The 202,005-nt window shown below is 50.9% G+C and overlaps 4 protein-coding genes across 9 annotated transcripts; 2 read left to right on the top strand and 2 right to left on the bottom strand.

Moving 5' to 3' along the window:
- Positions 1–30,364: 30,364 nt before the first annotated feature.
- CHCHD6 (coiled-coil-helix-coiled-coil-helix domain containing 6) lies at positions 30,365–137,878 on the bottom strand. The gene is made up of 8 exons (XM_080625464.1): positions 137,768–137,878; positions 137,045–137,183; positions 135,870–135,939; positions 133,778–133,910; positions 99,842–99,925; positions 82,108–82,178; positions 66,590–66,725; positions 30,365–30,499 (listed from the first exon to the last, which is right to left on the bottom strand). The coding sequence occupies exons 1-8, from the start codon at positions 137,852–137,854 to the stop codon at positions 30,476–30,478; spliced, it is 744 nt and encodes a 247-aa protein (XP_080481590.1). The 5' UTR covers positions 137,855–137,878; the 3' UTR covers positions 30,365–30,475.
- An 801-nt stretch (positions 137,879–138,679) lies between these two features.
- Positions 138,680–154,843, bottom strand: TPRA1 (transmembrane protein adipocyte associated 1). 6 transcript variants are annotated; one of them, XR_013957649.1, is made up of 12 exons: positions 154,705–154,841; positions 150,585–150,784; positions 150,325–150,457; positions 147,960–148,046; positions 146,441–146,513; positions 145,903–145,982; positions 144,687–144,797; positions 144,212–144,272; positions 143,106–143,208; positions 142,424–142,504; positions 139,695–141,316; positions 138,680–139,227 (listed from the first exon to the last, which is right to left on the bottom strand). XR_013957649.1 is itself a non-coding variant. In XM_080625441.1 (11 exons), exons 2-11 carry the CDS (start codon positions 150,770–150,772, stop codon positions 141,114–141,116), a joined length of 1,089 nt encoding a protein of 362 aa, XP_080481567.1. In that variant the 5' UTR covers positions 150,773–150,784; positions 154,705–154,843; the 3' UTR covers positions 138,680–141,113. The 6 variants fall into 6 exon arrangements, 5 of the variants coding, with proteins under 5 accessions (XP_080481567.1, XP_080481566.1, XP_080481565.1 ...); XM_080625441.1 differs by having other exon boundaries at positions 138,680–141,285; positions 154,705–154,843; XM_080625440.1 differs by having other exon boundaries at positions 138,680–141,316; positions 150,585–150,781; positions 154,705–154,843.
- Positions 154,844–155,449: 606 nt separating this feature from the next.
- Positions 155,450–166,177, top strand: MCM2 (minichromosome maintenance complex component 2; the record flags this gene model as incomplete). Its single annotated transcript, XM_080625173.1, has 16 exons — positions 155,450–155,455; positions 155,805–155,992; positions 156,471–156,646; positions 157,281–157,544; positions 158,507–158,726; positions 159,018–159,225; positions 159,840–159,974; positions 160,137–160,328; positions 161,310–161,403; positions 161,499–161,749; positions 162,003–162,129; positions 162,337–162,449; positions 162,548–162,790; positions 164,045–164,227; positions 164,882–165,037; positions 165,911–166,177. The coding sequence occupies 16 exons, from the start codon at positions 155,450–155,452 to the stop codon at positions 166,019–166,021; spliced, it is 2,667 nt and encodes an 888-aa protein (XP_080481299.1). The 3' UTR covers positions 166,022–166,177.
- Positions 166,178–175,691: 9,514 nt separating this feature from the next.
- PODXL2 (podocalyxin like 2) lies at positions 175,692–197,980 on the top strand (the record flags this gene model as incomplete). The annotated part of the gene is made up of 8 exons (XM_080625787.1): positions 175,692–175,740; positions 184,924–185,217; positions 191,015–191,910; positions 192,887–192,961; positions 195,736–195,892; positions 196,012–196,073; positions 197,279–197,458; positions 197,771–197,980. 8 exons carry the CDS (start codon positions 175,692–175,694, stop codon positions 197,978–197,980), a joined length of 1,923 nt encoding a protein of 640 aa, XP_080481913.1.
- Positions 197,981–202,005: the final 4,025 nt, after the last annotated feature.

Genomic DNA, 202,005 nt, shown 5'->3' with positions numbered 1-202,005 from the left:
CTGGGCAGCAAGGGATGCAGTGCAGAGCATCCCCGCACAGGGCCACGCTATGGGGAGACAGCCCCACAGGCTTGTGTTTTGTTTTCCATGCACACAGATGCATTCAGGAAACCTGCCATCAGAAACAAAGCTGGCACCAAACCCATCCCAGCCCCTTCCATCCCACACCAGAGAGGATGCTTGCTCATGGTTCACCTTGAAAGTGGTCATGCAGAGCCGGTCGCAGCATGACCTGGATGGGGCTGCCCGCAGCCAACACAGGCTCCAGCTTCAAAAGAGCCTTTCAGTCAAAAAGCCATGGACATGGCCCACAAATGCCTGCATCCCACTTGGTCACTGCTGAAGAGGTGACAAGAGGCTGCAGCGTTCATCCCCTGAGGCTGTAGCATTCATCCCCCCGGGCCGGGAGCTTCCTGGTCCTGCATCCCAGTCAGAAACCTGGGTTTGGGATGGGAGAGCATGCTTTGGGAAAATAATCATCGCTTTTGATAGCAGAAAGCAGTACTGGGATGGAAAAAACAACCTCAAAAGGCAAAGATTGGACAGGGCTTTAAGGACCACTCATCCAGGCACTGATGAAAGCTGAGGCAGCACAGGCTGCTGGGCTACAGAGCACCAGCCCTAGTGCTAATAGCTGGAGCCAGGGTTTAAAACATGCTGGTGAGCACAGAGGTGCACATCTGGCACCCGCAGACCCGCCTGCAGTGCCCATTCCTGCATCACCCAGACCCTGGCTGGGACACATCACTACCGATGCTGTTCTCCACTGTGCATCATCTCAAGAGGAGCCCCACATGTTACTGGAGCCCCAGGTGGGTTTGCACCCCAAGGTTAGGGAAAGCATCACTGGACCTAGGGAAAAGCTGCTCTTAAACAGTGGGATAAGGCAGCAAACTGCCCCAAGAGCTTTACAGCCCTGCACTCTGCAAGGGAGGCTGGAAGAGGGAAGCAATGGGATTGAAACCCCCCATATAACCACCCTGGGAAGGGGAAATGGCATCTGATGGGTCTTTACCTGCAGTCTCTCCAAGTCCCTTGCTGCTTTCAGCAATAGGAAACATCCAGGAAGGGACCCGGCTCCATTTTCAAACCCACGAGCTGCAGAGCTGCCAGTAATTAGTGATGGGGAGAGTGCAGCTATTCCGGGGGAAGGGAGAACCACCGGAGAGCCGGCCTCACCGTGCAGCTGGTGTATTTTTAGGTTCCTCTGCCTGGGAAAAGCCTCGCAACAATGAGGAAAGCCTGGCGGTGGGACGAGTTAGAGCTGCAATCATCTGCAACAGGGCTAAACTTTAACTCCTTCCTTCACCACACAGTCACTAAAACCCCTTTGGCTGCGGTATCGCCCTAGCAAGTGAGTTAAATCATTACAAATCTTATCCCTGCTCTGAACCGCACCCTGATGAAATCAATGGGAAGCTCTGGAGCTGCCCTGCTCCAATCTCCATTGCCACCATCTCCATCAGGAGGATCTTCAGCATCCTCCCAGGCTCCTGCCGTGCCCCTAGGGCTGAAGACCCCATCCACTGCAGCACCCAGCACAGCAGCTCCCACTCCTGCCATGCAAGGCTCTTTCGTGCAAGGAATTCAACCTTTTCTGTCCTGAGAAACAAGACAAGGAGAAGCAGCCACCTACTGCCCAAGGGGTTCAAGCAGCAGCTTGACCCTCAGCAAAAACAGGGCATAAAAGAACAAGGAACAAGGAAATTAAATAGCATTTCTCAAGCACACAATTCCCCTTCTCTGGTCCTCCGGGAGATGTCACATCATGCCAAGGAGAACAGCTCTGGAGCCACCACGTGCTCTCGCCACCAATGCACAGCCCGTGGGTGACCATCCATCTACACAGGACACAGGTTGCTGCCTCCCCATCCTGCTTCAGGAAGGTTGTCCATCAGGATACATGGAGCACATCTCCACACCCCAAACCCCTCTGCGCCTCTCAGCACTCCAAGACCCTCACCCAAGGGGCCAGGACCCCAGCTATGGGGCTGTGGCTTCCCACTACCAGCAGCACCCAGGCCAGCTCGAGGCTTTGACCCCACACTGATATGGATATTGCAACCTCAACCATCACCATTTAACAACATTTTATCCTCAGCTTCAGAGCAAAGAAGCCCAGACCATGTCCCCTGAAGGTCACCTTCCAGCTTGGCTTTGCCGCAGACTCTGGTTCTCCCATCCCATCAGCCCATTGCCCCACATAAACATCCCAAAATACATCCCTGCTGGCTGAGGTCACCTCATCCAACTGGATCTGCAGAGACCCAGAAGGTCACCCAGCACCCAGCTCTCCCAAGAGCCAACAGGGAAGTCAAAGGGGAGCTCCTCTGCCTTTGCACTCCCCCCACATCCCAGAGGGAATCTGGGAGCTCCCAGGGAGCGCTGCCGCAGGGGGATTCCTGCTGGACTCACTCTGCCCCCAGCAAAGGGAGGTGGCTCTGGGCTGGTTTGATCCCGGCTGAGCTGCAATTCCCAGATTCCCATGCTTCCGCGGCCCCGTGCTGACACCAGCGCTCGTGCCATCACGTGCCGAGCCCAGCACGGCCGCTGCTGGAGCGAGGGCTGAACAGAACAGACCACAAAGCTTCTCCAAACAAGGTCTCCCTGGGTAAACCCCAAGCCGTGTCCTGCCTTTCCTTCCCCCAGACCTCCGTTGCTTCCCTCTTTGCTATCCCGAGCCTTGCAGCTGGAATAGGCTCAGCTTCCTCTGTAGAAGTCCCGGCTCAGCCCATTCGCCAAAGGTGGAGGTGACCCAGGAGCAGGGTGACAGCCGGAGAGCCAGCAAAGCCTCACTCAGCAGTGGGACGGGCACAGAGGGAAGGGGAAGAACCCAAAAGCTTCCCCACAGCAACACCATTAAGGGGAAACTGCTCCCAGAGACCAACAGGAGCTTCATCTGCAGCACAGTGGGTGCAGGGCATCCGATAAAACCAGATTCCAGGTAGACGAGAGAGCAGAGCAAGGCTGCTTCTATCCCTGCACATCCTCGGTGCAGCCCTGGGGTGCGCAAAGGGCAGAGACCCCAACCCCATCGATGCAATGGAGCTGCTCCTTCACCACACAGCCAAAAGCAGGTGTCTGCCTGCCTGCACTGGCAGGGCTGCCCAAGCACCTCTGCCAGAGAAGCCCACATTATCCTCATGGATGGTGGCTCCAGCGAGTGCCATCACCCCGCAGAGAGCCAGGAAAGCCCAGACACATCCTGCCCGGAGCCCTGGCGCAAGCCAACGCATGCCCCTGGCACAGCACATCCCTCCCTCCCGCCTCTCCCCATGCAGGCACAAGGCTGTGCCAGGCAGGACCTCTTGGCGTGCGCCGCATCCCCACGGGCACCACTGCTGTGCCGGTAATGGGGAATAGCCACGGGTGGAAGCCGGGACTGCCGGTGGCGTCACAGGCTCGGCTCCCTTTGGAAGCGGCGCTGCCTTCCTGCCTCCCTCCTCCCCCATTGCTTCTCGATGACATCAGCCTGAAAAACAGGTTCTCGACTTCAGAAGAGCCCATCGGGCCAACTGTGGTCCCGCTCGGATGCCAGGATTCCATGCCCTCCCCCTTGATTCCAGAAGGGATGTCGCCATCCAGGAGCCAGAGCCAGAGATAAGCGGGCGGGCAGGGACCCTGATGGCATCACCAGCACTTCTAGGAATAAAAACCACCGAGGAGATGGGGGTGGAGGGAGCACGATGCTGGGGAATGGATGTTAAATGCCTTACAGGCTCCTGGCCCAGCAGTGCCGCTGCTCTGGTATCAGGCAGCACAACCCCGGGCAAACCCCAACATTCAGCCCCCCCGAGACCAACACTGCATCCTCAAGCTGGCCGTAGGACTTCCCACCACCCAGCAAAGCATGGCGAAGGCCGCAAGCCTGGCCATGGACCAGCGCTGCAGCACATCCTGCCCACGGGCCGAGCCCCAGGGCTATTTATAAACTGCTCCTAAAATATTCCTGGGTTTTCCTCTTCCCCTGCCGAAGCTCAGGGTCTGCACAGGAAAGCGCAGAGCAAACAGCTCGCTGCCATCACAATTACCTGCGATGTTATCGGCAGCTCCAACTCGGCGTCTGCAGGAGGAAACGTGGTTTTCGCATCGGTGTCGTTCCAAACACGAGCGCAGCCTTCCTCCCACCCTGCCCAAAGGGGTCAGAACCCATTGGCACTGGCACAACAGCTCCTGCATATGGACAGCTACATCACGTAGGATATTCTCCCCCCTCAACACAAGTGCCGATGGGAATCTGCCTCTCCTCTCGCCAGGGATTTACTTCTGCAAGAGGCTGAATGCTTTGACACACAAGCAGTTGCTTCACTGAGCATATAAAAGGACTTCCAGGGTTCCTACAACATTGGGATTTGCCTGGAGGAGGGTAGCACCAGTTGTGTCCTTTGTCCTGGCAAAGGATTGGGCCTCGGACACAATCAGTGCTAAACCAGTGCATTCCAGGATGATGAGCATCCCATCCAGCTTCCTGATAACGATGGGAAACCAGCCCCGCTCCCAACCTCTCATGCACCGGACCACAGCTCTGCTCTAAAACTCCCCGGAAAACACGAATCATTCAGCATTTATCAGTTCAAAACAGGCGTGCAATTAGCAAGGGTTTTTTTTTCCCCTCCTTCCAATATAATTATATACATTTTAATGCAATTCCCACCCCTGTATTTTGTACATTAACAGTAGGGAAGAGAGAGGCTTGATTTTCCTTGGCTTCTCCTTTCTGAAAATAATAGTGTGTTGCAAAACAGCTCCAACAGAAGGGTTTTTCTTCACCAAAGAGGGGAGCAGATGGAAAACAGGAAGGGAAAGGAGGGATCTCCCGAAGGGAAAGCAGGGATTACAGTGCCTCTCCACGCTGCCCTCACCCTACACATACGGATACCTGGAAACCATGCCCAAGAGCAGGGGCAGGACTCGGAATCATCGGAATCAGCCTCAGGCTCTGTCCTCCAGTGATGGAAAGGAAAACCAAATCAGATGGTCACCGGTTACTCACACCCCCCCCAAGCCAGGGTCATTAGCTGGATTAAAGCTCCCGATAGCAAAGTACAATTGGATTACTGCTGCTCCTGGCTCTCCGTGCCAAGTTGGTCAGTGCATTGCGGGTTGCTGGAGATAGGGAGGTGGGTGCTGAGCCCCGTGGCTGATCCACAGGCTGTCAAGGAGGAGAGATGGGGAGCAAACCCCATCGTCAACCAGTCCCCACTGCCATGCTGCCCATTCCCAGCACCAGCCATGCTCTGAGCTCTCACCCTGGCACTTTCTCCAGTGAAATCCCTACAAGCTCAGCTCAAGGAGCAAAGAGGATATCCTGCCATGGCTCGCACCAGGCACCGCATTGACCCCGATAACAAATCTCCTCCATGGATCAGGCAGCTCACAAGGCACAGCAGCCCATGGGGCAGGGGCAGACTCACCCCCATCACACCCAGTCATCCCACACCTCAGGGACAAAGGGGTCACCTAAAACAGCCCACCTTGTGCCACGCAAGGAGGCTTCAGCAGAGCACAAAGAGCAAAAGTCTTGACATCTAAACCCTGGGGCTCGCACTGCACCAAGTTCTAGTCCAGACACAAGCATCTCAGCACACCAGCAACAAGGAAGAGATTTGCCAAGCCTCGGCTAAAGGGAAAATAAACTCAAATGTTTTTAATTCAGGGGTTTAAGTGGTGGTTTCCGCATGGAACAAGGGCTGGAAGCAGCCACGGGTGCGGGATGCTCAAGGAAGCAAGGCAAAGAAAGCTCCGTGCCCGGCTGCGCTCTGACAAGCCATGCATTTTGGGGAGACAAACGGTGTCTGCCTGGTGTGGAAACCATCTGATTTATTTATGTATTGGTTGGAGCTTTTCTCCTCCACGGATGCACAAGGCACTTGCTCAAACTTGGCTTCCAACGTAGCTGGAGGACCACACTGGAGTATCTACATGGCTTCCATGCTGCATCCTGGCCTGGACCAAGAGGCTGTGGTCAGACTGTGTTGGAGCACTTGCATTCTCACCACACACCATCTGTCTGTAGAGGGATGCTCCCCATAGCACTTGCCTAGAACATGCCACGAGCTGCAGCCAGAGGAGCAGCTGCTTGTGTCCAGCCTGAAGCCAAACCAGCCACCCCAGCACTGGGTGGTGGCAAAGGCTCACTCCTTCCCATTTCACGTGGAGCCACTTGCTGGGAACAGGGGCCCCAGTCCAAACCCAGGAGAGGTACGGGATCATGGGCCATGCTGAACCCAGCTTCCCATCACTTGTGATTCCCAGCCCCTGGATCTTCCTCCACACACATGGCACATCACCGAGCCATTCACCAGTCAAACACTGACCGGGAGCCCTCTGCCTGCTGGTTTCTTCATAGTCTCTAGTGACACAGTTTGGAGGAGACATCAATGGATCACAGAGAGCAGCAACCCAAGGTCTCCATACACAAATCACACCAGCCGAGATCAACACCAAACCTGAGCCTGCAAGCAGCAAGGATGGCACATGGGCATCAGGGTGACCCATGCCCACCTCCCCATCACTGCACAGAGGAGTGGGCATCACCTCCACCACCCTGGCTCTTCCAAGGTCCACCTCCCTTCTATTGTGCCAGAGGTGCCAAAAACCACGATGGACACTTCACTGTGGACACAAATGACAGCAGCACCAAACAGAAAGCCATTGCAATGGGCCCAGCGATGCTCCCAGCAAGGCTCCCCGTGGCTTGCAAGGCGCCGGCACCAGGCATTCCCGCTCCAATATTCCCAGCTCAGGGCCAAATCCGGCTCGCGGCAGTGGTCAGCGGTAGAGCCAGGAGCAGGGCAGGCACAACAAAGGCCCTGACCGTTGCTCAGCCTGGAGAATAAACACGCACGAGTTTCCACCATTAACCCCGATCCCAAACCCGGACCCTTCCCTTTGCTCAAGCACGGTAAAACCACCGGAACCAAGGGCCTGGCGCGACACCGACCCCCGGAGCGGGGCCGGGGCTGCGGAGGAGCGGAGCCAGCCCCGCCAGCGCGCACCAGCGCCGCCGCATCTCCCGCTGCCATTCCAGCTCCGGCCAAACAGCGCTGGGCTGGAGCCGAGTCGAGAGGAGTTTGTTTGTCTCTGGCTCTGCCTCGCACGGAGCAGGGCTTTGTGCACCGAAGATCTTCCCCTCGGCTCCGTGCGCAGCCCCGGCGCACGCCTCCGCTCCGCAACAGATCCGATGCTTCCATTAGAGGAGAAATAAGCCAAGAGGGGGGAAAAAACACCCTCTCACCGGTGCCGCGGGCACCGCAGCTTCCATCGTGAGGGCAGCAGCTGCAGCAAGCCCCTCGGAGCGAGAGGCAGCCCCTCGGGAAGCGGCGCATCCAGGCTCCCCGCTCCCGGAGGAGCGGCACCGGATCGCACGCCCCATCGGGTGTTTTGAATCCAAACTTCCTCACCAGCCTTCCCTCACGGCCCCGTGCTGCCGCACCGCTGCCAGCGCCGGCATCCACCGGCACCCGCAGCCAGCACCTTCCCCTCGCTCCAACAAACCACCCGTGCATCCTCCCCGCGAGGCTTTGCCCTACTCCTCCTTCTCGGTTCCTCCAACCTTTCCACCCCGTTTGATCACCGATGTCTCGGAAGAGAGACATCGAGTCACTCATTTTGCCCACGGAGTACATACAAAAGACCCTGAGATTGTTCAGGAAGCAATTAGCCGCTGTTCAGAGGAAAACGGTGTTTTTACATGGATAACCTTTGGTGCAGGCAGGAGTCTCGGCTCCTCTCTTTGCTTCCCCCCCCCCCCCCTTCGCAGCCGCACACAAAAGACAATAATAGAATAAAAACCCATAAAGAAATCCAGCAAAAGGCGGGCGATTGCCTCCGGCACAGCCCTCGCTCGACAAACAGCGATCCTCTCCCAGCCGCAGGAGCGGCAGCTCGGGAAGGCAGCTCCTCTGCCCAACTTTTCTCCCCTCCGCGTCCCAGGGCAGACGAGAAGGATCATGAATATTCATCCCCCCCCCCCCCCCGCCGCCGTCAGCAGGTTTCTGCTTTTGTTTTGTCCTCCCCAAAGCAGGAGGAAGGGGGGAGCGAACAAGTGAGGTTAATGTCTGTCTTTTCTCTCCCATCCATCTCCGCCTTAACCAGTGACCTTCGTGTTAAGCCCTGTTTACACACCGGCCCCCTCCCCTGGCTCCCCCACGCAGGGGCAGAAGGCAGAATTTCCCTGCAAGGAAAGCAAGGGAAAAGAAGGGATTTCGGGATTTATCTCGGCACGCCACAGAGATCTGCTTTTACAGATCCCTCCCCGCTTGCACGCCGGAGCTGCCGTGTGCGTTTGCAGGGCAGAAATGGGAAAGGGAGAGGGAAAAGGGACACCGAATGTGCACCCAGCTTCATTTCCCACCTTCCCCGTTGGTAACCGGAGCTGGCATCCGCGCACAGCCCCGCAGCCTCGCTGCGAGAGGTGCCCGGGAGCTGCACAGCTACGACACGATCACAACAGTCGCGATAAGAACGGAGGCGATGGCAGCCGCCCCGCACAGCGCCCTGCCTCTCCGGGCGGGCACGACCCAGACCCCCGCAGCCACACCGCATCGCTCCTCCGGCTGCGCGGGGGGGGGGCGGAACGGCGGCTCTGCGGGTGACGGGGCGAGCCCAGCCCGGTGCCGCGCCCCGACGGGATGCGGGGAGGCGAGAGCATGGATGCGGGGATGGCAGCGTGGATGGAGGCACAGCAGCGCGGATATGGGGCAGGGCGGGCGCGGGGAACCGAGGCGCCGGGTGCGGGAATCCGGGGCGCGGAGCTCGGTCAGGGCTGCGCCCCGCTCACGCCTCCAGCGCTACCGGACTCGGGTGGGTCCCCGCGGTGCGGCACCGAGGAAGCGAACCCCGGGCTGCGGGAAGGAGGCGGCCACCCCGGCGCTGCACCGGGCAGCTCCGGCCCCCACCTGCCCGGAGCCCGGCGCCCCGACGGGAGCCGCGTGCGGGGGTAACGACACGGGCTCGGTCCCCGCCGGGGTTTTTGTCCCCGCGGCGGGAGGCGGCTCCCGCGGCCGCGCTCCCGGAGCCGCGGGCGCAATGCGGGGCTGGCCCCGGGCGGCAGCAGCGCGGCCCCGGCCCGGCCCAGCCCGGCCGCCACGGCCCCTCCGCACACACACACACCCCCCTCCTCCTCCCCCCGCTGCTCTGCCCGGGCTGGCTCCGCTCCTCCACCTCCGCCTATTTTTTGGGTGAAAAACACGAAGAAATGGGTGCATTTTTACCGAACCGACCGTAAAGGCGCGCGGAGCAAAGTTCCACCCCGGTTACTCACGGCTCCGCTCCCCGCTCGCCTCCGCCGTGCCAGCCATAATCGCATTCCACACCGCGCCGCCCGCCGGGGCCCCTCCGCCGCCGCCGCCGCCTCCTCCTCCCGCTGCCGCCGCCGCCGCCGCCGCTGCTGCTGCTCCTCGTCCTCCTTCTCCTCCTGCTCCCGCCGCCGCCGCCTCGCTCCCGCCGCCGCCGCTGCCCCGCATGAATGGGACGGCGGCGCGAGACCCCCGCCGGAACGCCGCCCGCCCCAGCGCGCGCCCCCGCCGCCCCAGCGCGCGCACGCACGCGGGCGCGCGCACGAGGCGGGGAGAGAGAGCGAGCGAGAGAGAACGCGCCGCCTCCAGGGGGCGCCAGAAAGGAGAAATGGGCGGAGCCTTCCCCCCTCCCACTTTGTCCCGCCTTAAAAGGGCGATGCCGACCAAAATGGGGGGAGCCTTAAAGCGGCCGCACCGAACGGTGCCCGCAGCACCCCTCTGCAACAAGAAGGGGCTGTGGGGCAGAGCCGTGGGGCGGGGACCCACCAGAGCGCGGAACAGAGGGGAGGGTCCTGTCTGGCCTCCCCCCTGCAGCCCGAGGCAGGGCTGTGCTCCCCAGGGATGCCTGCTCAGCATCACCCCAATGGCACCACATCCGCTTCAGCGACAAAGGGGGGGACATAATAAAATCCATTAGGAAAAGATCAGTTGGGGGCTGAGGTGTTGGCTCTTTAAACACGCTCCGTGCCAGCCACTTGGGTCGCCTTCATCCCCCACCCCTAAACTGTCTCCCATGCTTCTCCCTCTTCCTATGCCGGTCCCGGATGCTCCCTGCCTGCCCCAGCACAGCACACCCCAGGGACAGAGTCCTGCCCGTTTGTGAAGCTCCATCACCTCTCAGTTGGGAAGGGACCTTTGCAAGCACCTACAGAAACAAATCCAGTTTATAACTGGGACCTCCATGGATTTCATGGGTGATTTGAGGATGAAAATGGAAAGAACGGCTCTACCCCGACCTGTCCACCAGGTGATGGAGCTGCAGACGGTTTGCAGGTCCTTTGGGAGACGACACAGGAGAGCAGGAGGCTCCTGGTGAATGAAGAATCAAAGTGGCCATTGGAGGCTCCCGCAAGCAGAAGAGGGAGGATGGAGGGGGGGAAGAGGTGCTGTGGCCGAGTACAGCAGCAGAGATGCTCTTTCGCTCCAGTACCCCAATGCTCACACCTTGCTCTAAGCCCACCTGAGAGCAAAGATGGCATCCCTGTGCCTGGGGCAGCAGGGCCCGTCCCACACAAGCAGGGATTTCTCCTCTATTGTCCCCCCCATCTCTGCCCTCCCCAGCATCCATCTCCGGGAGCAACCGGGAGCAGGCGCATCCCCCGGGATGCAGCGTCGGAGCTGCCGCCCTCCCACCTCTTGTTTGTGCACAGACACACATGGAGCCAGACTTAAAAGCTTTCGAGACAGAGGGGAAGAGAAGAAAGCAGCGAGCTCTGCCAGGGTTTGGATCGCTTCCCTCCACTGAAAGAAACCCTTCACTTTCCCCCCACTCCCTGCTTCCAAGAGACTGAATTCAGTGAATTCCCTTCACATTGAACACTTGTCAGGTACCCACATCCAAGGAGGCAGCAGCTCCTCTCTCTCAGGGCAGTTACCAGGGGAGCAAAACCTCTTACACCTGTAAAGAAGGAAGAGATCTTCAATCTCCCACTACCACTTTCAAACCTGCTTTGTCCCAGTAAGGGCACATTGGTCCTACATTTTCCATGCCCCAGGCAAGGGGAAAGGGATGAATCCTTCCTCCCAGCCCTGCCCGTAGGAAGGAGACTAGAGTGATTTGGTTTTGCTGAAGGATGGATTATCACCATCCGTGGGAATGAGGGAAGTGAAGGTGATGGAGCAAGCAAAGGGCAGGTGCTCCGGCTGTGAGTACATCACCAGCCCCTTTGTAAGCCACCAAGAGGGGTCCAGCCCCAAGAGAGGGGAATAAGAAAACAGCAAGAAATCCAAAGCATCCCCTGTGCCAGGAGTGCAGCACAGGGCCAGGGAGGGACCTGGAAGGGGATGTCCCGGGTGGGAATCATCTATGCTGGGTGGGAAGCAGCCCCACGCCCGCAGTGACCCGCAGAGCTCATGCGCTGGTCCGATGTCTCACCCATCCCCATGCCCGCGGGCACTGGGACACGCTTGTCACTCCCATGTCTGCCCCCAGGCTCTGGGCACCTCACCCCTGCAGAGAGTCCCTTTTATGTCAGGAACCAGGGCCTTTTATCCCATCTCCCATGGGGCTGTAATGGCTCTGTTCATCCCTGCGCATCCTCATCCCCCTTCGCGCCGTGCCCCGAGGACAGTGGCGTGAATGGCACCTCAAAAGCTCCGCGCTCAGCGGGGGGCTGGAGCAGGCAGAGGATGGGGCTGGTGGCAGCTGGACCCAAAGCCCATAGGCTAAAAGCTGACTCAGCACTTCTCCCCCCCTCCAAAATCACATGGAGAGGCCGTTGTCAGCCTCTAAAAGCAGCCTGGCATCTCCTTTGTTAATAAAGAACCTCACTGGGAGAGGATCAAGTGGCTGAAGAGAGCCTGCAGAGATTGGAGGCTCCAATCTCTGGAGTGCTTCCACTCACTGGTTAACCCAGCCCCGGTGCTGTGGGGCTGAAAGGAATCCGGTAAATCCATGGTTTTCCAACCGTTTGCAAGTTTCGGCTGGTAGAAATTCCTGCTAAAAGGCAGAGCCCTGCACGGGGCACCCGAGTCCTCAGCAGGTGCCAGCCCCCTTGGTCATCACCCAAAATGAACCCACCCCAGGACCAGAAGCCGTGGTCTGAACCCCCTGTGCTGAGCAGTGATGTGCAGGGATGAGATGAACCCAGCGCGCTCATCCTGGGGCCTTTTGGGAAGTGAAATCTGCAGAGAGCAACCTGCACCCCAAAGCGTGGGCTTTGGGGACCTTCACACCCAAACTGTGCCGCTCAACTGATCCCATGGGATCCTCCAAGGGTTCATGGGCTCCAGGAGGGGATCAGCTCTGCCCAGTGTCACCAACGGGGTCTTTTTCCCTCCTCCCATCCCCATCGATGTGTTTTCCAACGAGACCCTGGAACAGACGGGCTGGGGAGGCAGCGCTGGGTCCATCTGAGGGGTTGTCAAAGTTTTCCAGGAGGTGTCAGCAGCTCTTTAAGCTTCTTGACAGCCGGGATAACAACCGGAGCCTGCGGAGCACCGGGGCTCCGAGGTGGAATTAAAACAGGGAATGCATTGGGCTATTTTTCCTGCTTGTGTTCCTGGAATGGGGAATTCAAGGCCTCAGTGAGCAGGCAGCAGCGTTTGAATTACAGCAAGAACCTGCCCCCAGCCAGGGCAAAGGGTCTGAAGGCAAAGTAAGGTTGCCTGGAAGGGGACTGGGAAGAAGAGGGATACGGGAGCATCCTTGTGTCCCCAGCCTGACACACCAGCAGCAACGCACCCTTTGGTTGGGAAGAGGTTTGCTGGGAGCTGTGGTTGCAGGAGATGCTCTGTGGGCTTGGAGCAAGCTGCTCCAGTGGAAGGTGTCCCTGCCCGTGGCAGGGGTTGGAGCTGGGTGAGCTTTAAGGTCCCTTCCAACACAAAGCAGGCTGGGATTCTGTGACCCTGCCAGGTCTGGAGCACGTCTGGGACACGCAGCTGCAATGGGAGAGCACAAACACCCTGCGGGACACCTCACTCTGCTCTTAAAGCTGATCCCAGCTCCCTTAAATCCCTGCCTGCCCGGACGGCTCCGTCCAGCAGCCACAGCCGTGCGTGCACCAGCGCTTCCCGATGGGCAGGGACGTCCTGCAGAGATGCCCCCTGGCCATACCTGCTCCTGCTGAGCTCCTTCCCGGCTCCATCCCTGCCCCGTGACTCACAGCATCGCTTAATGAGCAGGAAGCTGATGCAGGCACCTGACAGCTCCTCTGAGAAACCAGCGTTTCATGTTGGCTGCCCCGGGGCTGCTCGGCAGGAGCGGCTCCTCTCCATATTGATATCCCTTCATCCAGGCCGTCACGCTGCCTGCTCACCCCTCCCAGGCCTCACAGTGCCAGGGAAAGCAGCTCCCGGAGCCGGATCCCACCTTTGCAGACGCTCAGGAGCACTGGAACCGCTTTGTGGGGTTCCCCGGAGGAAATCAGGCAGCTCCCGATGAGCCAAACCCCGGCGTCCCCACACAGAGGGCATCAAACACAGGCTTCAAATCAGGGCAACTTTAAAGGTGGGACTGAAAGTCACTGTCTGAGCCCCCAGCTCCACAGAGGTGGCTCCCAGGTCCATGGGCTCTGCCACCATGGATATGGCATCACCACCCCACCAGGACCCACGGATACGGCTGCTGTGATTTATTGCAGGGGGTAGAAGGCTGCGGTGCCATCGCCAGCGTGTTTAGTGCCTTGGATGCTGTGCTGGGTGTGCGGGGGGTTACCTGGGGTGGGCTGAGGTTTGAGCCAGTCCTGCAGAGGAGAAGGCAGGACAGGTTGACTCGATGGTTTGTGGGATAAAGGTTCAATGCAATAGGTGTTAACTCTGAAACCTAACGGTTGAGGGCTAAACAGCAACCTGAGGTCAGTGCTCAGCATCTTGGCTGGCCTGACACCAGCTGGAACAAGGCAGAGCATCCCCCCTGTGTCCTTCAGAGCACCCTCCATCGCCCCCCATCACCAACCAACCCTCTGCTGCTTGCTTCCTCCTCCCCAAGCCCTCCTTCACCAGCGCCAGCTGAGGACCACTCTCACATCCACCTCCTCCCTCGCCATCAGGGTGACATGTGTCATCATCCATTCCCAAAGGCTTCCTGCTCCTCCACCAGTGCCGGGAGGGGAGATGCTGTGCTCAGCGAGGGACAAGGGGGGCTGCAGTGGTTTGAGAACATCCCCCTTCCATTAAACGCATGGGGAGAAGACGGAAAATGACCCAGTTAAGACCCGATGATGCATCAACAAAACCAAACCAAACCCAGGCTATGCACACCAGGCTACATATACCCAGGTAACACCCCTGCTCCTTTTCACGTCAATGGAAAGATCAGCACCAAATCCTTTGGTGGCTCAGAAATCCATCTCCATCACATGGAACAAGTGGGTGGCCACGAGACACCCGGAGGTCCCTTCCCTTTCTCCAGTGCCCATGTAAAATTAACATGGACAAGGCAGAAGCTGCTGTAAATAATGCATCCGTGGTGCATGACACGGCTCCGGGAGCACGTTCCCATTGTCTGCGCTCGTTTATGGAAACCCAGCCCTGCCGGTGTCATTAAAAATGCATCCTGGGTTCAGCTCATCCCCTGGGAAGCGGCCGCTCGGTGGCTGTGCTCCTGCTCCCTGCTCTGGTTGGTCCCATGCAGCCCCGTGCTGGCATGAGCCAGGCCTGGGCTCACATGAACCATCCACACGTCAGCACTGGGTGCTCTCCATCCCTCTGCTCCTGCACCCAGGCCTGGGGATTGCTCCCTGCCAGACCCCACAGCATCCTCTGTGCTTATAAAGGATGCTGATGGGAATCGCTAAGCCCCAGCTGCCCACAGCATCATCTCCCCATCCTGCTGCCCTCTCCCGAATTCCCTCTGGCCAGGCTTCATCCTCCTCTTTGCTCACACCCTGCATCTCCAACCCACCCTCAGCCTGCTGTTGGCTGGGTGTGAACAGCCCCTGGGAGCTGAGCTGGGATTCCCTCTGGCATCCTGTGCCTGGCTGGATAGCAGCGAGGCAACCCATGGGCTGAGGCATCCTGTTTGCTCTGCATCTTCACTCCAGGGATGCAGTGCCCAAGGCTGGCGTCCCGCACAGCTCCTGGCAGGCACTGCAGGGAGCTGAATTCACCCTTGGTGGCTGGGGGTGAGGAGGAGAGGCCCCATTCAGCGCTCCCATCCCTTCCCCAGGCCATGACCAGTGCATCTGCATCCATCCCTGCAAGGACAGATGGGTGCTCCCACCCCAACCAGAGGCAGAGGCATCAGACCACACTCAGCCTGTCCCTGCCTATTGACCGACTGCACTTGAGACCACAGCAAAGCCTGGACCAGAGCATCACCCGCAGCTCAGAACGTTCATCCCTCTGCTCACTGCAACCTCCTCCCTGGGAAGCGCTGAGCCACCAGATGGAAGGAAACTGTGGGATGGGATGGGATGAGCTCCAGCATCACTCGGACACATGGACACCAACCCACAGCCCTGCGCCCACCCTGGAACCCGCCTGGATCCTCCACGTTCCCCCTCAGAGCAGCTCCTCACTGCAGGAGCTCCTGGGAGATAACACATGCCTGCGACATTAGCAATTAAGGAACATTAATTATAATAATAATAATTATCACAAAATAGCATTTTTATGGCACAATATTATGCTGAAGGATTTACAACATACTGAATCATGAAGTTCGTAATTAAAGTTATTTTAGTTTCTAATTTCACTTTAATTCTATTCCAATAAAAGATGTGATAAATATACCTTAACAAAAAAATGCAGGAACCATTACTTAAGTCAATTTCCCTGCATAGGGATGTTCTATTGCAGCACAGGGATCCCTCGAGGGGCATCACAAAGCTCGGTGAGGAAGCAGTGTCCGGCCCTGTGAGATTCCAAGCTCCGAGCAGCAGGATGCTTGCATCCTGAAGGCATCCACAGCCTCTTGGCTTCAGCTCCTTGGCCATGAGCCCTCCTGAGATGGTTCTGGAGGTCACCGTGGTTCTGCTGCTGGTGGGATGGAAGTGGAGAGCCTGGTATCCATGAGGCAGCTTCCCAGGAAGAGCCAAGCTGGGTTTATTCCTCATCCTGGCATCACCGCAGTGGGCGTAATGCTGCCCAGATGGAGCAGGGATGTTTCCCTCTGGGTTAGACTTCAGTCCATGCAACACTAACAGCGCACACTAGAGAAGGCAGAGAAAAGACCCAAATCCCAGTATTCCCAGGATATTGGGATACTTCTCCTCTCCAACTTCTTTTCCATAAGAAAACAATTGACTTATTCCCTGTGAGGGTGCTGAGGCGCTGGCACAGGGTGCCCAGAGAAGCTGTGGCTGCCCCATCCCTGGCAGTGCTCAAGGCCAGGCTGGATGCTGGGCATGTAGAGGAATCCCGGCTGGACCAGGATCCCCGCACCATGAGGGATGCAGCATCCCAGAAGGGGGTTGGTGCCATGGGCTGGCGGCACAGACAGAACCAAGCCTCCCTCAGCCACACCGAGCGCTTCCAGAGGAGCTCCTCTTCCCTGCTCCCCATCCCCATTTCTACTTCTTACAAACCTGTCCAACCTGGAACACCAGGAGCGGTCCTTCCTTCCCATAAGGAAGTGCCAGAAATCCCGGGAAGCCTGGCTGCCGGCCTGCTTTATGAGGACAGATCTAGAGAGGGGTTCACCATCCTTAGGAAAAGGGTTTAATGGTCCGAAGAAGCTGCCTGCTCCCAGTGCACATCCCAGTGCCCAAAGGGAGAGCTGGGAGCTAGGGAACAAAAGCAAACCCATCCAAAGCCTGTTTATAGGAGAAGTTTAGCAAGTGATGAGTGAAAGACAGCGAATGATGCATCATATGCTCAGTGCCAGGGAGGATGCTCGGAATTAAAGTCCTCAAACACGAAAAGAACCAACATTTAATAAGACAGTTAATGCATGTCATTGAAATGTCACTTCATTATTGGAAGTGTATATTTTTTGAGGTTTAATAACCATGTAATTGAGGCATCTTTTCTATAGTTAAACCTTGGCAAATATGTTTTTCATAATTAGCTGGTATTTATTTAACATGCACTAACCATCCCATTACATTTAATGACTTCAATTAATAGGTACAGAGGGGCCTTTTTTAATGTCAATATGTGCCTTCAAGAGGTTCCCCATGCAGGGCCACAAGGAAGCTCAGCTACCTGGGGGTGCCCACCATCTGCCTGAGCTGTGCCATGGGTCCCCACTGTGGGAATGGGGACCGGGGGGAGCCTGCATCAGGGATGCTGCGTGTCCCAGATGGGATTGGGATGCGTAAGGACAGGGATGCCAGTGGGAACCCCACAGGGATGCCATCCCATCCACGCTGGCACATCCTCAGCCCCATCACTGGGATCAAGGGGTGAGGCTGAAGGGCACCGAAGAGGGAAGGCTCAGCCTGAACCGAGCCCTGTGGCCCAAATTAGCCAGCAGTAAATGAGCTCCTTTAACAAACCACCCAGCGCGGAGCTATTGACCTGTGTGTAATAAAGCCCAGCAGGGCTCTGTGTGTGCTCTGGGCTATGGAACCCCACACATGGGCGAGGAACCCCCCATGGTGCACATCACCTCCATCACCCAGCACCTCCATGGCTCAGGGCAGGGACTTTGCTGTCCTCCTGCACCCCAGAGGCTGTCCCTATGACCCCAGCCCAGGCAGGACCCCCCAAATGCACCCCAACGCTCCCAATGCCCCATGGCCACACACCCGTCCCATCCCACACCAGCCGCGGGTACCAGCTCAGGTCACATCCACCTCTCTTGCACACTGGGAGTGCTCACCGCAGCCAGAGCATCCTGAGGAGGCAGCCCCAAGCTCTGCTGTTTTCCAGCTGTCCTGAGCCAGGACAAGGCTCAAGAGACACTAAACATCGAAGGCAAAGGATCCTAGGTTGGGTTTGTACCTCTGGATGGGCTGCGCTCATAGCATCCCAGACTGGTTTGAGCTCCTTGAGTTCCAACCAGGACACAGAGCGAGGGTCCAGCAGTGCTGCCAGCCTCCATCAGGCAAGATCCCTGCCTGTGCTCACCCACCCCATGCACAGTGAGGCACAAGACCCAGCAGTGACCAGTGAACCCTATTTCATGGGGTATCGGTATCAAGGGACCCCACTGGTGCTGTGATGAGGCCACCAAGAGCTGGCCTTGTCCCTGCAGGGTTGGACCGGTGGTTTCTGGGGTTGGAGGACCCTGACTGCTGCCTCCTACCTGCACTCACTGGGGTGGCCTGGGTGGGATGGGAAGGAGCCGATGGGGTTATTTAGTGCCTGACCCCAGGCACAGATGCACGGTGGTGAAGCACCCACCTGGAGCAGGCGCCCGGCTGATGTGGCACCAATTACCCAGGGAATGGGGATGGAGGACAGGCAGCTGCAATGGGTGACCCCATGCAGGAGCCCAGCACATGCAATTCATCCTTGTTAGCAGCCTGATGGGGAGAGGGGCACAGGGGCTGCTCCTGCAGCTGGGTCCCCTTCTCCGTGTGTACCCCTCCTTCCCCAGTGTCCTCCTCTCCGTGCTTCCCATCCCACCTCTGTTCCCTCTCCTGCCTCTCCCCTGGTTTCCTCCTGCCTCTCTCCATCCTTTCTTCCCACTTCTCCCGCTTCAGAAATGCTCTTCCCATTCCTAAAGCAAGGCTGAGGCTCGTTCCTGCCTGCTGAGCCCAGCTCCCAGAGCGTGCCCAGGATCCCTTATGATGGGGCAGCCACAGGGATTTGGGCATCCCATGCCACAAGACGGGGCTTGGAGCACCCTGCTCTAGTGGAAGGTGTCCCTGCCCGTGGCAGCAGTTGGAGCTGGATGAGCTTTAAGGTCCCTTCCAACCCAAACCGGGCTGGGATTCAATGATAAAACCAAGACGTTCCAAGCCACAAGGCCACCTCCAGCGCCCGGCCCCGCACTGCTGCACCCCAGCCCAGGGGGACACTGGGGACATGAGGCTCAGTGGGCAGGAGCAGAGCCTGGCCGGGGCAGCCCGGCAATGAGCGCTCGCAGGGACGCGTCATCCCCAGCCTGACATCCCTGGAGCGAGCAAATGCCACTCCTCACACAGCAGATGGCAAAGCCTCCGGGAGGGAGGGGAGCGGGGCCCCCATCAGCACCCCCAGCCATCGCCTGAGCTCTGCGCCTCCCTCTCAGGGCTGGGAGCCAGCACTGGGCTCCCAGGCTCTTCCTCCCCAGCTCCAGGCATCCCCATGGGCACTCCCCAGGAGCAAGGGACCGACCCCGGCCTCCTGCCCGCAGTGCCCTGCATCCAGGTCTGTCGGCCACTGCTCCCATAGGATGCATTGGGCTGAACCAAAGCAGGGCCTTGATTTGAAAGGAAATACTAACCCTGGAATAAATAAATAAGTGACAAGCCCGAGCACAAATCTGCTTTTAAATTCAAATGTGCAATATGGCCCAGAGCCGCGGAGCCAGAAGGAAACTACAGATTTGGGCAAAGAAACAGGGAATGTTTCACTTCAGCTCTGTCCAAGCCGTCAGGATTTACAAAGCCGTGAGGGAGGTGGGGAGAACAGAGCGCTGCTCCCCAGGGAATTCGCCGCCCTGCCCATGCTGCTATCGCACAACCACAGCATCAACCAGGTTGGAAAAGAGCTTCAAGATCATCCAGTCCAACTGTTCCCAAGCACTGCCAAGGCCACCACTAACCCATAGCCTCGTGTACGCAGCGTGTGAACACTTCCAGGGATGCTGATTCCATCAGCTAAAGAGTTTGTCCAGCTCCCATATCCCACGCTGGGTCCCCATCATGTCCCACCAGCTCCACGGTGGTACCAAAGTGGGGGGCTCTCCCTGGCGATGCTGTTCAATCCTCCAGCACTCACAGGATTGAGCCATACAGTGCAGCACCCAGGCAGGAGCGTGGTACCCAGGGAGGACCATGGCACCCAGACCCTGCTCCAGGGACACTCAGGATCACAGCAGCACCCATGGTAGCAGCGGCTCCATCCCACTCAGGCTGGGTGCTCACATGGAACAGCAACACCATGACCATGGTCTTTGTCCTGCCAGGGGGACTGCAGCCCTCACCCTGTCCCAGGACAAGGGATGCTCTCCTGGACCTCGGCTACCAACCCAGCAGCAGTGACCAGTTCCCACCCTCCAGGCCCCTTCCTCAATGAAGGGTTCCTGGGTTCCCGCCCCGGGAACCGGGAGCCGTAACCGGGATTCACAAGGGACGGGAGCTCAGTCACGCCTCAGGCCGAGCCCCAGAGGGCTTTCACCTCTCCCGCAACCAGGACTCAGCGCCAGGGATGCTCACGGGGATGCGGCCCCCGGCAAGCGCAGCCCTCGCCGAGGGAGGCTGCAGCATCGCCCGGTCCCGGCACCGGCAGCACCGGCGGCAGCACGGACCGACAGTGCCACCTTGTGCCGCCTGCCAGAAGGATGCCCGCGGACCGGGGGGTCCTGTAAGGGGGGCTCGTCCCGGGAGGGGTGACAGGGAGGTGACAGCGAGCCCGGAGCACGGGGGAGTTCAGCAACCGCCGTCCCAGAGCTGTTTTTCCGTCCCCGGGATGCGAGGATACGGCGGGAGCGTGCACAAGGGGCTGCTGCACCCATGGCTGTGTCCTGAGATGGGGAGCTGCGGGACCCCATGTCCCAAACCCAGCCCCGACGATGCTGATGCATCCCCCAGATAGACACCGACCACGCAACTTCACACATTGCCCAGGGCCATCCCAGCAGGAATCCCCTCGTGTTGTGCACAGGGAGCCTCGTGCTGGTGGGGATGGGGAGAGGGGTTATCCATGAAAACAGGGGGTCCCCACTGAGCACAGCCCAGCTTCCCCCCAAAACATGGGGCAGCACGGCTGGGCATCACCACCGTGCACAACGTGGGATGCAAGGGTGGCTCCTGGGGGTGTGAAGGCACATGAGAGGCATCAGGCAGAGCACTGTCATCCCACACCAGGGCTGCAGAAGCCACTGGCGACGCCATGCCATGTCCCCAGGTCTCCCTGTCACAGGCACATCCTGCACCGTGAGCGTGGAGAGCAGAGGGGGACCCACACCCTGAGCACGGGGTGGGGGGGAACCTGCTGCACAAATCACTGCTGGTACCAAATGTCCCTTCTTATCAAGACCGGACGGGTATTCAATTTTCTCTTCAAACGCCTGCCTCTGAAACGGTAATAGAATTTCCAATCTAGGCAAAAAGGGAGGGGAAAAACTGAATACACGAGGATTAACAATGAGAGAGAGACAAAGGGAGAAATTAGACCCAAAAAATATAGCGGGAGCCTTTGCGGGAATTAATTAAATACAAATATAAAGAGAAAATTAACAGTCTCATGCTTCGGAGGGGGAGAAAAGGGATATTTTCTGAGCTTAATTAACCTCCTTTTGCCAAGCACAATGAGGAGGAAGGGGGAAGGGAGGGAGAGGAGAGCAGACTCCTGCTTGTTTTGCCTTGCAGGAGATGATTGCGGGAAGGGGGTGGGCTTTGCCCGCAAGGGTTTGGGATGCGCGGGTCCGGCTCATGCGTGTGTTGGGATTGTGTGTGGACAATAACTCCTGTGTTGGTCCTCATGGGCAGGTACATGGGGGAGCAAAGGGAGAGCTGGGAAGAGCCGTGGCCTGGGATGCCAAGGGATTGAGGAAGGGACAACCCCTTCTGGCAGTGCCATGGGGAAGGCAGAGCTTTGGGATGTGGCTGGTGGCCATCAGGGCCGTGAGATGATGATCCCCATCCCCACGCTCCCAAATGTCACGTTTGTAGGTTTGGTATCTGCAGAGCTCAGAGGCATCAGTCACAGGGCAACAGCTTAGGGATAGGATGGGGCTTGGAGCATGGGATGGCAGATTAGTGGTCTTTGTCACCTCTGTCCCCTCCCGGGGAAAGCAGCGAAGATGGGCAGTGACAGCAGGTGAAAAGCCACAGGATAAGGCAAGGAAAGGCAATGACAGTGCTTACATGAGCATTTCCGTGAGCATTCCACCCTCCATCACTTGTGTGCTTGGGTGGATGATGGAGAAGCCAGGGCCCATGCTCCTGGACGAGGATGCAAACAGCAGAGCAGCTTTCCAGGCAGGACGGGCTGGACAATGGAATCACCATTCCCAGGCAGGAAGGGTCCATGTTCCATCCCTGGCAGTGTTCAAGGCCAGGTTGGACAGAGTCTTGGATGACGCAGTCTAGTGGATGGTGTCCCTGCCTATTGCAGGGGTTTGGAAGTGGATGATCCTTGGAACTGGACCTTTCCAACCCAAACCATTCTATGAGTCTATGATTCTGTGATCTCTGCTTGGGTCTGGCCCTGCCAGCACAGCATCACCCGGACACAGCATCACCCAGGACACAGCATCACCCTGGACACACAGCAGGATGGGGTGATCAGTAACTTAACCCCAGCACCAGCAAGTGTTCATTTCCCCAGCACAGCTCCTCGTTTGTCCAGGAATAGGTTGCAGAATCATTCAAGAGTGTTCAATGTAAATGACTGTGGGTATAAGGAGTGTTGGAGCTGCAGGCTGGGAGCGTTGCAGTGAAGTGCACAAGGTATGTGGCAAATTACATCCCCAATTGATGCAATTTATAAATTGGGTTACATAAATTAGCTCCACGAGGTGCAGAATGAGTGTCAGATTGTGTACTCCATTGTCACAATCAGAGCTCAGCATCAGGTGAGCGCGAGGATTAGTCCCGACAGCACCAAGTCTGGGTGCTGCAAAGAAAGAAACACCAAACTGTATCTAATAACTCAAACTAGGAAGTTATTGGCACTAATAAAGTGCAACCACTCAATTACTTGTTGGGGGGGAATAAACAAGGCAGAGAGAGCAGGATCAGTCAGTACAGACATCAACATCGCCTTTCCCTTCTCCCGAAGTCCATGTCTCATTCCCGGGGTAAGGAATACCTCCATTAACGGCAAAAGGCTACAGAATCATGGATAACTTTGCCGTTAAGAAGTTTAGATGAAGGACAACATTACGCTACTGACAGACAGCACATGGGACCACGAGTATGGAAAAGTCCATGGATTTAGTGCACAGACTCAGCTGCCATTACCCAGAATCCCGAATTTTCAGGACTTGAAGGACCCCAGGAAACCAGGACCAAGTTAACCAACCATTTCCCCCAGGTTAACAGCCAAAGGTCCACTTTCAACCATTCCTTTTCCACAAGCACTTCCCTCCACATCCATACTCACCCCCCAGGCTCAGCATGGATGAGACAACCCTAGGCCAGGCACAGCCTGTATGGACACACAGGCACCAGGAAGGGAATGGTGCTTCTCTTCAGGTAGAGCTTCGATATGACTTGAAATCCTGGGAAGGGTTTTGGGAGGGTGTGCAGGGATGCAGAGCAACAGGAGGAAACATCACAGCCCGGTTTATACATCACCTAAAACCTAGGTCTGGATGGAAATGGATGGAGCAGAGCAAGCAAGAAGGGCAGGAGCTCTCACAGGGAGCCCATGGGCACTGTGACAGTGCCAGGGCTGAGACATGCTTCCCACTCCCCTGTCTGCATTCTCAATGGGTGTTAAAGGCCCCTGAGTTTCAGACCTTCTCCCCTTGCCCTCCTCATTAAAACCTCATTCACTTTCCAGTTGAGGATGGCAGAATCCTGCTCTCCTGGGAGCCGCAGTGATTACGTTGTCATCGACTCGCTCAGACCTGCAGGGTCCGTGGCAGTGTCAGAGCATCAGCCTCCAGCCCCAGGGGTGATGAAAGCGATCTGGAGCACAAGCCCCTTGAGTACCTCCCCATTGATGGGGGTGTTTTCCCAGAGAGCAGCCCAGATTTGGACCTCCCAGGTAACCCCATGAGGTGAGCAAGTTCATGCACAGAAGGATGATGTTCTGATGGGCACATGTCTCATTTCTCTGTGCCATTCTTGGCACTTGTTGAATGGAGGTTTTTACCCAGCAGAAGAGCCCCACTCTGAAACATCTGCCCAGCATAGAATCAGACTGGTTTGTGTTGGAAAGGACCTTAAAGCTCATCCAGCTCCAACCCCGCATCGGACGCCCCATTCCTATAACCAGATCTAACCCTATGCATTGGCTGAAAATAGCCTTGGAATAGAACTACTTGAGCTTTGCACCAGGCACAAGCACTGCAGGACTTCGAGGAGGACACTGCTTGATAACCAGAGCCTGCTGTCTGAGGGTAGAAGATGGTTATCTTCTTGGAAGATCGGACTCTGCAGCATCGTTTCTCTGCTTTTTCTGTTTGGCCACAGCCTAAACCGTGCCCCTTCCCTCCAGGCAGCGCAGTTCAGTTTTCCTGGCACTGGGAAGGTCAGGAAAACCAGCGGATGGGTGGAACCGGCATCTGGCACCGGGCTCCCAAGGCTGGGTTTCATTAGGATGGTGGGGAGAGCAGCCATGAAGCGTATTAAATGTATTACTGTGGATATTCCATTTCCTAAACCACCCTCCAGCCTGGGAATGTATACTTCAGAGTACCATAAGTCTCTATATGAGATACTCAGAATGCAGAGACCTTAGAGCAGCTCCCAGTGTCTAAAGAAGCCCACGAGAAAGCTGGAGAGGGGCTTTGGACGAGGGCCTGTAGGGACAGGACAAGGGGAATGGCTTTAACCTGCCAGAGGGGAGCTTGGGGTTAGATACAGACTCTATGATTCTGACTCACTGACCTGGGTACATCGTCTGGAGGGTGTGAATGGGTAACTTACACCTGTAAAGGCAAGGAGACCATCACCAGCTTCCAGTCTCTGACCACCGAGCCTCCAAGGGGCTGCTTTTACCTAGGGGAGGAGGGAGGTTCTCTGTTTCAGCACCATGTGCTGAGCCGCTCCTCGGATCAGGTCTATCTGCCAACTCTTTGTTTTCTTATACCTTTAGATCAGTTTTGTCTTATTTAGTCCTTGAACTGCTGAGCTTGAACTGATTTCTCTAACAGGCACCAGCTCAGGGACGCTCCCTCAGAAGCAACAGGAAGGGTGTTATTTTCTCCCTTCTGAGCATCCCTCCGTATCCACCATCTCCCTGTATCCATTCCCTGTGTGATGGAGCCCATCGCCACAGTGAGTTTGGTTTTATCCTCTGCGAGTGGGGAGTGCCACTGTAAGTCAGGATTAGCTAAACATAACATTAAAACTAAAGCACGGCTATTAATTTAATGGGCTCCTCATTACAACCATCATAAAACAAGTAAACAGGAACTGTGCCAGTGCCGCGCATCCCGCTCCGAGCGGTAGAACCAAGGGAGAGGCTGGAATTTTTCCATGTGATGGAGCTGGCTTGTAAAAATTCATCCCTTGCTTCTCCTTCAGTGGCCTTTCAACTGCTGCAGGAGCCTGTGGCTGGTGACTGCAGCAAAGCTTCATGGCTTGCAATGAGGAGGAGGGGAGATGCCAGGCCAGGATTTAGCTTAAATCACATCAGCCAAAATTAAAGGCTTTCAAAAGGCAGAGAAATGGCTCTTTATGGGCTGCAGCAATCAAACAGCCTTCACAGCCCCTTTAACCCTTATTAACTTCTCTTTTGCAAGCCTTTGTGTTGGGACTTCTCCCTCTGCTCCTTACCTTCCAGTGCACTAACGGTAACTGCCTTGGGTTGCAATTATTGGACTAAGTGGATCATCAACAGGGTTGTCCAAACAGAGCATAAGCAGAGGGCAATAGACTTCTCTGTGTTAGGCTTGTTCCAAACATCAATCAGGTCTTGCACAGTACTGAGGATCACAGAATCATCACAGAATGGGTCTTAATGAGGGTGCTGAGGCGCTGGCACAGGTTGCCCAGAGAAGCTGTGGCTGCCCCATCCCTGGCAGTGTTCAAGGCCAGGTTGGACAGGGCTTGGAGCAAGCTGCTCCAGTGGAAGGGGTCCCTGCCCGTGGCAGGGGTTGGAGCTGGAAGAGCTTTAAGGTCCCTTCCAACCCAAACCAGTCTGGGATTCTATAAAGAAGAATGCAAAGCGGGATTCAATACGAGCCTCCAGGTCCCTTCTGCCCCTTCTCCCACGCTCCTGGGACAGCATGTCCCCCACACAAGAGCTCCCACAGGAAAGAGCATAGGGCAGCAGGAACCAGCCACAAGTACTATTTACACAGCACAAACGAAACGGCTGGGTCAAGCACGAGCCACTCCACAGAGTGCGAGCAGGAAGAATGGCTAATTTAGGCCATTCACACGGGGAAAGCAGCTCCGGGAAGGGTTTCTTACGTACCCAGAGGGAGCAGCTGGTTTCATCTTCAGCTTGGAAACTGAGGTTTGCTGCTCTCGCTGGGCAGAGGACAAAGAAAGGTCTCTGCCATGCGCTGAGCTCTCTAACAAGTCTGAGAAGAGCACATGTGTCATTAAATACAAGACACGGAGCCCTCACAGACCAGCGGCTGCTCCATTCGCTCCCTCTGGGTTTGCCCCGGGCTGCACAATCAGTGCTCTGCAGTGTAATTACACACCGGAGCAAGAGGTGGAGGACAGTCCTATGTTATACAGTACCTATACTGCTTCTAATGCTTGGACTGATGACCTTAAAGGTCTTTTCCAACCTAAGTGATTCTATGATTCTAACCTCCAAAGACCAAGTCACCAGGCAAAGGGAAGCTGAACGTGGATCGAGACACATCCAACGCCAGCAATGGAGTGTTTTAGGGGACCAGACATAAACAGTTTAGCAACGAGCTCCAGACAAACCCTTTTAACCAGGTTGGAAATGAAAAATAACAACTTGAAGGACAAATTGAAAAATTCTGCTTGGGAAAAGGCGCACGCAGCAGGAGCCCACAGGATTCAGCAGACTATAAAATGGGAAATGAGACTTACTCCTCTCCCCCTACAGCTACCCAAACCCCTCCTACATAGATTACAGAGCGCTCGGCAATTGCCTTCCTCCTCCAGCCTCTCCCGTTATGGCCAAAGCAGAGTCGGCAGGAGCCTGAATGCAGAGAAGATATTAGATAAAGCATCTTGCAAAGTCAAGTGTGAAATATTAACAACAGGAGGCAATGGGTTGTGTTTTTATGCAAGATCACAAATTTGGTGCTTACGGAGCCGGGGATGTTCTCGCACACTGGAATCTCAAAGTGCTTGTTGAATGTTTCATTTCAAAAGCTGTTGAAGCCTGCTGGAAAACGCCTATCGGTTCTGTTATTTGCGGTATCTCCTCTGGCTTTGTTGGTTTTGTTCTTCTCCCTTCCTGCAACACTAAGAAATGATGCATGAATAAAACAAGGCTCTTCCTTCCCTCATCTGGGCAGGTTTAGAACAATTCGCATCATAAAGCAGGTCCTCTTCAAGCTTGTGCTTTCACATGAAGTAACTACAGTTGTGCACGTCGCAGATGCATCTGTACACACCATGACCCTATTTGCACACAGAGCTGCAATAAACGGGCAGGCAAAATGGACATGCAGTGTTCATCTGGATGGAGCACCCATTAGGTAGGGTTGGTTTGAGCAGGTGAGACAGGTCATGGGTATTTCCGGACACAAAAAAGCTCCTTTTTATCCAGCATGTGTAGCCCAGGGAGCAGCGTGGCTGCCCCTGCCCTACCTCAAACTGCCTCCAATTCAGCTCCTACAATAGATGCAGACCTTGTTTATCCTGCTGTCCCAGTTGCCCATTAATGCCAACTGTGCCAGTAGCTGTGTGATGAGGACATCTATTCAGGGCTGGACACCAGGCTCCAGAAGAACAATCCCTGCTACTTCAGAGCGTAACTGACACCTGCTGTCACAATCTTGCCTGAAAAACAAATTCATGCTCCAAATATCCAACAAAGAGTCAAGGAGAAACATAAGGAGTGGGAGCAGATGAGGGGAGGCAGGGCTGCTGTCCGCTTTGCAAGGGCATCGGTAGTGCAGGAGCAGCAAAAGAACACTGACTCGAGGAGCTGCGTTACCTGTATCTTATTTATTCAGGCAGCAGCTGAGACCCTGCAAACTGAACTTCATCTTCAGCAGTTTCCCACTGACATCTCTGCTCATCGCATCCTCCCCTTGGCTCCGCTACCTGAGCTGATGATGAGGGCAACAGCAGCAAGAGTGCTCCTGGGCATAAGGAAACACCAAAGGAAAAGCACTGCCTGGAAGGCAGCTGAGACCATGATCCCCATCGACTTGATCACCAAAACTGTCATCACAGTGATGAACATCAAACCCAACACGGCAGGATGACGGAGTGTCCCACTTTGAGGCACAGGATGAACTCATCCTCAGAGGCTGAGCTAGACAAGCCAGACTGAAGCGTGCTGACATGCAAGAGGTGTATTTTCAGCTAATAACCACTCAGCCCCTCATCTGGAGGTACTGGACGGCCTCAGAGAGCCACTTTGTCCTTGTTGAGCCGCAGGACAGCCACAAAGCACCTGAGCAACATTAGCTGGAGACGTTACAGTGATGATTTTAGGGCTGACTTTTCCTCCCCCTCCCCTCTGTCAATGGAGTTCACTGTCTGAATGATCACATCTGTTTATGTTCCACAGACACCTGCGTATCTTGAGATGACAGCAACTCCCTGAATGCTGTAATCAGTTATTTCTCAACAGAGGAATTGCCAATTTGGTAAATAAAGCTCATTATAAAAGAACATGGAAACGCATTACAGTTGCTTAACAGAGAAAATTGTCCAGCGCCGCCAAATAATCAACCTGGTAGCACAGCCCCCCCCCAGTTTAAGGCAGCTGAAATAATGACATGCAAATTGCTCACACCAAGAGAACATGGGAGAGGGGCAAGAGGGAAATGAGGAAGAGACAAAACAGGTACTTCTCAGACCAACAGTGATTTAAAACCTAGTCTGGGACAGACCTTGGTGCTCCACGTTCCCGCATGCAGGACCTGGCTGTCCCAAGCACATCCCAACGCCAGCACAGCAGCAAAAGCCCTCCCCAGGACTGCTCCAAACAGCTTGTTTGGAAAACTTGCCTTTGGAGCAGCAAGTTTGACCTGCGCAGTGAGAGAGAGCTGGGATCTTGGTAAGATCTGAGATCACAAGGGTGAGCCACGGGTAAGCAAACATCGCTGCTGAGGAGGAGAGGGTTGGGGCATCAGCTCGCCACAAGGAAAGGCGCTTTTGCTGCTTTAATGAAGATGTAAAGCACAAAGTTGCTGCCTAAAGAAAAAAAAGAGGTGAAGCAGAGTAAAACACAGAAACAATTCTCACCCCTTCCCATCCATTTTCATCAACGCCACATTAAATTGTGACACCACCTCCAAAAATCCATGTTCACGTTCCTCAGGAACTGTCAGAGCTGCTCAGAGAGGACACAAGCAGCAAACGCTGCCAGGGGAGATGCTCCAAGCCAGGAGAGAATCCAGTTCTAGAGCCTGAGCTCCCTGGGTTTGCTGACACATCTCCTGTATCTTCCTCTGGGAGGATGAGGGATTCTAGAGAGGAGCTTTGGATAAGGAACATAGGGACAGGCCAAGGGGAACGGCTTTAACCTGCCCGAGGGGAGACTGAGATGAGCTCTTAGGCAGAAGCTCTGCCCTGTGAGGGTGCTGAGGCGCTGGCACAGGGTGCCCAGAGAAGCTGTGGCTGCCCCATCCCTGGCAGTGTTCAAGGCCAGGTTGGACACAGGGGCTTGGAGCACCCTGCTCTAGTGGAAGGGGTCCCTGCCCGTGGCAGGGGTTGGAGGTGGATGAGGTTTATGGTCTCTTCCAACCCGAACCAGGCTGGGATGCTATGATGAAATGCCAGATGAACACTGCTCCAACCGTCCCTCTGCTCTGCAAGAAGAAGGCTCAAAACAGAGCACAGGGCTGAAAGAGATGGGGGCTTACTCAGACAAAGCAGGAACTGCACACAGAGATAACTTGGGCTCTGCATTCAGCAGGCAGAGGTTTTCTCCATGTGATTCACCACCCCTGCTCCCTCCAGCCAAGACTCTGCACTCTTCCAAGTACTCTCAAACAAGCCAAAGTCATTCAGCCCACAACCGAAACGAACAAGTTTTGTGATTTATAAACTGTGACGTGAAATATTCCTGTTCCTCACCCTGGCTGGGAGCTTTTGTTGGCACGGGCAGCAGGCAGAAAACAGCAACTGACAAACTGATGGGGCTGGAAGGACCTCACAGCGCACAGTGACCATTCAGCTCTTTATTGTTCAGGAGGGAACCTTGGAAGGGCAGAAACGCGCCTGCTGGTGCAACCGATGGGAGCACACTGGGAACAGTGAATCCTAACAACTGGTCAGGGGCACTTCCGAATAATCCAGACCCCTTTCACCGCAGCAAACAGACAAACATAACAGCTCTTGCAACTCCAGTGTGGATCAGTGAAACCAAAGCGAGCACAGGGTGAACCAGTGTTGAGCAAGGCTCCAAACTACAGGCTGTGCTGGAAGCACCTGAGGCCAATGTGAGCATTTACACTGTAATGCAATAAAAAGGAACCGATAGCATCCCTCTCCCCTGGGACCCTCCTCCCAATTCCAGGAACATCCCCCTGAGATTGAAACATGCAGACGATTAAAAGGAGAATCATGTCGTCGTCTTGGACCGCGAAGGGCAGAAGGCACCGGGTTTGGTCAGTGTCTTTCCAGAAGGATGCTGGGGCTTCCAAGGGTGTCTGTGGTCCCTGTCCTCTGCTCTTTGGTGGCTGACATCTATCCAGAATTAACTAACAGCTCCTGGGTGAAGAAGGAGAAGGCAGGAGGTTAGTGACACAGCTGCGGACATGGGATGGTTCCCTTCAGAAGTGAAAGGAATAGTTTGGGCAGGGTGAAACTTCCACAGAAAGCAAGGAGGTTTCACCTCCTGTAAAACACAAGACACTGAGGGGACAGAGCAGAAGCGAGGCAGCAGGTCCTGGTACCCCAGGCAAGACCCCTTCTGGGAACAGGAATGTGTGGTCAGTTGTAAATGATGAGGGTTTGTAAATCCCATGGCCTGCAGTGGCAGAGGATGGCTGTGGTTGCAGGGGAGCCTCCAAGGAGCTGGGTTACGGGAGTAAGTGTGGCTCCATGCGAAGCCCCAGCCACAGCAGGACACCGGAGCACTTGGATTGGCCGCAACCAACCATGCACACAGCACTGCTCATGCTGGAACGGGATCAATGTGAGGGTGAGCACAAAGGAGGAAAGAGAGGGCCTCAGAGCCTGCCCTGACATGTTTGACAGCCTTTATCCTGCCAAGACCCGAACCTTCCTAAATTCAAAGCAAAATCATGCCTGCTTTGTCCCCACAGCAACCTCCTGTTTTCTAAGTGGTGCATCCCCAGACGCTGCAGGTATCTGTGTATGAGCTGTGGAATTCCAAGGGGTAGAAAAGCCAGGAGGGTTTCGACCTTTTCATGATGGTGACTGCAGAGACTGCTATGGTCTCCTCCTGGTTGTACCTCATCAATCCTATAACCCCAAGAATGCCACCAGCAGTGGATGAGAACACACCTGACACCAAATATAACACCTCTCCCTCTGATGATCTGGGATATCAGCATCGATCTTACTTCCAAACCTAAGCAATCAGCTCTCACGCACCAGCAATGGCATCTTTGGATCAACGCTACACCAAGAGCAGGATCGCATGGGCTAAGCCCATCCACACGCTCTGAGAGGTGCAGCTCCATTTTGCAGAGCACTTACCCATGCTGAGAGGACCCTGCTAAAGCCCCCTACAGAAAGACAACTGAACAGTTATCTGCATGGGTTCTCAGCACCCATTGTTACCAGGGCTGGATCTGAGCTCAGTTTTACTCTCTAGACACTTGCGTTTCCTAGGACAGAAGCTGTGCTTCCTTGAGAGTGAATCCGAAAGGACACCATCACACAGTAATGATGCTGGCACACTTGGCAGCATCTGTCAGAAGGTGAGGGTGCCATTTGGACTACTTCTGCACCGCAGGCTGATACTGCCTGACACCTGCAAGGTCAGCATATCCAACCTACGCTGACCATGCACCTCCAAAGACAGCCCCATCTCTAACAACAACGAACTGGAAAAGCTTCCCAGCACTCGTGAATAAAGAGGAAATTGTTTGCCAAATTATTTAGACAAAGCTTATCCAGAAACATGACAAATGAAGCATCAATATCACCCGACTGACTCTAATTTCCCAGGTAATTCTTCTCGTCATTAGTGACTTGAAAGTTTCACACCGCAATATATCTGAAACCCTCCAGCAGCACTCACACCAATTGTAATGAGTGAGGCAGCAACAACTCGCAATCAATTCTGCAATAAAGTCATTTGCTGTATTCGTGCTGAAACACTTCACTGAAGTGTCCGGGAATGCTACAGCAGGAAAAGCCACTGATGGGGCCACTCTGTGGTTAACCCTTATGGGAGAGAGTAAAACCTTTTCCTTCAAAGCAATTCTAAAGAATCCCAGTCACACGATTCTATGTTCGAAATCATAGCTGCAGATTTTTACTCCTTTCAGCAGAAAATGCAAACAGGCAGCACTTAACCTCAACCAATTATTTCCGGCCCCAGCTACCCACATACCGGGGATGCATCGAGCTGGAGGCTCACAAACATTCCTTGTGCCAATCCATCAGGTTCCATCTCTTCCTGCATGACTAACCTGAGCACTGGACCCTGCACCGCCAGGAAGCCAGACACCGGTATCCTGCTGCCCAGCTCTCAGCAAGGGATGCTGCTGGGAACAAAGGACGCAGGTACTGATGCTTTCCATCACCCCACGCTGCTCTCAGGAGTGGCCTGGTACAATTACATATGTAAGAGCAGCCTGTGCTGGATGGAACAACTCATTAACATCCCCTCCCTCATCAGGGCCATGGAGTGCTGAGGAACGGCTGGCATCTGGAGGAACAGAGGCACTCCCAGTTCAGGACAGAGGGATGCTTCCCAGCTCTTTCAGACTTTCCTGCTCAGATGCCAATCCAGATCTCGCAGCATTTGCCATGCCACTGCAGTCTACTACCATCCTGAGCCCTGGAATCATACAACAACCACTGTATGACTCCAACACTGCCAAGGTTCAGTTTACAATGGAAGCAGAGCAGAGTCCAGTCTCTGGCTGGCCATGAACCCGTGCTCTCTGCATCTACAGGACATGCAGGTGTGGTGCAGGCACAGATAACACCTAATGGGGCTGGAGGTCAGAGCTCTCCTCTTCCAGCTACTGCAGAGCTTCACGTGGCCACTGCACGCTGCTCCGTGAAGCTCTGCAGGCCTCATGGTCTGCTAGCCCATTGTATAAGTCTACTCTTGTTAGGGTACACATGTAATTGTTTCCACTGTTCCTAGGCCATCAGTTTATAAACCTGTGGCTAACCACTTAAAAGCACAGTTGCATCAATTTCATGCCTCACATGCTGTGTAACAGCGTGGAAGGACACCGTATCTCCAAGCCTAAACCCACTCTTCGCTAAGCTAACCATCTACACCAGCCTTTGAATTCCACTTAGCACAGCACCCACACTGATACAGATTTGCCACCGCTCCATTTCCTTCTGACCCGAAATCCTCCCTGCAAGGTACTACCAGGTTGCTCCAACACTTACCTGGAGCAGAAGGAGTCAGAAAGGGGAAGGAGAAGCCTCACCTCTCCTGCACGCCCTTATCATTGCCTATGCACCAGACAAGCTGCATATGCAATAAACCCAGGCAGCCTGCTGCAGTCACAAGCTGCTCCCACAGGACAGGATGCTCCCAATGAATCGAGTTGAGCCTGAAGTTTGGTGCCTCATCACAAAACAACAGCTCCACAGTTGGCATTGGCTGGTCCCCGCTGCAGCCTTAGAACAACCCCTTGTAACAAGCAGCCTTGGAGAGCGCATCACACACTGCAGTGAGAAGGGACGGTGCCCTCCTTGCCCTGGGCAGCATCCTCCCGCCTCCCGCAGCCTCTGCAGGGATCTCCCTTCTTAAAAGCCCCCTGAGGAGCTTCCTCCCTCCCTGCTTGCCAAGCCTCGGCTGAGCTAAAACACATTGATTTAACCAGCCTTTAGTCCCACGGGATAAACCCGGCCAGCCTCCTCCAGCGAGCACCTTATTCTGTCCCAATATTCCTTGAAGCAGTTGCACCACGGCACTCGCACACACGGGCACCGTGTAGCTGGGATGGCATCAGAAAGCACATCCCCATGATCAATGACTCGGTGCATTCCGAGTGTCAGTGACAAAGGAGGAATTAATCCGCACAGCTCCCATGGAGACTGCCGTGGGCAGGCAGCTCCCAGCACCGGGATACCTGCTGGCACCCCAGTGATGTGACTGCACAACTCCTGCTTCTCAGTTAGTCTGCAAAGAGGCACTAATGACAAACAAGCCCATGACCTGTCCTGAGATGGGTGTTCAAGGCCTTTCCCCCTGGAGAAGGCATTTGTTGCAGGGCTATTAGCACCCCGAAGCACTGCAAGGGACATTTGAGTCACTCTGGGTTGATGTATGCTGTAGGTATTTTTTGGTTATGTGCAATTTGTTCTGTTACATTCAGGGTATTGGCTATTTTGTGGAGCAGCTGTGCTGACTAATGGATCACAGCACTTCTGTGCCATACAGTTATTGCACAGAAAAGCCTCTCTGTCTCTCTCATCCTTCAGGAGCCCAACAGTTGCTGTCCTTGGGTTTGGAATAAGGAGGGGCAGGAGTACGCCTGGCAGCAACAAAAAACATTAATTCAAAGGGCTATGAAGAGAGTTTTGTTTCCCCTCTTCTCTGTACTGGTGTTAATGGCTTTGCAAAGCAGAGAAGTTCACCCAGTGACTTCTTGGCTGCTTCCCCAGATGGTGTCTCCAGAGCCGGGCTGGCAGCACCAAAGACGCCTGTCAAACCCCCCCAGGCGCATTGTCCGGATGCCCAGAAAGAGCTTTCCTGTGCAGTGCCCTGCTCCACACACCCACCAACAGAGCAAGGCACAGAAGCCGCCGGTCTGGCTTCCTCTCCCCCTCCTCACCCAATTCTGACTCACAAGAGCTGACACGCTGCTCGCTGTGCTCTGCCCCGACACCTCCCCATTGCCCCCCATATGAAGCTATTGACTAGCACAACCCATCTCGGGTTGTTTCGAGACTCACCTGTTCGTTCATGCATTCTAACATTGATTTCCTCCACACAATCGTTCTGATCGTGGCTCGAACTCGCAGAGAGCTCTCGTCATTAGCCTTGCTTAACAGGAAATGTTTTGCCCCTGACTGAGCAGCTCCACAGTTCCTAAACTGCACAAAAGCCTCCTCCCGGCCGGGGGCTGCATCTCCCCGCTGAGCTGGTAGCCCCAGACATCACAGTAGGGAACACGCTCGCTGCTTTTGATTTTGGACATGTGCTAGAAAATACCAGGGCCAGGAGGTACAAACACAGCTCTACAAAGAGGCGCTGCTGAAAGGATGCTGTTAATTAACCACCATACAAACTGAAGGCAGGTTTTGTTCAATCAATGTTAATTGCGTTTAATCTCCTTCTCGCCGTTAAGAAAAGCCACCGAGCCAGGCTGATGTTGCTGGTGCCTGACACGCAGATTCCACCCACGTTTGGGAGGCAAGGCAGGAAGAGAAAAGTAATGGAAAGAAAGGAAATAACCCTTCCTCAGCCCTTCCGCATCGCTGCACAACCGCATTGGGTCCGCTCCATTATTTAAACAATTTTTGTTTCCCGATAACATTATAGAGGAGCTCAAAGGATGAAAATCAGACGTGGAGCTTTTCACCACCGGTTATTCTCACTCTCCTGGGTACCAGCCCAGAGCTTTGCTAACCTGCCCAGCTTTGGCTATTGGGCTTCTGTACTGGACTGAAGCACAGAAAATCACTTATGTGAAGCGGTTTCTGCTTTTCAGCCCTGGGCTGGTCCCAACAGACCCACAGTGAGCCAGTTTGACCTACAACTGCACACTGTCACCTCCCACCGGCTCTGCCAAAGCCTTTCTCCTCACCTCGGTGCTGCCACAGCCCCACCACACACCAAAGCGTGCTGGAGTCTGTCTTCCTCCAGTGTCTTACAACACAAAGCAGTGTTTGCTGTTAAACACCTCTGACCAAGTGTGCCTTGTAAGACAGCGCATGTTGAAGCCTGAACCTCGCAGGTAAACCCCCAGTGCACCCACCAGTGACTTGGCTCTGATGTGGGCACTGTGCCACCCTGCCCAGCCTGCTTGGGAAATGGGAATGCTCCTCTTGCCCCTGCAGGAACCAAGCCTGGGGACAGAGGGGCAGCTTTGGCAGCACAGGAAGCCCAAGGTTTCAGGACTACAGCCTTATTGCTCATTGCAAGCACCTTGCCTTTCCCAAACCAGTCTCAAGAAGAGCAAGCAAGACCCTGCTCTGCTTTCCCGATGGCAGCACACACCTCACCTGAAGCTGATGCTGCAGCTCAGCACAGATTTCCTGTATCCCTGGCTAAGTGTTAGTCCCAGTGCCTCTCACGGCGTAAAGTGGACGTATCACAAGTGCTGTGAAGGACTGGCTGAGTTTTAAGTGGTCTGAAATGGCTCCACTAGACTTGGTCAAGATTGCTTTAAAATCATTTCCCATTAGGACTGTGACCCTCTCTCTTTACAGCCAGCATAATGACTCTACCTCAGGGGAAGATAATTACATCCCACTATCTATCCACATCAGTACACTGCAGACAGCACCGTGCCTTTCTGGAACAAGCCAGAGAAGGTAAGGCAGGAGGAAAAGGAGATGACATTGGATGCCCCTCCATCCCACAACTGCAGCCACCCTGAGCATTTCCCAAGCTCCAGGATTAGGCCCCGGGAAGGATAAAGGGATCCAGAAGGCACAGAGTGTTTCTAAAGCAGAACAACGACAACTTGTACAAATCCAGCTCTGGTTTTGTGAGGATTAAAATGAACTTCACCCAACTGTGAATATCCGTTTCCAGAGCCAAAAGGAATGGAAAACCACTTACTGATGCAACAGCATTTCATTATTTCAAACCCTAAGCCCAACGCTTCCAAAAATTAAGGACAGGCAACAGTAATGTTATTGCTGGGGGATGCTGGCTGCAGGGGTTTAACTGCTGAACTGCAAAGCCGTGCTCCGAGCACAGCGCAATGAATCACAATGCAGAAAGAGAGGCAGCTCCTCATTCCTGCCCTTGCTACCGGGATAATCAGCGGGGAAAGGAAAAAGGAAAAATAATCCCAGAAGCCAAGAGACTTTGGATTAAGTTGTATAAATGACCTGTTCCCTCCTAACACAAGGAAGAACGAAACGCAATAAATACCTGCAAAGCCATTCCAGGATTTTGGATTAAATGGATTACAGAAATGGAAAGTACATGATGCAAGATGTTATAAAACAAGACGCCAGGAAAGCGCAGGAATTTGAATCAGGCTGGCAAATGATCCCTGCAGACTATTGAGGAAAATTAATAGAAAGAAAGGGTAGAGAAAGGGTACAGTAAGAACATTGACTGATGAACACCGTTGTTGGGATGTGTAAATTCAGGACGCCAAACTCCCACTTAAATCCACTGCAGCCCTGGAACAAGAATAGCAAATCCTACTGTTAAGAAGCACGAGAAGCAGCAAAGTCAGTTACACCAAACCCTGTTCCGGGATAGGATTCCCCTGTGCATCCCTCAAGATTGAAGTTTGTGACTTTAATTATTCCTGGAACACTGTGTATACAGGGATTCAACGCAGGGATTACTAGCAGGATCCTTGTTGTAAGTGCCACTTCTCAACCCAATTACACTTCACTGGATGTCAGTAACATACACAAGAAAACAAATTAGATAAAGGCAGCAGGATGGCGAGATACAGATCCGGTGCAAGGAAACCTCACAAGGTCACCCAGGAAAATAGAGACACTTCACATCTAAACTGCTCCAAGGTTTCTAGTTCCACAGCGCATTAAAGCTCCACGCGACCCAGACACAAAACACCTTCAATACACCGGTGACTCCCAGCAAGCCTGAGCCTGAGCCTGAGCTGAGCCATGCTTGCTTGTGGAGAAGTGCCATCAGGGTGCAGGAAGAGAGAGCCAGGAGATAAAGAGCAACCTCCAAACTCCGAGGGATCGCCCCATCCCATCCCTTGCCTCTGACTGTTCACAGCCAAACATGGATGGATGGGAGAAGCCAGGAAGAGAGGACATCACTTTGCCTGGAGGCAGACAGAGCAGCTCCTCGGCTTGCAGGGCTTCTTCACAGGCTGACCCCAAGCTTTACAGACTGCACTTTGCCTTTCCAGAGCTCATCCTGGAGCGGACCATTAACCTGTGCTAGCTCTAACAAGAACTCCAGGAACTCCCATGGAGATGGAAGCACAGGAAAGTCCAGACCTCAGGTAGAGTGCAAAGAGCTCATGGCCCCTCAGCTACTGCGCCTTTGAGATGGGACCTTGAAAGAGGCTGTTGAAGTTTCATCCTGGGGTTTAACCTGCCCCTGGTGACACCGAACCCTGCAGCTCTCCCATGGCTGAGGAAGGCAGGCCCCAGGCTCTGCTGCCAGTCTCCTTCCATGTAGATAAATCCCATCTCCATTTCCCTTTCTGTGCACCAGGCAATGCTGCTTCCCCAACCACACAGAGGAAGGATAATTATTCACCAGCAGAAGATGCTAAAGAAATGCAAAAAAATGGCACAGCTCCCAAGGGATCCATCCCTCTGTGCAATTTGCATGTGGGCTTCGGAGGAAGTCTACTGCTTTATCCTGTCCCTTTCTGCCTTGCTTTAGCAGGCTCCTGCACTGGATAAAGAGATACTTTCTTCAGGTCGGGGTGGCATTTCTCCATGTAAGGTATGGCTCACTCCTGTCTCACCCAGCCTCATACACCAAGCACACAGGCAGAGGCTTCTCCAGACATCCTTTTTCGGTGCCTAATTCTATTCCTGCTCAGCAATACAGTGAAATTCCACACAGAAGTATTATGAGCTCGACTGCCTTTATTTGTTTAACAGTTCCCATTTTCATTAAGCTGTTGCTGCTCGGCAGGCAGTAATTCTATTTGTGTGATAGCCGTATTCATCTCGTATGGGCGTAGATGCTGCTCTTCTTTCGTTTCTGGCTGAAGAAGCGAAAGTCGGCAACGACAGAGCCAAGGGAGGACTGGGAATTCTCACAGCTGTCTGTGGGTACATGTGGGATACAACTTCTACCTGGTTTTGCAGAACACGTCCCAAACACTCGGGTCATGGTCAAGACCCTACAGGGGAATTTCAAAACAGTAAAATTCTATTGGGAAACGACAACCACTGCTCAGGTACACTGCAGAAACTGCAACATCTGTCAGCAGAATCAGCCCATTGCATAGGACCATGGAATGGTTTGGGTTGGAAAGGACCTTAAAGCTCCTCCAGCTCCAACCCCTGCCACGGGCAGGGACCCCTTCCACTGGAGCAGCTTGCCCCAAGCCCCTGTGTCCAACCTGGCCTTGAACACTGCCAGGGATGGGGCAGCCACAGCTTCTCTGGGCACCCTGTGCCAGCGCCTCAGCACCCTCACAGGGAAGAGCTTCTGCCTAAGAGCTCAGCTCAGTCTCCCCTCTGGCAGGTTAAAGCCATTCCCCTTGGCCTGTCCCTACAGGCCCTTGTCCAAAGCCCCTCTCCAGGTTTCCTGTATGCCCTTTACAAGACCCAGCACTGCAAACCTTCTGTACCAGCTCAGTGCTGACCGAGCGTTCCTGGCACATGAGTATCAGATTGGAAAGAATTAATTACATGTCTAACTCTTGCCAATCTCCAAGTATCTCGAAATACCTGGTCCCAGGAGCTGCAGGATCTGATGAGACCACAAAGAAGAGAAGCCTGGTTGGCTGGCCTGCACCAAGCCCCAGGCAGACAATCCCCTACCAGGTTCAGGCAACCAGACAGAGAAATAACAGGCGTTTTGAAATGGTAATGACTGATCTGAGACAGTCAAATGACTCAGCCACACCTCTTAGAGGTGTCCAAAGTCATGCAGGAGCAGGGAGCCCTGCCTGCTGCTCAGCTCTGGGCAGGGAACAAGCAGTGCAGGCAGGGGAGTGCTGGGAGCTCCTGCAGGACACACAGATGGGAATGGAGGGGCTGTGGATGGATGTTCAGGATGCCCAGCCACAGGGCACACCCAGGCAGGAACCCGTGTGCTCAGCCCTGGATGCAGAGGCCATCGCAGTAGCTCAGCAAGATGGGTTTGTTGTGAGCAGCTGCCCATCGGCACCCAACATAACCAATGCAATTAAGAGAGCAGCAGATAAGATGCCCTACAACGTGAAACATGGATCTGAGCAAACAAAGGGAGAATGGCGAACACCGGGAGACGCATCTGTATTTCTCAATCAATGCCTCCTCCTGCCTCAATTCCAAATCCTTCTTTCAAGATTAAAAACCTTTCCCAAGTGAAAAACAAGCTCAGCATTTCTCTCCCTGCTTCCTGTCCCTTCCCCTCTTCAGAAGGCACCCTGGTAGAATACCAGATGCTGGAATAAGCCACAAAAGCCTCCTAAATAATTATCTCCCATCTCCTCCACTGCAAATTTATGGTCCTGCATCTGTGTCAGGACAGAGGCCTCTTTCCATCTGTCTGAAACGCATTCTTTACGGAGAGGACACAGAGGTGGAATGTTAATGGCAGCATCCGAAAATGCATTAAATGCCTGGAAAGCAAGCGGCCGTTTAGCCATGTGCTGTTCCCTGCCTTGTGGACGCTGCTGAAGTAGGGGGGGGGCTTGCTTTACTTTAAATATGACAAATGATGCTGGTCCCATCTTGTAATTTCCCTCTCTGTGCAGCGTGTCTGCTCATGACAGATACTATGCAGCTGCTTAGGTGTCCCTTTATCTGCTAGGAAAGTATTGTCTACTTGGAACCAACTCATCCTTAAACAGTAGCCCCTGAGGGGGAGAGAGGAAAGGGAGGGGAGAAAAGAGGCGAGGGAGCTGTCAACTGGGAATGCATCCATGCTTCTGCTGCAAAGGTTCTGGCAAGAAGCAAGCATCATATCTAGCTTTAGCTACATCCTTCTCTTCCCCCCTCCTAGACCATCCCTTTCCCAGAGTCACTCACCACCTCTTTACACCCTCTTCCCACAAAGACCTTACCACTAACATCCATCTGATTTCACACTTGCAACCTGTGGAAACAAAGCAAGCCCAGAGCCTTTTCCTGCAGGCCTGTGCCAGTGCAGAGGAGCTGCAGGTCCCAACCTGAGCAGTGTGCAGAGGAAGACAGGCAACACTGAAAAGAAGGAAGACCAGAACACGTAAAGGATGGAAAAAGGGGGGATTGGGAGGGAAGGAAGAGAAGGGGAGGGGGGGGGGCAATCGAAGGGTATTTATATTTTGTGTTTAAAGAGAATCTAAGCAGGAACTTGGCAATTTTCTGTAGCCAGGATTAGAACAGAACAAACTCAAACACTCCGTCCTTCTGCAGAGCCCTCCGAGCTGAATCTCGCTCTGCAGAATGGCCAATATAGAAAGCAGCTCATAAATCCCCGTGACGCAAGTAACTTCCCATTACTCTTGGGGAAACAGAGGCAGAGACAGATTCATTAATCCAAGTAAATGAATCCATGAAGCAGGCTGAAGATCTGAATCCCCATAATGTCCCACCCAAGAACCAGCACCCAGGGCCCAGCAATTTCCGTGCCACGCTGCCTGGCACAAGCACAGCAATACACTGGAATGGATGAGAGTGGTTTTAGGAAGGAAAAGTACAGTCATTAAACCACACCTGCCTTGGCCATGCAGCCTGCATCCTCATTAAAGCATGGTTTACTGCTGCAAAACGCCTCCCACCATCTCAGTCATCACATTGTTAATACCAAAGACCAAGGTCACATCGGTAAGATGCTGCCTCAGAAACTTGCTGAGTAGCAGAGAGCTGCAAAACCTGCCTGAGCAAGTCCTGCAGCAGCTCAGCACCACCGGCTGATGCCCAGGCTGGCGAGGTAAGGCTGCCTTTGAGATGCCATCATTATCCTGCAGCCTGGGCACATCCCGAGAGGATGTTGCTACAGGCTGGTATCCTGCCTCCAGCTTGTAGAATACAACTTCCATGTGTGCACAGAGAAAACCTGGGTCTTTAAAGCTGTTCAGGCAGTTATATGTACACATAGAGCTTCGTAAGACACTTACGTTAAAGAATTGTTAGGACCAACACTGAATTGAAGACTTTCAGGATGAGGAACTGTCCCTTAATTAATTTTTGGTGAGGTGGGATTTCTTTGTGCTGAAAATAATGAAATAACACACACAGACCTCAGAGCAGCCTTCCAGGATCTGAAGGGGGCCTACAAGGATGCTGGGGATGGACTCTTCATTAGGGACTGTAGTGACAGGACAAGGGGTAACGGGTTCAAACTGAAACAGGGGAAGTTTAGATTGGATATAAGGAAGAAATTCTTTACTGAGAGGGTGGTGAGGCACTGGAATGGGTTGCCCAGGGAGGTTGTGAACGCTCCATCCTTGGCGGTGTTCAAGGCCAGGTTGGACAGAGCCTTGGGTGGCATGGTTTAGTGTGAGGTGTCCCTGCCCATGGCAGGGGGTTGGAACTGGGTGATCTGAAGGTCCTTTCCAACCCTGACTGTTCTATGATTCTATGATCAGTCCACACATGAGTGGTCCTGAGTGGATCTGCTGACACCGCCAAAGCACCACGCTGTGTGATGCTGACCAAAGGCCCCAAGCACAAGCCTCTGAACCACACAGTCCAGCCCTGCTGACACCAGCCTGCCTTTGCTCTATACCTGGGCAGGACACAGGGCCATGCACACGCACGCACAGCCCCACCAGCCCACCCACACAGGGGGACAGGCCACTTGCTTCATCTGCACAGAGCTTCTCCATCCGTGCCACTGTACTCACTGCAGCGCTCCGACAGACAACCCGCTCCCCTTTCATCGGCTCCGCGGTGGCCGCTTCTCCAGAGCTGCCCATCATTTCCTTATCAAGCAGTAAGAACGTAGGATCACTCGAGACACAGCTCAGCCTTGCTGAGATTTCACTCTCTCAGCGGGTTGTAAATGCCCCTATAATGTTGGCTTTTTTAATCTCGTGTTATTATTACCCGCGGCTGCCATTCAGGCTGCAGAGAATAAAGCGCTGAGGCTTTCAGGACCCGCACAATGGCTCTGTGCCTTTGCCAGCAGTTGGACAAACAATACCTCTGTGTTTCAGCTTTATTGGAAACCTTCCTGTTGTGGGAGTCTGCCTGCGTGTGCCCCTCCGCTCGGGCAGCACACAGGCACGAGCCTGTGGATTCAGCCGCGATCTCAGGAGCACGTGCCTCCGTCGCTGCCTATAGAATCAACACTAAAGCGTGCAGGCAGCTTATGGAGGGATGGAGATAGGGGCTGGGAGAGTCAGTGGGTCTTCCCTGTAGATCAACCAGGGAGCACAAAGCTTAACAGGGCCCCTCTGTGAATAACTACATTCATTTCTGCATAAATCTATATGGAAGTCTGATGATCTATGACACAACTATGAAAATGTCAAAACTCCACTTCCCCAGATCACGTTCTTACACGAAATCTTGGCTCCTGCTTAAAAGAGCCCCAGATCCTCCTGTTTGCAAGGAAGGCTTCAGAAGTGGAACAGCCGAAAAACCATGGCTCGGAATGCAGAGGGGATGTGGAGAATGCAGGGCTCTCCTCATCTGCGGAGCCTGACTGCTTCAGTTGGTTCGTTACTGCTTGCAGGGGACACTGTGGATGTGCACAAGCCATGTGCATGCTCTTCACTTATCCAAAACCCAAGAGGCAAGTCCGAACCCCCCCCCGAGCCAAGGCTGACTTGTCAAACTGTTCAGAAAGTCACCGGGGTTATTCCATTTGCCTTCTGGTTTTAAGCGACGGAGCCACGTTCTCCTGCCCCCGCTGTCTAGGCAGGGGTGCGCTGGGTGAGTTTATTCATTCCTTCCCTTCTCTTTCTCTTCCCTTTAAATAAAAGCCCAGATCCTCGCGTACTTGTAAAACTTCAGGTACAACTCCACAAAACTAGGGCAATAGAAAACGTGGCAAACACTTCAAGGCTTGGCAACAGCGAGTGCCTGCCTGTCTCCGTGGCAGGAGGAATGTCTGTCTGTCTTCGCCAATGTGTCTGAGTAAGAAAGCCTCATCCCGATAGCCTGTGTACGTCTGAAACACGGATGCTGTCAGCTTGCCAGGAAGAGCCCTTGACATGTGGTTGAAAACCACGGCCCCATCTCCCCTGAATACCAGCAGAAGGCAGGGAAACCTGGCAGGTCTGGAACCTGCGCATCAGGTGCTGCCTGCAGCAAGAATCCCGGTTAAAACGGAAGGGGCAGCGGTGCAATGAGCACAGGAGCCTTGGGGTACCAAAGCACCCACTTCCCAGTTTCCCAGCCCTGTGTCCACAACTCTCCTTGTCCCATGCTTGGGAGCCACTAGAAGAGATATTTTGAAGGGGAGGAAATTGAGGATTGCTACCTTAAACAGAATAAATACAAGGTGAGTGGTTTGAGCACACGGTGTGTTATCAGCACGGTACTCTGTGCCTCATGCACCTGGAGAGGCAAAGTGCAACCTGCTCCCAGCTCCAGCGTCCTGGTGCCGGGACTGGCAGGGGAAGATGAGCTCTGCTCTCTGCGGACACAGTAACTGGATTGCAATGTTCTCTTCCCGAGAAGAGTAATGAAGTGCCCAGAGAGCCTGCAGAGATGCCAGAGAAGCAGCTGCCGTTAGACCCTTTGCAGGCCAAAGGCAGATTAAGGATAACACAACAGCAGCATAACAGGACCTTATCAACCGCTAAGAAGTGGCGGCTGAGTGGCAGTGGTGACACTGGCCTGCATCACAGCCCAAGTGTCCAAACAGCTCTAAAGCAAGGAGCAGCAGACAGGAGGGAGAGCTGGAGCTCCGATGGGCTGTCCGGAGAGGCGATGTGAACACCTCCCATTCCAGCACCACTCTTCATCCACAACATTTCCGAAACATCCATTCACCCTCGACACTCCAAACCACAGAAGTAATATCAGCCCAGGTAGAGATGGGCAAATAAACACGAGTTAAATGACTGCTCAAGGTCGCCCAAGGACTACGAGAGGCACACGCGTCTAGCAAGTAGATTACTCTTCCCTTTTGAAAGGCACACAGACACACACAGGGGATTGGAACTGCTTAGCCAGGTGTGGAGCCTGCTGTGAGCAGCACAGCTTCACTGAGCAGCCGCTCTTCCCGCTGCCGCTCCACCGGCGCTAACATGTAAGGAAAGCAAACCTTTATAACCAAATCCATTCAAACAGATGCAAATAGGGATGGGGGGGGGTTTGCATCTGGGCTAAGTTACTGTAATCTACGCATCCTATTTGTTTGCTCGTTATTAAATTACCCACAAGCCATTGACGATTCAAGTCTCTCTGCGAGAGGCAGAGATTAACTCGGAATTGCTATGCAGAAATGCTGCTCTCCAGCGAGATCAGCCTCATGATGAGCTGCGGACATTTGGGAACAAAGGTGAGCTTTCCCGCACAAAATGAGAGGCACACAAAGACGGGAAAACGCTGCTATGGGGGGAAGAGGATGCGCAAGGCAGGAATCTATGGGGAATGGGTTCACACATGCTGCATACAGTGGTTTCACATGGGCTGATCAAGCCCACTCATGTTCCTGGAGCACAGGAGCCGCGCTTCGGTCCAAGCACCAATGCAAATGAGATGCTCAGTGAAAGCCAATGAAGCCAGTATGCAAATATTAATTTAGCAACCTCATTGACAAAGCCTCAGCTCCTCTATGAATAGCTGGTTTATCAGCAGGTGATGCTGAAGCAGCTATCCTGGCTCCTCTTCCCACCATCCCCTGTGCCAGCTTGGTTTTATTGACCCCGGAGACACGACGACTCTTCACTGCACGAGGCTTGCTTCTCCACCACTACCTGCAGAGTAGCTACAACCACTCGTCAACACAATACATATTTATCAAGGCCCTTACACAACAAGGATCCTGCGGCACTACACACACAGTGGCTCACAGCTGCAATTAGAGGGAGAAAATGGTTTAAAGAAATAGAAAAATCATGCAGCCTTGCTTTTAAGCAGGAGATGGCTGAGGAGCTGGTCACCCAGGAGCCATCAAGCGTTTAGGGAATGACTGACACAAAGCCAGGCACTGTCTGTCTGCACTTCCACTGTGCACTTGGCAAACAGAGCATCTGAGATAGCAACACCTTTAGTAACTCTAAGCCACCAGAGAAGCGTTTTGCATCTCAAAAGAAGATGTCAAAATCCTGCTCTCCTCCCACAGTTCTATTTCATCTAGAGTTATTACTTTATAATACATAATAAATCTTACAATCCATTACCATCCCTTTGGGCTGCACAGGCAGGAATGCCTTCTTTCACACAGGCACAAGACAGCTATTGAACAGCAACCCCAAAGCAGAGCTTAGGGCCAGCGCTTAAGAATATTCCATCCTGGTGAAACTGCCACTTGGATCAGCCCACTGGGATCGCCCTGAAACCACAGGAATGATGTTTTGGGCTATTCACGTGGATTTCTGTATGGTCTCCAGAAGTCCTTTAAAGCCTCAGTCTTCCTCCTGCTGCAAAGAACAGTGACAACATACTTGATGGGCTGGGGTTGTAAAGAGGCAGACTGATCTAGAGGAACAGAATGGACTTTGTTATCCCTTCCTCCCACTTGCTTCGAGTTGCTAAAGAAACCTTCTGAGCACAACAAGTTACTATATTTCCCCAAGCCATATGATAAGCAGAAAGAAAAAATGAACACACAGACAATCAGCACTTTTTTCCCCCTATAAAGTCTATTATATTCTTACAGCTTGGACAGTGCAGGCTCTAGAGTTTATCCTGAGAGGAAACCCGCTGTGCTGGGCATCATTGTGATGGTCTTTTGTTTTCAAGACCATTAGGGATATGGAAAGGAAACTTCCGCAATAAAGTTCACTTTTTGAACTCTCTTTTCTGAGTGGAAGTTCTTCTGGTTTCCACTATTTATGGAAATAAGATAGAGAAGCTTGACTTAGCAGAAGAGAAGCTTAAAATAAAGCCATGCTCAGAACGCGGCGGAATTTAGCAAGAGAAGGGCTAAACATTGCCAAATTGATCCTAAAGACAGAAATCAGTTGTTCTCATTAATCAACCCAAGAAAGCCTCACATAGCAATAGATTTGCAATCATCTTCACTGCATTATTTACTCTAATAAAATTGCCATTAATCTAATAGCAATAGTAAGCAGCACCAAGGACGAACGGAAGCATTTCACATGCAAGACGCTCCAACAAGGCATCAAAACAGCCTGCCCAGGAGAAATCCACACCATTGCCATTTCCTTTGTCATTGATGTAAAGGTACATAAAAACCTGCAGTACCAAGTGACCCACAAGTAGCTTGTTCTCTTCCCCAAACCTCTCCATGTGCCATTTCCTGTAGCTCCTGCAAAGCGGCTGCTCCCTTTGTCCACTGTCTCCTTTCCATATCAGCATATCCATTGCCCAGATCCTGGATTTTCGCTGTCATCTGTAGTCCTTACAAGCCAGGACCTGAAGAAAAGTTTAACTAAGTTTGGTTCTCTCTGCAGTCAGTTTGAAGCCTCCAGAGCACTGATGAAATCCAGCTTATCCACAGTAATTCCCTCTTCACACTTATTTAACGGCAGCCACTCACCGAGGACAGGCTGGCAGCCGTCTCTGCACATTGGAGACTCCACCACGCTGCCAGGAACTGTGCTGAGCCACGTCCACATCACACGCCAATGGAGATGGACTGCACCCTTCAGCTCGGGGATGGAAAGATCAAGCTGGTAGATGGGTTCTCTTCCTTGCCAGGTGCACCGATTTTTATCAACGGGGAAAGCCAATTAAAGTTGATAAAGACACATTCTCTGCTGGTTTTTCCTCACTGCCCACTGCTCAGTGCCAGTGTAATGGATAATGTTCTGCCCGTGGGTGTATTTTCTAAGATCTGTCAGTTCTGACAGCATTTTGGCACCTGGATAACTCAAGATCTATACCAAGGGTCCAGGAACGCACCATTTCTCAGTAGCTGATGGGTACATTTTTCAGCAGGGCTTCCCTAATTAAAGGGCTAGAACGAGATGATCTCAGATTGATGGGTTTTGCAGTCAGATATTTTACACTTGGTTTGATGAATTATAAATCACCTTCTGCAACTTTTGGAACACGTGAGAAGAGCATGCGAGGGAAAAAGAGAGCAGTGCGCCCATAACATTCCCACATAATTACTTGTTTCCAAATCCCACCTCTGTCCCTACGGCAAGACCATTAAAGACATACTCCAGGAAAGCAATGCCCATTGAAAAGAAACATAAAAAATAATATATAGCAATAAATAAGCTGATGCTATGAAGTGAGACACTGCTGCTCCGGAGGTACTCACACATGGCAGGATTTTGCTCCAGCCTGGTTTGGGTTGGAAGGGACCTTAAAGCTCCTCCAGGTCCAACCCCTGCCACGGGCAGGGACCCCTTCCACTGGAGCAGCTTGCTCCAAGCCCCTGTGTCCAACCTGGCCTTGAGCACTGCCAGGGATGGGGCAGCCACAGCTTCTCTGGGCACCCTGGGCCAGCGCCTCAGCACCCTCACAGGGAAGAGCTTCTGCCTAAGAGCTCATCTCCATCTCCACTCTGTCACTCTACAGCCATTCCCCCTTGTCCTATCATTAGATGCAATGTAGCCTGAACGCTATAGAGAAGAAAGTCCCAGAATAACCATCTGGAATGGGTAAAAAACTCATTTGTTGTTAATTTAAACCATGAAACCGAAGCAATACAATGCAGAGCAACCAGGATGTGAAAAGCATTTCCAGGCGCTGAGAGGTTAAAACAATTATTTGAACAGCTGGGAGAATTAAAATGGTAAAATAATAGCTACCCTTCAAAATCGTACAGATGCAAAGAGCCTCTTCAATGAATAACTGATAAAGGGGAAAAACATTTCAGAAGAGAAACCGTTTCACGCATGAAGGTCACACAAGTAACAGCTCCTCTCAAGAACCTGGGCTTTGAGTCTTGACATTAGGTGAAGTGGTGGGGTTGACACAGCAGCCTTGTACCTACAGGGAGCCAGGGTCACATCCTGAACGCTCCAAGTTCCACATGAAAGCAAATTGGGGCATATCCTTTCTACTGCCTTTTGTGGGCTGTTCCCCACCACAGCACAAGCAAGGTCCCCCAGGATCACACTGGAATTGCTGGAGCAGTCTGTTTGCGTTCCCAAGGAGTTCTCCCAGCACCGGCACAGCCTCTATGGCCGCAGTAACCAGTGCAATCAGAGCAGCCAGTTCAGGTGATGCTATTGCCCTGTTATCCAGGGCTCCCCTAAACACAACCCTGCTCTGTACACACAACCCTGCTCCATACACACGACCCTGCTCCATACACACAGCCCTGCTCCATACACACAACCCTGCTCCGTACACACAGCCTTGCTCCATACACACAGCTCTGCTCCATACACACAACCCTGCTCCGTACACACAGCCCTGCTCCGTACACACAACCCTGCTCTGTACACACAGCTCTGCTCCATACACACAGCCCTGCTCCGTACACACAACCCTGCTCCGTACACACAGCCCTGCTCCATACACACAACCCTGCTCCATACACACAGCCCTGCTCCATACACACAATCCTGCTCCGTACACACAGCCCTGCTCCATACACACAACCCTGCTCCATACACACAACCCTGCTCCGTACACACAGCCCTGCTCCATACACACAACCCTGCTCCATACACACAGCCCTGCTCCATACACACAATCCTGCTCCGTACACACAGCCCTGCTCCATACACACAACCCTGCTCCATACACACAACCCTGCTCCATACACACAGCCCTGCTCCATACACACAGCCCTGCTCCATACACACAACCCTGCTCCATACACACAGCCCTGCTCCATACACACAACCCTGCTCCATACACACAACCCTGCTCCATACACACAGCCCTGCTCCGTACACACAGCCCTGATCTGTACACACAGCCCTGATCTGTACACACAGCCCTGATCCATACTCACACCCCTCTCCATACTCACAGCCCTGCTCCATACACACAAGGCTGTTCAGGTAAGAACATGGTGCTCTGTAGTTTTCCATAACAAAATGAGTCTGTAATGAGCAGCTTGACTCCTTAGGAAAGGTCTAAGAGGAAGAATAAAGCCCACGAGGACTGCAATGTCTAAGCCACAGTGTACACAGTGCTGCTCATCAGGACAGGGTACATGGATGGACACATGCAGGGGAGCCCAAGCTCCTGCAGAACCATGTTAAGGGCAAGGATGAGTTGAAAACACAGCCAAGTCAGGTCTATTTGGTGCCTGGCTCCAGCTACCCTTGTAGGCAATGAATCCTCTCTCTCAACTTGCTATTTTAAAGCAAGAAACCAAGAATCTTCACCAAGTAGAGAAAAAAACTGACAACTGAATGTGCAGCACTGCAGAGAAGAAATGAGCTGCACGCTGCCAGCTCTTGTTTCTGTTCCTCACCCACTTCAAATGCACAACCTCTTCCACATAAACACCGAGCAAACTGTTAGAAGGACAGCGACGGAGCACACCTCATCGCAGTCCAAAACCATGGATGCTCGGGCAGAAAAAGGCAGAATGGGAACAGAAGGCCAACTCCATCCACCCCAGCAGTCAATTCTTCCGTGGTTCACACATATCATTTCACCAGTCTCCAACTCGAAAGTCTTAACTACTCCTTTTTGCCTTGAAGTCAAAGGAAGAAGTCAGGCAGCATAAACACGAGATCCTCCCACAAAAGGACTTTTTCCTTCAGCCAAAAGAATTTGTTATTCCAGGATTATTAGAGCATTTTGCAGAACTGAGATGTAACCTCCTCAATCTGCGTGTTTCTTCTCTCTACAGAGTACAGCCTGCTTCAACCTACTCTGAACGCAGTCATTGTGCTTGTCTGGTTGACAATTATAGAACCACCGCCTGTTTTGGGTTGGAAGGGACCTTTAAAGCTCATCCAGTTCCAACCCCCTGCCACAGGCAGGACACCTTCCACTAGAACAGCTTGCTCCAAGCCCCTGGTCCAACCTGGCCTTGAAAATAATCTAGTATTGAGTCCTGATGCTGCATTTATCTCCTCGGCTGGATTTGGCTGCTCAGTAGTCAGTGATGCTAAAAGAAAACACAAAGAGGATGAGCCTTCAGCCTCCCCCCCCTTCTTGCTCAGATCAGGTTGGACACCCCCAGCTACACAGCCCGGGTTTGACCACTTGAAGGATCAGAAACATCCAACATGTTGCAGAAGGGAAGAGTTGTTACCCTGTGTCTATGCCGAACCAAAGTAGCCTGTGCCACAGAAAGTAACAGCGTGACAGAAGGTTTCCAACAGAGACCTTGAGCTTCCCATGGTCTTGAGGGACCCTGTGCCACATTTTTACCACTCGGGAGCTGCTATTCCACCAAACTGAACACATTTTGTCTAGATCAGAACCACGACCGCAGCTCCGCTGCAATCTGCTCTCCTTCGCTCCAGCTCCCAGTCTGCTGGCAGGAGCTGCTGGACCAGTCAGCATCTGCCTCTTCTTTGTCCTTTAGGTGACTACGTCACCATGCTGCTGGAGCAGATGCCAGCAGCGAGAGCTGCACAGCAAAAACCACTCAGGAAACGCTCCAGCTGGGCACATAACCCCCCTCAGCAGAGCTGCTGCTCACACTGGGAACCCCCGAACCCATCTCTGGTACCTTGTGGTGGCACTGGTTGTGATGGGAACGTGGAGCTGGGATACCGCAGCTTGTCCCCTCGCCGTACCAGTGATGCTCAGCCATCGGTCTTTTACTTGCCCATAGCAAACAGCATCCAGCAAGGCTGATGCATAGAGAGGGAATGTACTTTGGATCCTTCAGGGTGAAAACACCCTGCATGAATGTGACAGGATGAGAGAGAAGCTGAAGCAGAAAAAGAAGGTGTGAGGCTTTACACAGCACCCACACCTTTCTACCCTCCCTTCCACGGAGTCTCTGAATCCTTCCCATGTTTCCTGGAGTCAAATTCCCCTGTGCCAAGCAGCTTTCATGTTCAGTGAGGATGCAGAGAGGGATGCAGAGGATTACTTTACATCCTCAGAACCCAAAGACTTCTCTTGCTCCTCTGATCAGCCGTGTCCAGATGCAGGTTTAAAATTAAGACAGCCACTGAACTCTGCCTTGGCCCCTGAGGGAGTTGCAGCCTCCTCTTTCCAAACTGAGCTTTCCAAAGCCAGCTCAGTGCTGCGGGGAGCAGGCAGCCCTGTGTCAGCTCCAATACAGAGCTCAAAACGAAAAGAATGCAAAGAAAGAGGACAGAAAGGAGGAGAGGAGGGAGAGGATGCAGACACCGGGAGGGAGCAGGTGCGAAAATGAAGACAGAGGGGAAGGGAAATGCCTGAGCCCAGACTCCAGAAACAGGTGAGTAAATAAAAAGATAGGAGGAGAAGGAGGTAGCAAAACCAGTACGTGCCTAGCTTGCTAGTACACACTGTGAGAAAGACCTTACAGCTGGCCAGAACTGCTCACACTGCATGGTGAGGAGGATATCACTCACTCACAGTGACAGCACTGAGCCTAAGCGTAGTTTAGAACACACATGAAAGACCCACAGCTTCAGTTTCAATCACAGGCCGTCACAGACCAACATTTAGGCTCCCCTACAGCTCAAACATTTGCTATGCGCTGTCCTGACCTAATGGAGACCACCCCAGTGCCAGCACGGCATTTGGAACGAGCTGGAATTCTGCACACCGTGAAACAAAATAAACCCAACCAAACCATGATGGATAAAATACCTTGGCAGTGCTATACCCAAAAATGGGACCCCTCAGTCCCTGTGTTTCTAGATCCTGCTCAGTGGGATCCAAAGAAGATTCCAGACCGTGAACCTCAGAGAAAGAGCTTTGAAAACCTGAGGACATCATTGGTCTATTAAAGAGAGATAATCAAGTGCATGCCTAGAAGTAAGCATGCAAGTAGGAACTGCCAAGGCAGAACTCAAGGACAGGTTCTCACAGCTCCACAATACGAAGCTCATCAAAAACTTCAGCGGCACTTGAGAAACCCGTGCCAGGACCAAGAAACGCTTCCAACTGTTGATTCAGAGGCAACTACCAGGGAGAGCACAAGCTTGCCTGAAGCAGTGTGCTGCGAGCTTAGCATCCTGCTGTCAGGGTGGACCAGGTACCATGGCCAAGTACGGATCAAAACTGAAGAAGCCAAGGAAAGCACCAACAGAGGGAGCAAAGCAAGAACAAGGATGGAGCAAGAGCCAAGGATCAAGAGAAGGAGCAGGCAGGATCCCAGATGCACGGGTACAGCCTAGGGGCTTGTGGAGCACTTCAGAGCCACTGAAGAAATTCCCTCACATCCCTGTCTGCTGGGTTCAGACATCAGTCAGATCCAAACCTGCCAGGGAGATTAGCTGCCGACAGGTACAGATTAACACACAATCCCTTTCATCCCTACGACAGTGCACTAGACTGCTGCGCCTTGGAAGCCTCTTCTCGAGGGAAGATGCCTACCTTCAACCTTCAAGCACCACAACACTCCTCCTGCTTTATGTTGTCCCTTAAGAAAAGCTTTTCATAGCAGCAATGAAAGCTTTTTGCACTGAACAGCTGGAGTCAAAGTCAAAGCACAACCTGGCAGTTGTGTTGGCTGAACAGAGATGCCACTGAAGCCGAGCGTCACAGGCAAAGAGCCCATATTGACAAAGGTTTGAGACGTTGGTTCAAGACATGAAGAGTCAGGACTGCAGTTTGCAGGATTTACAAGCAGCACATTTTGAACCTTACCCTTCTGCTGCAGCTGGCATCCAAGGATTAGCTCCCTTACTTCTCCCCTTTAAATCACTTCTTCCATAACACTTATCAAAGCCACCATCTCCCCAGCAGGAGCAGCCAGGACTTGCTGTCAGGTCTCCCCAGATGCTCAGTGAACTCTGTTCTCCATGCGGGAATTCTCAGATCCCAGAGTTTAATGAAATGGGGATTTGGTTCCAAGATTCAAGTTTCCATGAGCGGGATTCCTGTTGTTATAGCATATCTGGTTCCTGACACAGCCACTGTGAACTATGTGACAGGATATGAACCCTCTCCTCTGTACTCCTGCTGCATGATCTCACTCTTCAGTTCTTCACATCCCCCTTTTCTCTACAGTATTGCAACACTTCATTGATTCAACACAATCGACAAGAGAGCAAGGAGGCAGAGGCAGACGCTGGGACTGGAACAGCTGGTTTTCTTGATGGCATCATGTCCCAAAGAGAGCTATGGAATCAAAAGAAAAGAAACTGCTCATTCTCAACAGCAAACAGCTCTGCACCGGAGAAGAAAGCACAACGCTGCTGACGGTGAGAGAAAGGCAGCAGTGGGATTTGGAATATATCTCACACTCTTTGCTGGGTCATGCCTGAAGATTCTGTGGGAGAGCAGCAGAGGAAGCCACGCTCCAAAGCCTATCGCTGTGCTCACAGGGACTGTGAAAACTCCAGGAACACCATCCTCTGTGTTACTGCCCAAAGCCCACGTGCAGAAATGCTGACACAGCAGCTCCTCAATGGCCACACTCCACAACTACTACTCCCTGCGCCCACGAAGCCGTGGAATAAGCTCATGCCAATTGATGGGCTTAATGATGGATGGATAAGGATGATCAGCAGGGACTGAAAGAGACGGTGAAAAGTCACTGACCCTGAGACCAAGCTCTGAACTTACTCTAGACATAATGACCACCCGTGTCCCAGCCAACGACCACGCTGAGTACCCACCATGAGCTGACACATCTTAGGTCATTCCACTCACACACAGTCAACCCAGGAACACAACATGCCCCAGTTTGCTCTTATCTCAACTGTTGTCCTGCCTCAACATGCAGCAGCAAACCCAAGGAACTGAGCAGCAGGAGGAGGTGCTGAGGCCAGCAAGGATCAGCAGATCCTCTGGTCTACACAGCTTCAGTTTCTCAAGCACGAAACACTTGACTGAACAACACAAAGAGTAGGAAGCAAGAAGCTACCTTAAATCCATGAGCTCTTTTCCTTCTTCCAGGTTGCTCATGTGTGACATCCTATCATTTATCTCATCCTAATATAAGAGAACATGCATTAAAGGATCAGGCCATCGTCTTCTGAAGGCTGGACCCTTCCGCAGCCCTCTCTTGCCACAAGGGGTTTGCTTCCATTTCTCAAATGCAAGGGCAGCAACCGAGACTTGGATGGAGAAGGCGTATTCCAAAGGACAATCCTGACAAACAAGGCTGCTCTCTCTTGTCAGTGCTGCAACGCCGCCCTTGTTGAGTCTCTCCAGTGAAGCTGATTACAGTGGTAAGAACAAGTCAGCCCCTCAAACATTCAGGTAAGCCAGTCTTCAAGTGGAAATAGGGCATTTCAGAGCAGCGGAGCCGAAGTCACTTGGATTTGTGTCTCAAAGTTAAGTTCCTCTGTGACCAAACTGATGTCTAATAAAGGGTGAGTCAATACCATCCCCGCTGCACAAGCACCGCTGGGGTCCCTTCCCTCCACCTAATTGCCTGCTTTCACAAGATATACAGGAACTTATTACTTCAGAGCCTTTGTGCCTTCTGAGGAACATCACTGCAGCTCACCAGCAGGTTCAGAGCAAGCAGCGAGCGGAGCAGAAACCAGCCTCACAGACACGCAACACGGGTACATGAGTCCCATTGCCTTAATCAGGCCAAAGCTCCAGGCAGGGCTGGGGAGCCCCTCCAAACAGGGGAAGAGCTGGCACATGAGACCCAGAACAGGGTCACCCGTGACACCAGAGCAGGCTCTGCCCTGTTCTTCAGGGGCTGCTCTGTACATCACAAAGCTCCTGACCTTCCAACATCTGTTCAGGTCTCATACAAAAGCCAGCCAAGGCCCTGTAAGGCAGTGCAACATCTCAGTTGACATTTCGGTCCCCGAGAGAGCAGCTCTCCTTTGGCTTTGTGTCAGCCAACTTTGGCTGTGTCAGAAAACAGTGCAGAGCCTGGTTGCTCAAGCAAATCCATCTGCCTGGCGCAAAGGTTCCCGGCGAACAGACAGGAGGTGGCAGCTGGAGAAAGGAGACCTGGGATCACTGCACACAATCTCACCTTTTGTTGTTTATCCGCGTTTACCGCACACAGCCTGGCTCTAATCCATCAGTGCAAGAAACCTGCTCATACACCTACGCGACTGCAGAGGCTTCCCTGCGTTTTATGGGGCTCTGTTGCAGCAAATGTCAGGCTCAGCAAAACAAGAAGGCTCTAGGAACTGTCTCACACTGCCTGGGCTCAATCCTGTTCATCCCCCAACCAACACACACTGGATACTGCATTAAACAAGGAACCTGAGAGCATTCTGTTGTCTTGAGTTTGGGCCATAGCTTTGCGTGCGCTACCCCCCATCAGCACAAGCTAGAATGAAGCATGACTTTCACATTTAATAGCTCCCCAAACCCTTGCTGTTCACGAACAAAGTGTCACCCCCTGTGCCTCAAGACATTTGCTAAAGGGTGGGAAGAAGGGAATTCATATTTCCCTGTCTATCCTCAGTACCAAACCCGTTTCTGCTCCAGAGAGGTCAATCTGGAGTCTGTACAGATGCTTTAAGGTTGGCTTTTGCAGAACAAGAAGGGGGTACAAGCATAAGCTGCACAACTATTTCTTTAGGGCACTACAGCCCTATCCCAGTGCCTTCATTATATCAGCTCAGGGTACACGAAGCTGGACAAACCCCACCTGCATCACAGCATCCAATAGGTTTTTCCATGCCTGTCAACTTCTGCAAGGCTTGGGAATATTTCCTGAGCCTCAGGATACTCCTGAACACACTTAAGCTTGGGACTAAGAGACAAAACCCAACTTTGATGTGCCACAGGGAGTTAAAGAGCCCCGCCAGCATCCTAGAGCCCAGGAATAGTGCAGAGCTTGTTAAGTGATGATAATCCTTGGTGGCCACCTTCAGCACTGCTGAAGACAGAAGCTTTCAACTGTTCCTGCTGATACGGCCTGAGGGAACCTCTTGTGTTCAAACCGAGCTATTGGTGTACACCTGAACCCATGAGAAGACAAAGCAGTTGTGTCAGAGAGCCCGGGGGGGCATTAGAAGCACCCATACAATTCACTGACATACTGTGTTAAGCTGCAGCCAGTGCCTCAATCGAAGTGTGTGTTTTCTCCCTTCTTTCACTCATGGAAAGGAATCAGCAGAAGCACTCGAACACGGAATTAATACAGCATTGAGATGAGACAAACAAACAGTAATTCAGGCTCCTTTCCAATTCCTTTGCAGAGATGAACAAGTCTCCATATCATATCTATAACCAGAAATGCTCCTGTTGTCAAAGAACTCCTTTCATAAAGTTATCATGGCTGTAATTGAAGCAGGGTAGATTGCTTGCCCTGCCAGAAGGAAAAACCTCCCTTCTTCAGTCTTTAGAAACATTCTGGGGCTTTTTAATCCTATGCCAATTCACTCCTCTAAATTACACAGTTCTTCCCCAAGTTTGTACCACAAAGATGTGCTTATTTACACTTTCCTTCTGAAGCTCTCTCTGCTTCTGAAGCAGGCAAATAATCACTTTGCCAGCTAGAGTTTCAACCCTTGATCCAAGGGCTCACAGTCCTATCAGCAAAGGCTCTCACAGAAGAGTGTGCTAGACAGGAACTTAATGGCTTAAGTGGCTGGGTTGGGGGATTGCACAGGACTAAAGAGGAGAATTAACTCAGAACAAGTGCAAGTCCTTGTGAATGGAACTTCAAACAAGCAGAAAGCAGACGTAAAGATCCAGGAGCAAGTAACTGTAATGGGAAGGTGCCATCTCAGACCCAGCAGAAGGACCCTGTCCATGCCAAAGACTTTCACGACCTGGGCAGATGGGTGCTCCCTCCCTTCAGTTTTTAAAGCAGTGTCCATAGCACATAAATTGCAGGTAAATTCGAGCGTTTCCAGAACACTTGAAATCGCCCTCACCAGAAAACTCAAAGAGAAATCCAAGAAATAAGTAAATGAAGAAAAACGTTCTCCATTTCCCTATGGAGCGCTTGGATCAGGTCAGGACTGAAGTACATGCTCTGCAGACAGGAAACCAGAATGATCACTGCGCACACTTAAGCCTGCTCAGGAGCAGAGAAGAGATAAATCAATCTCATGCTCTTCTTTCACCGACGTTAAATTCAGTCTGAGAAGGGAAGCAGGTACCTGCAACAACACCAAATGCTGCAGGTGTGGTGGTGCTCCTCCAGAGCTCCCACTAAAAGAACAGTGTAATAGCGTTTTCCTAACAGGGTGAACCGAGTAACCCTTAGCTTCCCATTACACAGCTCAGTGAAGTAACCCAACAGCTGAGCTGCCCTGAGAAACCAACCCCAGTCCTTGTGGGCAGCAGACGTGGGCTGATAAACAGAGGGAGAGAATGCAGAGGCAGATGGGGAGAGGGGATGGGAAATGACAGAGATGAGCAGGCGCGGGGCAAGCAGAGAGCATGAAGGACAGGGGCAGAAAAGCTGTGATTTCACAGCCGTTTGTGAAGCTAAATCAACAGCTTTCCAATGCCATTATTTTAATGATCATTCCCCCCGAATACATGCAGAGAACCAGCTGTTTGCGAAACAACCTTTAAACCCTACCCACCATACCTTGTTAGACTAATTCAGAGCTGGAGGTTGGCTGGTCCCAAACCCCGTTTACTCGGGACAAACAGGCATTCAGCAGGGACACAGGGGTGAACACGCTGTCACAACAGTTCTGCCTGCATTTCTGGATGCACGCAGCAGAGCAGCAGCTTCCCCACCTCGGACACTGCAGCGCCAGATGAGCTCAAGGCTTCACTACCTCCTTCCTCACATGACAAAGATAGCAAACGCTAACTGGAGCAAGTGCTGGCCTTCTGGACAGCTTCTGTGGGTGCAGAGGTCTGTCAGAGCCTTTCACCAGCTCTTAAAGGCCTCTAACCAAAGAAGATGTTATAAGCAAACACAAGTTTCTTGCCAGCAGATGAAAGCAGCAGAGCAGAGCTAACTCTGGCACTGTATTCAGATCCCTGTATCTTTAACACATCTCGTTCCTATAGCTGAAGCACTGGTGTCCAGCGAGGGTCCCTCAACTGGCTTCAGAAGGTTTAGCCAGGACTAACAGCTTTATACTGCTTTGGAAGCATCACAAGTGCACTAGGAAATCTCTGCAGACAAGGCGGCCTGTTGGGCAGACAGTGTCACAGAGGGGTGAAACCCATGAACAACGAACACAGGCACGATGCAGCCACCAACCTAACGAAGGTTGGATGCTGTAACAGATGAATGCTCCACAGTCTCGGACAGAGAGGCTCTGTCCAAGCAGGATCAAGGCAACTTCCGCCTTCTCTTCCAACATGCCATAGCCCTGATGGCTTCCTACTAATAGCAGGGCTCATCCATCATTCATTAATGTCCCAGGTTTGGCAGGGCAGAGAAGGATTAGTTAGAGCAGCCTTGCTCGCTTGGTAGTAACTCTTCCACTGGCTCGGGACCAATGCCACCAGAATAACCCCTGCCCATGCTACACAGGCACATTGAGCTGATTGGTGAAGGCTTCAAATCCCATTAGTCCTCAAGGTATTCAGCCCCAGGACCCGCTAACAAATCCGGCTGATGGATGGTGCATGGCAACTGCAAAGGGAATGCAGCGGGAGGCCATCCTGCTCAGAGCACGACCAGCGAGCAGCATCACAAATCTCTGGTTGCCCCAGTTTGTCACGAAGGCTTTGGCATCGCTGATATAATTTCCCAAGTTATAGCCAAGTTGTCAGGGAATGGTTCTAACGTTAGCACGGAAGTTATGGAAGTCAGGGCTACTTTGGAACTTCTCGGGAGTCTGCAGGCATTTGACCACTGACCTTGTGCTTCTAACCAGCAGTTGCTATCGACAGCAATTTCGGTGGATCTGGTTCAATCTAACTTCAGCAGCAAAACACATCGTTTAAAAATTGGAAATCAACTTCTTTCTGTCCAAGAGTGCTTGGTCATCAGTCTCCGGGAATTAATCCGAGTCCCAATTTCCACTCCCAACTTGCCAGCACAGTGCTACAAATCTTGTGTGAAGGAACCTGGCATGAAAGCAGCGTGATGTATCACAACACTCCCTCACCCCGAGCAACTGTTTCCCATACTAGATAAGCCTGACTGAATTCGGGCTGCAGCTCCCAGGAAAAAGCTGCTTAACACACAATACAGAGAGCATGGAACTAGAGGAACCTGTTAGGTACAGTAGATCCATGCAGGTCGTGTTCATTCAAGCCAAAAGAGAAGTGATTTTTGAAAGAGAAAGAAAAAACCCCACAAGGCAGCAGAGGAACACACCCCTCAGAGTGCTCAGCCCTACTTTGCTTGAAGTTTTGGTACGCAACTTCAAATGAGCCTTTTCCGATTCAGCACTTGAAGACCGCATCCCAGCATGGAGCCAGGTATGGTTCTTGCTCCTCACTGCGGAGCTGTGATTATGTTATAGAAAAATGACTGGGTTCATTTTAAACAGGTTCAGGCAAAGTAAGCTTTAAAACAAGCAGGGCTGTAGCACAGGCCACATGATAGAAGTAACAAACACCAAATGGCTCAACTTCAGAAATTGTAATGGTATTCTGACTTCCTTCCCTCTTTACCTGTAGCATATCTGAGATCACAACCATCAAGCGAGAATTAGACCCAAAGGCAACTCTGCCTCACTCTAACAATGTGAAAAGCCCAACCCAAACCCCCAGAAAACCAAAACCAAGAGCACATGGACTGTGCATTGAACTGTTACAACCAGGTTGGTTGTGAGAAGATAAGCAGGGCCAGAAGTTCTGCATCCTCCTTCCAGCCCAGGCAACGGACACAAGAACTTGAGAGGAGAAAATGATGCAGGGCATGGACTAAAGAACTCTGGAAGAGGAGCCCTGGGCACGGCCAAGTAATCAAAGAAATTTAAAGCTTATTTATGCCTTTGTTCTTCGCTAAAATGAACTCCAGGAGGTGCCACGTTTGGGCTTTATGTGGACTGCAAAGAGCAGAGAGAGGAACTGGTTGGCGTGGGTTATTGAGTGCTGATGACCCACCAGGCGGTGGGGAACTTGAGGGCTTTGGGATGTGCTGAAACACACAGCAAACAAAGAACTCAGGCCTCCAGTTTCACAAGTACCAGGGACAGGCAGCAGCCTCTTCCACTTTAAGTGGGCCAGCATCATATTGCGGGACATGGCTCATTCATCCAGGTGGTGGTTTACACCCTTCCAGGCAGCTCCATGGTTTGAGTTATCCACTGATGAACTCCTGAGGGCAGGAAGTGTTCTGGGTAGACCCCAAGCTCTCCAGAAGCAAGAACTGCTGCCTTAGAAATCAACCTAACAACTGCTTCCATCCTGCATAATTAGAAGTGAAATAAGGACCCTTTGTCACCTTTGCAAGCAGCAGGTTGGGGTGTGCGTGGGTACAGCTCATCCACGGCTGCTCTCCTTCGAGTTTACAACTAAACAGCAGCCGCCTGCAGCTTGTGGCCTCTCCACCAACCAGCTCCCTTGTGGGGACATTTATTGAGTCATAAACTCCTCCAGCAGCGTTATCACCGTAGCATTTGCACAAATAAAGGTTGGAAGAGAGGAAGATTAAATAAAAGAGAGAATTCACTGTAGAGAGAAGGTGAGGGAAACGCTTTACAGGTAGGTTTGCTATGAGGAAGGACTGAGCGATGGAAGGCAGGGCAGGAGTATACATGCATGAAGAGGGCTGGCACATCATCCTCCGGACATGCAATACAGATTTATCTGACATGACACATCTGAGCTTCAGAAAGCTCAAACAACCCTAAAGCCTTCCCAGTTATAGTGCATTTCAAGTAGCATAGCATGTGATGCATTTATATCTCCTCAATGAGACTTCAACAACTAAGATCTACCTCTGCAGAATCCCAGGGGAGGAGAAATCCTGGTGCCCCTCAAGTACAGACATGGACCTTGCTATACATGGCCAAAACTTTCTTTCCCCCAGCCACACACATGGACTGCTCCTCTCTACCCCAACGAGCACACAAACAATCTATGAAGCATTTTGCAATCCATCAGAATGGAAGCAGCTCTTTAACACGAGCTTAATGCTGCAGAATGATGAGAGATACCTGCAGCACAGCCTATGGCACCCAATACCTCCTCTCTTAAGCAGAGAGAGATTCAGATAGAGGAAATGCCAGCTCCCACCAGGCCATGCTTCAGCAGGATCCAAAACGCTTCAGCGAACCTGCTCCATCAGGATGGGACACTGCAGGACCACCTGTGGCATCTCCTCAGCAATCCAGGTCATCACTGCCCAGGGGTTAGACAGAAACTTCCAGTAGAGCTGCAGTGCTCCGGGGTGGGTGTCAAACAGGAACAGGCTTCCACAGGGATCACTTGGAAGTGCAGTAAACGGACCGCATTCCTTTTATTACAGCCAAGGGCAAAGGAGAATGCAGTTGAGTCAGGGTTATGTTAGAAGTCTACCTCTGCTGGAACTCAGTAAATGCAGGGTGTTTGCATAGAAGAGTGACTCACAGAGTGACAGCCTTCCCTGCACTTCCATTACAAACCCAGACTGGTCACAGACAGAGCTGCTGTACCATAAACTCACTCACCAGCTTATTGCATTGTCATTTCCTTATGCAGGCAGGCCCTAAAGCCGTGACAGAAGCACCTTTGCTAGCAATACCCGTGAGCAGCCGGCCACAGAAGAGAGGAGGAAGAGCACACACTTATGAATGCTCCTAGCTCAATGTACTCAGCTCCTACCGACAAGAGAATACACATGTCTGAGTCTGCAGCTCTTCATAGCTCGGTTTGGCCAGGAGCACAGACATTTCACCTTGGTCCTTCGGTGAATGACAGGCACCCAGAGACAGCGACAGAACACTGGGAAAGACAGGGATAACGCTCCTCACTAACACAGCTTCCTACACGCGGTTCCAAGAAGCAGGTTTGTCTGAACTCTCAAATCACGTCAATGCACGGTCACCGGGGGCTGCGTTTTCCCAGTGGCAGCTGGTGGGAGATTCCCTGGGAGAGCCACCAATTACGGAACAAATTAACCTAGCAAAAAACTGCATGGAAATGCAGCTTTGCCCACTGGTGTGAACAGGGAGTAAGGGAAGCAGGAGGGGCCACAGCTACTCCGAGAAGCTTGGACGTGAGTGCGGATGTGCAGGGGCAGGGAAGCAATTCCCTAATAGGAGTCAGACTTAGAAAACAGCATTGGTTTTTTCCTTGCATGTGGACTCCAAGTCAGCAATGAAAGAGATTCCCACTGTTCAATGTCCTTTCCCTTCCAAACCCTCTCCTCATTGGGCCAACAGCAGCAGCAATGTCCAATTCTCATTATCTGAGGGCAGCAGTAGCTCTTGGTGAAACTTGCGGTCAAGAAACTGCAGGCAATTCTAACAGACACAATGGGAGCTGCCTCTCCCACAGCTGCCCAATTATCCCAGCTTTTATTACATTTAAAGCCAGCAGTTTTGATGCTGGAGCTGCAGCTGTGAAGAGCCATGAAAACAGACCACCAATAAAGATAAAGCACTCCCAAACTAAACAGGAGACATCAGGGTGACGTACTCTGAAGTCCGAAAGCTTCTCAGAGCAAAGCACAGGCCATGGTAAGGAACTCGGAGCCTGAGTGGACTGATGCTGCCAACACCAGCCCACGGTGACCCAATCACATCTTCACACTGGGGATGGCTATCAATGGCAAAGTCAGTGGGCAGGTTTCAACAGGGCAAGTTGAAAGTGTTCTAGCTACAAGGGTGGACAATCACAGCAGGATCCTGCTCCCATAACCCTTCAGAACATCCCACTGCAGGGAGTGCTCGGAGAAGCTGTGGCTGCCCCATCCCTGGCAGTGTTCAAGGCCAGGTTGGACACAGGGGCTTGGAGCAAGCTGCCCTAGTGGAAGGTGTCCCTGTCCGTGGCAGGGGTTGGAATTGGATGAGCTTTAAGGTCCCTTCCAACACGAACCAATCTGGGATTTTAGGATTAACTTTGGAGTTCGTGGTCTGGATGTGCCTCCCAAGCAGCAGAGAGAAATACTCACATGTGGATGGCAATCGAGTGGACCTGTTTCAGGTGACTGTTTTAGAATCAGATGCACCATGCTCTAACAGTCCCTATTTCTCTCCTTGGGCTACAAAAGACGCCCTAAGGGCCAGCAGATATTCACAATAGGTAACATTAGCTATATCCCCACCATGCGCTACAGTAAAGTAACCTGTGCCACTGAGAGCCTGTGCAGGAAGGGAGGAGAAAATACATTTCAAACCCCATTCACTGATGAGCTGATATATTTGTCCGGGGGGCAGAAGTAACTGAGGGAGCATCTCAGCTCCTGTCTCAGAGACGTGCACAGCAACAGGCAAAGGGAAACCAGTGCCCAAAGGAACAGTCTCAAACCAACACAGTCAGGGGGAAGATGCGAAGAATTATTCTCATCCAGTGTAAGCTGTAATTTTCAGTCTAGAAATCTAGAGCTTGCTTTCTCTCAGCCTAATGTATACCATGCCCTGGAGACGTTTTTACCAGCCATCAAAAGGAACTTGCAGAGAACCAGATGCTTCATTAAAGAATATTCACCAAGCCTTATGAAAACCGTAGTAAAAAGCAGCACAACAAATCACCAGCGTGCAAGGGAGCTGGAGTCACACATCCAGCTTTGATTGCAACCTCCTGAGCTGGGAAATATGGCCTGGTTAAGAAATAAGGGGGAAAAGTACCCAAGAAATGAGAGATTCTGGCCTCTCTTTCCAACATTCCTCCAACCTGCATTTCCTGAGCGAGGAATGCGCGAGACAAAGCCATTTGGCAGAAGATGCTAATTTAAACTTAAAGGAAAAGAACAGCTTAAAAAGAGAAGGGAGCAGGGAGTTTTAATCCTTCTGAACAAACCCAACAGCTTGCCATCACTGCATGTATCCCAGGAGTCAGAGGACTCGGGAAGAGCAGGGAGGTGAATCGAGCTGTCCTGGGCCAAAGGGAATGATACGAATGTGCCGCGTTACATGAGTTTTGTTGGAATGTGCTCTTGCAAAGCCTGTATCTGGCTGCAAGGTTTAGTTATCGATTCCTTAATCCCTCTCACGCCTTCTTGAAACACAGAAAAGGGATCTCCTGCCACAATGTCATCCTCCACGAGTTAACGTCCAATGCATTGCTCCTTCCAGGAAGTCACTATAACAGTGGGGACTACAATTCCCAAGTTCACTGAGCACTCTGGGAACCAAGACAAGCCCCAGGGTTTGATTTAGAAAGAAACCCTTCCAAAAACCCCACCACCCTCACATCCAACAACCACTCAAGTTAACAGCATCTTCCACTGCCCTCTGCTGTTACCAGTCATTCAGCTCCCAGTTCTCTCTCCCATAGTGCGGGGCTGGGCTCCGGGCTGGCAGCATCCCAGCCCCTTTCTCCGGCGGGTTGGAGCCGCAGCTTGCAAATATGCTGAAGTTTAATGCAATCTGTCTTCTTTGGTAATCACATTCCGCCCGCACCGCATGCAATAAAGATGTATTGGTAAATGCATTTGCTAAAGATATACTCGAGTGGAAAGGCTACGAGCCTGATTTACAGGAGGGAAGGAGGAAGCATCAGGTAACGGGGGCTGGCAGAGGATGCGCCAACGTTCCACGCACAGCAACCGAGGACATGGATTGTGCAGCACAGGCATCACGTTAAAGCTGAGAAAGGAAAAGAAACCACATGTTTTGGGAGCTGGGGACATTAAAGATATCAGAGAAAAGCCCTTTCCCTGGCAGCTTTAACCTTGCTGCTTTGCAGACATACAAAGACCTTCTTTGTAAACAGGAAGGAAAAAAATTCCACCAGGACTAGCAACAACATTTGGTCTAATATATCCTGACAATTTCCCCATCTCCTTCTGTCGGGCTGCTTCTGGGAGCCGGCTGGCAGCTTGTTTCATGTTATACTTAAATCAGGCATACAGCTTCCCTTCACAATGCTAATGCGACAGAGAAAGACTGCTGCTATGAAATCTCCACCTCTCCCCCATGCTTTCCATTAGCAATCCCAGGAGAGGAGTCTCAGTGTTCTATTCCCAGAAGGCTCCATCCCAAATCACCTTAATGCAGTCTCAGCACCTTTTCACTTCTCTGGGCAACCTACCTTGAGATAGACCCGACCCACTGTATTCTCACATGGGGAACCGCATCCTTCACACTGCAGACATCCCAAGCAGCAGCTTACGTCTAACCACTCGCTTTTCCCACGACCAAATCCTAGTTGTAAGGTCGAAACACTTCATTTTTACTTTATCCTTCACTTGTTTCAATAGCCAGAAATCCCTCCAACATACTGAGCAGCCACTGGCCTACAGCATCCACAAGGGCTCTGCATCTCAGAAGGAAGAGCCATAAGGTTTGCTGCCACCCCGAGATGAACACTTCGCAGGAGTGGGCCATTCTCCTGACAGCAGCTTTGCCCAGTAAAGCAGCTTTCCTCACGCAGCACAAAAAGAAGCAAGATCTCCAACTGCAAAGTCCCATAATAGGAGGATGCTTAGAGCCTGTTTAAAATGCTGCCAACACCGGCAAAAGGGACCTGCCTGCTGCTTGCAGCGCACAGCGTTCACAAAGGCAAAACTTGGGGAAATCACTGCGACTCACTTTGAAACCCTGGAGCATCCGTGGTGCTGGTTTGGTGGCAGCTCAGTACAACAGGAGCCACTGATGGGAGTGAAGCCGGGACATATCACAGTGTGACTGGGCAACACGGAATGACTGTGGGAAAATGGATCCCAAGGAAAACGTGTCTCCTATGAAGGCTGCAATTTGACTAACAGGTACCACAGCTCTCAGAAACACTTCCCAGGAGCAAACACCATGCACAACAAGAGAGCAAAGTCAGCAAGTCCAACAGGGAAGCCTTTGTTACCTTCTGAGCTGCACTAACACAGCGCCGGTATTCCTTAGCCAGCTCGGAGCATTTGAGCACTTCACGTTTGTTTTGTTGGTAGCACTTCAGGATTTCAGCCTGGAGGCTTGCACAGACAGGATCCGTGTTCCTCCTCCTGCGGGGAAAACAAGCGCAGAGAGAAGTGTGAAGCGGAGTTACCACCCACTTACTATCGCTTTACCAGTGACACACATACTGATCCAGTGCTGGAGTCACCTCATCCTAATAGAGAAACTGGTGGGAGCAGCAATCACCAATGTGGGTCAATGACCAACAGAGTCTTCCAGCTGAGAATTCCAGCCGGAAGAAGGAACTCGCTGTCCCTAGGTTGGTGTGGAAGCCTGTTCTACCCTGAGGCAAAACATCACCTCCCCTCTGCAGTCAGCAAGGAAAATAAAGGGAAACAGATCAGTTCCAAGAGGTTCAATGATTTTCCCAACTCACACTGGAAATCTTTGGCAGAACTCAGGAATCCTGGCTGGACCTGTGCGAGATCTGTAACAGCCTGAAAAGGAACTGAACGGACTTGTTGAATAAGCTGCCTGGATCTATTGAATTCTCATCTACTTAAGCAGCTCAAACCCTCCAGCGTGGTTGGAAGCACTGCAATTCTCCCAGTGACTAGAAAAAACACAATAATAGCAAGAGCACATATCTGTTTCTTTGTATTTCTGAAGCAATTAGTACTCAGACCCCGTAATGGTGTTGACAGCTACCCAAGAACAATTAGGGATGATGTTCTTATACTCTAATGTGCATGTGTACATATGGCACATCATCAGCAACAGTACCAATAGAGGGGAAGGTCGTTGTAAAACAATCCCAGCAACAATGGCACACACACAGTAACACAGTGTCATCAGCTGCACAGACAGGCACAAATTGCAGGAATTTGCAGCACAATTGCCATGGATTGTTTTACCAGACAACAAGAGAACATATGTTTAGGTGTAGCAACCCTCACACGCTGCTTTCTAAAGCATAAATCCATTTAATTCCTTGCATTCGCTGCCCCAATATGCTTAGAGAGATCTGTGCCCAAATATCAAACACACCTCTTCCTTCCGGGGCACTTGATGCTTGAGGCAGGCGTTAATGCTATGATGTGATATATTCATTTCCACAGTCACAACAGCAGGTCCTCATTCAGCAAAAGGGCTTCATAGCAAGGCAGTGAGAAAACACTGAATCACAGAGTGATTTGGGTTGAAGGGACCTTAAAGCTCCTCCAGCTCCAACCCCTGCCACGGGCAGGGACCCCTTCCACTGGAGCAGGGTGCTCCAACCCCTGTGTCCAACCTGGCCTTGAACACTGCCAGGGATGGGGCAGCCACAGCTTCTCTGGGCACCCTGTGCCAGCGCCTCAGCACCCTCACAGGGAAGAGCTTCTGCCTAAGAGCTCATCTCAGTCTCCCCTCTGGCAGGTTCAAGCCATTCCAGCCCTCGCAGCATCTCTGTGGCCTCCTCTGGACTCGCTCAAGCAGGTCCACGTGCCTCTTGTGCTGGGACCAGGAGCAGGACTTGCTCCTGGGCGTGTCTCATGCTCTCAGGTAGAACAGATCTAAGAAACATGAAATATTAAACAAAGATCTCCTAAAAGCTTTTGGAAAGCTCAGATATGAGTTTCCAACTCATTCTGTCCTTTCCGCATCAGCAACCTGGATGCTCCCTCAACGCAGTCTGGCTGAGACACACTCCAAATGATACTTCTCAGTCCTCGCTCTTACTGTCAAGCATATGTGGGCAGAGGAAGGATTTATCAGTATCAGTGTGACAGCCACACTCTGAGGTGCTGAGCCACCAAAGATCAGAAGCCACCAAAGACACGAGACAGACTTCTCGTTCCACCTCTTCACTAATCCTCCAGCTTTCAGAAGAAACTTCTTCCATGGATGGTCCCCAGAGGCCCGTGTGCATTTCTAATTTGTGTGTTCTGAGGCAAATCGCATTTAAAGCCTCTAAAAATCCATATTCTAAAGAAAAAAGCAAAAACCTCCAAATTTTGGAATAGGGAAGAATCCAGGGAGAGCTTCAGAAACTCATAATGTTGGCATTTTACTTTGTCACTAACTTTAATATCACTCTAATCAAATCAGTGAGACTGTGGAGATGATACCAAACAATACCAGGTCAGGAAATACCACCAAATCCCTCAATTCATTGAAAAAGTTAAGACTTTTAAAATTAAGGTTTTCTTTAAAACTCAGCCATGTTAAACTGAAGGGCGTTTTGTCATTTTCATGCCGAGAGCTGGAAGAGCAAAAAGGTACAGCACGAACAGCCTGCATTCATCTGAACTGAAGGCGGTACGAACATCCCCAGTACCTAGAAGGATGCTTGCCATTGTCAGCATAGAGAGCTATAGGAATTGTGGGGGTTTTCTTGTCTGTTCCTTCCTTATCCCTCCTACAGCATCAGCCTTCACTGCCTAGAGTAAATATAAAGCCAGGACTCACCTGTGGGGTCAGAGCAGTGCAAAGTCTGGAGCGGGTCCAGGGAAGGGCAATGAGGCTGGTGCAGGGCCTGGAGCACAAGTGTTGCTTGAAGCCTAACAGAGGGATCACCTTGCAGGCAATGGCATGTGCTGCCCAGCGAGCACCTATATCAGTGTTTGCCCATGCCATTAACCATGGCACAGAGAGGATTTACTGGGTCCCAGGTACCCAGACCCATAACAAGAATATTCTCCTTTATTTCTTCAAAACCAAACCTCAAGCTGTGGTTATGCATCAATCGCCCCAGCTTCTCAAAACAGATTTAGAGAAGCTAATCAACACAGCGCTAAGTTGGTTACACTGATTATCAATACAAATTACACTAAACAATGTATTTGTGAATTCACAAGTGAACTGGAAACTCAATAGAACCAGTTACATCCCACTGAGAATGACGTTTCCCTTTGCAGTGGGAAGCTAGCGCTGCTCAGGAGTTAACTGTCCCTGTGCCCACCATACAGTGTGATCGATGAAACCAAAGGACACACTGTAAGCAGGCACATCCAGTGGAGTCCAGGAGTACACACGTTGCTCACCTCCAGCAGACGAGTTCTGGTACCCACCATGACTGGAAAGGGGGAGATCTGAACTGTTCTGGTGTCAAACTGCTTGAGGAGCTTTCCTCCCAGCACAGCAATCACTACTCTTCTCCTGCTCACATGAAGTCTCTTAACTTCAGGTTGCAACACTTCCACACATGGGGAACTACAGCCCTATACACCAGTTACACCTTAGAGTTGTCTGGCTTTACTTGGAAAAGGAATTTACTTTACTTTACATACGAAGAGGAATTAAACATGAAAAACGTGATGGAGACCAGCAGGATCTAACTACAAACACCTCTGTTGAGAGCAATGGCACAGTGACTTCCAAAGCACCTTCATCAGTTACCTCCCTTCAACCTCAGCCCAGCTCAAGGCTGTTGGCACTAACCATCCTTTAGAAAAACTCCTCTTCTGGACACTCCACTGCTCCTGGCAAACCTCTCATTGCTTGAGGGGGCTCATTACTATTTCTTAAGCAATGAGGGGGAAGGACCATGGTGGAGCAGAGATGGGGTTTGAATACATGGAGAGCAGAAGACCAGTATGGGCTTGGAATATGGGTCAGTTCTAAGTATGAAATACCACCACCAAGTAAGGCAGACAATTAGTCTCTGCCTAAAGTAAAACACATTGCAATTGCTATCACTATCATCAAAACAAATGTAAGAGGCTCATTTATAGCAGCTAGGAAAAAGGCAAGAGAGAAAGGCAGGGCTGGGAGGGACGGGGCCAATACCTAGATAGGGAAGTATGGGAGATGAGCTCTGACAATACCTTGGAAGTAATTGCAGGACATACGGAATATGAATGATTAAAGCCTTAACACACCCTCTCATCTGCTTGAAGGAAGAAAGGTGGGAGAAAGATCTAGAAACGCAACTGATTATCAATGCCCCTCACGGTGGGGCGAGAAACCTTTGTCTCACCACCATTCAATGGGAAGGAATGAACATGCACATGGAATCCATGATTTCGGATCTGCCTCTCCCCCTCCCAGGGAGGGATCTAAATCAGGTCTTTGCCTGGAACAGAAGGGAGAGGTTTTCTTAAAATGAAACAAAGGGCATCCTTCTCTCTGCTATCCCTTGAGGTAAAACAGAATGAGCATGATCTTGCTGCATTTTGACACGCCGAGAGTTACCAAATCCTCTCTATCACTGCGTTTCCCTTTACTTTATTTAATAAATGAAATCTCATCAACTTATCCTTCTTCTATTATCACTGCTGACATCAATCTGATAATATTGGCTTGGCGTGGAATCGTGCTATTATATGTCCTCTTGATATTTAATTTAAGAGAAACGTCTGCAGTGGGGTGAATATGTGAAGCAAGCTTTTTATTACTGGCAGCAGTAAGGACGCTGGGAGTGAATTAGACATTCATCTTAGTCAGGGCCAATCTAGAGGCTCAGAAGAGGTTTTCTTCTTAACCCTCTCCTACCTGTTCAATTGCGGCAGGTAACGGCTGCTCCAGTCAATAACGGCATTCATTTGTCTTGGCAAATTCATTTCTGCATGGACATAAACCCCGTGAAGAAGAGCTAAGCGCCTGGGAGGTGAAAGCAAGGTTCTTTGAGAATTCCCATCATCAGTTCTGCGATCGCTGGTCTAAATGTCCATCAATTAATCAAGAAGCAGCACAGCTTCCAAAGACAAACACCAGCTCACTGCGAGGAGCGATTAAGGCAGTATCACCAGGATGCAGACCCCTTTGAAGGTCTCAAACACAGCTCAATGGTTACGAGCTGCTCGCTGCTGGCAGGTCCCCTTCTTGGAAGAAGAATTACAGACTCAGTATTGGAAAGCTGGAAAATGTGTCCCTGTTTGCTGGTCCTTCTATCCAGCTGGGAAGTCAGACTAGGCAAGAGGAGATACAGCTTCAATGCTTTAGGAGCTGGTAGCTCTTCAGACTAGCGTAAAACCGGTAACTTCACAGTGAGCACCACAGCATCACTTGGCTTTACCAGGGAGAGCAGCAACTCGAGGTGGGGTTAAGAGCAAGATCCTCTTTTTACCTTTTCCTCTGGGAACCACTCAAACTGAGAAAAACCTCACGATGGAGACTGATGGTACCTAAACCTCGACATTGTGATACCTCTGCTCACAAAGTGAAAACCAGAGTCACGCAGGGTCCCTCACATCAGCAGCCCAAATGGGCAGCAGCCTGGAATTTCCTGTGGGCTGCAAAACCCAATTGGATGAGCTGCTTTGTGCTGCATTATCTAAGACCAGTGTCTGAGCTAACCTGAGCAAACCACATCAGAGCCCCCATCACCGCAGCCTCAAAGGTCAGCAGTGAGGTGCAGGGACAGCTCTGCGAGCAGAGCCCAGAGCACACAGCAGTGGTGTCTGCGCGTCAGGAAGGACCTGGAGATGTGGCATATAGTTAGTTGGCATGTTTGTATAGGCACTTAGATGCATTTCAGATAAAGCTCAGTGATGCTTTGGTCACATAAATAAATGTGGTGCGCTGCTATGCTGCACTGTACACATATTAAAACCAGTAAGTGGTTAACTGACCTGGGAAAGTGCATCCTCCCTTGGGTGGCAGTTGGCTCTGATGGCTTCTCTAACATGTCAGAAAAATAACTCCAGACAGTTGCAATACACAGCACAGAGAAAGGTTCCATCCTCTCTCATTACTGAATCCTTGACATTTACAGCAGAAAATTAAACACAATTGAAGCATTTCGTTCACATCCAACAAACTCATCAGCACAGAACAAACACTCAGCAAAGGCAATTTCCAGCGTAGGCTGCAGGGTGCTGCACTGTCACAAAGCAAACACTAAAGCCCCACTAGAACCAGGGGATGCCCTGATCCCACATGTCAGCTTGATAACGTGGCTCAAGTGAAACAGGGAATCCCAGCCTGGTTTGAGGTGAAGGAACCTTAAAGCTCCTCCAGCTCCGACCGCTGCCACGGGCAGGGACCCCTTCCACTGGAGCAGCTTGCTCCAAGCCCCTGTGTCCAACCTGGCCTTGAACACTGCCAGGGATGGGGCAGCCACAGCTTCTCTGGGCACCCTGTGCCAGCGCCTCAGCACCCTCACAGGGAAGAGCTCATCTCCATCTCCCCTCTGGCAGGTTAAAGCCATTCCCCTTGTCCTGTCGTTACATGCCCTTGTAAAAAGTCCCTCTCCAGCTTTCTTGTTTGCAGCAGTTTGGCAGCAGAAATAAGAGATGGAAGAAGCTTAACAGATTATTCAAATGCCTTCTCAAAATTCCGTAACATTTAAGCTACATAACCCAGCCCAGTGCAAACAATCTGCGAGCCTCAGGAGGATACACTCATGTGATCAGGAAGGAAATCTTTCTGATCAGCCTCCTGTGTTCATAACACCGCTCACCAGGCTCTGCCACTGATGTGGAAGGAGAAGTAACGTTGTGTAGAGCAAGAGAAGACGGACTAAGAGAAAAGGTGACAATTTTCATGAGAATAGGGGCACTACCTCCAAATCTCAGCTGCAGCAATCATGTTCCTGTCTTTCTATCCCTCCCCATGCGCCTTGTCACGTTGTCTGCAGCATCTGCACTATCTCCCCTCTCTCTTTCTCCCCCTTGACTGCTGCCTTTCAATAACAGGTCACCCCGTTTTCACCCTATCTCTCCATGGGAGTGCCTGATGAATGCATGTTTATAAAGTACTGTGAGTTTCTGCGTGACTCTGTGATCCTACAGAATTTGTCACTCAAGTGCTTCCCAATCCCCGTTCCTGGTTTGACAGCTTGTTTGAAGCTGCCACGCAATTCCCCGCTGCAATTCATGCACCCGCTGCACCCTTGTCCTTGCCAGGACTGATACCTCCTCTCCTTCCCATCACGGATACGCAGAAGCTGTTCTGAAACCTTCTCCTGTATTTAGATGAGTATTTAGATTCTATTATTGAGAAGTTAACAAAAGTTAACACAACATCCAAATCTCAAGCGTCAGCAACTTGCGGTGTCACTGCACTGCAGTCAGAGAAAACAGCCTGACCCAACCACATTTTCTTCATCAAACAGAAAAACCACCCCAAAACCCAGAGTAAACCACAGAGATTGATGTGGAAAATAACTGGAATTTTGCAGTTTTCTGTAACAACCTCTAATTTTGGAAGTCCAACAACAATCTCAGCCTTTCAGTGATGAAATTGAAGCAAATTGTGTGCCCCATCCAGCGCCAGTTCCAGCTCTTTGTCTTACTCCAATATATCACAGACTCCCTTGGACTCCTACATGGTTTATGCTCACATACAAGGGGTCATTCCCCATTTGACCAATGGGTCACCCTAAAAGACTTCATTGTGCTTTGCCCAGTGCAGTTGCAACCAAATTTAACCAGCTTCCTTTGCACCCCATGAGCTGCAGGCACTGGGTGGTGGTGGGTTCCGGGGGAGCAGGAGGGTAGCAACATGAAAACCACCTATAAACCCATATAAGCTGAAATGATCCCTATCCTGCTGAACCTGCAAATGCAATATGATTCCTATCAGCATTCTGCAAGGCAGATGGCAAGTGGTTTGGAATAATGAGAGGCTTCTCCCCGCAAGTGGATAATTCCGATGTACGTTTGGATGTAAATTCCTTACTGATTATGACGGTAGAATACCGAGTTGTGAGAAACTGCCAGTTTGGAAGATGAAAGGAAAACTACTGCCTTTCCCTTCCCTTGCCAAGAGACACAGAAGTTCACAGAAATGGATCTCCTGCCCACAAAGCCATGAACCATCTTTTCCAGAGATGCCAAGCTACTAAAAGTTGACTAGCAAAGATGAAGAGCCTAAAGTTAGCAGCAAAACGGTCTCTGGAAGCCAAGCAGGAATGAGTCAGAATCTTGTTGCTGGAAGGAGTTCTCTGAATCAGAAAGGAAGCTGGCTCAGCTCCCACAAGGCAGAAAAGCAATATAGCAAGCAATAACTGAATGTGAAAACAACACACAGCCCAACAAGTGACCCGAATAGGGATTTTCTTTCTTCAGATAGAAAACAGCATCTAAAAACTGGTTAAGATCTTGGGTCAGAAAGGGAATCATGCAGCTTACAGCACATACACAGCACGGGCCCTATGAATGGGCTGTGGTAATGCTGAATGGCTGGGATTTAGCTGGGAACTGCCTGCTGGGACAATCCTGTTGGTCTATAAAACCTCATCCCAAGATATATTCTAAAGAAGGTAACTGAAGCAGTGATATGCTGATTGTATATAGCCACAGGACACAGGGATGGACAGGGTCAGTAATGCATCTCTGTGTGAGACGACCTGGGAATGATGTCAGACTGCTAACAGAGTGATGTTTCTAAAAGGAAACCCTGACCACCTCCCTGCTACAGATGCAGAAACATTCTGGAGGAGAACGAAACTGCAGCATTAAAGCTCAGGTGGGATCTGAAGCTCAACATTCACCTTATGCAAACAATCCCCTTGCCACTGTCCACCTGCCCTGATCTTCAAACCCAGAGTGCCTCTTTTACCACGCCGAGCCATCTGCCAAGCACTGACTCAGCAAGATCCCCATTAAGCAGCTCATCAATAAAGGTGCTTTCGAAGAGCACGCACAAAGCCTTGAAGGCTGGTTTGGGGGGAGGTCGGGACTTTTGGTTTTGGCTTTAAATATTATCCTTTCAGGAAGTCTTCCAAGAGGTGAAAACATCCTTACAAAAAGTAATGTAGATAACATGGGTTTAAGCTAGAAGAGCGCATGAAATGTCTCAGGTGAGTTAGTGAGACCCGGACCAACTTCAGGCTGCTCCATCGTGTGCTGTTAGTGCCACTCACAGTCAGCACAATGCTGACAAGTTCTCTCCAAAGAAACAATATTCATCCCTGAACAAGCAAATCTTCCAAATGCCACTTTCTTGGCCAAATGAGCTCCGATTGTGGCTGCTGTGGTGTGTGTACGTCCCAGAAAGGAGGCACTTCTAACATGGAAAATAAAAGGGCAGGACGCAAGAAGCATCACTTGACCCTGAGACTCCAAAAGCTGATGGGACCCAATAGCCTAAAAACCATATTTTATCAGAGTAACTTCAAGAGCTACCGAAATTACACCAAATAAATTAAGTCATCAAAGCCTGGTGTGATGGCAGAGATGGGTTTCCTCTCCCTTTATAAGGGAGGAAAGGACCTCAGTCTCTTATCAGCCAACACCAAACACCACCAACTTCCTCTGTGCAGAGGGTCACCGCGATGGAAGGTCGCCACAGCATCCTGCCATGGTCCATGTTTCCTCAGAGGGTGGAGATACAGCAGCTCTGACCTGCAGAACAGACTACTTCTCTCCTCTCCCTCTCTGATACCTGCCTTTGGTCCCTCCTGTCATCCCTCCATCACCCCAGGAGAAGACTGACTCAGCAGTAAGCAAAGGCACTGTGCACAGAACCAGGAACACAATTACTGCTCCCAACAGCAGCGCTGCCCTGGAACTCAGCTGCCATTGAACTAATGACCAGACTGTTTGCAGTGTTACCTCAGCGTAGCCTGAGGCTGCTCATTAGCAAACAAGTCATTAATTCACTGGGAACAAGTGGTTTCTCAGGCATTATTGCCTCTGACATCTTTAATTCACTGCTCCTTCTGGAAGGCTTCCCCAGACAACTTTAACCTCAATCCTCTACAGATCAACCCTGTGCCACTGCCCCAAACACACTGCACAAGACACGCGCTGGAAGACAGAGGCACAAAACCACAGTGGGGACAAGCTCAGCTGGGTCATTGATTAATATCCATGATATCTTTCCCAATGGCACAGAATCACAGGATGGTTTGGGTTGGAAGGGACCTTAAAGCTCATCCAGGTCCAACCCCCTGCCACGGGCAGGGACACCTTCCACTGGAGCAGCTTGCTCCAAGCCCCATCCAACCTGGCCTTGAGCACATCCAACTTAAGCCAAGGGAAGGGGGAACCAAAGGCAAAAGAAGCTCTGGACTTTAGATCAGTCACTGTATCTAAATGCACAATAAACCACTGTGAAGACCTCATGTCCACCACGGTAGACAGTGGAATGTGTAATACCCAATCTGAGGGCAAAGATCTGCTTCTGTTTTCACTGCGTCCTCCATGATAAAGAGCTGCGAACAGAAATATTTCACGTACTGTGATGCACAAAGAATGTCTGAGGTTTGTTTTAACAGCTGCACAAATATTCCTGCTTTGGAAAACAATCCGGATTTGCCCTGCCAACAAACCCTGATCTAAGGGTTTATAATGGCAACATTACTACAGAATACAAGTGCTTTCCATGTAAAAATCGATAGCAATAGAAACATCCTTAACAGACTACATGGACTCTTTGGCACCTCTTCCTTTGCTGTTCAGGTCTTATTTTACATTACAAACTCCCAAGTTCTACCAAAGTACTCTGAAGAAATGCTCTTGCAGTTCTGAAGAGATACATTCATATTTGACAGTGGTTCCTCAGCACTAACAGAACTGCAATCTCAGTTCATTGCACTGATTCATTAGCCACCCCTCATCATGAATGAGAGAAGAGACAACACTGTGAAGATGAGACGAGAGCATTATTTTACTAACTGGGCAAAAGGAAAGCCTTACGTAGAACCAGCATCTTGGTGACTCCCAAGAAGTGAACGTCAGGAAGACGATTCCACAGCTTGGATAAAGGATAACAATCCAATCAGCTTTCAAGATTCAAAATTTGGTTTAAAAAAAAGAATAATCCGTAAAATTCACACCCTGCAAAACGAGACAAAGTCAAAATTCACCCATTCACAGTTTTACCCTCCCTTGAAATAACTCAGGGGAAACTCACGCCTTGAGGTCTCTTACAGCAACATTCCAATTTCCTACTAAGGATGACTTTATAAACATGAGAAAGAGCAAAGCTTTGACTAAGAACTCATCTCTTTAGTTAAGGATTACACGAGACACGCTCAGCGCAAACAGAAGTAGGAGCAACTTGCAGAAACCAAGCACTGAGGGAGGAACGGGACTGGGATGGAGCCAAACCATTTGTTGCGAAGGGATCTTCATCGCAGGCTCTAATCACTATGCTGAGATAAGGTGGGGGATGAGCTCCCAGCAGTAATCAGTCTTTTATTCCTGAAAACTCATAAATCCCTGTTGCAGAGGCTTTTAATTTCAACACTGAATTAATCATTTATCTAATCTAATGACAGGAGAAATCCCGGAGCAATCCTGTTGGAAAACTATGATGTCTTTACCCTCCTGCTCCTCGGGCTTCGCTCCTGTCCACGTAACAGCTATTTCAGAGCTTGGCTCCAGGGCACAGCCCTCTGCTGAAATACCTGAGGCCTCGTAGTGGGTTTCAGTAGTAATACACTCAAGTATCACCACATCACTCCGTAAGCTTTCCAGATCTACACAAACAAGGGAAAAAAGAAGAAAGGAAAAGGCAGCTCCTCTGGGTTCCACTTAGCGCTGCCATTTTTAACTGGGGGGCATCAGCCTCGTAAGATCTTGCATGATTCAATAAAAGCTTCATTTCCTTGAGTACCGAAAGCCATAAATTCCCTGTTCCCAGCAGACTGCCCATTCATGAACTTTCTCCCCCTATCCCCACTGCGTCAGCATGGTTCTCCACGTTCAGCCCAAGAGGACACTTCCCACGTTCCAGTTTCTCTACCATTAGGTACCCATGTCCATTAAGTTTAAAGATCTTAGGGCCATTAAATGGAACTCTTAGATACTGAGTCCCATATGGAGTAAATCTCATTGGCAGTCTCTGCATTGGAAAGCTGCCTTGGATTCAAGGCTGATGTCTATCAGGATAAGATACTGATGTTCTTTATGCACTCCTTGATAACAATCCTCTCAGCACAACAGGCGAAGCAGCACAGCCACCGGTGTGAGCAGCCTCAGCAGCAGCTCTGCAAACCATAAGGAGATCTCGGGAGGGAAACTCAGGTTCAGAACAACTTTATCTTTGAACAGCTCCCTAATCCCCTCACCCTGCTCCTGCAGGTTTCCCTCTGAGCGAGTCACACCCTGCCCGAGCCAGTCCCTGCATCCAAATTTAACAGCTACAGAAATAACCAAGGACCGCGATAAGGCAACCTTCACAAAAGGAACTAAATCAAATGCTCCCAACCCAGCGTTTGGAGGATAAGTCTGGAGTGCCTGCACTAAGCCATAACCTCTTTACTGATGGTTTTTTCCTTCCCCTTAACAGATTCAGGGGCTGTAATAACATTTAATCCTCAGGAGCTAATCTAAATGTAACACTCCAAAGAAGACAAAGACAACGCAACAGGAAAAAAAGTTTGGCCAGTGCCTTTTGGGAGTGCTGCTTTATCCCCGGAGCGAGCGCATTAATAGAGCTTGGAATGAAATGCCATTTTATTCTCTGTAGCAGGGAGGGGATTAGCAAGTTGTCTTCTCTAAACCCAGTCTGAGTCATGGCTTTATGAACACTGAGAAAAGGATGTGGAACGAAGCGAAGGGCGGGGAGCACTGGCTTTTTATTTACACGCCGCTTCCTTTGTGGGTGGTTACTGATGCGCGCGGTTTGCTAAACAGGGGAGGACGGGGGAAAAGTTCTTGGTCCCCAGACTTCCATTCTGTTGGTTAACAAAAGAGAAAAATCATAATGCACCAATTATGACAACATCACTGAGACAACATGTCCATGGCGTGTGTCCAATTCACCGCAGCGTGTAAGCAACAAGGGCAAGTTGCTGAAGGTGCTGAAAGCTGAGCTCAGTGGTTTGTTGTTGCTAGGATCTTCTTCCTGGGAGGAAGAAACCGGTTGGACAGGGCCCAGAACAAAGAAGAAGGAGGCAGAAGCAGGCTGGGTTCAGGTGAAGAGACAAGGAACAAAGTCCACTGCACAATCAGGCCATGCAGGCATCAAAGCCCAAGAGCTAATGACTGTGCCAGTGATTTAATAGGAAGCTCAGCACTCGGTACCTCACCTCTGTTTCTAGACAAAGGCAATAGGAAGGTTTACCTGCCTACCTTACCAGCCCGCTGTGAAGGGTCACTGATGGAAAGCTTGTACAACATTCCTAAATCCTGCAACACTTGATAATCACTAAGGAGAGGAAACAGCCCATGGAACACTTGACCACTTGTGCAGAGCTGTAGGTGTTGATAACGGAATTACACAAGTCAATAAATGCCAAGAGAACACTGGATTTTTGTTGCAGCTATTTCTTATCTCTGCTCCAACATGGGCTCCAAAAACAGGCTGTGGAAAGAGCCCCAGCTCTATTCCCCTCTTCCTTCATCAGCCATGCCGATACACGTGGCAGAAGACAACCCATACAGGGTAGATTGGTCTCACAAGGCACAAGTACCCAGGGTTAGGTCAGACTTCACAGCCAAACAGGGATAATATAAGCTAGGGAAGAGACGCTATGGGAAGGGGATGTACTCTCCTCTGTGGATGGAGAAAGTGCCACTCCTGGGTTCCTTTTGTTACAGGAGCTGTTGTAGTCCAGCACTGGAAACAGGCAGACCTGTGCTTCATTCATAGTTTGACTCTATTCCAGTTCATGTCATTTTGCTGGAGTATCAGTTTATTCCTGCCAACCAAGCTACTAGATCTGTGTAAATCAGCCTTACCCGTCTTAGCACTCACTGTGCTTGTATGTCTTGTAAGAAAGCACAGAACAGGATCAGCAAACTGTTCTTCCCACTGAAGTCACAGCATCTTGTAATTTATTACCATGAACAGGCTGTAGGAACACTTGAATGTACGATGCCTAACCAGAGGACCTTACAACACGCAGGCTTCCAACCCTACCAGTGAAGCATGAACACCAATGTACAAAGGAAGTTTCCCTGACCCTGTCCCAGCCTTGTCATAACACACGAGGTATGTGCATCCTTTAACATGTTGTACACCAAGGCAATTATTAGGAAAAGGCTCATTCCTACTGCTTTAAGAGAGGCATCCACTGCAGTGATGGGGTAAAGCAATGTACAGTTTTCAATGACTTTATGTACAGTTATCAATGACTCAAGTTCATGCTGCCAAATAGAACAGCATTGTACAGTAAGGCCAGAAGCCAGGGACTGGCAGATGATAAAGGCTCAAAGAAAAAGGTGAGGAAATCCTAAAAGACCATAAACACATTTTCTAGCTCTTGAAAGAAAGGATCCATTAGCATTTGCATTGGTCTCAGCCACTAACCTTTACGAGGAATGGTTGCATTCCTGAGTTTCTTACATTACCAGTCTCCACCTCCACAAGAAACAGAAGAGATCAAATGAAACTGAAACCTCAGGAATCAAAACTTCAGACTACTATAAAAAAGAGGTTAGTTCTAGTCTGTAAGCAAGTAAAGAACATAAACCAAGGTCCCAATCTCTTCCTTTCTAAAGCCACAAGGGTAAATCACTGCTACGTGTGTTCCCAACAACTCACCACGCATCTGCAGAAGCAAATCCAAGACAGAGCTGGTCGAAGACTGTCAGAACTTTATGTCTTATGAATTTCTTTGATTTTATTTAAAACCAAAATTTCGATTTCTACCATGGAAAATGGCATGAAAAAGCTCACAATGTGTTAGCTGCCTTGTTTTGGCTTCTTTAGCAACTTACTGCTTGACTGTCCAAACAAAAATGTGAAATTACAACAGGTTATGTGATGCTTTGGCAGCCAAATATGATTTTAAATAAAGACAGCACAATATACTGCCCACCCTACTAACATATTCATCACTACTATATTATCTATTTCTGCAATTAAGTATCATACAGTCTGGACTGGACCCAACTGGACTACATATGTTGCTACTCCAGTTTACTGCATGTTGGCCAACTGTTTACCCAACTGAGATCCGAGTGCTGCTCTTGACAGTGTAATTGCTTTAGATTCATTAATATTAAAGAATTAGAGAAAATATTTCTTCTTGGGCAGCTGTTAGTGCATGTGGAACAATAAGCTATCTAACAGTACTGGCAAACACAAAAGGAATTGAGACGCTAAATATGCTCCTGGTAAAAAGGCAAGATTAAAGGTCTGCTAATTGTATCGAGGCCCATAAAAAAGGCCAGAAAAACTATCACACCCACTCAAGAAAACATTCAAGATAATTATAACTCTCTTTCGATTGGAATTTACAGGGCTGCTCACCTTTTTCTTCCCTGGACAATGAAAACCCTGTAAGTGGTGCTACTCTTCCTCCTCCCATGCACTAGCCCCATCCTGCAACGTCTAAGGTTCAACACATTGGGTCAAAGTTTGAGCAGATTAAACACATTCCATTGCCATCCTGAAAACCCTGGAAAACTCACATTAAACAGGAACAGTTGCTAAGTCTGTGTCTTCTTCCTCATTCCCCCTTGGAAGATCTAACAACCTGATAGTAAGTTCTGTCAAGCTTGGCACAGAACAAGAAGGTGCTGCCTTACAACTCTTGCAGCTCCTCAGCCCCCTGGATACCTGACAGGAGGTAACTCCACACTCCATTTACGGGAATATCCAGAGGCTACACGCAGAGGGTTATGGAATGCAACTGGAACTGCTGAAAAGAACAAAAAGGCTCCTCACTTGATCCACTCCTCTGCCTTGCTGGCTGCCTCCTTGTACTGCTCACACGTCAGCTTGTAGATCTCTGCGTTCTGAAACAAAGAGGAGAATATTCAGCTCTAAAAATGAAACGTGGCTCAGATCTTATCCCGGCACAGGGTTATCTTCTATAATTAATAACCATTTCCAACAACAAACAGCATATTCAGTTCAAAGAACACACCAAAAAATGCTTAAAAGTTGCTTTTCTTCTATGCATCAAGGCCACATATCCCCAATTCCAGCTTCGCTTTGCAAAGGGAAAGAGAGGGGAAAAGGTCACCAAACCCAGCCTCAGCTTTGATCATTCCATGTAACCACATAACCAAGGCGCTTCCAGCACCGCGTTAGGCTTTGGTTGCGTTTTGTTCCCTTTCCTTATGAATTGTTTTGAAGCATCCCAGAAGTTTCTGACATGCAAGTACCAAACCTGGCTGCCAGCACTGGAAAAGCCATTTTACATTTCAGCACTCCTACTTAGAATCATAGAATCCTAGAATGGTGTGGGTTCGAAAGGACCTTAAGATCATCCAGTTCCAACCCCCCTGCCATGGCCAGGGACACCCCACACTAAACCATGGCACCCAAGGCTCTGTCCAACCTGGCCTTGAACACTGCCAGGGATGGAGCATTCACAGCCTCCCTGGGCAACCCATTCCAGTGCCTCACCACCCTCACAGTAAAGAATTTCTTCCTTATATCCAATCTAAACTTCCCCTGTTTCAGTTTGAACCCGTTACCCCTTGGCTTCTTCTTTAAAACATAATTATGCAGCCTGTTTCCCTTTTAACAACATCGGGAGGCGTATCAAAGTCTCAGCTACAGCACTGCCAAACAGCGGCTTGAGTGTCTTGCTGCAGGGCTTAAAAGGTTTGCATTAAATTCTCCTGAGCTTGCACAGAAAGAGTTTTAGTTCACAACTGCTCAGCTGCTGAATATGGAGATGGAATTCCTCCTCGGCTGCATGTACAGGCTTCCTAAGCACAAACAGAAGGGAACGGTCCCAGCAACTGTGCTGCTGATAAAGCCGCTCCAGGCAAAGCCTCTGGACTTGGTACTGCAATTGCCTCACAGCTCATCTGCAAAGGCACATGCAGAAAATAGGCAATAATCAATCAAACGAGTGACAAACTGGTACTGGGAGTGAGGACGGCTATGCAGCTAGGTTCTACCCACCCTCATCTCCCCACATTCAGTCCTTTCTATGGACCGCTATTCTTGCCCTTCTTTCTCACTTATTTCCCCATGAACGCAGCCATGGTCCCTGTGCATGAGATGACACACATTGTTCAGTGGTTACGAAAGGGAAAGGACAGACACAACTCCAGCACTATAGGCAGTTGTGCCACTCGTGAATCCCACCGTTTTCCATGCGGGAGCGAGGGATAACAGCCCTCTGCACCACTGAAGCTGGGTGAAGCTCAGCTAATGGGCAGCTTTAGACAGGTTTTCAGAGCCTTCAAGGTGCTGTATTGAAGTGTTTTATCTCTGGTGCCTGAATTTATGTCACATACCAAGAAATCACAGAGCAAACTTTGGTGTTCCGAGCCTTGACCTCAGAGACAGACAAACTGAGAACTCCTGGGGAGTAACCACTTCAAAATGCATTTGCCAGCAAACTGACATTACTGTTTCCATTCACTTGTTAAATAGTGGCCACAAACTTCCGTGCTATTAAACCCATTTTTCCCTTTCCTATAAGGAAAAGTTCAGCTTTTAATGGAACCTTTTTCCCTGTCCTGTAAACAGCCCTCCCGACTCTCAGCTCCCTGCTCCTACTTATTCACACACGAAGCCACAAGACCTGTGCTCCATTAATTAAATTTGCCTTTAAATATTAACTAATGTGAGTCAATGGCAGTGTTATCTCCACGGGCTGCATGAGGCTCCCTGATCCTCCAATTACTACCCAAGCAATCTTCATATTTCATACAGCCTCATTTCTCACAAGGACTGGATTTGAGAGATCAAAATGAGAGAAACTGGGAAAGAGAGAAAGCAAGGCATAAAATGAAGCATCTTTCAGGCAACGGGAAGTAGCCCCGTCAGATGCTATTAGCCCCCAGCACTCTGCAGTGAAACAGCAGCACGAGAGGGAAACAGGAACAAATATGTTGTACGTGAGACCCAGCGTGAGGCTGGCATCTAACCCACCTCAACAAAGGGAAAAAGGGCCAACGGGTCCATTTGCTGATCAAAGTGTGGATTAAAGCCCTTGTGGCGCAACCTTGCCTTGTCTATTAGAGAGAGTTCAACTGCCCAGCACTGGGGTCAGCCTCAGCTTCAACACCACCAACTACAAACAGGGACAGAAATAGCTGGGAAAGAGCTGGTAGGAAATAGCTCTGGATCTGAAAGCTGATAAAAGCAGGCAAGTGAGGACCTGAGTGGAGAGGCAAGAATCTCAGCGAGGGAAAGGAGAAATCTGGCCTCAAAGAAACCACAAGGCTCACGGCACGAGGTGAACATCAAGGAGGGGTGCAGAGACCTTCAACCTGCACGTGAAAGCTGTGGGGCTTTAAAAGTGAAAAGGAAACCTCTCTGTATATGACCTAAGTGGGCCTCCTGCCTTTGGATCAGACCCTTCTGCTGCCTTTGCCCCCCTCAAAACCCAAGGAAGCAGTATTTCCAGTGCTATGAATCAGTATCTTTAAGTGCTTCCCCAAGTCAGAAAAAACAGAGTTTTACCATTCAAACCCGGGTTGGTTCAACAAGCAGACCTGCCAAACAGGTTTTCCTCGGCCTCTAGGCCCTTTCCTACCTTGGGAAAGTCACATTCACTTTTGTCCTCAACATTAAACGTGTAACAAATGTGCAACAGACAGGTTCTGTCATTTGGGGCTTCTATTTAGAGGGTAATTCTGCAACCATCCCCATCTCTATGACTGCAGATGCAAGTTCTGCTTCAGTTCCAGTATTTTACCTACCACGCTATGGCAGGGAACAATGTTTCAGTGGCCTACAAAAGGTCGCAAGCGAGGAGCCGAGCCAGGAACCAGCCCTGCACTTCCATGACTCCAGCAGAGCCGCCCGCAGACAAGGGCTATTGAGCAGGATGAAGGGGTGGTATTGGCACTTGAAACAAAGTCGGAGCTTCCCGTAGTCGTAGTGAAGTCCTTGAGCCTCATAAACTGATATTCAGTTATGCAGCAGAACAGAGCACATTCCACACACACCATTACAAGACGTGGACGCTGCTCTTAATTCACTCGCACAGTAGTTGATGCTCGAGATAAAACGGCAGCTCACAAAGAGAAAGTTGAACATGAGACCCCAACTATTATTAGAGAAAGCTCCTGGCAGTCTTAGTTGCAGAAATGAGTTAAAAGACACGACCAAAGGACACCATAAGGCCTCAAATAACAAGAGACACAGAAAGAATGAATGAACCACCTCCAATGTTTCACTTCTCTCAATAAAGCTGAGCCTTAGGGGAGCCAACTTCAGAACATCGGAGCTTTGTCATATGGGGAGAGAGCTCTCCAGAGAGGACAAACAAACTAAACAAAGAACTGTTGCTTTGAAGGATGTTGCCCTGCTATTAAATGATGCTTCGTAGCAAAGACTAAAAACACCAAGAAGTTATAAAAATACATAACTAGAGCCTAAAGACCAAAAGAATTGCTTTCCTCTACCCCGCTGCCTTTCCGCAGCAGCTTTGCTGCTCTACCCTTGCTCCCCGCTCTTCCCAAAACACCCTGGCACTGAAAACTCCACTTCCAAAGGGAATCCATTTTCAAACTCGGAGCTAAATTTGGAGTCGCTTTAATTCAGCATTCCTCCTTGGCTGCAAACATGCAGAGCAACTCCAGCACTCGCTGCTACACCTCGGTACACGCTGCACGGGCCCCTGCCACGCACAGCATCGAAGGTAAGAACACAATATAACAGAAGACGGAGTTCTCAGGGTTATTTCAGGAGGGAAAGTAATTGAAGCATAAAGAGAAACCCCTGCCAGCTCATTCTCACACTGCCATTAAAGCCCATTCCTTGCAACCTCAGTGCAACACACACTACTTGCAGGAACACGAAAAGCAGAAACCCCAGCAACGTCAGCCCGAGGAACTAGAAATTAATGAGGTTTTAGGCCAGATTCGTTGTGAACATCAAGCAGCAGCATCAAACACCAGCTTTCTGACAGTGGGCTGCAGATTTCGCCATCAGGTTCAGGCTGGGTCAAGAGATCAGAAGGGGTTTGGATTCAAACCACCACAGCACCATCACCACGGCTATCCAGACATATTCTGACACCTCTATAGAAGCTTGTCAGTGGCCAGAGTGTGTAAAGATCCAAAGAGGATTAAGAGCTGTTGAAACGCTGCCAGCAGCAATGAATGCTGGTGATAGCTCATGAAACAGAGCAGGCCAAGGGGGCTCTGACAAATGCTCTGTCCCTGCTCCTGACATCCATGCTCCCCATCTCCCAGCAAACCTCCATTCCAGCTGAAAGGAGCATGAGAGGCGGGGGGGGACACATGGTGCGTCCCACAAGCATGGAACACGCAGGTTTAGTTAAAGGGGAAGGAAAGCAGAGTACTTCTCAAGTCTCAAATGTCAACAGGGAGACGCTCACATTCCTGCATCCAGCTGCTTCTGAAGGCAGAAATAAGACCTCACACAGCCTGAGAACGCAGCACGACCGGCCCTGCCCGCAGCAATGGGGAACACACACGTGTCCTGGACACAGCTGCTGCCCCGAGGAACAGCGGGAAGCCACGGGAAAAGGTCAATCATGGGATCACAGAGTGGTGTGGGTTGAAAGGAGCTTAAAGCTCACCCAGCTCCAACCCCCTGCCACGGGCAGGGACACCTTCCGCTAGAGCAGCTTGCTCCAAGCCCCTGTGTCCAACCTGTGCTTTAGGAGCTGCCCTTGCTCACAGCACTGCCCAAGGGAGCACCTGGGTCTCACGCACAGCATAAATCAGGGTGTTCACCCCCATTGCTCCAAGTCCCACATAAACAGCTCCCAATAGATCCAAAGAACGACTCCAAGTACCCACACCCCTCCTGCAGGTACAGACGGGGACGAGCTGAACCCATCTGTTCACTGAACCCTTTGGATGTGTTAAAGTCAACCGACATGATCAATCACAGCTCTCAACGCTGGTCCCAACCAGGGAACTTGGGGATTTCAGGATACACTGAAGCAACAACCTCTTCAGCTCCTGAGCAAGCTCCTCTCGAGTTCCTGCTTGTTGGTATCAGCCAGCATTTAGCTAAAAGAGATCATTCATGTTTTCTCCTTCCTAACAAGCACAAGTGCACACAGAAGCCAATTAACAAAGAAGAGAAGCATGCATGTAAAGCCTAGCATGAGCGTAGAGAAGCCAAGGGTTAAACTGCTTTTATGTGAATTCAGTTGTGGTTTTTCCTCAGAAGGTAACAAGGCAAGATGCAAGCAGCTACAAACAGCTTGCTGATATGGAAAAAAAGCTCTTTTATCAGCCAAAGCCAACTTCTAAACACAGCTCTGTTGTTTGCTGCTCATGTGTGGGTTCCTCCACTCCTCCCGCTGAGGCCAGCAATGAAATGAGAGCATTGAATTTGTGTCATTCCACGCTCTCCTTCGGCAATAAGCTGTGAGATCATCAATTCTGGATGAAGATTCAGAGAAGACAGAAAAAGAGCAATGTCCACAGTAACAACAGAGGGAAGCGAAACTCGGCATGGGCAGGAGGATTCTCCTGTTTGCACAGGGCTTCTCAGGACTGCGATAGGATCCCAAGTTGAAAGGAGATTATTAATCCTATAGCATATCTAGACAGCTCCTCAAGGATAAAATGCCACAAGCACGGCAGGGAGGCGGAGCTGGGAGAAGGACCATGGCTGGGTTTATCCTGTGTGTAACAAGCACAAAGAGGTGAAGCCGCAGCCCCTAAAGCACAAGGGGAAGCAAAGCCACGCTCCCCAGGACTTCCCAGAGCCAGGTCCCACATCAAGATACTCCATATGGGTGCAAAGTGGTTTACAAAGCCAGGCTGAGCTTGCACACCACAGCAAGGCTGTCTCCATGGAGGTACCCTGGGGAGACCCCAATTAAAGCAGGTACCCCACAAAGATGGCATTAGGAACCTCTCTGCAAATGCCTCACTGGAAACATGCAGAAAGCCTCATGTCATCTTCAAGCCAGAAAGGCAGCCAGCAACAAAGGAATCAGTAGTGCACAGGCAATTAAAAGGGGAAGAAGAAGCGGAAAAAAAAACCCCAGACAGAATTAAGCCTTGAGTTTATGTGAGGTTGCTTTAAGGCGCTCCATGGTGAAAGACTGCAAATAAAGCATGAGTAAATCTTGAAACAAAGTCTGGACTGTAAAAGCACCTTCAAAGAGAAAGGCCATAAAATGCCAGCAGGCAAGCCAGGCTTTCTGACAAGGACAGCAACGTGGATGGCCCAGATTAACACTAGAACTGCAGGAGGAGAGCAGAGCGATGCTCTCCTCCTACCTGAGACTTGAATACAAGAAGCGAGGAAGCCACAGTAAGGGCTGGAATCAGTTATACCTGACACGTGCAGGTAAAGGGGCTGCCCAGGCATCAAATAAACATCAAGGGGTCTCAGCATCTGCTTTGGAGAAGCCTTACAACCATCTGACCCTCACAGGTAACAGTGCCATGACTTCCAAGGGCATGGCCATGCCTGCTGAACCCCTGAGCCCATGCTGGGAGCTGCACAGTAAATCCCATAGGGATACCCATGTCCTACCAGGCCACCATCCATCTGGATGGACTCCTCGACCATGGGATGCTGCCTCTACCCCCTGGGTATCATCGAGGAGTGATGGTCATGCAGAGAATCACTGCCAAGGGAAAGGGGGAAGAGAGAAAGAAGGGAATTGCCAGAATACCAAGAGTGCCAAGGGATGCAGCTGAAAGCTGCCCTTGGAGGCTGACCAGCACTTCACAGGGAGAGAAGGAGAGGAAAAAAGCCCCAAGCCAGAAAAAGGGCAATCATCAAGTACTTGTCATGCATTAAAAAAGATACTACGCACATTTCCCTGTCAGGCCCATGACAGGAGCTTATTTTTGGAAGGGAGGAATATTATAGCTAAGGTTTGATGCCATCATGCCAAAGCTGGTATTTGACAGAACTCCCACCACCTCAGCCGGGCACGCTGCAGCTAAAACTCCTGCTCTCACTGCTGAGAATATCCCTAAAGCCCATTTATAAACTGCAGCAGCTGCCCAGATCCTGTCCCAGTTCTACAAAGCTAAATTGCAATCATGACCTCATCCTTTCCCACAACAGGTAGCTTAGGAATGCGATTCATTGATTCCCAGAGGAAGCCAGAACAGGAGGGACCCCAAGGTATTGGGATGTACGAGAGGACCAAAGAATACTGAAGAAAACTACAGAATCCCAGCCTGGTTTGGGTTGGAAGGGACCTTAAAGCTCACCCAGTTCCATCCCTCTGCCACAGGTAGGGACCCCTTCCACTGGAGCAGCTTGCTCCAAGCCCCTGTGTCCAACCTGGCCTTGAACACTGCCAGGGATGGGGCAGCCACAGCTTCTCTGGGCACCCTGGGCCAGCGCCTCAGCACCCTCACAGGGAAGAGCTTCTGCCTAAGAGCTCATCTCAGTCTCCCCTCTTTCAACAGGTAGATGAAAAGTCTGTCGGCCCCTTTTAGGCACTGGAGCTGCTCTAAGGTCTCCCCTTAAGGAGCCTTCTCTTCTCTCAGCCTGGCTCCAGAGCAGAGCTGCTCCAGTCCTCGCAGCATCCCCATGGCCTCCTCTGGCCTCGCTCCAACAGCTCCATGTCCCTCTTGTGCTGTTGCCCCGGAGCTGGATCAGGACTCGGGGCGGGGGGGGGGGCCTCCCTAGAGAGTAGCATCACATCCATGCACCTGCATGGGAAAAGGGACCTGCAAGGAACAGTCACTATAAGAAACCAAAAGCCCACCAAAGCCCATCAGCGCAGCAGAGCCTGCAGGTTCCACTCGCTCCCGGGGCTCTTCCTCCACCCCCAACTACAAATCACTCTCCATGTGCAGCTTGCAGCAAATCAAGCTTTGCTAAATAACCCCGCCATGTGCGGGGCTGAGAACCAGCCAAGAAGCAATGATGAGATGTCCCTGGAATGACGACGGGAAGCGCAGCCAGCGCTCAGGTTACCCGGCAGCCTGTTGTACTCGCCCCTCGGTGCATATGCGATGCTGCAAGCACTGTTCTGCAAACCTCCCCTATTCAAAGGCTCATTTGGTTGACAAGGAGCCTGTGGATTCGTGGACAGATTGTCACACAAACTGTCAGGTTTTTAGAGAGACTATCAGACCTCTCTTTGCCTACGTTATGGAGCACATCAAAGACACAGAAGATGAACCAGACGCAGACTGCACAGATCTGACAGAATGGTGGGTGTACATATTCAGAATACTGTACTGCTGGGGGGGGGAGGCTTAATGTGAATAATCAGGGGCTGAAAGTTCCAGAAATGTGACAGTTTTTGGCAGCAATTCTCATCTTTGCATTTATTTATTGAAGGGAGAAAACTGCCATCCTAGAGGCAAACTTGGGAGAGCAAGAAAAATTAGCTCAGCAGCAATTCCTTTTGCCACCGTACTTTCTCTTTATTCTTACTCCCAGAGCATCTTCTGAAGATATTTGTGTTTCCAGGCAGGGTTCTCTCACTTGCAGCTCCTCATCCCATTTTATACCGTAAGAAGCCAGGCTGGTTTAATGATCACAGCCCAAAAGACCACAAGGACCTCGCTGGTCTCCATACGCTGTTAATGACAGAGACCAATCCACACTTTGGGAAGTGCCCGCTGGCTCCTGGAGATGCTCAGGAGCTCATTACTCAAACCTTCAAGCTCCAGTTATGGGTTCAGCACATCTGAAGAAACACACCATAGCCAGGAGCCCAAAAGGCAGTAACAAAAGCTATTGTAGGAAATGTGAACCTTAAGCACTGGGGTCTCACTTAGAATGGTGACAACATTCACTTACCTTGCACAGAGCTGAAACCTCAGTTAATGAATACCTGGAAAAAGTTCCCAGCTCCACAGCTCAAAAGCAGTTTTACAAGGATAACTCGATGTCGTTCCCCTTTATTAGTAATACATGGACAAATATCATAAAGCAACGGTGCATTTATTTTACAGCTGGCAAAAAAAAGGGATTTAGGCACTTTCTGCCCAGTATTGACTGTTATTTATAAAGGAAAGTAAAACATAAAATGAAACACTGATAACAAAAAGGAAGAAAATGGATTAACAGAGATTCCTTTGGCCTGTCTTTACAATAGCACTGCCGCAATCTCCAGCGCTCCCTGCAAGGCATCAGTTATTCCAGAGAAAAGAACACTAGTATCTCTTCATATTTATTCTGCTATTCAGAACGGATTGAAATGCTCCACACAGTAAACAGAAAACAAACACTATGTTTATCCGGAGATAAAAAAAGCCAAAGAGGACAAAGGAGAAAGGATGGGAAAAGGGATAAGAAAGAAATCATGAAATATTGGTGAGCAATTTCCTTTCCATCATTTGACAGTCTTATTCGCCCTGCTTTTAGTGAGCTTCTCTCTCTCATGCTTTTTAACGGAGCCATTTGTCCTCTGAAGGGGACAAAGCACTGAAGAGCCAGCTCTGTGCTGCAAAGAGCTTGTGAAGCCTCCAAGGATGAGCCCAGAAGGCCCGTGGGCTGCTGGTCAGGTGAAGAGGGGCACTGCACAGAGAGGTGTGAATATATATATAATATATATAAATATTAATATAATATTTATATTATATTATATATATTTATATTTATGTTATATTTTTTATATATATATAAAAAAATATATATATATTCACAGGCTGTGAATATAGCATGAGAAGCAAACACCCAGAGAGCAGAGCAGCCCCACTGCTGCTGCCTTCCACACTGCAGCAAAGACACAGCTCCAGACACAGCCCTGGGCATGATGTCAGTGGGTTGGATCACCACCAGCTTCGTGTGGTACCTTTGTTACAGGGCACAAGGCATTTCCCATGTAAATATAGGGCAGTCCCCTTTGAGAGTCTGATCTCTGGACTACTGAATTCCGCGCCAATTTGAGGTGTTCCATGGAGCCTGCCCAATTGGCAGAGGAATTATTAGCCATATAGTCCATTAATGTGATGACAGCATGCTCTGTAAGGGCAGAGCCATAATCCTAAGGACCTTTTCAAACCTAAAGTAAAGCCAAGGCCTGAGCTCAAGTCATGATGGAAATCTGAGTCCCCAAAGTCAGGCTCTTCTGCACGTGGATTCCACACACACGGGGAAGTTTTGTCTACCTGAAACCACTTCCAAGACTAGGTCTAAATGGGGAATATCCGAAGAGAAGCACAAGCTTCAATCATCCAACTCCCCGCAGACACACTGACTCCAGCCGAAGGTCTGGAACAGATTTAATCAATTCACTGTGCTCACTCGCTACGGCTTCATAAAATAGCCAATACTGCAATAACAGGGCCAAAACCTAATCGGACACTGTTGGTGAATTACACAGAATTAACAGCACTGGTATTTGGTGCAGGATTGTGTAGTTGGTGCTAAGGCACAACTAGAGCACAGCGGAATAGGTGAGACACAGCCTGCGTGCGCGCACACGTGTGTATGTACGTACATTCATGTGAGAGCTGCTTTCCATTCAAAAAAGCAGCACTGGTTTTACTGGTAACAGTGCTGTGTGTCTATACACATGTTTATAAATACCATTCTGCTCATAAACAAGCATATGTGCAGCGCAAAAAGGAGGGGAAAAAAAGAAGTTAAAGCTATTAGCAATAAGGAAATGAATGAAGTGGAGGGAAAACTGGGTTGACTAAAAGACGGCAAGGGAGGGGAGCAGGAACAGGAGCTGATGGGGAAAGCTCTCAGAAGTAAGACAAAAGCACCCTTTGTTTTGCTCTTTTTGGACTAGACTTGACAAATAACTCCGGTGCCGAGCTCTAACAAAGAGAGAGGATCACATTCTAGGTCTTTTTGTTCTGCCTTTAACAAGTCTTCATAGTGATACACTGATGAGACCAGATACCAGATTGTTATCTAAATTCAGCTGCTAAATTCAGTGTTAAAGACACGAAGTTCAAACCACACATTGCCACATTTATTTCACAAGTCGAGCCTGAGGATGGATTTCTCTGAGATGAAGCAGCCCATCAGCATCCTTCTCTCCTCTCTAAAGGTACTCTGAATGCCAGGGAAACAGAACCACCGTGCGGCTCTGTCAGCTCACCCATCAGCACAGACTGCAGGCGCATCCCTGCCCTGATCCTGGAAGGAAGCAAACGCTTGGTTGCTGTTTGCACAGAGGCTGCTTGTGATTTGATGTAATGTCCTGTCCATCAGTCAGCACAGACAGAACACACACACTGCAGAGGGCAGGGAGGCAGCGCCGACAGCTAACGCGGTTTATTTACCCTATTAGAGATGTTCCCTGAGTTCATCAAATTGCCAATCCATTTATCTGATCTCTAAAACCCGCTGCACTGAGCTATAGTAACTCCTAAACTTCACCAGCTTTCAGCAAAACAGCCATGGAACGGGTGCAATGAGCACAGGGTACTGGAAGTCCAGGCAGGAGCAACCTCTCCGGCCAGGGGAGGATGGGGAAGCATTGGGAACCAGCAGCCTCCTCTAGATGTTCAGCCCTAACAGATACCAGCAGAAAGAGGAGATTATGAATGCTGCACTCCTCCTCCTCCTCCCCTCGCATGACATTTAATGTCTGCGAATAACTGGAAAGAGGAAGATGATGGGAGATCAGAACTGGCTTGGATGAGAACTTCAGGCTCATCCTGGTTTCGTTTTGTTCCCGTTCACAGGACAAAGCCTTCAGTTCTCTAAATATCAAAGGCTCTGCCTTGAGAGACTGCCAGAGCCACCGTTGCCTGGAAGACAACGTCCACACAGGCCAAGCGATGGGGAAGTGATCTGGATGAGAAGGATGGATCTTACCAGCCTGTTTCAGAAAACCATGGTGGGGATTATTCTCCTTGGGCTCAGAAGATGAAATCAACAGTTGGATGAACCGGCTGCTTCGTTACGCTGCTCCACTGGCCTGAGAGAATCAGAGCTGTTGCAGGTTCAAAATGAGCTCCCCATGACCCAGCAGTGTGTGCTGGGCTGCATCCCCACCAGTGGGAGCACAGGTCAGGGAGGGGATTCTCCCCCTCTGCGCTCTTGGGAGACCCCCCCGCAGGCCTGATCCAGCTCTAGAGAAGATGCGAGGGTGCTGAGGTGCTGGCACAGGGTGCCCAGAGAAGCTGTGGCTGCCCCATCCCTGGCAGTGCTCAAGGCCAGGTTGGACACAGGGGCTTGGAGCAAGCTGCTCCAGTGGAAGGAGCAGCCCCTTACACACAGCAGTGGCTCACTCACAGCCCGGAGATGTCAGAGCCAGTTTATGGAGAATACAACGGTGTTGGTTGTACCTGGCAGCACCTACCATTTCCTCTAGGAATGGGCACTGGATCTTGAGCTCCCTCTGCGAGGACAGAGGGCTCGACTGAAGGTAACACCTCACCATGGCTTGGCTTTTCAGAGGCAGGTGAATACTCTCTAGGTCTCACAGACAGACACACAGCCTGGGAGCCCAAGTAAGGGAACTGATCCTCATCCCCTTCAGCTTCCCTGCCACGTAACAGAAGCCTGTCCAGCCCCACAGCATCTGCTTTGAATTGATCACAGAGACCCAACATGAAGATGCTCTAAAAGACTTGTTTCTTCCAGGCTATTGCCACTTCCTCAACGGGGGCTTTTAGCAAGGTGAGCTGCAGGCCAAAAAGCACAGACATGCCAGTGGGCTCCCATGTAGGGCTGACCTTGGTGCACCAGAAGTGCGAGACTGCTCCAAGAAGAAGGATCAAGGCTGGGAAGAACAACAAACAGAAATAACTTCTCCTCCCATTCTTTACACATCCTAAATGCTTTCCAAACATGCATTAAATGGGAAGGGCAAGGGCAAAAGGAGATGAATTTAAACAAACCAAACAAGGGGAACGTCACAGACACAAGTACAAGATCTGTGAAGCACAGAAAAAAAGGTGCAGTCTGCCTTATTAATAATAAAAAAAGGGGTATGTGTTGAATGCATTCCTCTCCTACTTGCATGAATACTCGCAGCTTATGAATACCTCGGGTGCTACTAACTGCTCTGAGAAGCTACAAGCAGGGACACGTTGCATATTGATGCGCCCACTGCCCAGAGTCATCCACGGCCACCCCATAAAAGATAACATGGGAGCTGGAGCTTAGGAGAACCCAAAGAAAGAAGAGACACATCAGCTACAGCAAGAGCTTCACTTCCTCTGCTGAGATCGCCTTCAGCTTCCTCTGCCCCTTTACGCTACTCCAAAGAGCTGCCTATGTTCCACTCCAGTGCGGCACTGCCCTGAACCTGTGTCAGCTTAAACCCTACAGAGGCCAACCAAAAGGAGGCCAACAAGTATTTACTTGGGAGACAGCATATAATGCACTCAGTGAGACTCGCTGGCATCTGAAGGGTTCCAGAGAGGCTGCATTTCTTGCTCACCCTTTTGGAGGATGATGCATACAAGGAATCCCTAATAAAAATCCCAGTGCTGAGCAACTGTCTATACCAAGCTCCTTCCTTCCCTCAGTGCCTCTCAGTAACACATAAATGCATGAAAGAACTTCAACTTAAGCCGCTCAAATTGAGTTTTTCTAAAGTTATTAGGTCCAACCTCTCATTCTTTCTATCCAAACACTTCAGTACAAAAGCACCTTCAAGATGGTCGAGACAAGACCCACTTTCTGTGAAACAATCCCAAATTACACGGATGAGGTGTAAAATTACTCCCACAAGTCAGAGGTAGAAGTTTAACCACTTCTACTTACTGGATAATACATGGATAGTCACAGTGTACAAGCAGGTGTGGAATGGAATGTCTGTATCACCAGCTCCAACATCCTGCCATCACACACAGTCATCTAAGGAATAGTCAGTTCAAAGCATCTATTCCCTGTAATTTTCCTGATTACACAGGAAAAACACAGGAGGAAAACAGAAACAGAAGCGATCCCAGAGACTGAAACACACAACTACAGTGATCAAAGTGATGAAGACAAAGGGCATCATCAGTGTGCTGATCCTCTGCAAGGAATTTATCCCATACACCTGCCCTGATGCTCATCCCTGGACTTCCCCTCTTGGTCGCAGTCAGGACCTCGACACTGAACCAGATGGATCTTCAGTGTGACACAGCATGGCTGCAATCACCTTCCAAAGCTTTGGTAGACCCTAGACTGGTTTGGGTTGGAAAAGACCTTAAAGCTCATCCAGTTCCAAGCCCCTGCCATGAGGAGGGAGATGCAGGGCAAACCCCACAAGCTGAAACACTGACATTCCTTTTCATAGCTGCCCTTTCCTGGGGAAACCTTAATGAGGCAGCAGAGAAACGGAGTTTCCAAGCTCCCTTTGAAAGAAGGTACCCCCATGGCTCATCTCGTGCAAAGCTAAAGGCAAAGCCTTTTTAGCATTTTTATAGCTTTACTGTTTCATAACACTTTGCCCTCTCATTATAAGCTATTCCATCACACAGATGGAATAACCGAGATAGATGGACTAAGCAATTGTTTCAAACTCCCAGAAGAGAAGTTGCTATTAGAAAATGAGCAGGTTTTTGCTTCCAATTCCATGCTCTGTCCAGTAGATTATAGCACTCTGAAAGAGATTACCCAATACAAGGATAATGTATTCACACAATGTGCTGCATTCAAGGGAAGTACCGACTTCAATTCTGGCCAATCCATCTCAAAGACAGAGCCACAGGGGGAAAGGGCCTGAAGACAAACAAGTGGAATGAGAAACCTGGAACAAACTCATTGACACAAGCAGAGGCTCAAAGGTAAGGACTGCTCTGCTTAATGGAAGGTAGAAGAGGGGACAGAAGTCTACAGATAATGAATAAGGAAAAGGATTCCTTTCATCTCTTCCACATAAAGGATATTAAATAGGGGGTAAAAGAGTATTTGAAACCAGCGACAGAGAATGTACAGAGTGGGTAAGTTAACCTGTGGCACAGGCTGCCATGTGATGTGGAAGGGAAGAGCTAACCAAGGCTTCAGGAAAGCTGCCTGAGACATGGAGAGGAGCGATGGCAGGAATCCAAGTTCCATTACAGTGAATAAGAACACTGAATGAAAACAACCTCTTCTGCAGCAGGACGTGTGTCAGCCCCCAGCCCCCAGGTGACAACACGCACCAGGCTCTTCTCTAAGCTCTTCTCCCAAAGTTCTCGGGGGGGTTTGCTTCGCTGAGGGTTTTGTTCTGCATCTTCCTTCCAAGTCTGTGAGCAGCGACCACTGGCAGAAGCAACAGGCCAGTGTCCGTGTTGGATTCAAGGCAACAGCCACTGCGATGTAAGGAGGACATAACACAACTGCTCTCAGCATCCGATTGGGAACGTACTTAGTTCTCAACGTCCACAGTTCAAACCCAAAGCTCCGAGTCTCCTACTGCTGAATTCTGTTCTCACACACAAGTGGGGACAAAGCCAACACGAGCATACAGACGCAGCAGGAAAGGGGAGGAGGGAATTCCTGACAGCCTGATCCTTAGGAAGGGATATGTCAGCTTTCCAGGTCCGCATTCATTCACCCCCAGCCCAACACCTCTGAACTACCAGCAACCATGCTCCAAGTGACCATCCCCTCTAAGAGCAGGGAAAGCAAGCTCCTGCTCCAAAGCTCCCCACCGCAGCCCCTTAACCACAGCTTCTAATACAGACACACATGCACACGGATACAGAAAAACCTCTCTGAGTTGGAAGGTTTTAGCAGAGTGGAAGGGAAAATAAATAAATAAGAGTCAAGGTCTGCGTGTATTCACCAAATAAAGGCAGGATTATAGAAAGGCAACAGCTAATAAAGAAGATTGTTCTGCGCTCTGGTTTGCTTCTTCCCAACCATTACAGGAATAAAATTATCCACAGAGAAGATCAAAACCCTTTTTCAAAACTAATACAATTAAGCTTTATTACACTGTTCCAAGCACATTCCTCTCCCTCCTAGCCCCCACCTCCTCCCACTCCCATCCACACGAACGGTTGGAGGCATTCTTCCATTTCATTACCAGCAAAACGCTCATGTTTAAGGGTCAGAAACTGCCTTAGTGTTTCAGGAGAGGAAAGAAAACCCATCCTTTTTACCTCCTTGTACACAAAAGAACTAGCAGATAGTTTCTATGCAGCTCTGCAGTTTGAATAGGACCGTGGGCAAAGCGCCCTGCTCCCTGAGAAGATGTTGCGTTACAAATATCCATCACCTTGTTGCCAAAGTTGCCCTACACCAAGGAACAGGGACCTGAAAAGGGGCACAACACCCAACAAAAGCCTTCAAGAAGGGGGACAATGCAGCCTGGACACTGACTTCTTCCCACTTCACTGGCCACAAAGGACTGACACACGCAGATTGGATTTTCCCTGCCGCTTCCGCTTTGCGAAGCCAGATCCAGAGAGAATATAATGGGAGCACACAGCATGGGAGCAAGGAATTGCAAAAATTCCCTTTGCGTATGAACATATGGACAACTGTGATAATTAGGAGGATTGCTGCTAGACTGCTTGCAATTCCCCTCAACAATCCCCATTATCTACAAATAGCACTTACAAATCTGAGTGCAACACCGAGCGGGAGCTTTAATAAAGTAGGCTTTTTAATGAACTCTATGGATTTAAAGTGTTGCACGAGTGTATCATGTGAAACTGCTCATGGGCATGTTTTACCATCAATGGCTTCAAAAGCTGCATTGGACAATCACACAGGAGCAGGGAATGAAAAGGGGAAGAGATGGACCAACAGTTCCCTACCACTTCTAGAATCTGCCGTTTTCCCATCTTCCCTATTCACCATCGTGTTACACACCGGTAGTAAACAGGATTGATTTCGCTCTCTCCATCCCACCTTCCCCATTGTTTGCATTCCTCTTCAGGCACCTACCACAACTCCAAGGCGGATGCTTGCACCCCCGTGGCAGGAGATCTAATTGCTTCAACTCAGAGAAGGTAATTCTCCACATTTATTAAAGACTACTTATCCCATTACTCCACGTTGCCAGGAAGGGAAAACACATTAACCGGTGAGGAGCAGCGCGCCTGCTCCTGCTTTTATGGCATCCATTTTTAAAACCTCATCATGGTAAACAATTAAAGAGAGAAGCAAATCCCACGTTTCGGGGAGATAGGCAAATCCCTAAATGGATTTTCAAAGGTCACTGCAGGCTTAAAAGATGCTTGACGGGGTCTCTTTAAATGGGGTTCATTTGAAAGGCTTATCCAGCGAGGAGCAGGCAGAGCGCTGCAGCAGTGCTCTGTGAACTGGTGGGCTCCCCAGGGGGAAATTAATAATACAACTTTAATTCATATTTATAGCAAAATTGGGGGGGGTTCAGCAGTGTTGGAAAGGATTTCCAACAAAAGGCATAAAACCAGAACCAGAACACTTGAGGTTATTTTTCCTTCAAATTAACATTCACCTCAACCCCGTGATGAAAAGGAAAATAAAGTTAGAACTCGGAGAAATCTTCCTTTTCAAACCACAGTTAAAGCTCATCTCTCAAATGCAGATGGCTCAGATTTGCTCTCAGCACTGTACCAAGGAGACACACACTGCCAGTGACAGCTCCAGGTTTCAGCATGAAGCTCCTTGTTTCTCTGCCCTTTGGACCCACACGGACCCGTGCCTGATGCTGTTGGAACACTGAGGGCACAAATCAAGGACAAGCTAACCGTACCTTCCTCTCAATGCGGGCCAGCTGCTCCTTGTAGAAGGCCTCTTGTCGCTTCATCTCGGCCTCCCTGCCTTGCAGCTCCATCTCCTGGGAAGAACAACAGAAGAGCATTGGAAGAACCACCAAAGAGCATCACTAGAAGAAGAAACAGCAAGTGTGAGTGCAGCGAAAGTACATGGGGTGCAGACTGGGACTGAACACACTCACTGCTCAGGACTGGTGTATGAGATCCCTCCTGGTGGAACTGCAAACCTTCAGCCCTACAGTTCAGTTTGGATTATCCCCACAAGCTTGAGACATCCTTGCTAGTATCAAACTCATAAACTTGACTTCTCCTTATTAAATGAAAACTCGTAATCACAAGAAGGTGACACCTTCCTATTGCCTTTCCCAGAACTCCACCTTACGCCAGTCTTTGCTTTTCATGAATGATGATGTTCATTAATCCAATGTTCTTTATCTTACCTTAAAAATCAACCTCAAACCCTCCACTTGATAAACACTTGCCCCTTGGAACGTCAGGAAGCTTTTACAGATTCAGCACATCCCTACAATCATGAGGAAGATCCAAAACACAAGGCTGTGCTGCAACATCTTTATCACAACAGACATCCTCAGTGACCTTGAGTTTGCTTCCAGACGTCAACAGCATTACCCTGCTAATCAAGGGCTCTCCCCACCTGCTCTCTGCACACCCCACCAGCACCCCAAGCCCCTCTGGCTGCGTGCTGCAGATCTGGAGAGGAGATGGGTGTCACAGAATTCCTCTTCCATCTTCCAAAGGCTGAGTGCGGCACTCCCAAACCAGCACATTTCGGATACAAGCTCGTGCTTAAGTGTAATCCAGCCATCAACTACACAGTGCTCAATTAAAAACCAAAGTCTCTGTGGTTACAGCAACAGCTTTTGCCTTTCAGCTCTTTACAACCAGCAGCACTTCCTTCCTTCCATTCCCACCCCTGAACATAAGCAGCATTAAGAAAACATGGCATAGATGGAACTGAACCAGACTTCTGAAGTTTAACAAGCAACAGCAGCAAGAAGAATGGCACTGGGTTTTCTTCCCCATCCCACCCCAAAATTCCTGGGGCCACATAAGTTAGCACGAGGCAGAAAACCTTTCAAATGCAGCATTATGAGCCCATTTAACAGGAGCACAAACCCTGCTTATCTGCAGCATCCTAGCAGCATTGCTCTTCACTTTTAATGATGATGGTACAGCACAGAAAATGCTGGTCCAATATCATTAAGCAGCCAGGACAGAAACATCCCCGTGGGCTCAGACCTGTCATTTTATGGCCAAAAGCCATTGTTAATGAGAAAAATTACATCTGAAAGCAAGTTGCTGTGCTTTGCCTTCCTTCTGCTCCCCTGCTGATGGAAATGCAGTGGTATAATAGGGCTTAGCAGAGATTTTAAGCTAGGCAGTGGAGGATGGTGGATAAATAAGCAAGAAAAGGAGTATGTGAAATAAAGGGCTTGTGGTGGTGTCTGTTTGCTTGCTTTTAAAGGGAAATGTTTTGGTTCTTATGTTTGCCATCCCAGGCAGCAGGGACAAGTAAGGCACAAGCACTACAGACTTGTATAGAAACCCCTCTTGCTCTCAAAGGCTCTTGAGTATAGGTAAAATCTCTGCCTTTAGTCTAATCAGAGCTGTATCTTCCACCCTGCAAGCCAGCTGAAATGGGATGGGGAGAAGGATGAGAATGAGCTGCCCCACACATGTAACCTGACCAAAGAGACACCTGATGGGCACCTGAAGTGCCAAAATGACAACCCTTTTCTGCTAAGAGAACCATAGCTGTCCTTGTGAACCAACACCCATCTTCTGTACAGAAAAGGACTAGGCAAGTTCAAACTGAAATGAAACCGATGGGAGGCGTCAGGGTGGGCTGGAGGATGCCCAAAGGACCCTGGTTCTCCTGCGTAACACCCGTACACTCACATTACTATACAAGTGATCTGGGTTTCCTAAAGGAGAAAAGACATAAGGAAAAGAAAGAAGAGAAACACAGTAGTGACCCCTCTGCACAATTCCAAAGGTGCTTTTTGTGGGAAATACAAGGGAAAGAGTCAGAAAATGAACCCTTACAAACGCAAGGAAGTTTCTGATTCATCTAAATAAGCCAATGATGTGGCAGTGCTGGTCTCCTGGGGTACCAGGCTATGCTGGCAGCACAAAACCCACATGTGCAACAATCCTGGTGGGCAAGCGGCTTTGCTCTACTTCTGACAAGGCACGGATCCATGTACCCACACCGCCACTCATCTCTTCAAACTCTGAGCTTGCCTGACCTCACTCACCAGTGACCAGTGTCCCTATGACACCTCCGGAAGGGACCACAAAGCAAACACCTCACCTCTCAAGTAGGACACGCAAGAGATGTGCTGCAGTGCACGGTGAGGAGCCAGGGCCTCCCAGGCAGAGTGACTGAGCTGGGATGCCCACAGTGAATGATGCCTCCACAGCAGTACACCCTGCAGCAGGCACATTCTGTAGTGACTTCTTCCCTTGGGCCTTGCAGAAGGGATGGCAAAGAATCAAAGCTGGATCTCTCAACTGCAGACCACAACCTCATACACCCCTCGTCTGCCCCCCTAAGTAACTGCTCTGTAGTACCTCCCATTATGTCCCACTTAACACCCATATAAGCTGTATGATAAGCCGGAGGTTGCAGAGACAACTTTTTCCACTCAAACATATTTTCCATGCTTTGCTTGTTTTTAAGAGCTGCTGATGTTTCAGTGCATTGAAATCTACTGAGAAACATCCCATTTGTGACAGATCTGCTTGAAAGTAACTTTCTGCCTCCCTCTATTCCCAGCTGTTATTACTGGAAACTTTAGTACACTCTCTGATGATGTTTGAAGTGTGAATGGTACAGTCAGAGCATGTGTCATTTGAAACACTCACTGTTCCAAACTGGGTTAGGCAACAAGGGAAGTGCAAGAAGCGCGTGTGTACGAATACAGGATATTTATTAAGAGTTCCTCTCGTCCTGCTGCTTATTCCCTACCTGAAGTCAGAGGCCTGTGATGTCCCACACAGAGCTGCCAGCTATGGAGATGATGACAGTTTCAGAGGGGACTGAGATTGCAGGTGCCAAACAAAGCATCAGATACACTTCTCACATAAAGGCCTTCAGAACTGAAGGAGGAAGGAGAAGGGAAGACATGCATAATAACACACTGGACTGGAAATCAGGTATCACAAAGCTGCATTTCGCACCCATGCTGCAGAAGCTACATCTGAGCTTGAATACGTCAGGCAAGAGATGACCAAAGCCCAGAGATGACATTTAAAACTGGAGTGTAGAGCACAGAGTGTGTGACAGCTTATGAAACAAAGACAGAAACAAAGCCGGGAGGGGAGGAAGAGCATATTGTGTTGTGGAACATACAAGTTGCAACCAAAACTTGGAAAAGTAGCACTGGACAGCACGGATGTGCAGAAGAATCACAGAATCATCACAGAATCCCAGCTTGGTTTGGGCTGGAAGAGACCTTAAAGCTCTTCCAGCTCCAACCCCTGCCACGGACAGGGACCCCTTCCACTGGAGCAGCTTGCTCCAAGCCCCTGTGTCCAACCTGGCCTTGAACACTGCCAGGGATGGGGCAGCCACAGCTTCTCTGGGCACCCTGTGCCAGCGCCTCAGCACCCTCACAGGGAAGAAGAGCTTCCTAATGGCCAATCCAAATGTTCAACTCAAGGCCAGCACAGGCAGTTGTTCTCTGTACAAAAAGCAGGTGTAAGATATATTCAAGCAAACGCTCAAGAATTCCCTTGGTATCAGACGTTACAAGCGCTGCATTCTTACCGGAGGACACTGAAGGTACACATCCAGCATGCTGCTACAGCTTCCACAGACACGGGCCCATGGACTGGTTGGCGGCTGGTTCAAACTCTTCCTGTGTTTTATCTTTACACTTTTTCCACAGCTCCAATTCTTCCTGGTTCTCTCAGAGCTGCTCTGAATGGTGACAAAGAGCTGGGGCAGAGTCATGCGCCATTCTCTGCCTCCTCCTTGCCCCTTGATCACGTAATCCATTTAGAAGCAAACTGTGAAAGCACATTGCTGAAGCTGTGCATTACATCCTGCCCTGGCCTGGGAGCTGATAGGCAGCCCTAAAGGAATCTTCTACCAGCCTCTTCATGGAGGTAACGGTTCTACACCTGGGTCGGAGCAATCCCAGGCACAGCTACAGGTTGGGCAGAGAAGAGATTCAGAGCAGCCCTGCAGAGGAGGACTTGGGGGTGCTGGTCGATGAGAAAATGAACATGAGCTGGCTTCAGTGTGCGCTCGCAGCCCAGAAAGCCAACCGTATCCTGGGCTGCATCAAGAGCAGCGTGACCAGCAGGTCGAAGGAGGTGATCCTGCCCCTCTGCTCTGCTCTCGTGAGACCTCACTTGGAGCATTCTGTGCAGTTCTGGTGTCCTCAACATCAAAAGGACATGGAACTGCTGGAACAAGTCCAGAGGAGGCCACGAGGATGATCAGGGACTGGAGCACCTCCTGTATGGAGACAGGCTGAGAAAGTTGGGGCTGTTCAGCCTGGAGAAGAGAAGGCTGCGTGGAGACCTCAGAGCAGCCTTCCAGGATCTGAAGGGGGCTACAAGGATGCTGGGGATGGACTCTTCATCAGGGACTGTAGTGACAGGACAAGGGGTAACGGGTTCAAACTGAAACAGGGGAAGTTTAGATTGGATCTAAGGAAGAAATTCTTTACTGAGAGGGTGGTGAGGCACTGGAATGGGTTGCCCAGGGAGGTTGTGAATGCTCCATCCTTGGCGGTGTTCAAGGCCAGGTTGGATGAGGCCTTGGGTGCCATGGTTTAGTGTGGGGTGTCCCTGCCCATGGCAGGGGGGTTGAAACTGGATGATCTCAAGGTCCTTTCCAACCCGAACTATTCTATGATTCTACGATTACTCGTTCATTCTGGATGAGCAAAGCCACGTCCTGAGCTGCCACCAACACGCAACACATCAGAGCACGCAACTGAGCTCCTGGCGTTGGGCTCCGCTCGAGCTGCAGCCATTCACAGCCCAGCTTTGGCTTTGCCCCCCATAAAATAGCACCAGATCTTCATTATTTTTAATCACAGCCCCTCCCCATCACCTCGTTACACAGGAAAACCAGGAAGGAAATCTGCTTGGGATAAAAAAAAATAAGGCTTCTTAGCAGGGTCAGATGACAGTAGGGAATGTGGCACCCAGAAATAAAGTGCAGCAACAGCACAGCCCACGGCTGATGGCGACCATCAGGCTGTCTCTCCCTGCAGTACTGTTGGGATTCTGGGGTTTGGGAAGAGGGCACGGAGAAGACTGCACTGGAGGACAAAACATCACCCCTCCCTGCAAAGGGCAAGTGGAGCTGGAAGGGAAGGTCCATAGCTCGATGTCTGCAGAACTTCCTCAACGGCAAGTCACAGCACTTGGCAAATGAGTGCACAAATATTTATCTTCCTGGCAAAACACATTCACCAGGCACAGATGAAGGAGTGAGATGTCGCCTAGAGACTCAGGCGGAGGCAATCCAGGGAAAGAAGCCACCAGGATAAAGGAAAGGTCCTTAAGCCTCTATCAGCTGCCTTGTTGCTACCTCCTCCTCTCTTTGCTGGGAGGACTTACCAGCTTCTCTCCGAGGTAGCAGTCCCATCGCTGCAGCAGCCTAGCAGAGATGTTTTGGCTGGGTACCTCAGCTCGCCACACTTCACAACTGCAAATTCTCCTATCTCATGCTTTGCCGTGTCTCTTCCAGCCCTGGTAGCAGTCCAGGTGGCAGGGGAGAAAACAACTGCTATTAAAGGCTCCAAGAGCAGAGGAAGGAACTGACAGCAATTCACTACAGAACAGAACTAGCTCCAAAATTAGCTGCCTGGCGTGTTCCTGACCAAGCCCAAAGGGAACAGCAGAGCTGAAAGGACAACACTGAAACAGCGATGGCAGCTTGTGCACATCGTGCCTGAGACCGAACAGCAGAGCTTTACAGGGAGCTTGTACCAGACAGGTTCCTAAGAGCTCATCTCAATCTCCCCTCTGTCAATTTGAAGCTATTCCCCTCGTCCTGTCTCTACATGTCCTTGTCAAAAGCCCTTCTCCAGGCTTCTTGTAGCTCCTTCAGGTACAGAAGGCTGTTACAAGGAGGCCTACAAGAACTGTGCAGGGGGACTTTGTCCTTCCTCTCATCCTGTTGAAGGCGAATGACTGGGGTTTGTTTTGGTTTAGAACCCAGATGCAGACCTGTGGCCTTAAAAAGCAGCCCTGGTGTAACCATTCCCATCTCCAGTTCGTGCTGCTCTCCCAGCCAACACCACACATCACCGGATCAAGTTTGGTTTCAGCAGCTGTAAGCTACACAAAAGGAGCCAGTGAAAATCTTTATGGAGGAAATAATATGCAATTTTCTAGCTGAACACCTTTTAAAATGTAATGACAGAAAATAAAATCCTGCATCTGTGCTGAGCAATAACAATCTGTACAGGCGCAGTAACAACATGACACTTGGAATAAGCAAGATCCAGACACAAAAAAGAGAGCTTACCCAGGCGTCCAAATCCGCAGGCTTGGAATAAAGAGAGCGCAGGAGAGAAAGGAAGGGAAAGAGAAGAAAAAGAGGCATCAGTGATTTATGGAGGCCGCCTGCTGCTGCACAATACAGCTTTTAGGATGCTAAGTTTAGGAAAGTTCCTTAAAAATGACAGCATCTTCAGCAGTGCAGTGCTGTCCCCTGTTGGGAACTGTACTGTGAAAGCAAACAGCACATGCACCCCCAAACCAAAGCAAAGCCCCCCAAGACTGCTGCAGAATCCCCTGCAGGGTGGAAGCTAAGCGAAGGCAGAGGTGGAGCAGCAGGCTGCAGTCATGCAAGGTGCTGCACAACATTAAGAGATGCTGCTGAGAGCCACAACATGCACCCATGCCCAGGGCAGTGCTGAGTGTCCTCAAAAGGAGGTGGCCACCAAGTGCGCTGTTGCAAACCACCTGCAAAGAAAAGGCATCCTCTGGCAAGGGTGTTATGGAATACATGACCTGACCTACATATGCAGTCATCTTCTGCCCTGGATTAGTTCTGAGAGCGCTTCCTAATAGAAAGCCACCTGATTGATCAGATTTTCCAACCAGATCCCCCCTTCATGGGCATCTTTAGTGCACAATCCAAACCTCTGCCAAACACAAGCTGCCTTCATCTCCTCCTCTTCTTGTCACTGAGCCGAGTAAAGTATGAAGACCAGCAGATGAAGCAGGCTGCAGTGTCCCTGCTTGTTCACTTCTTACTACTTTTGACTTGCACAGTAACCCAGCAGCAGCAAAGCAAGTACAAGATGATGAACATTTCACACCCATACCCACCTCCTCCTGAAGCCAAGGCAGTTACGAGGCAGCCAGAGCTCTGTTTGCTGCTGAGGGCTGCAGCCTTCGCTGCCTCCCAGGGCTGTGCCCAACAGCAGCACATTGGCCAAGCAGGAACCTCGGAAACTGGCCTCTTATTAGGATTATTTATTTGAGGGGAGCTGGCAGAGCAGGAGGTACTTTCCTCTTGGTCATAGCTCAGTGCCAGAGGGAGCAGTCACTGGAGTGCAACATGTTGATGGGATCTGCCATCACTTTCATGGCAAGGAGCGACTGCTCCAGGTAGCTGAGGGACACGGTGGCATCAGCCATGTGTGTCATCCGTCCTCATCCCTTACAACAGCTGAGAGGGCTGCAACTGAACAGCTACAGTCCAAGCAGGGGAAGCCGAGTCCCCCCTTTCTGCAGGCAGGGTTGATTTAGCAGCATCAAGTCCCTGGCCAAAGCCACACACACAGGTTTGCACCAGGAATCACTGCCCCGGTTTGACAAAAGCCTGCTTTCAATACCATTTCTCTTCGTGCTGGTTTTTACAGGCAGGACAGATGCGCTTAGCTTTGGTGTTCCATTTTAGCAGCTGCAGGGCTGTCCATCCTCAGCAGATGGGCAGGAGGAACACGGGCTCTTTATGGCACACAGCACTATTTCAGCAGGTAGGTCATGCGCACCGGGAGCTCTTTACTGGACACACATCTGTCATCCCGGGGGTACCCAAACCATTACCTGTCACATTCCTGCTGGATAAATGCTTGCAGGGCAAAATGAACACATGGCACTAACTCAGTGGCACCGGGCAGCCACTGAGAGCAGGGAGAAGGAACATTCCTACCACCACGTGGTGGTCCCTCCTATACCCCCGTAAGATGCAATGCACAACAGCAGAATCAGTTTTAACAAGGACACTACTGTTACCAACCACAGGGCATCTCTCCTGCAGGCACTGCCAAGGGATTTAATTCTGCCACCTTTCGGGGGGGGGGGGGGTGGAAATTACAACTCCAAAACCAGATACACTGCACTGAATGGAAGCAGGAACATTAAAATGAGCGTAGATGCAGTTGGAAAATGGATGCGCTGGGGAAAAAATGACTACATTGGGAGTGAAGCACAGACTAAATAAAACAGAGTAAGAAATACTGCTTCAAGTATTGCTGCCTCTCAGCATGTGCCAGGACCTCTTTGCAGACCTGGATTTACCAACAGAAGGCACAGCATGCACACTAATACCTGCCAAGCGTAAGTAAGCTGCTTGAGAAATGAGCAAGATCTGGGTTCCTCATTTCCCAACCGGGTGAGTTTCACTCCCAGCTCCCAGCAGGGAGCTTGAGCATCTCATAACGCCAGCCCTTGGACACAAACCATCTTTTAGCCCTTGGTCAACAGAGCCGAACTCTGCTACTAAACCAAGGGTTCATTTCTCACCCAGGTAACCCACAGGACAGCAATCGCAGGAACCTGAATAGATACTGGACTTAATAGTTTGGGGTCAAAACCAAATCAAGATCTTCCTCTTGATGGTATCAGAGGCAAAAGGTGCTTGAAACAGGATCTCAGACCAAACCAGCATCTCCTGTCTCAGGGATTAATATGGGGGAAAAGATGACACAGTCCACTTGGAGAAGACTCCAAGCACCCTGAGGAAGGGCAGTGTCTTGGTAACCCGATGGAACCAGCTTCACACTAGATACCCATTACCTTGCCATAGTCAAGAACTCTGTCATCTAACTCCCCTGCAGCGTGACCAATGACTCAGGAACCCAGCTCGGTAGCGATCTCCTGCTTCAGAACTCAACAGAGCATTTTTGGGGGCACTGCCAACTTTGGGAGTGGAAGATAAGAGTGGGAGATTCGAGAAATGAGAGGCAGCAGGTGCCCAAAACCCAACACAGCTGCTGGCACCAGCTCCTGCTCTCATGGCAGTAACTGAAGAGCTCAGCAGCACATATTCTAACATCTTGATGACCAGACTTCATCACTGAATGAGCAAAGACTCATTTCTTCTGAAGGCAGTAATCCAGCTCTGAACTTTTCCATGGTGAGAGGAATTAAAGCATGTAAAGATGACATCGAGACTCTCGGTATCCACTCCAGACCCTTAAACACTTCCAGTTTAGTGGAAAATTGAAGCCGTATCAATAGTAAATGTAATGGGAGTCAGAGATGTGACCAACTGACAAGGGAGAGGAGGCAGGAAGAATCGCTGAACAGCAATCAATCCTGAAGGAAGGCTGTGACGAAATTGTTCAGCTCTAACGTATACAGAGCACACAATTCTATCAACACGAAGACGGGAAGCAGCAGAAAAACCCTCTGCCCCTTTATGATTCAGGGACAACTGCTCTCCTAATACTTACGGCATTGCCGCAAATAGGTTTGCAATGCTGACAGGTGATAGTTCTCATTGAAAACAAACCAAAAAGAAACCTATTTTATAAAATCCAGAGTGCACCATCTGCTTTCAGTGCTTGCTTTAATACTCCAGCCCATTCCCACATCTCCTTTCCCCAGCACCACTTCTGCACATGCATACATACATAGAGTTTGCATTCTGCAAGCTGCCAACAGACCAGGCACTCAATGCCTATAGAAACCCTGCCGAGCGTAGGCTCTCCAGAGATGTGTGCTCAAGATGGCTCTGAGAGCAGGTGAGTCAACAACTCCCTCTCATTTTCACCTCTTGGCTTCAATTCCTGCTCTGCCCCTTAGACAGGAGGATCCCGAGCCCCTGACCAATGCAGCCCAAAAAGAGAGAAATGAACCTCAAGATAGAGCATCATGAAATTCTATACATGAAGGCCAGGTTGGATGGGGCTTGGAGCAACTTGCTCTAGTGGAAGGTGTCCTTGCCCATGGCAGGGATTGGTACTGGATGAACTTTAAGGCCCCTTCAATCCAAACCACTCTGATTCTATGAATTTCCAACCCTACTGAGTCATATTTTCTCATGAAGCTTGAATCAAAGGCCACTCGACTCCTCTTGGATGATTTCTAGCTCATAATCATTAATACAAACTCCCATTATGTTAGCCTAAGGGTGGCATATGGCTTTCTAGGGATAGGACAGACGGGGGGAAAATAACAGTGAAGGCATGCCTGCATCCCAGCCTCATTGCTGTGCGTGCATATGGGGACAGAGATTCTCTTGCCAGACTCTTAAATACCAAATATATTAACTTCCGAGTCCAACACGGGGCTTCAAACACAACCACTGCTTTGCAAAATAACCCCCCGAGATGACGTGCATAATGAAGCCGTGTGCCTCCCAGCATACCAATGAGGAGCCATGGGAGTTCAGGAGGAATTCCCTTCCCACATTTGCTCCCAGACGCTCCCTGTGATTCCTACCTGGCTCTGAACAGAACAGATATTTATAGGCAGCGGCAATGGGAGAGGTTTAGTGCAGTGAATACAGATTTCCCGTCGCAAGATTAGAAATCTTATTTCTTTTGATTTAAGAAGATTACCTCCAATACAGCACAGTTTAAGAGAAACCCGGTTGACTCTGGGGCTGCTTTTTAATACAGGCAAAGACTGTCTTAATTACATGCTTGAGTAAGAAAACTCCTGAAAGCCTTCCGTCATGGTCACGCATCCCCTGCCTGTCTCTGTGAATCCTCAGACCCAGGTGAGCTTTCAACCACCACATTCCACATCTTACCCACTCTGACAGTCCTGTTCTCCTGCTCTGGCATCCCGGACCCAGCAAAGCACACTTCACACAGCGTTACAGACTCGGCTTCTTTCTGGGGGCAGAATCCAACCTACCGCTTTCCAAGATGTACGTGGGAAAGTCATGCTGGAATCAGCACGCCGTGTGGATCAAGGGGATTCTAAAGGCTTACAGAAAGGGCCACAAAAAGCATAGGGGACTCAAAATATATCAGAAAATCACAGAATAGTTTGGGTTGGAAGGGACCTTCAAAGGCTGGTCAGGGCTAGGACAGATTCACAATCACAGCGACAGTAAGGTGTTCCCTATGGAGTAAAATGGAGTCAAAACCCATAGAAAGACTGATCAGACTGCGCAGGAAAGGAAAAACAACACACAGAAGTGAGGAACTTGACTGCAATCTCCCTCATTCCTGCGATCACTGCAGAGACAGGCAGTCAGCACCGAAATTCCCTACTACCAGCTCTGAAATGCACCTTGGCCCTTGCCTGCAGCATTCCCTACATCCTAAGCCACAGTCAGAGTTATGAAAAGGCTGCCAATTAAGTTGTGGTTTTGAGTTATAGACAAAATGTCCACCAGAGACTCTGATTCTTGCTTCCAAAGCACTTGCAACCCACTGAGTGCTTTGGGGAGGTAATGTACGGGTTCTCAAGCACACGCACTGCCGGCTGCTCGCCAGGCTGCGAGCGGAGAAAATGCTGCAAGGTTGCAGCTTTTAATGAAGTCCGAGCGTATCATAATGAAATCATCTGCAAAAAGAAGAGAGTAGATTCAGCAACAAGCAGGATTTCAGGCTATTGCACCCTGCATTCTTCACTTGTACATTGCCATCTCCGGGGCACGGTTGTATCACCAGCAACCTGCAAATCTATGTCACTGCCAGCAGAATTTTGATTTCCTTTTGATGGGATAAGTTGCAAACAGCAGCTTTCCATGTTGGGCAAGTGCTTCATGTTCATAAGAGACTGCAATATTCAATGCTGATGTGATGTCCATTTACGGGGCAACACAACACACTCGTGCTCGAGGCAGATGGCTTGGAGAAAACAGGGGTTGGGGAGAGCATCCTCTCTTTCTACTAAGGAGCAGAACCTCATAGTCTCCCAGCAAGGACCTCAAACCAAGCGCTGCTGCTGTCAAGATGCTGGTATAGACTGGGTGCAGCAGGAACAGTTAAGCAGTTTGGGGAATTTTCCTTAGGGAAAGAAACCATTTTGCTCACAGTGGAGCTCCTGCATCTCAAAACTGATGTCACATCCTAAGGAATCAGAGCAGCATTTACTCCTGGAGCTTCTGATCAAAAGCAAGATTGAAGTCCAGCTTTGAAACAGTGTATGCTCTAAATATAGCAGTCAGATGACCAGACAGAGCTAAGATTCATGCTTCATGAGTTTGCAAATTGAGTCAATCCAGCTCAGAGCATCACAGAACCCTAAAGACAGACTGCTGTATTTATTATACTAGATACCACGCACAAACATATCTGCACACTGTTTGCTCCCTAATTCTAGTTGGGGCACATAAAATCATGTTACTTAGAATCATAGAACAGTCAGGGTTGGAAAGGACCTTAAGATCATCCAGTTCCAACCCCCCTGCCATGGGCAGGGACACCCCACACTAAACCATGGCACCCAAGGCCTCATCCAACCTGGCCTTGAACACCGTCAAGGATGGAGCACTCACAACCTCCCTGGGCAACCCATTCCAGTGCCTCACCACCCTCACAGTAAAGAATTTCTTCCTTAGATCCAATCTAAACTTCCCCTGTGTAAGTTTGAACCCGTTACCCCTTGTCCTATCACTACAGTCCCTTATGAAGAGTCCATCCCCAGCATCCCTATAGCCCCCCTTCAGATCCTGGAAGGCTGCTTGGTGAGCTCCTTTTCCATGCTACACTCCAGTCAATGACAGCAATTTTAAGAGCCTGGTGTTTGATTTATTCATTAAACAAGTTGACCAGAGCAGCAGACTAGAAATAACCAGACAGGCGAGTGATTTGAGAGGGATTCCTGGACTCATCACTACAGGCACTGTGAGCCAGGGGGAAAGAAACCCTCCAAGGCAGATTCAGGCTTTTTATAGGTACTACATTAACAGTTGGCTCCCAAACTTCATTCCTCATGCAGGGCCCACTTGGTCAAGTGCCCTCCCCAGGCACATGTTTGGGATAACTCTGCACAAGCCAGTCTCAGCTATCAAATGCTGCAGAAGCAATTGGCAGAAGTTCAGCTCCTATTACCAGAAACAATGTGAGAAGAAAGAGGAAGCAGCGGGGATGCGACACAGGGTTTGAGGCAGGAAAGGGATCCTTCTCTCTGATCAAGGCCATGGGACGGAAGAAACACAGGCGGAGATCACTCCCCAGAGGCAGTTTCCAGAGCTTGGGACAGTTTCCTGGTGGTTCTATGGTAGGACTTCACCACACAGAGCATCAACAGCAAGGAGCAATGATGCCCCTGACCAGCACTGGAAACTATAAACCTCATCCATCAACTACTCACTGAGATGGCCCATTTGCTTTTTCCTGTGGATTTAATTGTGATTTAATGACGTTTCCAATGAAACATGTTGGCAGCTTATCATAAAACTCAACTGAACATAACTTGCACTCCTTCTACACTGCCCGCTCGCTTGTCTGAAGAGTTGTCATCCAACTCAAGCAAGAAGCAAATTAGGATTCAGCTCTGTTGCAGAGGAGTGGTTTGCTAAGAGGCAGGGGAAAGGTACACTAACAAAGCAGGAGGCACAGGAAAAAGCTCGTGTTACTACTGTGATTTGTACAATGTTTTAGCTAATCTTTTGGCACTGTGGTTTTGGGGAGTTTCCATTTATCCCCAGGCCAACAAAGGAATTACAAGCTCAAGGATGTCAATGGCTTTTTAGACAAGTATAGAATTAAACTGGAAAAAAAGCCCATATTTAAGTATAGACAAAATAGATCAGCAAGATCAGATTCAGACTCTCTCATAACCTCTCAGCATTCTGGAAAATAAAGGCCATACTTGGCAAAACAACCTTTCAAATGAAACCCTTAAAAGCTTATTTATCTCATCATATATCTTACATTATCATATAAGGCCAGGTTGGATGCGGCTTGGAGCAACCTGCTATAGTGGAAGGTGTCCCTGCCCATGGCAGGGGGTTGGAACTGGATGAGCTTTAAGGTCCCTTCCAACCCAAACCATTCTATGATTCTACGACACTCTCCTTCCTGCCCGTCACATAATTCATATTACATACATATAGAATCAAAAAGAACACCCCATCCACTCAAAGCAACCAACACCCCAATGCTCCCCTTCCACTTAGTGCTGGTCCTACACCCCCGGAGACCTAAAGCCGTTGGAAAGGACCAAGCTTTCCTTCCCATCAGTACCACTGTCACGTCGCTCGGAGCTGTGGCCACGTAACCTCATGCACCTTTTCACTGTGCTGAATCAATCTCCCCTGGCAACTCCTGGGCGGCCCCGCGCTCCCCTGCCTCCGGCGCCGCTCCCCGCACTAATTCTGTGTGCACAACTGTGAAGCACAAAATTAGCCGGTTCAAATTAAGCCAGGAGAGAGACTGAGAACCTTATTAAATCAACATTAGCAGCGGAGTGTCTTTAAAGGAGAAACTCAATTGCAGAATATTACCCGTCTCTGGGAAGCTCTTTACATTGACAGAAACGAGACAGGCAGGAGCTGAAGTCATCTTCCTCTGCCCCCACCTTCCTCTTCACGCTGCTCACGGCGCTTTAGCAGCAGGAGCTTTTTCAGACCAAGCAGAGCTTACTTTGACCTCCCCAGCACTAGCGTCGGCAAGGAAAAGGGACAAGGTCTGTTAGGTACTGGGGTAAAAGCACACACACAGAAAGCACGTGAACACACAAAAGCAGTGTGTTCTTCTCCCTTCTCCTCCCAAGCCCTCCACAACACTGGTGGTTCTCTCCAAGTCTCGTTACAAGTTGGAGTCAACTCGTCACTTCTTACAAGGCAAGGAGCCATTTCCCATTTTAGTTTCCATTCTCAGTCCTCAACAACCAGGATCACTGACACAATGGGGACGGGCAGCAAGTTCTGCTCCAAAACACTTTAACTCCCCGAATGTGCCCCTCCAGTTCCTGGCCAGGGATCCTTCAACTCCTTTCCATGACAAACCACTGGAGTATTGTACCATTGCCCCTTGCTGGATCATCAGACACGTTGTTAAAGCCACAAATCACCTCGGAGCCTTCAAACACCACTTTCCCTTGGCTCTTCTTCAATCACAGTTGGTATTTCCACCTTGTGTCAACAGCATGAGCGTGCACCCCTTCGCCACTGTGCAGCAGCTATGGACTTGTCTGCTGGGCTGCCACCTAAACCAGGGAATGTCTCAGTATTATCTTGCAGGGAGAGTTCATAACGTGTGTTCCCAAGGAGTTCAATGGAAACTATTCCTGCTAAAACAATGTGGAGAAGAGAAGGCTCCGGGAAGACCTTAAAGCAGCTTCCAGCGCCCAAAGGGGCTACGAGAAACCTGGACAGGGGCTCTCTGTGCCAGTAAAAGGCCACTTTTAGGTGCTGCAGTGCTGAGACCTCTGCAAAGCTATAAATAAAGTGACCACTTCCTCAGCTAACAGCCAGGCCCCGATGGCATTAAGAGCCGGACAAAGTGGTTCCTACACCAGAGTTAAGACAAAGTGCACCAGAGAAACAGGAAGGAGGAGGAGGACAGAAAACACCACCCACAAACCTAGTGACAAAAAGCTAACTCGGGTCTCAAAGGGCTGTCTAGCAAACATCCTTGTTTCATGAAATGCTTCATTCTCACCTCAAAGGGCAGCAGCAGCAACACAAGAGTGCTGGGAGCCTTCCACAACAAAAGGGGCCGCTGAAAACCAGCAAGTCTCTGTTCAGTTCTAAAAGCTGGAAGATAGGGAAGGCAGGAAAGTCAGACTGGAGCAGGGAACTGCTGTCCTAGTGCTGCCTCCATGCTCAGGCTGGGCAGAAGTCCGACCAAGCCACACTGAGCTGCCCGCCTGGGTTCCAGAAGGGACAGCACCAAGCTAGAACTGGAAACTTCCTTTCCCTGGTCTCTGCTGCATCTGAGTTTCCTCCAGCCTTCCCCAGTGGCCTTCAATGGCAATTGCTTTTGTAGGGGTTAACACACAGCATCTTTAATTCAGTGGGAGAGTAATGGAAGTATCATGGAATACCAGGTTGGAAGGGACCTCAGGGACCATCTGGTCCAACCTTTTAAATAACTAATTCCTATTCACCTGCCCAACATCCTCAGCTCTTTAGTGCCTCCATCCTGAAAATCCTTCTGGAAACAGCTTTACCAGCCACACAAAGAGTACAACTGAGAGAGGAACAAACAGCGGAGACAGGTTTTGTGCAACTTCCATCATCTAATTCTGCTGCTTAGGAACTGAAAGTCACTTTGATAGCTCAGCATATACCAACCCCACAAGCAGACAATGACACACTCAGGTACTTAGAGTCACTTATAACTGAAAGCTTGGAAAAGCTTTCAAAGAAACACCAAGTTTTAAACACCTGAAAAGCATCAAGAACAAAACCAGAGGCTCCTGAGGGGCTTATTCTTGTTTTCTAAAAACACACCATTCACCTGCAGAGATCAACACATCGCGACAGCACTTCTGGAGATAACCACTATTCCAACAACACTAAAGCACAAACAAGATGCAATAATTTGGCCTGATTCATGCAGCAAATCCTACACAGGATCATGACTGATAACGGACCCAAACAGCAGAAGAAACCAAGATTTTCATCACTCATGTATTCGTGCAAATCACTGAAGAATGGCCGCAGAGTACTGATGCTTGCCTCTTAATATCCTCCAAGATGCACAATCAGAAATTATCTCCAAAGATCTAAGTATAAAGGAATGAAAGGTTTCACGCACTGGAGATGAAGGGAAAGAGCTGGAGCAGCAAGAACAGCAAGCCCTGTTTCATTGTGAAGTCTCCAGGGGACTCAGAAGCAGCAGTGAAAGGTGTAAGCCATCCACCAACTCCAAGTAACTAACACTGCTTGCAGTGATGAACTCACTCCAGGTGTCAGGCTGCCACCTACCACTGTCAGTGTGGAAAAAGCACTGTGAGCACAGTCAAGAGTCTGAAGGAGGGCACAGAAACACTGAAAAAGAAGAGGCAAGACGGCCCCAAACCTATGCAGAGCCACAGCAGCCTTCCCCTTCAGCCCAACCTCCTGGCTGCAGCACTTGGGAGGTATCAGTTAAATGGATCCATCTCAGCAGCATTCAGTTTTCCAAGGAGCGAATCAGGAATTAACATTCCCGGGTTCCGTGACTGATGTAACTGTGATTTAAAAGGACAAGCAATCATCCGCCCTACTGGTGCTGCCAACGTGCTCACAGGAGGCAGCAGCAGCACACAGGAGCCCTTCTCCCTCTCCCTCCAAGCCCAGGCTGCACAGTGTTTGCTACAGGGGTTGTGACTGGGGTTTCTCCCACGTCAGGAGCACTCACCCACCAGTACCCCCAGCAGCTCCCCCACAAGGCCCAACCAACTTCCCTTACCACATGGATAAGGAATGTTGTACCTCACTCATGTCAGCCAAACCAATGAGCTCCATCACCCCCACTATGGAGTCCTCCTCATCTCCCTGTTTTCCTCTGCATCTGAATTAGTATTTTTAAGAGTGACATTTCATCCCATTCCTACTTGGAAAGTGTATTACAAAGGTGAGAGAAGCAATTAATACAGGTTCATGGAAACTTCAAACCTGGCAAGTGGGTTTTACAAGACGAGTCCAGAAAAGCCACTAAGGCTTCATTTATTTGTGTATTTCCTGCCATGATCTTCTGGGATGGTTTTCAAAGCTTTAAACAAAACCAAACCCCAAGCAATTGTGCTGGGTATTAGTTCTGCCACTTGAAGATCTTTCTGTGCGAGCATCCATTGCCAGACGGGAAAGGTATTTCAGCTCATAGTCTGTACAGAAGAGACATGTGGAAATTTGTCAGTGGTGTTCAGGCTCTCAGAAAGACAGTTGTGAGGCTGAATTACTGTGGGGTGAGCATATAACCTCCCGGAGGAAGTATAGTTCTTAATACAATACAATACCCTTTGCTGAGAGGAAGAAAGCCATCTAACTGACCACCCTATTATGCCAGTCTACTTATCCGGACAGTACATAAACCACTACGGTGACAAATGCCATGGAAAATAAGGCTGAGATTGATGGAAAGATTCAGAGCTCAGAAAGCTGTGAGGTTGTCAAGTGACATACTTAAGACTACGTCCTTGGGCCAAAGAAAACACACAACCTACTTGCAGGCCAAAGAAAGCTTGCTCAGACAGGTGCCTCTGCTGCCAGCCAAGTGCAACACACACATAGGGACTGAGGAAGCGCGTTGTAACGCAAGCTGTACAGTCCTCTCCTCCTCATTCCTGCCAGTCAGCAACCAGAAATTGCCTTCATCATAACAATAGAGGGAAAGAATTCAATGCTTTTGTATGTGAAAGAGAGTCATTTCAATCCTCAGAATTAAGTCAGGATGGAAGCTGGAACACAATTACATATTGCACGTCCTGGTCAGAGCTCCAAACAAAGGTAGCTGGCAGAACGTCTCCGCCAGCAGATAACACCAATAAATGCCTCATTTCCATCTATTAAAAGCTAATAAACAGGCTTTGCTTCTCACACCGTCCTCATTTCCACCAGGCCCCTCTCAAGATTTGCTATCTTTTTTGGCACATGCTCCAGGTGCTCTTCATCCCCAAACCTCGGTGCATCACTGCACGTTACACGAGGTGCCTGCAACGCACTTCTCAGCTTTGGGAAACCAGACAAGTGCAATTACAGCTCCCTCCAGCTTCCCGCTCATTCAGATTTTGCAGGGTTTTAGAAGTCTCTTAAAGAACATTTTATTCCCAAAAGAGACCTTTGCCTTCCAATGCCACAAGTATCATGTTGTCCATGTGCCCTGTGTTCAGATAGGTCTGACCTTGCCCTCCACTAGCAGAATCACCGCTTAAACACAAGTACGGTGTGAAGAACCAGCACGTATTTCACTTGAGTATGTATCTTCTCCTACCTTAGGAGTAAATAGCCTGTAACTCAGTTGTAGCTCCTCATAGGGACTGGCTGGATCACAGGCTCTTGTACACTCCGAGAGGGTGTTTACCAGCAACAGAGTTGGTAACAAAGCAAGGGGGTGGGAAAGAGAAACACAAACACAAGCAGGGCTCCTGGGCTGCTGCCCAGGATCACGGATGCTTCGTTTCTTATACTCCTTCAGCAGAAAAACAAATACTTGTGCTTCCAAATCTCCCTAACACCTGTAAGCTTAATGCCTCCAATCAGCACTTGCTCACATCTTCATCTTCAAGCCGTATTAGGAAGTTTTGATAAGCTCTTTCCTTCCCAGTCTCTCTCACTCCACATGGATGAGAGCCACTAATAGAAGACAGAGACTAAAATCCTTGTCTCTCCTATTGCCTACGTTTAGCAATCAGCAACTGCCTGAGTATTGTGTGAGGCCCAAAGCACCGCTGTGCATTACACACTTATCTCTGCAACACCACACTGCCCAAGTGACAACTTCCAGGCAAAGGGGAGGGGGAACTGCACAGCTTTGGGATAATTAAAGCAGAGATGAGTGTCACTGCTGCAGATAATTCTGCATTAGCAGTGGAGTTACTTAATGGAATGGAATGAAATAAACTCAGCCAAATGGTTTGTTTTAAAGGGAATTTAGGGGCTGCAAAAGGTGCCCAACTGACAGCCCAGGAGAGTGAGAATGACAGCCCTCCATCACTCACAAAGCTAGGCTTCCACCTCCCACCCAGGCTTCAGGAAGCAGAGGAAAAGCTAAGGGAAACTTCATCCAAGTCCTCGGTCATTCAGGCTCTGATCCATCCAGCGAGCACCCACAGAGGGACCAGTCAGTCACCAAGCAGAGAGGAACAACTGACTGGGATCAACTGGTCACAGCAACCCCATGCAACACTCCAGGCGTGGGGAAGAGTGGCTGGAAAGCTGCTCATGGAAAAGGACCTGGGGGTGCTGACTGACAGAGCTGAACATGAGCAGCTTGCGCCCATGCAGCCAGAAGGCCAATGGCATCCTAGCCTGAATCAGCACCAGTGTGGCAGCAGGACCAGGAAGGTAACAGGCATTGGGAGAGGTTGCCCAGGACAGTGGTCGAGTCACCATCCCTGGAAGTGTTCACACACCGTGTAGACGAGGCCCTCAGTGCCATGGGTTAGTGGTGGCCTCAGCAGTGCTGGGGAAGGGCTGGATTTCATGATCTTAAAGGTCTTTTCCAACCTGGTTGATTCTCTGCTTTCCTAAATGAAGACACCAGCTCTGACGCAATGGGTTGATCCAACCCCCAGATCTTCCACAGCCCACCCCCACGAGCATCCACCAGAAAGAACAGACTGATCAGTGTCAGTGCAGACAACAGAAACAACAGGGTAAGCAGGTACGTGGGCCCCAACGAAACCACCTCCTCCCACCAAGTCCATGAGGCCTTCTCATTCCTCTCCTCTTGCTTCAACAACCGCGCACCTACACACACTCCCACCCCTGCTCTCGTCTAGATGGCTCTCCACAGCGTCCTCCTGCTTGTTAGAACAGGGACTCTCAAGGTCAGTCAGAATTTATAAGGCAGCCATTTCATCTTTTGTGCTTTTCTGGCTACATTCCTTCCTAAAAGATGCTGAACGCTGGAGATTCTGCCGGTCTGAAAGCCCTGCCAACACCAGGCCAATTAGGAGCTTCAGGATGATGCATATTAAAGTTATTATGGGAGGCAGTTCTGCAGCCAGAATAAATCTTAACTGAACCTTTAAGTGGTTTTTCTAACTCTTGTTTCTCCTTCTTGAAAACAGATGAAAAGACACAAATCTCCTCCTTCAAAATCTGCAGGGATTCCAGCCAAGCACCACCTTCTCCCTCGAGAGCAGATTCTGCCCTCGAAGCAATAATTCATTTCATCCAAGGCCGAATAGATCATCTTTATCTTTTAAACTCAAAATCACTCCGAAACTTACAGTATCAGTGAAAACTGACCTGAGATACTGCCTGCACATCTCAAACTGCTGCTGAAAGAAGCTCCGGGGGTTTTGCAGCGCAGGTCTGCAGACAGTCAAAGCCAAAGGGACACAGACGATACAGCCAGTGTTTCAGATGAGGTTCTGTAGGCAGTATCTAAGTGTAAGGCTGGGATGTAGGTCAAAACAGTGAATCTTAAAGAGGATCTGAGGAATGGAGGCAGCAACATCCGTTTTGATAGCGAGCACGAGATGTCATTAGGGCAGATCTGCCACTCTCCTCCCACCACTTCCCAAACCAAACTTGCTCTCAGCAGCCCTTCCCTACCCCTCCAAGAAGTGCCCTTAGAAACCAGCTACACACAAGCACCTCGTGCTCCCCTCTGCAGCCTGAATGCACAACTTCACAAGCTGCTAGATCCATGCAGCTAAACGCGAAAGTGAGCCCAGGAAGCACGGTGGGAAAAGGAAAGATGGAAGTAAGCTGATTGCACATACATCTCCAGTTTGTAAACTGTGTCAGTACTTAGTGGCCTCACACCTCCAAGTCATCCGTTCCTATATAAACCAAGGAACTTCAAAAACTAAGGGTGAACTCGTCCTGAGAAACATTATGGTAACTCCTGGAGAAGCAGAGTCAGAATGAAAACAAATAAGCAAAACCTTGGAGCTGTTGCTGTGGTATGCAAGCAATGCGAGGGCTCAGCAGCTCCCAAGCCAGCCTCGGGAAGGAGTCCTCATGGGTGTCCCTTCACTGCCACCTTCAGGAAGCACTCACTGCTGCTCCCAACGTGCTCGCACCGCAGGAAAGGATGAGCTCAGCGAAGGCATCATCACTGGCGTGCAACAGAGATGCCCATTAAACCCCCTTAGTTCCAAAATCAGGAGTACCACAGCTGGAATCGCATCCCAGAGAACTGAGCAGCAGAGCCTGCAAGATCAGCACCCAGAGCAGCCGCGGGCTGAGCCGTGCTTCTGACCCCAAATAAGATACAGAACTCATCTCCCAAGTTCTGCACAAGGCAGGGAATAGATCTTCCCAGATCCTAAACTCAAAGGGGTATTAATGAGGATACGCTGGTTATGGATTGTTTACTGGACTCCATTCGCACCATTGCATTTTAAAGGTTCACTTGAAAAGCCAACAAGTTCCCCCCTCAAAACCAGTTACAGAATAAGCACATTCAGACTGCTTTGCTAATGAAAGGGCAAGTTTTCATAACAGTTCAGAGACAATAATGAAGTGAAAATGTAACGCATAGGTCTGATAAGGCATCCTAGCATCACTTATTTATTTACATACACGTGTGCACAAGATGTTCCTTAAGCCTCTGGACAATATATTGACTTACCCGTAGATGACACGAATTATTAAGCAGGAGACTTAGTTCCAAATCAGTCTGCATCATAGCTCTTAAAATAGGCAAATGACTTGCTGAACTGTAGAGTGAAGCCTAACCAAGCTCAACAGCAACATCTGCTGGGCAACCAGCAACAACCACCTCAAATTACTCTAATGACATGAAAGTTTATTAGTCATTCCTACAGAGATGCGAGTTTTCACTGCAGCTTAAGGATGCCCAGTGAGACATGTCTTGCGCAGAAAGCAGATGTAACTTCTGAACGTGGGCAAACAACAAGGCAAAATTCTGCCTGCACAAGTAGTATGAAAATGCACATTCCACCATTACCTGCTCCCCAAGATACCTGGCAGTGAAACACTGAAATAAAGAGGGGTTCAGATGCACTTCAGTGAGACTGTGCTGAGGAAATCTGTCTTTCCACTTCAATCCCAGCTGAAAAACACCCCTGGTACCCCTTGAACTGCTTTCTTTCCTAAGGGAGCAGCCTGCATTTGCAAGGCCTGAGGCAGTGAAGTATTTATCAGCCACACTGGTCCCATCTACATAGAGGAAATGGCAGCTAAGACCATTAGAGCTCCTTTCCCTCCAGGTGCCTTAACATTCCTTATTAACCCCAGAAAATAAGGCTGCTATGGCAGAATGACATTAGTGGAGCAGGAGCAGGGCTAATGGTCCTCAGTAACTTTGGGCACAAACTGAGACTCTATCGAGATTAATCACAATCAAAACTCTTATTCATACCCCAAATGCATTAAACTGGATTAACTACTTCCAAACTGTTCTAAAGAGAAGAAGATACAAGTGGCTGGCAACAGCTTCAAGGTTGTGCTTAGTCCTTCATCACAACTGGAACTAGGGCAGAGTGTCCAAGCGCCAGGTTTTGAACAGCCATGGGATAAGGAGTTGACACATCCCACTTCCACTACCACCAAGGGAACAGTGTCTAATCCTTACCTGGCCAGAGAACCACCTCTTTCTGCAGGCTGTTGGATACAGGAAATCACAGGCAGGGAGGTCTTCACCAGACCTCCGATAACCTTCAGCAGCACAGAGCTCAGAGAACTCACACTGCAAGATGCAGAGCCCTGAATAGGGAAAGGCAGACTGCCCGAGGGGCAGCTCTGCAAGAGAGGGAAAACTACAGCCTGGCTTGATGTTCATTACCTTGAAAAGCACAGCTGGCTTTGCAGCTTGAAGCTCTCCTGCTTCCCCAAGTTCTATACCTGAAACAAAATCCTTTTACCTTGAAAAAACAGGGAAGAGGATTTAAGAACCACACATGTTTATTTGCAACTGATGATGTGATTTGGGAGATTTTTGGCTTGGGGTTCCTTTGTGGGGATTTGTTGGGTTTTGGGTTGGTTTTGTTGTAGGTTTTGTGGGGGTTTTAAGCACACTCTTATTCCCAATGTCTCTTTATTCACATCTAGCTGTTAAGCCAGGAGAACATATCACTTGATGATACAAAGATGACCACTTGCTCAGGTCCTCAGCTGGGAAAAGAACAGCTTTAGCAAGGAACCATTTGTGTATTGAAAGCTGGGAAGCTACAGAGGAGAGTCACAGTTTTAGGTTGCTGTTGCCAACCACAGCTATAGCCAGGTAACACTGAGGAGCAAATCCATCCTGCTTAGAGGCTGAACAGAAGGGGAAAGGAGAGGGAAGAGATACAAGCTTATGTGCTTGGAAAAAGAAAGGAGCTTGAAGACAATGAACCACTCTTTCCATGGCAAAAGGATTAGGCTGCAGATCCAGTGAATGTGTATGGCAAGCTCTGAGTCCTAGTTGGAAGAGCACTGGTTATTTAACAAATGTAGCCTCAGTCTAATGTACTATTCACGCAGGTATTAAACTCTGGAGCTCTTTCTTTTGGACAGTAATTATACATAGCTCTGCTCTATCTGTCTGTTTGATCAATTTTTACCCCCTGCTCCTACCGCATCATCCTTCAACTTTGCCCATTATCACAAAGTCTTCAAGGCTAAAAAGGCTCTAAAGCCCCAGTGTAACACGCAGCCAGGAAAAGGAAAGGCAGCTCATTCTCTAATTCCTTCCCTCCCTCCTGAGCTTGCAGGTGTTCTATTTTCATTGTCTCAAAATCAAAGAGAAAGTCATCAGCTCATTTCCTCTCCCTCAGTAAAGCCCCTTTTAAGAAGCTACTTTCCATCATGTTTTACTCAGCTCTCATAAATAATATAGGTAATTGCAGATGGTCGTAACAAACAAGCAGAGAAAGTACACGGATAGAGCACAAAGGAAACAATAAAATCTCTGTGCTCCAAAAGCAGGAGGAATTCCCAGCAAACAGCAGCAATTGCATCCAGGTCATTTTTTTCAGTTGATGTAACACAATCACAGAGACAAAAATAGTTCAGGGACAGACTTCAGCCGAAGCCAAACGCGGGTGCTGGCAGCTCGGTTCCCTCTGCGGCACGCGTTTCCTACCTCTTCCCCACACGCAATCCACACAGCTATTTCTTCCCTCAAAATTTGCTTTAAGAAGGAACACTGGTCATGGAAATATAGGTTGGAAAATCCTGAAAGTCCACATTAGATAAGCAGCATGCAATTAGGAGGGTATTATGCTGACGGTAACAAGCAACTCTAAGAGTCCAGCCAGGTGCCCAAGAGTTAACGTTGTGCACCTCATCAAACCCTCTTGCAGAGGTTAAGCACACAATAGACTATCTAAAGCACAGCTCGAAAGGCTGCTTGAAATTCCACACGTGTGCCTCAGCAATGTATTTCTATTAATGTCCAGTGTGTGTCAGCATGAAGATAAGGTACCAACATCATGTCCAACCAGGCAGCTAGAGAATGGGACGCCGTGTAAAACATTGTCTGATGCTCAGAATCCCGGTGAACGGTGGCATCTGCAATCTCAGCCGCTGCACATGCACCGATAACACCACTGAGGAGAGGTGGTGGGAGCAAAGGCTGCAGTTTGGGGGGAGAAAAGAGACAAAGGGGGAGGGAGAAGGAAGCAAACAAGACTGGAAATAAACTGCTTCAGCAAACAGGAGCAGGTTTGAGGATGCTTAATTGTAGTAGAGGGAATAAACAAAGTGGAAAAAGCCACAGTGAAATTAGCTCTTCGTATTGAAGAATCACAGACAGGTTTAGGTTGAAGGGACCTTAAAGCTCATCCAGTTCCAACCCCCTGCCACGGGCAGGGACACCTTCCACTAGAGCAGCTTGCTCCAAGCCCTGTCCAACCTGAACGGGGCAGCCACAGCTTCTCTGCTTGCTCAGGGAAGTATCAACCTGCTTTAGCTTTTCTCTAAGGTGAGAAATAAATCACATCAGTGCTTATTTTGATTTGTCCCATCACACCATGCACTGGAAGATGACTCTGAGTTTACAATCTATTGTATCTATCTTATTAAAACGGCTATTTCATTATGCCACTTGTCACCCCTTCTTATGAAACCCAGAATGATTCTCCCTCACCCCACCACCTGCTGCAGAACACTCTGCCCGTCTCAGGTATCTTCTTTACCACCCTCAGTTGTCAGCGAGGATCACATCAAGGCACACATACCTGTTACGGTTCCAAGGAAAGGTGGCAGAAGCACCATAGCCAGTTCTCATGGCATTTAGGGAATATAACAGAAATGACAGCCTGTGGTAGGGTCACCCACCTCACATTCCCATCATGAGAGCGTAAGAGCAATCAGTGCGTGCCATTCACCGCAAAGTTATTTCCCAGCTCTTATGTTAGCCCTTTCCATTCACAATCTTGCTCTTTTTAAGTAACACTTCCCAGTCAGAGCCATCAAGAAAATTCTCAGTGATCAAAGATCATTGATTCAAGATTTAAACACTGTCATTTCTGTGACAGGGAACAGGGCGCAGCGGAAAGCTGTCACCAAACACTAAGTTAGATGGATGTAACATCCCAAATACTCCAAACACAGACAAGCAAAGTCATAATCCAAAAACAAAGTTTAACCAAGCTACCTTCTTCTAACACACTCAGCCTTTCCACCTGACAACCTCATAGCACAATCCACTCCACATTTGACTATCACTGGCTCATAGGAAAGGCTGAACTCCCACTGCGTTACCAAATCTGCTGGTTATGCCCCCAAAATCAGCTGCAGAACTAAGAGCAGAATTCTACCACTCCACAGGAGTCAGTGCAGTAAAAAGATGCAGCAATAACTTTGCTGGAGCATTCATAGAATCATAGAATAGTGTGGGTTGGAAAGGACCTTCCAGTTCCAACCCCCCTGCCATGGGCAGGGACACCTCACACTAAACCATGGCACCCAAGGCTCTGTCCAACCTGGCCTTGAACACCGCCAAGGATGGAGCGTTCACAGCTTCCCTGGGCAACCCATTCCAGTGCCTCACCACCCTCACAGTAAAGAGCTTCCTCCTTATATCCAATCTAAACTTCGAACCCATTACCCCTTGTCCTATCATGGGAAAATATCAACATGTTGTTCCCTTCTTTCTTTATGAATTGAGGATTTTGTAGCTGCAGGTAGGGGAAAAGGAAGGCTCATCTTCTCTTCTGCTGCTTAAATGATGGAATGGCTTTACAGCAACCTGAAGTCAGAACAAACGAGTCTGGAAGAAGTTTCTGTGCAGTAGATGAACTTGTAGACCAAAAAGCAGCATGAAATAGGGGCAGAGGAGACCTGAGGCAAGACAGGGAGGTGGGCAGCACCAGGGCCAGCTTCAATTTGTTGTAGCTGCAGGATTTAAGAGGCCAACCTTGTGATAAGGTCCCTTAGCCCAAGAGACTACAGAAACGAAGCTCCAACAACCATCAGCTGCTGAAATCTGCAAAACTCTCCAAACACAAATTAACCTTCAGCAGGAGATAAAAGAGGAGCTGAGGAAACTGGAAGTTATTAGAAAACGCTATAAATGTTTGACAAATCAGAGCAGCAGCAGCAAGGAAAATAAGGAGCATCTTACCCTCAGCCAGATAACAGCCCTGTCTTCCCTCCAGAGGGGCTGGAGACAGAGGAGGGTTTCTTCTGCTTTGCCTTGGTTTTCACTGTCTGGGTTCATTGCAGTACACATTCTCCTAAATTGCTTTAGTTAAATTTAGACCTCCCTGATGCTCCGGAGACAGGAAGTTATTGGCTTGCTGGAGGCAGAAGGATGTAGATCCTTACCACACCAAGCTTCAGTTTAATGCCAACCTTTCCAAAGTCTACCATTTAGTACTGGAAGACCGCTTCCCATAGGGATCCCTTACATGCCTGATGGTTTCATGAAAAGAAGCAACTCCTTCATTGCAGAAAAGCACCCACTTCTATAATAGAAGGTAACAGCCAAAGAGGAACCCAACTGGGGGGAAAGGAGGAATGCTCTGGCCAGAGACTATAGAATAACTATGAAGACTGCACACATTAATAGAGGTGCTGGAGCAGCTCTGCTCTGGAGACAAGCTGAGATTCAGCCTGGAGATACCCTAGAGCAGCTCCAGTGCCTAAAGGGGCTGCAGGAAACCTGGAGAGGGGCTTGGGACAAGGGCCTGTAGGGACAGGCCAAGGGGAATGGCTTGAACCTGCCAGAGGGGAGACTGAGATGAGCTCTTAGGCAGAAGCTCTTCCCTGTGAGGGTGCTGAGGCGCTGGCACAGGGTGCCCAGAGAAGCTGTGGCTGCCCCATCCCTGGCAGTGTTCAAGGCCAGGTTGGACACAGGGGCTTGGAGCAAGCTGCTCCAGTGGAAGGGGTCCCTGCCCGTGGCAGGGGTTGGAGCTGGATGAACTTTAAGGTCCCTTCAATCCAAACCAGGCTGGGATTATCATAGAATCATAGAACAGTTAGGGTTGAAAAAGACCTTAAGATCATCTAGTTCCAACCCCCCTGCCATGGGCAGGGACATTCTATAATACATTTTCTTCAAAGGAAAGCCTAGACAAGTATCTCTTAGCTTAGAGAGCAAGAATGAGAGGGACAAAAGGAACAAGGTCTGAAGCTGCTCAGCCTGGATATTTAAATCTCCCTATCAACAGCTCGCAACATTTTGTAATAAAGGCTTAAAACCAAAAAATCCCCACATCTTTCCATTCGTATCCACACATTTAAAAGCAGTTTTATTCAGCTAGTGAGGGCAATGCAAACCAACTGCATTGCAACTCCAGCCAAAGAAAGGCACCCCCCCCACTACCCTAGCTGGAGCATCCCAGCTGGTTCCATGCACTGAGGTGGGCGACTGCTCCACACGCAGCATGGGAATGCTCTGCTAATAGCAGGGCCAGGGCTCAGCAGGAGGCACAAGTGGTGGCACACACAGCCCATGCAGGAACTGGTGCTCTACTAACTAAAGCACCAGTTGCTTGCTAACTCATCTGCAAAGGTGTCACTCCTGCAGTAAGCACCTGCAGACGCTTGTTGCATGCACTGTAACATCAATGGGAATCAAACTTGGAGAAGAAGAACTGACTGGGCTTTTCCCTCATCTCGCACTGTTATTTAAAACAAGCTTCCATACTTCCTGATTTAAATCAATGTTTTCTGCTTCCCCCACAAACTTCAATCAAGAAATATTTACAGAAATGACAGTGTACTAAATCCTAAACCCACAATTTGTGCTGGCAACGTCTCCTCCCGGAGCCAACCTATCTCCTGCACAGGCTTGCAGCTTGGGAAAGAGGAGGGGGTTTAGGGAGCTACAGAGCAAACAGGAGCTACAAAACCAGCCCTGATGTGAGCAATAGCCAAACCACAACACGAAGCTCTCAGAGACAACAGCTTCTATTGCACCAACTCAGATAAATAGAGGGGAAAAGGAGACAAGCTTTGACAACAGAGGCCTGACCTCCAGAACACTCTCACTCCACTGCTACCAGTTTCAAACCCATGGTACTTACTGGACCCCAGGCAGCCACTGCAGCTTGTTACAACGATAGGAGATTACCCACAAACAAACCCCAGTCTAATCTAGAGATGCTCACCTGTGGTTAATCTGCCGGGATGAAGCTGATCCCCAGCTTACCGCCAGGTAAATTAAAGCATTAGCAAAGCTAAAAGCATGTTTATCTCTACAGACATCTTCAGTAGCAGCTCAGCTGCATCTACAGCTGATGCTGTACTGATATTAATGTACTGAATAAATATACTGATGAAGCTTCATCAGTGACCAGAAGCCTAACAAAAACTGGCCATGAATGGGCCAACTGGATCATTCCTCCACCCCAACAGGGCCAGAAAGGGATCCCTACTTCACCTGAGCACTGCCTTACTACCACCAAAATGCTCCTCCATTACATCAACCTGTAAGTGGGCTTTTTATATTGCTTTCAGCAATTTCAGCTCCACACGCTGTGAAATGGAGTAGAAACACACCAGTTAAACCATCAACAGACCAGTGCACATTAAAGCAAGGTGGAGGTGTCCGAAGGATGCCACAGGCAAAGCCCAACAGTTCAGAATCCCCCATTCGGAAGGTGACACCAGTATCAAACCCCACTGCCTTGATCAAAGGCATTCCCAGTCATGCTTCCTCCTTCAGCTCTTCTCTCCTGAATGAACAATGAGTGAGAGGATCTGAGGAGCAAGAAAGAATCCGACAGTCTATGACCAATTAGTATCAGCTACTGCAGCAACCAGAGAGAGACCCTAAATCCCTGTAAGTATTCCCTTCCATGCTTATATTCCAGACCGCACTCATCCCAACAGCACAACACTGGAGCCACCAGAAAGCAAGGTTGCCAGCAGCGTGACAGCGAGCAGGGCATCGCCAGGAGCCATGGGAACAGTGAGCATCCATCATTGATGGCTGAAGAAATACTTCCCACTTAGGAATTCTGTGTCTGTGCTCACACAGCAACCAGTGCCCATTGGCCTTGTCTGGAAAAGCTCATCGCAGTGCAAAGTTTGTCCTAGCGCTGCCCCATTTCGGAATTCATTCTCTCAAAGTGAGAAGGAAGAGGAGGACTTTGGGTCAATAACTCTGGCAAAGCCATTGTCCTCACGGTATTCAATGGGGAGATAAGAACTTGAGGGCTTTGCACAAATCATATTAGTTCAATTCTCAAGTCCGGGTAATGCTTCTTGCCAAAGTATTAATTTCATTTATTCTATTTGCTCTCCCTCTGTCCTGATAACACAGGAGCACATGGCCCCTAAATGAGATCCTCCTATTTTCTAAGTTCTAATCCTCCCTTTCTAGAGTAGTAATGAGATGTCTTCGCTTAATCGCGTTTATTAACCCCCCCTCCAGCTCCAGCTTTTATCCAGCCCCATTCCACATTGATTTGTCTCAAAAGCCATCAGGCAGCAAGTCACCAGCTCCAAGAGGCCCGTGATGCATCTGCTGCACATGCTGCTCAGCCAGAGGAGATTACAAAGGCAGAAGAAGAAAGAGCAGCTTTGCTTGCAAAGTTTCCTTTGTTGGGAAGAAGACAGGGGGAAAAAAGAAAGCCAAAAGAAGTGAGACATTGAGAGGTTTTGATTAACTGGAAATGAAAAAGGAAAGATTCCTGGTGCTGGGGAGAGGTGAGACCATTCACAACACAGGGAAGCAATTAAATAACCTGACTGTGGCACCTTGGGAAGTTCCTTGTGCTGGAACTAAGGCTTTCAAGGAAGCTGTATTAATTCTTGGGCATTTCACATGGGACTCAAGGCATGCTCCAGGCATTAGCTAAACACTCCAAGCCCTGCTGTGAAGTACTGTCCACATGATCCTTGTTGTGCTGGAGGTACCTAAGGCATTAAATTATTCAGAGTCCAGTCAGCACCATGAGCCTGCACAAACAAGCACTGCAGCTCTAAGAGCAATTGGTGAGGGCTGTTCTGCAGCAGCTCAGCATCCACGTGAGTCAGTCCCCTCTGGCTAAGCAAAAGCCATAGGCAAAGCAAATGCTGCACTGTTTGTACTCAGAGCTGGTTTGCTGCTTAAACTAAAACTTTAAGGAGTTTTACTCAAAACTTACCTAGAAGCCAAGTCCCTTGTTCAAAGGCAGGAAAATCCCAGGGAGATCAAGACCAAAATGTAGAACAGGACATAGCTACTTAACTCCAAATCCCTCTTGTAACAAATGAACCACTTCAAGAGCAAACCAAACCAACACATAAACCACCAAAACAACAACAGGTTTTAACCTGCACATTACCCCATAAATGAGGAAGCATTTGGCCCCAGAAGCGGAAAGCAGGTTCCCTACCGAAGGTTAGCTCTGGCCACACTCTCTTCAGGAATGCGCACTATATGACGAGACTGCTTCAGAGCAACACTGCCAATAGGAAAAGTCAGAGGCTGGAACTCATGATTAAATGACAAGTGCTGTGCAGCACAATCAAAATGAAATCATTCCAAAATGCAGCCATCACACCTGGATTTATGGTCTGCGAATGGGGAGGTTATAGGAAAATATGGCAGCACCACTGGAGACAACTGTACAGGAGAAAGCTACAGATCACCAAGCTATTGAGATGTTCAGAGCACAGCTCAAGATCTTACTGCAAATATCAAATAAGGAAATTAGTAAAGCAAACCTTTCTAATTGGCCTTGGCATGATTTTCAGTCCTCACTAAAGCAAGCACTGCTAGAAGCAAGTTACTCAGTTCTTTCTTTCATGGGAGTTGCCCCACTGTTTTCTGGCTTCCCCATTAAGTGACAACAACCATCACCTGGGAATTGCTCCCTTTAAGTAGCTAATTTCCAATGCCATCTGCACCTGGACCAGCACCAGGTTCCTGGAGTTCCACTATTATCTCCTACCTGAAAGAGAAGAATGACACAGAAGAGATGAAAGAGCAGCTCACATCATTATCTGCCCCATATGCTAGGGCTAAAAAGCAGACCAACCAAGAAACACGTTCAAGCCTTATTCCAAATGAGGGTAGAAAACAACACTGGAAGACAAACGACAGATAAGATTTGAGTAGGACTGAGTCAATACTACAGGGTGACCATGCCCAAAAGGAAACCACAGCTGAGATAAAGCAGGTCTGATAGGGATCCCAATAATTTAAAAGGCTGACAGAAACAGCTCGTGCTTAGGAAGGCATCAGGCAGCCAACAGACAATGGCTTTGACCCCATCTCTGCAAGGACAGGCCAGACTATTCCATTTTTAAGGATCCTGGATTTATGACTGATCAAGAGGTAGTTTAAAAGCAATAAAATTTAACAGTTTCTCATTCTTGCATCGCGTCCTGGGTTAACACTCCATGGCCACTGTTTATCTTTTATGGGTTACACAAGGAGAAGCTGATCAGATCTTCGCAGAGCATCAAGTGTGCAGTATCTGGGTATGTGACGCTGCAGGGTTAAAAGCTAACTCAGGTAACAGAAGAGGTTTTGTATGTCAGCAGCCAGGTTCCAATTCCTTTTAGAGGACTTCACAAGCACTGCCTGACTTCGCCAGCCACAGTTCTCCAGGGTTACTCCACACCTCACTGCAGGAGGACAGAGCTCTACTACTAAGCCAGGCCACATCTTTAGATGGGACAATAAAGCATCAGCTTCTCCCTCCCTCCTTTACCAAAGTCCATTAACTGCATTCATAAAGAGAATATTCTCTTTCTAGTGGAAAGAGAGTTAATGCTGCATCTGCTGACCCACACGTCCTATGCAGAGGAACGCAGTCACCTGCCTCAGACATCACTATCCCAAAGCTCAGCAATCCTCCACCTTCCTGTGGTCAGGATACAGGCTGCCAAGAGCGAATTTCCCACAATGCAGCAGCCATGCCCAGGTTATATCCAGAACAGGTTCAGAAACTCCCAATCCAACCACACACAAACGTTATCAGGGAGTCAAAAAGCACCAACGGGTCCAAACCCGCAAACCAACACATGGGAGGCAATTTCAGGTCTGTAAATTCAGGACAATGTCCTGAGGTTGAAAATACAGCCTCTTGCTGAAGAGGCCTCCAAACCCCAGAACAGACGTTGCAAGTGTAATACAGGTGGGAAATACATACAGAGAAAACATCCTCAAAGGACTCTTAATTTAAATCAAGTGCATGCAACAGATCAGGAGGATGGAGGAACACAATAAAGACCATCATTACTGAAGTTTGTCCTCTCCCTAAACCATCCTTTCAGTACGTACCAGGCACAGAGAATTAGTCCAGCTCTCTCAATGAAGTTCCAACATTCCAGTCTAAATGGGGGACGTTTGATCTCACTGTGGCAAGCAGAGCCCCACCTCAGTGTCACACCCCAACACCTCACACTACTGCAGGTCAGTGAAGTGGCAGCTCCAGCAAGACTCTGCCTTGTTTACAGGCAGAACACCGCTGCCACAGTAACGTTACGACATAAAACAACCTAAAGTACTATCATGTGCACATTAAGCACCAACAACAACCCAGGAGCCATTGCTCATGCCTTTCCCTGCAAGCTTGGCCTTAGCATCACTGCATGACATGCTGCAAGTGCAGCCTGCCAGCTACAGTGTAAGCCAGACGTGAAGCGATGAATGGAATGAGGAGGTGACGAGTGTTCCAGCACAAATCGAAGTTTCTAAGCTCATCACCCAAGTGACACGTAATGAATCTGCTCAAGCAGAGATCCTTTAGCCTGTCCTGCATGGAAACATGGTTTTGTTACTCACCATCTGGGCTACTCTCTGCCTCTCTTCACGAGCATTGACTCTCTCCTGCTGAAGGGCAGCAATGGCTGCTTCCTTCTCTCTTTTGGCCAGCCGGAGCAGCTCCTCCTGGACCAGCGCCTGCTCTTGCTCGTACCTGTATGAGCACCAAAGCAAACAGAGAGTAAGTGATCAGGAGGCTTCTGGCAACAGTGTCATGGCTTAGCTTGTGTGATGGAAGCCTTGGAAACCCCATATGCAAGCAAAGAGAGATTGATGGAGTGCTTCACTGCACTCACTGAGTGTCAGGGGTCACCCTATAGCCAGGCAGAACCTCCTTGCTGTGATTTGTGTCCCTTGCCCCCTGTGTGCATCTGTGAGAGCACTGCCTCTACTTTACTGTTTTAGGAAGTGGAAAACAACAATTAGGTCCCATTTCTTCACCAAACTAAGCCAATGCAGTTCCCTCAGGCTCTCCTCTCCCATGCCTCCAGCTTGCCAAGGTCCTTAGACATCCAGTCTAGCAAAAGGAGGAGGAACAATCAGAGACATAAGATGGATCTGATTATTTTAGGTGTAAACTGGATTAAATCAATTACCATGTTTGAGATTCCAAAACCCCTAAGGCAAGCATCACACACAGACTCCTTCAGTTGAGCCACAAAAGGCAGCTGTATTCAAGTTCATGCCGTACTGGTATCACAGTATCACAGTATGTTAGAGATTGGAAGGGACCTCAAAAGATCATCTAGTCCAATCCCCCTGCCGGAGCAGGAACACCTGGATAAGGTTACACAGGAATGTGTCCAGGCGGGTCTTGAATGTCTCCAGAGAAGGAGACTCCACAACCTCCCTGGGCAGCCTGTTCCAGTGTTCCGTCACCCTCACTGAGAAGAAGTTTCTTCTCAAGTTTAAGTGGAACCTCTTGTGTTCCAGTTTGTACCCATTACCCCTTGTCCTATCATTGTTTGCCACTGAGAAGAGCCTGGCTCCATCCTCGTGACACTCCCCCTTTATATATTTATATACACTAATAAGGTCCCCCCGCAGTCTCCTCTTCTCCAAACTATAGAGACCCAGCTCCCTCAGCCTTTCCTCATAAGGGAGATGCTTCACTCCCTTCATCATCTTAGTTGCCCTGCACTGGACTCTCTCCAGCAGGTCCCTGTCCTTCTTGAACTGAGGGGCCCAGAACTGGACACAATATTCCAGATGCGGTCTCACCAGGGCAGAGTAGAGGGGAAGGAGGACCTCTCTCGACCTACTGACCACCCCCCTTCTAATACACCCCAGGATGCCATTGGCCTTCTTGGCCACAAGGGCACAGTGTTGGCTCATGGTCATCCTGCTGTCCACTAGGACCCCCAGGTCCCTCTCCCCTACACTGCTCTCTAACAGGTCGTTCCCCAACCTATACTGGAACCTGGGGTTGTTCCTGCCCAGATGCAGGACTCTACACTTTCCCTTGTTATATTTCATCAAGTTTCTCCCTGCCCAACTCTCCAGCCTGTCCAGGTCTCGCTGGATGGCAGCACAGCCTTCTGGCGTGTCAGCCACTCCTCCCAGCTTAGTGTCATCAGCAAACTTGCTGACAGTACACTCAATTCCCTCATCTAAATCATTGATGAATATATTAAATAATACTGGTCCCAGTACTGACCCTTGAGGCACTCCACTAGATACAGGCCTCCAACTGGACTCCGCCCCATAGACTACAACTCTCTGGCTTCTCTCCTTCGGCCAGTTCGCAGTCCATCTCACTATCTGATCATCCAGGCCACACTTCCTCAATTTAGCTATGAGGATGCTGTGGGAGACTGTGTCAAATGCTTTGCTGAAGTCTTGCAATGCACATCACACACAAGTTTCCTATAGTTACCAACTCATTACATTGGTCCTCCCTGTTTCTCCAAACACCACCCAGTTGCCCCCAGCTCCCTCGACTGCTCTTTTTGGCTAAGGGGTGGCTTCCCTAAAAAACTGTGTTCCATGGCCCATAGCTGAAAAAGGCTTCAAAGGAGATTCACTGGCATTAACATGTACAGTCACTGTGCTTGGACTGCGGCAAAACAGAGAGCAAATGGAGTTTAACTATTGTTCAACAGCTTCACCTCACCTCCTGTGCAGTTCCTGCTTTGCAGCAGAAGCATCCTGACCAGAGTCACTTGCCACTGGCGGCTGGCTTCCTAGAAAGAAGGATAGAAACCTGTGAGAGCTGTAGTACAAAACACAGCCCTTCATCACATCATAAATGGTTTGATGAGGATTTCATACGTGAGGGTTACCCCATCAAGAGAAAACAACACCACCCGGAAAAGTCTCTAGAAAGTATAAGTTTCCATTATGAACCAAAGAGGCACTGACGGCATTGTCTTCACCAGGCACACTGAGCAAGACATGCTACAGAAGCTTCTAGGCAAGGAGGTTAACTCCTCAAACCCTGGTTTATATTGAAACATAAGCATGGGTTCAGATCTACTTTCCATTTCCTTCCTCTCGCTCCAGTAAGTCTTCCCCTTGACCTCTTGCTTTCCTCATGATTACAAAGGATCCCACAAGTGGAGATGAGGTTATTTGATGGCGTTCAGGCCATCCATAAGACCCACTTTCAGGAAAGATGTAGGCTACCAGCAAACATAAAGCAAAAGCCTGGTTCCCCAAGTTCAGGTTACTCTGGATGCCTTAAACAAACCCACATCGATAACCTATCAACAAAGTGTACCTGGGACCCACGAGAAATCAGTTTTCTGACCTGTAAAGACAAGTTCAGAAACCAAGTTCTCACCCGCTTGCCACGCTGTGCTCAGACAGCCCATCCTTCCCTGGGAGCTTCTTTCCAAGAACAAAAACCTGTATTTCCCCCACCCGTCCACAACGCACTCCTGGGCACGCAATGGAGACGAGGCAGCTTGCCAGGAACGAAAGATTAAATACAGAAGTTCTGCCTTGTTCATTGCAGGGCCTGTAGCGATGGGACAAGGGGAATGGCTTTAACCTGCCAGAGGGGAGACTGAGCTGAGCTCTTAGGCAGAAGCTCTTCCCTGGGAGGGTGCTGAGGCGCTGGCACAGGGTGCCCAGAGAAGCTGTGGCTGCCCCATCCCTGGCAGTGTTCAAGGCCAGGTTGGACACAGGGGCTTGGAGCAAGCTGCTCCAGTGGAAGGGGTCCCTGCCCGTGGCAGAGGGATGGAACTGGATGAGCTTTAAGGTCCCTTCCAACCCAAACCAGGCTGGGATTCTATGACTGTGTAAGCCCTACAAACAGCCCCAAGGTGACGCAGGGACTGACAATACCTGCAGGAGGTTTGGGGTTCTCTTCTGCTGCTGGCGGTGGCGAGGGCTGAGCTGCGGCACTGGGTGCACGAGGCGGTCTCTGGGCATCCCTTTTGCTCTGCGGGGATTCCTTCATCCTGTTCACTACATCTTCAGAGAGCTGAAACGTACGAGCACGGGAACAAAACCAACCAGGCCCGCTCAGGGTGCGTCTATTTCACCACCAAAGCCTCCCATAGTTCGGTTCCCATGCTCCTGCTTTGCCACTTACCCCATTTCAACACCATCCCTCCAATCCTTGGAAGGATGGGATAGGACAACCCATGGAAAGATGGGATGTTGACTTCCCATTTTACCCCTCTTAGAAACCCCCCTGATCCCACAACCTCTCATGGCCCTGCACAGGCACACATTGCTGCGTGCACCCAGGTTCTCGGTGTCGTTACCAAGGGCAGAGGTGTCTCCTTCTGGATGCTCTGAGCCAGGCAATGCCTTCAGCATCAAGCACAAGGGGTCCTTAAGCCGTGCGGAGGGAGAGAGGGTTGAGAGCGGCTTGAAAGGGCGATAAAGGGCTGGTGTGTCCCTGCTCATGCACTCAGCCCCTTCCCATCGCTCCCACTCACCCGTCGCCTCCCCAGCCCCGCTCTTCCTCCCTCCTCCTTGCTGCTGTCCCCTTCACCGCATCCCCGCAGCAGAGCCGCCCTCAGCCCGGCTCCCTGCCCTCCATCCCGCGCCCCGGCTCACCCTGATGCCCTGCAGCACCCGCACTTGCTGCCGCTCGTCCAGCCCGAAGGACACCTTCCTGCTCTGGCTGCTCTCGCTGCCCCCCATCACCGGCAGGGCGGCCCCCCCCACACCGCGCTGCCGTTGCGACCGGCGCCTCTCCCCTTGCGCACCTGCCAACATACCCGCGCCCCATTGGCGGAAGGCTGCGGGGCGGCCAATAGCGCGGCGCGGTGCTGGCGGCGAGCCGCGGGGCAGGCTGGGGGTTGTAGTCCGCCGGCTGCCGTGCGCAGGGCGCGGTGGGACGCGGGCATGGCGGGGCTCCCGCGGGGGGCTCCGGAGGGGTCATTGCACAAGGGACGAGGCTCAGCCCGGGCACCCCAACAGGGAGAGCCCATGGGGCAGCAGGCACTGCCCGCAGGCTGAGCGGCTCCTCCGCGGCCATCAGCGTCCGGACACCACCGCTCGTTCCAGAGCCCGGAACAAGCAACCAGCAACCGTCAATTTCAGCTTCCACGTGACAGTGGAGACCCTATAGCGAAGAGACCCTATAGCAACACCGCTGCCGCCGGACATGCCCAAGAGCAGCAACCAGGAGTCAATCAGCCATCTGCTGCCCTACAATAGCCCTCCAAGAAGGCAAGGATCCATCCCTGACCCAAGGACAGCGTTGTTCCATTATCATCTCCCATATTTGTTCACAGATGTAAAAACCAAACCTCAAAGGTCACTTTTCTCCAGAATCCAGAGCATCTGACAAAGAAAGCATGGCCATTTATGCCAAACTTAATTTTATTTCTTTATTTTACAAACAAAAATATACATTTATTCTGTATTTTCTCTCTTTTACACCACCACCCCCCCCCCCCAACACACTTCTGCTCAAGGACCATGCTGAAGATGGCCAAAAGCATTAGCTATAGATATATACACAAACATACAAGAGGAAGGTCAGCTCATGACCTAGTGCAGAAGCTCCTCAGCAGCAGAGCACAGGGCACCCCAGGGAAACCAGAGCCCTGCCTGCAGAGGACAGGATGGACACGCTGCCCGCTCACCCGGGTGATCCCTCAGCACTGGTGAAGGGTGAATTCATAACCTGCTCCTGGCACCCCCAAGGAGGGCAGGGCTGTCCTCCGAGGATGCTGAGTCAGCAGAACCTCCTTGGGATGGACACGCAGCCGCTCCTTCGTTCCTCCACTGCTTTGAGCCCTTCGCATCTCTCGGCTCTGGTGAAGGCCCCTCGGTTCCGGGGGAGCTGTGCAGGTTCCTAACAGCAGCTCGGGCTCAGCGCTGAGCGGCAGCAGGAGGACAACCCAGGCACCGTGTCACCCATCCATGGCAAAGCGAGCAAGCGGCGCTCAGGCCGATTCACAGCAAGCGACAACAGGAGGAGCACAGCCACTTCTCTAACTTGGCCGGGTGCTTGTGCAGCCCTTCCATAGCCATTGCATGGAGGGGAAACGTGACAGGCTGCTCCCCTGCAAGAGACAATTCAGCTCGCACAAACTGAAGCCTTTGAGCCTCAAAAGGAACTGAAAAGAACATAATAAAGGGGTGGGTGTTTTCAAGGTGCCAGTGCTAGTTACAGGCCTGCAGGGCAAAGTCCACAGGCAGGACAGAGGCTGTGCTGCTCATTAACAAAAACAGGTAAGCAAAGGGCCTGCATAGTTTTAGCAACCAATATGGACTTTGTGTTCTTGCCCAACCTTTGCTTCCCTATAGCAGGAACACCAGGTAGCAAATGCTTTCCTCTGCCTGCTCACAACCCAAACGAACACCTCCACACTGCAGCCTGCATGGTGATACCCAGAAACTGGTACCCGAGTGCTCTGCAGAACAGCAGTGAGCTGGGCAAGAGATGCACAGAGTCCCCAAACTCCAAATCCCTCTTTCTACCGTCTCTAATGGAAGAGTTGCTATTGCTTTAGAGCAGATCTCCACCTACCTGAGGGATTCAGGTAGGAAAGCACCCCACGGCTATAGGAATACACCTCTTCACCCCTGGAGAGCACAAACCAGCCTGATGCAGCTTCCAGCTGAAACAGTCCCTGGATTGGAACATGGTGTCTTGAAACCGTGTGCCAGACAGCTCAGACAACAGCAGTCCCTTTTCCAGCATGGAAGAGGTGAGAAGAAGTTCCAGATAGTATTTAAATGAACCACACTCCACATGCACAGAAGTATTTTCAATACTATCAAGCCATAAAGCCTATCAGACCAGCAGAAGTCTGGGGATCTGAACTGCAACACAAGGGAAGGAGAAACATCCATCTCTCACTTGCCTCCCAACTTAGAGCAGCAGCCAGCTCCATTCTAGCTCATCTACGGTGTCTGAAAGGTTCCAGTCACTCAACACTGACAGCTTGGACTCATCATGGGCTCTGCTCTGCCTCAAGCACCTGAACACCTCTGGAGCCTTCATCTGCAGAGTCAGCCTCCTCCTTCACAGCACTCTCCAGGGCCCTGCCAGACCCATGAAGCAGGGCACAGATGGAAAATGCACCTTCCTCACTGGTTTTAGTCTTGAAACACAGCCTGCTTCAGTGTTGTTACTCACATCTTCCTGTGAGCTCAGCTGCACACTAGTGCAGCCTCCATAGACCCATTCACAGCTCATTCAGCTCAGCTAGACAGCAGCCCTGTCAGTCCTGCCTCCCTACTGCTCAGTCAGTTCACACCATGCTGCAAGTTACCAGCCCCACAGGATGCTCCAAGGGAGAAGAACAGGTCACTCCTCTTCATACCTCTCCTTGCCACCCAGAACACTCCTTTTAACCCCTAGCAACTGCAGTTCATGATTTCCATCAGCACTGGCTGAAAGCAGAGGTGAGCCCAGCTGACCAGCTTCCCTCAGACACTATCCCCTCTGCTGCATCATGACCAGACCCAGGCAACCACACTGCTTGGAACAGCCCAAGAAGACCATCTTCAGTTCCAGCCACCAAACTCTTTCTACATGTACAATACAGCAGTGAAATCAACACCCTCATCCCTAAACACCATTCCCCAGACAAGTGCTTTCAGTCATTGAAAGGAAGAGGTGCCAGTCAGGCCTTGTCTTCTGAGTCACATTGACATCTGGAACATAGAGGATCAGGGAGGTTCAGTGTTTATAGGTTTATGAACAAAACTGTTCTACATTGTCCTCAAGTAGTGACAGTAAATGTTGTTCCCAACAGGATTTGGGCTGCCAGCTGAGTTCCACAATAGGTTTTGGAAATCCTAAGGAAGAGAGGAAAGCCATGGCAGATAGCCAAGGACAGGCTTCCAATGGACATCCCAATGGCTGCAGTGTGAGGGGGTCAGGAACGAGAGTGACAAGGCAGCCCTGCTCAGGCGTTGATGGCTTTCCAGCGATCACTGTCTATGCTGTTGACACTGCCCACGTGGTAGGGCAGAGAGGCCATGTCATCCATATAGGCTGCAGTGTCGATCTGAGTGCTCGAGTAGAAGCCAGAATCCAGCCCCTCCTTCTTGGCAACAGCATAAGGGTGGGGAAGGTGCACGTCCACGTCCTCTGGTTCATCCACCTGACACTTGTAGGAGAAAAGGATCTTTGGTTCAGACCTGCAGTGATAAAGATTTAAAACACTTGCTTAAGCAATGGAGTATCACAGCAATGTAGTATCACAATATAGTATCACAGCAATGTAGTATCACAATGTAGTATCACAGCCACTTATTCTTAACTGACACTCAGCAGCACTAAGAAATTGCGTATTCAGACCCTAAAAGCCTCTTCACACTGCCTTTCAGTCCTGAAATACACCTAGCAGTGTATTTCACTGGGCAGAGTAACTGCCATGAAGGGATGCTAAAGGTAACTTTGGATTAAGTGACTTAAGAGAACTAAAACTGGCAGAATCCAAACTCCATGTGTGAAAGGTGCTCTCATCTTTGGGAGGCCTGAATTACTGACACCAACAGAACAGGAGTTCTGTGGCCAACACATCTCAACTTCCACCTGTGTGCGCTGGGAAAACCAAAATACAAGACAGGGATATTGGGGATCTGCAGTTTCCATCTCGAACTCCAGACACTTTTCCCTTCTGGTTTCAAAAGGCAGCAGAGGCACATTTGGATATTATAGGAGTACTGCATGTGTTAGTTATTGTAAAGCCTGCTGCGTCTTGCTCACGGACAATAAAAGCTAAAGCTACACTAAACCACTTGGCTTTTCCTACCAAGCTGCAGCTCCTCCAGTGGCCACACAGCGGCAGCCCCGAGCCAGGAATCGCACTCCCGAGTGCTTTAACCGGTAATTCTCGGCCTCATTGCAGGATCCCTCAATCAGAGTTACCGAACCCCCAGAGCCTTTCTACAAACTTGACCCAAAACCCACCCCGAAGAACATTCAACCTTCCGGGACTCAGTCTCTCACTATACATTTAGTTAACTTCAGTTTGTGCTAAACAGGATGCAGACACTGAAGAAGTATTTGAAAGGAACATAGCATCAGCTCTATTTTGCATATAAAGGAGTCTTGGATAGAAGGAAACAGCCCTGGGTCACATAGGAAAAACTTCAAGGCCAGAAATACAAAACTGGTTCCCTAAGTTCCCTTCCCTATTCCAGTCACTGCCTTTTATTCTACAGATGGGGAGAACTCGAGTGCAACACAATGAAATGTCAATCAATACATCCCCTCTGAACTCCTGGTCCTGTGCTACTCACCCAAAGAAGCCTTTCAGGAATGCCACGTAGATGAGAGGTGCAAAGAAGCTGAAGTAAAGGAACGTGGTAGCATCAACACAGCTGTCAATAGCAAAAGGGAACATGAAGGAATTTAGCATTCATGCACAATACAGCTGGGTAACAACAATCGCATCCCTCAGTTTCCTTCCAGAGTACCCAAGGAGAGGACAAGGAAAGTCTTGTGCTCAACAACTTCAGATTGATGCAGAGTAACAGACATTGCCATAGGTGTGTGTCATTGCTTCTAGACACTTGGAGGGAACCATGCCAAGCCCCAAGGTCTGGCCAAGAGGAGTCACAGAGCTCCCAATTCTGACTCAGCAGTGACAGGGATCCCTGAAGAACCACACTCCAGGTCTGAACAAGGGGGTCCCCGTGCTATTCTTAGCAAAACAGGCCATTTTCTCCCTTGTTACCTACAAAACACCAGCCAATGGCCCGGCATCGGTGGATTCAAACTATTACTTTCACCACTTTAAGACCATGCAGCTCCACAGACTTCTCCACTGAGCTTCCTCACCACTTCAAGGTCTTTTGGCACAAAGGAGAGCCAACAGCTTTACCCTTTCTTAGGAGCTCAGTACAAGGAGAGGCAGCACTGAAGGACACTCAAATACAACACGAGAAGCCAGGCTGCAGAGCTGCTCCCCAGCGTACGTACCACAGTCCTTCTATGATATCCACACAGAGGAGGGCACTGCCCAGGCCCTGCACCAGGTTCAGCAGTGCCAGGATTCCAGCATAGACATAAAAACTCTTCCGGGCTGTGGGGAAACATGGCCACAGATGAAACTCAACCTCATAAGTATCAGCCCAGAGCAAATCTGTTTGATGGAGACAACATACCCAGCAGAAGGGTCTAACTTATCTAAGAACTCTTGAAGAACTAAGAGTGCATCTTCCTGCCCCACGCTGGCAGGATTGATGGAGGTATAGTGGGCTAAACCATACCCTGCCCTGCATGAATACACACACCAGGTGGGTTTTGAAAACACATGGTCATGACAACACATGCGAAGACTCTAGAGTCAAGCATCTGGAACCAGTGTGAGCCACACAACTGAATGGAAGAAAAGCCACAAACCCCAGAGCTGCAACACGTGCTGTGCCCTTCCAATGCACAGCACCCACAAAGCTGCTCAGGAGAGCTGGACAGGAGCGCATCAGGCCCAGGACCTGCTGCTTGTGGCGTGTGCCACATTCCCCTCCCTCAGGTACCACACACAGATCCTGATGCTACTTAAGAGAACAGCCCAATGCAAACATCTGAGTAACAGCTTCTCCCCCCAGTCAAGGACTGCAGATACTCGGCAACAAAAAGAAACCAGAAAAGCTTCTTAATAAAGCAAATGCCCAGATGAAAATTGCTAAGCAGCTCCAATGAGCTTTTCTTTCCCTGGGGATGACCAACATGTACTCATTAACTTCACACACACAGTTCAAAGGAAGCTGTTATTAAGGAGCCATTTCTTCCAGGCTCTCTGCAGATAATGTATCTACATTACATCTGTATCATTAGCCGAGTAGTAAATCTTGTTTTCTTTATGTAATTGTTTAGCTACTGAAGTAGCAAAGTAATTGCTCTCCAAAGGGCACAACATAACTATTTTTCCAGGGATAACTTATCAGTCCTTAGCCATGTATTTGTACCCCAAGACAGTGGGCTGTATCTGCAGTGCAGCCACATACAGGAACCTCTTACTCCCACCTATGCTTTATCCTGGCTCTGCCTCCACCTATCCTATGGAACACACCACAGTCACTTACAGGGCAAGGAAATCCGGTCTTTCAGAGGAGTCTTTGGAAGAATCACCACCAAGGAATAGACCTGTTGAGACAAAGAGTAACTGTTCCACTGCTGCTTGGCAGCTGAACTCAGCAATCTTTGCAGGGATGGTGTGTGGTGTCACACACGCTACAGATGCCTCAGGACAGAGGCACACACCCCTGATACTAAACCCAGTGCAGATACGAAGGCCCCAGACCTCACCCCCATCAGCACACAAAGGCTGGTCCCTGAGAAACAAGGAGTGAAGAACATTGCTTCCGTTGGAATTCACCTGCCACAGCGTATCCCACTCCCACCACACCTTTTCTGCTTCAGCTTCCCTGCTATGGGGCAGCATCGATGCTGCACTGCATCAGCAGGGCTAAGGCTGCCTTAGACACAAATCATCCTCCCTGCCCCATATAGAACATACAAAGAAGCTATCAAAGTGCTTAACTCATGCTCAGTACTTACCAGAAAGAAGAAGCAGGAGCTGGCAAGCCAGAAGTGTCTCCCTCCATGGCCGTAGATGTTGAAGTCTTCTGCTGAGAGGTGGGCATCAGGGTACAGGATTTCCAGGGTGCCCTAGGAGAGAAGTGGCACCAACATGATCCTGCTGCAGGCAGCACCCTCACTACAGCGGGTGTCTGGACAAGGGAGAAGCTCAGACAAGAGCTGTCCCTGCCCCCAAGACCCAGCTATTGCCCTGCTTACAGCAAGTCAAGCTCACACTGGAAGAGAAGAAGAAACCGAAGACAAGAAGTGAGGGGAGGAAAAAAGTGGCAGGAACCTGCATCTGTGTGAAACCAACATCAATGACATTCCGGAACAGAGACTGAATGAAGGGATAAGGATGCAAGCAGCTGTCTGACATACACAGAGTTCCATTTCCATCTCTAAAGTAGACCCTTTCTGCTGAAGCATCCAGAATCTAAAAGCCCACACATAAAAGTCTCATTCACTTCAGTTGCTTAAAGAATGGTATAAACAGAAGCTATCATACAGTGGAGAGGGAAAAGTGCTTGTAAACACCCAGATATAGCTCCAGCACTTGATATTTCTGAGGCTCCTCAGCTCTGTCATGTGGTAATGATCAGCTCACTGCCTCCATAAGCAGGAGCCTGGTCACAGAACAAAGATCTGTGTGTTATCCTGGTGCTGCCCCAAGCACAGAGACACAGGGTGACTGCTTAAACACCGAGGAGGAGAATAACCCCAGACACACACTGCATTGTTCAGAAATGGAGACGCAGCTGATGAACTGAGCTCGCAAGCCAGCTGCCAGTCTGAAGGGCAGCAAGAGCTCTCCGCTCTCAAATGTCAGGAGACAAGAGGCTCATTGCACTGCCCTTGCAGGGCAAGCACCGCAGGTCTCTTCATCTCCTTATCCTGGCACTTGAGGCTGGAGTTAGAGCTTGTGGCTCAGGTGTGAAAACCTCTCACTCCCCTTTCAAGATTCACTAAAGCCATCTAAACCTCATCTCAGTTCTTCACCTTGGCTGAGCCATTCATGCCATAAAGGAGACAGAGTCTGGTGTATGCTCTCTGGGATCCTCACACACTGCCACAGCATCCAGTCTTCCCACAAAACCTCATCTTAAGATCAACGCTGCCACTTTCCAGATAGGAGTCCCGCAGGCAACTGCCTAACCCCAAGCAAAGCCTAACTCTTCTGCTCCCATGTACCCACCTGGGTGACAGAATAAGCCAGGGACAGCACTGTAGTGATTGCCAGAACACGTTTCACACTGGACTTGCTCTCCAGGTGACCTGGAATTAAGCAATACAGGAGTGACTCAGGATGTGTTCCCAGCCCTGGTCAAAATCAGTCCACTCCAAAAGCAATAGGGGAAAACGTTTGTATTTCCAGAGGCCTTCAAGGGCAGGTTAAAGTCACTTAACCACTGGGACCACCAAAGGAACCACTTTAAACAAAAAGGGGTTGAAGCAAGGATCAGACTGTTGATCTTTGCACAAGTCTTCTTCCCCTTAGCTGTCTCCATCACCCGCATGCAGGACCAGCAAAGCACAAGCCCTGAAACCACACAAGCCACAGATCTGCAAATACAACCAGGCTTTCAACCATTTATAACAAACTCATCAATGTGTCTTGTGTCTTTATCCTAGACCTCCTTCCCTTTATAGAATCAGCATCCCCCAAACTCACAGATGCAGACAGAAAGGGAACAGGAAACATTCAAAGCACTCAAAAACCTCCAGGCACTTACCAAAGGCAAGACCTAGAATCACCACACTCAGTTCAATCGCCAGAAGGAAGAACCTTGTGATCTCCCACAAGATCTGAGGGGTAACAGAAACCAGACAAGCATGGTTAGATGGAGCCAGGGTTGGAAGTGAATACAGCAGAACTGCACTCCCTGCTCCAGGGGATGGCAGGCTCTGAGTGGAGCCAACAGCATGCATGCAGAGAGAGGAAGTGGCCATGGTTTGCCACACTTGAGGATCTGTCACTTGTGTCCTGGCTGCTCTATTCCCAAGGAGCACAAACCCGTGAGCACCTCAGAAGCATAACAGTGAACATGGTTGGTTCTTACAGCAGCAGGCTCTGCAGTAATGCCTGAACAAACTCAGTATTCTGCACTCCTCCAAAGCTTCTGGTCCCCACATTGAAGCACATTCAACTCTAAAGCCCTCCCACTTCCAGCTTGTCCTTTCCATTCCCAGGTTATATTTGCTAAGGTAAGAAGCCAGCAAGTGAGGCAGCTTTCCAGGTAGTCGTGCAATAACTCAGTGCCAAGCCCAGAACAAGAACCCAGATTCTGGCTTATTAATGCTTTTCCCATAAGCACTGAATGGAACCTCTTGAAGACACACAATAGTTTAAGAGGTATGTAAGAGGTATTCTAATGTCAGTAAATGCACAGTGTGTGTATACGTATGAGAGAGAAAACCAACCAAACATAATAGACATGACAGAACATGTGCTTACAGGAAAACCTGACTGAGTCTGTGTCTTAGTGCACGACTCCCAGCACAGTGCACTCAGCAGCAGCACCAGAGCTGAAGGAAAGCCCCTTCCCACCTCTCCTCTGTTATTCACGTCCTGCATCTCCATCCCCTCAACAGAGGTGAATGAAAACGCTGCCGACATCCAGCTGCTCACACCAAGCAGTGCATTACAGTGCTCTGTCAGGTAACAGGAAAGGGAAAAGCAGAACCACCACACTGATCCCTGAGAATAAAGCCAGGAGACCTGGACTCTGTGGTTCTTTTTCCCCTAACAGCTCAAGAGCTACAGAGCTCTCTGGTTTAGGTAATATTCTACTATAAGTGAGTACAGAGGAACTGCATGTACAAGGCTATTTCCTGTTTGCAGAAGGTTCACCCTGTGCTCAGTGCTACAAGGACATTCAGCTATCGGTTTCCAAGGGGAATTTGGGTTTATTTGCTTTCAGTACAAAAGAATTCAACCTTTTCTATAGAGCCACTCAAACACTGGCGTAACAAAGGCAGGTCTTTGCTCTTGCAAAGCAGAGTCATTCCAGCCCTGCAACAGGAAAGTTTTGCTGCCATTATTTGTGTACCTATTTTAGGAAGCCCATTGTTTTACAGCCCTGGATGTTGTGATCATTTAGATACAGCTATCACAACAGGATTCCATGGTACATATAGCTGCGTACTGCAAAAGCACACATCCCTCTTGCATGCACATAAAGGGAAGCTGTAGCAGATTGCTGTGCTCAGAGCTGCAGTAAGCACAGCCTCTAAAATCAGTGTTGCACCTACCTTATCAGCAACTGTGGCAGCATCAGAGGCACTCACAGTCATGGAGACAACAGCACGGGCAATGCCAACTAAAGCCACCACAAATACCTACACAGAGAGATACCAAAAGTGAGCTCCCATCAAAAGGCATGTATGCAGTAGTGAGCAGAAATCCCTTTGGAATCGTTTCAGGCCAGCTTTCCAGCGTCCTAAGGCTTTCCTGTAGCAGATTAATTGGCCAAAGATGCCTCAGGCCTGTTAGATGGAGGAGCACTGGCTTGGAATTTAGGAAAGAACAAATCTCCTCAATGCCAGATTAAATAGCTCTGAGGTCTCATCCACTCCTTACAACAGCATCTTTACAGGCAAGTGGTCTTCCCACCCTTCAGTCCATGGGCAGGGGAGCAGACGAACAAGACAAAACCCACATCCCTCCAAGTTAGAAGATCAAGTGCTTGGTGAGACTGAATAAACCAGTCTCATCAGATAACAGAAGCCACTCGACACCAAGTCCCACACTTCAGATCTGTGATAAAGCTGAAACCTGTGCTTCACTCACTCGCCACTGACAGTGCTCAGGAACGCAGAGTTAAACATCATCTACAGCCACCAGCTTCGATGCATCTCACCTTGCTGCTCAGTGCAGAGATACTCAGCTCAGCTACCATTTAAGTATGACAGCATGGGGCTTAGCCAGGCTAATTTACCAACCCCTGTGCTGGCACAGCCACACAATGCAATTAAGAGCTCAGCTGGATGTATCTCCCCTCTGCTGTGCAGAAAGAGTTTCCAGATCAAACTCCAAGTCACAAGCTAATTCTAATGATGGGGGTATGAGGCAGCTGAATCTATTAAAGAATGAAGAGTCCAAGCTGATTCTAAGGTGGTTGGAGAATGCAAATGACCAGTAAGTCACCTACAGTGAATATTTCTTCCTCCGAGGAAGAAGGGTCCAAATAGCATGAAAGGGGAATACAGCAACACTCTCCTGGGGTGGAAAACTTTGGGGCAAAACACAGACAAAAAAGAAGGGTCCCTGAATATAATGGTGGTGTAAAACAGCAACAGCTCATGGGAGGGGAAAATAGACCCTTTTGGCTTCCTCTCTTAAGTAGGTACTCTTCCCAATCTATTAACCTGGCTTTAATCACTGACTCCACAAGAAAGCATTCCTTTAAGACAGGACAAACAGCCATCTGAAAGGAAATCCCCACAGAACACACTTCCACCTCATTTCCCAGTAACATACTCCAGAAGGTCAAACTGAATAGAGGTGTTTTCCTCCCAGGCTGTGTGCTGGTGCTGGCTGGGACACAGCAGCTGATAAGGGCTGTGGTTTGGATTTGTGCTGAAAACGGTGTAGATCGCACAGGGATGTTGTTGTTATTGCTGAGCCTTACACAGGGCCAAAGGCTTTTCTGTTCCTCACCCCACCAACAAGGCTGGGGCTACACAAGCATTTGAGGGAGACACAGCCAGGAGAGCTGACTCCAACTGACCCAAGGGATATTCCAGACCATATGGCATTGTACTCAGCATGTAAAGCTGGAAGATGAAGGAAAGGAGGAATGTTCGGAGTGATGGTGTTGGTCTTCCCAAGTCACCACCACACATATTGGAGCCCTGCTCTCCTGGGGATGCCTGAACTCCTGCCTGTGATGGTAGGTGCTGAAGGAATTCCACATTTTGCTGTACCTATTAAACTGTCTTTATCTCAACCCACAAGTTTTCTCCCCTTTACCCTATCCCACCATGAAGGGTAAAAGTGCACAGCTTCTGGGGCCAAGCTGTCGGCTGGGGTTAAACCAGGATGGGCTGTTCCTTCACTTCTGCTTCACACTCTGTTTTGAAACAGCAGCAGCATCAAGTCAGTTCACTTGTTCCTTCCCTTTGATTTATTGCTATAATATTGAACACGGAGGCTTCTTAAAGCACTGAAGAGCACAAGTGCATTATGCTACATACTGAGACAAACCAGGATCTCAAAAAGCACCTATGACAGAGCTTCTGAGTGGTGTTCTTAACAGCTTCACACTCGCTGTTCTCCAGTGTTTCACTTTTACTGCCTTAGTGAGAAACTGGTTTTGTGTCACATGCTATGTAGTGCAAGGAGCTAGTGTAAGATGCTAGATTCCAAGACAATAAAGCAACAAAAGAATAAAGAGGTAAACCAAAAATCACCACAGAACAAAATCCACTCAAATCCAGCAGATACGGGCCCAGAATCTGTGTCTATTTGTGTAGCACACCTTCACCTTCAGCTAAAACAGGCTTTGCCTCTGCAGGAGCTGGCCTAGGCTCCCTTTCCACCAGTCCAGTGACACTGTCTATGAGTGCTGATAATATCCCATCACTCCTCAGTTCTGAAGCACAGAGAGGTACTCACTAGGATGTAGAATGTAGTGAAGATGGGGCTGGAAGTGACCCGGATTTTGGCCCTGGCAGAGGGCAGCTTCCAGAGAAGGAACATAAAGAAAAGCACATTGGGCACCAGGAGCAGCAGATCCCAGTAGCGGACTCTGCAAAAGGTAAATAAAACAGGGTCTTTTCCTGCTCTGTAGCAGGTAGGAGGGCAGGCACCAGCCCCAGCCCAACAAACCCCGAGAACAAAAGCTCTTTCCTCCAGCCCCATTTCCTCTATCTCACCTGGACTTCCCAATGTCCTCATAGAGCAACAACAGGCACTTGTGTGGCACAGTGATGTTGGTGTCATTGGTTGCCTGTGTTGTTGTTGGGGACAAGCTTGTCACATTATCCAGGGCTGTCACCAAGGCAGTCGAATGGGTGATGTTGTCAGACAAGGAGAATCTCAGAGGCATCATGGACTGGAACATCCTGCCTTCCTTCTGGTCCAGGTCAAACACAGCGCAAGGCAACCACACAGAGACAAAAAGGAACATTACATCAGTTGAGTCAGAGGTAGAAAACCTATCCCTGCTATTAGGCCCCTGCACAACTGCTTCCTGCTTGTTACAGCAGGTTATCATCATCATAGACACTCTTGCACAATGAAATGCCACCTGCCCTGACTCTGCACACAGCATTAGGGTGGGTAGCACGAACACACTATCCTGTATCACAGTAACAAACACCTTCAAACTAGCACCATACTTTGTTGGAGTAAATTGTGCGACTTTTAGCCTCGGCAGATTCATAGAACAAAGAAATCAAGACTCAGCAGCAATACACGGCATCATCAGATGAGACAGCAACCCTGCTGCACCACAGCATTCATTATCATCCTAGCTCCCAAGATCAGGAAGTTACAGTCTATTATTTGATTTCAGCTATTGCAAAGAAAAACATGAAGGCCGCTACCCAAAACCTGTTGCTTATAGCTCCCTTCCAACCCAAACCAGTCTGCAATTCTCCAGCTTCTTTCCATCCACCAGTCTCAACTGCACTGCCCTTCTCAGCATGGAGCAGCAGCCGCACTGGTGGTTCATGAACCCAGAAGCAGACACAACCTATCTAATGGGCCAAACCCACAGGCAGCAGGGAGCTCTGGTCAGAATCAGGAGAGCTCCTGTGCCTGCCCTGCTTTAAACCTCTCCTGTCCCTCAGGAAGATGACAGGACAGAAGTTCCCATGATGAAACCTCTCTGTACTGTCTTCCCTGAGAGAACAGTCATGTTTTTTCCACCATCTCTCCATTCTCCAGGCCCAGAACTGCTGCAATATTAACTGTCCCTCCAGAAGTCAAAGGGAAGCTCTGCTCTGCCATCCATTAAACTCCATGTGCTCCATGCCCGTGCCAGCGGCAATTTATCCTCTGTTGGTTCTACGGTAGCCTTGGAAGTGGACTATGGCACAGAGTACATGAGATCAGGATCCCGTGTACGCTCAGGGTCTGACCTGATTCTCCTTGCTAAGCTCCTGCTCCAATGTATCACCTTGTGCAAATCCCCTCTTCACCCTGAAGCAGCAACCTCACCACTAAGGCACTTGGCTGGCTACAAGCTCAGCACCAGCACAAGGTCCTGCCACCCCTCCTGGCATTCCCTAAAGAGGTGCTCACGGACACACAAATAAACTCCATTAGCTGGCATGCTAAAGGGGCACATTGCCAGGGAGAGCACTCCGTGTGCCACAGCTAATCCAGGATCTCTCAGAACAGCTCTCCCTGTCTGACTTCAGCCCTGGCAGGACCCAGCAGCCCCAGTGCCAGCACTCCAAGGTATTTCCCTGTGAGGTCCTGGACCAGTCACAGGTTGGAAAGGCTCAGCACAGCCCTGTGTCAGCTTTCAGAGCTCAGGAGCACCTTGCCCACAGGCTGTCAGCCACAGGATCCCCTTCCTCTGTGGAGGCTGAGACTCTTCCTGGGTCCTCTGAGGGCCAAGGGATCATCCCACCTCAACCAAGTCATGCTCCCTTGGCTCATCCATACTGGCAGGCACTCACTGAGGCGGGATGCTTCTTCTGTGACTGCCATATGCTGTGCTGCACAAGCGATGTCACATTAAACACACAGACCAGGAAAGATCAACTTTGTGCCAAAAAGTCCTAGCGGAAGGTCCAGCAGGCAACCTTGACATTCCAGACTTATCTCCAGAAGTGTCCTCCCTTCCTTCCAGCTTCTCCCTTTGAATTGACACCGTTGAGAGTGATTTTCAGTTAATAACTTCAAAAGACCTCACAGAGCATGGGCAGAATAACAACAGCAACTGCAAGCCATCACACCTCCTAACAACTCTTCCTGCACAAAGAATTCCATCTGCCCGTCAGACTGAAAAGAGCTTGAGGATAAAGCTGTGAGAATTACATGGGGATAACAACTTCCTTATAAAAGGAACAAACAGGCTCCACTCTCTTCCCCTAGAAGCCACCACTATCACACTGCAGCAGGGAGCTGCTGATAAGGAGAGGAGTTGGCCCCATGGAACAGAGCTCCAGTCATAAGGTTCCAAAGGGCAAAGCAGAATCAGGCTTACCTCAGCCAGGCTCCTCGCTACAGCCAGGTGTTGGGGTCCTGCTCTACCTCCCAAGATGGAGCAAACAGAACACCCAGGGGGATAAGACAGGGCAGCAAAGCCATCAGCAAGACAGCACGATGCCCCCGCCTCCCAACAGCTAAGCCCTACAGCCAGGATGTGAGGAACTGTCCCGTTCCTGAGGAAATCACCAGCAAAATCCCTCAGCAACAAGAGCGGGAACTGATGGGAAGGATCCAGGAAGGCTTCATCACCCACAGCAGCGCCTCACTGTCCACAGCCCTGCCCGGTCCAAAATTAACCCAGTCAGCTGAGCATAGCCCAGGCATCACTCACCCCACTGTGCACTGCAGCCAGCCCAGCCTGCACAGGTCAAACCACCCACAGCCACGTGAAGAAACCACTGCCACAGTCCTGGTCTCTGTTTCCCAAAGAGGGCAGCTCAATTCACCATAAACCAGAATCACACCATGGTTTGGGTTGAAGGGACCTTAAAGCTCCTCCAGCTCCAACCCCTGCCACGGGCAGGGACCCCTTCCACTGGAGCAGCTTGCTCCAAGCCCCTGTGTCCAACCTGGCCTTGAACACTGCCAGGGATGGGGCAGCCACAGCTTCTCTGGGCACCCTGTGCCAGCGCCTCAGCACCCTCACAGGGAAGAGCTTCTGCCTAAGAGCTCATCTCAGTCTCCCCTCTGGCAGGTTAAAGCCATTCCCCTTGTCCTGTCCCTACAGGCCCTTGTCCAAAGCCCCTCTCCAGGTTTCCTGCAGCCCCTTTAGCCACTGGAGCTGACCCTTGGTTGCTGTGGGTCCTATGGGGACATTGTTTCTTCATTCACCCCACTGTAACTGTACCAGAGTTCAGTGAAGCTCGGGGCTCACATCAATTTGTGCTCTCAAAGCCCGACCACATGAAGGGGAATTAAACACTGCCAGGCCTCCCATTCAAAAATGCAAGTTCTCTTCCCTTCTGAAGCCAGCACAGCCACCCCTGCAAGCACAGATCACAGCAGCGGTAAGGCTGCTCCTTAAACCCATACAAGAAAAGCCCATTCTGACCAGATCCCTGCTTTAATGCAACTGTTACTTCAGTGAATTAAAACCCAACACAAGACAACAACAAACCAGTTTAAGCTCTTCCTTTTTAACCCGCATTGTTGGTCACAACCACTGTGCTTCGCATTCCACCCTCAGCACTCACAAGACAGGGGTTTCCAGACCTCCCCTTCTCCAAGCTTCATCCTCAGGGCCCATTTTGAACTCAAAGTAACTGCAACGCTAAACCCAACCAAAACTAAGCCCCAGCAGCATGGACCATAACCCAAAACCATCGGTATTACCCAGACCATCGGACCATAACCCAGAACCATCCCAGTTGGCGGATCTCTGTCAGAAATAACCATCTTGAGGGGTGTTGCTGGTTTGGTTTTGGTTTTGGTTCCTGCCGAAGGCGGCAGCTAAAGCACAGCGCCAGCCTATGGTCACTTCACCCCCGCCAGGGTCGGGTTTAAAGGCTGCTAAGGGACCAGAAAGCAGGGGAAAGCCGCCGGTTACCTCCTGCCCAGCAGACAGCGGTGCCTGCGGGCGCTGCTACCACAGGAGGGCTCCCGGCTACCATAAAACACCGCTCGGGGCCGGCTGAAGCGCCTGCATAGGGCAGAACCCAGCGGGCTCCGCGGGCCGGCACCGAACCCCCTTCACCTCACAGGGCCAGGGCCGCGACGGGGCCGCGCCACTGGGACAGCACCCCTAACCCGCGGTGCCGCCGGGCTGCGGTGCCCCGGCGCTCCCGGCCACCCCTCCCCGTGCCCCCTCCCCACCGCCGGCCCCGCTCGTACCCCGCCACGGGCCCCCGCCGGAGGCAGTGCTCAGTCTTGGGGCCGCAGCGCCGCCATACCAGGCCCCGGCCCCGCCGCTCCCTGTAGCCAGGGAGCGTCGCTGAAGAGCGGGCGAAGCCGAGCGCCGCACGGCCAGAGCGGAGCGGCTGCCCCCTTTCGGCCGGGTGGGGCAGCGCCTATTGAGAGAGGATCCCTGAAGGAGGCGACGATGGGGCCAATCCAGGCCCTAAGCGGGGGACGCGCGGTTAAAGAGGCCCAGAGAAATAGCGGCGTCAGCCAATGGGAAGCCGCGGGAGGCGGGACCTGAGGGGCGGGCGCGCCGCGTCTTAAAGGTGCTGGTGCCCGAACGTCCGCCTGCGGGACGGGGGCAGCTCCCGCTGATCCCCGGACACCCGGACCCCTTCCCACCGCTGCAGCGGGAGTGTGAGCCCCAGGGGAGCTGCTCCAAGCGGGTGTCCCGCGGCTCTGGGGCTTGAGTGTAGCTGCTGGGGCAGCCGTGGGGACATGGACGCGCGGATTCCCACCGGGATCAATGCTGGACAGGAGCAGAGCAGAGGGAAATGCCCGAATTTACCCCACTTTGCCCAGATTTGCCCATTCCTCCAGGCCCGCCCCCTCCTCATCCACATTCACGCGCGGGGCTGGCCGCAGGGTGATTAATTATTCATGAGGTTTCGCGCGCTTTCGCTGACCACGTGGGTCCGTTTTCGCGCGGAATTCAGCTGGGCAGGAAGACGCGGCGGCCATGGCGGTGAGCGGACGGGACGGGACGCCACGTCCCCGTTAAGCCGCAGGGTGGAGGCCCCGGTTCCCCCCCCACTGCGGTCACGGTCCTGTTGGGTCCAGAGGGGATCTGGGGAGGGGGTGAATGAGGATACCCGAAGTGCAGAGGAACGTTTCCCCCATGCCCCGCACGGGAGCGACAGCCGGGCCGGGGGAATCGGAGCCCTTCCCGTCCGTCTCGGGGCTTGGAGGACGGGTTCCCTGCACTCTGCACGGGGGAATGAGGGTTTTAATCTCTTCCCCTTCGGTGGTCCATGCCACCGCGCCTGGACGCTCCGGTTCCCCGGTCCTCCCCCTGACCCTCCGTGTCGTTGCAGGACTCCTCCGAGTCGCAGGCAGCGGTTACCAGCCCCGTGCGCAGCTCCCGCCGCGGCGATGCCTTCACTTCCAGCCCCGGCCGGGACCTGCCCCCCTTCGAGGATGAGTCCGAAGGACTCCTGGGGACCGAGGGGCTCCCCGAAGAGGAGGAAGAAGGGGAAGAGCTCATCGGGGAGGGGATGGAAAGGTAAGGAGACCTGTGGGGGTCAGCTTCGGGGTTGGGAGGGTGGGATCTGGGGATGGGGTTTGCTAACGGGATGTCAATGCAGCAATGACATGGGGGGCCCTCAGACAAGGGGGGATCCCTCTGCTGTGCTGATGGCTGGGGTGAGGGGTTGAAGAGCAGCTGGACAAAGTGTTATCGTGATCATAAAATCATAGAATGGTTTGGGTTGAAGGGACCTTAAAGCTCATCCAATGCCACGGGCAGGGACACCTTCCACTAGAGCAGCTTGCTCCAAGCCCCTGTGTCCAACCTGGCCTTGAACACTGCCAGGGATGGGGCAGCCACAGCTTCTGCCTAAGAGCTCATCTCAGTCTTCCCCTCTGGCAGGTTAAAGGCTGTTGCTGCAGAGCAATTGTCCTGACATCCCTCCAGCAGTAGCCAGGGAGGGGCAGGATGTGTCCTGGCTGTGTCCTGACCCTATGCTGTGTGTGTGCACCAGGGATTACCGCCCCATCCCCGAGCTGGACGTCTACGAAGCAGAGGGCCTGGCCCTGGACGATGAGGAGGTGGAGGAGCTCACGGCCAGCCAGCGGGAAGCTGCCGAGCGGGTCATGAGGCAGCGAGACCGGGAGCTGGAGCAGGGCATGGGCCGCATGAGGAGGGGGCTGCTCTACGGTAGGTGGGGATGAGCTGCGCTGAGCGGGATGCTTGTGTGTGGGGAGCTGCAGGCAGCCCCTATGGGGAGCTGGACTCACCCCCAGGGGTTAGCAGGGAGGTCTCTAAAGTTCCAGTGTGCTTGGGGTGGTGAAGCCTCTGGCTGTGGACTCCGCACTGCGTGGTCGCTTTGGTTTGGGATTCCTAGGAGCATATTTGGTGCGTTCTGGTTATGTGTTCACTGCTGAAGCAAAACTCAGGATGCTGGGCCTGTATGTGTAGGTGTATGTGTATGTGTAGGTTTGGGAACCTACCACCTGTATGCTGTCAAGTTTGTTGGTGTTCCTGTAGAGACGTTTGTGGGATGGATGGGAGGACCGTCGATGCACTTGGAAGCCCATTCCTTGGCGCCTTCATCCCTCAGTGCACTAACGGACATGAGTGTGCTGTTGCATATGAATCCTATTCACCCCCATAAAGTCTTTAGCTCTGCTGTGGAAGATGTAAAACTGGAATTAGGCTGGGCCCTGGGGTGGTTCTTGGTGTGTATTCCAGGCTCTGACCTCTTGGTTTCCGCAGCCCGTGAAATCCAACTGAGACCAATCCAAAGGGCAGGAATGGGAATCCCGTTGACAGCTTTCCCTCCCACCCTCAGATAGCGACGATGAAGATGAAGACCGTCCCTCGCGCAAGAGGCGCCTGGCGGAGCGCGCTGCGGACGGCGTGGAAGAGGAGGATGAGGACATGATCGAGAGCATTGAGAACCTGGAGGACATGAAGGGGCACTCGGTGAGGGAGTGGGTGTCCATGGCAGCTCCCCGGCTCGAGATCTACCACCGCTTCAAGAACTTCCTGAAGACCCACGTGGATGACCGCGGGCACAACGTCTTCAAGGAGAGGATCAGCGACATGTGCAAAGGTAGGGCTGGGAGAGGAGAGGCTCTGCTCTCTATGGCACTCACCTTGCAGTGATCCAGCCCATGGATGGGTTTCTGCCTGCCCTGTTTGCCGCAGACATTGAGTCAGCACTTGGAGAAACTCTGATGCTGATGGAGATAGATAAGTAATGGGAACATGTGCAGCATCGTCTTTGATTCTGGCTAATTCAAAGGCCCCTGTCATCTGCTGCTCATCAATATTCAGATCATAGAATGAGCAGGGGAATATGTGGGGCAGCAGACAATGGCCTGCAAGTTGGAGATTCGACAGAGACAACAATTGCTCACTGTCTGTGCTTTCTCACAGAGCAAACTGGAATATCCAGTGAGGGGACACAAATGGACCGTGTCAGTGTTACAGCCCTGCCTTCTGAGTAGGCACTGCCAGAAGCAGCAGTCACTGGCACTGATACATTTATAAAGCAGAGCCTGTCACATCTAGAGCAGCTCCTGGAACTGCTGATGTGCGTATTTCCTCTTTATATAAAGGCAGAAGCTCAAGCAATGGATCAGGGTCAGTGTTGCACAGCTGGGAAATAAAAGGCTTTTGTCTTGTCCCTTTCTAGGAGCGCACAGCAGGCTCTTTGCCAGCAATTCAGCCCATGTAATGTCTCTCCTATTAACTTCTGTTTCCTGGAAGCTTGTGGGAGAGTTGTGTGTTGGGCTGAGGCTTTAGAGTCTGAGGAGCATTGAGCCTTGGGAGGTATCTGCTGAAGTGGGAAGGAACAGTCACAAACTGGTGCTGCTGAGGGATTTGTCAGAGAAATGAATCAAGAAGGGTTTTCTACCCATTTTCAGATCTAGCAGTTCTGGGGGGAAGGTGCAGGCAGGGTACAGGATGCAGGCTCTTTGTTCTGGCTGTCTCCTGCAGACTCCTCAAGGAATGAGCAGGTTGGAGATATAACTCCTTCCATATACAACTCACTCCATGTTTCTTCTTCAGAGAACAGAGAGAGTCTGGTGGTGAACTACGAGGACCTGGCAGCCCAGGAGCACGTCCTCGCCTACTTCCTGCCCGAGGCCCCAGCAGAGATGCTGAAGATCTTCGATGAAGCAGCCAGGGAAGTGGTGCTGGCCATGTACCCCAAGTACGACCGCATTGCCCGGGAGATCCATGTCCGCATCTCCCACCTCCCACTGGTGGAAGAGCTGCGGTCGCTCAGGTGAGCAGTACTGCTGCTTGGGGCCTGCAGCAGGCTTGGGGTGCTCAGGAGTTCTCATCTGCTAAACCTCTGCATAAATCCAATGGGATGAGCTTATTGCAGGAAAAAAAGTCATGTTAAGGATGAACTTTGTGTCCCCAAGGTAAAACACAAACCTTGGTAGAAGGCTCTTACTGATACTTGGTTTCTTACCGAGCCTTTAGGAGTTGTGCCTTGTAGCAAGAGTATTCCTGTAGGGAATTCTGCCTCCTGTGTCCCGCAGGCACCCAGCATCTCTCTGCTTTTCCACAGGCAACTGCACCTGAATCAGTTGATCCGGACCAGCGGGGTAGTGACAAGTTGCACGGGGGTCCTGCCTCAGCTCAGCATGGTCAAATACAACTGCAGCAAGTGCAGCTTCATCCTGGGACCCTTCTTCCAGTCCCAGAACCAGGAGGTGAAACCCGGATCCTGTCCAGAGTGTCAGTCCCTTGGCCCCTTTGAAATCAACATGGAAGAGGTAAGAGATGTGCTTGTGTGGATGGGGCTGTGTCTGTCCTGCCAGGCTGCTCCACTGCCTGTCCCCAGGGGTTTGTGAAGGTGGATGTTGTCTGTTGGAGCTTTTGAGCTGAATCTGCCCAACTGAGCAGCCAGAAGTAGTTTTCTGCCCCTTTGTAAGTGTTTGGGCTGATTCTCTTGCCACAATCACCTCCGTGGTACAGTTACCCATCCAGACTGCAGAACTGCAGATACAGCCTGTCCAGCTCTCCTCCTTCCCAAGCTGTCAGTATTTCCTGATCTGCCAGCTCAGGAAACGAGAGGACAGCAGCAAAATCATTGAGGTGGAGCTTCTGACTTTAATTCTTTGCTTCATCCCAAGTGGAGCATCCTCCCACAGGAACTGGTCCAGTGTTTGTGTGGAGGCTGAAACACAGCAGCGAGCCGTGGCAAAGCCCTTTCCTGTCCCCACTGCTGTCTCTCACACCCTGGAATTGCTCCTCCCAGCCTCCATCCTCCCATGCCCCAGTGTTTCCTAACCAGTGTTTAAATGGAGCTTCATTGGTGGGGTGCTTTGAAGAGCATCTTCCTCACTGCCTCCCGGCCCGGCTGAGCAGCCTTTCTCTGTCGGTGCAGACGGTCTATCAGAACTACCAGCGCATCAAGATCCAGGAGAGCCCGGGCAAGGTGGCTGCGGGCAGGCTGCCCCGCGCCAAGGATGCCATCCTCCTCGCCGACCTGGTGGACAGCTGCAAGCCAGGGGATGAGATTGTGAGTACCAGGATGGGGTGAGCACAGGTAACGGCATCATCTGTGGGGAGGGATCGTCCTCACGTGCATTTGGGCAGCTACTTATGACACTGGTGTCTTGAAATGGAGAGGGGGCTGGTTTTGTATTGAGGAGGCACTGACGCACCATCTCCTGGTTCCCAGGAGCTGACAGGGATCTACCACAACAACTACGATGGCTCCTTGAATACTGCCAACGGGTTCCCAGTGTTTGCCACCGTGATCCTGGCCAATCACATTGCCAAGAAGGACAACAAGCTGGCAACCGGAGAGCTGACCGATGAGGATGTGAAAATGATCGTGGGGCTGTCCAAGGATGAGCAGATCGGGGAGAAGGTGGGTCAGCCTCGGGCATCCCTGCCAGCCCAGTTCCTTCTGCGTGGTCATTTGTAGCTGTTGATGAGAGTGGGTTATAGGAGGGAAGTAAATAAGAAACATTCCATGTACTTTTGGGGTCAAGTGTTCAGTTTCTGCCCTTCCTTCTCCAAGCGTTCCATGTCACAACAGGGATGGAAGATGGGTGAGAGGCGCTCAGACACTGCTCTCATCTCATCATTGTTTTCTCTCCCCATACCTTGAAAGTAAAGAGGGGGAAGTGTTCCGAGGGGCCAGTGCTTGCGGCTCCAATCCTCTTAAGGGGATGTTACTACTTAGCTTAAGCTGTGGTAGAGATCTCAGCTTTGCTGCTTTCTGCATGCTAAGACCCAAATCCAGTACTTGAAAGAACAAAGACTGGGGCACTTTCAGCCTCGCTTGGGTCAGGTTTAAGCTCTGTGATGGGGGATTTCCCTCTTGCCTTGGTCATGCTGGTGTTGTTTTGACTGCTGTCCCCAATGGGTGGAGAAGCATCAGTTGAGTCAAGACTGTTTTGAGGTCTGTACTCCCCAGCATCAGGCCGTTATCAGAATACCCTTGAGAAATAAGCCAGTTGTGTATAATATCTGACTATGATGACAATTCTCTTGCGGCAGAGCGCCTTCAACTACTGTCACGTGCAGTGGGTGAGTCTCAGATCAAGGTCTCCAGCCCTGCAGTAGCTGATAACAGCCACTGTGGTGGGCTTTGTGTGCAGAGGTGGTGCCAGGACCAGACTGCACAGTCTGCTGTGCCCCAACAGCACCAGTATGGTGAAGCACTTTTAGGGGGCTCTGGGTGGGTGTTTACCTTTGAAAGAGACCCCTCACCTTGGCTAATACAAGACTTTTTGGAGACAGCAGTATCATAAGGGTAGATACAGCACCTTGCGGATGTTCATGCCAAATGCTGTCCGGACGGGAAGTGGTATTCCCTGCACAACTCCTCTGCTTTTCCTTTCAGATCTTTGCCAGCATTGCCCCATCTATTTACGGGCATGAAGATATCAAGAGGGGCCTGGCTTTAGCTCTCTTCGGTGGAGAACCCAAAAACCCAGGTGAGGGTCGCTCATGTCCCTTCAGCTTTGCGGTGTTCAGCGCTATCAAGCCCTGCACTCAGCTGCCAGCGTTGTCTCTGCCATTGCTCTTGCAGGCGGCAAGCACAAAGTCCGTGGTGACATCAACGTGCTCCTGTGTGGAGACCCCGGTACAGCCAAATCCCAGTTCCTGAAGTACATCGAGAAGGTGTCCAGCAGAGCCATCTTCACCACTGGCCAGGGCGCTTCTGCTGTGGGTCTCACAGCCTATGTCCAGAGGCACCCGGTCAGCAAGGAGTGGACTTTGGAGGCAGGAGCCCTCGTGCTGGCTGACAGAGGTGTCTGCCTCATCGATGAGTTCGACAAGGTGAGGCCCAGCTTCATCTCCGTGGGCAGGATGAGGTGCGGAGGGACCCATTGTAACCTCTGCTGTGAGGAGACACTGTCACTCATGGTGCCATCCCTCAGCTGACCACGGTTCCTTCAGTTTGCTTAGGCTCTCTCTGTTCTATAGGGCAGTTTGGTACCTTTCCAGAGCATCAGGAGCTGATTCCCTCTGGTCTATTGGGCAATGGAGTGTAGACATCGATTCAGTTTAAGTCATTCTTGCTTTCTCATAGATGAACGATCAGGATAGGACCAGCATCCACGAAGCCATGGAGCAGCAAAGCATTTCCATCTCCAAAGCAGGCATTGTCACGTCCTTGCAAGCCCGCTGCACCGTTATTGCTGCTGCCAATCCCATTGGTAAGTGCTCAGAGACCTCGGGACCATCTCAGGCTTCCAGCATCAGCCATGACAACTGTGGCACTGCTTCACCTCCCTCTGCCTGGTTCCTCCAGGCTGGGGCAGATATAGAGCAAGCAGTCTCTAGTAAAGTGCTGGGGGTCTGTGCTTGCTTCAGAGCTTCATCCTTGGAGCCTGTGTGTGACTCTGGCTGTCTCTGTGTCCCAGGTGGGCGATACGACCCATCATTGACTTTCTCAGAGAACGTGGACCTGACTGAGCCCATCGTCTCCCGCTTTGACATCCTGTGTGTGGTGAGGGACACGGTGGACCCTGTGCAGGTACAGGCTGTGCTGTCAGTCGGAGCTTGCGGTGCTCCTGGTGGGGTGCTCAGCTGCAGGTTTGCTTCAGTGTCTGCGTGTCCACTGCTCTCTTGCAGGATGAAATGCTTGCCCGGTTCGTTGTTGGCAGCCATATCAAGCACCACCCAGGTAACAAGGAGGGAGTGAATGGGGACGCCGCTGAGGTCAATCTTCCCAACACGTACGGGGTTGAACCCATTCCCCAGGAGGTCCTGAGGAAATACATTGTCTATGCCAAAGAGAAGGTCCACCCCAAGCTCAACCAGATGGACCAGGACAAGGTGGCCCAGATGTACAGTGACCTCAGGAAGGAGTCTATGGTGAGAAGACTGAGGAGAGGAGGGAAAAGAAGAGTGTGCCTGGACTGCAAATCAGCCCGAGGCTGCTCCCGCATGTGCTGTCACACTCTTGCCATTCCCATCACAAAAGCCTGTGCCGGTTTTGGCAGAGACAGGCGGATCCTGCAGCGCGTGCTGAACAGATGATGCTTCATCTGACTGCAGAGCCGTGCCTGTTGGTGATCTGCGGAGTGATGGACTGGACACATGTACTCCTGTCTGCCGTGGCGATGTCCTTGCTGTCACCCAGTCTGGCAGGCCTACGGGAGGCGTTTGCATGCACCCAGCCCCATGTGTTCCTGGTACATTATAGAGAGCGTTCTCTATGTACCCTTCTCTTTTGTCTCTGGGATCTCTTGGGCTCATTTCATGCTCTTGCAGAGGAATTTGTTGAGGTCAGAGGGGGATATTTGGAACTTGGGAAATCTATCTTTACTTTTAATGGGATTTTTGTTTCTTCAACAACTCCTAAAAGTCACTGGAGGAAACGGAGTTGCTGCTCCTGGAAAGGCACTAAACAACGGCAAAGATGGACCCATGTAGCATCCCTTAGACTAAAATGTGGATGGGAGAGCCTGTGCCACTGCAGAACGTGCCAGCAGGTGGCAGAGCCTCCTTGAGCTGAGACAGTGCTCCGAGGTCCAGGGCCACCTTTGTAGCCCCATAGAATCATAGAACAGTCAGGGTTGGAAAGGACTTTAAGATCATCCAGTTCCAACCCCCCTGCCATGGGCAGGGACACCCCACACTAAACCATGCCACCCAAAGCTCTGTCCAACCTGGCCTTGAACACCGCCAAGGATGGAGCATTCACAACCTCCCTGGGCAACCCATTCCAGTGCCTCACCACCCTCACAGTAAAGAATTTCTTCCTTAGATCCAATCTAAACTTCCCCTGTTTCAGTTTGAACCCGTTACCCCTTGTCCTGTCACTACAGTCCCTAATGAAGAGTCCCTCCCCAGCATCCTTGTAGCCCCCTTCAGATACTGGAAGGCTGCTCTGAGGTCTCCACGCAGCCTTCTCTTCTCCAGGCTGAACAGCCCCAACTTTCTCGGCCTGTCTCCATACAGGAGCTGCTCCAGTCCCCTGATCATCCTCGTGGCCTCCTCTGGACTTGTTCCAACAGCTCCATGTCCTTTTTATGTTGAGGACACCAGAACTGCACACAATGCTTCAAGTGAGGTCTCACGAGAGCAGAGTAGATGTTTTAACTCCTCCTTTAACTCTCCCCTCAGGCAACAGGCAGCATCCCCATCACGGTGCGTCACATCGAGTCCATGATCCGCATGGCCGAGGCTCACGCCCGCATGCACCTGCGGGACTATGTGGTGGAAGATGACGTGAACATGGCCATCCGGGTGATGCTGGAGAGCTTCATCGACACGCAGAAGTTCAGCGTCATGCGCAGCATGCGCAAGGTGAGCGCTGGCCCCTCAGCCCCATGGGTTCCACTGCAGGCCCCTGGCCTTAGTGGTGGGGCACTGGTTCTGTGGGGCTGATAAAGAGACTCCGAGCCCCTGTGTCAAAAGCACTGCCCTGTCTCTGTTCTTGTTCCCTGTTTTGGCACAGACTCCCACTGCTGCCAGGTGATGGAGCTGGGCAGACAGTCTCTCCTCGTTGTTTCCAGGGCTCCTCAGGGGACAGTTGACCCCCGGGCAGCACTCGCAGTAGTTCAGTGCACAGTGTCTGCCCTTTCTTTGCATGGCAGGGACTGGCTCTAAACAGCTCTTGGCTGGCCACAGCCTGGCATTTATCCACTGCAAGTGTCTGCCCTCAGTCTGGACCACTCGTGGCCTCGCCTTTGGCTGCACAGTTGCTGGGGAGGCACAGGGCAGTGTGGGCTGGAGGATTCAGATGGGTGTAGGAGCAGCCAGCGCTGTCGTGGCTGTCACAAGGCTGCTGCTGCACGTGCAGGTGGCAGCTTGGCAAAGCCAATGTCCCTTAAGAGACACCAAGGGCGCAGGGGACAGCGGTGTCATTGCATTCGCTGTCGGGAGGCTGGTGTGGACACGGGAACTGCAGTGCATCACTCGGGTCCTGACCTCCTTGGCTCATCTCATCTTCCCTCCCAGACCTTCTCCCGGTACCTGTCATTCAAGAAAGACAACAACGAGCTGCTGCTCTTCATCCTGAAGCAGCTGGTCGCAGAGCAGGTGATGTACCAGAGAAACCGATACGGGGCCCAGCAAGACACCATAGAAGTCCCAGAGAAGGACCTGGTGGATAAGGTAAGGGCTTCTCAAAGCAAGCCTGCTCAGGCTGGTTCCTGCTCTCTGCCTGCAGGCTCAGAACCAGAGGTGTCCTCAGGCTTGTAACTTCTCTGATAGCAGAGACACACTGGTGTTAATCAGTTTGACCCAGAGTCAGGACTGTCTCATCTGTCTCTGCTCCTTTCTTGTCTGGAAGCACCATATCCTTCCCCCTCTGTTCTTCTGCACCCCCATAAAGCTTTGGGGTTGGAGTGGTAAATCCTGCAGTACGGCTGGTGCTTTGCAGGAGAATGAGAACATCAATTCCCTGGCACCTGCATTTGAAGAAGCAGGGAAATCTCTTGTTTGTATGAACTTCCTCAATCCCTCCTGAGGGATCACCCTCCCCAGTGCATCCTCATCCTTGTCCAAGGGCTCTGCTCCTCACCTGGCCTATCTGTGCAGCATTGCCCTTGCTTGGCACTAAAGCACTGTTTGATTCCCGGATTGCTGCTTCTCTGCTCCTTGCATCAAGTGTGAGGAGTAACAACTGCCAGAGGCACAGCTCGGGGCTGCTGCTGGGACACCCCCAGTCAGAGGTCTCCAGCAAAACTCTGCCACCGGATGAGGTGCTGTGGGCTCTGGGATAGCAGCTCCATTCTGGCTCTAGTGGAAGTTAAAGGACGAGTGGAGAGCAGGCAGGTGCTGAGCCAGCATCCTCTCTGCCCAGCTCAGCTCTGCCAATGCTCCTTCCTCCTGACCTGCTGTCTCCGTGCAGCTCTGGCTCCTGCTGAGCAGCGCCGAGGTTGCTGACTCTCAGGTTTTGTGTCCTCTGCTATGGAAAACCACATGGTTCCTGCTTTTCAGTTTTCATAACCATTCCCCTCTCCTTTCCCTCCTCGTCCTCCCCAGGCTCGGCAGATCAACATCCACAACCTCGCAGCTTTCTTTGACAGTGAAGTGTTCCGGATGAACAGGTTCAGCCGGGATGTGAAGCGGAAGCTCATTGTCCAGCAGTTCTGAGCCTGGCACCGAGTCCACCCGAGACCTCCCTCCTGCAGCCCTCCCAGGGATGCTGCAGAGATCCAGAGGGGCTGAGCTGCACGTTCTCTTGCTTGCTTTATGCCTTGTGGATTAAGGCAGTGCTGAGCTGCTGAAGACTTTGTAAATAGAACAGAATTAGGTAGTTAAATGCCCAGCCAAGTCTGTTTAGCAGTTTGGTTCATGTTTTGCCTTGTAGCTAAGCACGCCAGGGAGAGGATTGCTGGCCACCTAGACGGCATGTTTGCTCTTGATTTGTTGCTGGTTGTTATGGGCTCATCTGCAGGAGGGACCAAGTGGGAGCATTCAGAAAGCATTTGTCTGCCTTGTCCACCCCCCTGGATTGGAAGCACCGTCTCTGGTGACTGCACAGGCTGCTGGGTGATAACTGGGACTGCTTTCAACCGCGGGAAGCAGCCAGCCTCTTGGCTCCGGGTCTTTGTGCCTCACACTTGACGTTTCCCCAGGTGCCCTCATGGGCTGACCTTGTGCTTGTTTTCTATACAGGCAATGAAAGCTCCTTCAGTACATGCTGGGTAGGATCCAGAAGCCTTAGGAAGGGGCTTCCTCTGCCTTACTGGGTGTTATCTCTGTGCAAATGTGACTTTACAGCCGGATCGGAGTGCTGGCACCTAAATCAACCACCACCACCCCTGTTTTTTGAGGGTGAAGTACCCCTGGTATTGCTTTAGGGAAGGGGCAGTGAAGGAGCCCTGAGCTGGAGCTGTTCAGGTGGGGTAGGATGGGCTCAGTGTTCTCATGCAACTTCCTTACTGCGTGTGTTTTGAATACATTTGTTTTCCAATACTTTTTGTGTTTCCTCCTCTTTTGGGAACTCCAGCACCTATGGGGGGAAGGAAGAGCGTAAGTGAGGAACCTGGATGCTGGAGCAGCTGCTTAGCAGCTTGCGGGGTTGAGTTTGAGTACAGACACATCCCATGTTTGTTCTTCAGGTTTAGGAGTGTTGTCTCAGTGTTGGTCTCAGCTATTGCACATCTTCTGGATAGGTACCGGGACATGGTGGTCCACAGGGCAGTGTCATGGATGGTGCCTTTGCCACCAAGGGCCAGCATGCAGTGGCTCCTTCCCTGTCATCTCTATGGGACTCCCCTGTATCACCTTGTCTGTATCACCTTGAGACTGTCTCCTCACAGTGCGTATCTCCCACCTCCCTTTCCCACTGTTGGACAGTCTTGATCTCTTGGCTGCTGCTTGGATTCCAGCCTGGGAGAAGCCTCTCCCAGACACAACTGAGGTCTGCAGTGAATGTGCTTTTCCTGGCTGGACTCAATGGGGCCATTGGGCATCTCCAGCCTCCTGGGCTCGAGTGCATTGTGAGCTGCCTGCTGCAGTGCTGGCCAAGCAGCCGTGTCCCTGCTGTCCCAGCATGGGGTTCGTCACGGTGATGTGCGTGCCTGTGCATCCTTCCAGGCTGGTGTTACTGGGGAGCTTGTGGTGCTGAGCCCTGCTGGGGGCTGAGCGCATGACTCAGCCTGAACCCTGCTCCGCGTGCTGCCTTCTGCTGCCAGCTCCCTCCTGAGTGTTTGTTTAACTGTTTTGGCTGCTTTTCTCCCTTCCCACTGGGTCTGTGTCTACCAGGGCTTTCTGCGCACAGCCCATAGAGACACTCGTGTCGTGCCCTTCCTGCCTGAGCCAGCCCTTTGCCCCTGTGCTTGGGGATGGCAGAGCTGCTGCGCCTGAAGCCACACTATGAGACCTGAGGGGCACAGATGGGAGCACCTCATGTCCTGGTGCCAGAGGCCATCCTTGGGGACAGCGACTGCCAGCAGTTGTAAGCAGTGCCCAGCTCTGTGGGACCCCATGTACATTGATGGAGCAAGTGCTGCCCCTGAGATTGCAGAACAAGGGATGAAACAAGCTTGTCACTGAAACTGAACTGGTGTGCGCTGGGGATGGATGTTGGGTGTGGGAGGAGAAAGAGGCTTTGTGTCACAGTGGAGAAATACAAAATGCTTCCTAAACGCTTGCAACCTTGTGATGCTTCTGCTATGCCAGTAGTGACCCACACAGAGTTGAATACGTGGCCAAGCATATCACTGCAAACACAGAGGGATGGAGTGGGACTCCTGAATCACCCAGCTCTTTGTCCTGCTGCAGGTCACCTACAACCTACTCGCACTTGGTCCCACCTCACTGGGCACACGGTGCCAGCAGTGGCCACAGTGATGCTGTTGTTGGAGTCCCTTGTTTGTCACCACTCCCTGCTCCTCCCAAGCCCCCTGCAGAGGCAGTTGCTCTCTCCTGCCTCACCATTGCCAGCATCCCACAGAGCAATGAATTCTTGCAGCTGCGCCCTTGCTAACGCTGGCACCAGCCACGCAGCGCAGTGTGATGCCAGGCTGAAGGCATGTTCCTCCTCTCAGGGCCACTGAGCTTCCCAGGCTCCCTGGAGCAAGCGTTGGCCATTGACAGCATCAGGTGTCTGCTCTGGACAAGGGGTGCAAACGTGCTGCTTTGAACACTGCCTGGCCAGGGTCATGCTCCAGCTGAAGGCAGCAAGGGTTTCACTGCAGGGCCCTGCAGACCATGAGCCAAGCCATGCTCTCATGCAACGTGCCTGGGCTCGGATGGAGAAGGATGAGGGTGCTCCTTTAGGCAGGGTCCTTATAGCGGTCATTCTCACCTGGGGATTGCAGCAAATGCTGGGTGAGACTGGCTTGGAAGAGCATCTTGATCTGAAAAGGGCACGATGAGCCAGCTCGTGATCCAGTTTGATAGGAACATGTTGTGTTCCTGAGGGAACAGGGTAGATCTCTGTGCCTCATAAGAAACTGTGTGACCTCAGCCCAGTACAGAGCATACACAAACACACACACATAATGCATACGTGCCTGCTTGGGTACCTGGGCGGGTGCCTGCAGATAACCAGCTAACAGGTGAGGGTATGGGATGTGGGGAAAACTGGGAGACAAACTCCCTACTCTTCCTGAAAGCTCTTTCCTACTGACAGGGTTTAGAGTCTCAATAGTATCTGCCTTCATTGTGAGTATAAACCAACACGCTACATCTGCAAGCCATTGGCTGGAACGTGCTCTGAGCATCTCCTGTGTGCTCACCAAAGAGCTGTCTGGGAACTGGTTGACAAGAACTTTCCCAGTTTACCTGAGCTCCAGATGTTGGATAGTGTCATTTTCCTGGCCGGCCAGCCGCAGTCCAACCAGGAGGGCCATCCGGGGGGGGTTATGGCTCTGTCCTTGGACAGCATGGAGTGTATTTACAGATGCAGTGCATCTGCAGACGCAGGTGAGTGACTGCAGGGACTCGACCCCACACCACCCTGCAGGGAGGGTGCGCTCTGACCTCCCGAGTATTTTTCCATCTCCTAAAATACTTTTCCACTTCACAAACAGAGCCAAAATTGGACCAGGCTTCTGCTGTATTTTGCATCTATTATGCAGTTCTTGCTGCCATGACTGATTTAATGTTTCCATTATTACGGAGCACTGGTCTGCCAACAACTCCAGCCATCCGGCATGCTCCTCGGCCACAAGAAGAGATCTGTGAGGAGCCTCAAGGGGCTGCTGAGCATTGCATCTTCACAGCAAAAGCTCCTTGGAAAGGGACAGAGCACCTTTCTGCTCGTCTCACAAGTCACCTCCCTATAGAGGTGAGGTGAAGCTGTGCAGGGAGCGCAGGGGGGTGCCAAGTTTCTTCTCTGGGTTATCCAGTGCTCAGGGACATCAGAAAGTAACTGTTCTGTCTGTAAGACACCAACAAGCTTCAGCCCATCAAACTGCATGGAAACACACATAGGAATGCCACTAGCGCCTGTAAGCCAGTGCACCTTAGAGTCAACAGATACCAGCCCTCTTCAGATACAGGCTGCTTCTTCTGCTTTGAAGATACCCACAGCCCGACCACCTATCAGAGAACAAGGAATTTCTCTCAAGGGTTTTCAGTTTAGCAATGAAAGGAATAAAGCACCACAAGCCTTCCCAGTAACCAAAACTTCACTCATTGATGAATACAAGCTGCCCTATAGTCCCTGAAGCCACTGTACGAGGAGAAAAACTGATGTTGGCAGAGACCAGAGGGTCTTAATAGGCCTTAATTGCCCTAATCAGGCTCACCTGGGCCTCTACCACACCCAGGAGCCCTATTTAAGCTCAGCCTGGGGCCCTTCACTGTTTGCTTGAGCTATCAGGGAGTATTGGTCTGGGGCTTGCTGCCTGTATCATGTTGGGCTATGATGCATCAACTGTCTCCCTGGTCTGACCTCGGTTCTCTTCTGCTGCTGTGGAGTTGCTAAGTGGTCACTGGTTGGTGTCTGACCATGGTTGCTATCAGCAGACCTTGACTCTGAGTCATGGACTAACTTGGTTTGTTGTTGGATTGGCTTTATCCTCATGAGCCTCTCTGAGGGTCTGGATATCTGGTTGGATGTGGATGCCATCCCTGTGCTGCTCACCTGCATTAGGTACATTGGGGGGATCTGTCCTGCTGTTTATTATGCATTTGATTTCTGCTTAGGATCTGAGCTGATGAGTCCATTGAGGTTTGCTGTCAGATCCTCCTGCAGGAGAATGCTGTGGTGCTTAATGCAGCCATCAACTCCACTTTAGTGAGGAGAGAAACGGAAAGCTTCAGGGATGGGAGGCAGCAGGGACACGTGGGAACTGGACAAGTGGAGCACAACTGGTGCTTGCTTTTCCACTGCACCTTATGGCAGGGATGGGAAACAAACAGGGCAGGTAAGAGCCCTGTGTCTGGGTGGGCAGCGTGCCCTCCCCTGAGGGGAGCAAGCTGGTGCAGGGACATGGAGATGCTCAAAGTGATACAGAGGATCTTGCTCCTGTGCTCGAAATAGAGCAGGTTCTGTTCCCTTCTAATTACAGCGTATCCTGGAAGTCATTAACTGCTCCAGGTCCCTCCTCTTGGAGTGTTTATTATGCATCTTCCCCAGCAGGGTTTTGGATGAGAGCAGAAGCTGTGTGTTTTGCCCAGAGAATGGCTGCGTGCCTGGGCTGCGCAAGAATAGAGCAGGTACCCGCCCCTGCTTGGTACAGTCAAAATGTTTTGGTGTCCCAGCATTAAAAAGGCAAAGTCAGCAAATAAGCTGATATGAAACTTGTGAAGACTCTGGAGTAAATTCACTTCTGCTGGAACAAGGGAGAGGTTAACTCTTTCCTTGTGCCTAAGGAAGGAGGAGCCAAGCCAGGCAGGGGGAATCTCTTCTTCTGGGGGATGCCAAAAGGCTGTTCAGCTTCAAGGACAATGGAGTTAAATTGCACGGTGTCATGAGCCTGCTGCGGCACCCGTCCTCTGTCCCAAAGAAGTATCTGGGTAATGGAAAGAGCTTGAGAGTAGGCTTTTCCCTTTGGGTCTGTGAAGGGCCAACATGGTTGTTGGCATGCAAAGGAAAAAAGGGTTAAACCCTTCTCCTGGTACTGGTGACATTTGCACTTTCTAGCACTGCAAGAATCATAGCATCCCAGCCTTGTTTGGGTTGGAAGGGACCTTAAAGCTCATCCACCTCCAACCCCTGCCACGGGCAGGGACCCCTTCCACTGGAGCAGCTTGCTCCAAGCCCCTGTGTCCAACCTGGCCTTGAACACTGCCAGGGATGGGGCAGCCACAGCTTCTCTGGGCACCCTGTGCCAGCGCCTCAGCACCCTCACAGGGAAGAGCTTCTGCCTAAGAGCTCATCTCAGTCTCCCCTCTGGCAGGTTAAAGCCATTCCCCTTGTCCTGTCCTTGCAGGCCCTTGTCCAAAGCCCCTCTCCAGGTTTCTTGTAGCCCTCTGCTTAGGTACTGCACGAGTGTTACAAGGTCTTCCTTGAGCCTTTTCTCTCCCAAAAGAACTTAGCATCTGACTGCTGGTTTGCTTTCTTGCTCTGCTGAGTAAGGGCAATAGATCCCTTTGTAGGTGAATTCAGTTTTGCTGCATTTGGGAGAATAAAGCATCTCACCAGCAGGTTTCAGCTTCATGTGTTGCTGCTTTTTGTTACATGGTGCTTCAAAGCAGTTCCGTTTCTGTTCAGATGGGTCTGTGGTTAATCTCTTTGTAATTACACAAGTCCTGGGCACCAAATTCTTTCCCTGAGCTATCACCTCATTCCTTTGCCTCGCTGATTGTTTGCAAGTGGCTTGGAACACAATGTGACCCTTAAACAGCAACCAAAGCTGGCTGAATTTCCAGACGGCAAAGGCAGTTACGGTGCCTTGCAGGGGGAGATGGCAGGAGGATTGCCAGCTTTGCCAGCCTCAATACGCGCTTGCTTTCGGCTTCTGCCTAACGGATGTAGCTGTGAAATGAAATCATTTGGGGGAAGGACAGGCAAGCACGGATCGTGGTAATACCCAGGGAAATTGTGAGCGGCTTTGAAGCAGCTATCAAAAAGCATTTAGTGCAATTGTAAAGCCCCTTTTACCAGTGCTCTGAGCGGCATTGGGGAGTACACACCAGGTAGGGAGGCTGGAGGAGATCAAATGAGAAATTACAAGCTTCTGACTATACCCGCCTTTGACTATAAAGCTGTCAATAGCCCAGAAGAGAGCTAAGCCAGCTGTCCCTATTCCAGGGAGTATACAAAGGAGACGCGAGAGCTGTGCTGGATTTAGGTTCGTGCTGGTTTTAAGCAGGATGGGTTTTGCCCATCTCTGCTGGCTGTTTTCTTCTCTGCTGGCAGCACTGACCTGCCTGATCGATGGTGCCACTAATTTAGTGTAATTTTCTTGTCCAAGATGTATCTTCTCCTTTCATACTCCCCCTTTGTTGCTCTGTCTGAGATTGATGCCTAATGTCAAAATAAATCCAGGCAGCACTGTGAGCCTCATAGAAAGCATGCTCGCTGCCGTGCCCGCGTGGTTTCCTTCCCTCTGCTTCGAGGCCGTGTAATACATGAGGGTGGTTTTGTGCTTCCTTTGATGTGATTAGGCTGCTTCAGACACTGGATTCAGTTTCTAAGACTTGGGAGCTGGATGTGGCAGGGTCAGGGGATCTGAAAGGCTTTTAGTTACCCACTTGTCGTAAGCCACCTGCATGTTAAGACAGCCAAATTACCAGCAGCAAAGTGAAAAATGACAAGAGCATTCATTAAATGCCGTGCCTGGGCTAGAATCTGAGAGCACTGAAGTGGTTTTTATCTCATCTAAGGGGTAAGCGGCAGCTCGGCAGTTCCTGCTGCATTTCCTGCTTGGTGGGGGCCGGGGGCTGCATTGATTCAGGGATAAAAAGGACTTTCAGAGCCCTGGAAGGATGTGGTCCAAAAGAAGCCAAAAGCGAGGGCTTTGGTTTAAGGCTGTTGGCTTTGCCTTGCTGCATTGTGTGATGAGTGCAGCATCACTGTTACCTGCCCCTGTCATGCATGGGGTGGCTGCTGCACTTCTCCGAGAGCTGCGAATCCAGCAACTGCTGCACTATGAAATCCTTTATTTCCTTTGTTTTTTTTCTGTTTTCCAGGCAGTTGGCACAGAAGGGCAGGAAGAAGGGAGCAGCAGCTGAATGGTATCACTGTGACAGTCTCAGATATGGTGGTGACACCACAGAATGGTGTCGGAGGAGCTGTCCCTACTACAGGGCACAGAGGTTCCAACACAGACCCTGCTCCCGATAGCAGATGCAGCCCTCCAAGGCCCAGGAGAGGTGCTCCTCTGTCCTGCGGGATGTGTGCTCTCTTGGAGGAGCTGTGTCACCCACTGCAGGAGTTACAGGAGGACGTGGGCAGGCTGTGCAGCGTAAGAGAAGGTGAAGGAAGATGGATAGGGTCTTCTCTGAGATGAAATGGCTTGAAAGGCTCCCAACCCGAACTGATGTAGAGAAGCAGGCAGTGCCCACTCCTAACACTAAGGTAAGTGCAGCCCCTGAAAGATGGAAGCTTTTGACATCAAGAGGAAAGCTTCTGCTCCCCGTAAGGACTTCTTCCTCCATCAAGGATGGACGTGCTTGATACCTGCTGGAGTGACAATGACACCGAATTACACAAGTGTTTCATTGTGTATAAACCCATGGTCATGGACAAGGCCACAAGGGCTCTCAAGATAAGGCAGGCTGCAACAAGAGGACCAGATGTCTTCTCTCAAGTCAATATGGGCCTTCCTCTTGTTGATAAGGTCTGAGAAATAGGTGAAGAGCTGCAAAAGCAACAGCCGGAGGAGCCTCTCTGGTCCTAAATCAGCCCAAACAAGAACACGTAGTGAAGTGGTGAGACTAAACACACACATCCCAATGTCCTTAACTAATGATTGCCATAGGAGGGTAAAATGAGGGCGGGGATTTCTTCCCCAAACAATCACTACAGCCCCAGAGACCACCCCTCACGTCCACAGTGCCTGTGCCACCGCCTTATCTACTCAAATATGCCATATTTAAGCATGCCAAAATATGCTTATCTACCCATATATGTCATAAGGAATGGGAATTGGGTGGGCATTTCATGGAATGGCCCGGCCCAGAGGACAGTGGCACCAAGCCTGGTTGGAGGCCAATAACTAGAGGTGTACCCCAGGGGTCAATAGTGGGTCCAGTCCTGGTTAACCCCTTTGTTAATGCCAATGACACACAGCAGTGAGGAATGGCTGAGGAACCAGGGGGGGGGAGAGTTGCCACCCAGAGGGACCTTGACAGAAGCCTCATGGGGTTCAACACGTTTAAGGTGCTGTATCTGGGGAGGAACAATCTCATGCCCAGCATCTGATGGGGGCACCCAGCTGGAAAGCAGCTTGGCAGGGAAGGACCTGGAGGGTGCAAATGCTCCATCCTTGGCGGTGTTCAAGGCCAGGTTGGATGAGGCCTTGGGTGCCATGGTTTAGTGTGGGGCATCCCTGCCCATGGCAGGGGGTTGGAACTGGATGATCTTAAGGTCCTTTCCAACCCTAACTATTCTATGATGGAGCCAGGCTCTTTGAAGGGGTCCAGAGGCCATGGACACAAACTGGAACACAGGAGGCTGTCTCTGGATGCTGTTTTAGGCTGAGGATGATTGAACACTGGCACAGGTTGCCCAGAGAGGTTGTATCTCCAACACTGGAGACACTCAGAAGCCACCTACCCGTGGTCCTGGGCAGCTGGCTGTAGGTTGGAGCAGGGCGGTTGGACTGGGTGACTTCCAGCGGTGGGAAACGGGGCTGTCCTGTGGGAGAAGCTTCTCCAGGTTATGAGGTGAGGCGGCGGCTGGGGGTTACCCAGCGGCGCTGTGGGCCATGGGCCGAGGGGCGGCCAGAAGATGGGTGCTGAGGGTCTGCGCTCCCTCCTTACCGGAGCCCACCTGTCCCGGCTGACCGGGCCCTGCCTCCCCGGGGCGCTTGGCTCCAGCCCCCGCCTCAGCCGGCGGAGGGGGGCGCCGCGGGCGGGGGGTTCGGAGGCTTTCGCTTCCCGCCGCGGGGGCTGATCACCCCCGGCCGCGCACGCAGCCCCGCCGCCGGCACTCGTTGTGGGCGCCGTGGGACGCTCGTGTTGGCGGGGACGGGGGTGGGGGCCGGGCCGGGCCGGGCCGCAGCGAGGCGCAGATTCCCCCCCGCGCTGCTTCCCCGCCCCCGGCGCGGCGGGCACCGGCGGCGGGAGGAGGCGGCGCCGGGATGCGGTGCGGGGCCGGGCGGCGGGCGGGCGCGGCGGCGAGGGGCAGAGCCCGGCGGGCGGCGGGGCGGCCCCGCTCCCCGTGAAGAGGCGGCGCGGCAGGGCAGCGGCCGCCGCCATGCAGCCGTTGCACCGGGCCCCGGCGTTGCTGCTGCTTCTGGCCGCCGGTGAGTGAGGGCTGCTGGGGTTGAGGTCGCCGCCATCCCTGCGGGTTGGGGCGGGCCGGGCGCCGGCAGCCCCGCGGCGGATGTCGGTCCCTTCCCTGAGTACCGGGATACCCGCGGGGGCCAGGTCTCCCCCTCTTGACCCCATCCCCGGGGAGTCGCTGCCCGCCATGTGTCTGCTCCCCGGGACCCCTGCGGGAGGCGGGTCCCCATCGAACCCCCTCCACCCCGCCGGTGACCCCCGGGTAGCAGGACCTGTGCGGGGTCCCCATCTCCCACCCCGGAGCTCTCCGTGGGTACCAGGCGCTGACCCTACCGGGGCATCGGACCCTTCGGAGTGGCCGGTGCCAGCGCCGGGACCCCCGGGTGGTGACAGGCGAGCCCCGGGCTCTCGGTATGGACGGGTGCGGGTGAGCTTCACCCCGCGGGGCTGCCGCTTCGGGGATGGGGCACGCAGCGCTGGTCCCTGCGGGGTGAGGATGGGCATCACGCTGGCCAGGGCTGCCCCGAACCCGCCTTCCCTTGCACTGATGCCTCCGTCTGGCGTCGTGGTGGTTCTGCGAACTACCGCGAAACTGGCACAAAGGAAGGGGGGAACCGCAAATTGCTCCGCGTTTCCCCAAGAGCCTCCTCGTGAAATTGGGAGGAGAGGTGGGGTGCCAGGGAAAAGCAAGGAAGTGCAGGGATAATTGTACTTGGAATGGTTGTGAAGGCTCTGCTTCTATTTATAAATAGTCTGGGGAAATTTCCCAACAAAAGGTTCCCCCAAAGACCCGTGAGGCTGAGGCTGCTTTTTTTCCTCCCTATCCCTTTTGTCCGGGATTGCGCTTGGTGCCGAACAGGAGTTGAGAACGGGGACATTTAAAGAGTGGGGGAGTCTTTGTCTTGAATCATCCTGGCAGCGAGGGAAGGGCTGCTTTCCCAACCAGTCGCTGGCTTCCAGCACGACCGAGCTGTGGATACGGTGACATCCAGCCCCCGGCACATCTCTTGCTGCCCCCATCTCCCCAAAACCTTCACAGGGGAATGTGTCATCCTCGGAGCTGCTCTGTCCGTCAGCTGTGTGCACAGTGCCTCGAGCTGTCGCCTGGGGCTCCCTAAGGAGAAGGGATAAAGCCTTTTAGGATTGTGAACAATAGTGAGCTTAAAGAGCAAAATGGATCAGAAAACCTGTTGGGGTTTGTGCCAATGCTCCATGGCACAGAAGCAAGAAGCTTTTCCAAAGCCGAGCAGGGAGCCAGTTTTGTGGCTTCCTCCAGGCAGGTTGTCCACATTAGGGGAAACCTCGGGCACGGTTGGCAAAGATCCTTTAGCTACATCTCAGCAGGAGACCCTTGACCCCACATTCAGCCAGACTTTCTCCTCAGAGGAGGGCAAGGTGCATGGGGCAGCTGCTGTATCCCCACCCGAAAGGGCTGGCTCTATCCCCATCACTTGAAAGCTGCATTTGCTCTGTGGAGGAGGGAGATTGACCTCGTGGTGGCTTTAAAAGGACCACAGCTGACGGTGCTGTGCTGATGGGAGGGTGTCTTCCCTGTTCTGCTGAGGCTGCTGGAAACTTTCTAGTACTGCTGCCCAGCTGGTGGTGATGTGGAGGATTTGGGTCCTTGGCTTCCCCTGTGACTGTCTGCTCTCCTAGCACAGAGAGCTGTAGGGGTGGAGGTGAGGGACAGCTCAGTTCCTAATGAATGGGTGATGCTGGGGCTTGTGGCAGCTCTGGGGGCTGGACTCAGTTGGCCACGCATCCCTGGACACCTGGATTCCTGCCTAGACGGGAGGTCAGAAGTGGAGATGCAGCCTGCTGGGAATGTGTACGTCAAGCCCTGTTATGTTAGTAGCTCTGCTCAGCAGTTTAGGATCTGCTCCAGGCTGGAATAATTCAGTGTGCTTCAGTCCTGCAGGATGGGAATAGTTAAAACCTGAGAGCGAGCTGGAGGGACTGAGTGCAATTCCTGGGTGCTTCCCAGGATCGGGCGTGGGATGGGCTGAAGCGGGATCAGGGACCATCAGGCTGCTGGGTAGCACAGGTCTGCTGGCAGAGCATCTCTCCAGGCTCTGGGGTATCTGAGACTCTTTGCTTTTGCATGTAGGAAAGTGATGTGGTTGAAAAGAGAGAGAGAAGGGAGGGATTTGGTCTCTTCCCTCTTGCTGTCTCCCCAGGTGCTTGTCTGCAATGTGGGCTATTGAAGGCTTTCTTTCCTCTTCTGCCTGCTTAGAAGATCCTTGTTAGCATCGTGTGAATGAGCCTGTGATGAGGGAGTATAAATCAGGATGGATGAAAATTCCCTGTAGTCAGTTTTTCCTTGGCCTCTTCAGTGCCATAAGGAAATGTTCATTTAATTATAGGCATCAGGGGTAGAAATAACTACATTAAGCCCTCAAGGGGAAGCTGCCGGCGATGAGCTGCACATCAGAGCACACAAAAGTTTCTTCCCCTGCCTCAGCGTGGGAAGCAGCTCCGGCATTTTGTGGATACCTGGATGAGCAGCAGCAGAGCATCAGCCCTGCTGCAGGGATGGGGGCTGCGGAGAAGGGACATCGTTGCTTGCAGTGGGTGAACCCGCTTGCCATCCGTGCTGGCTGCTGAGACACGTAATCCCAGCAGCACGGAGAGGCTGTTTGTCATCCACGCGAGCTCAGCCTGCGCAGAGGCAGAGCAAGCACATGTGCTGGGTTCTTCAGAGGGCCAGGGATGCTGGCAGGGAAGATGTGCTCTGCTGGGGCTCATGTCCACCCGTGGTTGCCAGGCTTTGGATGTACAGCCTTGTTTTGAGGATAATGTTCTACTGCTGGGAGCCAGCTTTGCATCCCTCCCTCTGTATGACCCTGCAACCACCCTCAGCTCTCCCTATCCTGCCGGGTGTGTTGTGAAGGTCGACTGGACCCATATGTGTGCCCGGGGACTACCAGACCTTTGCAGGAGCTTTTTGCCTAGGGTGCATTGAGATGGTTTGGAGACTGGGGGTGAGACTGCTGCATGATATGTCAGCGTGTGACAGGGTGGTCGTCACCACTGCTGCAGGAGCTGGAGCAGAGTGTAACCATTTTGAGCTCAGTGAGTTTTAAGGGCCTTTTGGGATGTAAAAGGCTTCTGTTCTATTTTGATGGGTGACTGTGTCTCGATGGAAGTCCCTCCTGCATCTGCAGTGGTACTTGCTCTGCCTGGGCAGGGGGGCTTGGAAGATGAAGCAGCCACAGACCTTTATCTGGTGTGCTGGAAGTCAGACTGGGCGCTGTGGGGTGTGTGGTCCAGGTTGGAGCAGGACGAGAAGAGGAAGCACAGGCTTGACACGGGAATGGCATGGAATGCTTTGGGCTTGCAAGAGTGCAAAGGAACCTGTGGGCTGTGGTTTCTCTCCTGGATCAGTGGCTTTCATCCTGAGGTCTGCTAACCCTGGGGGCTCTTTGGAGGCTTCTGAATGGTGACTGAGGAAGGCAGATTCACTGTGCTGTGAGCAGCTGTCTCCCCAGTGCTGTCTCCCCAGAGGCTGCTGCATCTTCCCCCGCCTGAGCTGGAACTGCCACTGATAGCGAGAGGAGTGGAGCAGGCGCTGCAGCAGCACAGGAGGGAGGTGTGGAGGCTATGAGATGATGTGGGGAAGGAGCGAAGGCAAAGAGTCTGGAGCCTGAAACCAGGCAGGGTTGTGACTCCCAGAAGGGGCAAGGACAGCTTGGCTGGGGTGCCATGACCTGCTTGTGTGGAGTCTCATCTGTGGAGATGGGTGAGCTCAGAGCAGTCCTGATGATACTGATCCTAGCGACAGGAGAACCTGGCTCTTCCCAGCCCTGGGCACCTCTGGAGGTCAGACTCTTGGTGCACATGTGCTGATAAAGGGCACGTCTGTATCTATCTGCTTTTGCAGTGCCATGCCATTTCCCATGGATATACCTGCGTCTGCAGGCTATAGATGTCCTCTGCTGAAATGGCAAGGGAGCAAATGCTGGTGGTGCTGTGCAAGGTAGTGCCCATTCAGTACATGCACACCCTGTAGCCTGGTGTTTGAGCCCTCTGTGCTAGCTGTAAAGATCTGTAAGAGCTTAAAGATGCTGGCACAGCTACTGTGTGCTCTAGGATCTCGCTCTAAAGAGTTGTCCCATTGCAAAGGCTTATCCAGCTGTGCCTTGTCCCTCTTGTTGGTGAAGGTTGCTAAGTGTATGTGCTCCACACAGACCCAAGTGCTTTCCCCATTGCTTAGAGGGACACACAGCAAGGGCTGTGTGGGCGCTGGATGTGATTCCTAGGTGGAGCATCCCAGCACAGGTATGGTCTGCAGCTCTGAATTAGCACCAAAAGGGCTTGATCTGATACATGGTCATCCCATCTGCTTCCCTGTGCAAGCTATTGAGGTCTGGGCTGCAGAGATTCCAGGTGAGCGTGGGGAAATCAGCTTGGAAGTCCTTCAGCTGCCTGCGGTGGGGATGCTTTTTGTTATTTAAATTGCTCTGGTTTGTTATGTTCTGGGATTGCTGTATTCCATGAACTGTTCTGCCCTGGGGCCTCTCTCCTCTCTGCCCCTGGGCCCTGCTCCCTGGCTTCTCCAGGGATGGAATATCCCTGGCAGATGCTTCCCTCATCTGGTCATTGTGTTCCTGTCCTAACTGATTATCAGTAAATGGCCCATTCCTGACCCAGCTCTCCCAAGAAATAACGTTGTTGGGTAACTCTGGGTTTGGGGTGGGCTGGAAAGGGAGGTCAGCAGTAGCGGGACCAGATGGACGTTGTTGTGGCTGCTGAGTTGACAGCACCGAGCTGCTCTGACCCCCCTCCCTCCTACCCAGAGTGTGACTGCACCTGAGTGGTGTCATAGGTACAGGCTCTGCTAGTGAGAGATGGGTGAGTCAGAGCGTGTGCTCCAGGTGAGTGCTCTTCCTTTCACAGGCACCGTGGTGTAGCCACAGCACCCAGGAAGGAGAGGGAAAACCATCCTTCAGGTGGGCAGACCAAAGGGCACACCAGCCCCTGGTAGGTCAAGCTGGTGTGATGACGCCTTGGGGGATGTTTGTGACTTTCCTTGAAGACACAGCTGAGGTTTACTTGTTGGTAATTAAAAAGCAAGCAAATTTTGAAGGCAGTTTGGCACAGTGGCAGCCAGATCCCATCTCATCTCCCTAGATCCCTGCTCTCATTTCAGCTGGATACAGAAACAAATTACATCCTCTTTCATTTCTAGTCCTATTCAGTCCTGGGCCAGTTGGGAGCTTCTTACCAGCTGTCCCAGCCCATGGAGAGGTGACTTGCCTTGTGGCAAAGGGATAACGTGGTTCTTGGTTAATGGAGAACATACTTGGGGTTCTTTTAGCGTTGTTTAGAAGTGTGGAGCTGCTCTTGTTCGCAGCACTTGGGGAGCACTGGCAGATGTGCTTCCCTCAGATTCTGTTGCATCCTTTTCATGCTGCTGAGCAAAACTCCCCCATCTGCCTCGTCTGGAGCCACTGCACTGAACTGAGCTGGGCTGAACACGGTGAACATCTCCACTTCGCCTTGGAGCTGTTTCCTGAGGGGCCCGTGGGGTCATCACTAGCAAACCCGGTTCATCTGTGCGCCCCTGGCTGGCTCTTGTCCAGTGGCCTTGGAAAGGTAACACTGCCCTGTTATTCCCAGTGGAAATCACCTCGTTCTGCTCCTTACAGCAGGGGAGCATCTTCTGCAAGGTCAGCGTTGGCTCCACGTGTCGCCTTTGTGGGTGCGCGCAGCTGGAGGGCTCGCAGCCAGCGCCGGAGCTGGTTTGGATGCTCCCTCTCCGCCTTTGTTCCCTCCACCTGCCTCTCCCCCTTTCCCTCCTTTCTCCCCCTGCTGTGTGTGCTCCGGGGAGGGTTTTCCTCCCGTGCTCAGCCCCAAGGCTGGCTCCCTCTTTAGCATGCAGAGCCTCATCGCCTCCAGGTTACTCAGAGGTGCTGCAAAAATAGAAATGAGAGACAAACGCCCCATTGAAGCAGCTGGCAAGCCCTGGCTCCGTTCCCTGCTCCCTCCCATCTACGCTTGCAGGGCTTTATTCTGGTGCTGCTTTATTCCTATGGCTTGGTCTGCCTTTTGGAATACAAAACCAGGAGACTGATGGCTGGTGGAAGGGGACTAATCGCCGGTCCTCACCCTAGGAGGAAAAGGGCCAGCCACCCATGTCTTGGGCATTACATTTCCCCTCTCAGCTGTGCTCCCTGCCTCCTGCTCAGCTCAGCTCCTGCTTTCATTCTTTCTTTGCCCATTGACAGCTGCGTTGAGCTCCTTTATGAAACGCTTGGAAGAGAGGGGGACGGTGGCAAACCTTGGGTCTGCTGTTTGGCCCCTCGAGCCTTTGCGTTCTTGCTGCTGGTGCAAAAAGTGGTGTCAGGATGCTGTCTGGAGAGGTTCTGATTTGTGCACTGGTGCTGTTAGCCCTATGGCATTCGGGCTGGTGCTGCTGGCACAGGGGGTTTCCCCAGGCCATTCTCAACATCCTGTGCCTGTGGGTCAGGTCCCAAGGCATTGTCTTACTCCAGGCCCACCCCAGGAGAAACCTGGCTTGCTCGGTCTGTGCCTGTTAATGACTCATTCTTAGGGATGAGGTGGTGTAGCTTTATCTTGGGCTGAGGAGAGCAGAGCATCCCAGTAAACAAGATAATGCAGCTTAGGGGGTTTAACTGGGTAAACACTTGAGAGTTAAAGGAGGGTAAACAGGCTCCTAGGATCTGAGCTTCCCGCATGGATGGGATGAGCTCTGGGTACCCGGGTTCACACGCCACAAGAGGTCTGCTGTGGCAGTGTAAGCACCATCACGTTGGAGGTGGGAGAGCACCACTGGATCGGTGTGGGGATTGCCCTGTCCACGCTTTGCTTGTGCACCAGAGACTCTCATTTTGAACTCTCATTTTGAGCTGTGGTCTTCTCCGTGTGTGCGCAGCTCACAGGGAGCTGTTCCATCCCCAGGGGTGCTTTGGTTGGCTCCATGATGCTGCAGAACCTTCCTCCCCCTTCGATACTCTGCCTCTGTTGCGCTGGTCTTGGATCAATAGAACAAAATAAATGAGCTGGAGACGTGCTGAAGCCTGGCCCAGGAGTGTATGGGAAAGAGTAACCAATATTGGATTGTGCTCAGTTGAGAGAATAGTGGAGAAAGGGTCAGAGCAGGCAGAAGGCTCGAGAAATGCATTTCCAGCTGCCAGCATTCCCAGGACAGGTTTGGGAATCAAGTGAGTAGCAACTCCCAAGCTTTTTGGGCTACAAGCCAGTGTTGTTGATGAGCGCACCAGGGCCAGCCCCTCTGCCGCTGCCCCGTAGCTCATCTTGGCACTTGCCCTGATCTGGATTGGTCCTCCTGGGCTGTGGAGCTGTGGGATGCAGTGGTGGGGAGGAAGCCCAGGAGGTCGGCCTGGCCTGTGCCCTTGCCTGGAGGCACTTCAGCTCTGCTTAAATCACTTCAGGCCACGTGGCTCCAGATCTGCGTGCAGCGTCCAGGTGATGTCTCAGCAGTGCTTTGGCAAATCTATTTCTAATACTTGGGGACTGTGCAAGCAGTTCCACACCTGCATTCCAGTGATGCCGCAGCGATGTTCCTAATGCGGGAATTTCTCCTCTTAAGGCATTTCTAATGGATGGTTTCCTGTCTTGTATCGGGATGTTTGGTGCTGCTTCTCCAGGTGGTGACTTCTATCTGTTTCTTTTCAGACTCTTTGTGTTACTGCCATCCTTGGGATCATCGTTAGCTGGTCCTATGGTCCTTCTGGGCAGGAAGGAGTCTCCTTGCTTTGTGCCCTTGGCTGATTTCGTTGTGATGTTCTCAGTTGTTGTTCCAAGGACACTTAGGGAAATATTAAAGAGCAGCGGCTTCAAGGAGAGACCTTGAGGAATTCCACTAATGGCCTCCCTGCAGCACAAGCCTCTCATGTTTTCATATAGCCAGTGCCTTACTGTTTGTTGTCTCAGTTTTCCTGCTCACTGGTGCCTGTTCCTGCCTCTCCTGTAGGTGTATACGAGGCACTGTTCCTTGGACTGAAGAACAGCTGGATTACATCTGCTGCGTTTCTCTTGTCTAGCAAATCAGTCCTCAAAGAAAAATACCAAATTAGCCTTCATTTCAGCTTATTCAATTAGTTCAGTTCAGTGACTAGTTCATTAAGAGCTGAGAAGCACAGGATGCGCTGAGGAAGCAGGAAAACTTGTCCTTTCCTTCTGATCTATGAATAAAAATCAGCTGAGAGAGGATGAGATCTTCGAGCTTTAATGTGCTGAGGAACAGAGGGCTGGGAAGCAATTGGTTCAGTTTACCCAAATGAGATACTTTGCTTGCTTAACAGAACTGTTTTAAATGGAAAGCTTGTTTTGGTAATCTCATTTTTTCCCTTCTGTCTCCGTATTTGTCATGGTATTTATGGGTTGAAGAAAGCCAAGTTCCAGGTGCTGTTCTCTTGCTTTTTGATTGAAGTTCAATATGCATGTGAATGTACCTTGACACAAATCACAGGTAAAGTCTCATCTAGGACTCGGGAGGTGTCAGTCAAACCTTCTAATAGATCAAATGGAGATAACAAGGATGTAATTGGTGAAGGAGGAGTGTGAAATGCAGCCTGCCTCCCTGCTCCGTGTTCGGTCGCTGACTGCTGGTGGCATCTGACTCCTTACCTGTGACAGCCCTTCCTTATGATAGCAAAACCTGTGAATGCAAAATGAAGGTGAACTCGATGGCTTTAATAGATTTCCAACCTGCTCGTTTGAAACATTGACATTGGTGATGTGAGTAATTCTGTTTTACATCAGTCCCCCTGCATATAATATAGCTGCGGGTCAGGAGCACCAGGGTGAAATCATGCCTGCGTGGCAGTCAAGTAGGAAACTGTCATTGACTTCACGGTGCCAGGATTTCCTGGTTTAAGGAGCAGACATTCCACCTCCTCTCCAGGATGGTGTTGAAGAACCCCATGGTGCTTCCAAAGAGGCAGAAAGCCTTAGAGAGGGTGAACCTTCTTTGCACCACTAAAGAGAGGTGCCCTGGGCTGGATGGCTTCCGGCATCAGCTCCTCCTGGATGTGAACACTCTTCATGGTTGTGGATGTTTCCCAAAGCACCCCAGTTTTCCTCATCAGCTCAGAGCACAGCCCATCTGTGGGGCAGGGTGCCTGCGGGCTGGGCACAGCAGCTTGGCTTGGCAGGAGCAGAAGACAAGCTCAGTGGGTATCAGTCCTATTTCTGATATGGGTTTACTCATTATACAGGGACCTTGCACCTCTGCCTTGCCTCCTCGGAGGAGACAACCGCCGATGGCCTCACGTCAACGTCCCTGCTGGAGTTTGCCGTGATGCCCCACCTGGAAGCCATGAATTCCCATGAACAAGCCAGCCCGGAGCCTGCAGAGCCTGATCTTACCCCTGTCTCTCTGCACGCTGCCCCGGGATCAGGCTTTGCCAGCGAGGAGAATGAGGAGTCCAAGATCCTACAGCCCCCACAGTACTTCTGGGAAGATGGTGGGGAGCTCAATGACTCCAGCCTGGATTTAGGACCCACAACAGGTAGGTGATTTTGAACCCATTCCTCTTCCCCGTGCTGTGGGGTTCGAGGAGGTGGAAGGATGCAGGGATTTGTGCTCCTGCTTTGACACAACTCTCGCTAAGAGGGCCTGAGATTAAACGTCAGCTCTATTTTCTCACCTCTGTGCCTGATGTGTCCCCAGTGAACCCTGAGCAAGCACAGGCTTTAGAAACCAAGTTACAGCTGAGCCTTTATTCCTGAGCTCCTATGGGCTGGGAGAAGTATTGCCTCCACCTAGCTTCCCATTGCCTCATGCCCTTCTTTCTCTCTTTCCCCCTTTTATGTTCTCTTCTCACTCCTTTCTTTCTGTTGCTGTCAGTTAAGTGCAGCCTAAAGGTCTCAAGATCAAGGCCATCTTGGGGTTTGAGTCAGAGCTGGGTTCCCTTGGTTGAACTCTGCTTTCCTCAGTCCATGACTTCAGTGGGATTTGACCTTAGAGAAGACAGCAGGTTTGTCTCTTGGGCAGCTGTCCTATTGCCTCCCCTGTCCTGCTTTCTTCCTGAGGGGACTCATGGCCATAATGAGCTGTGTTAGCATTTGTGCTTGCTTTCCAATGTGGGGTGTTTGTTGAGACCATTGAGCCCCCCCGGTCCCTCATTGCTCTCAGGGGGAGGGATGGGAGGAAGGAGGAGGAGGAGGAGCATTGCAAGGTTTCCAGTAGCTTAGGAGATTATTTCACATGCTCCTGCTCTTAAGTGTCATGTGGGGCATGTATTAAGTGTTACCCAGGGGCCAGGCTTCAGCCTTATCCCTCCTCCCTTACCTGGCATCGCTGCCTCCCTGCAGCAGGTCCGACTGAGGTCTGCAGTCAGAAAGCATGAGCCTTGTCTGATCTTTGCTCCTGTTTCTGTGACCTTAACGAAGACCTCGCCGAGGGCTGTGCCTCCGGCTGCCACCTGGGACACAGGAGATGCTGTGCAGAGCAGGGGCCATCCCACAGCCCTTTGCTCACCAGCGCTGCTGCTGAACTCATCTGGCCGTGCTCTTGCTGCCCTGTGGCTCATGTGGCCCCAGGGCACTTGCAGCCCTGGCCATGGGGAGCTGTGCTGGTGCTGGGGTGGATGCCGCATGTTCCTGCCAGCGCATCCTTGGGCCATGCTGTGGTTTAGCCCCTCTGGGGCGCTGGCAGCGTGCTCAGCAATGCTGTTATTTGTGTGCCAGCAGGCACCTGCGTGTGCTCAGGCCTGGACGTGACTTGGAGACCAGCGTGTGCTTGTGCATTGAGAGGAGCCCGAACCAGCCTCGCCTCTTGCACGTGCCTCCTCCCATCTGCATGCACGACACGCTCCCCTCTGCTTCCGTCCTCGCCTGCAGTGCTTTCCTCCATGAGCAGATGTGCTTTTTCAGCTGTCCTCTACACATACCCTATCCGTGCTCAGCTCACCACTGCTGGGCTTCCCAGCACTGCCTTTACCCCTGGCCGTTGCTGTGGCCAGAGCTCGTGTCTCAGTGGTGTTTCAGAGCCGTGGTTAATAGAACAGTTTGAATTATTCAAGAGCTGGGAGCACATTTCTCCTTAAAATTTAATTAGAAACCTGCTGTGTGTCATTTTACAATGAAAGATATTGTAATAGCATCCCTAAATTGGACAGCCCTCTCCTGCATGAGAGGTGCACGCAACGTGCTGTGTGTGTGGCAGATCCCATGCGATGCCTGGTGGAGCTGTGTGATGACATCTGTTGGGTTATTTTCAATGTATAAACCCATAAAACCGTTTCAAGCAGCTGCTGTTTAAGAAAGAAAAGCTCATGGTGTAAGTTTTCCTGTTGTGGAATTCCTCTGGACAACAGTGAAGTGTAGTCTGGCAGGGTTGGTGGCTCTGTCCCAGGCACAGATTTGAGCCCCTTTATCAATGAAGGCACAAAGCAGGATTGTGATAGTACTGGAAAGAGAAAATTCCCTGCTGTGAAAGGAGACCTGTGCTGGCTCCTTTCTGTGTTTGGTGCCTGGAATTGGTGGTGTTAGGCCAGATCTCCTGAGATTTCATAGAATCATGGAATGGTTTAAGTTGAAAGCGACCTTAAAGCTCATCCAGTTCCAGCCAGGGACCCCTTCCACTGGAGCAGCTTGCTCCAAGCCCCTGTGTCCAACCTGGCCTTGAGCACTGCCAGGGATGGGGCAGCCACAGCTTCTCTGGGCACCCTGTGCCAGCGCCTCAGCACCCTCACAGGGAAGAGCTTCTGCCTAAGAGCTCATCTCAGTCTCCCCTCTTTCTATGAGTCACCTTTCCTTTATTTTACTGCTGTAACATCCTTCTGCAGTCCTTGAGGGGACCCCTCTGCCTTTGTGCGACTCAGGCTGCAGGAGGTAACAACTAATAGCAATCTGCAGCTGCTGCTCTGGGGCGTTAAGTGCACTCGAATATCCTTGAAGAATACTTCAGGAACTCGTGTGGCATCGGGGGCCAGCTGTTAGAGACAGCAAACAGCAGTGGCAGAGCACAGCTCAGCCTGGGGCTCTGCTCCCTCTGAATAACCTGCTTCTGCTGGTTTATGCTATGGAACAGTCATTCTGGATTGACACTGGTGACACCAGCCTGGGAAGGAGCCTGAGATTGATCTCACTCTGTCTGGGAGTGCACAGAAGTGCATGTGTGCTCACCCGTGCACAGCTGCTACCCAGTGGGGCTGCATCTGGGGGCGATGGATTAGCTCTGGTGGGAATGGGGATGCATATCCTTATGGAAAGAAGCAGCATGTGATTCATACTGCAGCCAAAAGGCAAGTCAGCAGAGCTGTGAAGCTGCTGCTTCTGCATCCCACTGCCTTCAGGCTGCCAGGGAACCTGGGAGCTTCCCAGGATGTTGTTTGGGTTTGGCTGCTTTGTTTCAGCTGTGGTGTCAAACCTGCCTGAGCCACAAATTAACCCTTAAGACAGAGAGGACCTGCAGGGACTCGCATCTCCCTTCTTGTCCTCCTTTCCCTTCTTCACACCTTCCCCATCTTGTTTTGCCTGGAGGCTTCCAATCCCTGTGTTCCCTTCTGTCACACGGGATTTCCTGAGCAACAGATGCAACATCTCTTCTAGGTTTAGGGCTAGAAGGTGGGTGCCATGAGGGCTGCGGGGCCCTGATTTTTAGTGGAAGAGTTACATGGTGGCTTATCCATCCTGGGGTGCTCCCTGGTTTGCCACTCTCTGTGTTCTCTTGTGGCTCAGAACACGGTGCCCCATGTGTTCCCTTTCCAGTGCAGGCTCTAGATTGGGGCATCCTAATCACGAACTGCTGGGAAGGGAGGGCTCCCAAAAGCTGATGTAAGAGTTGTGAATGGGGGCACTCAGTCCCTCTCCTCCCTTGCCCAAAAACTGAATCTCCAAGGATCACAGTGCATCATCACATCTTCCCATGTGCTGGGCTGGCACAGAGCTCGGTATGTTACAGCCAGGGTCTGCTCTTCTAGCTCCAAGGTTCTGCCCTTGAAGACCAAGGCTTGTCTGTGCTGGAGCTATCAAATCTGGTATCACAGATTGGTGATTCACTGGGATGGCATGTGGTGATTTGGGGGGGAATTGTAATCTTTTAATTATTCATAGTAATTAGCAGAAGGGGCTCCCAGCAGAGCACGGGTGAGGGGTTGCAGGTCAGACAAGTTAGAAGGATGGCATTCAAAGAAGTTTTCTGACCAGCTAAAGGGATAAAATCTCTTCCATCCCGAACTCTGATATAGTGAGATTCCCTTCTTTCTGTGAGGAATTGCTTGCTTCTGGCCAGAGACATCCCAGCATCTCTCACCCTTCCTGAAATCTGCTGCCTCTTTATCCAGACTGACAGCAAATCTGGTGTTCTTAATAGCATCTTCAGCCCGAGCACTAATGAAATGAAGCACCTGGTAAAGGCTGTCTGCATAAGGAGCTTAGTGCTGAGCAGCCGCCTCCCCCAGCTCAGCTCCTGGATGCCTCTTGTTTATGCCTTGGTTTATAGTGCACACTGACACCTCAAGTGATCAATCCTGGGACGAGCCACCTCAACCAGGACGCTGCTGGCAGAGGTTTCTCTGTCTTATTCTGGTGCAGCCAGCCCTGCCTGACTCTGTTTGAGTGCCTGGTCTCTCCCTGAAGCCAATTCCAAGCGTGATAAAACCTAACCGCTTTGCTACCATGGGTGTCTCTTTTAACTATGGTCTCTCTTGGGTGTGGACCTGTCTTGGAGTCACAGCTAGTACCTTCTCCTCGTTCTGGAAGATGAGGATATTAACCCAGACCGGCTCAATTCCAGCACCAGTAATTGCATTTTGCCTCTTTGAAATCCCCCTGCCCAGTGAATCCAATGCAATACATCTCTTTGCAGTAAGCCTCCCTGCTCTATACTGCAAAACAGTGAGCAGAGTCTGCCTCAGAGCTGGCTGTGTTACAGTGCACCTCACACTTCCAGAGGTTAGCATGTGCTTCAGGAGGAGTGGTGCTATTGAGCTGTGAGGGGAGCCCAGGAGTGTTCATGTCTTCATTACAACGCCCTGTAGTTATCAGTAATTCAATCACTGGATAACATGATCTTCCAGTTTAATCCAATCAAGACCTTATGGTCAGGTTGTGTGGACTAAAACCAGGGAGGATCACCCTTTTTCTGTGCTGTCCCAGTTGCCAATGTGCAAATAGAGGGAACCTTGCAGAGCAGCAGCTGAGAGCAGCTTTTCTGAATGGAGGAGCAGCAGAAATGGACTGAATTAACGGCTGGCTGGGAATCTGCTCTGGTGCAGAGCCAAGGCTCGGCCCATCTGGTGTCAGGGAAGTTCTGTATTGATTGGGGGGGGAAGCAGGATGTGGCCTAAATGGCAGCTCCTGCAGAGGTTTGGAGCTCGTGTTCACCTCTCCCAGGGCAAATTGTCTCCCCAGACACAGGGAACATGTTTGTGTGACCCAACCCTGGGCCTGCTGGGAGATGCAAAGGGCAGGACTTGGAGCTCTGTGCAAGATGCTTCCTTTAGAGAAGAGCCTGAGGGTCTTTGTAAGAGAGGTTGGAAGAGAAAAGCTGGGGAGGGGGATTGGGGAAGCCACTTGGATGCTGCAAGATGAGTAATATCACTGCTGGTGGAAAGCCCTGATGAGTGAGCTAAGGCTGTGAGGCAGAGAGGTGAGGTGAACGTGTGGAATTTCAGACGGGTGAACCAGCCTCCCAAGGGGATGGGGTGACTGAAGCTGCCCACTGCGCTCATCTGGGCCTTCCCTGCTAGACTGGAGATGCTGGGACAGTGCCATGGCTCCATGGGCAGTACTGAGCTGTCCCCCTCTGAGCATCGTGGTATGGATGCTCTCTTGTTTGTGGCTGGAGGGGGTTTGTGGCATTTCCAAGATGCCCAGGGTGATGCAGGTTCTGGCGGTGTTACTTGGCAGGGCCAGGGAGGAGGATTTGGTTTGCTGTGCTTTTGTTTCTCTTCCCTAGTGTTTCCCCTTTAGCTAGTGTCTGACTCCTGCTACCACCCCATAGCTTTCTGAATCCCATCTGCAATGAGTCTCTGGGTCACAGCCTGATTCCTGACACTCAAAACCTCACCTTAAACATGCCACATGTCAAAACTGTTACTTATTATTGTCTCTGAAAATGCCTGAGGACAGAAAGGAGCGGAGAGAATAAACACGTGGGTTATCCTTGGGGAGAGTGGGTTCGCTGGGATGTGCAGGAGGTTGTGCCGCACTTGTCAGATGAGATTGTTCTTTTCTGTGGCAGGCTACCTGCTCTTAGAGGGTCACTGCCATTGAACCCCATCTGTGGCTGGACACACACAGTGGGGCAGTTCATGGTTACTTGGGATGTGACGTGAAGTCCTTTGGGTCTCGTTTTAGATTACAACTTCCCTGCTGCATCTCGAAAGGCCGGGCAGAAAGGGAACAGGACATGGGTGAAGGACAACTGGGTACCAGCCACTGTGCAGCCATCGGCAGAGTTTGTTGATCCCGACTCGCGCACACCTTTTTCCAGCACACTGGAGGAGGAGGAGGGGCTGCTCCCCATAGAGCACCCCAGAGGAGGAGTGGAGAGCTTCCAGACCTCCGGGCCAGAGGCTGCATCTGCTGAACCCGTGGGCCAAGAGGACTCCTTCTCCCTTCTCTTTTCCACAGTCTCTGCCAGGCCAGGAATTGTGACTGAGGCAGCCACAGGAGAGCAAGAGGAGGATTCTGTTTCCGCAGGCTTAGACCTGGGCAGTAGCATGGGACCAGGTCTTCTGCCCATGTCCTCTGTGTTTTCACCTACTGTTGCTGCAAGGTCTCCCAGTGATTCAGAAGAGTCTTTTGAGGTGACAGCTGGGGACACGTGGGCTGTTGGAGGAGCAGACTCGGAGCTGACTGTGACTATCCCAGGAGCAGAGCTTGCAGAGGCCACAGTGGAGGATGATGGGGAAGAGCTCTCATCCAGAGAAGAGATCTTGGACTCCACGGTGGGATGGGAGCTGCTGGAGCCCACGGTGCTAACTGAAACGGAGCAGACAGTGGAAACACTTGTGGGGACACCCTCTCCTGCAGGCAGCTCCCCAGAAACCCAGACTTTACCTGGGAGTGAGCAGCACCACACTTCATCCGCATCTCCATGGGGCAGGGCTGATGAGGCTGTGCTGGATCCCATTTGGAATGACACCCAGCCGGCCACTGAGACTGCAGCAGCAGAGAGGAGCTTGGCACCACAGGCTGGGGACTCACGCATGGCCATGCTGCCCACGGAGCTGCCCTGGGACTCAGCACAGGTAACACTGGGAGCAGCGGGTGGGTGCGAGGTTTAGTGCAGATAGTTGGGAACGTCCCTTTTTGGGGGGTGTTTAACCTCTTAAACCATACCCACATCCCCAAGTCTGCCTGGTGGACGTAGCTGCTTTTGTTCGCCCCGCCAAAACTGGGTTTTGGGGTGAATTTTCCACAGTTCGGGGTATCCATCCTCCTGCTCCTCACATCCTCCCAAGCAAACTGCTGCACAGAATCCTGCTTCCAACAAACACCTGCCCTCTGGGGCATGTATGGCAGCAAAAGCTCCTTGTTTCCTCCACCTGCATTATTGGAAGTGTCAGGACAAAAATGGCCTTAAGGATTTCTGGAAAGAGAGTGAGAAGGAAGTGCTATTTTTGCTGGTGCTGCCTGCAGGGACCAGATGCAGAGCAGGGTACAGCAATCTGTGAGGATGCTGGGCTAGGAGAGCCTGGGGGAGAAGAGGTGTGAGGTGAGCTGCAGTGCCTGGATGCAGCAACCTGGCAGCTGGTTGAGGATGGACACGCAGCAGGAGCTGGCTGTGAGAAAGTACCAGGGAATGCTTTTAATACTGCTTTCTGCCCCTCAGTACCCAGGAGCATGAGCAGGTGGCTTAGTCGCTCTGTGCATCCTGTCCTGCCTGCAGAGCGCTGCCCAGTTTAAGGACTAGAGAGGGTTTTGTGTTCAGTGCTGATCACATGTGGAATCAGGCTGCAGGCTGGACAGCTTTCTACTGAGTGTGAGTCCTCCTGCAGTCTAGGGGCGGAAGGAAAGCTGGGCTGTGCTGGCATAGTAACCTTGTCCTTGCCCTGTGTGCTAGCACTGAAATGGTGATTCCTCCTCAGTACAGAGTTAGAGGACAGTCACACCCTTTGAGAAGTGCTTCTAGCGGGTACATCACAGCTCCTTGGCCCTGTCTCTTGTTTCAGCGGGAGAGCTGCATTCTCTGCCCAAACCCAGCCCTTTGTCTTGTCTCTCCAGGTGATCTGCAAAGACTGGAGCAACCTTGCGGGGAAGAACTACATCATCCTGAACATGTCGGATAACATCGACTGTGTAAGTCAGCCCAAAGAGATTCGATGGCACAGGGGGGAATAGGGCTTGGGGACGTGGAGGCAGGCGCAGCTCTTGCTGTCTGCTTTCACTACAAAGCATTCTAAATCACTAAATCTCAGCTTCCCTGTAGAGGCTGTGGAGAGAAGGGGAGGAGGACAGAAATATTCCTGTTCTTCCAGAAGGGAAAAGGGTGGGTGGAGAGTGATGACTTTGCTCAGTCTAGCACATGTCAGTCTCATACTGGAGTTTTGACTCACTTGTGGCTGCTAGTCTCTGCCATCAGTACCTGGATTGTCACGAGGGCTTTTAACATTGCATCTCTTGCTGATGGGACTGAAGTGCGATTCTTCTTCCCTCCCTTCCTCTTCCTTCCCCTCCTTCCAAGATGTACTAATGGCCTCTGATGGCTCAGAGGAATGGGGACTCCCCATTCACAGTGTGAATGGTTTGATGTCAAGTAGCTTTCACTAAATCTTCCTTAAGTGCTTCTTCTCCCCACCCTGTTATCTGTATGTTATCTGGGTCTGTTCACCAGCCACACTCTGCTGATCCTCTGCCCATCCATCCCCATAAAGCCACGGTTAATTCATGAGCCCAGAGCCCCTTGTGGGTCCCTGGTAAAAGGGCTCGTTCACCTCTGCTGGGCCTTTTATCAGGCACTCAAAAACCTGTTGTGAGGGGCTTTGGGGTCAAGGTGCCCTTCATAATTGTAGGCAATGATTATGAGCCTGACAGCCTGAGACTGGAATGTTTCATTGGGAAGCTATGGCCTCGTGTGTCTGCGCTCCTGCTTTCTGCAGCTCCTTTGCTTTGATTCCTGCAGGGTAGTTCCTGTACACCCTGCAGGATGCTGACTGCTTTAAGGGAAGATGAAAAGTCAGTCTCTTTCTTCCTCACTTAAGCAAACCAGTTTGAAGAGTTCTAAGTATATCTGCTACAGTTCACAATTACAACTCGGACTGAAAACCAGAGTCCTGCTGCCCCATTTCCTCCATGTCTCAGTCCCCATTGCTCTTTCTCCCACCTCTGTGGTTAATTCATGCAAGTTAATTTTGTTATGAGTGGTACCTTCCTTCCTGTGGTCCCTTGCCCTTGTGTTGGTTAAACCAGTGGAGGGGCAGAACTGGAAAGCAGATGTGCAGATGTCTCAACCAAATGATGCCTTCACTATTGAATCCTTGCTAAAAGAAGACAGTGCCAGGGATAGGCAGGGCTGAACTGGTTTTCTACATGATTTCATGTTTCAAAACAGATTTCCCTGCCAATGATTTGTGCTGTCCTCCCCTTTATTCAAAAGGACATGTGTCACCATACATATTTAACATGAACATCGCTTTGTTCCCTGAGTCCCATTACCACTTTCATGAAGCTAGAACCAAGCTCTTCTCCTTTCCAATGGTGTTGATGCAGTTTGTTTCCTACCCATGGTAACTTGCTCAGTTTGGGCAACACTTCAACCCTCTGCTAGTCCCTTCTCTTCCCTGGTTTCTGTACCTGAGCCCTGTGGCGATTGGATTTCCAGGGTTGCAAAGGGAAAACCTACATGGCAGGTGCTATAGTTTGAATTAGTGTGAATGAGGATTCCTCATGTTTCCTGTTCTGATGCCACAGATCATACAGGAATAGGGAGTCAGTATTCTTCTGAGCCATCAGGGGAACATTAATCTCTTTCATGTTTCCTATGTTTTGAGATGATTTGGTGCAGTACTGAGTCGCACTGAAAAGCAGAGGGACCAGGAGGATGCTTAGCCCCTTCCAGAGGGTTGCACCTTGAGCTTTAACACTCTTCATAGTGCCAGGCTCTTACCTCCTGCAGGGATGATGTCTGTATCGCTGGGTTAAGCTGGCAGCCCATTTATCTTCCTAATGGGCTCTGGGCAAGGGAGTCACTTCAGTCTCTCTCTGGGCACATCTCCCACTCCATATCCCTGGGCATTTTGCCCAAGTGAGGCCTTCAGGATCTGACCCAGCAGTGCTGCCTGGCTCTGCACTGGGAGGTGACCTCCACATTGGCTCATGTGCGTTCAGGCTCCTTTGAGCTCCCATTTCTCCACCATGGACAGTTTATCAGTGCTCTGCAACCTCAGCTTTGCCCATCACATCTCACTTCTGTCCTCCTCCTGCTCTTGTGCTCAGCTGCTTCTCCTCCTCTGCATCCCCCGTAACAGAGCCAGGACCTGGCAGCCTGGGGCTGCATCCTCTTGCTTCCCATGCCCAAGCCACAGCCTGGTGAGGTGAGGGCACTGCTGGCCCTTGTGATTCAGGCCCCACTCATTGGTGTCTCTTCTAATTAGGCCATTTTGGGCACAGGCCTGTGCCTGCCCTGAGCGCTTCGGATCGCCATGGCAACGGGAGCTCTTCATTTTATTAATCAGCTGTGTGGCCCTCCTGTTGGCATGGCAACCGGAGACAGGAATGGAAACCCCGGAGCGGGAAAGCGGCAAAGGAGCAGCCGAGGGGTGGCTGGAGCATGTTGTGGGGCTGAGTGGCACCTGCTGCAGCCTTCTTACCATAACAGCACTTCAGCACCCTAGTGTGCCAGGGGACCTGGGCATGGCACTGTGTGGGGTGTATGGAGTCCGCAGGAGCTGAGGAGAAGGGTTGATGCATCAAGGGATGTGTGTGGGATGAGCAAGGGAGCGCTGGACCGGGTTTAGCATTGCTTTTGGGCACGCCTGGTGCAGGGGTTTCAGCCATGCAGTTGTGCCAGCCCTGTGGTGCTGCGTCTGCCCCATCCTCACCATGTGCTCACCAAGGTGCCTTTCCTGCGGCAGGAGGAGTTTCGGCTGGAGAAGGGTCCCCAGCTGCTGGCCCTGGTGGAGGATGCCTTCTCCAGACAGGCGGATGGACTGCAGGACCGCTGGCTCATCTCTCTGAGCAAACCCAACGAGAACGACAAGCACTTGCTGATGACACTGGCAGGGGAGCAGGGTAAGTGCTGCAAGAAGGAGCCTGCAAGGCCTCCGTCCTGCTGGGGATTTCAGACTGATGGGTACATCTGAGCTACCCGGAGCTGAGCAGCCCTGATCTCTTCTTCTCCTTCTTCACAGGCGTCATCCCTACAAAAGATGTTCTCATGGCACTGGGGGACGTTAAGAGGAGCTTAGCAGAGGTAAGAGCCTGTCTGCCTGCCTCCATTTGTTAAGAGTAGATGTACAATTAAAATAAGCAACTTGAAAGCTGGGAGCGTATCTCAGCCTAACCGAGTGCAGGCAAACAGATGAGTCAGACACTTGGCAAACTCCCTTCTCCCCTCTCTGGTAGCTGCCAGGCCATCAAATGTCTGCTCCCATTAAGAGAGTATCTATGGGTTATTCCCTCCTTGCTTTTCTGGCTTGGCTGTGAAGCTGCTTTTCACACATTCATTTTGTTGGGATACTTGGTCTCATCCCTTCTACGCTATTGCCAGTGGCAATGTGGGTCCTGCAGAGCCCCAGCTTGGGCCCTGCTCACCCTAAGGCTGATTTACATGCACTGGCTGCTCTCAGGCTTTGCTGAAGAGTTGGGAGAGGTGCCTGCACTAGATGAGACATGTTCACACACCTTCTTCCTGCAGTGCCAGGGTCTGCGTTTCACTCCTTTAGACAACAGTCTACACAAGGGCAGGCAGAGGAGCAGAGGTGAGGGATGCCAGACTCCTCTGCCAGCTGCCTCTAGCCCTCGTGTATTCCCTTCTAACACTGGGCAGCTTGGAAGAGGATGGAGATGAGCTCAAATTAGCCCCATGATCTCTGACTTTGTCTCTTGGGTCTTAGGGACATGTAGGCACCAAGGGGTTGATTCTGCTTGGAGTTTTTACACTGTTGGAGTAATTCTGCTGGTTTTAGCCCTTTGCTGGCTGTCTGCTCCCAGGTTTTCACCCGACCTATCAAAGTGGTGCAGTTAGGCAAAGCAAATGAAGTGCTTGGTGTGTATTGCTTGGCTTACACCAGAGAAGGTGCAAAAAGCCAACCCGGTAGAAACTGAGTAACCAAGGTATCAGCAGCTGGAAGCGTCCAGGAAGGATTCGTGTTGGTGCAAGGTGTGACTTGCCACTGTGCCCCTATGCAGGCCTCCTTGTCTTGCACATAGGTGTGATCCTTGGGTAGGTGGTCAGGGTAAGATTATGCCTACTGTCATTTGCTGATGTGTCAGCTTTCATGGAAGATGGTTTTCTATTTAGTTATGTGCTTTCTAGTCACATAAACCAGTGTACATCCTAACTCCCCAGTGTCAGGGATTTAGTTCTGCTTGCAGTGGTGGTCCTGTACTTGAACCCTGGAAAGTCGGAACAGGATCCCACAGGATTTACTGTACCCCTTCCTTCCTGCCTTCCAGATTGGCATCCAGAACTACTCAACCACCACGAGCTGCCAGTCGCACCCCAACCAGACACGCAGTGATTATGGGAAGCTCTTTGTGGTCCTGGTGATCATCGGCTCCATCTGTGCCATCATCATTGTATTGGGGCTCATATACAACTGCTGGCAGCGACGCCTGCCCAAGATGAAGAACATGGTGAGCACTGAATGGGTGCAGAAAGTGGCTAAACTCTTAGCTCTCGGGATGGAGGGGATTGGGAAGTTGAGGGAGGTGGACTTCCCCTGTCCACTTAGCTGGATACGCTGCTGGAGCAGCAAGGGAGCCCTTTCAAGTGTAAGAGGTGCAAAGCTGTGCTCTTTGCCACTGCTAGGGCAGGGCTAGGAGTAAATGTACCTTTTAGCACTGACCCTGCAGGGTCCCTGGTGACCCTCAGAGCCTGCTGTGATTGTGCTCCTCAGCAGCATTAAGACCTGTCCCCCTTTGTCTCCATTTGTGTTCCTCTCGCAGTCGCACGGCGAGGAGCTGCGCTTTGTGGAGAACGGCTGCCATGACAACCCCACCTTGGACGTGGCCAGTGACAGCCAGTCGGAAATGCAGGAGAAGAAGCCGAGCGTGAACGGTGGGAACACCATCAATGGCCCGGAGAGCTGGGATGTGCTCATCAACAAGCAGGCGAGCGAGGACGTGGATGTGTTTGAGGAAGACACGCATCTCTAGAGCAGGAAGGGAGGGAACCACCCCCTCACATACACTTGTCTCTCTCCTATCTTGACTGATGGACCACGGGATCAGGTGGCTTCTCAGGAACTTCTTAAAGGCTTGGAAGAGGTCAAGCCTTTGGGGAAGTTTTCCCAATGGAAGTCCTGAGCCCACATCTGAGGCTTGGAGCCAAGGAGGTTCATGAACAGAGGGAAGCGGGAGGGGTGGGTTTGTAGGTCTCTGTGTGTGTGTTCCTATCAGTAGCACCAATGCTTTCATCGCCTTTAAATGCACTTACTGTAGCTCTCTGGTAGTGGCTGAGAGTGGCTGGGCTTGAGAAGCAAGGTGGAGAGGCTGAATCTGCCAGCAAGGGTCCAGCTCTGAGAGTGAATTCTCTTTGGGAGTGCAGCTGGAATTCTGGCAGCCAGATCCTGACCCTGAGATCATTCTCAGTCCTTGCAGGTGCAGTAAAACCTCTGCGTTCCGGGTGGAGGGGAGCCAAGGCTCAGTGAGGTCCTGGACAGAGGTTGCCTTCCACAGGAGAAAAGAGGTTTTGTAGTGCCCTAGCACTCAGCTGCTGGTGAGGTGAGCTCTTGATACTGGGGAAAACATCCCTCTGTTATCTCTTCCCCCCCCCCCCCCAGACAGCCCCATTCCCTGTTCCATCTCCAGGCTGAGTGTGCAGAGTTTGAGCACTTTACCCTTGCTTTGACTGACTGCAGAGAATTCGGTGCCATGGAGCAGCATCTTAGCTGGAAATCCGCTTTAGGTCAGAGAGTTGCTTGGAAAGGTCATTTAAATGCCTCTTTCATGCAGTAGCCTGTGAAATGAGCACCAAAGTATCGCTGTGTGTCCCAGTTTTAGAGTCCACCCCTATATTGCAGGGTAGTTTGGTTTCAGTGGGTCTTTTTGAGGTAAGTGCACACTAGTGGGGCTTTTCAAACAGGGAGAGAAGTAAGAAGTCAGACACAGATAATTTTCTGGTCCTTTTGTTTCCTTCTCAGCATCCTGCCCTGGGGGGGGTGTTTATGGTCCCACCTGTGTAAATCGGGGTAGCGTCCTTCATACCATTGCATTTAAGCAAGCATAAAAGCCAGTTTGGAGAGATGAGATCTAAGAGGTCCCCAATGAACGTTGCTCAGGAATGCCTCAGGCAACTTTGAGGCTCCAGCTCCTCCCTGAAGGTGTGTACTAAAAGGCACGTGAATGCATAACTGTTCTCTGAGCCGTGTCTAAACTCAGAACTACTGTGGAGCCTGAGATCCCAGAACATTGTTTCTCCTGTCATTGAGGGACTGAGGGTCTTGCTTTGGTCAGAGACAACCGTGTTCCTCTGTTAGGTGATCTGTGTGCTTGCTTACTGCAAGGTGCAGCTTTGCCTTTGGTCTTTAAGGGAGCCTTTGTACAGAAAGACCCCAGATGTGCAGCCTGATGCCGAGCTTGTAAATCTATCCCTGTATATACAGATCTTTTTAGCATGTTCACCCCTGGTGTGGGTGCCTCAAGTCAAGGTACAGAGTCTGTTGGTTCATTTTGCATAGCGCTTTGCGTACAAACTGAATCACAGATCACCTCGATGGAGGACCACGTTGCTATCAGTCTCTTAGGGATTCATGAAAGGTGACAATAGTCTTTGGTTTCCTATCCAGATGCCGATTTCCTATCCAGATGCCAGTTTCCAGTGGTTTTATCCTGCCTCCACACCTTTCCCTGTGTTATGTAGGAGGTGGTGATCGTCAGCTCCTTTTGGATCTTGTTAGTTGCAGTGATGCTCAGAGGAGTTCCTTCTCCCCCCCATCAGTTGATAAAGGGGGACAGTCCATGGACATGCACATCCACCCAATGGCCCTTCTCTGACCACCCTCATGGCTCCTGCTGAGTGGGATGGGTCTGTGCAGTGGAGCTGCCCCGGTTCAGAGGCTGTGTTGATGGCACTTTGAGGCTCACAGGATTAAATGTGAGTTGTTTTTACCGTACAAGGAGTTCATTAAAGCATGGAGTTAAGATTTGAGTTTGTATAGCACTTAGCATAACGAGGCCCTTAGGCACTGTCACCATCTCAGTGTTTCTAAGGCAAATAATCCTCATTAAAGATGTTTTTAATGCCCAGTGGCTATTAAAATAATAATGCCACTGACAGATGTGAATCAGTTCACCCACAAAACACTTCCTTGGTGCCCATCATCGCCAGGAGCTGCTTTGCTGCCCTGTTTTCTCTCCACTTTACTAATCAGAGAGACAACAAGGTGCTGATAAAGCAGTGCTGGGCTCAGCACCTCCTGGTCTGGTGTGAAGTGCTCAGACTTCAAAGAAACCAAGGGGGCTTTGTGGGCTTATTTATAAGCTACCAGATTCTCCTCATTTGCTCTTCCAGCTTCTTATGGCCTCAAGTTGTGCAGAGACTGTGGAGCTCTCTTCTGTGTCCAGAGCATCCAGGTCATCTTGAGAGTGTCTAACGGTGGCTGTCACGAGGCTTCAAACAACTTCTGCTCTCTCTGACAGGGTTCACCCAGCTGTATGATCTCCATTTAGCCCCGGACATCCCTGGTTAATAGCATTTCGCTTTAGTCTGGTGATACTTTTTCTACCTTCTTTCTCTGTACCATGTTTTTGCACTAGGCAGATCTTGTTAAGTCGATTGCACTGTTGTCCCTCTCCCCCAGCCCTGCAGAGACGGGTCATCCTGGACCTGCGGGCTGGGGAGCACTGTGGAGCCCGCTCACTCTGTTGTTCAGCGCTTGGGTTTCCAGCTCTGCGCAGGGAGGATTTAAAGAGAAACTTTGTCGTAGCGTTTGTAACGGGAAGCTTTTCTATCACCTTCATGTAGTTACACTGCTTTTTAACAAAAACTGTCAAAGCTGGACTCGGAGAGGTGTGCCCGGCAAAGCCAGTCCTGTGGAGCCGTGTTCCGCATCCTTGGACATCACCGTGTGGTCCCATCGGCCAAACGTTAGATCGCACTGACACCTGGTGGCTGCTGGGAGCTGGAGACGGAAAAGAAGACGGACAAAAAGGACTTTTCACCTCTCTTTGGGTATTTGATTCCTGTGGCTTGCCCAGGGCTGTTGCCTGCTTTATTGAGGAGGGGCTTGCACCAGGCTCCTGTGTGATGGTTTGTGTGAGGATGTCCCCATATGCAGAGCAAGGAGAGGGGATCTTGTTGCCCACATGTCTAGAACAGCACCTGTAATGTGGAGTCCATCATGTGCTAGGGCTTTGCATCCTGCAGAACACCATAAGGATCCCTCCAGGCAAAGGATGCAGGGTGAAATGGGTACGTTATCATATGGATTATTGCAGTATGACCGTAGAGCATCGCCGCAGGACCCCACCGCAGCCACTGCCAGCAGCAGCAGCAGCTCACCCGCTCCAGCCCATCTCCACAGCCACGCAGGAGCACTTTTCCTTCACAGAGGGTCTGGGGCAGCTCAAACAGTCAGAGACAACATCCATGTCACCTGTGCTGATCACAGGAGCCTCGTGGGCTCATCCCGGCCGACAACCAGGCTCGCAGCCCTTCTTCTCACCACCCTCATTCCTGCTGGACCCAGACATCTGCAGGCCCTGCCCGCTCCTTGGGATTGCTGCCGGGGAACACTCACAAGCACTTGCGTCTGGCCATGGGAGCAACAGGGTTGTGGTTTTGTTTTCTTTGCAATAAAACACAGCTCCTGGGTGGCTGAACACTGCCCCAGCGCCATGCTTTGCTTGGGAGTTCATGTCTGCCATATCCGTTAACTCAATGTTGGCCAAGGTCCCTCGCTTCACCCCTGGGCTGTGGGAAGCTGTTCTCCCTGTGGGGTGCCAATCCTATCTCCATGGGGTGACATCCCATCCCTATTGGGTGACATCCAGCTTTGTGGGGTGCTTTCTGCCCTATCCCCATAGGGCCAGCCCAGGACCCCTCTTCACTGCTAGGGTAGCTCATCACAACCCCCTGTTCCAGAGCAGAGCCTCTGTGTGTGTGCATCCCTGTGCCACATGTGTCCTGGAGTAGGTGTCCCCACTAGGTCCACATGGATGCTGGACCCCGTGCCATGTGT

Source organism: Psittacula echo (genome assembly GCF_963264785.1).
Source record: "Psittacula echo genome assembly, chromosome: 9".
Classification (NCBI taxonomy): Eukaryota; Metazoa; Chordata; class Aves; order Psittaciformes; family Psittacidae; genus Psittacula; species Psittacula echo.
The sequence above is the reverse complement of the archived record's forward strand: the minus strand, read 5'-3'. Positions and strand labels throughout refer to the sequence as shown.

What these genes read in the sequence shown, in the direction of transcription:
- TPRA1 (XM_080625440.1), bottom strand. Translation starts at nt 150,772, where the DNA reads ATGTTCCAGTCCATGATGCCTCTGAGATTCTCCTTGTCTGACAACATC. An exon ending in GATTCTAGGTCTTGCCTTTG is followed by an intron (nt 145,983 to 146,440) that starts GTAAGTGCCTGG and finishes GCTTAATTCCAG; the next exon opens with GTCACCTGGAGAGCAAGTCC. An exon ending in TTCCTGAAAGGCTTCTTTGG is followed by an intron (nt 141,317 to 142,423) that starts GTGAGTAGCACA and finishes TTATCACTGCAG; the next exon opens with GTCTGAACCAAAGATCCTTT.
- CHCHD6 (XM_080625464.1), bottom strand. Translation starts at nt 137,854, where the DNA reads ATGGGGGGCAGCGAGAGCAGCCAGAGCAGGAAGGTGTCCTTCGGGCTG. An exon ending in AAGGCAGAGGAGTGGATCAA is followed by an intron (nt 66,726 to 82,107) that starts GTGAGGAGCCTT and finishes TTTTCCCCGCAG; the next exon opens with GAGGAGGAACACGGATCCTG. An exon ending in GTGTTAGTGCAGCTCAGAAG is followed by an intron (nt 30,500 to 66,589) that starts GTAACAAAGGCT and finishes TTCTTCACCCAG; the next exon opens with GAGCTGTTAGTTAATTCTGG.